We start from the raw sequence: 287211 nt of genomic DNA on the forward strand, positions 1-287211 counted from the left end.
GGTGGAAAATGACACTTAAGTAAAGACTAAGGCATGTGTGTATCCAGCAATAGGATTGGCCAGTCCTAGATAGATGAGAGATTGAGACAGATCAACTCAGACATCATGGACTTATTTATATCTGAGGTGGATGCAATCTTAGCTCAATACAAAAGGGCATATGCATTGGCCTTTGAAGCAGAGTGTGGGCTTTTTGCTCTGTCACTCACTCTGTTGCCCCTGGAGCCGTGTTATACCTCTTCAGTCTCACTTTCCCCGTCTGTAAAATGGGGCTGATGTTCACGACTGTGCTCAGCTACAGTGAAGATCAAATTCAGTGTGGTAATAGGTGTGCTCCACACACTTTAGAGACTACGATACTGAGAGGGACCCTCAAACCTTTCCAGCATCCTTGTGACAAGTAGGCCCTGGTTTCTCCCACTTCAAGCCAATGAGAACTCAGTCTCGTTTCCAATACCCCAAAAGACAACACATTCAAATACCCATGTGCACTTAATTCACAATATATGTGACTGAAGATTTTTTTTTAAGTGAGAGGCGGGAAGATAGACAGACTCCCACATGTACCCCAACTAGGATTCACCTGGCACCCCCGATCTGGGGCCAGTGTTTGAATCAACTGAGCTATCCTTAGCACCTGAGGCTGATGCTCAGACCAATCTCGCTGCAAGAGGGGAAGAGGGAGAGAAGGGGGGAGAGGGAGGGGAAGAGAAGCAGATGGTCACTTCTCCTGTTGTGCTCTGACTGGGAATCAAACCTAGGATGTCTGCATGCTGGACTCTACCCACTGAGCAAACTAGCCAGGGCCTGAAGATTTCTTTTTTTTTTTTTTTTTTTTTTTTGTATTTTTCTGAAGCTGGAAATGGGGAGAGACAGTCAGACAGACTCCCGCATGCGCCTGACCGGGATCCACCCGGCACACCCACCAGGGGCGACTCTCTGCCCACCAGGGGGCGATGCTCTGCCCCTCCGGGGCATCGCTCTGTCGTGACCAGAGCCACTCTAGCGCCTGGGGCAGAGGCCAAGGAGCCATCCCCAGCGCCCGGGCCATCTTTGCTCCAATGGAGCCTCGGCTGCGGGAGGGGAAGAGAGAGACAGAGAGGAAGGAGAGGGGGAGGGGTGGAGAAGCAGATGGGCGCTTCTCCTGTGTGCCCTGGCCGGCTATTGAACCCGGGACTTCTGCACGCCAGGCCGATGCTCTACCACTGAGCCAACCGGCCAGGGCCAAGATTTCTTAAAGTAACTGCAAGAGAAGGCTCAACTCACTCCACATTGAAGGAGGTAAAACTCTGAGATGGTCCTGCTCCCTTAGCAGGTCTGTCTCCAGTGGCCCGTCTATAACAGCACCAGGCATCGCCTCCCACAGAGATCCTTCCATTGTCCAACTTTGCACACCCTTCCAAAGTAAACAAGTTCTTCACCCTGGTGTTTACAAATCAGCCACCATGTGCAGCTCATTTTGGTATTGTCTCCAAATAAATATTCTAATATCCTCGTTGGAGTTGGTCATGCTATGGTTTTCGGTAATAAATATGTTTGAATTTTAACAGAGGAGGAGACATTTCATTATCACCCCCCCAATGACTGTACCTCAGAGGCAGAAAGGACCTTGGACATCACCCAGTTCAGTCCTCAGAATTTGCAGATAAGAGAACAAAGGCTCAGGGTAGAGGTAATTTCCCAAGGTCATGCAGCTCAGTCCCTAGACAAGGCTTCAAACTTGGTCACCCAGAATGCTGGGACTTGGCGGCTGGGGTGGGGGTGGGGATGCAAAGGGACAGAGGAGGGGGTGATTTGGGCAGTCGCTTTTTCTCATCTTTCCATGTTAAATAGGTAAATACCCAGAAACATCGATTATGGATGAAAACCCCACTCTTAAGTAAACAGTCTGAAACTGAGCGGTTTAGTCATTGTTGGATACAGAGGGCGAGCACACGATACAGTGGGCTCCTGCTAATTATGAGAGTTAGTAGACTGTGACCCGTTAACAGGCTCAGGAATTCTACTCAACCTTTAAACAACCTAGAGCTCTTTTATATTCCAAAGGAGGATATTGAGTTTGAAGCTAAGGTTAGCATTTAAAAAAAAAAAAAAAAATTAGCACAGACCCGCTGGGCCCATATCATGTGATTCTGGGCGCGGTGTTCCCAGAAATGACCGGGGTTGCCAGACACAGGACTCGCACCAGGCGGGGGAGAGCAGTCCCCTTACTCAGCTTCATATATCTTTGATATGAGACGCAGGACTTCTGTTGGATAATCTGTAATCATCAAGGAATCTTTATCTTTTACTTTGAGAGCCAGAGTCCAGAAGTAGAAGCACAGCCTTCCCCGGAAGTCGAGGACGTAGTGGGGGCAGAAATGGCTGCCGAGGCCACAGGCTTTTTCTCTGCTCCACTGACACTCCCTCCCGCCTCCCTTCTCTCTAACCTCTTTGTCTTAGCTGTAGGTCTGTGTCCTTTCCAATGCCACGTCCTTATCTTTATTTTTTTTAATTATTTATTGACTGATTTTAGAGAGACAGAGAGAAGGAGAGGGGAGCAAGAGAGGAAGGGAAGCATTCATCTGTTGTTCCGCTTAGCCATGCATTCATCGGTTGCTTCTCATATATGCCCTGGCCTGGGATCGAACCCACTACCGTAGTGTTTTAGGACAATGCTCTTGCCAACTGAGCTAACCGGCTGGGGCTGCCACCTCCTTATCGTCAATTCAGCACAGGTGACGCTGATCCCCGCTCTCTGTCTGGGCACCCCTCGCCCCTTATCTGGTAGGCCTCTCGTTTACTCTCAGAATCATGGACTTATTTATATCTGAGGTGGATGCAATCTTAGCTCAATACAAAAGGGCATATGCATTGGCCTCTGAAGCAGAGTGTGGGCTTTTTGCTCTGTCACTCACTCTATTGCCCCTGGAGCCGTGTTATACCTCTTCAGTCTCACTTTCCCCGTCTGTAAAATGGGGCTGATGTTCAGGACTGTGCTCAGCTACAGTGAAGATCAAATTCAGTGTGTAATAGGTGTGCTCCACACACTTTAGAGACTACGATACTGAGAGGGGGCAGGGAGTGGGGGACAACAAGCAGTCTCAGCCTTGTGTCTCACTTTCCAGGGAAGGCACATCAAACAAGCTGACAGGAAGGCCAAGAGCAGAAGTTTCCACCTTTGGCAGCCACACAGGTGGTGGCGCAGGACTGAGGGATGTGCCACAGAGCCAGGCCTGATTGGTGTCCTGCGCTCCCCGTGGCCTCTCTGTGTTCTGCTAGGGTCCTCACCCCCTCTAACAGGTGAGGGCACGAGGGAACATGGGGAAAGTCGAGACAATTGGAGGCCTGGCTGAGGACAAAGAGGCTTCAGGGAGTAGGAATGAATGAACAAAGGCTCAGAACCAGGGCCACAGATTTCAGCCCACAGGACAAGGTCCCCTAAACTAAAGATGCCTTAAAGTTCACCAGCTGACTGACTGCTTCAGACACCCAGAGTAGCAATGAGCGAGTGTCCAAGGCTCCCTTCTTCCCCTTCCCAGTCCTTCCACAACTGCCTGGACACCATGTGGAAGGGAGAAATGAGTACATAAAAAGGGTTCCTGGCCCTGGGTGGTTGGCTCCGTGGTAGAGCATCGGCCTGGCATGCGAGAGTCCCGGGTTCGATTCCCGGCCAGGGCACACAGGAGAAGCGCCCATCTGCTTCTCCACCCCTCCCCCTCTCCTTCCTCTCTGTCTCTCTCTTCCCCTCCCACAACCAAGGCTCCATTGGAGCAAAGATGGCCCGGGCGCTGGGGATGGCTCTGTGGCCTCTGCCTCAGGCACTAGAATGGCTCTGGTTGCAACAGAGCGACGCCCCAGATGGGCAGAGCATCGCCCCCTGGTGGGCATGCCGGGTGGATCCCAGTCGGGCGCATGCGGGAGTCTGTCTGACTGCCTCCCCGTTTCCAACTTCGGAAAAATACCAAATAAATAAATAAATAAATAAAAAGGGTGCCTGCTCTGCTCGGCGCTCCACGTGGTGTAAGTTTTCACGTTGTCCAAGTGCATGAGAAAGATTTCAGTAGTGACTATAACAACTCCTCACCCACGTTCAGTACTTTCTGACCTTCAGATCCCTTGAATATCATTATTTCACAGGTTTGGGCATTTCTGATTCGGTCTACTTAGTGAAGAAACGCCACATGTGTGAAATTATCCAAATTTTAATAGATAATAATGTTCCTGTTTGTATTAACCCATTTTGGAAACCAGCCTCACAAGTGACAATTTTTTCCCTAGCGTGGTAAGATCCTCCGAATGGTTTAGCAGTTAATGCTAAAACTGTGTGCGTTTGCTCTTTTCTTATGTTATATATAAAGAAGTGATTTTTTTACTTTAAAATACCAAGTAAATTAATAGGGTCAGTTAATGATTAATCTCTCTCTCTTCAAGATATATTCAGCATTCCTCTGGCGTCCACACTGGTTACTCTGCTACAACACAGCTGACCAAGTTCATTATCCAACCAACTGGTCTGGGACTGCTCAATCATTAGCATATAAATTACCACAAATAAAGGACAGGTGACAATGCCTCCCCTTCCCGTAGGTCACGCGGTGAGAGGAAAATCTGGCATGTTTCTGTTGAAGAACATTTATGTGGGGAACATGGCAATCTTAACTCATGGAGGGGTTAGATTTTGGTCTTTTGAATATCTATCTACTTTAAACACAGTCACAGAATTTTAGAGGTGAACTTGAAACACCATCTAGTATATAAATCTTCAGAACTTCCTAGTTCTTTGTGCTTATCAATTAAGAAATTAGAGTTAGACATGGGTACCGCTTCAGCGAGGTGGGGAGCTACAGGGTGGAGGTAAGGAAAGCAATCACTATTACTCCATTGTTGTGTCTCAAAGTATCCATAGCATAGCCACCTGCCTGGTATTAGCAGGAAGTCTGGTCTTTCACAGAATGTCCCGCCCCATCTGGGGGTGGGGTGGTCTTCAAGGAATTGGAATTTCCCACAAATCTGTCTTGGTTTCCTCTTGCCACCCCAAGTGGACACCTCCCTGTAACATCTGGTCCAAACTTCTCTCCAAGTCAGCGCCTATTTCTGCTGGATGTTCGATCTGCTAAGCACTGCTGCCCACACCCTGGCTGAGTCCTGGCCGGCCTTAGGGTAGGCCTCTGCCTTCCTTGTTTACAAAGGGCTCTTCCCGGCCCTGGCCGGTTGGCTTAGCGGTGGAGCGTCAGCCTGGCGTGCGGGGGACCCGGGTTCGATTCCCGGCTGGGGCACATAGGAGAGGCGTCCATTTGCTTCTCCGCCCCCCCCCCTTCCTCTCTGTCTCTCTCTTCCCCTCCCACAGCCAGGGCTCCATCGGAGCGAGGTTGGCCCGGGCGCTGGGGATGGCTCCTTGGCCTCTGCCCCAGGCGCTAGAGTGGCTCTGGTCGCGACAGAGCGACGCCCCGGAGGGGCAGAGCATCGCCCCCTGGTGGGCAGAGCATCGCCCCCTGGTGGGCAGAGCGTCGCCCCTGGTGGGTGTGCCGGGTGGATCCCGGTGGGGCGCATGCGAGAGTCTGTCTGACTGTCTCTCCCCCGCTTCCAGCTTCGGAAAAGTGCAAAAAAAAAAAAGAAAAAAACAAAGGGCTCTTTCCATCACCTGTGAATGGGTGAATGGGGCCAGACCCCTGGAGTATCTCCAGCTACTGGCCCAGAAGCTGGGTGCTCCAGAAACTGGCCATTGTGCTACTAATTCATCTGCCACATGTACTGAAAACCAACGGTCGATTAGAAACCAAACGAAAGCAAGCAAAACCACAAAGGTGTGTTTGTACCACTTGCTTGGTGCAAACCCCTCCCCTCTACTTCTCAAAGTCCCGAGGGAAGGGAACATCCCTCCCTCAGCCAATTCAAAGCCCACCTTCATTTTGGCTGTAAGACCTCCAGCTTTCCTAGAGGACTGAAGTGGGCCACGCATCCCCTCCCTGACCTACCAGAGTGTGAGGTCCTTCCTGCCGTCCCTGTGGTCTTGATGACAGTGATGAGACTGATAATGTGACATTCCCCAAACACGGGCTTCTCAATCGTATGTGTTCTTATAAGTGAAATTCCTTGTTACAAAGAAAAACCATGTAAGAATGGGGCGGGGGGGGGGGGGGTGACAGCCCAGGGCTGGGTCTCCGCATTCTCACGTCACTGTTAAACGACAGCACACCAGACCATTGAGGGAAAATGAGCGAGAATGTGCTGAGGAGAAAGCATAACCTCCCGTGTGGTCTCTATTTCATGACTTGAGAGTCTAAAATTGTTATTTAAACAGAATATTTGTTTATCAAGCCCTATTGGTCTTATGCTTGAATGGAATAGTCCCAATAGTCACTGACAGGGCCACTCTGCTTTTGCCCCTGGACAGTCCCCAGTGCTGTTTTAACACGACTCATGAGGATCGTTCACGTGCAGAGCCACCTACTAGACATTAGCGTCCTCGCTGATTGTGACATGTCCCAGACATTGTTAATATTATATGAGGTGTCCTTAAAATGCTCAGTTTGTCACTTTGTCACTTTTTCGAGAGTGGAGTCTGGGATCATTCCTAATCAGGAGTGTCCTCAACCACCCTGTCTCAGTACAGACCCAGGAGCCGTTTGCTGAGCCGGCGTGGTCACTTCTGAAGCTCCGATCAGAGCAGCAGGCAAATCAAGTCAGGATACTGGGTTGAGAATGGGACGCCCAGCCCCGGAGCTCAGGACTAAATTTGGGGAAGTGAAAAGCCAACACAAAAATAGATAAAATTATTTAAAGCAAAACGTCCTGAAGACAACAGTGGGACCATCTTGAAAGAAATGCCCCATCTTCCACACTGGTGACAGCCCAGCAGGTGACACTATCAAGAAAAACATGAACTCTGAACGTGACCAGGTTTTAGGAGATTAACATGTGCATAAGAGCACTATACGATTTTTTGAAAGTTTCTAAAGAAATCTGAAAGCTCTATATGAAATAAAATTTAAATATTAAGGAAGTGGCCCTTGCCAGTTGGCTCTGCAGTAGAGCGTCGGCCCAGCATGTGGAAGTCCTGGGTTCAATTCCCAGCAGGGCACACAGGAGAAGCACCCATCTGCTTCTCCACCCCTCCCCCTCTCCTTCCTCTCTGTCTCTCTCTTCCCCTCCCACAGCCAAGGCTCCATTGGAGCAAAGTTGGCCCGGGCACTGAGGATGGCTCCATGGCCTCTGCCTCAGGCACTAGAATGGCTCTGGTTGCAGGAGAGCAACTCCCCAGATGGGCAGAGCGTCGCCCCTGGTGGGCATCCCAGGTGGATCCTGGTCAGAAGCATGTGGGAGTCTGTCTGCCTGCTGCCCCCCATCTCACTTCAGAAAAATACACACACACAAAAAAAGCACTGTAGGCCCTGGCTGGTTGGCTCAGCGGATAGAGAGTAGCCCCTGCAAGCGGACATCCTGGATTTGATCCCTGGTCAGAGCACACATGAGAAGCGACCATCTGCTTCTCTTCCCCTCTCTCTCTCCTTTCTCTCCCTCTTCCTTTCTCATAGCCAGTGGCTCAACTGGTCCAAGCATTGGCCACAGGCACTGAGGAAAGCGCCACTGATTTGAGCATCGGCCCTAGATGGGGTTGCCGGGTGGATCTCGGTCGGGAGCATATATGAGTCTGTCTCACTATCTCCCCTCCGCTCACTTAAAAAAAAAAAGAAAAAAGAAAGCACCGTGTCATAGTTTGTTAGTGCTTTTCCTCCCCTTTTGTTGTGGGACATAAATCAATGCTATCTCTTACAAGTGTTCAGGTGGGGGAACAGAAGCCCAGGGTGGTTATAATAACCTACAAATCCAGGAAGAGGCAGGGCCAAGATCCTCCGGCCTGTTTGACTCCACATCCTAGCTCTTAGCCAGTCTGTGTCACACTGTTCATAGCTCTGTTTTATTGTTTTTTGTTTTGTATTTTTTTTTTTTTGGTGAAAGGAGAGGAGATAGTGAGGCAGATTCCCACATGTGCCCCAACCGGGATCCACCTGGCAACCCCATTTTGGGCCGATGCTTGAATGAACCGAGCTATCCTTAGCGCCTGAGGCCTACACTTGGACCAACAGAGCTATCCTCAGTGCCTGGGGCCATGCTTGAACCAGTCAAGCTGCTGGCTGAGGAAGGGAAAGAAGAGGAGAAGAGGGAGAGAAAGGGAGAGAGAAGCAGATGGTCACTTCTCCTGTGTGCCCTGACTGGGAATCAAACCTGGGACGTCCATACGCTGGACCGGCACTCAATCCACTGAGCCACCAGCCAGGGCCCATAGCTCTGTTTTTGATATCACAGTATCAGCTCTGCCACGGAGCTCCCAAACGCCAAGTACCATACTCACATACAGACGTTTGGTTCTGTCTTGAGTATGAATTGATACTCTTAAGTTGATCAGGATGACCTTGGGACTAGGGAACCCATATGCCTGAGTTTTTTCTACTCATGGGACTATTTGCAAATTGGAACAATGGACTATTTCTGTCTTGTTTAAGTTAATAGTCACAATCTTAGACCAGACCTGGGCCTCGGGCTTTTTTCTGGCGTTTCAAAATGAAAATCAGATGTCATCTCATCATGCAAGATAATAAAAATGTTTGCATTGAGTCAGGAGAAAAAAAAAATAGAACAAGAGATAAATTCGAGTTAAAGGTGGCACTCAGTGAAACACAGCAGAATAATCTCTGATTTGCTGCCCGCAATGTCCCCCCACAAACACTGTGACCCCCACCTAAGCAGACGAACCATTGTTTCCGCTCAAATGGCCATGGTGAGGAACACCACACAGCTTGAATGTTCTTTTTTATTGGCTTCTTGCCCCTCATAAATACGTTCAGTTATTCCAATTAAGTTGTGTCTCAGCCAGCTCAACCCAAAAGATACTATTTCCCGCTCTCACAGGGCATTGTCCCTTTTTATCCCAGATCACAGTCAGAGAAGCCAGACTTCTAGCGTTACTGTCTTATTTTGCTGAAAGCAATAAAATAAAGGACATCAAATTTAATTAGTATATTACCATAACCACATCAGGCACAGACACAGCACTTGACAACAGGAAATTGGGTAAATCAATGCCAATGATTTCAGCCCCGTACTTTATAATTAGACAGAAAAAAAAAAAAAAGGATAGCTTAAATGCTGTCAGATGCATTCACTCTAGTTGCTTCTAATTTATTAGGTTGGCATTGTTGACACCAACGTGCGTAAATTTAGCTTCAGATTTACATGAGTCAAAAGTTTAAGCACACGTATTTTCCTACTTCGAGGCTTCTCGGTGACCTTCTGTACTGAGTGTAGCTGCCTGGGTGCTTATAAACAGCCTTTGCCAGAGCTATTGTACTATTGTGAGAAGTTTTCCAAATGAAAAGAGGTGACCGTGCCAATTTCAAGAGCTCAGGACCCAAAAGACTTAAAGTGGACAAAAAACCTGACGGGTGTTTTCTAGGCTGAGCTCGCTCTGTATTTTTGTACCAGATTTTTCCTGGGAACTTGAATGGATTTACCATCCTAGCTTTTTCTTATCCACCAATTTAGGTGGTTTGTGATTATTGCTCATTTAAAAATTTTTTTTCCATTGATTTGAAAGACACACACAGAGAGAAAGAGAAAAGCATCAACATGTGCTGTTCCACTTAGTTGTTCCATTTTTTAGTTGTGCACTCATTGATTGCTTCCTGTACGTGACCTGACTGGGGATCAAACCCAGGACCTTTGGTGCACTGGGACAACTCTATCCACTGAACCACCTAGCCAGGGCCTATTGGTCATTTTCTTAGTGCAGGCAGGAAATGTGATGCACTGGATACTGTGCTTGTAACAGCTCAGCAGTTGGCAGATAAGAGACAGAGTACTTGGAGGACAGACACTAGCGGGACAACAAGCCCAGGTGTTGTCATCACTCAGTCCTGCATCTGCCACTTCCTCTATGATGCAGACTAGTTTGCTTAACCCCTGCAAGCCTCAGTTTCCTCACCGGGAAAGTGGGAACAATGACACCTTGCTCATTGCTCTATATTGGAGATCCATTGAAACAGTATTGGTAAACCGCTCAGTAGACCAGCCAGAGTAAGAATGGGAAGGCCAGTGTGCGGTGAAGATGCTAGTGATTCATTGCAGACTTCTGAGAAATGGCCACCAAGAAGCCCTTTGAGTTTCACAACTTTCCCCGTGCTTGTCACAGAAAGCAAACTTCCCAACAGGCTCATTCCCAGCTTTTGCTCTGAACTGCGTGTCTCAGTCAATGCCTGACACCTCATTTGATTTCGATTTTGGGGACCGTGGCTGCTGTCTGATTAGTGTGGAATTCCTTCCACTTCCTGCGCTGGCCGACCTGGTAGTCTGTTCTGTTTTCTGCTTCTTCCCGCCCTTCCCAGCCTGAAGTCACGCTTCCTCCTTCAGGCCTCCCCAGCACCTTACCTGCACATTCTTCAGCTACACTACTGCTTTTATTTATTTATTTTTTTTTTTTTGTATTTTTCTTAAGCTGGAAACGGGGAGAGACAGTCAGACAGACTCCCGCATGCGCCCGACCGGGATCCACCCGGCACGCCCACCAGGGGGCGATGCTCTGCCCCTCCGAGGTGTCGCTCTGCTGTGACCAGAGCCACTCCAGCGCCTGGGGCAGAGGCCAAGGAGCCATCCCCAGCGCCCGGGCCATCTTTGCTCCAATGGAGCCTCGGTGTGGGAGGGGAAGAGAGAGACAGAAAGGAAGGAGAGAGGGAGGGGTGGAGAGGCAGATGGGCGCTTCTCCTGTGTGCCCTGGCCGGGAATCGAACCCGGGACTTCTGCACGCCAGGCCGATGCTCTACCACTGAGCCAACCGGCCAGGGCCTTACTGCTTTTATTTTGTCATTTCTTTTGCCATCTGGGCAAATTGAGATATTTCTCTCACTGGACAATAAACTTCTTGAGGGCGAAGGCTGTGTCACCGTGTTTATCCCAACATAGAGCTTGACACCATGGGGGTGGCCTTCTCCAATTCATGAGTCACTTTCCCTGAGAACACCCCTCGCCAGTGGAGGATGCTGCAGCTCTGCTCCAAAAGACAACTGTTGGGATTTAGAGAAGACGCTGAAATGCTGTGTGGCAGTCATGCCCTCTCCTGCGCCTGGAGAGGCAGGGAAGATTGATGGAAGGAAGACGAGAATGAAATAAGCCGGTGGGGTGATCACTTAGCAGATTATATAAATGTCTAATCACATTGTACACCTGAAACAAATACAGTCTGGCCCAGGCCAGTTGGCTCAGTGGTAGAGCGTTGGCCTGGCGTGCGGGGGACCCGGGTTCGATTCCCAGCCAGGGCACACAGGAGAAGCACCCATTTGCTTCTCCACCTCCCCCCTCCTTCCTCTCTGTCTCTCTCTTCCCCTCCCGCAGCCAAGGCTCCATTGGAGCAAAGATGGCCCGGGCGCTGGGGATGGCTCCTTGGCCTCTGCCCCAGGCGCTAGAGTGGCTCTGGTCGTGGCAGAGCGACACCCCGGAGGGGCAGAGCATCGCCCCCTGGTGGGCAGAGCATCACCCCTGGTGGGCGTGCCGGGTGGATCCCGGTCGGGGGCATGCGGGAGTCTGTCTGACTGTCTCTCCCCGTTTCCAGCTTCAGAAAAATACAAAAAAAAAAAAAAAAAATGAGAAGACTAGCAAGAGGCTAGAGTGCAATGCAAGACGGCAGATGTCTGGTTCAGGGTGTCTTGAATTCTGTGCGGGATTGGTTGGCTCCGTGATCTCGGGTTGCAGGGAGTGGCTGACTTAATGCTGTAACAGACCTCACCCCTTGGGTACAGTACTGTGTGGGTACACTGAACTTTGCAACCCGCACCCACCCACCTGATTCATTCATTCAATGAACAACCATCTCCAGGGGCTTCTAAGATCTAAGGGTTGTATGCACAGGAAAAACAGAAGTGAATAAGCCACCTCTTCTACTCATAAATAATTTGTGCATTGTAGGGAAAAACAGTCCAGCAATATACAATTATAACACCATGGGATGAGAGGTGGACGTGTGAATAGTAAGCACTACCCAAACTCAGAGGATAAGGGAGCCACTCACCTCCCTGCCCTAGCTGGGCAAGCATTCATTTAAAATTATATCACTGACTTTTTTTTTTTTTATCACTGACTTCTTATAAATCACCCCACAAGCTAAGATTCTCTCATTATACAGAGAAGGAAACAGAAGCTTAAGGAGGTGAAATGACTCTTCTAAGAACAATATCGCCTTGAAACAAAAGGCCAGGCTCGAATCCAGGTTTTCTGGCGAATTCCAGTTCCCTGTTCTCTGTGCAGCTGAAGCCTTTGCCCAGTGGTCTTCTGTGGTTTGTGGCATTAATATTAATAGACAGCAAACAGGACCACGCCGAGCCTTTCACTCTTGTTTGAGCAACTCTTAGAAGAACAGCCCTGACTTTTCTTATTAAAGCGGCAGTCCACTTTTTGAGAAGAACAAAGGGGACTTCTTAGGAAAAATTAAATCCACTTTTTTTTTTTAAGTGATAAAAGAGTTCACGCACAATAATAGTCTCATCTGCTCACTGGCCTCGGATGTGTGATGGGCAGGACGGGGAATGGCCTGCATGTGAAACCCAGTTTGAACTTTTACCAGCTGGGTTACCTGGGGCAGGTCGTGTCAACCAGCTCTCAGAAATCCTGAGGGTTTAACAATGCGCTCTCCCAGCCAGTGTGAGCAGACGCGGCAGGCACACTGCGGCCTGACTCCCCCGCTTGCTAGATTTTTAAAAGATTCTTCCTCCACGCTCTGTTCTCTTCCCTTCCCTCTGTTCCTTGTTCCTGTGTCATGGATTTCTTGAAATGGCCCAGCTCTGACCCTCCACCATTTCTGCTCTGGCCTCTGCCCTGCTTGCCAACTCCAGGTGTCCTCCGGGTCGGAGTGCTGGATGTGGCCTGAGGGGGACCTTCCTGGTCTCTGCTGCCGGCTTCCTTACGTCTATACGCAGGATGATCTCACACTGTAAAAAAATGAATATAAAATCAGGACAGGTTCCTTTCCATATTCTATTCACATATTACATTTCACAGGCCTCTCCTTTATTGTTTCCAGGTTCAAAGGGAAGATATTGATCCATGGAAGATGTCTGTGATCAGAGAATGCCCGGGAGTTCACACAAAGAACAAAAGCACAACCAAGCAATGTGTCGGGAAGCGCACAGTCTCTCCCGTGTCAGCTGCTCTGATGTTATATGAAGACATGCCTATGACCCCAACCTTGGGGGCCGAAGGGGCACAACCAGAGTTTATGCTTCTGTGTCACGGAGAAAAGCTGCCAAAATGTGATTAAGCTTTTTGAATTAGGACTTAATAAAAATGCCTTTGCTATCCGTTTCCATGGCTGTCCAGTGAATAGAGTGAATACCAGCCTGGGAAACACAAAAGGCAGTTCAGAGCTCCCACAGGCGGGGGGGCCGTATTCCTCCTACTATTTGCTCCCGCGGTTTTAGGCCACAGACCTACTCAGGAGTGTGGAGGATGCTGCTGGCGGGAGTGTTTTCCTTCCGAATCCTGAGCAACTTCTTTCTTTCTTTCTCTTTTTAAATTCAGTGGGTGGGGGTGGCAGAGACAGACTCCTGCCTGCATGCGACCCAACTGGGATCCACCTGGCAAGCCCACTAGGGAATGATGCTCTGCCCATCTGGGGTGTTGCTCCATTGCTCAGCAACTGAGCTCTTCTTAGCACTTGAAGCAGAGGCCATGGAGCCATCCTCAGTGCCCAGGGCTGACTCACTCCAATTGAGCCATGGCTGCAGGAGGTGGAGAGAAAGAGAGAGTGAGGGAGAAGGGGAGAGGTGAAGAAGCAGATGGGCGCTTCTCCTGTGTGCCCTGACCAGGAATCGAACCCAGGACATCCACCCGTGGGACCGATGCTCTACCACTGAGGCAAGCAGCCAGGGTCCAACCAACTTCTTTCTAAGTAAGGAGAACACTTAGATCTTGAGGAAGACGTGAGTCCTCACTAATGAGCTCGCCCCGCTCCTCTGAGATAGCTGGCTTGAAGAAGACGGAGGGGAAAGGTGCTCTGACAGGCACCTAGATCTCAGCCAGCCCTCACCCCGCGGCTCTTCGGCCCCGGGGAAGAGCCCACTGCTGGCACCATTTTTCCCCTGGGCCGCCGGCCAAGTAAGCAGGTCCTGTCTATGACCTGTGGTGAAGATGTGATGGTGGGAAACGTCAGTGCTGGGGAGGGAATGGGCTGTGAGTGGAATCTGAATTCAAGTGCCACCTGTGCCTTACTTCCCCAGGGGCAGGGCCCCAAATGGTCACTTCTCTGGTCCAACCAATGTCTCCAGTGACTCGGGGGGGAACACTTCTCTCTTCTTCTATCTGTTCCATTTATGAGTCATGTCCCCTTGTCTTCAGAGGGGACCTGAAAAGCTCCTAGTTACTTCACCTCTCTGTGCTTCAGTTTACTCATCTGTGAAACAGGGATAAGAGGGGTAAGTACTGTACCACAGTTTTTAAGAGGATTAAGTAGCTAATATGTGAAAAGCGTATTAGTTGAACTCCAGTTTCCTATTTCCAACTGCCCAACCTAACATGTGCACTTACGTCTAAGAGGATCGCCATTAATCATGGCCAGACAGGACCTCCCTTCCCTACCTCCGCCGCCTGCTCTTGCCCATGGCACTCTCGTCAGGCACTGTCATTCATCCAGGTGCTCTGGCGGAATCACCTCCGACCCCCAACTCTGCTTTCCAGTGGTCAGTTTTGCCGTTCCCACCAGGTCCTGGGTGTGGCTGGGTGTAATCTGTGCAGGCATCGGCGGCACTGGGTTGCGCACGCACAGCAGCACACACGCCACTGCAACCAGCCGGCAGGGGCGGTTATGGTGGATGCGCTTCGACATGAGCCTGGCCTCTCCTGCCTGTGACCTTCCAGGACCACCCAGATTGCCAGCTCCCATGAGACCAGCAGGACAGAGGTGAAGCCAGGGGCCACGGAGGGTGAGACCCCGAGGCAGCACTCGTGAGGAGAAGGGAGGCGGCAAAGAGTAGAGGATCGTCGAGGTCCTGTGCTCTCCCTGGGAAGGGTGAGGGAAGGGCAGTCACACACGTGCCTGGACCCACCCAGGGAAGACCGAGTGGAAGAGGCACGGCTTCTTCCCTTTTAGAAGAACACTAATCCCATTCCTGAGGGCACCACCCTCAGGGCCTCATCGATCCCCAAGGTCCCACCTCCTCAGACCATCACACTGGGGGTTAGGATTCCAACATGTGAATCTTACAGGGACAGAAATAGTAAGATTATAGCAGTATCTGAGCAATGAGAAACGTGTGGAAGAAAAATGTGTGTTTCCTTCCTTCAGAGAGGAAATGAAATTTACTTACGAGAAAACAAATCTGATTATATTCTATTTTTATACAATGTTGTAGTTATAGGTACTAAAATAAAAATATAAGCCGTTTCTGAGTTCTAAAACATCATAGATCTCTATAATTTTTTAAGTTTTCTTTTTTTTTTAAAGGGATAAACCTATGTTTCAAGTCAGGTGCAAAGATCTGAGCCATTCAATGAAGACACACCTGTACAGAGGCACAGCAGAGCTCTGGCTGGCTGTTTGGACACAGCGACCACTTCTCTGTCTTAGTCCTGTGAGGGTGACAGCACCATTCCTCAATGCCTACTGAGTGCAGGTGCCTGCTGGTCAGGAAGAAGGTTGAGCACACATGCAATTAATTCACTGGTGACCCGTGGATCTCACCAGATCCCCTCTGTCACTCCCACTTCCTTCTCTAGTTGCTCTGATGGAAAATGCACCTAGTGCATTCTTAATCCATTTTCAGGATTACACGCAGGGGTAATTAGCTGGAAAGATATAGCTTTTAGGAAACAGAAGATGTGGGCCCGAAGGTCTCTTGGACGGTTGGAAAACCCCAGCCAGCCTCTGCTCACCTTGGGGGGCAGGACTACTCTCACTCTGGTTCCTGTGAGGGTCACACTGGAACAATGCAGAATAGAGCCTGCCCTCAAGCCCTGACTTCCGTCCACTTCAGACCCTGTCACTCTCCGGAGCCCCCTCTGTCTCTCTCAGGAGTACAAGTGAGCAGCCTGTGGGTGGTGGTTGCTTCAGGCCTGGGGGCCCTGCCCACCCACCCGTGGCCCGAAGGCCCCTTGTGCTGTGTCTGTCGGATAGGGCTGGGAGCAGTAGCTCCTGGGGGAGACAAGAGGAAAGGAAGGATTTCATAGGAAGGGGGTAACACTGAGAGGAACGAGGAAGAAACAGGAAGCAGGCTGGTCCAGTCAAAGGAGCGAGAGGAGGAGGCAGAGAAGGTGGTGGGCTGTGGGGGAGGAACAGCAAACCGCTAGGGAAAGAGACGGGACAAGGATTTAAGGCTGAAGTTCATGCTAAGTGATGTGCCGGTTTCAAAAGCCATCCTGTAAGCGAAGCTGTGCTTTGATGCCCCAGGAAGGGGTGGGCAGGGGATGGAGGAAGAAGAAAAGGCCCTTGAGCTAGGGCGCAAGGGTTTGCCCAGATATTGACCCAGTCTAGGCCAATGTGACCAAGCTCACCACGACAGGGACCCTGGGTCTGCATGGGAGACTGTACTTCTCCTGTCCCCCACTCCCATAACCTCCTGATGAACTTAATGCCTCACATGATATATGAATTCACTCTCACTGGAACAGGTGGTAGCAGCCCCGGCCAGTTGGCTCAGTGGTAGAGTGTTTGGCCTGGCGTGTGAATGTCCTGGGTTTGATTCCCGGCCAGGGCACACAGGAGAAGTGACCATCTGCTTCTCCACCCCTCACCCATCCCCTTCTCTTTCTCTCTCTCTTCTCCTCCTACAGCAATGGCTCAACTGGTTTGAGCACACCATCCCTGGGTGCTGAGGATGGCTCTGTGGAGTCTCCACCTCAGGCACTAAAAATAGCTCAGTTGTGAGCATGGTCCCAGATGGGCAGAGCATCGGCCCCAGACAGGGGATGCCAGGATGGATCCTGGTCGAGATGTATGCAGGAGTCTGTCTCCTCTCCTCTCACTTGGAAAAAAGAAGAAGAAGAAGAAGAGGAAAAAAAAGGTGATAGCAATAAGGAAAAGTCCCCAACCACCTTGTCCTTAGTCCTATACCCTCTGCTCCATTTGCCCACCCTCTTCCTTCTCCACAGGGACTAAAAGCAGAGAGGTCTCAGGCCTGAAATATAGTTGCTCATCTGAGCCAACTCCAGAAAGTCCTCAGACTCACAGTAGGAAATTCTTGGGTTCACTTACTCATTCCTTCATTCCTGTTCCACTGTTAATTGTCTGCTAAGCGATGCTACTTTCTGAGGGAAAGTCTCCGTGAACCTTGTCCCTCACACTACATCCTTCGTCCTCATTCTCCTGGGCAGCTGTCCAGGGAGTCAGACCCCTGGCTGCTCGGCTCCTGCCGTCGGACCATTTCCCTCACCCCGCACCTGGACTCGCAGAGAGAGGCATCTTCCTAGCGGGGCAAAGGTGAACCAAGAGGACGCTCTCCAGAAGAATTTCTGTCCCTCGTCCCAGTCTCAGGTGGGGTCTCCACCTCTCCCACTTTGGGGACTCTTGGTTTAAATCTGAATTTCTGCAACTCGGCGCTCAGCACCTATAGGCGCTGCCCACACGGCTATCTGGGGTCCGCAACCTCTCTGTGAACAGCCGGTTCTGAGTGAGGCCGGTGTGACGTCACTGCTGACATCACACGGTGGGTTCAGCTCTGTGGGCCCAGCCGGAACCTGAACATGGCCATGGGAAGCATGATAAAACTGTTGAAGCAAGGACTGGTTCTATGCCAATGATATCACGAAATGACTTGGGACTTTCCCTGCCCTCAAGGAGAATCCCATCCTTGGAGGGTCGGGGAGAGTGCAGGGAAGAACAGGAGACGAGCTATCGCTTTCTCCCAAGCCTCTCCTGGGACTCTGAAACTTCTCTCTCCAGCCCTGGTCACCAAAGTCCACTCCGAACCCTTCTCAGATCTTCTCTGCCTCTGAGCCTTCTCACGGGCTGTTCCCCTGACTAGAAAACTGCTCTGTGGTGAGCGCTGTGATGCCAAGCTGACCAGCATGCTCCTGGCATCGATCCTGGTCTCCCATCTCCTGGCCTTGTGTTCTTGGACAGAAAGGTGGCCTCTCCCTGCCTCGCTTCCTCATCTGTAAAACGGGTGGGACTCTACCCTCCTGAGAGCATTGTTTGGAGGCGGAAGAGGTCAATCCACATAAAGACTTTAGAACAGCGACTTTAGAATCAGACCACGTGACGGCTACTGTTACTGTCAATCTGCTGGCCACAGCTCGCTGACGGGGCCCGGGACAGTTGATGTCCCCACTGTGTGCATTCAGAAGTCCCCGTATCCCCATCAACACACTCCTCGAGGTTTCTGGGAGAGGCCCATTCACACATGTATCTCCTTGACATGGAATGTCAGCAGCTGGGGGCAAACACCAGCCTGGTCTCGTGTCCATAGTCCCAGAAAGTCAAAGAGCACCTGGCACATGGTAGGTGGTCAACACACATTTGTTGAATAAATGAGCCAGGGATGAGTCGCTCACAGGCATCCCATGCAGAACGGGGCTGTTTGTACTGGTTCCTGACTGCTCACAGGTAGACATTTGGTCACTGTTCCTTGACCCTCCCGGTCCTGAGCCCCAGGAAGTTCTACTGGGAAGCTCCTTAGTGTCCCCCCCCTCCCCACTGCATGTTCCCTTCAGGGCCACTGGGACAGGGATAGGATTCGGACCTCCCCGAGCACAGGGAGGTAGGACCCCTACCGGTCCTGAGGTTAGGAGGGTGCCTGGGGACAGCCCACTGCCCTCTGCTTGGGTCGAGTTCCGCTGTTGTTCTGAAAGCATTTAGAACAGGAAGCAGCAAATTGCGGAAGCTGTTAGGGAAGGGATTGAGAAAACTGATGTGCTGAGCAGAGAGGTGTCTGAGGGCCCGGAGGAGACTGGGTGAGGAAGGAGGCCTCAGTGTGACTCCGGGGGCACAACGGGGACCAGTCATTAGAAGCACCATAGCAAGAAAGATGGGTGTCTGTTCAGAAATACATATAGCAAAAATGCCCTAGTGGCCTCGCCCTGTCTCTGAGGACCTTCCTTTCTCCGGGCCACCCTCGTCTGCTCTGGCCACAGGAGAGCACGTGGGGTTCCCCGAAGGTACAAGGACTCTTCCCACCTTCTCACCCCACACATATTTCCAAGTGTGGTTCAAGTGTCACTTCTTGGTTGAATCCTTTCCTGATCGAGCCCAGGTAGAGTCGCCCCCCCCCCCCCCCCACTGTAGACCTCATGGGATTATTCCAGGAAACGTTCTGTCAGAGCGTAGATTGCACTTCCTCATGTCAGTTGCGAAAGGGGCCACGTGTTCTTCCTCTCTCTGTCTCCACCTCCTCCTGATGACTCTGCAGTCACTTCCTTGCAGAGCCGGATTCTTCCTCCATCCCTTGAGTAGGGGCTGATCTTACGACTGCTCTGGCCGTCGGGACAGCAGCGAACCTGATACAAGCGGAGACGTGGGATGTGCTTACCCTCGGGGCGTGTGTCGTGATCCTCTTGGGACCCTGAGAACTCACGGGGTCCAGCCCAGGCCAGCCTGCTGGGCGATGAGCCACCTTGTAGAGAGAGGATCCTGCTGTTACCACTGAGCTGATTTCAGAGCAGCTGGCCCCTCTGACCTGGCAGCAGATGGCAGACATCCGAGCAAGCCCAGCCGAGTCCGGCCCAGGCGAGGAGAACCCCAAGTTGCCAATCTGCAAAGTCACAAGATAATTACATGGCTGTTGTCTTAAGCTAGGACATTTTGTTGCCGTTTGTTACATAGCAGTAGGACACTGGTATCTGCGCTGTCCACTTGGATAACTCTCTTGCCAAGCAGGGAGTAATCTTAGTCATTTCTGAGTCAAGAGCATCTGTCACAGGGTCTGATACGTAGCCATGCACAGTAAATGTATGTGGATGGATGAATTATATAAATATATAAGTGTGAATTTGTGCATAAATACGTGTTCATGAAACCATCATATTTACAATATATATTTTCCTCTTCTTTTCCAAGTGAGAGGAGGGAAGAGAGAAAGACAGACTCCCACATGTGCTCCAACCAGGATCCAGCTGGAAACCCTGTCTAGAGTCGATGTTCTGCCATCTGGGGCCATGCTTGCAAACAAGCTATTTTTAGCACCTGAGATAGACGCTCCACGGAGCCATCCACAGCGTCCAGGCCGATGCACTTGAACCAACAGAGTCATGGCTGTGGGAGGGGAAGAGAGAGAGAGAGAGAGAGAGAAAGGGGAGTGGGAGGAGTAGAGAAGCAAATGGGTGCTTCTCCTGTGTCCCCTGACCGGGAATCGTAACCGGGACATCCACACACCAGGCTGACGCTCTACTCCTGAGCCAACTGACCAGAGTTTTTAAATGATATTTCTTTAAACTAAATTTTACTCTGCTTTCCAAATTGATAAAAAACTAACCTCAATGTTTCCTAGGGTACCCCTCCCAGAGGTGTGCAGTGGTGTCCAGGGTCCCTTGGAGGAGCAAGGCAGTGGAGGACCCTGCATAGCCTTCCATTCCCAGGTTACATGTGCACTCCAGGTAGATAGACAGAGAGATGCATAGATATAGAAATGGAGAAGGAGAAATGGAAAAATACCCGTTAGGCTCTAATATGTGGGTAAATGTTCTATATGGTGGAGACAGAGCTAGGGGGGAGAGAGTCAGGAAAACAAAGTAATTTAAATGAGCATTTACAATGGTGCCCTCAGTAAATTCAGCATAATCTTATTTGTGTATATGTTTGTGTGTGTATATATATATATTCATGTGTGAGTCTATATGTTTGTGTGTATGTGTGTATCTGTGTGTGTGTGTGAGGAGATGTACAAAAGGATGATGATGAAAAAGGTAATGGTGACTCTCTCAGGAGGTCTGATTTCAGGGACTTTCATATTTTATTTTATATTGTTTTGTATTGTTTTTATCTCCTTCTCTCAACAAACATGTATTATTTATATAATCAAGAGGGGGCAAAAATCTATTTTGACCAAGGAAATGAAAGAACCCATTTATCACTTTTATCAGCTTTACATATTATACTTGCAGAGAAGGTTGTATTTGGAAAAGCATTCTGCAAAGCGCTGCCCTGTAATACCGACTCCCTCCCAACCCCGTGCCCACGGGACTCCAGAAGAACAGATTCATACCTCTGCTTGCAGGGAAAATGTGAGGTCTGAAGAAATGAATTATAAGCAAATGTTTTTTTTGAATTAAAACACATGGCAAATTATAATTTACAGGACAGGCTAAAATGGGCTGCTTTTTAGACTCATGTAGTGTTTTTATAAATGAATTAGGTTAATTATATACAAATCAGAGATTTTTAAAAATCTAGAGATAAGTTTATTTTACAAAACCCAAACTCCTATGATACTGGGCCCATATTCCTGCCTGAAAAAATAAATCACCCAGAGCCCAGTGGTGGCTGTCCCCTTTGGCTGAGACTCGTGGCCTCCAGCTTCCACACTTCCCCTGGTTTCTCCATGGTGTCGCCTGGCATCTACTATCATTCCAGGTGATTTCCTGTGATAGAAGGGACAAGGAGGGTCAGAAAGTGACCTTGGGGCTCACTCTGATTGCTCAGGCAGTAAGTTCACTTGAACTAGGATCGGTGGTTTCCACCTCCCACAGGACCTAAGATTTCCAGGCGGCTGGAACCACATTCCCAGACAAGAGCTCCAGCAGCTGCACCCAAACACAGGCTGCTGGGCCACATGGTCCTGCGGGACACACACCCAGTGGCCCCAACACGCCCGCCATGGGGGCCAGGGGAGGATGGGGACTGCAACCCCTTCTCTCCTGGGACCTACCTTTGCAAGTTTCTCTTTCCTCATGTCAATTCCACGTGACGTGACTTCACTCAGGGCCCTGTCGCCAGACAGCTGCGGTGTGGGTCTCCAGTTCCTCCACCGCTGGGTTTAGTTTCCTCTCAGCAGGAGCAGCCCAGGCAATGGGGATGTTCTGGCCATGGGTGGCTTTACCTTCCTTCGTCTGCATTCTTCTTCTTCCACCTCCTGTGTTACCTGCTCCTGCTTCCCAAAACCATATGAGCTGGTGGTGTCAGACTGACAGTCTGGTTCCAGAACGTTCTCAGCCTCTCGGTGGGCACGCGTCCTGAGCAGAGCCTGCCAGGCAGCACCGTACAGTCTCCGCTGACTTGCTCCTGCTCTTAGTACTTCGCGCCTCACCACAGTCTTTAGGGCGCCTCTCCCGCGCTGTGCCTGCTCCTGCAGCCGCTGGGCTGCTTCTGACCTAAAGAAGGAAAAAGAGATGATTTGGGCTGAGTTTTTTTCCCCATGTGATTACTCAGACATCCTTGCTTCTTTGGTTTGTTTCTTATTCTTCTCTAAAAACTGTCCTGAGATTGCCTCGGGGGCTTCCTGCCAAGTTTTAGGTGTTCCACCCCATCCGTGGACTGTTCTGTGGCAGTGAGGCGTCTGGGCTGAGGCGGGCGATACCTGCACTGCAGGAAACGGGATAATGAGAACGCCTCCGCTGACTCCCTGTGGCGGTCCACGACCGCCTAGAGCAGTTGTTTGGGAACAGTGCTTGGAGCAGTGTGGAGCTTGGAGTAACAAACGGTTCTCTTCTGAGGTTCTCAAGAACAGGTTTTCTGGGGCTTGGCCCATGGGTTAGTTTGAGGCCGTCTGAACTGAGTATCAGTCCCAGAGGTAGGAGTCAGACTGGAGACCAGGGAGAGATCCGTCCACATTCTGGAAATGTGGACAGTCCTGAGGGCTGAGCACCCAGAAAGACCACAAAGGAAGACATTCAGGAGCCCTGGCTGGTTTGCTCAGTGGTAGAGCGTTGGCCAGCGTGTGGATGTCCTAGGTTTGATTCCCAGTGAAGGCACACAGGAGAAGCAACCATCTGCTTCTTCACCCCTCCTCCTTCCCCTTCTCTCTCTCTCTCTCTCTCTCTCTCTCTCTCTCTCTCAATCTTTCCCTCCCACAGCCATGGCTAAATTAGTGTGAGCGCATTGACCTGGGTGCTGAGGACAGCTCTATGAAACCTCCACCTCAGGCACTAGAAATAGCTCAGTTGCGAGCATGGCAGCAGAGGGGGGTTGCTGGGTAGATCACAGTGGGGACGCATGAGGGAGTCTGTCTCTCTTTCTCCCTTCCTCTCACCTGGAAAAGAAGGAGGATGTTTGGGAATGCCATCCAGGAACAGGTGGGCAGAGGTCTGCTGAGGACCAGTGATCCACTCGACACATGAGCAATGGATCCTTCCAACAAAGGGCCTGCTGACAATTACATCGTTTAGCTCATAATTTTTCAACTCAGAGAGCAGTCAGAAAAATAATTAATGATCTTATTGGACATGGTAGACTGCAATATTCTTCTTGTCCTTGGAGCCTTATGAGACTGTTTATTTTAGCGTAAAGATATAAAATTCACGCTTGAATTTTGCAGAAGGAAGACTAATGGCCTCAAATGAAATAAACTAAGTACTTCTGAAAGAAAATTCCTCCTGAATTGCTCTATAATCTTCAAACCGTTTCAGAGTTTGGATTAGAAGCATCTATTTTATTCTGGCTTTTATTTGAACAGAATGTCTATGAGATAAAGGGGACCAGAACGGCGTCTCGGTCCCAGGCCTGTGGGTACCCTGTGATTTTCCATCTAGACAATCTGAGCCTTATGTTTGTATGTTATTGATCACAGAGTTAGAAACCAAACTATAAGCCTTAGGAGGTATGCATTTTTATAGCACACAGCTGGAGAGAAATATAACAGGTCTATTAGAAGGAGAGGCATTTGCTCAATAGAACACATCCAAGTTCTTCTTTTATTTGATTAAAAAATAAACATCACGGCCTGAGTTCTTTTAAATTAGGTTTATTAAGCTGCAGACCATGCTCTGAGTGCATATTAATGTGCTGTCGAGTTTTCCGTTTTATTTAATATCACTAGGAATAAATGTGATGAAATCACACTTAATATTTCAGTTGATGGCACTAGAACTGAGATTGGGCAAGCTCTCTGGAAATTAAAAACTAAATAGCAGCCCATGAATCACTGTTATGGGGACACAAATCATGTCTTTTCCATTTTCCATTTTCTAGCTGAGGCGAGTATTATACTTTTCAAGTATTCTTCTCTGAGTTTGAAATCATTGAACTAAAAGCTGTAAAGCCCAAATAACCCCACTGCCACCGACTGTCACTGTCTGTCACTCTGTGCCTGTCTAGCCTGTCTTTCTTTTTTTATTTAGTTTTATTTTTTTATTTTTCTGAAGTATAAGGCGGGGAGGCAGAGAGACAGACTCCCGCATGCACCTGACCAAGATCCACCCGGCATGCCCACCAGGGGGCGATGCTCTGTCCATCTGGGGTGTTGCTCCCTTGCAACTGGAACCATGGTGCCATCCGCAGCGCCCGGGCCACTTTGCTCCAATGGAGCCTTGGCTGCAGAAGGGGAAGAGAGAGAGAGAGAGAAAGGAGAGGAGGAAGGGTAGAGAAGCAGATGGATGCTTCTCCTGTGTGCCCTGGCCAGGAATTGAACCTGGGACTTCCACCCTCCAGGCTGATACTCCACCACTGAGACAACCGGCCAGGGCTGAGCCTGTCTTTCTTGATCATGAAAAGAGTTTACAAAGAATAGCATGGTATATTTAAAATTTAACACCTTTTGGTGCACAGTTGCCTTGCCCCACTGGCTACAGGGCACAGATAAACATAGCTGTGCATTTTTATCTGCTGAATTTATATGTTTAATTAAGAGCCCATTTAGTTTGTCTTTCTGAAATATTAACCTTCCTCTCATAGACTCGGAAATGTCTCCAGTAGCTTTCCATAAATCAGTTCTGCTGAGTTCAGGACCAATGTTGAAAGTATAGGAGAAAGTTTAGGAAAACTCACATTCATTCTCCACCTCATTTGACACCAGAAATTGCTTCTTATGATACAGCAGAATCAGTATTCCTTGGAGAGCAGTATGACAGGGAATCATCCATTACTGATAATTCATGGCTCTGTACAGAATGATTTTTCGTTGTTGTCTCTCAGCTATTCCAGCAGACCAAGGCTAAGTGCAGCTTATCTGTAAACCTGCGTGAGCAGGATGGGAAAGTGCAGGAGCTGAAACACCCAAGGGTGAGTCCCCTTGTTGCCACTAATCCAGCATCAAGTGATGCTGGGACAAGCCCCTCAACATGAGTTAAGATAAGATCATCTCTGACCAAGTCCACTCCTTTCACTGCCCAAGAGAAGAGATTGGCCCCTGTTTTGATGAAGGGGATGGGAGTTAGATGGATGAATGGAAGGATGCATGGATGAATAGATGGGTGGGTGGATGGATGAATGGAAAAGTGGGTGGACGGAGAGATGCATAAATGGATGGCTAGAAGGATGGATGGATGAATGGATGGATAGCTGAATAGATGGAGAGAAAGATGAATTGATGGATGGATGGATGGATGGATGGATGGATGGATGGATGGATGAGTGGATGCATAGACAGAAAGAAGTATGGATGGCTGGGTGGGTAGATGGGTAAATGGATGGATGGATGGATGGATATTCAGATGGATGGATAGAAGGATGGAGACAGAACCAGGAGTTCCCACCTGGACGGAGCTGTTGCCAGCACATGGAAACTCTAAACTTTCCCTGTTCTTTAAAGAAGTTCTGGCTGCTGCAACTCACAGGGAAGTGAAACAGCATGATGGCCAATGACAAGTTGTCTCATTCTGTTGAAACTTAAAACAACAGGGCCCATATGGGCAGGAAATTATTTTTAAATGACTGAAATGTCTAATTTGCATAATTTATGCCTGGTTCATACTTGCACCCAGTGGGTGTTATATGAATATTTGAATACTTGATGACTGATTAATATATATAAATTGCTAGGGCCTCTCATTGTTGAGAAGGGTTCAAACCAATTGTTTTTGTTTGTTTTTAAAGCTGTCAGTATCTGGAAAAAGTAAAATAGTGTCAGAATGGGTTGAAGAAAGTTATAGTATACCTTAAATGCTTACATTGAATGAAACTGCCGGATGGCATTCAAGGCCCTTTCAACCCCTAACAACGTGACTAAGAGAATGGCTAGAAGTTACCCAGATAGAGAGATATTCAGCACCCTTTGGGAGAGCACGGGGTCCTGTGCACTGTCCTCCTCTCTCCGCTAGAGGGTGCTCAGCTAGAGGGCCCGCCGGAGGTGAACGTGGCTGCCAGGGGTTTTCCAGGGGCTGAGAACTTGGAGGGTCCTGCAGGCCAGGGACCTGAGCTCTTAGAATGAGAAGGAAGAAACAAGCTTGGGAAAAACCTAGAATATCAAAATGCTGAAGGATTGATTCATGAAACGAAAATCCTCCCCCCCTGGTTTTTTTCCTGAATATTTAAAAAGAAATATAATTATATAGCAAACCCCCCCCCCCTCAACCCCGGGTTTGTCATTTCCTTTTTAACTCTGTTCCTGGTGTCTTTTTTCCTAAATAAATGTATTCATATTTTTATAATCATATCTGTCAGTCTTTTCCTTCATGCATTTGTGATATATCTAAAAGGCTCATAATCCCAGGTTTCTGACAAACACCTATGTATTCATTTAATTATTTTTTGGCTTCACTTTTTTACATTCAATAACTGAGGGATTTGGAATTTATTTTGGTCTGGGGAAGTAGGTAGAAAATCAGCTCCACTAATTATTGGTCAGTTATTCTAATATCATTTTTGGAAAAATCCATTTCTTTTATTACCTTGAAGATCCACCTTAAACACCACAGTTTCTTATCATTTTGGGCTCTTCATCCTTACTCCACTGAGCAGTCATCGCTGGGCTGGCAACATGCTGTTTTAATTACTGTTGCTCTGTGACAAAGGCAGTGTAGTGTGACAGAGGTCTGAGCACAGATGCATAGGTCCGGGAGGCAGAATAATCCCCCCCCCTTGCCCTGTGTGACTCGGAGTGATATTTATCCTACCAGGTCCCCGTTTCCTTAGCTGTAAGTGACAGCAATATAAATTAGTATTTGCACCACAGGGTTGCTGTGAGGAATGAAATACACTAATACATACTTCCTTTGGTATAAGCGCTCTGTCGGTATTGCATCTTATTCACCCATGTATGCATTCTTTCATTTTAATATCCAGAATGGCTACTTTCCCTTATACTCTTCTTTATCAAGATTTAGTGGCCTGGCCTGTGGTGGCGCAGTGGATAAAGCTTCCACCTGGAACGCTGAGGTTACTGGTTCAAAACCCGGGGCTTGCCTGGTCAAGGCACATACAAGAAGCAATAAAGAATTGATGCTTCCCACCTCTCCCCTCTGCCTTGCTCTGTCTAATAAATATAATCTTAAGAAGAAAAAAAAGAAAGAAAGAAAAGATTTTCCACACTAGACCTGGAATCATTGTGTCAAGTTAAAAAGAAAATTCTACTTGGAATATGGTGGAGATTGTATTGAATTTATAGATAAGGAGTTGATATGGTTACATGCTCATCTTAGAATAAGGATTGTGCGTCCATACATTCAAATCTTCAGTTCCCCCAGGAGAGACGAGTTTTATACAAAGCAAAACATATTCCCTGACAAATTTATATTTCTACTTATGGTTTTGGTATCAGTGAGGAAGAGATTTTTCATCCACATTTCTCCATGGGCAGCCAGCACAAGAATACTGTTTTGTATGTTTATCTTCTGCCAATAGTAATTGTTTTTCTAGTACTTTCCAATTTAAAAAAAAGGCAAATACATATATTGGTTTCACTGTACGACGTTAGTATTTTTACACCCTTTTCTTCTCTAGTCTAATTTGCATTCCCCAGAGTTTCCAAAGCGGCCTCCAAATCTTGATCCTAACTTTAGTGGAAATGTCTGTCTGGATATTAAGCATAATGCAGGCGGTGGCTTGGGGAAAGGTGTCTGTTTTTCCGTAAATGAATTATCTGAAGGGAACGCTTTACAAGAGCCGATCAGAATCACCCAGACTGGGTCGTGCGCCTGCCAGGGGCTCCCGGCCCCCTCCCGGCGCGGCCCACGCTCTGTCTGGCCGGGGGTGAAGTTTCTCCTGCGTTTCCGCTTGAACGGCATCCAGCTGCCTCGCCTTTAAAATGCCAGGCCGGCCGGCGCTCCGCTCAGAGCCCCCTCTCGGCGGCTGGTCCGGGCTCGCCCGCACCTCCGGGGCGCTGACTCAGCCGCAGCCCTGCCGCCGCGCGCCCTGCCGGGCCTGGCAGCGCCCCCTGCGCCCCTGCGACCCCGGCCGGGAGGTGCCGCAGCCAACCAGGGCCCTGAGAGCGCACTTGACGGGCCTCCCCAGGTAAGGTTGCGGGGGCACCCGGGACCTGCCGGGCGCTTGCGGGCTGGGGCACACAGCATTGTCGGTGGTGCGAGTGCGGCGTGCAGGAGGTCCCCGGCCGCAGGTAGAGGGTCTGCTCGCCGAGGTGTGGCTGTACCCCTCCTCTGGGGCGCTGCGCCCGGCCGCGCCTGGGTCGGAGGAGGGCGGGCAGGTCGCCGCAGCCCTGGGCGCCCGGGGAGCCGCGCCGGCCCGCGCTGCAGTGGCCGGCTATGCTCTTGGCGTGGGTCTCTACACCTGAAAGCGTGTCGTGCCATGTTTAGGCACCGTCACGCTGCCGAGCCATCACCTCTCCATTCGGGGGACCGCTGTCTCTCTGCCTGCCACTAAGGGGTTTGAGCCGTGTGAGTTGTCAGTGAATCAAAGTTATAAATTCTTCTCGTCAAGTTCAGTGCCTAAAATGCAGCTCCTTCTTGTGGCTTACAAAACCACAGAACCAGTTTTTCTCAGTGTAGCTGATGAAGGTCACAACTGATGTAACTTCTGGGAAAAGTTCTGTTGGTGGCAGCCTTTTAAATGTCAGGTCTCAGCTGGATTTTGTTCTGATCTGCGACGAAAAGCCTAGCACGCCTTTCAGATATTTCATCCCATATCAGTAGAGAAGTGGAGAATGGCTCTGAGTGATATTTTGGGGAATGTGTTACAGCTCTGACTTTTATAACAGTCCCTACTGCCCAGGGGAAAGTTCTGAAAGGGAAAAACCAAGGTGGTGCGCCTTCTCGCGAGATGCTCGCAAGGTCATGTGGCTTCGGACCCTCTCTCTCCCTGAGCCCCTTCTTGACAGGAACTGTGATAACATGATCTGTGGTCTTTGCAAACCTGCAAAGTGAGTTTAGGGCATCAAAAAGCCAAACATCCAAGGCCTTACATGTGATTTACAAATTGGATTTGGATCGAGGCCACATCTTCAGAGATGGCTCAGCATAAGATACACACCAGCTTTGAGGACACACCAGGAGGAGAACTGTGCAAGCAGAAACTTACCTTTGGAAAACTGTTCTAAAGCCAACGACTTCTTGTTTATCCAAAAGACAAATTGTGCGAGGCTATTCATCTATTCTGTGTTATCTCTGCATTCATATAGTCTTGTTCCAAACGATTAATTTCCCAATTGCTTTTTCCAGTTGTATTTTTTTCTCTCTCCCAGAACGACATGCAAGTAATGAATGCATGAAATTTAATGTGTCTCTGAACTCAAATGGATCTGGAAAATTATAGCAAATTTCTAGCCATTAGATATTTAAGATCCAAATTTAAAATAAACAAGATTATTGTGGAAAAGGGTTTTTACAAACAGGAATCTTGCCTAGCCTGAAGAAAGCAATAGCTCAGCTTGAAGAAGCTCAATGACAGCTTATAGGTTATGATTTAGAAAACCCTTTCTCTTTCCAGTTTATTTCTTTACCGAGTTAAGGAAAGAGGCAGCCATTCTGAATATACTGCCTTGCTAACCTTTCTCCAACAAATATTTACACTAGCAGGCTACACTATCACAGCACAGACTCCAAATCTGCAGACCTAAGGTGGTTTGTGTATAGTATCGTTCAAATTCAACGCTATTTCCAATGGTTTAAATGGAAAATGAAATGGTATCAAGGAAAATGGCCTTAAATTATCCTGTCTGGCCACAATAGAAAGAATAGTGTTTACAAATTGACAATGTTCCAAGACTCTGAGGTCAGTGCTTCTAACAAGCCCTGATGGGGACAAAGACCATAATGTACTGAATCTTGGCATTAAGAGCCATGGAACTGGTCCATGGCAGTGTATTTTTTTTTTAAGATAACTGAAGTTCATATTAAAACATTAAAAGTGACAGCATTTCCAAATATTTGAATTGTTTGGGGAGGAAATATTCCTAAAGTGCATCACAGCCTTCTTACTAAATCAGAGAGCTAATGGGAACGGATGCATTTCCTGAGGACAGGAGAGCAGCCCCGGGAGAATTGTTATCTTGTGTCTAGCGGGGAGACAGAACCCTGGTGTCTGCAGCCAGCAGGTCAGTATTAGTCCTGGCTCTGCCGCTGGTCAGGTGGAGCTTCAGATCTCTCATTTGTAAAGCACTTATTCTATGCCAAGCATTTTATATAGCTGTTTAATTCCCAGAGTAACAATTCTTATCCCCATTTCCCTGATGAAGAGCCTTATGATTAGAGAAGTGCCTTCAGTTACCCCAGGTCAGTTCAGGGTAAGGGAGCTGGTATATTCCAAACTGGGCTCACCGGATTTTGATCCCCGGTGCTGTACCTATCCTATGTGGCTGCTCAGAGGAAAACATCGTGACTTAGCCAGCACTCAAACTGACCACCGGTTCCACTCTGTGAGGATGAAATTAAGTGACAGAATTCCATGTCTGGGGCCTAGGCGGTGGTCCCTCTGTAACTGGTCTCTCTGTGATCTGTTATTGCTTGGGAGTCCCTACCTTCGTATATGACTCAGTTCCCTGTTTCTAAACTCAGGGAATGACTGCTTTTTTGGCTGGGTTGTTATGGAAATTACAGCTGCCGAGTATACAACAAAGCTTAGCACACAGCAGGTGTTTCACAAAGTCCTTTTGCACCTCCCACCCCGTAGCCTGCTCCTGTGTCCACCATGGACAGATTTCCTCTGTGTGTCCATGAACACATGTCCCTGTGGCTGGAAATTCCTGGAGGGTGCCTGCCGTGCCCCAGGGACGATAATGCTGCCAGCCCTCCAGGTGGGGCCCCTGGAAAACTTATTTCAAGGGACACATAGAAGGACAATGTCCTAGAAGATGGAAGAGATCAGGTGGTGACAGCTTAGCCACAAGCCTCTTTCTTCCTGTTCTGCCCACTTGCTGACCCTATAACAAAAGAGGGGTTGTGTGACCTGGTGTCTCAGTAAATGGCCTCAAGGCACACATTTCATGTTTAGTATATAATTTAGATTCTGTGCCTATGGGAGGTTTTCAATTTTTTAATTCTTTAATGATTCACTTTTAATGTTTATATTATTTTTAAATATGTTATTCTACGCCATAACACATCTTCGTTCTCATACAAAGCAGGGCAGCCCACCAGCCACATGGCCCCGGGCCGCACTCCCACGCCCTCCGTGGTGTGTGCCCCCGGAAGGGATGCCGGACTCCTAGAGCCCCAGGGACTCCAAAATGGCATTTCACTCCTGTCCTTGGGGGTGGTGTGATGGAAAAGAACCTTGTGTTCCTCCAAGAGATCACAGCAAGGTCATAAAGATAAGGCCGCTGCTCCCACAACCAGGCCCCTGGCAGACACAAGGGGAGATAAGATGTTCTTTCCGTGGACATGAATTTTCATGCTCAGGTGTCTATGATGAGTTGACCACAGGTGTCAGGCATGATGACACCCGTTTGTCATCCAGCAGTTGGCACCGAGAGCCAACAGGTGGCCTGGAACTGTTTGGCCTCTATCATCACCTCCAGCTCCCTCTGGCTACACCGACTTCTCTTTGGCTCAGACGGAGCTCCCTGTGCTCGAGATTGGAAATAGATGGCACGCGTCTGTCGAGCCTCCCTCCCTTGCTCAGAACAGACATGGCTCATCAATCGCGACCTTCTCTCTCACAGAGCCAGAGAGAGGCCTTAGAGTCCTTCTCAACAATTGCCTGGTGTTGGCTCGTGAAATGTCATTTAATTGGGTACTTACTGTAAGGGCTTGGCCAGTTGGCTCAGTGGTAGAGCATTAGCCCAGCATGTGGATGCTCTGGGTTTGATTCCTGGTCAGGGCACACAGAAGCAACTATCTGCTTCTTCACCCCTCCTCCACCCCTCCCCTCTCTCTCTTCTCCTCCCACAACCTCTGAAGGGCTCAATGAATTTGAGCACATCAGCCGGGTGCTGAGGATGGCTCATGGAGCCCTCCACCTCAGGAGCGAAAACGACTTGGCTGTGAGCATGGCCCCAGATGGCCAGAGCATTGACCCTAGATGGGGGTTGCTAATTGGAACCTGGTCGGGGTGCATGTGGGAGTCTGTCTCTCTATCTCCCCTCCTCTCACTTGGAAAAAGAAGAAAACAAAATTGGGTACTCTAGGCAATGGGAAGACACTGAGTGCAGAGTTAAGCCATAGGAGCAAGCTGACGGCCCCTCCCCTCCCCCCATGCCGTAGGTCGCACAGTAGTGAGAGCCCATGCATGGGAACAGTCACAGGGACCGGGTCCCTGGAGGGTGTGGATGGACCTGCCATCTAAACCCCCATCAATAGTAGGCTGCTCAGCTTCTATGACGACCCTTCTCTTGGAAAAAGTCTGTTTCTCTCCCTTAATAATTGGTGTTTGGGAGGGGTGTTCTTCTGAGGAACCAATGGATGGACAAATGGACATTCTTGACTCAACTGCTAGGACCTGGGTCTTATCAGTATCAACCATAAGGCGGAACTGTTGAGTGACAGTCAGAGTATGTATTCCTCCTTGTGCCCCAGTTCAATATTAATATGTTCATTCTCAGTATCTGCAGAAGAAACCCCGACACTGTTACCCAACTGAGCTTTGAAAATTCTGCCTCTCCCTGGCGGCCCCATCTCCATGTGAACAAAAAACATTATTGTTAATCAATAATTACACGCCCAGTGAGATCTACCTCTGCAAACCTACTTCTTGTTCAGCAGATGCTCTGATTTCTGAGAATGTGCCTTAGAAAGGTCACGGGCACCGAGGTGAGTGTGGAGAGGGTGGATTTGCAGTATGTCAAGAGTCACGTCGCGGCCCTGGCCAGTTGGCTCAGCGGTAGAGCGTTGGCCTGGCGTGCGGGGGACCCGGGTTCGATTCCCGGCCAGGGCACACAGGAGAAGCGCCCATTTGCTTCTCCACCTCCCCCCTCCTTCCTCTCTGTCTCTCTCTTCCCCTCCCGCAGCCAAGGCTCCATTGGAGCAAAGATGGCCTGGGCGCTGGGGATGGCTCCTTGGCCTCTGCCCCAGGCGCTAGAGTGGCTCTGGTCGCGGCAGAGCGACACCCCGGAGGGGCAGAGCATCGCCCCCTGGTGGGCAGAGCGTCGTCCCTGGTGGGTGTGCCGGGTGGATCCCGGTTGGGCGCATGCGGGGGAGTCTGTCTGACTGTCTCTCCCCGTTTCCAGCTTCAGAAAAATACAAAAAAAAAAAAAAAAAAGAGTCACGTCGCTCTCCGGGATCAATTTCCCAGTGCCGCCACCCCCCATTCAGGGGAGGCTCCCCACCTGTGAATTCCAGGAGGGGACCCTGCGACGGCCCACCAGACAAAAGCTACCCCTCTCAGAGGCATCTCAGACACAGGAGTGGTGGGGGATCAGGGACGATTTAAGGAAAGGGCTTCCTGCGTGTGGGATGTGGCCAGGATGGTGGAAGGATGGTGGGGGGAGCGATTCAGGAACAATACCTCACATATTACGGAACCTTGGAGAGAGTCACCCCAGGGAGCACAAGGGACTCCGCTTGTCAGATTCTCCTGCCCTGGCTTCACCGCTGACGGCTGTGTGGCCACCAACAAATCACCCCGCTGCTCCGAACTACACTTTTCTCATGGGTCCAATGGCGAGAAGAACACTGACCTCCTAAGTTATAGGAGGAGCTTATAGAGGAGAATGTGAAGTGAGCTAGCACTGCGCTTATCACACAGGAGGCCCGGAGAAACGTATATGGAATCCGGACCCGACAGTCAACACGTGCCTCACCGGAAGTGAAGGAAAAAGCGAAGTCCTCAAAGAGTCACAGGGGAGGTCACTGTGCGATGCAATGCAGACTCAGAGGCCCAACCCTGCATCCCCGAACCAGAACCTCCCAGCTCAGAGCTGGCGAAGCACATTTTAAAGCAAGGCTGAGAGGGATTAGTAGGCACTCTAAACCTTGGAGTCTGAAGTTTGGGAATCACGGGCCCTGCTTAGGAAATCCGCACGGTTGGCACCCTGGCTCGACTTAAACTGCACCTCTCCCCACGTGCACAGCTCATTCTGTCCGAACGGGAACACCAATGTCCTCTTTCTTCTCGAGACCTGGAGACACACATTAAATCCCACATGGGTGTCACACCAGGGCGCCCCATAATTTCATTTTTCAACAGAAGTCTCGACACAGTCGCTGTCAGCACTGCCAGTAGCCACGGCTCCATGGTCCAGGCTGAGGTGGCCTCCGTCATTGCACAGCCCCGGGAAAATCGCAGGACAAACAGCAGAGAAACCGGTGCCCCTGCATCCGATGCAAGTGCATCCTGTATCCTTGACCCTTTGACCAAAAAAGTCCAAAACTGCTCCAGTTTTAATCTGTACATCAGGAAGGTTATTCTTTTTACTTTGGGTCTGTCTCATGGTGTTTTCTTCCCCTTTTTATAAGGTGACTTTGGAGTGACAGACAGTTTGCCGCTTTGAAGGGCAAAGACTTCAATAATAGCTGAATAGCTGAGGTATTAAGATTTGGGTTCAGAACAAGAAACACTTACCATCTGGTTTTAAATGTACTTGTTCTGGAAAAAAATATTTTTTCTGACTGTTCAAGTTGTAGATGTCCTCTGTGGAGGTCTGGGGGAAATACTGAAGAATATGAAAGAAAGAACTAATAAGTACTATGACCCTGGGCACATAACTATCATTTTCTTTTTTTTTTTTTTTTTTTTTTAAAGATTTTATTTATTCATTATAGAGAGGGAAGAGAGAGAGAGAGAAGGGGGGAGGAGCAGGAAGCATCAACTCCCATATGTGCCTTGACCAGGCAAGCCCAGGGTTTTGAACCGGCAACCTCAGGGTTTCCAGGTTGATGCTTTATCCACTGCACCGCCACAGGTCAGGCATAACTATCATTTTCATAGTCTCCGGGTTTTGTTTGTTTTTTTGCCCTGTCCACACCTCTTTGGTGTTATTGTTCATTTGCTTGTTTACATACTTGGAATCTGTGAGAACAAAGCCCAGTAAATAGATCACGAACACGAGGCTGTGGGGTTCAGGGGGTGACAAATGGGAGGGACAAGGAAACATCTCAGAGAGTGTCTGATGAGGACCCTCAGCAGCAGAGGTAGGCAGGTGCAGAGCGTGGTGGCAGAAAGGAATACAGGCAGAAGCGAGAGCCTCAGGGTGGTTTTAAAATATGCCCCAAATTCTTTGATACTTGCCCCAATGAGCAGTGGAGTGCGTGTTCCCTCCCCTTGAACCTGGTGGTTCTTTGTGGTTGCCTCGATATATAAAATGAGACAGAAGTAACCTTCTGTGACTTCCAAGTCTCGGTTAGGAAAGGCTACGTGGCTACTGCTGGTCTCTCTTGGGAACCCTCTCTCCGTGACCTTCGGGCCGACACGTCAGGGGGTGGCTGCCTGAGGCCGCCGTGTGGAGAGACCGCTTGTTGAGAAGGATGCCTGAGGAGCCCATCTGTTCCAGCCCCAGCTGCGTGAATCTTCCCAGCTTGGCCACCAGACGTGCCAGTGAAGGAACCTTCCAGAGGACTCAACCTCAACCACCAGCTGACTGTAACTGCACATCAGAACTCCGAGTGAGTGACAACCACCCAGCCGAGCCCAGTTAACCCAGATTTGTAAGCAACACACACTGTTGTTTGTTTATGAATAAATAACCAGAGTCACCTCTTCAGTCTGGGGGAAAACACACGAGTCTGGTGGGCTGGTTGGGATCAGAGCCTAGGAGGGCCTCGATGTCCAAGGCCTGAGTCCCCCCGAGCTGCCCAGCCGTGCGTCCTCCCCTGTAGAGGTGGAACGGTAGCCCTGGTGTTTGGACCGTATTCTCTGTGTGGGATGGTTCTCGGCACTTGACTGACAATCACTCCTCTCTAATCCTCACCCTGACTCTATGGTCTTGGTGCTGTAATCATCACACATCACCCCTCTTTTACCTAGGAGGAAACTGAGGCCCATAGAGGTTATATCATTTGCCCAGGTTGCCTTGCTATATAGTACACAGGATTGGGCTGAGATTCAAAACCCAAGGACTGGCTCCAGTCCCTCCCTCGCCCCTACGCTGTCCCTCTCCGTGGAGGCTGCGGGGAACAGAGGACGTCTGTATCAGAGGGGTAGCGCCTGACAGCAGGAGGGCTGACCTTGCTCTTGTCTGCGGGAGAGATCCCGGACCAGTGGCATCAGCACCACCAGGAAACCTATTAGAGACATGATTCCTAGTCACTGTGTCACCTCTGCTCGGACTGCAGGGCAGTGTCCGAGCCTGACTCACTCGTTCTGACGGCCAGAACTGTGCGCAGCCACCAGGGCAGTGCCGGCCAGCGCCCCCTGCAGCTGTGTTTGTTTGCCTGATCTTCAACAAGGCTGAGGCTTCACTTCGGAAACAGAGACCTCTGAACACGGTGCTCGTCCTCCTGGGAGGACAGGGTCGCCTCTGCCAGCCCGAGGAGCAGGCGGCTACAGGCCCAGCCCCCGTGGCCTCCTGGCCAGGCGGCCCCCCCTCCCTGCGGGTCTGTTTATCAAGATGAAAAGGATGGTTGTGGCTTCTGTTGGTGTGGACGCTTCCTGCGCCAGCGTCCCCCGCTGTCCTGAGCGTGGGGCGGTGCACATAAATTCTCAGGCCTCATCTGTTCGTTTGAGTCCCGCTTGCTGGGCACAGAGGAGAGAAAGCATTAGCGCAGTAGGAGTGGGAAGGCTTGACGAAACGAGCAGACACTTTCAAGGACTCTAAACAGAGAAGGGTAATTAATAATATCCCGCTGAATTGATCTTCCCATTCTCACATCCTTGGTGACCAAGGTTCAGCCAGGTGCTGAGTGACGGGCTCTGAGCAGAAGACGGAGGACGCAGGGTGGGCCGAGTGACGGGCTCCGAGCAGAAGACGGAGGACGCGGGGTGGGCCGAGTGACGAGCTCCGAGCAGAAGACGGAGGACGCGGGGTGGGCTGAGTGACGGGCTCCGATCAGAAGACGGAGGACGCGGCGTGGGCCGAGTGACGGAGGACGCAGGGTGGGCCGAGTGACGGGCTCCGATCAGAAGACGGAGGACGCGGCGTGGGCCGAGTGACGGGCTCCGATCAGAAGACGGAGGACGCGGGGTGGGCCGAGTGACGGGCTCCGAGCAGAAGACGGAGGACGCGGGGTGGGCCGAGTGACGGGCTCCGAGCAGAAGACGGAGGACGCGGGGTGGGCTGAGTGACGGGCTCCGAGCAGAAGACGGAGGACGCAGGGTGGGCTGAGTGACGGAGGACACAGGGTGGGCCGAGTGACGGGCTCCGAGCAGAAGACGGAGGACGCAGGGTGGGCTGAGTGACGGACGGAGGACGCGGGGTGGGCCGAGTGACGGGCTCCGAGCAGAAGACGGAGGACGCGGGGTGAGGACGCAGGGTGGGCCGAGTGACGGGCTCCGAGCAGAAGACGGAGGACGCAGGGTGGGCTGAGTGACGCAGGACGCAGGGTGGGCTGAGTGACGCAGGACGCAGGGTGGGCTGAGTGACGCAGGACGCAGGGTGGGCTGAGTGACGCAGGACGCAGGGTGGGCTGAGTGACGCAGGACGCAGGGTGGGCTGAGTGATGCAGGATGCAGGGTGGGCTGAGTGACGGAGGACGCAGGGTGGGCTGAGTGACAGGCTCTGAGCAGAAGATGGAGGACGCGGGGTGGGCCGAGTGACGGGCTCCGAGCAGAAGACGGAGGACGCAGGGTGGGCCGAGTGACGGACGGAGGACGCGGGGTGGGCCGAGTGACGGACTCCGAGCAGAAGACGGAGGACGCAGGGTGGGCCGAGTGACGGACGGAGGACGCAGGGTGGGCTGAGTGACGGGCTCCGAGCAGAAGACGGAGGACGCAGGGTGGCAGGGCCGCCCTGTGATCAACTCCAGCAGCTGGACTCCTCGTGCTCCAGGTGGCCCGGGGCGTGTCTCCTCCCACACCCACTGCTCTGCCCCCAGGCCCGTCCAGCCAGCCCTTCCCACTCATGCAGGATGCTCTTCCATATTGACCACTGTGTCCGAGCCGCCAGCCAGGGAGACAGTGTCACAGCCCCGTGATCAGGAGGACGCACTGGAGACGAGTGGGCTGAACCCAGGCTGAGACATCCAAGTCCACAGGCTCTACCTTGCCTGTCTGGTTCTCAGTGGCATTATTTACCCTTGCGGGTCAAGGACAGAGATGTGTTTGCACCTGGCACTTTGCAGGAAAGGAAGATGATGACACTAAAGAATCTAGATTCTCCTCATATGTCACCCTAGAGACTAGCTCTGGCCTCTTGTCCAGCGCATCTGCTGCAGCTGTTGGATACAACTGTGGAGACTCTGCCATGACAGCGCCCCACACACCCTCACCCCTCATACTCACACCGCGATCGGCCGCCCATGCCTCCCCTTGTAGGGCTCCTGGGCCTGGTTCAGAGAACAGCCCCAGGTGACGGTGGGCAAAGGGCATTCCCTGGGTTGGAGCAGCATAACTTCCACCACACCTTGGAGAAATCTAACTTTGCAGTTACCAAGTTTACAACAGCCCCAACAACCAGGCCAGCTAGGAGGCCCTACAGGCTCCCGAATCCAGGCCTTGCAGGCTGTGCTGACCGACCGACATCTGTTCTGGGAGGCAGGTCAAGGGACATGGGCACTTGGCACAGCCTCCTTCCTGAGTGAAGAGGAGGTGGCGGAAAGGACTCAGAGCGTTGGCAGATGGAAGCTGCAGAGCACATGGTCACAGATGATATCTCTTTACAAGTCCAGGGCTCACGACCTGCCTGTGTGACTAAGACTAACTGTTCTTTTTTTTTTTGGTATTTTTCTGAAGCTGGAAACGGGGAGAGACAGTCAGACAGACTCCCGCATGCGCCCAACCGGGATCCACCCGGTGCGCCCACCAGGGGCAACGCTCTGCCCACCAGGGGGCGATGCTCTGCCCCTCCAGGGTGTCGCTCCGTTGCAACCAGAGCCACTCTAGCGCCTGGGGCAGAGGCCAAGGAGCCATCCCCAGCGCCTGGGCCATCTTTGCTCCAATGGAGCCTTGGCTGCGGGAGGGGAAGAGAGAGACAGAGAGGAAGGAGGGGGGGGGTGGAGAAGCAAATGGGCGCCTCTCCTATGTGCCCTGGCTGGGAATTGAACCCGGGTCCCCCGCACGCCAGGCCGACGCTCTACCGCTGAGCCAACCGGCCAGGGCCAAGACTAACTGTTCTAACTCATGGCCTTTTCCATTTGGATCCAGTACACCCCCACCCTAAAAGTGCATGCTTTGACAAGAGTGCAGGGTCAGCCCACAGCCACTTCCCCTGGGGCTCATTCACTCACCCAGATCAGCATCCCTGATTGTGAGGCAAGTTCACATCCAGCGCCTCAAGAAGCCAGCAGGTGGAACATGTGGCTTGTGGAGCCTCAGTGCTGAAGAAGGATGCCATTGTGTTGGGGAGCATGGGGCAGGCTGCTGGGAGGACTGGCCCCTCAGTTCTTAGGGAACAGCAGGCAGCTGCGTTCAGTGCTGTGTTTCTTCCTGGGTGTCACGTCCTCACTTTCTTTTTCTTTCTTTCTTCTTTTATTCAGTGAGAGGAGGGGAGGCAGAGACGGACTCCTATATACACTCTGACTGGGATCCACCTGGCAAGCCCATTAGGGGGCGATGCTCTGCCCACCTGTAGCATTGCTCCATTGCTCAGCAACTGAGCTCTTCCTAGTGCCTGAGGTAGAGGCCATAGAGCCATCCTCAGCACCTGGCGCCAACTTGCTCCAATTGAGTCATGGCAGTTAGGGAAGAGAGACAGAGAGAGAGAGAGAGAGAGAGAGAGAAGTGAGAGTGGGAGGGGTAGAGAAGCAGATGGGCACTTCTCCTGTGTGCCCTGACTAGGGATTGAACCCGGGACATTCACACACTGGGCCAAAGCTCTACCACTGAGCCCACTGGCCAGGGCCACATATCCACGTTCAGAGTTGGACAGGACTTGAGCCTGCTGGGTAATTATGGTCAGTAAGCACACTCTACCTAGGGAGCAGGAAGGTGAAACTATTCTCTGAATTCCCATTCTTGGCATTCACCTGAGCCTGAAGGATCTGGAAAACACTCTATCTTCCTCTGGGGCTTGTCACCAGGCTATAGAACCCGACCCTGGCCCCATGATGACAGGGGAAAGTCGCCAAAGTGGCAATCTCTCTGGGTCTGACCTCTGCAATCTGTGTGGAGTATTCTGTTGACATGAGGCATGCCCTGGACCTGGGATTTGAGTTGGGGTTTGAGAGGCCAGACTGAGTCCTGCTGTGAAACTCAGGAGCTTGAAACTCCAGCCTGTTCATCCTTCCTGGAGAGCCCCTAATGACCCTGTGGAGTCATTAGCACAGAGCCCAAGGCACAGGCCTAGCAGGGGTCAGAAATGTGGATTTGCTCCAAATTCAGCTGTGCCATTGCTCTGAGACTCTGAAAAACACCCCTTCTTCCCCCCACATTCTAGTCTCTGATGTCATCTATGAAGTGGAGGGAGGGGAACCAGGTCAGTGTTTTTAAAGCAGGGACCAAGGAACCCAAGAAGTGTGTGGATGTCCAGAGTGAGAAATGCAGACCACGCTCAAGGGTCGGATTGCTGGACGGGGCAAGAGGAGAGGCTCTGGTGGGTGGGAGTTGCGCTAGACGGGCACTTCTGGAGAAAGCAGAGGAGAAGCAGCTAGGACGAGGAAATAGTTGCAAATTCTGCACAGTGGAGACCCAGGCACTTGTTATCATAATGTTTATAATATTCTACATCTTTAATTTCTCAAATAATTAGAGCAGCAGCAAGTCATGACCTGGCACTGAGTGGGGTACTACCCTCCCAACCCAACATGTGCGTATGTACAAAATTGAAATTTATTTTACATAAATCATCTCATATTTTGAGTATTGTTCCTCCACTTACTTTTTCACTTCACAAAGTTTCCTAGATATGTGTGTGTGTGTGTGTGTGTGTGTGTGTGTGTGTGTTTCTTCCTAAGTGCCTCAGAGGATCTCCTGACAGAGGTTTAACCCGTCTGCTACTGACATGTTCAGGTTGTTCCCGTCTTGCACTGTTACAACAGTGTGACAATGAGCATCTCATAACATCCCAGAGCAAAGGAAAAGCAGAAGTATGACCAAACATATGTGTGCTCATCTTCAGGCCGGGGCTTCTGCGTCATCTTTAAAGGCAAAGGACAAATGTCTTTCATGTCATGCTCTTGCATCCTATAGTGCAGTGGTTCCCAACCCCTAGGCTGCGGACCGGTACCGGTCCATGGGCCATTTGGTACCCATCTGCAAAGAAAGAATAAATAACTTACATTATTTCCGTTTTTGTTATATTTAAGTCTGAACGATGTTTTATTTTTATTTTTATTTTACTTTTTGTACTTTTCTGAAGTTGGAAATGGGGAGGCAGTCAGACAGACACCCGCATGCGCCCGACCGGGATCCACCCGGCATGCCCACCAGGGGGCGATGCTCTGCCCATCTGGGGCATCGCTCTGTTGCAATCAGAGCCATTCTAGCGCCTGAGGCAGAGGCCATAGAGCCATCCTCAGCGCCCGGGCCAACTTTGCTCCAATGGAGCCTTGGCTGCAGGAGGGGAAAAGAGAGACAGAGAGGAAGGAGAGGGGAAGGGGTGGAGAAGCAGATGGGCGCTTCTCCTGTGTGCCCTGGCCGGGAATCGAACCCGGGACTCCTGCACGCCAGGCCAACGCTCTACCACTGAGCCAACTGGCCAGGGCCAATGTTTTATTTTTTTTTTAAATGACCAGATTCCCTCTGTTACATCCGTCTAAGACTCACTCTTGACGCTTATCTCGGTCACGTGATACATTTATCCATCCCACCCTAAAGGCCGGTCTGTGAAAATATTTTCTGACATGAAACCGATCTGTGGCCCAAAAAAGGTTGGAGACCACTGCTATAGTGTAGAATCAAACATCAGTTGCTGAATAATTCTGAATAGCTTATCCCACTCAGTTTTCATCTGTCTCAAAGCACTGAGGGGCAAAACTAGAACTCAAGGAAAACCAAGAAGGAACAGCACCAGGAGACATCTGGGTTCTCACCTTGGAACCTTGGTGGGCACCACCACAGAACTGCTATCAGACCCTACGCAGTCCTGGCCTTATTAACAAGTGGACGCCGGTTGAGGGAGCTTAGCTCCATCTTGGATTAAGGTGACCTGCCTGAATTCTAACTTCTTCTTAGAGCAGGTGGTGAACCCTCTCCACCAAAGGATAACTCCGTCTAGACTCTACAACTGCTAAGTATCCCAATGAAATTTTTATCAGATATATTAAGAGGTTGAACCAAAAGCACAAATGAACAACAGAAGCAGATCCACAGATGACACAGACATTGGAGTTCTCAAATGTGGTCTTTAAAAATTTGTGATGTTTAAGAAAATAGGTAACAAGGTGGAAAATGTCACTGGAAAGCTAGAGATTTTTTTTTAAGAGTCATATGGAAATTCTACAGGTGAAAAGTAGAGCTAAAAGGAAAATTTGAATAGATGAGACACATCTGAAAAATGTATGAGAACCTCACCACAGTAGCTATCTCTCTAGAGATGAGCTGGATTACTGTGGATCCAGTTAGAAAACTGCTTTTCACTGTTTTCTTTTTGTATTTTTTTTAAGTGAGAAGAGAGGGGATAGAGAGACAGACTTCCACATGTGCCCCCACTGGGATCCACTCGGCAAGCCCCATCTGGGGCCAATGCTTAAATCAACCAAGCTATCCTCAGTGCCTGAGGTCAATGCTTAGACCAATCCAGCCATTGGCTGCAAGAGGGGAAGAAGGAGAGAAGAGGGAACGAGAAGAGGAGGGAAGCAGATGGTCTCTTTTCACGTGTGCCCTGACCAGGGATCGAACCCAGGATGTCTACACGCTGGGCCAACACTTTATCTGCTGAATCAACTGGCCAGGGCCAAACTTTTGTATTTTTAAAATTTAGAACTGTATACAAATATTTTTGTTGTTATTTATTGACTATTTCTTTTTCTTTTCTTTTCTTTTTTCTTTAGAGACAGAGGAAGGGAGAGACAGAGAAAGAGAAACATTGATTTTGTTGTTCCACTCATTCATGCCATCATTGGTTGACTCTTCAAACCTGCAACCTTGGCATATTGGGATGATGCTCTAACCAGCTGAACTATCCATCCAGGTCCTACAAATATTTGTTTAATTAAATTAATTGGGATGACAGTGGTTAATAGGATTATATATGTTTCAAGTGTACACTGTCACGATACATCATCCATATACAGGGTGATGCAAAATTATGTTTACAGGTGTGAATACGTAAAACATAGAGTTTATTCTTCTATTATTATTAATTATTGTATTACTTTCCATACAAACAACTGTAAACTTACTATAGCCCCACCCTGTATTGCATTGTGTGCCCAGTGCCCAAAGTCAAATCTTCTTTCGTCGCTATATATTTGACCCCCTTTGTCACTCCCCACCTCCCTTCCGTCTGGTAACCACCATACTGTTGTCAGCATCTATGAGATTTTGTTTGTTTTTCTTATTTGTTCACTTGTTGCTTTCAGCTTTATATCTCACATATGAGAAAATCATATGGTTCTTAACTTTTCCTGTCTAACCTGAAACAAAAATGTTAACTTTAATCCTCAAAAAATTAATTTTTTAATCCTCAAAAAATAGCATTACCGTATGATCCAGCAGGTCCACTTCTAGGTATATAACCAAATGAGTTGAAACAGGGTCTCAAAGAGATATTTATGTATCTATAGTCATAGCAACATTATTCACAATCGCCAGAAGATGGAAGCAACCCAAGTGAAAATAATGATGAATGGATACACAACATGTGTTTTATACATACACTAGAATATTATTTAGTCTTTTTTTGTGTGTGTTTTGTTTTGTTTTTTGTATTTTTCCGAAGCCAGAAACGGGGAGGCAGACAGACTCCCGCATGCGCCCGACCAGGATCCACCAGGCACGCCCACCAGGGGGCGATGCTTTGCCCATCCGGGCGTCGCTCTGCTGCAACCAGAGCCATTCTAGTGCCTGAGGCAGAGGCCACAGAGCCATCCTCAGCACCCGGGCCAACTTAACTCCAATGGAGCCTTGGCTGTGGGAGGGGAAGAGAGAGACAGAGAGGAAGGAGAGGGGGAGGGGTGGAGAAGCAGATGGGCGCTTCTCCTGTGTGCCCTGGCCGGGAATTGAACCTGGGACTCGTGCACGCCAGGCTGACGCTCTACCACTGAGCCAACCGACCAGGGCCTATTATTCAGTCTTAAAAAGAAAGTTATGAACATGCTACAATATTAATGAAACTTGATGACCTTATACTAACTAAAATAAGATAGTCACAAAAAAGATAAATACTATATAATTCTATTCCTATGAGATCTAGTTCATAGTATGATCTGGTTTATAATGACAGAAAGTAGAATGGTAGCATCTCGGAGCTAGGGGAGAGGGAACGGGGACTTATTGTTTAATGGTTTTAGGGTTTGTTTGTTTTTTAATATTTATAGTTTTATTTTCTTTCTTAAATTTTCTTTTTCAGTTACAATTTACATTCAATATTATTCCGTGTTAGTTTCAGGTGTACAGCCCAGAGGTTAGACAGGCATATACTTGATAAAGTGGTCCCCCTGATATTTCAAGTGTCCACCTGGCACCATACATAGTTATTGCAATATTATTGACTATATTCCCTATGCTGTCCTCTACATCCCCGTGACTTTTTAAAAGATTTTATTTATTGGTTTTAGAGAGAAGAAGGGGAGGGAGTAGGGGGAGTAGCGGGAAGCATCAACTCATAGTAGTTGCTTCTCACATGTGCCTTGAGCAGGCAAGCCTGGGTTTCAAAGCAGCAACTTTGGCCTGACCTGTGGTGGCGCAGTGGATAAAGCGTCAACCTGGAAGCGCTGAGGTTGCCGGTTCAAAACCCTGGGCTTGCCTGGTCAAGGCACATATGGGAGTTGATGCTTCCTGCTCCTCCCCCCCTTCTCTCTCTCTCCTCTCTATAATGAATAAATAAAAATCTTAAAAGAAAAAAAACAAAAACCCCCAGCAACTTTGTCATTCCAGGCCAACGCTTTATCCACTGCGCCTCCACAGGCCAGGTTCCCCAAGACTATTCTGTTAACTACCAATGTGTGCTTCTCAACCCCTTCACCTCTTTCACCCTGTCCCCAAACCCCCTCCCACCTGGCAACTAGAGAGTTTTAGTTTTGCAAGATGAAGAGAGTTCTAGGGGTTGATAGTGATGATGGTCACACACTATCATGGATGTACTTAATTTCACTGACCTGCACACTGTGCCATGGTTAGGATGGTAAATATTGTGACTCATGTTTTACTATAATTTTTCTTAACGTTATCATTTTTGAAAGAGAGAAGAAAACAAAAAGCAGCATTAGAATCAAGTACGGTGGCTGCCCCACCAGCCTTCCCTGCCAGGGCCCCCAGTCATGTCTCAGGCCAACGCCTTGGGAAGTAACCAGCCTTCTGTCCCGCTCTGTTCCAGCCACGCCGGCCCCTGTGCCTGCTTCTCTGAGTGGAAGGTCACTGCGCTCCCGGGCTCCCGGCTGTGAAGTCCAGCCCCTGCGCCTGCTCTCTGAGTGGAAGGTCACTGCGCTCACGGGCTCCCAGCTGTGAAGTCCAGCCCCTGCGCCTGCTCTCTGAGTGGAAGGTCACTGCGCTCACGGGCTCCCAGCTGTGAAGTCCGGCCCCTGCGCCTGCTCTCTGAGTGGAAGGTCCCTGCGCTCCCGGGCTCCCGGCTGTGAAGTCCAGCCCCTGCGCCTGCTCTCTGAGTGGAAGGTCCCTGCGCTCCCGGGCTCCCGGCTGTGAAGTCCAGCCCCTGCGCCTGCTCTCTGAGTGGAAGGTCCCTGCGCTCCCGGGCTCCTGGCTGTGATGTCCGGCCCCTCCCCCTCTCTCCTACAGCAGCCTCGCCCCGGGTGCCAGCCCACCCCATGGCCCTTATGAAGAGGTGACCACTCCGACCAGCAGGTCAGTGACTTCTGGGGACTGGTGAGGAGGGAGACAAGGTCTGAGCAAGGGGACAGCACGGTCCCCTGCGGTTACAGGTATGCTAGTTCCTGCCAGCCAGGGGCCCACGCAGGTGTCCCCGTGAAGCTGCGGAGGGGGTGGGGAGATGGGTCTGCACGGCTTCCAGCTTCCACCAGAGGAGGGAGAGGCCTGCAGAAGTTTGGGGCTTGGGATGTTGGACCTTGGGGAAGTCATTTCCCCTTTCTGGGTCTCAGTTTTCCCATTTATAAAATGTTCACCTTGATACCTGACTGACTTGCCTCCAGGACTGTCTTGAGCAGTGGTTCTCAACCTTTCTGGTTTTTTTTTTTTTTTTTTTTTTTTTTTTTTTTGTATTTTTCTGAAGCTGGAAACGGGGAGGCAGTCAGACAGACTCCCGCATGCGCCCGACCGGGATCCACCTGGCACGCCCACCAGGGGGCGATGCTCTGCCCCTCTGGGGCATCGCTCTGTTGCGACCAGAGCCACTCCAGCGCCTGGGGCAGAGGCCATGGAGCCATCCCCAGTGCCCGGGCCATCTTTGCTCCAACGGAGCCTCAGCTGCGGGAGGGGAAGAGAGAGACAGAGAGGAAGGAGAGGGGGAGGGGTGGAGAAGCAGATGGGCGCTTCTCCTGTGTGCCCTGGCCGGGAATCGAACCTGGGACTTCCGCACGCCAGGCCGACGCTCTACCACTGAGCCAACTGGCCAGGGCCTCTCAACCTTTCTAATGCCATGACCCCGCAATACAGTTCCTCATGTTGCGGTGACCCCAAACCAAAAAATAATTCTGGTGGCTACTTTATAACTGTAATATTGCTACAGTTATGATTCGGAATGTAAATACCTGATATGCATTATGTATTTTCCGATGGCTTTAGGCGACCCCACTGGGGTCGCGACCCACAGGTTGAGACGCGCTGGTCTTGAGGATCGAACAGTGAACTGGATGTGAGGCGCAGTGTGCAGCTGGTTGCTCCGTGAATTCGGGGCTGGGGGTGGTGGTGATGGCTCGGGAGAAGGGGAGCAGCAAGCTGTCCCTCCAGGGGCAGAGGAGACACGGAGTGAGTCTGTGCCCTTCCCCTGCTTCAGGCCGGTGGGCACGACCCTCCCTGCCTACTGCCTGGCTCTCTGCAGGGCTGGAAGATGGTACCAGTCAACCGGGAGCCGGAGGAGCAGCCTGCAGCCGCCAGCCTGCGATGGAGGAGCCCACACCAGAGCCCGTCTACGTGGATGTGGACAAAGGCCTGACCTTGGCCTGCTTTGTCTTCCTCTGCCTCTTCCTCGTCGTCATGATCATCCGCTGCGCCAAGGTCATCATGGACCCTTACAGCGCCATCCCCACGTCCACCTGGGAGGAGCAGCACCTGGACGACTGAGGCTCGCCACGGCCCGGGATGCGCCTCTGTCTCCCCTGGCCACCAGCCTGCCAGCCCACAGACACCAGGAAGGGACTCGGGCACCCAGGGGTGGAGAAGATTCCCCTTAGCCTTGCCTGCTCTCACGCAAGCACCCCCACTCTGGTGCTGGGCGGGGAGTTCCCTCCTGTGGGCTGGTCTGGGAATTATTGTGACTATGGGGTGGTCACCTTCCCTGGCTCCAGCCCAGACATCCACCATCATACCACAGTGGTCTTGTTTTGAGGAGAACTTCTGCCCTTAAGATGCAAACGAGCACGTGTCCTGGCCCCAGGGGCTCCCAGTCAGACATCCCCCCCAAACCCAAGCCGCCCCCAGCAGGCCGTCGTGAAAGGAGACGGTGGTACCTCATCCACAAACTCACAAAAGGCACAGGGGCTGCTTCGCAGCCGTATTTTTTTAAGCTAAAATAGAGAAGGGCATATTTTTTTTCCTGTTATAGATGAAAGTACATTTTAGAAATTTGGGGAAATACAGAAAAATAGAAGGAAAGGGAGGAAATAACACTTATAATAACTCTGCCTCCCTGGAAGCTGCCATTTTGAAATATTCTCCCAGCCTTTTTTTACACACATTTTTAAATAGAGTCATACCGCATGCAATGATGTATCGTTCACATTACAGCATGAAAACATTCCCATTTCGTCAGACATACTTCATACCCGTCCCTGTTAGGGGCTGCAGAGAATTCCATCAGCTGGCTAGGTGGTAGTTTAATAATCATCTTCTTTTGGTCTTACGTTTAATTCTTTTGCTAATTTTTTCCTCCCGCAAAATTATTTCACCCTGTAACGTCTTGAGAGCACACCGTCTACGATGTGAATAACAGACAGACAGGGAGACCTGGGTTCAAGTCCTGCCAACCACTCCAAGGCTGTGTGACCACAAGCAAGTCACTCACCTCTCGGTGCCTCAGTCCCCTCAGTTTCTAACAAGGAGTAAAAGCCTGGCTTTTTAAAACTGTGTGTAGACCTCATGGGAATGAAAGGACAGGAGGGGGTGCTTTGAATGAAGTGAGCTATGGGGGAAACAAGGACGAAGTTGTTACTAATGAGTCCCCTGGAGCCTTCCTCCTCCCTCTTCTTCCCACCATTCCCCCTGCCTGTCACCCCGTCACCTACAGCTATGACCTTGCAGCAGGAACAGTGGAGCAGAGCCCAGAGACTTGGTCCCAAGTCCCGATTCCTCAATTCCTCTACTTCCTTGCTATCTGACTCCAAATAACTCAACCTCTCTGAGCTCCAATTTCCTCATCTGCAAAATGGGGAATAATATCTACCTCACAAGGTTGTTGTGAGGATAAAATGATAGAACATGGGCAACCTTGGTGTCCTTTCTTGACTCCACCACCCCAGGAGAAGCCAGGGTTCTGAGCTGGGAGGAACCAAGGTTCTCGAGCCCCCTGCCCCCACAGAGGCTAGAAACCTGGTTTTTCACTTCCCAGGGCCACTTCCAATAGGCCAAACCTCTGAGCCAGGACCGCTGGTCAGAGCAATGCTCACAGCAACCTCTTCCAGCACCTGACCTCAAGGGATATGGTGTCTATTAATTTATGTCATTGTCATTGTCATCAGTTTTCACACACCTGCTATGAAGTTAAACAAGACCACCTTCCTCTGAAAGCATTCAGTCCATCCCTCCAAGGCAAGGCCACCATCCACCAGAAGAGACCTGTAGCTCTGAAGAAGTTCATGGCTCCCTTCCCGTCACCTGTATCCCAGCTGTGGGTCCACAATCCAACCCAGGTGATTGGGAAACTGGTTTCCAAAGCACTGTCACAACTAGGGGACCCCTGCGAGTGAACAAAGCCACAGCTGTTCAGCCAGCATTCCAGGGCACATTCAGCTGTCCCCCTCCACTACGTGGGATGCACAAAGGGACAGCTGGCGAAGGCAGTGGCCCAGGACACACTGGAGGCTCCGCGTAAGGGGAGGATGGAGCGCAGGGGCCTTGTGCGTCGTCTCGGCCCAGAGCCGCCTTCACTCTGCAGCCTACCTCAGACATACCAAGTGCTTCTGGGAAAAGCCTCTCTGAAGCAGCTCCCAACCAGTTAGGAGCGGATCCCAAGGGACAGGAGGGGTCTTGAAGACCTCGCCTGGAGATGCTTTAGACCTCTTGGGAGCGAAAGACATGATTCCCGAGGGCCATGTTACTCAAACAGTGACGAAGGACCCTGAGGAGCTTGTCGGAAATCCCAAATCACGGCCCCACCCCAGGCCTAAAAGATCAAAATCTCAGGGGGATGGCGGGAGAGCAAGAATCTATGAGCAGACCCAAGTGACCTGAATGCGCACTGGAGTTTGAGAGGTAATGCTTCTAGGATCCCGTGGGCCCAATTAGTTTCTTTCTACACCTAGATTTGCTAAATATTTCCTACCCTATCTTGACTCTCCCTCTTGTTTTTTTGTTGTTTTGTTTTTTTTTTTTTTTTGGTGGCAAGGGGAAATATGATTTCAGAAAGTCAAATATGTGTTCAGAGGGCAAATATGTCTACAAAAGAAAATTTAACAACCCCTTCCCATTCAACCCTCCAACAAAACAGTGATATTTATTGTTCTTTTCTAATCTGTATCCACATGCAGGTATATTTTTTTCATATATGCCATCAGTTACATAATTTAAACCATCCTCTCTCCTATAATTACACTGTAAGCATTTTTCCGCTACAGTTTTCCTACTTATCATTTCAGTGGCCATAAACCACACTATCTAGAAGAGCATGTACACAATTATCCAGGCTCCTATTAAGTAGTTGGGTTGATTTTATTTTTTTCCTATGACACGTGAAGAGAAAAGAGAAAAGTAGAGAGATGTGGAACCCAGGGACTTGCTCAAAACATGGAGAATAAACATTTAAATTATACACCGTCCACCTAAGAGGCACATGTGGGAGGGAGTCCGGAGTATCTGATGGTATTAAGAGAGATGTCAAGCTCCTGTTGCTGGTCTATGCCGCTGAAGGAGGGGAGGAGGTGGGCCTTTTTTTTTTTTTGCATTTTTCTGAAGCTGGAAACGGGGAGAGACAGTCAGACAGACTCCCGCATGTGCCCACCAGGGGCAATGCTCTGCCCACCAGGGGGCGATGCTCTGCCCCTCCGGGGCGTCGCTCTGCCACGACCAGAGCCACTCTAGCGCCTGGGGCAGAGGCCAAGGAGCCATCCCCAGCGCCCGGGCCATCTTTGCTCCAATGGAGCCTTGGTTGCGGGAGGGGAAGAGAGAGACAGAGAGGAAGGAGGGGTAGGGGGTGGAGAAGCAAATGGGCGCTTCTCCTATGTGCCCTGGCCGGGAATCGAACCCAGGTCCCCCGCACACCAGGCCGACACTCTACCGCTGAGCCAACCGACCAGGGCCGGTGGGCCTTTGTGATCAGAGCACCTTCGCTGTCTCAGGTGAAGTTTGGAGCTGTGGAAAGAGAGAAACTGTCTACAAAAGAAATGAACAGAATTTCCAAGGACAGAAGCTGGCAGAGAAGAAATGAAGAGCACGCAGAGGCCTGTGAAGCTGGCCACAATCCAGGACGCCTGGGAAAATCTGACCAGGGAGAGAAACTCCCGGTTCCAGGGAACGAGCGGTGGATTTTCCAGACAAGGACGTGTGGCGGCCGGTTTTAAGTTGTGCTGTGCCCTGCAGAGGCCCCCTTCCTGTTATTCCAAACCCTCAGTAAAGTCTGACACACCATCCACCTTGTGGCAGTTGTGTTTGCAGACAGTAAAGGTATCTGTGAAGTGGGCGAGGGAGGGAGTGCAATCTGCAAAGGGGCAGACGCAGGAAGTCCGAGTGACAGTCGCCAGGAGAAATGTGACCCTGCGGATGCTCAGATACGCCGATGGACTAACAGGACCCTGGCGTGGCCAGCCTGGGGTATCAGTGCCTGTCATCTCTAATTTCATTTTTTCCAACTAGTTGCTCAAATGTCTGCATTTTCTTATTGGATTGAAAGAGTCCTGTCTCCCTGTTCCACAAAACTGTCCCAGAATTCCAGAAGCGGACTCAATCCACAGAGGTCCTATGTCCAGAGACACCAGGTCGATGGAACTGCAGAGTCTGTGTGCTCACTTGTGCAGTTTCCTGCCCTGCAGTCTTGCCGGTGAAGACTGGTCCTGCCGGGTATGATGGACGACAATCTGCCCTGCCCGCTGGTCTGTGGCCCGATCTGCTGAGAGTCTCCTGGGTCCCCATTCACAGGCCCAGCCTTTCTCTCCAAATAGCAGAGACAGGCTGTCTGTGTTCAGAGGGCAGGAGAGAGGTCAAGGTATTTACCTCCCCACTCTCTTCCTACTGGGCTACAGCTTGGGCAGGAGCGTTGATCATCTCCATGTGGTCACAGCCCCTGTTGGGTGACTCTTCTGTCACTGCTGCAGTTCCTGCTGGGTTCTGGGAACACGCCACCTTCTCTCTGCCACTTCAGGCCAAGGTAGTAGTGGCCTCAAGCTGTGGCCTGTCCCTGGAGGTGTGCCATCCCCTTGTTTCCCTTAACCCTGCCCAGCCCCTGTTAGGTATTCTTACATTAAACCCTCTTCAGTTAATGCTTTTGGTGGGCCACCTCTTCGCTGCTAGGACACTGACTGACACAGGTCCCAAAGATAGACTCCCCAGGAGGAGGGAGAATCTTGGCTGATGACCATCAATGACCTGAGGGTTGAGGGGGAGGGTTGGTGTGGCTGGGGACAGACACAGCCAGCCAGCACTGTTCGTGCGGAAGGCCTTGCCCTTCTCCATACGCTGATGCTGGGATCTAACTCTAGTTCTGGTCTTAGAGACAATCAGGGTGTGTGTGGGAGGGTAGATCCTGCCCCAGACCAGTCACTGAAAGGTTTTATGTAAAAGTCTGGTAAAGGGGCTGTTTCTCCTGATAAGGAAGGTTCAACATTGTCAGCCTCATCTGTGCCTGCTCAAATGTCCCCATCCTAAGTTTTGGAGTCCCTTTTACCCTAGCTGAGAACTTAACATACATAGTTAACTGGGACTGTAGCTCAGCAACCCAAACTTGGAGCAGATCCCCAGCCGTGTCTGTCCTGCGGCTAAGTGTACGTAGCGGCTAAGCGCAGCCAAGTCCACTCTGCCTGCTGCACCCGCGCCTCCGAATCCAAGGTCTGGAGTGTGTCCTTCCTGTGCCCGAACTCTCCAGGGTGATCGTGGCAGTCAGCCTACCCCGGAACTATGCAATCATCAATATTCCCACAGAACTAAGGGCCAATGACTCTGTCTCTAACACCTTACTCTAGGCCTGCCTGCCATCCATGCCAACGCTGGCAATATTTTCAAAATTGTGACATTATACAGACCATGATTATCCCGTGTCCCTCAGCAAGGAGGGTACCCCCCCCCCCCCCTGCTCATCAAATAGGCAACAGATTCAATTCCAGAATCTTATTTTAAGAACCTGTTTCCTGATACCGCTCCTGGTACCAACTCCTTTATTATCAGGAAGCAGGAGGTATTCTCAAAGGCTTAATTGAAGAAGGTTTAATTTAGGGATCATTGCAGGCAGGGTCAAGCGAGCCAGCAGGGGACAGGGAATAACCCAGGACTAATGACAACAACAAGCCATGACCAACCCTTGCTCGGGGAGGGACACTGCGGTTCCAGAATCCAGCAAGGGTTGTTGGGCTACAGGGAGAGGGACACAGTGGGACACACACCAAAACCAGAGCGTAACAGGGAAGGAGAGAACAGACGGTGACTTTTCCTCCTGTGGCCCTCTCTCTGCCTGTGCCCCCATCGTCCCGTCCCAACCGGAAGCCGAGGGGCATGAGCCTGGGTGACGTGGCCCACAGGGGTCATCCTCCCAGGACACAGCAGCAGGAATGAAGACAGCAGATCTGCAGGGACCCAGGGAGAACACCTGCATGGGGCCCTGGGCGTTCCTGCCAACTCATGTCAGAGCACCCCTTCCTCTCCAGAGGAAGCAGCCCTGCTCTTAGAGCACCTCTTCCTCTCCAGAGGAGCACCCCTTCCTCTCCAGAGGAAGCAGCCCTACTCCGGTCTCCAGCCTGCTGTCTATCTGCAGATTTTGGACTCGCCGCACCCACAACCCCATGAGCCCACTTCTTAAACTAGATCTCTGTCTATACACGTGCCAATGGTCCTGTTTCTCTGAGGACCCTAACAGAGGCGCCATTCTCTTCCCAGTTCCCGGGGAAACGGGAGGCCTGGGGTGTCTGATGAGAAAGTTCCACAGAGACCTTCAGCCTCACTAATGAAAATAGATGAATGAATGTCTCCCAAGGAAGTGGTCCACGCCATGACCCACTGAGTTAACTCAAGGACAGAAGTGGATGTCACACACCATGGTAGCGCAGGCTTCTGAGCTCAGACACAGAGCACAATGGCTTTATTTATTACTGAAGGAAGAACCGGCCCATCGCCACGAAGGCGCCCCTGGTCCCCGGGGTGGGGGTGGGGGCAGCCTTTTGTTTGCAGGAGGCCAGGGAGAAGCTCATGCTGGCGAGAGGGACGGCAGCACTTTCCCAGCACACTGGCCAAAGCCGATGCGGTAGCCGTCCCCTTGGCAGTGTCCTGGAACAAAGGAGGACGGGTCAGCGAGAGGCCACCAGGCTCACAGGAGCCGAGGCCCAAGCAGCCTCAGTGCTGCTCACCACACAGCTGGGCCCGAGGCAGGAAGGCGCTGTCAGGAATAATCACGCATTTTAAACAGAAGAATAGCCATCTAGAAGCTTCTCGGAGCCACAGGAGCACTTGAGGTGGAACTCCAGGCCCACCCCACAGTCAGGGACCCTCAGCAACACCCCAAGGATGCTCCACAGCTTTCCATGTGGGTTTGGGTTCAAAGCCCAGGTCTGCTAATTAGCCTGAAGCAAGACATCTGAGTTCAAAGCCTGGCTTCTCCACCTATTGGTTCCATGACCTTGTATTCCCCTACAGAGGTCCCCAAACTTTTTACACAGGGGGCCAGTTCACTGTCCCTCAGACCGTTGGAGGGCCGCCACATACAGTGCTCCTCTCACTGACCACCAATGAAAGAGGTGCCCCTTTCGGGAGTGCGGCGGGGGGCCGGATAAATGGCCTCAGGGGGCCACATGCGGCCCGCGGACCGTAGTTTGGGGACACCTGCAAAACTCAGTTTCCTCATCTGTGAAATGGGTTAGTGATAATAAGCACAATGCAGGACTGTTATAAAGATGATATGACTACACAGAAAACTGAGGACAGCGCCTGGTCCCTGGTGAATGCTCACTGAAAATCAGCTATTGTGCCAATTATAAGCTGGGTGATGGGGGCCAGCCACTACTTTGAACTCTGAGCTCTGCCCCCTCACCTGCAAGCAGGAATAACTTCCCTTATTTCTCAGGTACACGAGGATCTGATGAAATACTCAGGTGAAGGCCCCAGCATGATCTCTCCCACAAGAGTAGATGTTCAACAAGCATTAGTGTCATTCATCGAATTCCATTTCAACAAAAGTGATGGAAAGGCAGAGGGGAGGAGAAGCCCGTCCCTGCCCTGGAGGAGGGTCCGGCTCATCTAGACAAGAGTTAGAGGAGGAGAAAAGTCTACAGAGCGCAGAGAGAGGAGCATGGAGGCCGCGGGAGCAGGAAGGAGGGAACATCTGAGCAGGGAGTCAGTGGGTGGGTAGGAGTTCACCAGGGCATGCCAGAAAGAGGACAGCACGTGCAAAGGCACGGACCCAGGTGAGAGGCATCTCTTGCATTTGCTCAGCAACGCTGTCGTGTTGGGCACCCTGAAGAGCCAGGTTACAGAGTTTGAACCTTATCTGTCCTTCTGGCCCTGAAGTTATGTCAGCACCACCACATCCGCTGGGCAGCTCTGCAGGCTTCCTGATGGCAGACAGCAACTACACCCTCTCACTTCCCGTAACTTTGTCCTGGTGGGCAAAGCTGGCTGCCTCCCCATCTTACAGTGGGCATGACAGATGCCCGGACACAAGGTCTCTGTGCTGCAAAGTCCAGATGGACAGCAATCTGATGCTATTTTTATCATTCTGCCAGGGAGAAGGGGGACAAAGCGGGACACCCATGGCTTTTTAGGTCTGGGGATGTCAGGTTAAAAGCCCATGGTCGGCAAAGCTGGGACAAAAGACAGAGCAAGAGGACACAGCTGTGGGAATGCCAGACAGAGCGAGGCCAAGCTAGACAGATGGCTACACAGCTGACGGGACAGTGCGTGCAGGCAGGAGGCAAAGCCACAGGCCTGACTCCCCTCACCTGTTATGATGACTTCATCCCCGTCCAGCAGGAATTTCCTGGTCTGTCCATTTCCCAGCTCAATGGCCTTCGTACCCTTCCATGAAAGCTCCAACATGGAGCCAAAGCTTTCTGGCTCCTTCATAAGAGGAAAGGCAGAATGCATCACATGGACTTACCTCTTGGTGAGCCTGCTGGCTTTGGCATGGACAGGGCTCAGCAAGGCCTGGGAGACCCGAGCAGGCGGTGGACCCCATGTCTCCCAGAGACCCTGCTTCGGTGGAACCACTGCGGGAACACCCTGGAGGCTCAGCACGTGCCCCGGCCACGTTGTTCAGGGTTCGGGGAGTGCCAGACCCCTGCCTGCTCTGGAGGCTGTGGCTTGTCTAGCTACTGCACACCCGATACCCTCCCACTGGGAACAAGAGGCTGCAGCCAGGCCTTCGCAGGAAGGGGCTTGCACAGGCACCACCCCAGCTCCTCATCTCTAAGGTGCCGAGACTGCCGGCGGCTGACAGTGGGGGGGGGGCACAGCAGTGGGACCACCTCCTCCTGGGAGGACGCAGTGGGAGACCGTGACAACCTCACACTGGCTGTTTCCTGACTCTCCCCACCTAGACCGACGTAGCCTCCTAGCCCTACGCCAGTCTCTTTCGCTCTTAGTTTGGAAAGGAAGCCCCTTCTACCCCCAGATGCGGAGGGAGCTGCGTAGACAGAGGTGTCAGACGCCCCCACCTGGGGCTGGACTCCCTTCTCAGGGTCTGCTGGGGGCCGTCTGGGCCGCATGGGAAGCAGGGGAACCCTCTCTACACGGGCAGACCCTGGGCAGCGAGATACTCACTGGGCCGCTGATGGTCCCAGAGGCCAGAAGGTCCCCCGGCCGCAGGTTGCAGCCATTGACGGAGTGGTGAGCGACCTGCTGCAGCATCGTCCAGTACATGTGCTGTGGGCGGAAGACAGCGGTGGGCACGGCCTCCCTCACGGGGCTGCTTCTCCCACCCAGCGGCCTCCTGGGCCCCCTCCCCGGCCCCACACCCACTCTCCCAGGTTCCCTTCGGCAATGACAGCGGTCCTGATGCAGAGTTCCCCAGGAACCTTCTTCCCCTCGGCTCCTGCCCTGCCCACCCCTCTCCTCCCAGAAGCACCCCCTGCGCGGCCGGCTCTGCTCAGAGCCTCCTCGGGCAGCCTGCTCATCTGTCCATAAGCGCACTCTGCCCGGCAAATACCCCTGAGCCCCAAGTTGGCCAGGTCCTCATCGCAGCAGAGGCTTCTCCTGAGCAGACCTGTCATTTATCCACCCTGGGCCTTGGAACAGGGGCGTGAGTGAGGCCAGGCTGTGGGGAAAGGGGCCAGCACGGACGGCATGCCCCCCCCCCAGAGGCTCAGATGCCGCGTCCGTCCACGCTCCTCCAGGCCCACAGCTCTTAGATGTGTCACCCTTGGAGCCACACATCCAGGCAAGGAGAACGTCTGTGCAGCCTCCAGCCGGAGGGTCTCTGTGACCTCATGGCCTCTTTGGAAAGAAACCGAGCCATGGAAGCTCGGGGCCCACGGGGGACCCAGAATGGATGTTAACCCCGTTCCTGACAGAAGGAAAGAGTCCCTCTTCCCCTCACTTCCATTAGCAGTTCGGCCAGCTTCCACACTTACCTTAAAATTGGACCTGCACACAGTAGCTGCCTGGTTCATTCCCTCTCCTGTCGGAGATAAGTAGCATTGACAGAGACCCCATCTGTTCCTCAGGGAGAACAAACTACCTTGTCAGGTGAGTTTAGTGGCTGGAGCTTCCCGCTTCCCACCGTCCAACAGGATTTAGCCTAAAGAGTCTCTGAGGCCCTGGCCGGTTGGCTCAGTGGTAGAGCGTCGGCCTGGCGTGCAGAGGTCCCGGGTTCAATTCCTGGCCAAGGCACACAGAAGCACCCATCTGCTTCTCCACCCCTCCCCCTCTCCTTCCTCTCTGTCTCTCTCTTCCCCTCCTGCAGCCAAGGCTCCATTGGAGCAAAGATGGCCCGGGCGCTGAGGATGGCTCCATGGCCTCTGCCTCAGGCGCTAGAGTGGCTCTGGTCGCAACAGAGCGACGCCCTGGAGGGGCAGAGCATCGCCCCCTGGTGGGCAGAGCGTCGCCCCTGGTGGGCGTGCCGGGTTGATCCCGGTCGGGCGCATGCAGGAGTCTAACTGTCTTTCCCCGTTTCTAGCTTCAGAAAAATACAAAAAAAAAAAAAAAAAAAAGAGTCCCTGAAACAAGAGCTCGCAGGCTATCGGAGCTGAGAGACCTCCACAGAGACGTGCCAGCCCAGGGACGGCAAACACAGGCGCACGGCCACCACCTGCCCCGCCCCTTGCACACCCATGTCGCTTCAGAATCCTTGCCACAATGTTCCTGTCAGCCACGGATCAACTGCAGAAAGTGTACAAGATGAATCCTATTGCCATATCCCTAAGGTCCCTTTAGATGGCTAGGGCCACGTGTCCCCTGCTACACTCTAGTGGTGGGCCGTGGGCCACTTCACAATTCCCTTTAACCATACTTACTAAACACCTACTCCATGCCCTGTGGGCCCAGCATGGCTCCCTGTGAGCAGTGTCCCTTCCCGTCCTCTTTCTGGGAACCCACATGTCTCTAAGGCTGCAGCAGGCAATACCCCCTCACCCCAACCGAAGCTCGGGAGCCATCAGGTCAATAGCAGCTAGGCACATGTGCCACTGAGCTCTGGACACATCCTCCAACTCTATGACAGTACCTTTCAGGGCGACAGAGAGGTTGATGTCGAATGTGTAGGGCTGGTCATGGCGGAGATACGGCAGGGGCTGGGGGTCCTGCAAGGGCAGAACACAACACAGAAGGTCACTGGCAGGGGCCCCTCAGCGGAGTACATGAGGTAGAAGGGGCAGCTTTCCAGGGACCCAGGACCATGTCTCTGGATAGTGAGAGGGGAGGGTGGTCATATCTGCCAGGCTCCAGGAAAAGCCGAGGGTTGGACGTCAGCAAGTCAAAGGTATAGGGGCCAAATCAGAGATGTCCCGGAAAGCCAGGGAGTGGAGCCCCAGGGAAGGGCGAAAGCGGGAGGGTCTGAGATAGGAAGCAAAGCAAGGCCTGTGGGAACAGGCCAGGGTGACAGAAACAGAAGGCAGAAGCAGGTGCGGCCAACAGAGGCTCACAGCCCTGACTTAACTCGGCACCCTCTGCGGAGGCAGCTTTGACAGCCAAGCTAAAAAGTCTGCATGTAGGCCAAAAGCCGTGTTTCCCCAGAGCACAATGCTCGAGTCAAAAGTGGTACATGACATAATTAAGGTGGTTTTATTTTAATAGTTAGATGTTTCTTCTTATGATTAACTTGGTGGCTAGGGATAGTGGTAGGGATATAAAGTTCTTTCCTCTTTCTTCTCCTTCTTCTTCTCCTTCTTCCTCTTCCCCCCCCTTCTCCTCTTCTTCCTCCTCCTCCTCCTCTCCTTCTTCTTCTCCTCCTCCTCCTCCCCTCCTCCTCCTCCACTTCTTCCTCCTTCTCTTCTTCCTCCTCCTCCTCCTCTTCCTTCTTCTTCTCTTTTCTTCCTCCTCCCCTTCTCCTCCCCTCCTCCTTCTCTTCTTCCTCCTTCTCCTCTTCTTCCTCCTCCTCCTCTTACTCCTCCCCTCCTCCTCCTCCTCTTCTTCTTCCTTCTCCTCTTCTTCCTCCTCCTCCTCCTCTTTCTTCTTCTTTCTTCTTCATTTTTTTTTATTCACTGAGAGGAGGGGAGGCAGAGACAGACTCCCACATGCACCCCAACCGGGATCCACCCAGCAAGTCCACTAGGGGGCCATGCTCTGCCCATCTGGGGCATTGCCCCATTGCTCAGCAATCTAGCTCTTCTTAGCGCTAGAGGTGGAGGCCATGGAACCATCCTCAGCGCCCAGGGCCAACTTACTCCAGTTGAGCCATGGCTGCAGGAGGAGAAGAGAGAGAAAAAGAGAAGCAAAAGGGGGAGGGGCAGAGAAACAAATGGGTGCTTCTCCTGTGTGCCCTGACTGGGAATTGAACCCAGGACATCCACATGCTAGGCCAATGCTCTACCACTGAACCAACTGGCCATGGCCAAAGTTCCTTTCCTAAACATATTATTTAAGTTTTAGAATTGGAACTGGGTTAAGGAAAAACTCTAAATAAAGAGTAGTTCAGAACTGGCGAGAGTTGTGAAGGTTGTGCAGAGACGGTACCTGGGAAGGGCTGGTGTAAAAGGAGAAGCAAGAGCAGTGGCCTGTGCTGGACCGAGACCCTGGGCCGCGGGGCTTGGAGGGTGTCTGTCTGGGAAGGGCTGGTGTAAAAGGAGAAGCAAGAGCAGCGGCCTGTGCTGGACTGAGACCCTGGGCCGAGGGGCTCGGAGGGTGTCTGTCTGGGAAGGGCTGGTGTAAGAGGAGAAGCAAGAGCAGTGGCCTGTGCTGGACCGAGACCCTGGGCCGCGGGGCTCGGAGGGTGTCTGTCTGGGAAGGGCTGGTGTAAAAGGAGAGGCAAGAGCAGTGCCTGTGCTGGACCGAGACCCTGGGCCGCGGGGCTTGGAGGGTGTCTGTCTGGGAAGGGCTGGTGTAAAAGGAGAGGCAAGAGCAGTGGCCTGTGCTGGACCGAGATCCTGGGCTGAGGGGCTTGGAGGGCGTCTGGGAAGGGCTGGTGTAAAAGGAGAGGCAAGAGCAGTGCCTGTGCTGGACCGAGACCCTGGGCCGCGGGGCTTGGAGGGTGTCTGTCTGGGAAGGGCTGGTGTAAAAGGAGAGGCAAGAGCAGCGGCCTGTGCTGGACCGAGATCCTGGGCCGAGGGGCTCGGATGGTGTCTGTCTGGGAAGGGCTGGTGTAACAGGAGAAGCAAGAGCAGTGGCCTGTGCTGGACCGAGATCCTGGGCCGAGGGGCTCGGAGAGTGTCTGGGAAGGGCTGGTGTAAGAAGAGAAGCAAGAGCAGTGGCCTGTGCTGGACCGAGACCCTGGGCCGAGGGGCTCGGAGAGTGTCTGGGAAGGGCTGGTGTAAGAAGAGAAGCAAGAGCAGTGGCCTGTGCTGGACCGAGATCCTGGGCCGAGGGGCTCGAAGGGTGTCTGTCTGGGAAGGGCTGGTGTAACAGGAGAAGCAAGAGCAGTGGCCTGTGCTGGACCGAGATCCTGGGCCGAGGGGCTCGGAGGGTGTCTGGGTGCAGGAGCACAGAGGGAGGTGGGAGTGGGGGCCATGAGCAGGTGAGACACTCAGGTGAAGTGTGGAGGATGGAGTCGCATCACTGTATTGCAGGACTCTGGAGACCCAGGAAAACTGGGACAGGTCACATGCCAGAAACCAAGGAGGGAGTGTGTCTAGGAAGAATAGGGGGCTGCCAGGTGTCCACCCTGAAGTGGGCATGGGGCCACGCACTGGCTATAAGGTCACACAGGGCACTTGGTGAGGCCACAGGTAGTGATGGGGTGGGGGCAGCCGGCAGATCGTGACAGGCTGAGGAGTGAGGGTGAGATGGTGAGACAGGCCTGAACATGAGGTGAGATGTCTGGGCTCCAGGACCAGGACCCACTGGTTGCCCAGCTCCAAAATGCATTCTACCAGTTGGGCTCAAGGGGGCGTCATTGCACACAAAACAGACTGCCTGGTAAGTTGTGCAATGTGGTGGCACTGGCAGGGACCTCTTCTGTCAACTAGCCAGTTCCCCTGACGTCAGATGATTCTAAAGGTTACAAAATTATGTGTTTTCCCCAAGAACTGTGGCGGGGGCAGGAAAAGCATAAGGCAGAATGATTGGTGCCTGCCTGGAGGTCACCTATGGGCAGCTGGGAGCACAGAGCTTCCCTCCTGACAGGTGGGCAAGCAGTCTCAGGGCAGAGGGGCCAGGTTTGAAGCTTCCTGCAGAAGCTGTGCTTACCTGCTCTGGGTTGGGCACCACAAAGGGCATGAGGGCATCCATGGGCACCACCCACGGAGATATGGTAGTTCCAAAACTCTTCCCGAGGAACGGCCCGAGAGGGACATACTCCCACTTCTGAATGTCTCGAGCTACAGGAGAAGGAAGGGCCAAGTGGGGCTGATACAGGGGGACCATGGCCTCATCCCAAGGAGCCTTCCTCTTCTTAACCATGGGGCATAGATGCCCAGCACAGCCTCGCTCACGGTGCTCTGGCCCCAGACAGGCTACCCCAGACCAAGGGGCAACAGCATTCCATTTCAAGGACAGAGGTCCTTTGGGGTCACTGTGCCAGGTTACAGCAAAGAGAAGGATGACTCCAGAGCACTCAGGATCTCTCCCCATGAAGGGGAGGGACACACTCATCTGCAGAAGGCACCACCTGCCCCCTGCACGTGGCACAGGGGTTGAGACGGGCTTGGAAACTGGGCCGCTGAGTGTGAAATCTTAGCTCAGCAGCTAACTGAGATCTCTTTCTCTCTCCGCTCCTCATCTGTAAATGGGAATGATAATATCACCAGCAGGCATTCAGACAGGGCACATACATAGCGCTCACACCTATTAGCTATGACATCAACCTTGTCCCTGTTCAACTTAAGGAAACATTGTGGCTCAGAGCTGAGAAGTCTGTTTGGTCCGCAGGCCCCATTCTCAGCTGCTTTTGACCAGCACCAGACCCAGGAAACCATCTGGGTGTCTGTGAAAATGTCCCAAATACCCAGTCTCCACCCAGAGCAGAACGTTCGCCATGAACTCACCCTCGGGCTGCCCAACACCCACCACACTCACCACTCCAGTCGTTCATAAGGACCATCCCAAAAATGTGCTCATGGGCCTTGGAGATGGGGATTGGTTCTCCAAATTTGTTCCCAGGGCCTATAAAGAAAGCCTGACAGTACGGAAAGGCTGATTAGAATCTGGGGTTCACCCGGTGCCCCAGGTCACTGGCCTGGAGGGCAAAGGTCAGATACTTCCAAACCATAGCCAGAGACCAGGGCTGCGGAGGGGGCTCTGGCCGGGCTGTGAATGCAGTATTTCTAAGTCATGAGGTGCACCTGGGGGACGGATGGGGACGGATGGCCACCGAGGGGAGGTGGGAAGAGCCAGCCCATGACCCTTCTGCATAGCCCTGGATACCAAGCACAGCAGTACCCCCCCCTGCCTCCTGCTGTGTGTGCCTGCTGCTCTGCTCCTTCCTGTCTCCCTCCCCCTCCCCATCTCTGCATTTCAGAATCTGACAGTTATGTGAAGCTTATGAACAACGATTAGAGTATCAAGGTTTAAATTCATGCAAAAGCAAAAAGGCTGCCTCCAAAACGCAGCTGAGAGCCTGATGAGGTGCACCCACCCCCGGGTCCATCACCCACTGCCTTGGAAGAAAAATATCACCAACACAATGACCAGGAACCAAGGAGTATCTAGGCATCCCTGGGGAAATAATTGGGCAATGACTGTCAATGGCACAGAATCAACTATGACATTTGCAAAACCAGAATCACAGATTTATTTATTCTGCGACAATGTTTAAACACTGTGAAATTTTCATCAAGACAAAAAAACAAAAAAAAACACACAAAACTTATCGCAAATCTTACCCCCATCCATCCAGTCCAGGTTACCTGTGCTCTCCCCACCCGTCTCTGCCCTGTTGCTGCCTTTTCTCCACCTTCCCTCTCTGTCCCCTGATGGAGACCAACACAGGAGAGGCACCTGCCTGCAGAATCCTCGGTTCACCCAGAGAGAGGATTCTGGGGGAGGTTTGCCGCCTCAAACCCTGCTCTGTGGATCTGGGCTGGGAGACCTTCTCTGGGGTCACTACGGCAGCAGGAGGCAGCAGGCTGGCTTGAAAGTACCTTGCTGGGCCTCGGGGACTAACGGGCAGTGCCCAGACATTTTCTTCTTCTGGACGGAGTCCAAAAAATCACCGGGCAGACTAGACAGACGAGGAGCTCCTGCCTGCCTCCCACCAACCCTGATCTCCACAGCCACAACGCCGCGGAGGTTCCACACCCCTTCTCCTCCCCTGGGCGTGAGTGGACACCAGGAGCTTCCCCAGGCCTCAGCAAAACCCCGGGGGCTGCTATGAAATGCCCCTCCACCAGCCCGCCTGCACTCCTCCCCTGGGCGTGAGTGGACACCAGGAGCTTCCCCAGGCCTCAGCAAAACCCCGGGTGCTGCTATGAAATGCCCCTCCACCAGCCTGCCTGCACTCCTCCCCTGGGCGTGAGTGGACACCAGGAGCTTCCCCAGCCAGGCCTCAGCAAAACCACGGGTGCTGCTATGAAATGCCCTCCACCAGCCTGCCTGCACTCCTCCCCTGGGCGTGAGTGGACACCAGGAGCTTCCCCAGCCAGGCCTCAGCAAAACCCCGGGTGCTGCTATGAAATGCCCCTCCACCAGCCTGCCTGCACTCCTCCCCTGGGCGTGAGTGGACACCAGGAGCTTCCCCAGCCAGGCCTCAGCAAAACCCCGGGTGCTGCTATGAAATGCCCCTCCATCAGCCTGCCTGCATTTCTCCCCTGGGCGTGAGTGGACACCAGGAGCTTCCCCAGCCAGGCCTCAGCAAAACCACGGGTGCTGCTATGAAATGCCCATCCACCAGCCTGCCTGCGCTCCTCCCCTGGGTCGGGCTCCCCCATCCGGCATCCGGCCAATCCTGTTTCCATAGAGCCCATGCCAATAAAACACCACCCCAGCTTACCATTTCCAATTCTATGTCCAAGAGTTTGCAGGCACCATATACAGGAGGCTTAGCTGCACAAACACCGGAACAAGAGGCTGTTGTGAGTGCCAGGCCAGGAAACTCACTGTGTGAAGACACAGAGCTATATGGGCAAGACCTGGACGTTGGAGCACTTACAGTCATCGGGTCTCATCTGTCCCATGGGTCTTCGAATGGGGGTGCCAGACACCACGACAGAAGAGGCACGGCCATGGTAGCCCACAGGTAAGTGCAGCCTAACCAAGGAAACCGAGAGAAAGCAGGGTGTCAACGCTATTACATGGTGCAGAACACATGTCAAAATTCTTTTTATTTATTTATTTATTTATTATTATCATCATTATTATTTTGTATTTTTCTTAAAATGAGAAACGTAGAGGCAGAGAGACAGACTCCCGCATGTGCCTGACCAGGATCCACCTAGCAAGCCAACTTAGGGGGTGATGCTCTGCTCATCTGGGGCACTGCTCGGTTGTAATCACAGCCATTCTAGCGCCTGAGGCAGAGGCCACGAAGCCATCCTTAGCGCCAGGGCCAACTTTGCTCAATTGGAGCCTTGGCTGCTGGAGGGGAAGAGAGAGATAGAGAAAAGGAAGAGAGGAAAGGGTGGAGAAGCAGATAGTCGCTTCTCCTGTGTGCCCTGACTGGGAATCGAACCTGGGACATCAACATGTCCGGCTGACACTCTACCGCTGAGTCAACTGGCCAGGGCCCATGTCAACATTCTTAAAAATTAAAAATAAAATGGAGTCGTCATGGGCCCTAGCTGGTTGGCTCAGCAGTAGAGTGTCAGCCCAGTGTGTGAAAGTCCTGGGTTTGATTCCTGGTCAGGGCACACAGAAGTGCCCATCTGCTTCTCCACCCTTTCCCTTTCTCTCTCTCTCTTCTCATCCCTCAGCCATGGTTCAAATGGTTTGAGCAAGTTGGCCCCAGGCACTGAGGATGGCTCTATGACTTGCCTCAGGCACTAAAATAGCTCAGTTGCTAAGCAATGGAGCAGCAGCCCTAGGTGGGCACAGCATTGCCAGGGAGGGGGCTTGCCGGGTGGATCCCAGTCAGGGCGCATGCGGGAATCTGTCTCTGCCTCCCCTCCTCTCATTTAATTAAAAAAAAAAAAAGGAATCATCATGTGTACATGGTTCAGAAACCAAAAAGTATTTCTATATGTCCATCAAAAGATAAATGTATAAGAAAGTGTGGTGTGTGTGCGTGTGTGTGTGTGTGTATTAGAATATTGTTCAGCATTAAAAAGGAAGGAAATTCTGAATCTTGAGGGCATTATGTTCAGCGGACTGAGCCCATCAAAAAGAGACAGAACTTGAGCATAGCCCAGTAAGACTCACTTGACTGCTGGCCCCCAGAACTGTATGAGAATATACTCACATTGTTTTAAGCCACCATGTTTGTGGTAGTTTGTTACAGCAGCAACAGAAACTAATACAGAGTGTATGTATGTACATGTGTTTTATCCTTTGTCTTTTTCATAAAAGTGAGAACTCAACTTTACAGAACACCTTCCCTTAATAAATAAATATATAATGGACACCCCTTGTGATCCTAAATCTCTCAATAGCTGTAAAACATCACATTGTGACTAGACCATAAATTTTAAACTATATATTTCCTCCACCACTAAGTGTTGAGATTACTTCCAGCTTTGGGCCGTTAGAAACCCAGCAGGTAAAACAGCTCTGCTCTTGAACACAAACATGTCTGCAGGATAGACGCATGGAAGTGAGGCTGAGGGTCAAAGGGTACGCACATTTAAAATTTTAAGTGTTTCTCTTTATGAGTTCCTGTATTTCTGTTTGGGTGAATCATAATAGCCAGATATTACCGTCATAATAAGGCATACATACATAAAATAAGCAAGGCACAGCCACAAGCCACCTTGCACCAAGCATCATGAGTGATGTCTGTTTGCTCTTATTCTGCAGACGGAAGTGAGCTGCAGCTCCTCCATCGGCCTGGAGCCCACACAGGGCCGAAGTCCTGAATACCTGCCCACTGGCAGTCCTAGCTTGTCTTGCAGCCTTGGCCTTTCCACTTAACTTCTCGGCTGTCTCTCCCCTTCTTCCTTCTTCATCTGGGTTCTCACAGACACTTTTCTTCTTGGCACCACCCACCTGAAACTCTCACTGAAAGAAGGAAGAGCCTCTGCCCACCCAGAAACTGCATATACAGATGGCACCCGGCCTGGAGTGGGCACGTGCCACTGTGTTTGGGTAACCATAACCGCCAGAGGACAACATGGAACAGACGGGCAAGGACCTTAACTAGGCCAGTGGCCTCGACCTGGGTGTTACGAGACAGTCTCTGGCCCTGTTTGTCCTCAGGCAGGTCAACCCTTATCTGAGCCTGTTTTTCCTCCCGTGAAATGGGCTAACAGTCATAGCCTTGGCGACCCCTCTGAACTACTAGGAGGGTTGAGTAAAAGAAATGTAGCTCCCATGTTGAACTGACTGCGCTTTGAAAGATGAACAGCTCTGGGCACAGGTGAGGATTCTCACTCATCAGAAAGTTCTAAGTTGAAGAATGCTAAGATCTAAGACTCTCCAATAGAACAACAGAATAGTGCTTATCAGTGAATGACTCTGGAAAGAGAGATCTTGGTGACTCGGGATTTAATTCCAACCCCCCACTCTCTAGACAAAAGAGCTTAAGGGATTGCCCCATGGTTCCACAGCAGGTCCAGGGCAGAGCAGAGTAGACCAGAAGCTGAGACCACTGTCTCAGAAGTGGTGACACATCATGGTCATCACTGTTTTTCCTTGAAATGGTTTTCTGAACCTAAGAGAGGCTTGGCAGCTCCTGGAACAGCATGCTGCTGGAAATGGAAAGACAGACTTTGAACTTATCAAACTCTGGCCTGGGACATACCAATTGGGCATCAATGCATTCTCCTTTCCCCTGAACATGATTCCGACGTTTATAGCGTGCTGCCGAGAGGAGTAGAAGTCCGTGTAGTCACCTGCGGAGGAAAGTCACAAGAGAGCCTATCAGTGACCCATACGTCTCAGGACAGAGAATGGACAATCCAAGGAATAGGATGAGAAGATCAAGGTAGAGGAAGCAAGAGAGCAAACTCCCTCTGCATCCCTTTCCGTGGGGCGGTGAGCAGGGGCTGTGAGAGCACACCCACAACATTTGCACTGTCCCACAGCTCAGCACAAAATGTACACAAATTAGCTTCACTAAAAATTTATTTCAGAACTCCCAACTGGGAAACAATAATAAATAAGAGCTCTGGCTTTCGACATGACCCGAGTCAGTGCTGGGCCTGGGTCAGTGCTGGGCAGGGGTAACAGCCCCCGAGGCCCTCCCCACCAGGAAGCAGGGACCAGCCACCCTCGCCCACTGGGCTGCTCCCTGCATGTCCCAGTGACAGGACTCCTCACCGATGGCAGCTGGAAGGTGCATTGTGGCAGAAGCCTGGGAGACGAATGCCCTGAAACAGAACCAAAAGACTGAGGGTCAAGCAAGTGGCGAAGTGAGGCTCTGCTCTGGGGGGCCTACCTGCAGGCTCAGCCCAGGCCACCCCAGAATCCTGCTCGTGATGTACAGTGAGCGTCTCCAGGCCGGCCTGAGCCAAAGCGGCCACATCAGGGAGGGGTCCACCCACTAAATCTGAGAAACCTCTTCTCTGGGTCTACGTTCCACGCTAAGAAACGAGCTCAATTATTGCTACTCTGGGAACCAGACAAGAGTGTGTATGATGCAGATGAGGAAGGAAGTGGGTCAGTGGGCCTGACCTGGCCTGGGTACTCCAGTCTACCCGGAGCCTTCCCACCTACATGCACCCTGGGCACAGGCTGCAGGAGGCCAAGCCAGTCCTGTGGTGACTCAGAGTGGCCCCGAGTATCACAGTATCCTCTTCTCCCCACCCACTGATGTCTAACACGCTCCTCACCGCTGCCGAAGCTCCTTGTCATCTCTGAGCCTTGCTTGACTGGCAGACAGCAAATTCTGTAAGAAAGCTCTCGCCTCCTTCCAGGCAGCCTGACCCAGGCCCATGAAGCTGTTGAGAGTCGGCTAAAACGGGGAGAGAGAGGGTCACACACAGGGAAGTGCTAGGGGAGGCTCGCCTGACTTCCAGGACCCTGTCAGGCATCTTCAGGTCACTGACACTCTCAGGACTTTAACTATTAGCTCTGTCATCTGTTCATCAAGCTGGGGAAAGGAGTCACCTTTCCTGATGGGACTCAGACCCTCATGAACTTGCACACAACTGGCAAAGCCTAGGAGTTGCTATCTGGGTGCTGCTGGTGCAGCTTGGCCTGGCCTGTGGCTGAAGGTGGCTGTGTCCCTCCAATGGAGGCACACTCCGGTCTGCGTGTTATTTCAGTCTATGCAGATCCCCTTCACATAGGTTAAAAAGAAGTTTCTTAGGCCCTGGCTGCTTGGCTCAGTGGTAGAGTGTTGACCTGGCATGCAGGAGTCCCAGGTTCGATTCCCGGCCAGGGCACACAGGAGAAGCACCCATCTGCTTCTCCACCCCTTCCCCTCTCTTTCCTCTCTGTCTCTCTCTTCCCCTCCCACAGCCAAGGCTCCATTGGAGCAAAGTTGGCCCGGGCACTGAGGATGGCTCTGTGGCCTCTGCCTCAGGCGCTAGAATGGCTCTGGTTGCAACAAAGCGACGCCCCAGATGGGCAGAGCATCGCCCCCTGGTGGCCATGCTGGGTGGATCCCAACCCGGCACATGAGGGAGTCTGTCTGACTGCCTCCCCATTTCCAACTTCAGAAAAATACCAAAAAAAAAAAAAAAAAAAAAAAAAAAAGTTTCTTAGACAGTGAGCCATGACAGAAAAAGCACTTGTGGATTCTGAAGGCTGGAGTTACAGCCCCAGTTCCAATACTTGTAGCCACGTGACCTGGAAGAGTCATGTCTCATTTCAGATTAGGTCCTCACTCATCTAATGAGAAGTCCAATTCCTACACCGAGGACTACACTGTGAGGACTGGGTGAGAGAGGTGTGTAAAACTCTTGGCACATAGAGAAAGTCAATAAATAACACTTTCTCTCCTGACCCATAAGATCAGAAGATGCACATCAAAGCATCAGACCATCTACAGGAAAGTAAATTCACATCTTTTCCACAGGTATGTGCACTGCAAGCTGACAACACAGACGGCTACAGGGAGAGACGTCCCTTTATTCCAGGCTGTAGCCAGATCGGCAGAGCCACTGAGATCCAGGACAAGTATTGTCACAATGTCCTACCTGATCAAAGACATTCTGGTGTTGGGAGAGAACAGGCCCAGTGAACAGGTGTTTAATGACACTGAGGTCCAGAATCTGGTCACCAATGGCTACTCCAATCCTTGGTCTTGGCTGGGAGGAAGATGGCATGGTTAGCACAGGGAAAAAAGCCTCAGCCTGGCTTGACTCATTTACCCCAAAAGTCTACTTAAAAGCCCATGGGCCCCCCTGTAGATGACCATGCATGGAGTGAGACAGAGCAAGTTGATCCTCAGCACCAAACCCTAGCTCCCTGTGCCTCCCAGTGGGCGGAAAGCCTGCAGTGACGGCTTCAGACGAGGCCCGAAGGCCCCAGGCCTCCTGGAATGCTAAAGAGGCCAAGTACCCACCCAGCACTCTTCGCAGGGCAGTAGGAAGGAACTGCCTCTCCCAGATGTCCCCTGAGGCTACCCCTGCACATTCTCTTGTATATAAAAACAAAAAAGCACAGAGAGGTATCTGAAGGCCATTATCCACACTTCTAAGAGCATTAATTCCAGAGTCCTGCGGAAAAGCAAGTCAGGGCACCCCACCTCCCTCTCACCAATGTTCCTGTCTCATTGATTTGTCCTCCCAGAAACAGTGAGGGCAGGACCGCCAAGGACAAAGTACCAGCAGGTGCCGTCGGCGGGCTGGCCGGCAGAGAGGGGTGGCTCACACAGTTAAGGTTTAACTTGCCTCCTATTGTGTTTGTGTCTCTCCCGAAGGTGGAGTATTAGCCTCTTGTGTGCTTGCATCTGGGCAGGCCTGGCAGTTAATTGTGAGACCCACAGGTTGACTCTTCTAGACTGAGGCACTGGCTGCAGGGTGGCCCACTGAGGCCACCTCTTGGGGCCAACGGTCACCATGGGGGAAGGGAACCCACTTCCAGGAAGGGCTGACTGACAGCCGCGCTCTGTGGCAAACGCTTCCTTTGTGGGGTACAAGTGGAATCTGGGGTTCTCTGGTTTACCTTTAGAGTTGGGAGCAGACATCTAAGCAAAATTACAATGAATGTGCTTTCCCCACTCAGGGGCCATTTTACCCCCAATCGTTGATAAGCTTCATCTTCACAGATTTCCTTCTACCTCTCAGACTACACCAGAGATTTTCAACCAGTGTGCTGCAAGAATTTTTAAAACCTGCAATATCTATTTAGTTGGGGGCACTGGCCTCTTTCCTCTTAGACTGTCAAATAATAATAATAATAATTAAAAAACGACAATAGCCTGATCAGGCGGTGGCGCAGTGGATAGAGCCTCGGACTGGGACACGGGGGACCCAGGTTCGAAACTCTGAGGTCGCCAGCTTGAGCGTGGACTCGTCTATTTGAGCAAAAGCTCACGAGCTTGGACCCAAGGTCGCTGGCTTGATCAAGGGATCACTTGGTTTGCTGTAGACCCCGGTCAAGGCACATATGAGAAAGCAATCAATGAACAACTAAGGAGCTGCAACGAAGAATTGATGCTTCTCATCTCTCTCCCTTCTGGTCTGTCTGTCCCTACTTGTCCCTCTCTCTGTGTCTCTATCACAAACAAACAAAAAAGACAATAGTTGTGCAGTGTGAATGGATCAAAATTATACCTATTGTTTTTTGTCTGATCGGCAAAATCTGTGTGCTGCAGAATTTTAGTAATTGGTTTATGTTTGACATGAGACTGAAAAAGGTTGGAAATCGCTGGACTACACCAAGTGAAAGTTGGGTTTTGCCCAAAGGGAGGCCCACAGCGGCTGCGGCTGGAGGCCAAGAACCTGACGTCTGACGCCCCCCAGCCCTGCGGTCTCTAAGCCGCTGACAACACGCGTGCTCGTGTCACCGGGCCCAGGGTCGGGCTCCGGGCTGGCGCGGGAGGGCGGGAGCCTGCAGAAGGAGCGTCCTGAGGGAAGGGAGCGCGTCGAGATCCCTGCGGGGTCCCGGAGCCGAACCGGCTCAGCCGGGCGGGGGACTTCCGTTTGCATTTAGTTATTTAGTTCTGCAGAAGCGCCTAGAGCCCACGCCCAGCTCCTCAGGAGCAAAGCGGCCCAGCCCATCGCCCCACCGTCGCCGCAACCCTCCGGGGTGTCCGGTGAGCACGGAGAGGTCCGAGCGAAGGGTGAGGGGTCCCGGGTGAGTGGACCCGCGTGGGGTCCGCCGGCCAGCCCGCCCGCTCCCTCAGCTCACGTTGCCTGTGGTAGAGAAGACGCCGTAGGGGAGGTTGTGGATGGGGAAGTCCGAGTCCTTGGCCACCGGGACAAAAGACATGCTGACGAGCTCGGGCCGTGAGCAAGATTCGGGACTCTGTGCGAAGGTCAGTCAACGCTCCCCGGAACAGCCTCTCAGCGCAGCAGCCGGGACGGGAAGGGACCTCGGCCTGCTGACCACGCCCTTAGGCCACGCCCACTGATCAGGTGTCCAGGAGCCCCGCCCCGACCACGCCCCCTACCACCCGGCCTGCTGACCACGTGTCCAGCAGTCCCGCCTCTCTTGAGCACAGTCTCTCCTTAAACTATTGACTTGTTATGTACTTACTGGCCCTGACCTTCCTCTTAAAGACAGGAGCTGTCTCATTCTGTATGCAGCTTTGTTAACACACAGCAAAATACCAGATACAGAATAGGTGCTCTATAAAATGCTTACGCGATTAAACATGCAACTGTTGACTAGAGGCAATCAAGCACTAGCCAATGAACCCCACTCTATGCCAGGTTCTAGGACCCAGCAGCACCCAACAGCTTATTGGGTGCCTTCTTCACTGAGCCTACTTCGATGATAGGCCAGGAGATCCCACTGAATTCACACAGGTTCGTGAGAGCCTAGATGATAAAAACCATGTAAAGATAAAACCAAAAACTTTGGGAGGAAAAGGAGGTGTGTGCGGGAAGGGATGTGGGCATGAGATAGTTGAAGGAGATTTCATGGTTTTAAAATAGACTTGCCAACTGACTAATTACAAAAGCTGTTCTCTATTTGAAATAAAAATTGGAAGTAATTTGCAAATACACTATTTTCTTTTCTCCTTTTTGGGGAGGCAGTGTGTTGAGCACATACATTACAATAATGATAAAAATAACTTAAAGGAAAAAATATTGCCCATAATCCCACCAACCTCCAGACTTCACATACTACTGTTATTTGTTCATTCCCTTTGAATGCATAGGACTTTCCCATCTTTGTGAAATTTACATAGTGGCCATTTTTCAGTCTTTTCCTACATTTTTCTCCTGAATACTTTCCTTGTGGCCAAAAAGCTTCACTACTATCATTTCCATTGGCTGCAGAGGCTGCGTTGTTTTGGATTGTGATGGTAATGGAGCAGTGAAGATCTTTGTCTTGACTTACTGTTGGTCAGGATCTGCAACATAATTTTGAATATAAGCAGTGATAGTGGTCAGCCCTTTGTTTCTGACTGTAAACGAGTCTCCTCTTTTTGAAAAGTGCTTACTTTTTGGTTGGTTGGTTTTACACAGAAACTATCAGCTTAAGGAAATTCCTTTTTGGTGCTAATTTATCATTAGTATTTTTAAATCATGAATGATTGCTAAATTCTATTAAATACTTTATCTGAATGTTGAGATAGTCCTAATGATTTTTCTCTTATTTTAATCTGTTAATGTGATAAATTACATTTACAGATTTTAATGCTAAGCCACCATTGCATATTGATAAAACATCTTAGTAAGTAAACAAAATTTAACTTAGTATTGTAAAATACTGCTGTCATGTTTTACATATTTCACGCTTTAAAAAGGCTGCCAGATAAGTTTGAAAACCACAAGACAAATGGTCTTTTGAGAGTCATTCTACTCCACAATTCTCCAACTGCCCTGTTTGAATTATGCTTTGTTTCTCTAATCCTACCAGAAAAAGTAGCTTCTCCTAGATGTTAACTACTCAGTGTGATAAAGTGCAGAACAGAAAATCGAGAGCTAGAAAGTATGGCATCTAAGTGAGAGAAGTTCTTGGCTTTAAAGAAATATTGGTATCTTCAACTCACAGGAATGTAAGATCACAATGAATCATCGTAAGGTCAGTCATAGATAGATGCCAGAGGAACAAAAGGAATACTCTTTTTTTTTTTTTTTAAGTGAAAGTAAGGGAGCTACAGAGACAGACTCTTGCATGCGCCCTGACTGGGATCCACCTGGCAGCCTCCATCTGGGTCCCATGCTCTGCCCATCCAGGGCCATGCTCACAACCGAGCTATTTTTAGTGCCTAAGGGAGGAGGTACCCAGGGCCGATGTGCTTCAGTCAATCAGGGCATTGGCTGCAGGAGGAGAAAAGAGAGACACACAGAGAGAAGGAGGAGTGGGGAGGAGAAGCAGATGGTCACCTTTCCATGTGCCTGGACTGTGAATCAAACTTGGGACGTCCATACACTGGGCCAATGTTCTACTGCTGAGCAAACTGGCCAGGGCCAACAGGAATACTCATAAAATTAGTGAAGTAGAAAACTACAGGACAAAGAGTCAAACTACCAGTATAACAGAGAAAAGGCAATACATAGGACTGTTATGGTTTTCCTTTTTATTTAATCAAAGACTGGTGAATAAACATAAATACAACACAATTCAGATCATTCTTCATATTGTATACACACAGACGGGTGAACGTAATCTGAAAGAAACCTGCAGTCAGCAATGAAATACATACAGCTTTTCCTTCCCTCGCTCAAAAAAAAACTAAAAAAAAAAAACCACACAAACTTAGAATCTCATCAGCACACTCTCTCCTGTGACAAATGATTCAGACATAAATAGTGGGTGCAAAGAAATTATATGCTAACTTATGAATAACCTTTGTTAATGAAAAAAACAGAAGCAGCCATAATGATTAAGATACATTCAGTTACCGATAACTAGCTGTGCCCCAGAGGGCATTACCAAAAGAGAAATCGTGCTGCAGAGAAAAGCTATATATACATACACAATGAGAAAATAAACCGCAAGATTAACGCATGCATGTTTAATACTGGAAAAAAATCACAGCCCTCGAAAATTTCTCCACGCTTGTTATAAAAGCCCTCTGCACTCAACTAAAATTAAAATGATCTTAAAAGGATAATACTTGTAAAATTTACTTAAGTCTTCTCAGCCACAGAAACTGCAATGGAAATAAATGTTCAGAGTCATTTTTAAAACAAAAACAAAAATCTATTCTTCTGATGACATGCATGATTAAAAGGTCTATGCAAGATACAATGCTCTACATTCCCAAGGACTAGGAAAAAGAAAACCTCAAGTCAAATTTTAGTTTGCAGATGGTCAAAGGATTTTGTATTCCAGCAGGAGTTCAAATCTTCTGGATCTTTTCACCAACAACTACCGGGTTTTCTTTTCTGATTTTCTCAGCAGCATCGGCTTTGTAATTGTAAGAACAATTGTGTACATCTGAGTAACGGTGTACACCACAGTAAACATTCCCACACCGGCATTCAAACCCTGAAAGTGGATTAATACACATATTTGAGTTGGATGCAAGGTCGAAATTTTAAATAATTACCCTTAGCATAATTAATGTTAAACAGATCATGTACTTAGGGCAACAATTCGAACCATCATTTGGAACAAGCAGTTTCACAACCCAAGAACATTCTCAAAATTTACGAGCTGATACGAGGTTTGTACCAGAGCAAGTTATAACACTTCTCTGAGCTCGTTTCCTTACATATGACATAGCCACAATTACTTCCTATCAAAAACAGATTGTGAAACTGAAAATATAAAACATTTAGTAAATCCAAATATTACAATGTGAAAACAGGCATACTGTCAGAAGGCCATCTTAAATTTTAACTAAAAAAGATGAAATGACCCCTCTGACAGAAGTGTTAACAAGCAACACAGCAGCCATACCAGCTTTTGTTGGCTAACCTCCAACGGAAAGGCAAACTGCCTTCGGCTGAATGATGAAGACAAGGGGCGTCTAGAGTTAGGCTGCCTAAGCATGAATCTACTTACTAACAGAGGCCATTACTTAGCCTCTCTGAGCCTCAGTTTCTGCATCTGGAATTTGGGATAGTAAATAACTGTAAGGATTAAATGAGGAATGTATTAACATATAGTAAACAACAAATGGTACTTAGTTGAGGAGAATGTCCAGGAGAGATATAAGGAGAGTAGACAGTACCCAAAACTGGTCCTGCTCCTCAAAATGAAGATTTTATGGTGTAACAGAATTAGTGGAAATGGAACACAGGAATCAATATTTTAAACACTGATATTTGATGTAAACTTCCTTTACCACATTTTTAAACTTTCAAAATATATTCTGTGACTTCACAATAATAAATGAAAAACAAGCCAACAAAAGCCCCAGACTGACAGATTGGACAAAACAAGAATTAGTAAGTCTCAGCCTTCCGATCATAAAGTTAGAGTTTCTGAGATGTAGAAAGACTATATTTGATATTCAATATGTATATTTTCAAGTGTCTTAATCTGTTCATCTCTGGATGGGCCAATCTTAGACATCTTTAATATCAGATTGAAATCTCCTTTCCTCTTTACCTATTTCTTAGCCAGAGACACTTTCCTAAAATATTATGTCAGGTGATTTTGCTCAAAATCTTATATAGTCAACTCATGCACTCAGCACAATGCCTGGCATATATTAGACAATAAATGGTCACTACTGTAGCTATGCCTGCTCCCCCCAAATTAACCACAGTGCAGAGCATTAGCCCGATTTCCGCTTCCCTCTGACTGCAGCATGCAACTCTCACACACTGTGTCACAGCAACCTTCCCTTTTCCTGGTCACTGAACAGTGGTAAGTCCTGTTCATCTTTCGAGTCCCAGCTGAAACATTCTGCCTTCAGGATACTTTCCTTGATGGGCCTCTACTCCTGTTCTTTTATAAAAATCAATCACTCCCATCCCTGAATTCCCAACCAATCTATTTGACTGCACTTAATGTGTTTTCTTTGCTAAATACCCACATAGCATCTTGAACTCTTTTTTGTCCTTCTCTTAATAACAATGCCATCTGACAGCTCGGTTCTAGTAGTCAATGTGTATTGATTACCTATTGTGTTTCAGCATGGGGCCAATCATCTGACATGTATTAATTCACTGAACCCTCACAACAGTCTATGATTAGCCCTTTTATACAAAGTACTTCACAGCTCGCCAAGTATTTAAATAGCCTCTCCTCCACAATTTCTGGCTCCTTGAAGGCAGGAGTCACATCTCTGCCCTTTCACAGCGCCTGAACACTGACCTGACTCATTTAATGCTCTCCAAGTCAGCTGAAATGACCCTTTAAAAGAAAACCAGTCATTTCACTTCTGGGTATACAATTAAATCAAAATGGATATATTTTTAAAGAAAATTCAGAAGCTGAAGCCTATCCAGTATTAACTCTCATGGAAACAGAAGCGATCTTACTGAAAGGCAATGTGAGCAAGCCAGGCATTGTTTTGAAATGCAATCTTAATTTTGAACCATTTGGTTTGGGCCCTTACCAGTAAGTCCCACTTTCTTCCTGCACATGAAACAGCGATTCTTTTTCTGTTTTGGTTTTTCAAGAGACTTGCTTTGCTCTTCAGATGGCTGCTGTGCTGTATCTGATACTGAAGCTGACAAAAATAGGAAGGTGGTAAAACGCAGTTATTCAATAAGTGACATTTGGTGGTTATTGTCCCCGACCCTACTCACCCACACCCACTGATCTGTTATTCAGAGAATAACTGAGGAATTTATTTATGAAAAGATGCTCAAATGAAGTTACAAAGCAGTTTATATAATGACCCTTTTTGTTAAATGTATGTAGCTATGTATGTAAGGAATGTACATATATGCAATATATATTCTGACATATTCACAGCGACTCTAAAGAGTGCTGTATTTTCCAATTTTTGTAATTATGAATCTGCGCGCGCGCGCGCGCACACACACACACACACACACACACACTGAAACATGACTTGGGTATCCTAAGGCAGTGTGTATTAAAATGGCCATATGCAAACTTCTAAACATTGCTGGGGTCAGACTGTGTAGAGTTATCAGGGGGAAAAAAGGGGGAAAGGCTGAAACTCAGATTCAGTGGAATACTAAGTATGTTTAAAATTTTTAGAACATTTCACACAAAACCTCAAAAAGTTAGTAATAAGATAATGGATTAAATTTTATAATTAAGATAATAAACGGATGCATTTAAGTAGTGAAGCTAAGGCCAGTTGCACCAAGATTCATGTCAAGTTACTGCCCTGAAATTAATGTAACCCTCTCCTGTCACTAACTACTCTGGGCCTCCTTTTTTTTTTGGTATTTTTCTGAAGTTGGAAACGGGGAGGCAGTCAGACAGACTCCCGCATGCACCCAATCGGGATCCACCTGGCATGCCCACCAGGGGGCGATGCTCTGCCCATCTGGGGCGTTGCTCTGTTGCAACCAGGGCCATTCTAGCGCTTGAGGCAGAGGCCATGGAGCCATCCTCAGCGCCCTGGCCAACTTTGCTCCAATGGAGCCTTGGCTGTGGGAGGGGAAGAGAGAGACAGAGAGGAAAGAGAGGGGGAGGGGTGGAGAAGCAGATGGGTGCTTCTCCTGTGTGCCCTGGCCGGAAATCGAACCCGGGACTCCTGCACGCCAGGCTGACGCTCTACCACTGAGCCAACCGGCCAGGGCCTCTGGGCCTCCTTAATGCTGTCACTAGACATAGTCTATAAATAACCTAACAGATATGACATCTGGTTCTAAAACAGTGACTTACCTTGTTTCAAGTTCTCCACCTCTTAAATTTTATCACAATGAGTGCTTCCTCTGAGGCAATCTACTGATCAGTCAACCTACGGGACTATGCCAGGCCCCTTTGCCCATACCTCCTGCAACCAGTTCAAAAGGCCTTCTGCTCTCTTACAGTTGCCCTCAATGTTTAAATTCTTCAACTACCCACTAACCCAGGCCCTTCATGATTTTTCTCCGCCTTTATTTTCCAGCCCTGTCTACCACCTTTCCTCCCCGATGCTCCATGCTTCAGCCACGCTGAAGTACATACCATTTCCCTGAACACGTTAAATTCTCTATCTCTGGACCTGCGTAAAAGTTGTTCTTCCTACAGGGAACACTACTTCCACGACCTCATCCCTTTCTTTACCTGGCTAACTCCAATGTGTCTTTCTTGTTTAAGCTATCATCCACTGTTACTCCATTTCGTCCCCCACAACTTAGATAAGGAAACCCTACTATTTATCCCAATAGTACTTTCCACACTTATAATTGCCTATTTGATGTAATCTGGCTTAATGTGAACTCTATCAGGACAAGAACCCATTCTTTTCATCCCTTTTACCAGGGCTTCCTACCACATGTAAGGTATTCAATAAATACCTGTTGCACTGAATTACTGAATGACTTACCCATTGTATTTATGGGCCCCATCTCCTCATCTACAACGCAAGCCCACTGAGGAGAGGAATAGTAGTTTATTCCTCTTGAGTCCTCGGCACCTACCACAGTGAACTATACGTAATAGCTGCCCAAACAATTGATGTAATGAATTCTAATCCACTCATGTTAATGTATTATCCAACATATTAACAAAAGATGAGGGGCAAATAACACAAACAGGTAAATATGCACGAATGAAGAACTCTACAACATGATTACTGCACCTATACATTCTGAAGCTAAATGAGAGACAGTTCTACTAATATACAAATTTTATTTTTGAAACAGAACATGGACACATAACCCCCTTAATTTACAATAACTAAACAGCCCTAGAATGTGAGCCCCATGAGGGCAAGTCTGCAGATCTTGTTCACGGTTTTACCCCAGCTCCTGGAACAGGGCCAGGTAAGGCTGGGCTGTGTGCAAAGAGCTCAGAAAAGGTTTTACTTGTAATCCAAAAAGACTCTATTACATGTATTGTCTCTGAAATCTGTAAGCTATAATATCTAACCTGTTCTAATTATATTCCAATAAACTAAAATAAATAATGCTTTAACGCCAGTAACATCATCACCACAAAATCACGTTTTTAACAGAACCAGTTTGCCTGAGACACGGACTCTGAAGGGTGCCTGGAAGTGGAGAAGAGAGAAGACACACTTATCTGCTGGGCACACAAACACAACCACACACCACAGGCATTTCCCAGGACTCAGCTCAGAGACCTAAGTGGTTTCTCTTTAACTGAGGTGAATATCCAAGCTTTTAATCTCTGGATTGGGAGGCCATCCAAAAGCTTGAAAGCTCGGGCTCCAATGTGAGGCCATGTCTACTGTATCGCCACAAGACTAAGGGGACCTCAGCTCCTTTGATACTAGTGGCTGGTGGCCTGAATTGAAACAGTCACAAAATGATTTCTTGGGCAAGGTAACAGTGCTCCATAAAAGTCTATGATTCCCAGAAATTACCCATTTCCTCAGTTCAGAACCTACCCGATCACACTCTATGTTATGTAAAAGGAAACAACTCAATCCCTTAAAAGTGCCATACAGTGGACTAAAGGCCAAAGGACCCTAGTCTTATCGAACTTAAAGCCAAAATATGGACAGTGTCCTCAGAACAGGCAGTTTTTCATATTCTGGAATGAAACTGGAAGAAGATCGCCTGCTTGTTAACGATTAACAACAGGTGGCTGGCTGCTTGTGTTGCAGCCACAGGTCCTAAAGGTCCATCTGGGAGGCCTCTGCAAGGGCAGAAAGTTTGTCAAACAAACAATATAGCACTTGCCAATTTAATTTTTAATGGGAATCCCAACTAGAGAAAGTCTACTGGCTACTACTTCTAGAATACTTCAAAAAACATCAGGCAGGTAAAATTAGTTTAACCACCCACATGGAGGATCACATTTAAGAGGATCAAGGCCCTCTGCTCTGAGTCCTGAAAAAAAAGAAAGGAAGAAAGGAAAGGAAGGAAGGAAAAGAAGAAAAGAAGGAAAGGAAGGAAGGGAGGGAAGGAGGGAGGGAAGAAGGGAAGAAAGAAAGTCAAAAGTACACAAACAGAACAACGAGTACATACAACTATATTTAGCACTACCTCTGGGGCATATTCATACACACAGTGATAAATAAAACTGACATCAGATGCCATGAACAGGTAACTCCAAACATATTGTACAGCAGATACAGTATCATGTAATAGAACATACACTCTTCCTCAAAGAGTCATAACAAGTCTCCTCATCAAGGATCAGACCAAGCACTTTACAGCTGGGGACTGGTCTACTTGCACTGCGCACTCAGTGGACATACAGAGCAGCTGTCCAACAGATAGATACCTGCTGAGGGAACGAGCACTATGACCACGACCCACTGGGATAAACCTCATTTCCCTTCTCTGGGAAAATTCATTTCCTTTTCTTACATGCAAAATGAGGGGCTGCACCAATGACCTTTAAGTTACTCCTAGCTCAACAATTCTTTACAAAATGAAAAAGCTGTGACTATTCAAGAGCAAAATAAGCCTACATGGTAGCAGGATCCAAAAAAAAAAAAAAATACAAGAGTCATCTATTTAGTTTTATATTTTCCAGAAGCCACGTTAAAAAGTAAAAACAGAAAAAATATTATCATTTAAAAATGTAATCAATATGAAACGTATTACTGAAATACTTCACTTTTTTTAAGTCTTCAAAACTCAGTGCACACATTATACTCACAGTGTAACTAGCAAATACATGGGTTTACTAAATACTAAGTAAATATCTCATTTCAAACTAGCCCCCTTTTGTGTACTCAACAGCCACTTGACACTGGAGGCCACCATCCTGGACAGAGCAGCCCTACAGAGATTGGTTTCTATGAGCAGTTGAGGACAAAACCGTTAAATCAATCTTCTTAAAATACAACTTTGTGTTGTCTTAATAAAACAAACAAGCAACTGACCTTCAAAACAGCTCTCTTCCCTGACCATCGATTAGAACCAAGTAACTGGGATTTTCCATGACCTGCTTTTAAATAACCTTTCCAGACTGACCTGTGGTGGCGCAGTGGATAAAGCTTCAACCTGGAAATGCTGAGGTCGCCGGTTCAAAACCCTGGGCTTGCCTGGTCAAGGCACATATGGGAGTAGATGCTTCCAGCTCCCCCCCCCTTCTCTCTCTCTGTCTCTCCTCTCTCTCTCTCTCTCTGTCTCTCCCTTTCCTCTCTAAAATGAATAAATAAATAAAAATTTAAATAACCTTTCCAGCTTTAGTTCCAACATACTTGCCTGAAATGGCCATGCCAGCAACTGCTGTTCTGCCTGTTTCCCAAATTTTGTCTTTTCCTACCTGTGTGCTTTTGGTCTCAATTTCTTCTCCGGCAGAAAGCCCTCTCCTCTGCACCCGTCTTTCATGCACATGGAATCACGCAGAAGGGGCTTTCTGCCCGGTTTCTTTCATTTAGCCTGTTTCCAAAGTTCGTCCACATGCAGCATGTCCAGAACTGCATCCGTTTTAACGGCTGAGTGCCACTCCTGTGCATGTGGACACCACATTCTGTTTGTCCACTCATCTGTTGATGACCTTTGGATTTTGATAATTATGGATAATGCTCTGAACATTCTTATTCAAGTTTCTGTGTGAGTATCCTCAGGCTAGCACCACAAGGCCTTGATTATTGTAGCTTATAGTTAAGTCCTCTCTAACTTGCTCTACTTTTTCTAGGCTGTTTTGGCTATACTTACTCACAATTTAAAATCAGAATAAAATCACAGCTCTTTTTTTAATCCACAACTTTCCTAAATTAGTCCAAAGGGACTATTCTTCTATGACTGTCTGAACCACGAACTCAATCATTCAACTTTCTCTTCGGAAGCTCAGAGTTGGAGAGAGCCTGAGAATTCCACTTCACTTTGCTGCTTCACGCCCAACAGTGACCCCGCTTTCCTAGAATGCCTCAGTGATGAACTGCTTCCCACCTTAGTATATGACTTCATTCTGCTGCTGGAAAGCTGCAAAATTTTGTCACTGTAAGCCTCCTGTAACTCCTGCAGCGCTGTGGCATCACACAGAGTAAGAACAGCCTTTGTAGTTTACAAGGCTCATTTCAACTCTGTTATTTCACTGCCTTCTAACACCAGGTAAGATGGACACTGTTATAAGTCTCCTTCAAAAGTAATGAAAATAAGGTTCAGAAAAGTGGGGGTGTAAAAAGAGGAAAACAACAGAACATGTAAATCCAATTCTACCTCCTTTTTACTGTGATCCCATATGTGAGGGACTGAGAGGTTAACCAAAGTTAAGCATATTGTTCAATACGGCAATCAGGTATGGTAGTTTTGAGTGCACCAAAACAGATTTTTTTCTTTTTTCTTTAAGATTTAAAAAAAATTTATTGATTAATTTTTAGAGAGAGAAGGGAGCGGGGGAGAAGCAAGAAGCATCAATTAGTAGTTGCTTCCTGGATGCGCCTTGACCAGGCAAGGCCAGGGCTTTGAACTGGCGACATCAACGTTCCACATCAATATTTTATCCACTGCGCCACCACAGGTCAGGCAGAAGGTTTTTTCTTAACACTAATTTTTGTAAACTGGACAGCTGACATTCCCAAGTGACACTGTGTAAGATACTGCAATTTGTTAATTAAAAAAAAAAAAAAACTGAGAAAAATACTGCAATATGCTAAATTCTTGGTTAAACATGAAAAAAATTCTTCAGAACCATGAGAACAAAATGAAAGCAGTACCACCCACCTGGTGGCAAGAGATTCAATTGTAAGCAGAATACCTACAGAGGAAAAAGCTGTTTCAAGGACACCATGCTGAAGACTCCAATAAAAAGTGGTAGGAGATTCTGGCTTAGGCACATGGTGCTACCATTCACTCTCTTCCACCTGGGAAGTCTTACCAGTTAAATCTATTTCCCTTGAGGGGTGCAAATGGAGAAATAAAGAAGGAAACAGATACCTGGGCAGGTCACCGAGCCAGTCGATCCTACCTTGGGACTAAAGGGGGACGGGATGCGGCATCAGGAACACACACATCCACATCCCAGCCCAGGAAGCAACACAAGTACTTCTACAACCTACAGTCGGGTTCTAGTTCCAGCTCAGATGACCACAGGACTTGAGTCAGACTTTTTTTGCCTGTCTCTTTTTGTCCATCTCCTACACAGGTGGAAAAAATTCTCTTTGTTGTCAAGTACATTTACGTGTTATGAAGGTATGTGTCCATACATAGACTCCTATCTGTGTGCATATTTTGATAAAAGAAGACATTCTTAATTCAACAGATGTTTTTTAAAAACCAGGCTAAGAGATTTTTTTACACATTGAAAACGAATCCTCTCAAACACAGATGAAAGGTATACCAGATATTTTCAGAATCTGCTACACAGAAATTATGAATGCTAAGTTTTTTTTTGTTTTTTTTTAAAATTTTTTACAAAGACAGAGTGAGTCAGAGAGAGGGATAGACAGGGACAGACAGACAGGAACGGAGAGAGATGAGAAGCATCAATCATTAGTTTTTCACTGCACATTGCAACACCTTAGCTGTTCATTGATTACTTTCTCATATGTGCCTTGACCACGGGCCTTCAGCAGACTGAGCAACCCCTTGCTGGAGCCAGCGACCTTGGGTCCAAACTGGTGAGCCTCGCTCAAACCAGATGAGCCCGCACTCAAGCTGGCGACCTCAGGGTCTCGAACCTGGGTCCTTCCGCATCCCAGTCCGACGCTCTATCTACTGCGCCACCACCAGGTCAGGCATGAATCTAAGTTTTTAAAAAACATACTTAAAAGTTATTACTGATTTAACCTAGAAGTCACTGAAATAATACATGAAAAAAAAGGAGTCTTTAAAATTTTAAACCCCCCTAAAATTTCTCCTAATATGGCATCAAGACCACCTTTTCCATTAAGGGCTAGATACAGAAAATTCTATTTTTCTCCAAACACCATGAATGCTATAAAAACACTTCATCCTATGACTGTTCAACAACCTGCATCTTCACTCTTGTCAAACCTGTCCAACAGCAGCTACTGTAGCAGTAAGCAGCATGCATTTTTTCAAGATCAATATTCTAAAATATGTTCTATTGTGACATATAAACAACATCTTCATGAGTCGCAGCCTGTGTCCATTCTTCCTTTGTAGCTCTCCCTCAAAACTGCTAAGCAACCCTTGCTTCTTGAAAACGCCCCCCCCCCCCCCCCCGCATCTGAGGCCTGACACCAACCAGGGGGACCTAGATGACTGTTCTCCCCTTCGGTGACTCACAAGCCCACTTGCTCTTAATCTGAGCCTCTCACTTTCAACCCGTCCCGAGGACTTCCAAATCTCTGACCTGATCTGAGGTTTAAATACTTATTATCTCTCCCTACTACCTCTTTTAATTTTGAAATTTGATTCCTTTCAACTTACTCTATCTAAAACCTTCTCTAACCACATGGCTTCTTTCAGCCTCCTTGTCTAAAGCCACCACACTATCATGGGCACAAAACTGACGCCTTATTGCCACTCATGTCTTATAAGTAGCATGTCCAGTGAATATACATCTTGAGATTTTTTTTCTAGTTTTGCCCCCCCCCCTTTTTTTGCACAAGAGAGAAAGAGAGAAAGGAAGAGAGATTATAAACATCAACTTGCAGTTGCATCACTTTAGTTATTCATTGATTGCTTCTCCTGTGTGCCTTGACTGAGGGCTCCAGCCGAGCCAGTGACCCCTTGCTCAAGCCAGAGACCTTGGGCTCAAGCCAGCGACCTTGGGGTTCAAGCCAGCAACAATGGGATCACATTCAAACTGGCAACCTTGGAATTTTGAACCTCATTCTTATTTAACTATAAAACAAAAATTATTCACTAATAATATTCATGAATTCATAATATGTTGGGTGGACTAGAAAAATATTTATGTTGGCCAGGTAGTATATTTTCTTGCTATAGCAAAATTGGCAAATAGGCAATTTATGCCAATCATTTGTTGGGTATAAAATCAGCGCACGAGGAATTAGCTGGCTTAACTAATTTCAACTTGGGCAAATGAAGCTAACACTAACAGATATCTCTGGCATCACCATGTAAACACCATGTACAATGGAAGGTTTCACTGGCCAGGGCGTCTTCTCTCTTTAAATTACGTCATAGGCAAAACAGCACCCTGGTCATTGTTGGGCTTCTTTCCAGAGTACCAGTTTTCAATGAACACACTTTCCACACACTGGTAGAATATAACTCATTAAGCAGAGGTGTTTAACAAATGCCTCCTCTACTGTTTCTACCCACTAAGAAAGCCTTCCTACACATTTCCAAGTCTTCCTAGGTGACTTGGATCCACATGACGTGAATACAAAGAAGACGGGCAAGAATAAGAGATGCCACCTGTAAATACAAGTAACCAAGTGTGACTGTTGTGCTGAGTCAATAGATGTGGGGAAAAGGCAACTAACTGTCAGTCAAGTTAAACAGTCTCTTAGAAAATCTGAGTCAAAAATAAGAGATTTCTCTCAAACCAGCAGCCCCAGTTTGCTTGGAGAGGAAACAGTATTTAAATTAAACTGGCTGAAATAATAACAGATAATAGTATAACACTACCGCTCATTCATTCATTTAAATATATTTCTCAAACTAAACAAATTTTGAAGTTTCTAAGTTTATGCTGATGACATAATTATATTTAAGTGGGAAATAAAAATGGGTTCCAACATTTCAGCCAATTAAAGACTTGAGGATATAAAGTATTCTGCTCAGAAAGAAAATAAATATAAAAATATGTACTTTAGGCTGACAATTTAAAAAATATATGCACCTAGGCCAGTGCCTGACCTATAATATTCAAATGTTAAGTAAATAATAGAAGATATGCTAGTTCATGTGCAAACCTTGCAGGTCTTCTGGTTCAGGTATTGCTTTGTCCGCAGATGTACTGTCCACTTGGGAAGATGCTACTGATTCTGATAAAAGTGACTGATTTGATACAGGACTAGAAAAGCAAAAATATTTACATTTTAAAAGATCATCTCTATGCATGAATAGTAACTAAAGTGATATAAGGAAGAGTTCAACATATGTAAGTAGATCATTAAGACAAGAATCAATACAAAAACACTTTTTAAAATTTAAACTTAACTATAGTTTTTTAACACTAGAGACTAATTTAGACAGAAGTGTTTGCTTTGAAAATAAAGCAATAGTGTGTGAATTCACTGAATAAAAATTAGCATGATAAAGACATGCATAAGGAACCCTAAGACAAAGCTGTAAACGATCTAATGGCAAAACAGAACTGAACATCTCCTGTCATGAACTGGAAAAAGAAAGTATGAAGTAGGAACTTAGTATCTGTTTCCCAACAGTAGAATAACTACAAAAGAAATACTCTGTATTTTGGGGCTTTTAAATGATGTGACTTCACAGTTAAAAAGAAAAATATATTATAATACAAATAAATGTGAGTACCACATCATGATATGAAACAAAGAGAACTTGTGACAAGATTATTTTTTTATTATTAAGTGAGAGGCAGGGAGGCAGAGACAGACTCCCGCATTCACCCAGACTGTGATCCACCCAGCAAGCCCCCTACAGGGAAATGCTCTGATGATCTGGGGCCACTGCTCTGTTGCTCAGCAACTGAACTATTTCAACGTCTGAGGTGAGGCCATGGAGCCATCCTCAGCACCCAGGGCCAACTTGCTTGAACCATTTGAGCCATGGCTATGGGAGAGGAAGCGGGATAGGAGGATGGGTGTTGAGAAGCAGATAGTCGCTTCTCCTGTGTGCCCTGACTGGCAATTGAACCTGAGACTACCACACACCAGACCAACATTCTACCATTGAGCCAACAGGCCAGGGCCAAAACTATTTTTTAATATGAAATACTAATACTTGCAGAGTAAGACCATAAATAGAAGAACTTCGTGTGCTTCAACAGGACTTCACGGGTGGGTCAGAATAATTAGGAGGAATAAAGGAGAAGCTGACAATGAAATCTGGGACTTTAGACACCACTCTCTCCCCTTCCCTACCTCAATGGAAAAACAATCAAAAAAGCCTTTTTAAACTAGTCAGTAACAGTAATGAGACAAATACAATTTTAGGTCAGTTAATTTGAAAGTGACTACATAATTTTCCCTAACAGGACCGATAAAATATGGACCATATCCTTTACTTTCCCTTAGCTTTCCAATCCCCGTTCAGAGACTGCCCTACCTTGGCTGCAGAGATGACGATGTGGAGTCTAACGTTGGCTGAGCTTCTGGGCCACTGCCTTCTGTGCACTGAACTGGTAAAGATTCAGACAGACTACTGACAGAAGTTGCTGCAATGGTACCACATTTCATATTAGTGATTCTGCACTCTGGACAGTCCAACATCTTATCTAAAAAAATCAAGATCAGTTTTCCACAAAATATAGTATATGAACTTTGTTTCACAATAATAATATGCTAGTTCATCACTTTTAGTTAAAAATTTTAATACTAATGTTTTATAATTTAAAAAAACCACATTGATTTTAACCACATGATGTAAACCATATATACAAACTGTATATATTAATAAACAAAACTCCTACTTCTCAGGAATGAATAATCACCAAACCCTTTAAATCGGTGGTCTTCAATCCCCGGGCCGTGGACCGGTACCAGTCTGTGGGCCATTTGGTACCAGTCCGCAGAGAAAGAATAACTTACATTATTTCCATTTTATTTATATTTAAGTCTGAATGATGTTTTATTTTTTAAAAATGACCAGATTCCCTCTGTTACATCTGTCTAAGACTCACTCTTGACGCTTGTCTCGGTCACGTGATACATTTACCCAGCCTAAAGGCCGGTCCGTGAAAATATTTTCTGACCTTAAACCGGTCCGTGGCCCAAAAAATGTTGGGGACCACTGCTTTAAATCACAAATAACAGCTTCCAAGTACCACTGCAGAAATGAGATCTTTACAATAAAAGATAATTTAGTGATAAGGCAAATTTCGGTTCAGAATTAGAAATCTGGCTCAGCATATCAGGTTACATCATTTTTCCTGTTCTCCATAAGGAGAAATGTAGATAATGATTTAATTTTAATTACAATAATCTATACTGATTTGATCTTAACCTTAAGAAAAACTGGAGAAGTTTTGATTATATGGTTCTAGCTTTTGGTTTGAACATGAAGCAACGATGAGAAAAACTGCATACAAGATTTTAAATGACCTAAGTATCAGTCTGCATGTTATTAACCACAGAAACTTAAACACTCAGGCGTTAACCTAAACGGGATGATGCTAGATGAGTGTAGTAATACCTGACTTTTGCAAAGCTTATACTCAAGATTCTTCTTACACAATAGTGGATACAAAAGCCCACCTCAACTCTAGGAGAATCCTTTGACTCAAAAAGACTCAGAGAACTCAGGTGACAGGCTGGACACCCTTTACTGAGTCACACTGCTGGCCTCTCTCCTTACTGCGGGAAGGCTTTCTCTAAAGTCAGCTGTGGCTATCCATCACCATTCTTCCTTTTACAACTGTCTTGACTTTAGAAATTATCCAAAATCAAAGAACCAGTCATCCAACCAGTCAAAGAACAAGGGTCCTCCTTGTAGCCCTCATTCCCTTACCTTACTTTCTAAGACAGCTATGAATTCTTAAAGTATGCCTCTATTTTAGTAAAAAGATGGAGTTTTGTAGCACAGCAAGTCAGACTATGGAATAAGTTTAGGGCTATTTTCAGGGGGTAAGAATATCCTTATTCCTGTTTCCATACCACTGATAACCACACTACGGAATGAGACGTTTTACTGATACGAATGTACCGTAGTAAAATAAATCCAACGTGAGAGCAGAAAGGGGTACTGGGTACACTGCATGATCTTCTAAGTGTACCCCAGTTCTTGGTACTGCGGTGCTTTAGCAGAATCACTCACCAGGTGGGCTTATTCTATCATTACTACTATTCTGTCGTTGAAGATGTTCTTTGTAGCATACTGAACACATGCCATTCGTACGAGGGTTTCCATAAAATCCGCAGCCCGTGGAACAAAGCATAGGCACTTGGCTGTGATTAGTTTCTTGAGCCATGTTCCTCCGTTGCACACCTGAAATTCACAAAGAATTAGCCAGAAATTTCCACACTGTAATCATACATTACCCAATTTGCTTTCTATAATAAAGAAAAACCCACATATATACTCCCCTCTAAACCCTCTATGAAGCTGTCTCAAGACCAAAGGCCACAATGAGGAAAGGGGGAAAAAAAACCCCAAAACTAAAAGGACCCCAACTGAATTGTGATCACTAACTCACTCTACACAAGCAGATCTGTACCCGCTTAGAAAGTATAAAGAACTAGAGAAAGGTTTCTGTTCAGAAGATTCCACATCAGATGTTAAGGAAAACCACGAAGTCTAGTTCAGTTTAGACTCATTATTAGTAGGTAAGAAATATACATAAGTTTTGCTATTTATACTATTAATTTCTAAGTATTTAAACACTGGTCCAAGTTCACGTTTTAACTTGTATAAGTTCTTCTGTTTAAAAAGTTTTTTAACATAATGTCAATGCTGGTGAAGAGATGAAAAAAAATGGGCAGAATGTTGTTGAAATGAAAAACTGGTTCAATCTTTTTGGAAAGCAATTTGGCAATTCTCCTTAGGAGCCCTGCAAACGACTGCCCTCTGAACCACTCATTCTCCCACAGGGTCTTCCAGAGAATAACTACAAATCAGAAAAAGAAACAGGCACAACTTGAAATGTATAAACAGTATGTTGTCAATTTAAGACAAAAAAAAGGGCATCTACTCATCATCAAAAAGGACACATCAAGGATGGCAAAGCAAATGGTGACTTTTTCTGAATTGTACCTTTTCTGTACTTTTGAAATCCTCTTAAATGAAGATACTATACTTGCGTAATTGGAAACTTTTTTTTTTATTTAAAAATTAAAAACTATCCAGAGGAAGTGTTTGGGAGCCACAAGAAGGCAATAATCAATTAGAGCAGATGGAAGAATCCCATGTGCCGTTTCTCCCCATAAAGCAAGTGGCTGTTGGCTTAAGTAGCATGATAGAAGGTAATAACAGGCTCTTACTTAAAAATCTCCCCAAAGAAATGAAGGTATATGCACATTATGCACATTTAAGATGAGTCATGTTCAAGGACCTTGAAAAATGAGGGGCCATGTTTTGCCATTGAAGTTTCCTTGACCAAATGAAGGAAAGCATTACTATTTCCATTAACAGATTTTTCCCCAGACTGCTGTGGGGTGGGAGGATCCAATGATGATTTCAGAACCAAGAGCAATAACACACCTAAGTGGATTACAAAACAAAGCAGCAAGCTTAGCATGTGTCTTTAAAAATTAAGTCATAGGTCCTGGCTGGTTGGCTCAGTGGTAGAGCATTGACCCAGCATGTGGGTTCGATTCTGGGTCAGGGCACACAGGAGAAGCAACCATCTGTTTCTCCCCCTCCTCCCTCTTTCTTCTCCTCCTGCAGCCATGGTTCCATTGGTTGGAGCGCATCAGCCCTGGGTGCTGAGGATGGCTCCATGGAGCCTCTGCCTCAGGCATCAAAAATAGCTTGGTTGCGAGTATGGGCCCAGATGGGCAGAGCATCAGCCCTAGACAGGGGCTGTTGGGTGGATCCCGGATGGGGTGCATGAAGGAATCTATCTCCCCTCCTCTCATTTAAATTTTAAAAAAAAGTCATAAAACTGTTGAGACTATCTAGACCTTTAGCCTAAGAATACAATTTGGAATTTTGACAAATATCTTTCTTACCCCATGGTGGCAAGTCATTTTAGGATCTACTCTTTGCTGCTCTGAGATATAGCTATAAAATGTAGTGCGCACACACACACACACACACACACACACACATATATACACACACATACATACATACACACACTATAGTACATTAGGTCCCTCCCTCTCCTACAGTGCTGTAAATTTACATATCAGATTAAAAAAGAGTAACAATGACGACACAGAAAGGCTAATAACCAACATTTTCTTGATTTGGGAGCCTAGGCTCCTGAGGGATAGTGTGCTGTCTGGTTTGGGTATTAGGGTGATTGTTCAGGTCATGTACACTGCTGGTAGGAGATGGCACTGGGCCTCAGTACAGGTAATCTGGCTCCAAGGTCCACGCTGTACACCAGTGGTTCTCCAAGTGTGCACCATGGACCCCAGGGAGGTCAAACTGTTTTCGTACTAACACAAACTACTTATTTGCCTTTTTCACCATAGTGACATGTACAAAAGCAATAGTGGTAAAACGCCCAACCTGACCAAGGAGCAAAATCCTGACAGTGGCACCAAAGTATACTACTAGGTGAATTCTTCATCACCACATATTCACAGCAAAGCTAATTTTATTTAGTTTCAACCTTGTACACACATCCTGTTAGTATTTTGTGCAACTAAGTGGGCAGTACACATAAAGCATTTCTGCTGTGCACAGAAGTGTGAAGACTAAAGAAAAAGCACTTGTGCAACTGTTTGAGTTATAAGCTGAAAGTCATCTTTTTTTCATGGAATATATCTTTAATTTGAAAGAAGCCCGACAAAACTTGTTATTCAGACAAGTATGGCAGATATTTCCTCAAAAATTAACTAAGTGAGCCTGTCACTTCAAAAAAAAAAACACAACAAAACAACTAATAGTACTATGGCCAAGGTCAACATTTATGCGAAAACAATCTTGACAAGTATCTCCAATTTTTAGACTTTCTGCTAAGATCACTGGTGATGTTAATGACATGTGAGTATTTGGTTACTACATCAATGCTTGGAAGAATAGTTTAAGTCAGCAACCAATGTTTTCCAAGTGACCAAATGTATAATGGTGCAAAATGACTCATGAACAAACGACTGATTCAAAGTGAAAGACAGACCAATGAATTTTAAAGTAACAGACAAAAAGTTTTTATATATTTTAGATTCTACATTTCATCTATCCCTTTCAAAAGCAGCAAATTGTTTTAGTGTAATACCAAAGAAGAACAACTTCCATTATCTAAAAAGGTTATTGAAATAAAGCTTCATTTTCCAACCACAGCTAGTATGACACTGGTCTTTCTTTGCAGCAATGTAACAAACTGAATATAGAGTCAATTATGAGAATTTGGCTGGTTGCTATTAAGCTAGACCTTGAAGAGACTGGCAAAAATGTGCAAAAATGTCACTTTTCTCACTAAACCATTTTGATGTGGGAGGAATGGTTATTTTCCATAAAATATTTTTAAATAAATTATCAAATATTCTCAGCTTTAATTTGTAACATGATAAATATCGCTAGATATAACCCACGTAAATCAAAAGCTCTTCCGGGTACCTAATAACTTTATAGAGAATATAAAGGTTCTGAAACAAAAACTTTTGAGGACCCACAACTGTGAACCATGCATTCTCAAAGCAAATCCCCTTATTCATAATGTATAAAACTCAGATACACATATAATACATAAAGAAGTGTACAATATATCTGTAAAATTAAAATTTTACAGAGGTGGTAAGTCCAACTCGAAACAAACTGTTTAAAAAAGCTGCTTAGGAGGACAAGAAAGAAAAAAAGATCAAGAAATACTGTTGTAAACCACCACCTATTAGCGACATTAAAAATGATGTAAATTAAGAATTAAAAGAACTTTCCTTACTGGTACTTTAGTACCTGGGTGGCAATCACATGCACCCAGAAAACATAAACACTCCATTTCTTTTTTTTTTTTTTTTCATTTTTCTGAAGCTGGAAACGGGGATAGACAGTCAGACAGACTCCCGCATGCGCCCGACCGGGATCCACCCGGCACACCCACCAGGGGCGGTGCTCTGCCCCCCAGGGGGCGATGCTCTGCCCATCCTGGGCGTTGCCATATTGCGACCAGAGCCACTCTAGCGCCTGAGGCAGAGGCCACAGAGCCATGCCCAGCGCCCGGGCCATCTTTGCTCCAATGGAGCCTTGGCTGCAGGAGGGGAAGAGAGAGACAGAGAGGAAAGCGCGGCGGAGGGGTGGAGAAGCAAATGGGCGCTTCTCCTATGTGCCCTGGCCGGGAATCGAACCCGGGTCCTCCGCACGCTAGGCCGACGCTCTACCGCTGAGCCAACCGGCCAGGGCCATAAACACTCCATTTCTATGAAAACTCAAATAGTCACAGACTAAAAGTACAATATGACCACTAAGCCGTCACTTGTCACAACACTCACTTTTGAACAGTAAGATTAAAACTGGAAAACTAGCAACACTGGTAATTTCCCAAAGCCAAACTGCACTGAACAAATTAAAAATGACTTTCAAAGTCAAGAGCTTTCTTATTAAAAAAAATAAACACTATTATCCTGGCAGATAAAAAGAACAAAGGATTTCACAGCTTACTTAAAAAGGAAATTAAAGGGGGGAGTCGAATCAACCTTGTGTATTCATCTTTGGGATTCTAAATGTCCTTTTTCCATGAAGGTTCAGCAGAAGACCAAAACAGCAAAAGGGTATCTTAGTTTATGTGACTGAGCAGCGCTAGAGACTGGTAGCTGGGCAGAAACAGGAAGTCCTGCTTCCCTTGCCACTGTACCTTCCCAGTGGGTAACACAACATGCAGGCCCATCAGTGGGCACTCAGGAAGGCAAAGAGGGAAGGGAAGAGAATGAAAAAGATAGAACAGTTCCTTAATTGCTGCACAGTGGGATTACAACATTACAAATCCAAGGGGTAAAGAATGAGATTACCAGACATAAACATAAAAAATTGATTAGCATGGTATAATTTTTTAAAAGTCTAGAATTACAGAGAGTTTAGAAAACGTGCTTTCTCTCGATAACAATCAAAACCGCAACTCATTACCCTTCTACCCTCTTGGCTAGTACTTAAGAGTTACTCAGAGATGACTAAGGGCCAAAAACTGTTTTGTTTTATTTACATCATCTCATTTCATTATCTCCAGAATCCTATGATGTGGGTGCTGTTGAGATCTCTATTTTAAAAAACAAGAAAAATTATATTCAAAGAGACTTAATGCCTGTACTCCCTACTTCAAGGCCACCTCCACTTTGTTACCCGACTAATTTTTATTTTTTAATTTTTCCATTGATTTGAGGAAGAGAGAGAGAAGGGAAGATGGAAGGGAGAGAGCGGAAGACAAAGGAGAGGGTTTGGGAGGGAGAAAGGGAAGGAAGGAGGGAGGGAGAAAGAGAGAGGGGAACATCAACTCATTGTTCCATTTAGTTGTGCAATCATTGATTGCTTCTCATTTGTGCCCTGACCAGAAATAGAACATTGACCGTGGTGCGTCTAGCCACTAAGCCATCCAGCCAGGACCATCTGACTAATCTTAGAAGCATAAGTTTCTAAATCTGGGATCTTTACTGCTACTAACTTCAGGAGAAGAAAATATTCACATAATATGTTGAGTTAAATAAAAATGGACACGAGGCTGTGAACTAGTACTGCAGGCTCAGGGGCTAGGACAAGCTTCCCCTCACCTCCTGAGTTTTTTAAGCACTCAGAATTAGCCAATCTTCTTTGTAATTCTATCAAATGGATATCCCAGAAATGAAGAAAACAGAACTTATGGTACATCTTACTTTTTTTTTTAATTCTAATTTTTTATCATAATTGATCAAAGGAGAAATACTCATCCTGGTACAGGTGTTGGTGTTGAGATTAGTGTTTTCTGGTAACACACAGTAATTTCCCACAATTCTTGAGCATATGACCTACTGCTATCACATGGACAATATACACATTCTAGGGGGAGGGTAGGAGCAAGTACTTTTGCAGAAGTGACAAAAAATACAGAAAATTTTATAAAACAAATAGATCAGAAAGTATGATTTGCTAGAAAATGCATGGGATGAATGCTACTCACGCTGATAGAAACATAAGGACCTAGATTAGGTCCCTACGGAACTGAGGATGCTTTGCAGTTCTCTGTACAGCAGCCCCAGGTCCCTGGGTCGGGCTGCCTTTCCTGCTGCTGCTTGGGCTGGAAGACAAAAAGGGGTGAGGAGTCTGGCTAACAAGCAAGTAACACCTTTGAGGACAAACTACATATTCTTTCCCAGCAGATGATTATTTCATCATTTCCAACTTGTTAGGTTATAGAAAGAGACCCTTAAAGTTAAACATAAACCTTACTTTCCTGTTATTGCTCTAAGGAAAATTTTCATTGGTATAAATCTCACAAAAAACAAGTGACTGCAGTGTTTGCAGCTGAAGAAGACAGGTTTGAGAAAAGTTCTGACTGGCATTCCCGTCTGCCATGGCTCTCATTTGTGCCCCTGCCCACTGATGTTTCCATCAGGGGTCAGCAGACTTTTCTGTAAATAATCACACAGTAAGGATTTTAGACTTCAGGGCAGTCTCTGCTCCAACGACTCGACTCTGCTGTGGTCATGCAAAGGCAGCAATAGTCAATAATAAATATGGCTGCTGTGTTCCAACAAAACTATGCTATGGCCACTAAAATCTGAATTTCAGGGAATTTTCACATCACAAAATGACACTCTTTTGATCCTCCCCTCTCTAAAAATAATTTCTCAGCTCATGAGCTGAACAAAAATAGGAGAAAAGCAAAAAATCTGCCAACCAATGGACTGAATAAAAAGACGGCTTTAGTGTCCAGTGGAAGACTGAGTAGACACAGGACGCAAGCACAGTACTATTAACTGTGGGACTCTCCAAACCAAAGCTGAGTGTAAACTTTAAGTATTATTTGCTCTTGCTAAGTCTCATCTGTCTTTATTAAGTGAATGTTCATCACCTAACAAGGGGAAAGGACAAGGAAAGGCAGGATTCATCTGGATCTGATTCCCTGGGTCTGGTTTGTGTGGCGTGTTGTTGCTACTGTGAGAAAGATGATAGCATACTTTTTTTTTACTCACCAAGACTAAATAAATTCATGGCGCCTTAAAAATTATAAAAATCATTTTATAACTAAACCTAGAAGATGCTTGTAGTCTGTGTCTGCCTGGTATGTTTTCCTTCCTCCCTTACCTGAAACATAATTTATCTACATATATCTATAAATTTGGATAGAGAGTCAGAGAAAGGGACAGATAGGCAGGAAGGGAGGGAGATGAGAAGCATCAATTCTTCGTTGCAGCACCTTGGTTGTTCATTGATTGCTTTCTCATATGTGCCTTGATGGGGGGGGGGGTTACAGCAAAGCAAGTGACCCCTTGCTCAAGCCAGCGACCTTGGCCTTAAGCTAGCAACCTTGGGCTTCAAGCCAGCAACCTTTGGGCTTATGCCAGTGACCATGGGGTCATGTCTATGATCCCACGCTCAAGCTGGATGAGCCTGTGCTCAATCCTGCAACCTCGGGGTTTCGAACCTGGGTCATCCGCATCCCAGTCCAATGCTCTATCCACTGCACCACCTCCTGGTCAGGCTTGATTTACTATTAAATTACACTTATGTTGTCAATCTTCCCTTGACTGAAATGAGACCTCTGTAATGGCAGGGGTTTTGTCCATTTTGTTCACTGATGCTTAAACTAATGCTTGGTACATGGCAGGCCTTCAGTATTTATTGAATACACAGATGAAATGGCCCTGGCACCTTGCCAGCATGCAACCAGTAGTCATCAGGTATTTACCCCAAGGCGAGAAACTGGATCAGGTTCTTTTAAAAGAAAATGCATTTACTCCTTGAGAAAATGAATTTGCCTTCGGGTTTGCCAGCAGGGCCACTACACACAGTTTTGTACTTTGTGCATTAAACAATATGCTTGGCCTCTCGCTCCAAGCTCTTCTAATTTGGTCCACTTAGAGCAAGGATCTCAAACTCAACTCAGCATGTGGGCCGCAGAGCAAGATCACAGCCGTTCGGCGGTCCGCACTAGGCCTACAAAAGGCAACTGTTACGCAACACTTTTCTCACTGCAGTTGAAAACAAAAAAAAATCAGTACAACAAGCACAATCGTACATGCAGTTTACTCAGTGTCACAAAACGACCAGAAACTGTAGTTCGCATCACAACTGCTGTTAACTAAGCTAATATCTAGCTAGGATGCTAGAGAAATGAAAAATACAAGTAGGCCCCTTACTTAATTTTACCCAAAATATTTTGAACTTCGTGGATTAGTCTGCCTGCGGGCTGCACAAAATTGCTCGGCGGGCCGCATGCGGCCCGCGAGTTTGAGACCCCTGACTTAGAGGGTTTCATTTAGCAGTTTGCCTAATTTAGCATGCCAAATATAGTTATTTTATGAGTAAAATTATGGGTAGTCTATTTTATGTTCTCAATCTAACCCAGGTTCCACATCACATGCCTCAAGAATTAGACATTAGACATAGCTATTAATTGCACAAGGCAACCCAAGATCCTCTTTTGCAAAAGGGGGAAAACCCACTCAAATTTTACTACTGGTTTCCATATACGTGGACTTTCATTCACTTTTCTTCTCAAAAACACTACCACAAAATTAAGAGCTGCATATGCAAGCTCCATATACAAAACCCTTCTTTTTATTCTTAAACTCCTCTGACCTTCAAGATTATATATAATTCAATCATAGAAACTTTGTGTTTCAACTCTTGCCCAACCCTTTCAAGGGTCTCCTCTCCTAAGGCAAATCTCCAACTTAGTGTCCAATACAGGCACAGAAATGTCTCTCCCGGATTTCTTCTGTTTAACATGGTCACCCTCTCAATTTCAATCTCTGCTGCTCCCCTGAAATTCTGTACAAACTTTTTATACAAATAACTGGCTTCACTATTTAATTTCATTTAACAATATTTATATAATGCTTTCTGTGCCAAACACTGTTCAAAGCACTTTGAAATATCAACTCCTTTAATACTTCTAACAATCCGATGAAGTGGGTATTAGGACCCCCCTCACCTCACAGACCAGGCATCAGAGGGGAAGTATATTGCTCAAGGTCCCATAGCTCTTCAGTGATAGAGCCCAGAGTCACCCTAGCTGTGTGGCCAAGTCCATGCTCTAAAGTAGCAGTTCCAAAGTGGACCCGCAGAACCTGGAGATCCCTGAGGTCTTTCCAGAGGTCCAGGAGCTAAAACCATAGTCATAAAAACAAGACCTCGCTGCGTGCCTTTCCACGGGGATGACTGGCAGGACAAAAGCGGGGGTGGGCGGACAGAACAGCTGGAGCCTTGGCACAGATCAAGGCAGCAGGGCCCAACTGTGTGAGTCAGTCGCTGCAGTCCTCATTGCCACACTCAACAACAATAAAGCCGCTGTCACTTAGGAATATTGTTAATAAAACAATAACAATACTTTTATTAAACCTTGATGCTGACTTCATTTTATCTGACCACCCCGAGCTGTTCTGGGACAGTGGCAACCAGTCAAGTCCTCCTTATTCCCGTTTCCCATCCATATGCCCCAAACTGAAGTCTACCTTTGGACAGATCTGGGCACACAGCTCCCGGTCAGCATCCCAGTTCAGGGAGAGGCCAGCTAAGGAAACATACTCCACAAATTCAGAGGGCAAGAACAGACAGCTACTTATAATAACCTCGCCCTTCAATAGAACTGAGATGTGAACAATGTATAAATAATATGGTCTGTAAGGAAAGTAAATAAGAGAAAAACCAAAGTGAAAACAGAGACCAGTTATTTAGGTTTTCAAGGTTGTATCCCCAGTGCTATATTATTATGAGCTGTAAAACTTTTTCTCTAGAGGGCCCCACAGTAAATAATTTAGGTTGTGTGTGCCATACAGTCTCCGTCACAGGGTTCAACTCCGCCTTGGTTGTGAGAGAGAAGCCACAGACTTAATGAACACAAATGGGCATAACTGTATTCCAATTAAATTTTTATTCACAAAAAGAAGTGTTCAAAGGATGTGGCCAGTGGGCCAGAGCTTGCCAGTCCTTGTTCTAGAGCAATGCCAGGCACGTAAGAGGATGAATAAATAATTTCAAAACTATTTTAGTTACAATATCATCGGGAAAGACATAGCAAAATTATATGATTACCCATCAGTTTTATTTTCTTTTGCAAAAGCTCTTTGTTCAAGGTGCCTTAATACACTTAATTTGGTGCCTACTGCTCTCAAGAATCAGCATAGAGCAGGCGTCCCCAAACTACGGCCCCCTGAGGCCATTTATCCAGCCCCCCCGCCGCACTTCCGGAAGGGGCACCTCTTTCATTGGTGGTCAGTGAGAGGAGCACTGAGTGTGGTGGCCCTCCAACGGTCTGAGGGACAGTGAACTGGCCCCTGTGTAAAAAGTTTGGGGACCCCTGGTAGAGACAGGAATATAATGTGTGATTTTCATGTATCTGCACAGATACCACATCTAATTCCAAAATTATAATCACTTATCAGCCACAAAAACACAAAATGCTAAGAAGCACCTCCACAGGGGCATATATTTAAAAAAATGCCCAGAATGTTGCAAGATATTCTAGAAGTTGACTCTTTTTTTAGTTAAGAAGTAATGCCTTGGGGAGAGGGATAATAAATATCTTGTGGAAAGAGGCCTCATCACTGCGAAAGTTATAAGCACAGGGACAACTCGATGTGTTCTAAGGCACCGTGAAAAGGACAAAGAACTGACAAAATCGTAAAGCTGACTCTGATTCTGCCACTTCCTACTTATTTAGATCAATGGTGAGCCTCAGAGTCCTCAGATGACGACAGGAGTGATAGTTGTTTCTACTTCATAGGATTTGGGGAAGATCAAATGACAGTAAAAACACTTCAAACCCTATAAACAGCCACAGAAAGCGGAGGCAGCTTTTCCAGGTCAAACATCTGCAGTTCATCATGAGAGCGAGAGCTGCGAAGTACCAGGTATTTAATGGTAGCTGCAGTCGTAAACCCCAGACTCCTTCCTCACCCACAGTGCACAAGGGCAAGGACATTAAAGCCTCCCTGCCACACAGACAGTGAGATGGCCTGTGAGGAGATCTCGGCATGCACCTCACTTTCCGCCCCTGGCAATACAACTTTCTTGACTAGAAGTATGGAGGAATAGTTTCCAACATCTTCCTCTCAAAAAGTTTATAAAAAGGAGGCACCAATTATTCTGGAGAACTGCCAACAAAAAGTTACTAAGTGTGCATATTTGTTATTCCTACTTGTGGACGACATCTAAAAACAAGTGTGTGGTCTTATCAGGGGAGAGAATCCCATGCCTGGAGTACAGGATGGTGGGCACTGGTCCTGCAAACAGCAAGGCCCCACGGTGAAGGTCATGTATCCATGCTAAGGACTCTGAATTTAAATTTGTAGGCCAGGGGCAGTCCCATCACCCTAGAATGGGAAGAAGGACTTACTTAACAAGTGCCGTTTACTAAACACTTTGCTATCAATTTTTTGATATACAGTGGTACCTTGAGATACAAACAGACCAACATACAAATATTTTAAGATACGAGCTGTGATTCGGTCCGTATTTTTGTTCAAGATCTGAGCGAAATTCCGAGATACGAGTCGTGATTCGGGAAGCTGCTGCCGGTTGGCGGGTTGGCACGGGTCCAGTATCGGCAGTTTGATATATGAGTTGACTGACTTACGAGCTCGGTTACAGAACGAATTCAATTCGTATCACAAGGTACCACTGTACCTCATAATGTTCTGAAAAGGACTTAAAATGACTTTAAATATGTGTGCTATATGACATCAGAAGTAAGCAACACTGGTCAATCCAAGGAAAAACAGTGGAAAAAAAAAGCTTAGGTCAGGTATATTGTCCATAAACAAAAGACGCCTACAGGGAGGGTTTGCCAACTAGCTGGCATTCAATCAACTCCATTATTCAGAGCAGCTGATGCAAAGAAGGTTATGACTAGTTAAGAACATACGATAATGAAAAGAAAAACAAATTACTTGGAAGTACAATTAATCTGGACTCAGATAACAGAAGAAGAGCAAGCACCTCATCTATGGTTTAGCAGTTAAGCTCAATGTGGTAACGGCCAGCTATATCTGTGAAGTCAAGTGCTGGATTCCAGGGCTGTTTACTGGCCTTTCAGTGTAAACCTGTAATATCAGGGCCAACTTCAGTTAACAGCCAGCTTTCCCAGAGCCAGAGTCAAAGGTAAAATCTTAACGCATCTAAGGCTATGGCAGACTTATCATGATGTCTGTCATTTAGGCAATCTTCTTCCTTGAGTATATTGCTCATAATTGCATATTCTGTCAGTGATGGAGAGAACAGTCTCTGAGAGGGTCGACTGGATAGAAAACGTCTGCCTCAAGCCAAACAGTTCATTTTTGGTATTTTTACACACCACGTTTCTGTAAAAGATTTCATTTGAAAAATGAGGTACAAATGGCTAAAATAATAAGGAAAACTCCTTCTAAGTTCCCAATTAGGAGCATACTCATGATGCTCACCAGAAGCCAACTGGGCAGAGGTGACAAATGGCTATGAACACAAGAGAGTGACCAGGCCACCGGCTCAGTTGGGCAGCCCCTCCACCTCTGAATTAAGATGCTCTGAGCGGCTACCCACAGGTCATCACTTCATCTCAAGTTCTCCAAACTTTTCTCCTAAATTAAAAAAAATCAGATCAGAAAATTACATACCAAGCTACATATTAGCAAGCACTCAATGAAAATGTCAGCCGTGAAGACCTTTTTCCGAAAAATCTGGGGTCTAAAAACCGGGTGCATCTTACACAGTGGTTGTAGATTGTTTTTACTTGCATTTCTCACTTTTTCGCGCTTGTTTTTGCACTCATTATTGAAGACAGTGATTCGTCATCAGACACAGATGAGGACAAGCTAATGGAAGGGAGTTTTGACAGTGATGAGGAGTTGTATGAATTTTATGAAGAATAAAACTTAAGTTCAATTACTTTATGTAATAAACTTTTTTTTTCAAATTTCGGGCCCCCAAATTAAGATGCGTCTTATACATGGGAGTATCCTATACAAGGGGAAATACGGTATGTACCAAGCCCTGTGCTACGCACTTTGTACACAGGATCTGGCATATCTGTATGAGGAGGGTAATACTATCACCCGTCCCCGTTTCTTAATCACTTAAAGAAACTGAAGTTAGATATGTCAATCGCAACCTCCTTGCTAAAGTTCCTGTTTAATATAATCTGTACTATCTACAACTCTCAGCCCTGGCTACCCCATAGATACCATGGGATAACACCTCCAGACAGCTCATTAGACCTTGTCTAATCTGATCAGTGAATCAATCTAATGTAGGTGTGGGGAAGGGGTACAGGCATAAAAAGATAACAAAACTGTAGACTTGCAATTCTGTAAGATTTTTTAATAAATCTTTTGAATAACCCCATTTTTCCTTCTCTAGTTAGAATGGATATCTGTTCTCATGTGTAGCGGTCCCTGATTAGAATCCAGTAAACAGTGAGTTCTTTTAGAACATAAAACTGTGTTTGCACTTCCTGGTCTCCCCCCACCCCGAACAGCTGCAATGTTTTTAAACATGCAGTGAGATGATTATCAGGGATAAAGCCCAGACTCCTTTAGGCTTCAAGCAGGATCATCCCAAATGAAGGAGGTTCTCTTACAATAAAACCACTAAGTGATACCCAGTCCTTCCTGGAAGACTTCAAATGAGTGGACTGTCCATACACTGCCTGTCTTGCACAGGTGCTTCTAGAAGAGAAAGCACTCTGCCACCATCAATCAAGTTGTAAAAGAAGGCTCACTTAAATCCAAGCAGCGGTGATTAGTGAGAACTCAATACTTACAACACTGTTTGACTCCTCTGTCCATGCCTTTATTTAAAAATAACATTATAACAACTTTTATAAACTGCCTAAAATTCACTTTACCTAAAAACCAGAGAAAATATACCTAACCTTCACCAAGATTCTTGAAGAATTAACTTTTGCTTCCTTTCCTCTTCCTCTGATGCAAACGCCAATCTTTCATGTTCCAGACAAACAGAGCTGTGTGTCATCAAGAAATGGCACATTTAATATTAAAAATATTAATTAAAACAAATTACCTAGATTCAAACCCAACTACCTAGAACAGCTCTCCAATACCTGTGCCACGTGTGGCTACTGAGAACCTGGAATGGTCTGTCTGCGGCAGACTGGGGACCGGACGGCAGGAGTAAGGGTTTCTATCCGCAGCTCTGAAGGGGTTTCCCGTGGTACCTACCCAATATACCTTACTTTGTGACTTATAAATTCTTAATTCTAAAGTATTAAAACCTAGTATTTTGAAGATCTGAAATCTGCCTTTAGTATTTCTCTCACAAAAAAACAAATTTAATAATAACATCACATGGCTGTTTAAAGGGACAGTTAGGATCAGAACCCAGGCACCATGTTCCACGGCTTTGGATTGCCCAAGAGCTCCATGTTAGTGCAGACTGCATAATACAACAGTAAAAGGAGCTGAAACACATGTACAAGCCATGTGTCCTGGGAAAGGCCACAGGGTGTGGTGCAGGGTGGGGTAGGGTGGAAGGATAGAGGAGAAGTGACATGGATGTTCTAGACCTTATCGTCATTAGCTTCTCAGCACCCTCCTCTCTACCTGCCTGGTAAAGAGTAAAACAGACACAAGGAATCAGCTCAGAGATAAAGGCAGATATAGAAACTGGGGACCGATTCGCCATCATCCAATTTCTCCCCTCCTCAATTTTCCCGTTGTTCTTTGGCCTTATCTCATCTTAAAAATCAAAGTGTCGTTTGTATGTTCTAAAGCAGGGGTAGTCAACCTTTTTATACCTACCGCCCACTTTTGTATCTCTGTTAGTAGTAACATTTTCTAACTGCCCACCGGTTCCACAGTAATGGTGATTCATAAAGTAGGTAAGTAACTTTACTTTATAAAATTTGTAAAGCAGAGTTACAGCAAGTTAAAGCATATAATAATAATTACTTATCAAGTACTTTATGTTGAATTTTCGCTGTTTGGCAGAATAAATCTTTATAAAACAACTTACTATAGTTAAATCTATCTTTTATTTATACTTTGGTTGCTCCGCTACCACCCACCATGAAAGCTGGAACGCCCACTAGTGGGCAGCAGGGACCAGGTTTACTACCACTGGTCTAAAGGCTTCCTTCACCTTGAATTTTCTTTATTTTTGACATTAATTTAAAAAGAGAAGGGCAGAGAACTGGAGCAAACATAATAGTGCCAAATTAAACTCGGTTCTATATGTGAAATACCCAGTGGCTGTAACTAAAGAGTAAAACCTCATGTTTGACCTTAAAACTCATGTAAGTGAAACCTGTCCTCACTAAACAAGGAGATTATAATACTTTCTCCTTTAGAGCTACTGAAAGATTAGGAACTAGATAACCCCTGGAGACTTACACACTGCTATGTATCTACTGACCAATCTGGAAATGAAAATTGGGCAAGCTGACACCTCAAGCTTCCTACTGGTTTTGATGAAACATGTCTTCCTTTTGAAACATGTCCTTCATTTCTGCCATGTGCTCTGACTACATTCATAAGAATATTACAGTCAGTGTATAGCATTCTTGTGCTTTCTAAATATCTTCTCATTCCTGATCCTAAAGACAGTCAGTTTTGATTTTTCTTCAGACAAAAGCAAATTCACCTTCATGCAAACAACATTCCTTCCAGTCTATGCTTCCCTAAATAGTAAGATTTTATAAATTTTTATCCACATGCTCATAATTTGGTCCCTGCAATATCTTATATTTTAACCATCTCATCTGTACAACTATGCATTCCTGGGGGGGGGGGGGGGGCAGCAAAAACATTCCATTAAGAGTCTCACTCTTAAATCTAGAAAGAAAAACAAAACAGAAAAAGTAGAAAAAAATTAGATGCCCCCACTCAGCCAACTGATTCTTAAGGTGATAACTTTTAGTAAAAAAAATAGAAAAGATTTTTCTTCAATGGGTATTTATATTATCAAAGCACTTTTAAAAACCAAAATTGGGCCTGACCAGGTGGTGGCGCAGGGGATAGAGCATCGGACTGGGACACAGAGAACCCAGGTTGGAAATCCCGAGGTTGCTGGCTTGAGTGTGGGCTCATCCAGCTTGAGCACAGGTTCACCAGCTTGAGCGAGGGATCATACACATGACCCTATGGTCGCTGGCTTGAGCAAGGGGTCACTCGCTCTGCTGGAGCCCCCCCCCCCTCAAGGCACACATGAGAAGCAATCACTGAACTAAGGAACTGCAATGAAGAATTGATGCTTCTCATCTCATCTCCCTTCCTGTCTGTCTGTCCCTCTCTCTGATTCTCTCTGTCTCTGTCAAAAACAACAACAAACAAACCAAAGTTGGCAAGTTTAAAAGATTTCCAACTGCATTTAAGGAACAAGAGTTCCTTATTTTGCAGTATACGCTATCTTTGATCAAATAGTTATTTAAAACAATTATTATAACTTAAATTACTTCCAAGAGCAATTTTCTATATTAATACCTAACATCATATTCCCAAAAATATTTTTATGGTTGTTTGGTCAATATATTAATTTAAAAAGGCTAAAATCAACTGCAAAATAAACAGCAATCTTAAGAATTATCTTTTGCTTCACAACTAAGATTAGTAATGCAGATTCCACTGCTTAACATAATTCTGAAAAAGAGATATAACTAATGATATTCAGTTATTAAATGTTATTCTCAAAAATACTTCATAAATAAAAATCTACCACCCACCCCCACCCTCAGTATCTTAGCCACCAAAATAAAAAACAAAAATCTTAAAAAAAACTGTCTCATCATGCTGACTTGACCTATCTTTGAGCACTTTAGATTAAAAAAATTTGTTAACTCTGCCTAGTTACATAGGGTTACAGGCTTAGTCTACTCACACAGTTGAGGTTGATGAGCAAACAGCTGTCCTTTATCTTGAGGCAGAAATTAGCTTCCTGCCTCCCCTATCCTCATAAGCAGCTACTTAAAAGTTTGAGTTTTATGCAAGAAAACATTTTAAAGCCTTCAGTGTTTTATTGTAGCAGACTTCAGATTCATTCCTGTAACACAGTTAACACGAAACAGAGTTGAGACAGTTAAAATGGACTATGTACATGTTAATTGTCTAAAATTTTAAGGATTGCTTTCAATATTTCAACTATATAAAAAAAGGTTGCTGAGGTACAATTAAGAAGTGAAATAATTTCAAGTGGTATTTGATAATAATGTCTACTGTAAAAATATGTAGCTTTATTAACATAGAGATTTTTCTTCACCAGGCCACAAGCTAGGTGAGCTAGGTGAATAAGGATTACTTTTTATAATCATTTGTATGCAAATTAAGTGAACTAGGTATTTTTCTATTTTTCTAAAGTTTAGCTAACTTATTTAGCATAAACAGCTAAATAACAACTAAAAAGTAACTTTCACAGTTAATGGAGTGACTTCAGTGTCCCAAGAATACCCCTTGGGACCCCACTAACTGAGAAGGATGACATTCTGGCCCTGCTATGGCAGAAGGAGACGCATTTCTGACATTTACTCTAAAAATTTACAGCACGTTCCCCCCAGATTCAATTTCTACAGCACCATTGTTGCTCTAGATTACTCATGTTAGAAGGCTTCTGTGAAAATAAAACTACCTTCTATCAAAATATCCTAGAATACCCAGATAACTACTTTCCCCCTACATATAAAATGTTGGCCTCAATTTTTATAGTAAGTTTTAGGAAAAAACTTTAGGATTCCACAAATATAGTGAACTTAATATTTATATTAGCAACATGGCTTAAAAACACCATGAGAAATAGCATCCAAACACTAGCATTTCACAGATTTTTAAGGTATTGTTTAATGCTGGAATATTTATTGCACCTTTGCTATGCCCTAAAAGATAATTAAAGGTTTCAGGGCTCATTAGAAATAACGCAAATGTTTCTTTATACTCATACTGTACATGTAAGTGATTTAAGATCTCAGGCTCTGGCTAGGTAGCTCAACTGATTAGAGTATCAGTCTTATGAACCAAGGTTGTGGGTTCAATCCTGGTTCAAGGCACATACAAGAATCAACTAATGAATGCATAAACAAGTAGAGGAATAAATCAATGTTTCTCTCTCTCGAAAATAATCTAACAAAAATTTTTAAAAGACTTCATAAAAAAATTTTCACACAAGTTAAAAGTATTTGTCCAAAAGTCTGTGCTTCGGTGGAACTTATTAAAACCTTCTGATTTTCATGGCAGGTTAAAGTAAGCCTACTGTAATACAACACAATGACTAAAAGAATAAATTGTACTAATCTTGGGCTATATAACAGAAACTTACTCTCTATGTAATAAAAATTAAACATTTATTGAGTAACTGAGGTAAAATTACCAAAGAATACTACAATTCTTTGTGGATCAAAGTTTCATGAGGAATAGTATATATATTTTAAGTCTCTAAGGATCTCCCCACAAATTACTTACTACCAAAAGAAAAACAGTAACTTTTAAGTGGAAGAGTCTGGTAGATTCCACATTAACCAAAAGATCGCAATCGTTATCTCCGATGACAATGATGGGACGCATGGACCTGTGCCTCCAATGGGACACATGGACGGGCACACATCGCTACTACAGCATTTCTGCCAAAACTGCATCTCCTAAAACTGATCACAAGGACACATCAGACAAACCCCAACTGAGGGAGAATCCGTAAATAAATGGTCTGTCATTCTTCCAAAATGTTTACGATCATAAAAGACAAAGAAAAGCTAACAAAATGTTTCTGATTAAATGAGAATAATGACACGACAACTAAATGCAATCAATGATTCTGGGTTGGATCCTGGACCAGGGGAAAATCTATAAAGAACATCACTGGGAAAACCAGAGAATCTGAATGTGGACTATATTACTATATTAAAGAATTATATTAAATCAATAAAAAAATAAAATCAATCAATAAATAATTGTATTATATTATGTCAGTGTTAAATTTCCTTAATTTGATAACTGAAATGTCCCTGAAAATATGAGAATGCCTTTATTCTTAGGCAAATATACATCTAAGTAATAACATAATAAAGGGACATGATGTGTGCAATTTATTCTCAAATAATTCAGAAAAAAATAACATCACAGAGAATGACCAAGCAAACATGGCAAAACATTAACAATTGGAGAATCTTGCCAAAGGGTATATGAGACTATTTATGTCATTAATGCAACTTTTTATACATTTCCTATTACTTATAAGTAATATCTGAAAAAATAAACATTTGAACCTGACATTCTAAGGATTCTGAACACATAACAGGAACCATATATCCTATCTTATCTTCATGCCAAACACCAATCCAACAGCAATCAAAAGTGGTTTGTGGGCCCTGGCCAGTTGGCTCAGTGGTAGAGCATCGGCCTGGCATGCAGGAGTCCCGGGTTTGATTCCCGGCCAGGGCACACAGGAGAAGCGCCCATCTGCTTCTCCACCCCTCCCCCTCTCCTTCCTCTCTGTCTCTCTCTTCCCCTCCCACAGCCAAGGCTCCACTGGAGCAAAGTTGGCCTGGGCGCTGAGGATGGCTCTACTGTCTCTGCCTCAGGCGCTAGAATGGCTCTGGTCACAACAGAGCAACGCCCCAAATAGGCAGAGCATCGCCCCCTGGTGGGCATGCCGGGTAGATCCCGGTCGGGCGCATGTGGGAGTCTGACTGACTGCCTCCCCGTTTCCAGCTTCAGAAAAATACAAAAAAAAAGTGGTTTGTGAAACCTGACCAGTGGTGGCACAGTGGATAGAGCGTCAGCCTGGGACACTGAGGTCCTTGGTACAAAATATGGTGGTTGCTGGCTTGAGTGTAGGCTCAACAGCTTGAGCACAGGGTTCTGGCTTGAGCCCAAAGGTCACTGAGTTAAAAGTCTAAGGTTGCTGGCTTGAGCAAGGGGTCACTGGCTTGGCTTGAGCCCCCCTGATCAAGGAACATATGAGAAGCAATCAATGAACACAATGAACAACTAAAATGACACAACTACAAGTTGATGCTTCTCATCTCTTATATTCTCTCTCTCTCTCTCTCTCCCTAAAAAAAGTGCTATTTATTTAATGACCTGTTCAATGAATTATGAGAAACAGTGCTCTTGTTTCAAACATCCAATGTGGTGGCTAAATGACAGTGTTTGACTCAGTGGATCTGTGTCAACTGCACATCTGCCTCCTCTCAACCTTGTTATTCTACTGTCCCCTTCCCCAAACCACACTGCAGTTAGAGAGAAATTCTCTAACAGAACACTGCTGTTCTTCAATTGGGAACACAGCGGTAGAGGTGTTTCTCCTAACAACTCCAAATTAAGTTAATTTCTGGTATTGTCAGGCACAAAGTGGAACCAAAGCAAGAGATAATGTGTGTTCAATAACATACAAGGAAAATATCAAAAACAAACAGAACTCAGTAAAACCAATAAAAAAGCCGAGGAAGCACACAGTCACTACAGAGCACCTAGAAAAGACAAGGCACCAGAATGTTAAGCCCTGAGAAGCTAAAAAACAAATAGGTAACAAAGAAACATTCGGTGGCATTAGCCATGAAAAAAAGAGAGGAAAGAAAAGAGGGAGAGAAAACAAACAAAAGAAAGAAAACAGAGAGGGAGAATATGATTTAAGAAAATACGAAGATTTTTCTGTCTTCCCTACCAAAAAACTAAGAAGCAAAGTCTTACATTTAACCTAGAGCAAAGTTCCACTCTTGGGTATTTACACCCATGTCCACACAATGACTTGTACTTGAATTTACATAGTGGCCTTATTTGAAAGGGCCAAGAACTGGAAACAATCCAAATATCCATCAAACGGCAAATGCATAAACAAATTGTGAAATAGCCACACAATGAAATACTATCCGGCCACAGAAAATGAACTGCTGATAAACTTGACCACCTGGGTGAATCTCTGAATCATTATGCAAAGTGAGAGAAGACAGATAAAGCAGACCACATTATATGTGACTCAGTTTATATGAAATGCTACAAAAAGCAGTTCCAGGGCCAAGGGCAGATTTAACTCCAAAGGGACACAAACTTTTTGGGGTAATGGAAATGTTCCATGTTGTGATTATGGTGGTGGCTTTCTCCTTCACTAATACACTAATACAGCACACTTAAAATTAGTAAATTTTATTGAATGCAAATTTACCTCAATGAAGCTGAATAAAAAATATAATAGGACAAAAAAATGGAAACAGACCTATCTTGATTCAAAACTATGACTCAGTTATACCTGTGCTCTGTAGAGGGTAAGTATTCCAGGCTGAGTTAAGTCAAGAGGAGCTATATAACTGAAGAGTTCAAGTTTCTGCAAGTACAGTGTTAGTTTTCCACTAAGCAAATATTTTATATTTTTATTTATATGTTAAAATAATTTTCTAACTAATTATCCTCATTACTGACAAGTAAAACAAACTTTTCTTTCTTATCTTCACATCCACTTCTTAATCATTTCAACAATTTGAACATGATCTGGTACCCTGAACAAGATGAACTTCGGATTTTTTTTAAAAAAAATAACATGTTTACAATATGCATAAAGCGTGAATTGGAGCTTGAACATGGTTTATCACCAATTTTTAAAGTTATGTGTGTGTGAGAGAGATTATAATTCTGAAAAATTCTACTAAACATTATTTGCTAGTTTTAGATTTTAAAGTATAACTGACATTATGTAATTTATTGCATTTCAGCAAAAGATACCTCCCAGATAATAGCAGCATTGCTTATCCTTTCATCAGGAATCACTCTGAATGTTTCCTAATTCTTCCAAAAAATACAGAGAAGGCAATTTTCCTGCCCTTCCTTACTCAATCATTAAAGTTACAAAACAATCCATGTTCATAAAGAGTTTTCAGTTTTTAAGATAAGAACTCCTATTTTTCAAAAAATGTTCATCTCTTGAATAGATTAGTCACCAGTATTCAAATATAAAAACCTAAAGATTAACTTACAGTAAATTGGGTAATGTGAGGCCAAGAGATTTCTTCACAGAACCTAAAAGAATTTTAAAGTATTAAGAAAAACTGTAATTTAAATTTTTTACTTGTTCACCACAAAGTTAAAATGCACAAAATAATAGCTTTTTTCCTTTTCTAAGGAAGAATAGCTTTTAACTTAAACAATTCATAGCGAAGTTGCCAAGATAGCCTAACCTGTGGTGGCACAGTGGATAAACCATCAACCCGGAATGCTGGTTCGAAACCTAGGGCTTGCCTGGTCAAGGTACATAGGAGAAGCAACTCTGAGTTGATCCTTTCTTCTCCTTGGCCCCCTCCCCTCTCTCTCCTTTCTCTAAAAATCAATAAATAAAATCTTTAAAAAAAAAGTTGCCAAGATAAAAACCTTCAGTGAAACCATTCTCTTATAGCTGATTATGTGCAGAGCTGTGAGAAATACAAAAATATAAGACACAAATCCAGCCTCAGTGAATTAGGTGGAGATCCCCTCTCCCACAACTCTTCACATTTAGAAGTTTGAGTGAATTAAAATGTTACTACCCATCTAATAAAAATTTTAATTTTGAATAATGGATATGTTTTAAATATCATGTTCAGTGAGGATACATACAACTTATTTTTTTAAAAGTACCCAACAACAATCAAGTCATTTTCCCCCTATAAATCCTCTTGTATTCATCCTGGTTAACAGTTATCTTGCAGAGAAATACTACTTGTTGCAAATGGAATAAATTTATACTGCTCACAAAAATTAGGGGATCAAGGAACATACAGATACTCCAGTACTTTTAGCCTTTGAATAGTGCATTTTCACCAATGAAATAAAAATTGGTTTTGCATTTTATTTGCATAATTGAACAACTTTCTTTGACTTGTTTGCTTTTCTGATGTTCAATAAAAAAAAGTCAAATGCTTTTTTTAATTGCTTCATATTCGGCCCTGGCCGGTTGGCTCAGCGGTAGAGCGTCGGCCTGGCATGCGGGGGACCCAGGTTCGATTCCTGGTCAGGGCACATAGGAGAAGCGCCCATTTGCTTCTCCACCCCACCCCCCTCCTTCCTCTCTGTCTCTCTCTTCCCCTCCTGCAGCCAAGGCTCCATTGGAGCAAAGATGGCCTGGGCGCTAGGGATGGTTCCTTGGCCTCTGCCCCAGGCGCTAGAGTGGCTCTGGTCGTGGCAGAGCGACACCCCGGAGGGGCAGAGCATCGCCCCCTGGTGGGCAGAGCATCACCCCTGGTGGGCGTGCCGGGTGGATCCCAGTCGGGGGCATGCGGGAGTCTGACTATTTCTCCCCGTTTCCAGCTTCAGAAAAATACACACACACAAAAAAATTGCTTCATATTCATTTTGAAATATCCCCTAATTTGTGTGAGTAGTATATATGGAAAAAACTAAGCAAAAAAATATCACTTCTTAGAAACTAAACACATGTCAATGTCTAAGTCACTTTCCTGGTCCAAGTTAGGCATGTAATTTTGATAACACTGCATTTCAGGGGCCATATACCTTGTTCAACACTGTATTTCTAGTACCAGGCACACCTGCATAGAACATACTGCGCAGAACGTACAAACATTTGAGTGCACTCAAATGTTTATACAATCAATTAACATTTGACTCTCGCTGTATCCACATCACAAAAACAACCTCTGAATCCCTAATATAGCAACTATAGGAAATCCAATCACCCAAGTAAAAATCAAATTAGCAGAGTCTTGTTCATCTTAAATTTTTAGGATCAATCAGGGAATGTTTTAACAGTGCGGAACATACTAATCCAGTTTAAATGAACTCTTTTCCTCCTTCCAGGCCATTAAATAGCCAGTAGTAGATTAATTGTTGACAACCTAAAAATAATATGTATGCTAGCTGACAAGTCTGTGTTTAAGACTTTCTGATTTGTATTATATTCTCTTCAAGAATTTGATGGCAATCATGGGTCATTTTAAAAAGACAGAACAAAAGGTGTATACAAGTACAATTGAAGGAGTCTTCTTTCACACTCATTAAGACACCCTATTCGTGTATTTTCATTATTTCTGATGCTGAAAAAAACCCCAAGCAATTTGACAAATTTTCAAGTTCCCTTAATTAGGATAAAAAGTAGAAGAATATTAGCTCTAAAACTACTTAGGAATCAACACTGAACCCTGCACTGATCTGGTTTTAACGTGATATACAGATCACCTTGGTAATTTTAGGTCCCAATGTTCACAGTACCTGACTCACGTGGTTTGGCCGGCCTACATCAACCATTCCAAAAAGGCTTTTCTTTTCTGTTTCAATGTGCAGTTATAAAATACAAAATAAATTGCTCGGCACCATACTCTTTGAAGCCACTTAGCATTCAGGGGGAAGTTGTTTCCACTTCATCAACAATGTGCCCTATTTATTTACTGGCCTCCTTATTTGCTGGCTTTCAATCTGCTGGATGAGGGCCAAGTGGCTCCAGCATAGACCTTGATATAGTTATTGCTAGGAAGTTAAAAGTCCCAACGACCTGGTTTTCTGTCAGACAGATCCAACGACCAAAGTCTGACTTAAAATTTCAAGAAAAAGCATGTTTAAAAAGTCAGAATTTTCCTGAATTGGTCACTAAACATAATTTCCCTAGATAACCTTTACATCGGGTGTTGCAAATGCGTGGATTCACAGCATCAGAAAACTGCACGTTCCTAAGTCCTTCTCCACAACTACTGGATCAATTTCTGGAGGCTGCGCCCAAGAATCCGCACACTCCAACAGGCTCCTAAGGATTCTCGGGCTCAAGTTTGAGAACCACTACCTTAGGAACCTACTGTAAAATATTACTTTAGCACAAAACACAGAAAGTACATATTTACAGTTGAAAGAAAAATGGTTTCAAATAACTGCAAAGGTTATTTGAAATACTTGAGAATAATTTAGGTCACCTACATTAGGTCAGAGGCTGCATTTCAAAAGAAACCTCTCAAAAAACAATGGTTTTCCACTATAAAATTTGGAGAATCACTATATAAATTTTAGCAAGTGCTTTTTTTGCTGGCTAGCTGCAAGAAAACAAGGTCAATACTAATAACAATACCTGGGAGGGAACAAGTGGTTTTACCTTTCCAGCATTTAGCGATCATGTAAAGAGTATCAATACAGACACCTGCTACTCAATTTGGGGACAAAAAAGTGAGTAGCTACTGAGATTTGGTATTCATGAGGGAAAGATACATTATAAGTTTTAAGCAATTATCTAAAAAAAATTAGAGGATAATTTTGTATTGTACTTATGAAAGCTAAGTAATGCAATCTCTTCAAATTATAAATTATCTTATTATAACATGTAACATTTAAAACATATTAAACAAACTGTAATTTTGCATTTTTATTATTTTAAAAAGCAGCAAGATTACTTTGGATAATAAAATATGCCAAATTAAAATTTTGAGGAGTATGGCATTTCCTGCCTCTAAATATACTTTAATTGTTAAAAAAAAACACAAACCAAAACAAACATACAAACAAAAAGACACCCAAAACTTCTGCTTTTATAATGGGCAACCATGGATTTTTATTAAAACTTTGTAATTGCATTAACTCCCGACCTAAGGGTAAGAATTCAACTCTTCAAAGAAGACAATTTTCAAAAGTTCTATCCACTTGATCTTTTACCACCAAGATACTTTTAAAGTTATAGATGAAAAAGGCTTTTTCTTTTTTTTTTTAAGCCCAATGGAGGTCTTTTTTTTGCCTAAATATATATTAGAGTAGTAGAGAAGAAGAGTAAAGAAATATAATATTTGAAATGGAAAATGAGTCCAACTCAAGTATTTCTAAGTTTACCTCAAATTTTTTCTAGATGAGATTAGCTGTAGTATTTTACTTTTCTGATATATTTGATATGAAAAAATATGTGTAGCCTGTTTTCCTACCTGTAAGTTGGTCAGCAGCTTATATGACTCGTGTTCTAGGCACATACTTCATGCACCTGAATGCAAAAATGGACACAAGGTCCAGGTTACTTGATACTTAAGGAGGTCAGCAGCATTTCAAATCACTCAAAATGCTTTTTCACACTTTGCCTAATCTTCCTCTTACACAACTTGGTCTCAAGCTTTTATTAAATGTGAGGAATTGAACAGCTTTGAAATTAAAAATTTACCACATATGGAAAACTACTTTTATTTTCCCTGCGTTTCATTTTTTTACTTTCCTATATTCTGCACATTCTATAATGCCTATCTTTTCTTGAAATGTTCAAAAAAATTGTCAAAAATGGTTTCCTCAAATCACTTTTAGACTAAGGCAAAAAAATTTTCAGTATGCCCTAGGGCCTAGGAGAAACTGCATGAGATGGAGTAGTGTGGGGAAAAACGGCTGCACAATTAGCTAGGGCCAGCTTAGGGAGCCACACAGTTTACGGGTGAAGAGGAAGGGCTTCGGCCAAGTTCGGTTCAAAGTGTGGCCTCTCTTATCATCTAAGACAGCCTTGAACCAATGAGCCTTTCTAAAATGCCTCACTGATTAAACAAAGGTAACAATACTTACCTCTTTTAAGGTTGTTTGGGGACTGACTGCCTCAGATAATGTTTTGCACAAAATCAGCTGGTATTGTTATTTACTCTAGCTAGTTAAGAAAGTTCAAAGGGCAACAAGGAACCGGAAAAAAAATTGAAGCCGAGACAGACTTGACTGCACAATGAAGATTGTATTACTATACAAAAGCCCAAACTGGAAGTGAAGATCAGTTAGAAAGCTGTTTACTCTACTGAAAAACCATACTGTGGCCTATAATGAGATGAAGGAAAAACAAATATAGAGTTTAGAGATACTATTATTTAAAACTGATAGGAAGTTGTGGCTACCTGGGAATGAAGGAGGAGGAAGATCAGAGTGATACCCAGGATCTGGCTTCGATGGCAGTATCACCCACAGGCTGCACCACGAGGGGGAACGGGGTGACAGATACTGTTGGGAGGACAAAATAAGCAGTTAAGTTTAGCCTTGTTGAATTCAATGTAGGTATGAAAAGAAACATTTATAAGCTGGATGAATATGCATCTCCAGTATAAACAAAAATATTCGGACTTAACAAAGAGATCTTGGAACCATTAATACATAAGTATGTTAACCAAACACAGGGTACTGAGGATTACCCAAGAGGTACAGTGAAAACAGTGGTAAGGTCAGAATTCTATGAAAGTCCAATACTTAATGGTTGTCAAGAGGAAACATTTGCAAAGGCCAGCACAAACAGGAGGTGACCCAGGCAGTGTCATTCAACTAATCGGAAGAGTTTCAAGAAGGAAAATGTTATCAACAAAAAAGTTACCTCCTAAAACATTTACCAACTTTTACAAAGAAGTCATACAGGAAATACACTGCAAAACTGTCAAGTCCTCCTCTTAGGGAGCACAGAGAGAACTTATAATACTACGCCACTGGTTCTAGGTTCTTTCAAGTTTTACCAATTTTTATTGCCCAATAAAAATGTCCCTTTGGGTCTTAGAAAAAAATTCATTGTGTTCCCCTTGAAAAGAGACTAACAATAGACTTTCAATGCAGTTAATATCCCCTCTAGATCAGTTTTTTCTCCATTCTAAAAGAAAAGAGAGCTATCACTATTCTCACCTTGCCTCAATATTACATCATTTAAAGAGTTTTCTTCTCCCTCTAGAAAACTGGTCTCTACCCTTTGAAACTTATATACTAAAAGGAAGGCCTAGATACCCCTGGCTCTCTCACCAGAGACAGCAGAGATAATACAGCAGAGAAACTATTACAATGGATTCTCCAAGTTCTAGTGTTCCCTTTACTTCGGGCATCCATTAAAATGTAATCTACAGCAGCCCTGGCCAGTTGACTCAGCGGATAGAGCATGGGCTCCACCTGCGGTCATGGGGATGGGAGGGGTGGTGGGTTCATCCCCAGTCAGGGCACACAGGAGAAGCAACCACTGTTTCTCTTCCCTCCCCTCTCTCCCCTCTCTTTCTTTTCCCCTCTCCCAGCCAGTGGCTCCATTAGGCTGAGCATCAGCCTCAGATGCTAAGAATAGCTCATTGATTGGAGCATTGGCCCCAGATGGGGAATGCTGGGTGGATCTGGGGGGCATGTCAGACTCTGTCTCTCTACCTCCCCTCCTCTCACTTAAAAAAAAAAAAAAAAGTAATCCACTGTATAGCCAAACTTGAAATGATTTTCACTAAAATTATATTTACAATTATCTTCATCTCTACCTGGCAGCAATAAAATTAACCTGTTAAGAAGAAAATTAAATACATTTTCTCTAATGCAGAGCCAAGGAAATATTCATGACAATAAATATTTAAGTACCAACACAAATTTTTAAGTATTCGAGTGAAACTCAATTGTTCTATTTATGAATATTTATCTGTATAAATTCTGACACATCAAGCAAATTTAAATGTATAGAACATGTATTTCATGAGTATTTTTTCACTAATTAACAGTAATGAGTTTAAGTCTTTTTTTCTAATCCAAGAAAACCAAAGTGTATATAGAAAATTGAACTTTTCATTTTCAAGTATAACAAACAAAATAGACATAAAAAAACTTTCTCTCAAAGTAACCTACATTAAGTTATAAGTAAACTGAAATAAAAATTTACAGATAAGTTAAAATTATTTAAATTGCAAAATGAACTAGGCAAAGTCAAGATTACACATGCTCAACTACTGGTTGCATCAAGGAGTCAGAGCTAACCCGTGACTTACTATTGCCTCCCATTTATAAAGTATATTAGTATTTTTAATTATCTTGATTTTTGCTTTAAAACAACTTTTCAAGTTTATTCTGGAACAGTAGTTAACAAGTTCATAACCTGAACAGTTACAGCCTATGCCATGTCATAGACGAGCTGGCAAGAGTCCACATAATCAGCAGTGATTGCCAAACAAAGAATGCTCTTCAAGACAAACAGGAGCAGCATATCTAGGACCACCATGTGTATGCAGCCATCTAACCTTTCACTGAAAAACTGTGAAATACTAGGAACGTGCTGATATACCATTTTAAATCCTAAATCTGTATATACATATTCTGCATTGTATTTTAAAAATTCAGAAATGTTCAAGAGTTATTCCTATCTGTTCAGGGACAGGTCAAGTAATATTAACTGGCACTGTTCCGCCCCCCCCCCCCCCAAATGTTTGAGATATTTTCTTGGAAGAAAATATTTCTTCTGGTATGTGCTTCCCAGAAGAATGTACTCAGGAAAAGCTGACATGAACCACAGTGCCAGTGTAAAATAGTAAGCCCTGTCTATGTGAATAGCAACATATGTAATAAATACAGCAATATATGTAATAAGTAAAATACCCAACAAAGATATAATTGCTCACTTTAGATAAAAATTTCCCCAATTTCCTTCAGATAATTTTAATGACCAGAAAATGGATTTAGATCTATCTACATATTGGAAAATGGAAATTGAAATAGGCTATTAGTTTAGGTAAAATGAATCAACCAGTCAGAGGGCTTTAGAGGCACATTTTAACAGGACATTGAAGAGGCTACCATTAAAGAAATTTTGAAGTACATCCCGCTGGTGGCAATATAACCTAGTATATACCTTTTTTGAAAAAATAATATGGCCAATACAGTGTTCATATCCTTTAATCTAGGTAAGCCCACGCCAGGAGATTTTTCCAAAGCGAATAAATCATTAAAAAAAAAAAAGATGAAAATATTTTTAAATTTACACATAGACATCTGTTCAATGCAATGCCATTTTAAACAGTGAAAAATAAGGAACCGTCTATATATAAAACAGACAAAAGCCTAGGTAAAGTAAGCTCCCACTAACAAAAGAATTATATAGCAACAGGAATTAAAACAAATTTTAACAACAGATGATATAGTGTAGTAAAAAAAAAGCTGCATTTTACAATTATGGGAAAAATACAAGACTATGGTAGGGTATAGAAGAAGAAAAAAATAAGACCACCACACAGATCTTGTGAATAGGTGACTTTTCTTCTTCTTATTATATTAAACAATAAATAGAGCAGAAAAGGACAAATTAAAAACCTCTGCATGATCTGGAAGAAAAAGCATAGCACATACAAGTATTACAGTGACTGAAATGCTTAGCTAGTGGTTGGGCTGATTATTCAAATGAACTTTACACCTTAATTTCTATGAAATCAAAGAACAACAATATCAAGAAAAACGGTCTCTAAAGAAAACTTTTGATACTGAAACACAGTATGGTTATTTTTTAAGGAAGACATGTCAACAGATCCATAGGTACTTTTAAAAAAAAGTTTTGGGAGCCTACCTATAGGTCTTAGAAATATATCCCCCATTCATTTCCTATTTCAAATGAAGTTAATTACTTATCTATGCCTTTGAAATAAATAGTCTGAATGAAGGAGAAAGCAGTTTTACCTCGTTCTATGTAAAATAAATCAATGACTTTTATAAAAAGAAAGCTAAAATTATTGAGCATATTAAAAATGCCAACACTGTTAAATTTTATTGAAGTTTAAAAGGGGGGATGTACAGGGGATAAAAAATAAAAATTAAATACCGGCATTTCAGTTCTTTAAAAAAAAAAAGAATTAAGCCTACCACATTTCTTTTAGCAACTTAATATCTTAAGTTTAAGGAAAATGACATATCAAATCGACCTCCTCAAGATGTCATTTATAAAAACTGACAAATGACTGCTCAAACATCCAGTCCAAGAGCAAATGACAATGATTTTGATTCAAACATTTTTTTACATGACACTCAAATTCTGTACTAAAAATAATGATAAAAGAAAGTCAAGTTTGATTCTCTGAACATCTATTTCCTGTCCAAAGAGCCCTTTTGTTCTGCTTCCCTGCTTAATTTTAATGTTCAGTCTGCATCAGAAAACAGCAACAATGACAAAACCTGGCGGACACAGAAGCATAAAGGAGCAAAAGTGTAAAATTAAGGATCATTAAAAGATTAGAACAAAAATCCTACCAACAAAACCTCCACAATTTTCTGTTTGCTTCACCTCAGATTAACTTCACTTGAAGCTGTACCCAAAGCAACCAAACCTGAACATCAAGCTCCACCTTCTCTGAGTCTAGTGGCTGAAGAGCGAAATCTCCTCCCTGTTAGTGAAACTAGTAATTGTGATTGGATGCAGCTAATATCCATTATTTTAAAGAACTTTTCCTTGCTAGCAGGTTAGGTTAAACACACTAAAACCCCATGGCTAAGCTGGTTTCTTAAAGAAACAGTAGGTAATGTTTCAGTTTTCCCATGCTATGCTGTTTGCTTACTCTTTTGTCTGGATAAAAATAAATAAACTAACAGCCGTGGTACCTCACGAAAGTAGCTGTAGTTTGCAGTTCAGGGACCAACTGTTTAAAATACAATGCTTTTAACCTAAATAATTTAATATTTTTACAAAGCTATGAAGAAGTTATGCTTCATAAAGACAAGATACCTTTTTCAATAAAGCTCACATTTTCCCTGAAAATTTTAGAATGGCACCAGAAAATACACGGCAACATCTTGCTAAAAGGCACAAAACAATATTTTCTCTAAGACTTACACAGAAGACCGTAACTTAAGTGAAAATACATAGAATTTCTAGGCTACCTATCAAATTCACTGATACTTATGTTCTCAGTATAACTAGAGTAAAATGTTCCTTCATATCAACAATTGATATTTCTACTTAAAATTGGAAAAAAAGAGGCAGAAGTATTATTTCTCTATTAGCATATTTACAAATCTGAGGATGTGTGTTTTGCCAAAGTTAATACTTATGTACAGCAAATGATATAAAATAGTTAAAGGCAACTTGTTTTAATGACATGTTCAGGTAAAAAGTTTAGGATGCCTTGTTGTTGTTTTTTTTGGTGTTGTTTTTCAAATAAGGGTGGACACTATTTTGCACCCTACTTACCACTTTAAGGTGGCAAGGGCACCCTAAGATATAGCTGAAGGGTGTGCTCCCCTTGAAATACTAAATTATATTAAATGTTATTTTTACTACAGAGTTTCTAAAAAGAGTATATGGGCACTCTGATTATTAAACAAAAAAGACCTTCTGTCACTTTAAATAAGTTGCTATATTTTACTATATATTTATTTAATTAAAACTGCTTGTTTTAGTAGCTTGGCCCATCAAATGTTAACTCCAGCATTAATCATTACGTGATTAAGAAACACTGACCTTGTTCAGTAAGTATAATTTTCACCTCTGCCAAAAATATACTTTCATTACATTCATATAAAGAATTTTTTAATTTAAATTTACCATTTTTAAAATTCAAAATCTTGCAAGCATTCTTCCTCAAAGAAAATTCATACATTATAACACAAAGCCAACAAGCTTGTTTTGACTATAAAGAGAAGTCTTTGTATGAAAGTGAAAATTCACATAATTGCAACTAGACATGAATATGGAGCAATACCCGGCCGAAGCCCAAACAGCTGCACAATCTATTATGCCTTTTAAGTGGACAAATTGAAAGAGCCAATTCACAGAGGTCTAGTCCCAAGATCCTTTGCAGGGATTCACTGCTTTGAATGCCCAGCACTTCAGGAGTCAAGTTCAGGTGGTCTTCCCACTGTGTGGACACTCTTGCAAAAGAACACAGGGAGCCGAAGAGGTACACGAGCAAACACCGGATACAATACAATAATTTGAGTTACAGCATGAAACTTGAGAGAACTGGTTTTAGATGGCCCAAATTTTACAGGGTTACAGAAAAAGAGATAGCAAACATTTTAATCTTAAAAACTGGCAGCATAAAATCAGTTGACAGTGATGGGAACCAAATAAACCTTTGGTCGGACACAGTTTTTCACTTCAAAGTTAATTATTTGTAGAAAACAGGCACGTATTAAAAACACTAATATAACACCAAAACCACTCTCAATCTATAACCAAAAGAAAAGAGAAAGATTTAGCTGTTCCAGATTGTGCAAAGATCTTCAGGCTCGCCTTGAAAGAAGTTCAAAGTGATAATTATTCATCTTAGGGTGGCTCACCCGTTAAATTAAAGGGTACTATATTCTACTTCTATCAGTAGCAGAAGAAAACTGCAAAAAATAAAAGGAAAGCATTATCACGACAAGATTATTTAACAACAATATTGCTTCATAGGAACACAGTGTCTGCAAAGCTCCAAGACTCCCTAACTGAATGTGACAATATACCACTTTCTGAACATCATGTAGTCAAAGGACTTATTGTATATTCTTTGTGGGAGCTTGGAGGTTTCCCAAACCTATCAAATAAAAACAATTTACAAGAGAACAAGCTGTTGAACAACTTGGTCTCGTTTCACTTTTGATTAAAAAGGCCCTATACAAAGAATCAATACCTAGACTATTAGGAATAACTTATAGTACAAAGAGAGAAAAGTGAAAACTTCCTTAGAATTTTACAGGACTGAGAATAGCTCAAACTGTTCTTCCTACAACAGAAATGGATCTTTGGCATCACCCCTGGGCACTACAGGTGGTTCACACAGATAAAAGGACTCCCCTGACATTAGCAAAATATGACTGGGATCACTAAGGATGAAGTAGGGAAACTCCAACTAATGGAGAAAACAAGCAATTAAAAAAAATATTTCCCTGATATATACACAGCCTACAAAAGTGAGGTAAGTGTTTGAGCTTGCAATTCCTAATGTGTATCTTCTAACTCAAAAAGGAAAAATACCCCAAAACACAAGAGCAGTATGGGAAGAGGGGGAAGGTGGTAACAGATTATTCAGCAAAATACTAAACACAGAGGAAACAAATAGTTAAGAAACCAAAAATCTAGGTGAAAGAGATCTCTTCCTATGAGTCTGTAAATCACTTACTAAAGGTCAATAATAAATGTAAATTAAAAAGGAACAGGGATCACAATATTGAGACCAAAGTATAATAAGTAAAAAGCATTCATAATCCTCAACTACTAAGATTAATGGTTATATATTTTCATGTGCCAAATTACATAATAAATGAAGCAAACAGCTAGACATAGAAAAATGACAGGACACAAACTGGCAGACTTGCAATTCCCTCTCTCCTTAGCAGCCCAAGCTAGAAAAAAATAAAAACTAAAAGGATAAATGATCCACATTACTTAATGAAGTTAACTTTTTATACAGTTATAAAAAGAAAAGCTTTTTTCTCAACAATCACAGAAAAAATTTTAAATTATATTGTTTTGAAAAGCAAAAGTGGAACAGGTAACATTCTGAAATTCATACAACATCCCTCAAGTTAACAAAAAAGCTTATTCATTAATCAAACCTTCTGAATACCTACAATATGCTGGGCACGACCAGTTGCTGTGGATGCCACAGTAAACTGACCCACTGTAGAAACTTATGGTCTAGAGTCAGAACAGTGCTGTCCAACAGAAATATAATGGGAGCATAAGCAATTTTCTATTTTGTAGTAGCCACATTAAAACCTTAAGCAGTTAAATTAATTGTAAAATATATTTTACTCAAAAATGTAAAATAGCATTACTTCAATCTCAATTCAGACTTGCTCTATTTCAACAGCCAGATATAACTACTTAAATTTCACTGAAATACCACAGTTATCAGTCACATGATTATTTATAAAGTAAGCTAATTTCTGGCCCTGGCCGGTTGGCTCACTGGATAGAGCATTGGCCCTGCGTGTGGATGTCCCAGGTTCGATTTCCAGTCAGGGCACATAGGAGAAGCGACCACCTGCTTCTCTCCCCCTCCCACTCCTCTTCTTCTTCCCCTCATGCAGCCAGTGGCTCGATTTGTCTAAGTGGAGGCCCTGGGTATTGAGGATAGTTCAGTGGTCCCAGCATCGGCCTCATGGTTAAAAATAGCTTGGCTGATCTGAACATCGACCCCAGACAGGGAATGCTGGTCCTGGTCATGGAACATGTGGGAGTCTGTCTCACTATCTCCCCTCCTCTTCCTTAAAAAAATAAAATAAAATAAGAAAAAAGATAATTTCTTTTTTTTAATTTATTTAAAATGTTTGAGACCAAGTGTCTCGATAATTTCTATCATTGCAGAAGACTATATCTCCGCTGTCCAAGAGAACATCCAATAGGTACACGTGGCTACTGTGTACCTGAAATGTGACTAGTAAGACTGAACTGAATCTTTAGTATTATTTAATTTCAATTAATTTAAATAGTCACAAGTGGCTGGTGATTAGAAAGGCAGCTGTAGAGCAAGAAATAGATACTAAAGCAAATCACACACAGTGAACTGTAGTTGTTCCAAGTGTTTACCAAAGAAATGTCCAATATGAAATGAGTAAAACTATAGCCAAAAGAATTTCTTACATCTCTTTGCCAGCATCAAGGAAGGACTCTTCAAGGAAATCACCAGTAGGTAAATGGGGACAGAATATGGAAAGGTCTTCAGTGGAGGGAAACCGAAAATACAATAATAATGAAGGAAAGTACCGAGGGCAAAATCATTTAAGTTATTTGTAGGAGACGAATCTAAACAGAATCTAAACAGGACAGGAAGGCAAAGCAGCAGCCCAACCACTAATAAGTCTCCCAAGTAAGTCTCGCAAGAAAGCTTGTCGTTCCTGACCAGGCGGTGGCGCAGTGGATAGAGCATCGGACTGGAATGCGGAGGACCCAGGTTCAAGACCCTGAGGTTGCCAGCTTAAGCGTAGGCCACTGGCCCGAGCAAGGGGTTACTGGGTCTGCTGAAGGCCTACGGTCAAGGCACATATGAGAAAGCGATCAATGAACAACTAAGACATTGCAACGAAAAACTGGTAATTGATGCTTCTCATCTCTCTCCCTTCCTGTCTGTCCCTATCTGACTCTCTCTCTGGTCCTGTAAAAAAAAAAATTTTTTTTAAATAAATAAATAAATAAAAAAAGAAAAGAAAAGAAAAGAAAGAAAAAGAAAGAAAGCTTGTCGTACTCTCTTCACTCAGTAAACTCCAGCCATTCTATCAATCAAATCCTAACTCAGGCCAAGCATTTCCAGTCCTCTTTGTGCCAACAGCTCCCTCACTGGGACCTTGCCCCCAGCTCTTCCTCGATCTTAGAGTTCAGAATCACAGTTCCAAGGCAGCAACTGGTTGGAAGATGGGGGTGAGGCTAAAACCATTTGCAAGGCAATTTTCACAAACATGTTCCAAAAGAAATTAAGCGCCATTCTTTTTTTTAAATGTCTAACAAATTGGAGAAGTTAAAGAAGCTCCCCAAATACACTCAGTACCACCACTAAACTTAAATGTTTCATCCTCAGAGAGACATTCTCAGAACATCTAATTAGCACCTTTTGACACCCTAGTTCTTCCCTTCGTAGTGCTTGTCAAAATCTGAAAATTCTTTACTCATTGGTGTGTTAACAGCCTACCCTCCCCAACAGACCGTAAACTCCATGAAGGCAAAGATCTGGGTGTGGCCCATCAGTGTCTCCTTACCCTCAGTTAACAGTGTCCATCCAGCTAGCAGGGGACAGCTGCTGAAAAAATGCCAACTGCACAGCATGGATTTTAAATATATAAAAAACCCCAAAATATCACATAACAAAATTTAAGGAACATAGACTAAAACTGTGCTCAAAGGGAAATTTTAGTACATGAAAGTTTTTTTCATTACATGACATGAAACTTTAAATGTAGAAACAATACATCAATATTTAATTAAAAATTCAAAACCAAACCAACCTGAGGACCCTAGAGAATCAATGTGAAAACACGAGGACTAACAAAGCAACAGCCAAACATCTGAGAAAGAAAGGAAGGGGGGGACTTAGAAAAACAAAATGAAAACATATTAGTACTCCCAGTTACTGAAACAATGGGCACTGGTATCAAATCATTGGTACTAAATAAAAGGTAAAAAAAATCAAGTATATGTATATTTAGTGTACAATAATGGTAGCTTTATTTAAGGCAAGAAGAAAAAAAGTTTTTTAATGGGGCTGAAATAACTGATTAACAATTAAGAAACAGCCTGACCAGGCAGTGGCACAGTGGGACTGGGACGCGGAGCCCCCAGGTCACAGCTTGAGTGCAGGCTCACCAGCTTGAGCGAGGGGTCGCAGACTTGAGCATGGGATCAAAGACATGACCCCATAGTCACTGGCTGGAGCCCAAGGTCGCTGGCTTGAGCAAGGGGTCACTCGCTCTGCTGGAACCCCCAGGTCAAGGCACACATGAGAAAGCAATCACTGAACAACTAAGGAGCTGCAACGAAAAATTGATGCTTCTCATTTCTCCCCTTTCCTGTCTGTCTGTCCCTCTCTCTCTCTGTCAAAAAAAAAAAAAAAAAAGAAAAGAAAGAAAAATTAAGAAACAATAAGAAAGGTTATTTCACTGCATATGTTATATCAAAATAAATCCCAGATAAACAGTAAAAGAGAGATGTGAAAAATGAAACCCGAAAAGAACTAGAAGGAAAGTTGTATGAGTAGAAAACTCCCTTAAATATGAAAGTAAAGTAGATGCCATAGAAAGTATTAACCTAAATTTCTTAAAAGATAAAAACTCTTCTGTGTTTAAAAAAAAAAAAAATACTGTAAGCAAATCAAAGGCAAATGAAGAACCAGGGCAAATATTCACAGAATGTGGCAAAGGGCGCTATCCTAATAATACAAAAGGCTAAAAACAGTATCACAAATATAAAACACCATCCAAAATGAGTATAGGAGATGTCCAATACTCACATCTCTCTATTCACCATCATAATTAATCAAGAAATATAGAGTACATCGTATGCAGGGGGAAGGAAAATAGGAAAGAAAATATTCAGTGTTGGTAAAGATACGCAGGAAATGTGAATTCTTTCGTATTTTCAGTCCAGCTTTATACTGATTTGGTCAACTTTATAGGTTAATGCTAGTAAGACTTTTAAGACAAGTTTTGGCTATATTTATGAAAAGACAGATGTCTTAACTCAGCAATTTAAGTTAATTTTAATGCAGATTGAATCCCAAAGAAATAAGAAATACATGGAAAAACTGAGCTCTTCAGATGATCTTCACACCACACTATAACAGTGAAAAAAGCATAAAGTAACACAATTCACACACAATAGGTGAGTTATTATGGTACTCTCATAAGATGAAATATGTAAGTACCCTTTAAAAATCATATTCTTGATATATGGGGATCTGATGGTAAACATAAGGAAATCTCTGCCCTTGGCAATTTACATTCAATCAGGGATAGACAGAGACAACAACCAAATAAACCATTTCGGATGACTATAAAAGTTCTATAAAGAAATGAAGCAGTCTGGGAAGGTGGTCTGCAAAGGCGTCACTGGAGGAGTGACATTTGAGCAGAAATATGGCTGTTCCAGGCAGAAGGGACAATCTTAAGGGAACAGGCTTGGCACACGCTAGTGCAGGTTGGTGTGTCGGGGGAGAGTGCTAGGAGGTCCGCCTATGAAGCTGGCAGTGCAGGGTCCTCGAGCACCATCCACTCAATAGCTGCAAGTCACATGTGGCTACTGAGCATCTGAAATAGGCACATCAAGATGTGCTTTAAGTGGGAAATAACACATCAGATTATGAAGACAGTCTCAATAAAGGAAAGTAAAATATTCCACTAAAAATGTCTTACACTGATTACTTGTTGAAATCATCACATTTCGAATTAGATAAAATTGATTTCACCTGCTTATCTTTTTTGTAAAATGTGGCTCTCAGAAAATTTTAAATAACTTATGTTGCTTCCGTTGCATTTCCATTGGACACTGCCGGTCTAGGTTAAAAGCACCACAGAAAAACGTTTAAATTTTACTTTGTCTATTGAGGTGGATGGTATTTTGGGATAAGGTTTGAAAGTAGAGGCAGCCTAATACTGTTTAAAAATCAACTTTTAATTGTTTAGGATATGAAGAAGACAAACAAAAACTGGGGGTACACCTGCCAAAATATTAACAATGGTTATTTATTCTTTGTAATTCCTTCTAAAAGTTAAAAAAAAAAACACACAAACAAAACCCCAAAACACATTGTCCTTATGATCAAATACAAGAATGAGGTTTTCAGAAACAGAACAAAACAGCCCTTCTCAAACAAAGCATCCTGAGTACTTGTCTGCAAGCTACATCTACCACTAAAAAAATTCAAACCATCTCTATTCCCATGCCTTTAAATAAAAACAGGTCATTCAAAGCTATACATAAACTCATTACTTACACACACATCCCGTTTTCAGGACATTACTGCTGCTCCCTAATCTGTCACGCCTTGCAGTTAGCAGGATAAATAGGCTGCTCTAGAGACATACTTTGGGGCCCTCCCAAATCTGAGGCTATGGAAGGAAAAAGGAGTTAAATGTGTGGTTAACATATCCTGATAAATACCCACCACATGACTTTCTCCAAAAATGTCCCAAAGGACACACCTAATCCTTTTACTTAAAGGCCCTGTCATTTGATAGGTGCTTCCCTTACCCAAGGTCTGCAAAATTGGAAGGATCAACTTGGACAGGTTTCTTTCACATGAGCATGCTGAGGCACATGAGTGATTTTAAGGACAGGCATACCTTCTGTTATTGCACTCCGCTTTATTGCACTTCACAGATATTGCTTTTCTTTTCTAAACTGAAGGCAGACCATCCGCCAGCAGAAAGATTATGACGTGCTTTATTGTGATACTTGCTTTATTATGGTGGTCTGGAACCGGACCCACAACATCTCTGAGGTATGCCTGTAATTAGCCAGATTACACAAGGGGGGAAAGGGTAACACAGAAAGAGTGATTTTTGTCATATACAATCAAGTGTTTTTTCTACAATATTTACTTTTACTTTAAAGAAGGAGATCTCAAATAATGCCAGACTTCTTATAATGTGATTTCAAAGGAAAAGATTCACCACATATAGATGAACAAGGAACCCTGGTTTCTCATGCAAATATTCAAAAACTATGAACTAATAATTATGTCTATGAATCTTCCATTAAAACATAAGAGAATCCTAAAGTTTTTCATTCACTTTATTTCTAGTATTTCAATCTGTTTTACTCCCGACTACTAAAACTTTCTCATGCAATCTCCACTGTGTACTCTAGAACAGTGGTCCCCAACCTTTTTTGGGCCACGGACTGGTTTAATGTCAGAAAATATTTTCACGGACCAGCCTTTAGGGTGGGACGCATAAATGTATCACATGACCGAGACAAGCATCAAGAGTGAGTCTTAGATGTAACAGAAGGAATCTGGTCATTTTTTTAAAAATAAAACATCATTCAGACTTAAATATAAATAAAATGGAAATAATGTAAGTTATTTATTTTTCCTCTGCAGACTGGTACCAAATGGCCCACAGACTGGTACCAGTCCGTGGCCCGGGGGTGGGGACCACTGCTCTAGAGGCTCTTGCAGCACTTGTGGACCAGGAGCCAAGAAACAAGAAACATTAGTAGGATACACCAGCTGACAGCAAAACAAAATAAAAAACATAATCTAAATGTCCATGAGTGAGGGAAGATTAACACAATACTGTGTACAGTAATGAAATGGACTACAGTCATATAATATTTTTATAAAGCTTAAAAGAAAAACTAAAAAACTTACAAATTATATGTGATGAAACTCTTTTATTTTTAAAGGCAAGGGAATGATAAACACAAAATCTACCAGGCTAGACAGACTCTGCAAGAAGAGGCAGGACAGATAAGAAACCCATAACCAGTTCTTGGTTTGGGGGAAGGAGGCATGAGTTTTTATTACCTCTTTTGTGGTATTAAATATATTTTTGAGTATTTTTTTCGACTTTATTGAGGTATAACTGACAGTAAACTTCACACAAAGAGTAAGGTGTGATCAGTTTTGACACAAGGAAATCATCTCCACAATCAATATAATAATACGTAGTCCATTAACCCCTAAAATTCCTCCTGTACCTTTGTGATTCCTGCCTCTCTTCAGTATATTTTTAATTTTTTTAATTTATGCAACAGATTTTAGTAAACAATAGTATCCACTGAATTCCTAGAGCTATCATCCTTTTTTTTTTAGGTATTAAATTTAGGTTTATTTAAGTCCACTAACATTAAACAGTACTGATTGAAAGAAAAAGAGTTAGGAGACAACCTGTTTGGAAAATATAAGTGTTCATATCTGGCAGAAAGAGAACCTTTCCACCTAAGGCAAGTGTCCTTAAAACTGATAACATAATTATTACACAACTAACCTTCAAATTCAGAGCTTATGGTATTTTAGTGCGGTGATCACTTTGTGAGATATATAAATGTAGTCACTGTTGTACACCCGAAGCTAATATTGTATGCCAACTACGCTTTAGTAAAAAAACAACAAACAACTTTTAAAAGTTTATGGTATTTTACATTTAAAAATCAAATCCCGAATTTGATTTGAAAGAGGAATTTAATCCTGTTTCTCAGAGCATGCAAACCATTAAAAACCACCCCCTTTTTTTTTTTGTCGCTAGATAACTTGAAATACAAATGGTGTGCAGGTTACCGCCAAGTCCTCAACTTGTTCAAGTTGAGCAACAACTTCCGAGTCGTGAAAACAAATCACGATGGCGTTTTGACCGTGCGGCTTTGCCACAACAATTCTAAGTAAAGTTAAACATCACTTCAAACACAACAGTCTTACGCATCTGTACACGCATTAGACACAAATCTGAAAGTACGACGTCAAAGAGGAGAGAAAAGACAGAACTCCTGGGTCCACCGCAGGGGAGTGGGGCCAACTCCGGCCCCTTCCCGTCCGCAAGCGCGGCAGGTGGAAAGGTCCAGGAAGGACTGACACGGAGCTCGGTGACGAGGACGCCCGGGACCCCCGCCCTCCAACTGCCAGGAACACGGCTGCCGAGGCCCCTCCCGGCGCCCTCATCTCACCCACCGCCCTGGGACCTTCGGCCTCGGCCCTCCGCCACCTGCCGCCCTCCGTCCGCTTCCGGTCGCCGCGGGAGGGCCGGGCCGCACCTCGCTCAGGGGGAGGGGCGGGGAACCGGCGCCACCAGCGCCGCTCCTCACCTCGCCTCACCTGGCGGCGGCTCTCTCCGCCGGTCGCGCTGCCCGCCGCCGGTCGCCGCTGGTGAATGGGAACAGGTGAGGCCGCCGAACCCCGTTCGTCCCGGCTCTGCCGCCGCCGCCGCCGCCGCCGGCCTCTCGTCCGCTGTTTAGTAAACTTTTCTGTTTGGTTGCTCGGCCTGTGACGCGACGCTGGGAATTCTACCGATTGGTTAGCGCCCGGCGCTGACGCGACGCCCCGCCCCCCCATGACTTAATTATTACCGGCCGGGAGGCCAGCAGGCGGAGGACCGGGGGCGGTGCCAGGACTCGGAGCGTGAGGCGATTGGCTCGATCCAGACAGAGGGAGGGTATAGGAAAGACACCCACCCTCCTTTTCCGCCCCCTTCGCGAACGCTGCCCTGCTTTAGAGCCTTCTGGCCTCCTGCCTTGGTTTGTTCCTGTGATCGCTGTAGGAGTGCGGTTTCGGGGGTCTTGAGGACGATCGAAGGGACTGAGGGGAGGGAGTAGGTGCTTTTGCCACCGCGCAGCCTGGCGTGTACCTGTTCAGGACTGAGAATCCAGGAAGAGTCGCGCTCCACCCGCCAAAAGGAATTCCGAGTGAGCTCTCCCACGTGCAGCCCAGGGCCTCCAAAGGCCGAGCTGGGGGTGCGCCTTGGAGGGCAGGGCATTGTCCGGTCCCGAGTCAAGGCTTGTAGAGAGGAGCTAGCCAGGAAGCGCGCGTGCAGACGTGTGCTGCACACTCAGGCGGGGCACACGCACCCCACTGTCCCAGGTCCTCACAGCGCGGCGCCTCCCAGCAGAGCGGGGTGAGGGGTGATGAGAACAATGGCTACCTGAAGCGTCTCTGCCTTTGGGCTTACGTGCAGCGCAAGCAACAAGTGCAAGATCAAGTCGGAGGTCATTTCATCCTGTTACCGTGAATGAGCGGTTAGGATGGGCCGACAGGTAGGAGGCTGGCCGAGTCCTGAGAATCCCATTTTTATTTTTAAATGTCATGTTTTACTCATTGTGAACTTTTTGCATTCATTTTGATGTCTTAAAAATATAGTATTAAAATGCGACTTATCTTTTGTGTGTGTGTGTGTGACAGAGACAGACAGACAGATAGGAAGGGAGAGACAAAGATGAGAAGCATCAACTCCTTGCCGAGGCACCTTGACTGCTCTCTCACAGGTGCCCCCAGGGGGGGGGGCGGGGGCTGCAGAGCGAGTACCCCCCCCCCCCCGCCCCGGCCCCACCCCCACCCCCGTATTTATATTGTGAGTTAGAAGATAGTAAGTGGTGGAGACAAAAAAAAAAAAGAGCAGGGCAGAGGATGGGGTGGGGGGTGGGCTGCAGTGTTAATTGGGGCAGTCTAGGTAGGCCTCATTGTGAAGGTGAGGTTTGCAGGAAATTGAAAGGGGTGAGTGAGAGTGGAGTCCTATGAATAGTGGAGAGAAGAGCACTCCAGACCAAGGGCACTGTTAGAGCACAGGCCTCCAGGCACGACCAGCCAGAAAGCAGGTTCCTGGAGCTGGGTGAGCTGGGGAGAACAGTAGAGGACATTGAGGAGGTAGGGAGGACCTGACTATGTAGGGCCTGTGGGCCATTGAATATACCTTGGCTTTTACTTTAAGTAAAATGAGGAGTCACTGCATGGTTTTGAGCAGAAAGCATGATCTGCCTTAGATTTTAAAGAACCATTCTGGCTGTCATGTGGAAAGTAGACTAAAAAGGCAAGAAGTGTAAAATCAGGGACACCTATAAGGAGGTTACTGTCTGAATCCATGTGCAAGATAATGGTGACTTGGATCAAATGACAGCAATAGAGGTAGTGTAAAGTGGTCAAATTCTGTGTCTATTTTGAAGGTGGAGCCAGTAGTTTCCTGATAGATGGGGCAGGGTAGGAGAGAAATAAGTCAAAGGTAACATCTAGGTTTTTGGGCTTAAGCAACTGGAAGTTGGAGCAGGTGGGTGATCAGGGAATTATTTTTGGCACACATTGAATTGGAAATGATTACACATCCTAGTGGGGATGTCAGATAGGCAGCTGGATGTAGAAGACTAGGGTACAGGGCAGAAGTGTGGGGGAGATAACATTTGGGGAGTCGTCATCTTTACAAATGATACTTAAAGCCGTGCGTCTGATCAGGAAGTGAGAACAGAGCAGATGAAGGAGCAAAGCCTGGGGGCTCTGACATGGAGAGCTCAGGAAGAAGTGCAGGAATGAACCCAGGAGGCCAAGGAGGAGGAAACAGAGGCAGGAGGAAAATAGCACCGTGTCCTGGAAGCCAAGGGTCAGCTGTGTTCATAGTTGCTGTTAGTTCGATAATGATGAGGACAGAGAATTGACAGCTGCATTTAAATCAACACTGAGGTCACCTGGGAGAGAATAGTTCAGGTGGCAGCAGAAGCCTGAAGTCAGTGGTATGCATACCTTACTTATTAGGGATTTGGGAGGGGGTTGGTTAATATGTGAAAAATCTTCGTCAACTGGCAAGGATATGAGGAAATTCTTATGGAGGTTATCTGACATTTATTTTTATTTAGATTCTTACCCAGTTTATTATGGCACCTAACACAGTTGGGTATTCGTATACGTTTGGTGTGAATTTGCCGGAACTGGGCTTTTGTGGCCTGGCCTCAGAGGCTTCCTTCAGCCCACGTCTGTGCCAAGACTTACAGCATTGCATGGTGATCTGGAATTCAGACAGGCCACTGCCACTTTGTGGTCTTAAGTAAGTCATGTAAACTGGGGATAAAAGCCCACCTCATAGGGTTGTTATGAGGATTAAAAGATACTATATTTGTACTCATCAGTGACTGGCATCAACTTCTTGCCAGCCTGTGTTACGTGCTGGCATACCGCAGGGAGTAAGAGAGATAAAAGTCCTCTCATTGGCTTGTGTACATAACACGTCATATAGGCAGCGTACATAAATAATATATCTGTAGTGCTGTGAGAAAACACCATTATGTGCTCATGAGAAAAAAGGCAAATAATGACAGTATTTTAATGAAAATAGCTGTGAACCTGCAGATACCCTCAAAGGGTTTCAGGGACCCCAAGATGTCCATGGATCACACTTTAAGAATCACTATTCTAGAATTACCATATGACCTAGCAATCTCGACTGTGTATTACCCCCAAAACTTGAAAACATTGGTACGTAAAGACACATGCACCCCCATGTTTATCGCAGCATTATTCACAGTGGCCAAGACATGGAAACAACCAGTGTCCCTCAATAGAGGACTGGATAAAGAAGATGTGGTACATCATACACAATGGACTACTACTCAGCCGTAAGAAATGATGACATAGTGACATTTACAACAACATGGATGGATCTTGAGAACACTATACTGAGTGAAATAAGTAAATCAGAGAAAGCTAAGAACTGTATGATTTCACATATAGGTGGGATATAAAACTGAAACTCATGGGCATAGATAAAAATGAAGTGATTCTCTGGGGGAAGAGGATGTGGGGGAGGGGTGGAGAAAGGATGTAAAGAGGGACAAATATAAGGTGATGGAAACTGATTTGACTTTGGGTGATGAGTATACAACATAATCAACAGTTCAAATGCTATAGAAATGTTTACCTGAAACCTATGTAATCTTGTTGATCATTGTCACCCTGTTAATTTTCTAAATAAAATTTTAAAATAAAAAAAAAAAGAATCCCTATTCTAAACCACCATCATGTAGATAGATACAGTGTCTTTATTTTTTTTATTTTTTATTTTTTTTTCCTTTTTCTGAAGCTGGAAACAGGGAGAGACAGTCAGACAGACTCCCGCATGCGCCCGACTGGGATTCACCCGGCACGCCCACCAGGGGCGACGCTCTGCCCACCAGGGGGCGATGCTCTGCCCATCCTGGGCGTCGCCATGTTGCGACCAGAGCCACTCTAGCGCCTGGGGCAGAGGCCACAGAGCCATCCCCAGCGCCCGGGCCATCTTTGCTCCAATGGAGCCTTGGCTGCGGGAGGGGAAGAGAGAGACAGAGAGGAAGGCGCGGCGGAGGGGTGGAGAAGCAAATGTGCGCTTCTCCTGTGTGCCCTGGCCGGGAATCGAACCCAGGTCCTCCGCACGCTAGGCCGACGCTCTACCGCTGAGCCAACCCGCCAGGGCTATACAGTGTCTTTAAATTGTTGAAAGGTTATTATGCTTGGAGAAGGTGCCCAGGCAAGCAGCTCCCTTAATTCATAGACATGTGTCTGTCCATCTACTAACATTCTTTACATTCAGTAGCCAGCCCTTTCCATGACCTTACCCTAACAAACTCCTACTCATTTGTCAAAACCCAGTATAAAACAAACAAACAAAAAAACCCCCAGTATAGATGCCAGCTCCTTAATTAAAACTTTCTTGACTCCTTTAGGCCAAACCAGGACTTCTGAGTTTTATATAACTTTAATGTAATATTAAAGAGAAATACATGATAATACAGTGTGTCCGTAAAGTCATGGTGCACTTTTGACCAGTCACAGGAAAGCAACAAAGACGGTAGAAATGTGAAATCTGCACCAAATAAAAGGAAAACTCTCCCAGTTTCATACCTATTCAGTGCAGTTCGATGCGGGCTCACGCACAGATTTTTTAGGGCTCCTTGGGTAGCTATCCCGTATAGCCTCTACAGACTCGTCACTGACTGATGGCCTACCAGGACGGGGTTTCTCCACCAAACTGCCGGTTTCCTTCAACTGCTTATCCCACCGAGTAATGTTATTCCTATGTGGTGGCGCTTCATTATAAACATGCCGATATTCATGTTGCACTTTGGTCACGGATTCGAATTTAGTGAGCCACAGAGCACACTGAACTTTCCTCTGTACCGTCCACATCTCGACTGGCATGGCCGTGGGCTGCTCCGCTGTATACACGGTGTTACGTCATCATCTGCACATGCACACATGCTGCCACATCATCCTACAGAAATTGGGAGGGTTTTCCTTTTATTTGGTGCAGATTTCACATTTCTATTGTCTTTTGTTGCTTTCCTGTGACCGGTCAAAAGTGCACCATGACTTTACGGACACACTGTAGTAATTGCTTGTTAATAATTCACTTATATTATGCTTATTACCGTGGATAAAAAAATTTTCTTATATTTTCTGACTGTTCACTGATAATACTGTATTATAATGCTATTTAATTCTACATGTCTATTTTATACATCACCTTTTAACCTTAAAATTGTCTTTGATCATTTTTCATTTGATTGCTTCGGGTATCACACATCTAGGTATCACCTGGTAACCCCACCAAGGCCTGAGTACCAGGTAGATATGTGCTTGCCTCATGTGGGCCCTCAATAATTATTTATCAAATGAATGAATCAGTCAGTGAACCACAAAGTGTTAAAGTTCCAAGAGACCCTGCGACCGAACAGCTCAGTGGTTAGTGTGCTGGGCGGTCAGTGCAGGGTTCCAATTGTGCTTGCTTCACCCACCAGATGAGCGATCCAGAGCAAGTTGTTTAACTTCTCTGGGCTTCAGTTCCTTGTCTTTAAAGTGATCATATTCTCTTCATTATATTGATTAAATGAAAAACAGTTTATGCAGCGTGCTTAGCCCAGCGTCCAGCACAAAAATAAGTGGTCAATAAACAGTAGTTATAAATGTTATCTACTTAGTTATCTGATCCAGTCATGGCTAAAAGTAGTTGGCCTTTTGCAATAGATAAATGGGTAAGGACACACAGAGGCAATTAGCAAGCAACTAACAATAACAGGCAAGCAAAGTGGTAAAGATGCTCAGCCCAGCTAGGAAGCAAAGAAACGCAGAGTAAAACAGCAGTGTGATAGTGAGTCTTGCCTCCAAAATGAGAACACTGCTTCAATAATACCTTTTTTCTTTTCTTTTTTTTTTTAGTGAGAGGAGGCTGGGGCAGAGAGACAGACTCCCATATGCGCCTGCCAAGCAGGGAATTCTACCTCTTTCTTCTCGAGCCCATTAGGGGGCTGCTGCTGCAACCAGAGCCATTTTTTTAGCGCTGAGGCAGAGGCCATGGAGCCACCCTCAGCGCCCGGGACCAACTCACTGTCTTTAGCCAGTCGAGCCATAGCTGCAGGAGGGGGAGAGAAAGAGAGAGAAAGAGAGAAGGAGAGGGAGAGGGGTGGAGAAGCAGATGGGCTTCTGTGTGCCCTGACCGGAATCGAACTCCAGACATCCACACGCTGGCCAATGCATTTCAATGATTCTTTTTTTTTTTTTTTGTATTTTTCTGAAGCTGGAAACGGGGAGAGACAGTCAGACAGACTCCCGCATGCGCCCAACCGGGATCCACCCGGCACGCCCACCAGGGGGCAACGCTCTGCCCACCAGGGGGCGATGCTCTGCCCCTCCGGGCGTTGCTCTTTTGCGACCAGAGCCACTCCAGCGCCTGGGGCAGAGGCCAAGGAGCCATCCCCAGTGCCCGGGCCATCTTTGCTCCAATGGAGCCTCGCTGCGGGAGGGGAAGAGAGAGACAGAGAGGAAGGAGAGAGGGAGGGGTGGAGGAGCAGATGGGCGCTTCTCCTTTGAGCCCTGGCCGGGAATTGAACCCTGGACCTCTGCACGCCAGGCCAACACTCTACCACTGAGCGAACCGGCCAGGGCTCAATGATTCTTAAAGCTGGAAAGGACACAACAAACAGGGACTATTCAGTTTGGGGCTGACCAACACCAGAATGGAATCGTTTTCAAAATTTTAAATGCACCTACCTCTCTGCAACTACAGCGATACACAAAAAAATATTGGTGGCCCTGGCTGCTATCTCAGTTGGTTAGAGTGTCATCCCAATATGCCAAGGTTTTGAGTTCAATCCTCAGTCAGGGCACATACAAGAATAAACCAATGAATGTATAAATGAGCGAAACAACAAATTGATGTCTCCATCTCTCTCTCTCTCCCTTCCTCCCTCTCTAAAATCAATCAATGAGAGAAAGTGTGGGTACAGCCGGGTGGGGGGTGAGAACATAACCCACATGAGTTGCCAGCCCAGAGGTTCAGAAAAATCAACATAACATGTTTCCCAGAGGAGGTGTCGGGTAAAATACAGAATCCTCGTCTAGGCAGCTTCCAGAGACTGTGGGTGACTGGGCAGCCAGCACACAAGTGGTCAGCCCGGGAGGTGGAAACCCCAGCACTGGGCCCTGGGAGTATGGCAGGAACGAGGCAAGGCTGCTTCAGGGTGCAAGGGGAAGAGTGCTCTCAGATCCTGGCCCAGGGCCTGGGCAGCTTAGAGAGCCCCTACAGGGTGGGGGAACGAGAGAGGGCTGGGCTCCAGGCAGCATGGGCACTCTCGGCTGGTCCCTGTGGTCTGGAGTTCCTGTGTCCAAATGGCAGCAGGGGAGACCTGAGCAGGGGGCACGTGGCCCGGGTCAGAATCTTACTCAGCCCCACTGAGTGGAGGCTGAGACCACCTTTAAGTCACTCATGCTCACCAGATTCCTGTGTCAACGACTAAGGACAGAGTCCACCTTACAAGGCTCAGAGCTGCCCTTCCTCCTCAGGTGGGACTGACTCGGCAGGTGAGGCGCAGCTGAGTCAGCCGGCAGCAGGTTTGAGTGGCCTGGATCCCGAGAGCTGGGGCTGGCAGGGAGCCAGACCAGGGAGGCAGGTGCTGACACCGTGAAGCTTCTATGCAGGAGTCACTGCCTCTCTGTCCCTGAGCCCTGATCCCGACCAGCTGCCGTGGCACGTGTGTCGACCAGCATGTGCAACAGAGCGCACGGAGCGAAGGGTGACCGACTGTCCCTGATGACCCGGGACTGAAGGGTGTGTAGGAACCATGCTAACACTGACACCATCTCGTAAAATCAGACAGTTGGTCACTCTACTATAGAGTGACAAGGCCCAAGGACTGTGGTCCTTGAGCAGCTGAGAGTGAGGAGAGGCCATGTACCAAGTGAGTAACTGCTGACCCCACAACAGAGCCCCAGGTGTGGTCCTTGAAAGTCAGGCTGCTTCAGGGTTAGTGTTTGTTCCCAGCTGCTCTCAGGGACCACACAGCTGGGTGTTTGGGAAACAGTGGCGTCCGACCCACATTCCTCCGATTCCTGTTCATTAGTCACTTTTACAAGGAGGAAATGCAATCAGGAAAGGCATGGAAGATCAAATAATGTGACTCTGGTTTGGTGTCTGCCTCCAGTGTCCTCTGGGTGCTTTGTTCCCTTGACATCTGGACTGCACATGTTTATTATTGGGCTGTCTTTCCAGATTCTCCTACAGAATCTCGAGTCTGGTGGCTTCCTATCCAATACGTTCTAGGGACTCAGGTAGTGTTGAATGAGTAAATGCACGAAGCTAGCATTTAGCTGTTGCAGAATAAAATGGTGACAGTGATCATTTTGAAAGATGGTACGTCAAAATGAGAGGACCAGAATAGATACTATAGGAAGTCTGGTTTCCAGCACGCAAACAGGAAGCACTCTGACAACAACCTCACAGTCATCCATGGGGCCTTGTGTTGCTAGATTTCCTGGCACAGGTTCTGTTTGTTTAGAGACCTCTCCACCAACTAGTCAGACCGCCAGGTCCACTATGATCTCTTCTGCAGGCCACTCCTTCCAACAACACACGTTGCTGGATCCTACTCCGGGGCACGGGGTTCCCTAAGGCCCTGGGCAGGGCACTGGCAGGGTGCAGAGACTAATAGAAAATAGGCCCTGGCCAGTTGGCTCAGTGGTAGAGCGTCGGCCTGGTGTGCAGGAGTCCTGGGTTTGATTCCTGACTGAGGCACACAGGAGAAGCGCCCATCTGCTTCTCCACCCCTCCCCCTTTTCCTTCCTCTCTGTCTCTCTCTTCCCCTCCCGCAGCCATTGGAGCAAAGATGGCCCGGGCGCTGGGGATGGCTCCATGGCCTCTGCCTCAGGCGCTAGAGTGGCTCTGGTTGCAACAGAGCGACACCCCAGAGGGGCAGAGCATCGCCCCCTGGTGGGCATGCCAGGTGGACCCTGGTCGGGCGCATGCGGTAGTCTGTCTGACTGCCTCACCATTTCCAGCTTCGGAAAAATACAAAAAAAGAAAAAGAAAATGGAGGCTCCCCCGAGGGTGCATGTGTCCCAGGAGAACTCAGCCCAGATGTGCACAGACACACATGCACACACACAGAGCCATGTGCAGTTGAGAAGCTGTGAAGTGTTACAGGAAGGTGTTTCTTTTTGAAAGCCCATGGCATGACCTTGCAGGTGTAGGCCAGAATCTTTACAGAAGCCAGAAGGATGCCATCCTTGGTGACCTGGTCCCACCCTGTGGTCCCTCCTTGAGTCTCCTGCACCTACGCCCTTGCTCACCTCTGCTGGCTCCAGGCATGCCTCCAGACGTGACTGTCACATGCCACTGGCATGTGTGTGCTCCACTTGTTTCTCGGCTTCTCCTGCCAACTGACGCTAACAGCTGACTCACTTCCAATGTCACCCTCTTCTGCCCCACTGACTGCGATACTCGGTGTCTGCCTCCCTGCTGACCAATTCATTAAATATTTATCCGCAATGCTTCCTCTGCACAGGCAGTGGGCTGGGCATCAGGCTATATTGATAAACAAGACCAGTTCCTGATGACAGGGGAAGAGGAAGACATAGCCAGTCTGTCAGTTATATGCCGTGTGCTGAGTGCAACATGGGGGTGGGATAGGGGGTAGAGGTGGCAAACCTGGGGTAGGGAGCCTGGGCTTCCAGCTCTGCTTCTCAGTTGCAGGTTGTACTATGACTTAGAACTTCATACCTATCCATCTGTCCCCTATCATACCTTCACTCATTCATTTATTGACTCATTCATGAACTATGGAAACACCTATTATGTGTCAGGTACTCCGTGAGGTCCTAGAAATACAATAATAAAGTCTGGTTCCTGTGCCACTTTGGACTTTGAGGTTCCCCAATGTGTGCTGCTCCTGCCTGCCTCACTGTTCCCTCTGCTTGGGAGAGCTTAGCCCCACACTCCTGCCTCCTTTGCCAGTTTTCCTCCTCCAACCCTCAGACCTCAGCTCAAAGGCCACCTCCTTAGGGGAGGCTCCCCTGGCCCCTTGACCGGTTTAAGGCCCCATTACGATGCTTTCATACCTGTCATTTTCATTCATACATAGCACCAGTAATTATTTATTAATTAGTGGGGCTATTTCATTAATGTAGGTCCTCTCAATCATCTTTGTCAGAGTCTTTATACTGCCCAGCACATGGCAATGTATTTAATAAATGGGGCTGAGGCAGAGTGATGCAGGGACCATTTAGGAGACTAGTCCAGTAGTAAGGACGGACCACCACTGACCAGGCGTAATGAACTGTGGAATATAAAACCACAAATAAGGGGAGAGGACTGTACTAGCTGACCTAAGAGATAAACTTCACAACGTCGGTGGCCTAACCTAAGGAAAGATGTTTATTTAACAAATTGGATGGATGGGTGACTGGATGGGTGGATGGGTGGGTGGCTGGATGGGTGGATGGATGGACGGACTGGGGCAGAGGCAGAGTGATGCAGGGACCATTTAGGAGACTAATCCAGTAGTCAGGATGGGAAAGAGATCAGTCAGAGAACAGCCAAGGCAGTAAGAATAGGAAAGCTGGGCCCTGGCTGGTTGGCTCAGTGGTAGAGCGTTGGCCTTGTGTGTGGAAGTCCCAAGTTCGATTCCTGGCCAGGGCACACAGGAGAAGCGCCCATCTGCTTCTCCACCCCTCCCCCTCTCCTTCCTCTCTGCCTTGCTCACCTCTGCTGCCAAGGCTCCATTGGAGCAGAGTTGGCCCGGGTGCTGGGGATGGCTCCATGGCCTCTGCCCCAGGCGCTAGAGTGGTTCTGGTTGCAACAGAGCAGCGCCCCAGATGGGCAGAGCATCGCCCCCTGGTGGGCATGCCAGGTGGGTCCCGGTCAGGCGCATGTGGGAGTCTGTCTGACTGCCTCCCCGTTTCCAGCTTCAGAAAAATACAAAAAAAAAAAAAGAATAGGAAAGCTGGGAGAGGAGGCACAGGAAAGAATCTGTAGGATTTGGTCTCTGGCTCCATGTTAGGAGTAAGCAGAGGGAGGAATGCAAGGTGACAACCAGGGTTCTGACTGAGGGCTGGGGAGACTGAAAATAAAAGATGGCCCTGGCTGGTTGGCTCAGTGGATAGAGCATCCGTCCAGTGTCCCTGGTTTGATCCCTGGTTCGGGCATCCATGAGAAGCGACCATCTGCTTCTCTTCTCCTCCCTCTCCCCCTTCTCTCTCTCTTCCTCTCCCACAGCCAGTGGCTCAGTTGGTTCATGCATGGGCCCTGGGCACTGAGGACAGCTTGATTGGTCTGGGTGCATAAGCCTCAGGTGCTAAAAAGAGCTTGGCTGATTTGAGCATCATTCCCAGAAGCGGGGTTGCTGGATGGATCCCGGTCAGGGCGCATGCGGGAGTCTGTCTATCTCCCCTCCTCTCACTTAAAAAAAGGAAGAAAGAGAGAGAGAGATGGCAGGTTTGGAGGGTGGATCAAGAGTATGACCTGCTGAATGACAGATATCTGCTAAGGCAATGAAATGGACATTTTAAACTCTTTTTGGCCACTGTGAAAGTTAGGGTAACACAGGAGTCCCCTCATCCAAGGGGGATGCGTTGCAAGACCCGCAGTGGCTGCCTGAGACCACGGACAATACAAAACCCTACATATTTCTATGTTTTTTCATATGTACTCATGATAAGGTTTAATTGACAAGTTAGGCACAGTAAGAGATTAACCAAAATAACGAATAATAAAATAAACAATTATAACAATACACTGCAGTAAAAGTTCTGTGAATGTGGTCTCTCTCCCTCCCCAAATAATCTTATTTCCTGGACTCACCCTCCTTCTTGTGATGATGTGAGAGGATCCAGTGCCTACACGAGGGCGCAAAGGGGGGGACTCAGAACAGCGTGCCATTCAACACTTATGAGTTGTTTATTTCCGGGATTTGCCATTATTAAATGGACTGCCGTTGACCAGGCGTAATGAAGCGTGGAGAGCAAAACCACAAATAAGGGGAGAGGACTGTACTAGCTGATCTAAGAGATAAACTCCACAGTGTCTGTGGCCTAACCTAAGGAAAGATGTTTATTTAAAAATAAATTTGTGGTCCAGATGATGACCCCATGCGGGTATTCGGGTCTGCACGATCATGTGGCGATGTGGTGGTTTAAGGATCCTGGATCCAGCCCTGGCCGGTTGGCTCAGTGGTAGAGCGTTGCCTGGTGTGCAGAAGTCCTGGGTTCAATTCCCGGCCAGGGCACACAGGAGAAGCACCCATCTGCTTCTCCACCCCTCCCCCTCTCCTTCCTCTCTGTCTCTCTCTTCCCCTCCCGCAGCTGAGGCTCCATTGGAGCAAAAGTTGGCCCGGGCGCTGAGGATGGCTCCATGGCCTCTGCCTCAGGCGCTAGAATGGCTCAGGTTGCAACAGAGTGATGCCCCAGATGGGCAGAGCATCGCCCCCTGGTGGGCGTGCCGGGTGGATCCCGGTCGGGCACATGCGGGAGTCTGTCTGACTGCCTCCCCATTTCCAACTTCAGAAAAATACAAAAAAATAAAAAATTTAAAAAAATTTAAAAAAGGACCCTGGATCCTTCCTTCTTGTGGGTCGACCTTGTCCTGGTGACGGAGAGAGAAGGTGGAGAATGCACACCCGCTTCTTAACCCCTTGGCCCAAAAGTAGCACCTGGCATCCAAACTTTTTTCAAAACATTGTGAGGTGGAGCCCATCTCCCACTGTGAAGCTAAGAATTCAGACTTGCAGCCAGACACTGGGCCTCACACGGACCAAGTTGAAATGTGCGGAGAGAATGGATACACGGGTGGAGAGCCGGGGGTCTGTGCTAGCTAGCCACCTCCACGGAGGTGTTGAAGCCATCGAGGGCCTCCGGGTGCTCTGGGAGCCTGCGTCATGGCCGCGGAGCAGGGCCTGAATGGGCGTTTGACAAACAAGCAGTTGAGAAGGAGCTCACCGAGGAGACAGAGGGGGGACTAAGAGTTCAGCTCTTCTCCTGGCCCACTGAGGCCCTGCTTGGAGTTTGCTGTTTGGAAATCAACTCCTCGTTCAACAAAACCAAATCAACAATGTAAATAAAGTCTTCAACCCACATTCTCTTTCTGCTGCTGTTTTACTGACAGAGGTTTGCTTTTCTTAAGGCTGCCCCCAGAAGGCTTCCACTATAATGAAGATAATTACAGTACCAACACATCTAGCCAGGTCATGTCAAATGCCTGGCATCTGTGACGCCCTTCTTATTGGGGGCCCTCCCAAGGCCATCAATCACTCTGTGGTTATCACAACAGGCATTTCTACATAACAATCACATTATTTCCCAATGAACACAGATGCTGCTCTGTCCATCCACCCACCCATCCACCCACACATCCTTAGGGGCACTAAGGCCCCAGGCAGGGCACTGGCAGGGTACAGAGGCTAATAAAAAAAAAAGGACCTCCCCTCAGGCATGCCTCAGAACACTTCTCAACACAGTTTAAACAATTCATGGGGGTTGGGTCAGGCCAATAGTTTTCAGTGTTTCTCCATACATCATCTCATATGCTTTTCTCAACACCTTTATGAAGTCATTGGTACCAGGGCCATTGTATAAATGACACACTTACTATCTCAAGAATCAAATGGCTTTCCCAAAATTACACATATAAATCACAGCAGAGTCAAGATTTGAACTCGGGGATCTTGTACTAAATCCTAAGGATACCAATGAGTTTATTCCTTACCTGGGAATGTCTTAGAAGTTCCAAGGGCTTTTTAATGCATGTCCAGGGATGGAAATTCAGGGCCAGTTACTAAGCTTTGTGAGCTGGCCCAGCAGATAGAAATGGTCCATCCAGGTGGGAAATGTGATCATGTTCCAGACAAGCAGCTACAACCTCCCCATTTCTAGTTGGAGTTTGGGAAGATGTTTGGTTCTATTTCTTTTTTTTTTTTCTTTTTTTTTTCTGAAGCTGGAAACAGGGAGAGACAGACAGACTCCCGCATGCGCCCGACCGGGATCCACCCGGCACGCCCACCATGGGGCGACGCTCTGCCCACCAGGGGGCGATGCTCTGCCCATCCTGGGCGTCACCATGTTGCGACCAGAGCCACTGTAGCGCCTGGGGGAGAGGCCACAGAGCCATCCCCAGCGCCCGGGCCATGTTTGCTCCAATGGAGCCTTGGCTGCGGGAGGGGAAGAGAGAGACAGAGAGGAAAGCACGGCGGAGGGGTGGAGAAGCAAATGGGCGCTTCTCCTGTGTGCCCTGGCCGGGAATCGAACCCGGGTCCTCCGCACGCTAGGCCGACGCTCTACCGCTGAGCCAACCGGCCAGGGCCTGGTTCTATTTCTAAAAGTAGTGTGCTGGCAGGAGGTGGAGAACAACCACCATTAATTTTTTTTAATTTTATTTATTCATTTTAGAGAGGAGAGAGAGAGGGAGAGAGAGAGAGAGAGAGAGAGAAAGAGAGAGAGAGAGAGAGGAGAGAGAGACAGGGGGGAGGAGCTGGAAGCATCAACTCCCATATGTGCCTTGACCAGGCAAGCCCAAGGTTTTGAACCGGCAACCTCAGCATTTCCAGGTCGATGCTTTATCCACTGCGCCACCACAGGTCAGGCCTTTTCTTTTTTTATTTTTTATTTTTACAACCACCATTAGACATCAGAAAGGTGGGCCATGGCATCTGCAAAGTTGGATTGTGGGATAGAGCCATAGCCACAGAGATTTCAGGACATAATTTTGTCCCATTATTCACATTTAAAAAAAAGTAAACATGTCTGGTCCTTGAGGAACACATGAGAAGCTCAGTGAAAAGCACCAAACCGTGTTTCTGGACTCCCTGGCCCTAGGGTACAAGATGTGAACTACTTCCTACCGACCACATGGACTCATATGTGACATTGACTTATACAGGGAGAAAAACGTGGCTGTGTGGGGTTGGTGGCTGCTGGTGGCTTCCTGATTTAGAAGGCATCTTCTTGAAGATGGCTGAGGTGGCAGCTTCCTGCTTCGGAAGCTTCTTGATTGTGCACAAGCACAGGTTTCCTTGGCTACGCGGCTCTGTGTTGTGGGTTCAGGAGGCCTCCCTGAGGGCTCATTCCAGTATGTTACTCTAGTCTGTCCAATGATTCTTTGCTCTGTCTTTAACCCTTAATAAAATGCCTTTCTGTTCAAACCAGCTTAGGTGGATTCTGTGGTCTGCCACCAAGAACTCTTCACGACACCCACGCCACGGAGGAATGCATGTGCCCAGGACCGGGTCCCTTCTGGCCACTCCTAGGCCTCTCAGAGAGGCACTGTCTGAGCACAGAGCCAGCGAGCTGCCCTTCCCTGCGACTGGGACGTGCCACTGCTCGGGATCCAGCTCCACGTTCTTTTCTGAAGTAGAAGGCCAGGTCCTCCAGGTTCTGCAAGCTTCCAGGTGGGGACGTGGTTCCTGTTCCTACTATCCCTGGTAGATAGTAAATAGCTCACCTCAGAGCACAATTTCCAAACGCAGACCAACCAATCCAGAGCCCACACCCCCTACCACCTCCTCTCCAGAGCTTGCACACGCCAGGTCCTCTCCACCTGCCCTAACCACTCAGAACCAGGTGCCGGACTATGAAGGACAGCTCCTATATGCCCAGGGTCAGCTGAAATTATTCAGATTAGCCAATCCTAAACTTTTCCCCTGTCTTGCCTGTTCCTTCCTGGGGAAACCACAATAAAGATTCTTGCCCACAATTTCTCCTCACTCTCTCTGCATGATCCCCATGGTGTGGTATGCCCCTTCTCTTGGGGTCTGTGAATATCACAAACTCTTATTTTCAATGACAGTCATCTCCTGATCTAGTTGGTCCTGCCATACCTAACTAATAATAAAAATTGTATTTTAAAACACCCTTTATCCATTTATCCATCCATTTAAAGAGTATCTACATTGGCCACTGAAGTGCCATGATTTCTAGTCTTCAAGGACCCAGAGATGAGCAAATCAGACACTGTAGCTGCCTTTCTGAAGTATAGTGAGGGCCACAAACATGAAACAAATAATTCCACAAATAAATGTGAAATTTAAAAGCACGACAAAGTATACAAGGAAAAAAAATACAGATTCTTATGTGAGCATAAGGGGGCAGGATGTGGCTTCTAAACTAAGACCTGAAGTATGAGCCAAGTGAAGAGTGGTGGAGGAGAACAATGAAAGAGAGACAAGAGCAGCACATGCAAAGGCCCTGAGACAGGAAAGAGGGTATGTCAGAGGAGAGAGGCGAGCCGGTTAGGATGGTTACAGCATAGGGCATGAAAAGAAGCAGGAATCATTACCAAAGCTTGCAAGGACACCTTAAGGATTTTGGAATTCTTCCTAAAAGCAATGATATAGCTTTGAAGGGTTGTAATGTAGTTTACTTTTAAAAAAGACCCCTTGGGCTGCTGTGGATATATGATACAGGGAGGACAAAAATGGAAACAGGAGGGAGACAAGTGTGAAGATGCAAAGTGCCAGGGCCTAGGATGAGGCAGCATAGACCAGAAAAGGGGATGACTTTGAAGTCAGAATTGGTGATGGGTTGAATGTGGGCATGATGAAGAGGTGATAGTGAAGTCTGTGTGGCAGTTCCGTCTGGCTCTGAGCAGAAGAAAGGTGGAGAGGGTGACTCCTGGCCTTGACAGCCTGAGTTTCTCCTGTGTAAGCAGCTCTGCCTTTCCAAGAGCCCCAGACAGCCCAGCGCCCAAGCCCCATGTCTCTTCCTGGGTTCTCAGCAATGATGGAGAGGTGAACACAACTGTCGGTGGGCTTCCCTCCCTGCCCCGAACCTTTGCCAAAAGAGGACTCGAATGAGGGACCTGCTCTTGAGTTTCCCTGTGCCGACCCGACCCCAGCAGAACTGACAGTTCTGGAAGGAAGAAGGAGCTCCGGGTGATAGGATATGAACTTTCTTCTTCTTCTCCTTCTCCTCCTTCTCCTTCTTCTTTTTCTTCTTCCTCTTTCTGAGAGAGAGAGAGAGCATGAGAAGCATCAACTCGTTTTTTGTTTTTTTTTAAACTAAGCTATTTCTTTTTTTTTTTTAATTTTATTTATTTATTCATTTTAGAGAGGAGAGAGAGGGAGAGAGAGAGAGAGAGAGAGAGGAGAGAGAGAGACGGGGGGAGGAGCTGGAAGCATCAACTCCCATATGTGCCTTGACCAGGCAAGCCCAGGGTTTCGAACCGGCGACCTCAGCATTTCCAGGTCGACGCTTTATCCACTGCGCCACCACAGGTCAGGCCAACTCGTTGCTTTCATGTAGTTGTGTAGATTGCTTCTTGTACACACCCTGACCAGGGATCAGACCTCAGGCTCAGGTGAGCCAGAGACTCCTTGCTCAAGCCAGAAAACTTGGGCTTTCATGCCATTGACTCTTGGGCTCAAGCTGGTGAGCTTCTGAACTGGTGACCTCAGCATTTTAGGTCAAGGCTCTATCCACTGGGCCACCGCCGGTCAGACTCTCCTTTTCTTTCCTGTCTTCAGTGTTCCTTGAAACGAGTCGTTTGCCCCTGTAGGGGGAGGGGCAGGATAGAACATTTTTTTCAGGACTGAGAAGACATCTCTTCTCCAAAGAGTATAAATCACATGATTGTGTTTTTTGGAAACTGACCCCCCTCCAACGCCCCAACTCTCCTATCCTCTGCTACCTTGTACATGGAAAATTAGTTTTCCTATTGCTAAAAAAATGAAACTGGCTGCTTTTTTTTTTTTTTAATCAAACTGTCTGAGGTAAAATTTAGAGACAATAAAATGTACCCATCTTTTTTTTTTTTTTTTGTATTTTTCTGAAGCTGGAAACAGGGAGACAGTCAGACAGACTCCCGCATGCACCCGACCGGGATCCACCCGGCATGCCCACCAGGGGGCGATGCTCTGCCCATCTTGGGGCGTCGCTCTGCCGCAATCAGAGCCATTCTAGCGCCTGAGGCAGAGGCCACAGAGCCATCCTCAGCGCCCGGGCAAACTCTGCTCCAGTGGAGCCTTGGCTGTGGGAGGGGAAGAGAGAAACAGAAGGAGAGGGGGAGGGGTAGAGAAGCAGATGGGCGCTTCTCCTGTGTGCCCTGGCCGGGAATCGAACCCAGGACTCCTGCATGCCAGGCCGACGCTCTACCATTGAGCCAACCGGCCAGGGCCAATGTACCCATCTTAAATGTACAATTTGATGTTTGTGTGTGTTTTTTAAATTTCAGTTCAGTGGATTTTTTACAGTGTCACCACCCACCTAACCACAGGGCAGCTCAGTCAAGACACAGACTATTTCCATCACCCCAGAAAGGTCCCTCAGGCCCCTGGCAGGTGACTCCAGCACCCCAGCCCAGGAAACCACTGATGAGTATTGAGTGTTGGTTGCACTTCAGACCCTGTTGCTGGCTTTTCACGTGTAGACTGTGCAATCCTCACAGCAACCCTATGGAATAGATACAATCATCATCCCTAGTTTACAGTTAGGGGAGCTAAGTTACGGGGTGACTAAGTAACTTGCCCAAGGTCATGCAACTAATAAGGGGCACAACCAAGATTTGAACCCTTGCAGCTTGGCTCCTGGCTCTTAACCACTATGGTTCGTTGTGTCTGGTTAGGTAGGGCTGCTGGCTGGGGAGTATCGGGCAGGTAGGCTGGGTAAGCCTGCTGCGGGGGTGCCGCTTGTGTGTCTGGGTGTTCTCACCAGAGTCCCACCCAGGCTTCCGTACCAGCAGGCTGCTCAGTCATCACCTGAGGGGAGCTAACCTCAACTCCTGGTGCCATCAAAACCAAAGCAATGTTTTGTGACACATGAAAGTACAGAACTCTTGCTGCAAACTGGGGGAGTCCAGCAGCCTCTGATCTATTTCTTTCTTTTTTATTTTATTTTTTAATTTTTCTGAAGCTGGAAACGGGGAGAGACAGTCAGACAGACTCCCACATGCGCCCAACCAGGATCCACCCGGCATGCCCACCAGGGGCGACGCTCTGCCCACCAGGGGGCGTCGCTCTGCCGTGACCAGAGCCACTCTAGCGCCTGGGGCAGAGGCCAAGGAGCCATCCCCAGTGCCCGGGACATCTTTGCTCCAATGGAGCCTCGGCTGCAGGAGGGGAAGAGAGAGACAGAGAGGAAGGAGGGGGTGGGGGTGGAGAAGCAAATGGGCGCTTCTCCTATGTGCCCTGGCCGGGAATGGAACCCAGGACTTCTGCACGCCAGGCCGATGCTCTACCGCTGAGCCAACCGGCCAGGGCCTCTGATTTATTTCTTGATCACCCCCCAGGAATATTCTCATGGCCTTTGGCCTCTTCCCTCCCACTTCCCTGGTAGGGACCTCCCTTGATCCTCGATGTCACCCCACTGTTTACATCTCCTCCCCTCTAGTCTTTTTATACCGTATTGTCGGTCCACTGGTGCCATTTGTGCCCCAGTTCTGAGGGACCCCCTCCAGTCCTGAAGCTCCCCTTCCCATGGCTCACCCCACAGGCTAAGGGCTGGGAAGAGCAGAAGAATGTGGAGCAGTTGAGTTGCTGCAGATTGAGTTCCTGCCACTCTTTATAAAGATTTGAAAACATTGTACAGAGCAAACATGCATCAAAAGATCGCTTGAAGAGATGAAACTTCTGCCCCCGCTTTTTAAAGCCATGCACATTTTGAGATAATTTTAGTGTCAGGAGAGTTTAGCTTCATCATAGGGGAAAAAAGCTTTTGCCAATAAATAGTTGGACTGTAACGGAGGAGAGACAAGAAAATGGGAATAGAAAAACTGTTACATGTAAATAAAACTCTGTTCTTTCCAAAGATCTGGGGTTTAAAACAAACAAACAACCTCAGGAGGTCCAAACACAGCAGACAATTAGAGGTACTGAAGCCTGAAGGGCTCAGAATGAGGGAGATGAGCTATGAAAATATTAGTGAATTCAAGGGTTTGATAAAGTTTCAGGATAAGATGGACTTTTTAATTGAAGTCGCCTTTGGTGAGGATTAAGCGAGGCCTCCATGCCACAATAACCCCTGTGCTCCACAAAAATTTACCCATCATGGAAGATCTCTAACTCTCAATGTGGACAATTTGTTAATGTTTCCACTGATAGTCCTGTCATCACATGGTAATTAATTATACACGGCTGAGTTTCACTTTGAAACCCTTAAGCTGCTTTCTCCGAAATGTCATGTGGTGTGTATTCGTGCATCAAATTAGGAAGGCCCCACTTTGGGACTGTAGTTACAGTCAACTCTGGATTTTCTTGGGACATGATTGAATCTGGAGCAATTAATTCAAGCAGACGGAGAAAGCAAGTCAAGAGGTCGAGAACCTGCAACCCTATGTGACCGCTGGGGTGTTGCCAGGAGGTGGCGGTGGCTCCAGGGGAATGATGGCCCTTGGGAACAGAGGTACAGTATGGACAGCAAGGGGCACGTCGCCCGTACACGTCATGGCACACCTCTCTCCCAACATTTCAATGTCATTCACTCATGTCCCAAATATCTATACTTTCCCAAGCAGGAAAGTAATGTATTGGCAATAATAATAATAAAATAATTTGGCATAAAACCAGACAGAATAGTGGCTACGCAGCTGGATTCTAGTGTTCTAGTGTATGGCTACAGCGTGAACATCCCAATTTTGCTTTTATTCAATAAGAATAAACATTAAAAGAAAGACAGGCCCTGGCCGGTTGGCTCAGTGGTGGAGTGTCGGCCTGGCGTGCGGAAGTCCCGGTTTCGATTCCCGGCCAGGGCACACAGGAGAGGCGCCCATCTGCTTCTCCACCCCTCCCCCTCTCCTTCCTCTCTGTCTCTCTCTTCCCCTCCCGCAGCCGAGGCTCCATTGGAGCAAAGATGGCCCGGGCGCTGGGGATGGCTCCTTGGCCTCTGCCCCAGGCGCTAGAGTGGCTCTGGTCACAACAGAGCGACGCCCCGAATGGGCAGAGCATCGTCCCTTGGTGGGCGTGCCAGGTGGATCCCGGTCGGGCGCATGCGGGAGTCTGTCTGACTGCCTCCCCGTTTCCAACTTCAGAAAAATACACAAAAAAAAAACCCCAAAACAAAAAAACCCCAGACTCTGCATATAAACCTCTCTGTCCAGGAAAGCCTGCAAGAAATGGCAGCGTCCCCACTAGGGATTCTGTGTAGGAATGGAAGGCGGGAGCTAACAGTTTCCAGAGATCTTGTGGGATCCACAGGTTCTAGGAGGGCTGGGGACCAGCAGGTTCTCAGGACAGGGATAAGGCAAAGAGATTCAGGCCCCGATGACAGAGGGACTTGGAGTATAGGATCAGTAGCCTGACTGACTTGTTGCTGGAGCCTCTCAATGCCCTGGGGCCCCCGAGTCTCCCGACTCAGAGTCTGGGCAGGTGGCGAGCCACAGAAAGGAAAGAAAAAAAGAGGGCAGCAAGAGCCAGCCGGTGCTTCGGCGCTGCAGACAAATGGTCAGCATAACGTGCTTCCTGCTCACCGGTGTGTACCCAGCTTCGTTAGCTCACCTTGCAGCTCGTGTGAGGGATGTTTGCTTATACTTAGTTTTCTTTCTCATCTAATGATAGGCAGGGGAGGTTTTCCAAGTTATTCAGCCAATCCAAGAACTCTGTGGTAAGGAAATGAGGGGACAGGAGTGGGTGGGATGAGGGAGTGAGGAGACCCACCTGGACGTCCCAGGGCTTTGCACCTGGTGTGGGACTCTGTACTGCCCCCTTCGACAACACCATCTGCAAAACCTGCCTGCATAAAATCTCTGGGACATATTTCATATCCCCTAGCAGCTGGGACTCAATTGTGAGATCATCTCACACCACTAATTACTATAATGGCTTAATTCTTCTGCCATCCTCGGCCCGGCCTCCATAATGATGATGGTGGAGGCGTGCAGCCAGTCAGTGGGTGATGTTTGAGGAACCCTAACGAGGTCTGGAATGTTCTTTAGGTGCCAGGGGGTGGGAGTGGGCACAGCAAAGAAGCCAAAGAGTTGGTGTTGGCTCCTTTTCTTGGGCTACTGACCTGGACAAGGAAGGAAGCATTGCACAGACTTGAGGAGTCTGACGTGGGAGGAATGCATGGTGTATAATGCACGGTGTACAGTATCATTTAGCAGGGCCTCCAGAATGAAGTCCCAGTTCCTCATGATATTAAAAAAAAAAAAAGCTTCAAAAAATTACAGGAAAAAGAGAATAAGGAGATATTATCCCCTCCAGGAGGTGAAACTTTGAGCACAATAGTAAAGGACCTCTGCTACCTGGCCTGAGGCGGTGCAGCGGATAGACCGTCGCTCATGAATGTTGGCATCGCCGTTTTGAAACCCTGGGCTTGCCCAGTCATGGCACATATGAAAAGCAATCAATCAGTAAACAACTAAAGCGAAGCAACTATGAGTTGATACCTCTTGCTCCCTGTCTCTCTCTCTGTAAAATCAATCAATAAAAAAATATTTTTTTTATTATATATATAATAAAATTTATTTATATATATAATAAACTATATATATATATAAAGGGCTTTCTGCTCCTCCAGCAAGCACAGCATAAGCCAGGGTGGATGCCTCTGCTTTTCTGGCTGGCGCCCATATGCTGAGTACAGCCTTCTGTCTCCTGTGGTGGCCTCATCACCCTCTGGCTTCCTGTCCCACAGCTCCCTTCTTTGCTGCAGGTCCACCAGACGACCCTCCCCACATCCAGGACACCACTGGCTCTGTAGGATCCAAGTCCCCAACGCTATCCTCTCTGTGCAAACCCATTTTCCCCCTTCCCTGCCCCATGAAGTCCTGGATGTCCCCCACCCTTTTTAAGCCTCCTTTATCAACATAGTGAAATGCAACACTTACTCAGAAAAGTGTATAAAACATTGATCACAAGCTCCATGAATTATTATAAAACAAATACCCAAGTAACCAGCACTTGGGTCAAGAAATAGAACATTTCCTGCCTCCAGAGCCCTTCCTAATTACAATCCTCTCCTTTCATCAGTCTGACTTTTATGGAAACCACTTTCCTGTGGGGTTTTCTTTGTTGTTGTTGTTGTTTTAATCACAGAGGCATGCAGCCCTATATTCTATAGTTAATTTTAACAACTACTGTATTTCCCCATGTAGAAGATGCTCCCATGTATAAGACGCACCTTAATTTCGGGGCCCAAAATTTGAAAAAAAAAATGTATTACATGAAGTTATTGAACTCAAGTTTTATTCATCATAAAATTCATACAACTTCTCATCACTGTCAACATTCCCATTCATTAGCTTGTCCTCCTCTGTGTCTGATGACGAATCACTGTCTTCATATATTGCCTGCCTCGTCCTCAGTTCCATCTATGGCATTTGAAATGCCACACTTCTACAACCACTGTATAAGACACACCCAGTTTATAGACCCTAAATTTTCTGGAAAAAAAGTGCATCTTATACATGGGGAAATATAGTATATATCAGTTTACTGTATTAGAATAGAGCTTTTTGTATCCTGTTTAAATGGTTGCCTACCCTGACGTCATAAAAATATTCTCCTGTTTTCTTTCTTTCTTTTTTTTTTTGTGACAGAGGCAGGGAGAGAGACAGAGAGAGGGACAGACAGACAGGAAGGAAGGGAGGAAGAGAGATGAGAAGCATCAATTCTTCATTGTGGCACCTTAGTTGTTCATTGATTGCTTTCTCATATGTGCCTTGACTGGGGGGCTCCAGCAGAGTGAGTGACCCCTTGCTCAAGCCAGCGACCTTAGGCTTAAGCCAGTGATCTTGGGCTTCAAGCCAGAGACCTTCAGGCTCAAGCCAGCGACCATGGGGCTTGATCCCATGCTATGTCTATGATCCCATGTTTAAGCTGGCAACCTCGCAGTTCTGAGCCTGGGTCCTTGCGTCCCAGTCCAACTCCCTATCCACTGTGCCACTGCCTGGCCAGGTTCTCCTATTTTCTTGTAGAAGCTTTACTGTTTAACATTCACATTTAGTTTTATGATGTACCTCAAAGTATTTTTATGTATGGTATGAGGTAAGAATCAAATTCTGTTTTTCCCCTCATATACAGTATTCACTTTATCCCAGTACCATTCAATGAAAAGATGTTCCACTACCCATTGAATTGCAGTGGTGCCCTGTTGTAAAATAAATAATAAAAGGATAATATACCTGTGGGGCAGCTGTGTTAGGCTTGCTTGCTGGTTTACCAGCTGCATGCCTTTTGCCTGATTAATGCGTGAGCACATGGAGGCATCACCTGTGATGGCCTATATAGGGCTATGGGTGCTTGCACTCAGGGAGATTGTGGATGGTGGATTGCCTGCCTGCCACTGTGAGGGGCCATTTTGCTGTTTGTTTGCCTGAGAGGCAGTTTCCCCTGCCTGTGTGCTTGTCTGCCATTGTGAGACTTTATTAAAACAGAATGGCCCAACACTTTTGGGCTCCACAGTTTCTCTATCGCAGGGGTCCCCAAACTTTTTACACAGGGGACCAGTTCACTGTCCCTCAGACCATTGGAGGGCCGGACTATAAAGAAAACTATGAACAAATCCCTATGCACACTGCACATATCTTATTTTAAAGTAAAAAAAAACAGAACGGGAATACAATATTTTAAATAAAGAACAAGTAAATTTAAATCAACAAACTGACCAGTATTTCAATGGGAACTATGCTCCTCTCACTGACCACCAATGAAAGAGGTGCCCCTTCCAGAAGTGTGGTGGGGGCGGGATAAATGGCCTCAGGGGGCCGCATGCGGCCCGCGGGCCGTAGTTTGGGGACCCCTGCTCTATCGTCTGCCCGAATCCAGTGTGAACCTGCCTGGCCTCAGCCACCGGCATTACATCTGCCACAGTGGGCAGGATTTGGAGCAGATGGATATGGAGCCATAGCCACCCTGGAGGGGTAGGGAGAGGACTGGTTGTTGTTATGGCTCTCCATGGCAGTCCTTTTGGGGACCGTGGGCTGGCTGTTTTTTTATAATCTTGTGAGAAGAAACCAAGAACTCTGTGTGAGAAGCTGAGTGAGGTCAAAAGCTCCAGGATGAGCGGCATACAGAGCGCCAACGGACGGTGTGGTGCCGAGACCAATTCGGCAGTGGGGGTACACAAAAGGAAGGCGCTGCAGGATTTAAGAAAAACCACACAAGACACAACATACAGAAAAGATGGATCCAGGGGACTCCCAGCCTCTAGGACTGACAGCCCAGATCTCTGCAGCCTCATCGTATTTATCCATGTCTCTGCTCATCAAGCAAATTAGTAGAGCCTGGGTCAAATTAGCCTAGACTGGATTCAGGTGCAGAGAAGGAGGATTAACTAATAGCTTTCAGGTATGCAGGAAAAGGCTATAGGGAGCAACTGTTTCCTTTAAACAATCTTATCAGTGCTTGCTGGGGCAGCGTTCTGCCCCCACAGGACTTGGTGTTCCTAAGTTCACACCAAAGACTTGTCTCAGGACAGCAGTCGAATTCCAGTCATTTTCCTACAGTGTGGACTAGAGCAAGCACTGGAGAGGGAGGCCGACAAGGTCTGAGAGTTGCAGTGTGAGGTGCAGGCCAAGTGCCAACGGCACCTGGAACTGGAGCGGTCTCTGGACAAAGAGTTACCAGATCACAAGTTGCAGTGTGCCCTGGAAGCTGAATGTTGGCAGTGACAGCTGTTGGAGAAACAACTGCAGGTTCAGGAGCTCGAGAGTCAGCTTCGGGCCGAGAGCCGGCAGCCGCAGAAGCTGAATAGGGTGCGGAAGATGGAGCTGCGTTCCTGCCGGTGGAGTGGCTCTGAGTTCGCAGGAGCAGGGGTTTTTCCAACTCTCCGGAGGGCGAGGCTCAGGCTGCAACTGCCATCTGCAGACTTGGGGCCCAGCCTGTGGTCGCCAAGAAGGTAAAGACCCAGCAGCCTCGAGTCCCTCAGGGGAAGCCACAGCCCCTTCCCCAGGTAGTGGAGCACTCTGTGGTCTGACCCTCTACCTGGGGCAGAGCTGATGGAGTCGGAGGTGAAATTCAGGTAGAAACCCACGGAGGCCCTGGCAGCCTGCTTGGAGTGGCTGTGGGACAGAGGGTGGATGGCATGATGCTCTCCGGAACAGAGATGGACCGTAAGGCTGTGGGGGCTGCTGCCTGTGCTGACCCCACCCCAAGTGAGCAAATAAACAACAAGAGGGAAAAGTTAATAAACAAAGGAAAACCTATTATTCACAGTAAAGGCAAGGAAGCGAGGAAAACTGCACCTCTCGGTGGTGAGAGAGTGATCTGGGAGAATCGCCACCAAGGGAAGCACCCATATAAGCTATGCGCACGTACCTCTGTCACGTGATCATGCACTAATCAAGCAAAGTGCTTGCAGCTGGGAACCTGTGAGCAAGCCTAACGCAGCTGCCCCACAGGCCTTGAATGTGTTTGACCCCACCAAGCCCTGTGAGCTTGTTGAGGGGTTTGGATGGGGCTTGTGGCAATGGACAGAGCACTATGGAAAGTGAGGTCTGGTAATAGAGAGCTATATGGCCAGGTGCCTGTGATGGACCTTTAGGTTGGCGATTTGCACAGACAGGTGGGCTGTCTATTGTGGACTGACCCTTGGACTGCGACCAGAGGGGGGCACCAGCTCCCTTGATGGATGGACACGTCCCTCGTGGACAGTACTATGAGACCCTGATGAGGGGGCCGCAGCACCTGTGGAGGCCCTCCTGCACTGGTTCTCGTCCAGTTGCAGAGCTGCACCAAGGACACTTTATGGTTTCCATGGACACAGTCCTGGATGATACGGGCCCTCCTACATACCATGGGGTAGGGAGTGAGAGGTGGACATCCAGGTGACTCCCTGGGCAGAGTGCTCAGGCAGCCACTGTGAAGGGCACCTTTGTACTTATTGTGTAACTTTTGCTGTTGCTGCTGTAGTCTCTGTTTCCTGTCATGAAGATTGTGAAGCAGGCAACCCTAAAGGGGTGGAATGTGGGGCGGTTGTGTTAGGCTTGCTTGCTAGTTAACCGGCTACAAGCCCTTTGCCTGATTAGTGCCGTGATCACATGGCAGCGCCACGTGTGTATGGCCTGTATAAGCAGAGGCGGATTTAACGGCAGGTGCACTGAGCCGCACCCTGGGCCCCGACTTCTGAAGGGTCCTGCCAAACTCCAGCTTTACACTTTTTTCCAATGACACTAAGTTTGGTTTCATATGTGCAATCTTAACATTAATAGTACATGATACTTTTTATTTATTAAAAAATATGCTTAGCATGTATTTTTATTCCCCTCCCTCTTTTTTTTTAAGGGGCCCAATATTTTCTTCTGTGATTGGAGCCTCAACTGACCTTAATCCACGTCTGTAAATAAGGCTATGGGTGCTTGCGCTCAGGGGGATTGCGGATGCACAGATTGCCTGCCCGCCACTGTGAGGGCCACTTTGCTGTTTGTTTGCCTGAGAGGCAGTTTCCCCTGCCTGTGTGCTTGTCCGCTGTTGTGAGACTTTATTACATGGGATGGGCCAACACTTTCCGGTGCTGCAGTTTTTCTACCGTCTGCCCGAATCCAATGTGAACCTGCCTGGCCTCAGCCACCGGTGTTACATATACCTGTGTGAGGAAGTTTCCTCAAGGATGGGCCAAGTGTACCTCTGTGGTCCCATAAGGTCATAATGGAGCTGGAGAATTCTTGTCCCGACTTCCCAGCCCATGTGACATCATGTCCCAGCTGGAGTGACATTAATGCCCACGTGGTATTGCGCTGACCTAACTTCATGCTGCAGCGGGAGCCACCACAAAGCCACATGAAGTAGCAGCTGGTGTTACCTCGTCACAAATGTAGGTACTTTTATGCTCATATGATGTCACAGCCTGTGTAGCATTTATACCCATGTGAAAAAGCCCTGGTGTGATGTCCCCTTGCTGCTGAAGTGATGCAGCAGGCCACATAACATTGCAGCCACATGATTTGTCACATCTAAAATGATGTTAAGCCCATGTTACATCACAGTAGAAATGACATTTAAATCCACTTGCCTTCACAGACAGGGAACATCTCCTTGCACTGGTAATGATGTTTAACCCATTTGACCTCGCAGCCAATTAAAAGGCATATTGTCCTAGAAATGACGTTTAGGCCCTGGCCAGTTGGCTCAGCAGTAGAGCGTCGGCCTGGCGTGCGGGGGACCCGGGTTCGATTCCTGGCCAGGCCACATAGGAGAAGCGCCCATTTGCTTCTCCACCCCCCCCCTCCTTCCTCTCTGTCTCTCTCTTCCCCTCCCACAGCCAAGGCTCCATTGGAGCAAGGATGGCCCGGGCGCTGGGGATGGCTCCTTGGCCTCTGCCGCAGGCGCTAGAGTGGCTCTGGTCGCGGCAGAGAGACTCCCGGAGGGGCAGAGCATCGCACCCTGGTGGGCAGAGCTTTGCCCCTGGTGGGCGTGCCGGGTGGATCCTGGTCGGGCGCATGCGGGAGTCTGTCTGACTGTCTCTCCCCATTTCCAGCTTCAGAAGGATACAAAAAAAAAAAAAAAAAAGAAAGAAAGAAATGACGTTTAATCCCCTGGACCTCAAAGTCATTTTCACTTGTTCAGGAGAAAAAGACGTTTAAACCCACTCTTACGTTTTGCAGCCTGTGTGACATTCATGCCTACGTGAAAAAGCCCCGAAGTGATTTCCCCGTTGCTGCTGAGTGATGGGGGCGCGGTGAGCTGCAGAGTGTGACAGCTGGTCATGACAGAAACAACGTTTAACCCAGTGGCTTTCAACCTTTTACACTTGGGGACCAGTGAAAATAGAATTATTTTCGGGACCACTATGGCAGTCATCACCCTGTGCATAAGCAAATTTGACTAAGATCACTGGGTCTATAATCTTTATACAACATCGGGGTGGTTAGCTCTTTCCTGGACCAGCATGAAATTTCTGGTGGACCAGACCGTAGACCAGAGGCTGAAAAACACTTATTTAATTCACTCCACCTCCCAAGCCATTCTGACGGCTGGTCACTGCAGAAATTACATTTAAATCCACTCAGCGTCTGCCAGACTAAGACATTTTTGCACATGTAAAAACGCCCAAGCCTTGATGTCCCGTCACTAATGAAATGATGTAGCAGGAAACATTACAGGTCGTTGCAGCAGAAATAACGTTGAAACCCGTTCGACCTCTCAGCCGTTTTGCTGTCTCATCGTGGAAGAAATGACGTTTAAATGCACTGGACCTCGAAGCCATGTTGACATCTAGTCATGGTGGAAATGACGTTTAAATCCACCAGCATCACATCTCCTAGCGGCTGAAACCATGTTTAAACCCATTGGACCTTGCAGCCATTTTGATGGCTTCTCCTAGTGGAAATAATATTTAAACCCATTTGACTCTCTCGCAGCCAGTGTTACATCTATGCCCATATGGAAAAGCCCTGTGTGATGTCCTGTCGCTGCTAAATTGATGTAGCAGGGAATGCCACGTCACAGCCGGCGAGGTCTCTTGTAGCGATGGAAAATGATTAAACACACCGGCCCTCATGGCGGGCGTGACATCTGGTCGGGGCAGAAACATTGTTTAAACTCATTCCACTTTGCAGCCATTTTGATGTCTTGTTGCAGCAGAAATGAGGGAAAATCCACTTGAAGGCGCAGCCATTGTGGTATCACCTCAGGCTGAAATGATGTTTATTAAGGTGGCCGACTTTTACAATGAAAAGGAGGACAAAAATAAATTGAAGAAAACAATATCGTAAATAAAAGAAACATTTTATTAATTGCAACAATACACTATAATATGATAAATGCATAATAAAAACATTTGTAATATTTTATACTGTATGCTTACATGCCTATTAATTTTTAATAATAATTATAAGAAAAAAGCACTCATTTAGATAATATTATATAAATGAGTACTTTTCCATTGAATGAATATTTTTTCTCAATGTATCATCCTGTAACAATATATTGGAAATATCTGAACAAGAAATATCCTTCACATTGAATTTTACACTTACCTGGCTATGATTGCATTTTCACTGAGAAAGAAATAATTATGAGTCTATAATGTCGTATGTGCCATGCTATGTTTCAGTAAAAAGTACACAAAGCCACTTGCGCTCTTGGCTCTCTCAAGGTCTCCTATGCGGAGAGCATGCGTCTCATAATTGTGTCTCGCCGCACTGTACTGATCCTTGATGAATCATCATGTCAAATACAAATGCATCACATCACACACAATGGATCGACTCTGCATCGATCAAATACCGACATTTACAGATGAGTCTTCCAATACCAAAAAGGAGGACATATAGGAGGACACTTTTTGAGGGAGGATGGAACTTACAAAAGGACTGTCCTCCCTAAAGGAGGACGATTGGTCACCTTACGTTTATGCCCAGCAGACATCACAGCTGGGTTGATGTTGGCACCGCTGCAGAAAGTTCTATCTGTGTGATATCATGCTAATGTGACCTCTTAGCCTACATTATGTTGTGTAGCTCCCAGCCTGACATTGCGACCATAGAGCTAGAAAGCTGGACATCGAGGTTTCTGACTGAGCTTGCTGCTGACTGGCGGCCTTCATGGGCCTCAGTTTCCAGGTTTGTGAAGTGGGGATCGAGTCGAGGAGCCAGCCTGCCCTAATTATCTGCACTAGGGCGACCCGGAGCCAGAGTCAGTGTCCAGGATCATGTTTCTCCTCTGGAACGCAGACCATCGAGCCTATTTGATGGCCATGCCACCTCTCCTGGGCTCACCCTCCTGCCGCGATGTGCAGTCTGCCAGGGTCGCCAGCTTGTGTCATGAGCCCTGTGCTTGGCCTGGCTTCTGCCTGCTAGTTTGGCCTGATGCCCTCAGCAGGTAAAGCATTGAAAGGCTTACCTTTGAAATTTCTTATAACTATTAAGACTATAAATGTTGAAAATTTCTTTTGAATTCGGTTGTCTTTACAATTATTTGTATACAAAATAACAAACATAAATCTTTGAAAAAAAAAGTGCACGCTTTTATTGGAAAAGCATTTCTTAATTTGGTAGGGCTTTAGGATTTTTTTCATTTATATATCCGTGGATGACTATTTCTTTTTGCCAGGGTTCAGCATCAATTATCTTTTAATTTTTTTTAAATGCCTATAAGCCCTGAGAAACATTATTTAAAGCAGTGGTTCTCAACCTGTGGGTCGCGACCCCCATGGTGGTGGTGGTGGTGGGGGGGGGGGTTAAACGACCAAAACACAGGGGTCGCCTGTGTTTAAAATATATTTTAAAATGTATTGTATAATAAATATGTATTTTCTGATGGCTTTAGGTGACCCCTGTGTTTTGGTCATTCGACCCACGCCGGGGTCGCGACCCACAGGTTGAGAACCGCTGATTTAAAGTAAATAAATAGATAAGAATGGATGGAGTTTAGTATGCCATTCAATTAGTAATCTGCCCCCTCCCCCATCACATAGTGATTTAACATCAAAATGATTTTAAATAATTTCTCAGCTGACCATTTGAGTGGTGCCATGCCAACTGTGAGTGGTTCCTTTACTGGCCCCCAGGGGTCTCTCATCCCTGAAAAAACGCACCACTGTGGAAGACTAGCAGTTGTGAAACAGAAAGGGGCAAAGAAAGCCACCAGCACAATTTTTCCACCACCGGCGGCTTGTGTTCAGGAAGAGCTGCTGAAGCTCTGTGCCTGCTGCCCTCCGGGGAGTCTTTCGGTGCCCTCGGGAACAGACGCAGCCCGCCTGCCCGGTGTTATTCCTCTCTGGCCCACCTTCTTGGCTTTGTACAGAGGCTCCACTTCTGCAAGCTCACAGACCATGCAGGGGGTTCCCTGGGGCCCGGCCCTATCCTGTTTCCTAGGCCATGCTGCCCCCTCTCCCTGGGTGATTTCAGCTTCTTTCTTCAGAACTGTAAATAGGTTAGTGATTTCCAAACCCTTGACATTCACCCTTCAGCTGAAATAGTCTCGGAAGCTCCAGACCCACTAGCCCGCCTCCCTTGAATGTTATGTCTGTAATCTCAAACTCAGCCTGCCCCGGGCAAGCCTCATCTGCTCCACCAAATGGGTTTCTTCCATGAGCGAGCATGTCCCTTACTTACTAAACTCCAGTTTCCTCATTCCCTGGTCACTACTAGTCCCTGTGGTTCTGTTTCTTTAATGCCTGTCATCCATCTTTTCCTCTCCATCCTCATGATCTCAACCTTCATTTGAGTGCTGAGCATGTCTCCCATAGTTACAAATGCATTGCAAACTGGCCCTGGCCGGTTGGCTCAGTGGTAGAGTGTCGGCCCGGCGTGCAGGAGTCCCGGGTTCGATTCCCGGCCAGGGCACACAGGAGAGGCACCCATTTGCTTCTCCACCCCTTCCCCTCTCCTTCCTCTCTGCCTCTCTCTTCCCCTCCCACAGCGAGGCTCCATTGGAGCAAAGATGGCCTGGGCGCTGGGGATGGCTCTGTGGCCTCTGCCTCAGGCGCTAGAATGGCTCTGGACGCAACAGAGCGACGCCCCAGATGTGCAGAGCATCGCCCCCTGGTGGGCATGCTGGGTGGACCCCGGTCAGGCGCATGCGGGAGTCTGTCTGACTGCCTCCCAGTTTCCAGCTTCGGAAAAATGAAAAAAAAAAAAAGGCATTGCAAACTTACAAAGGCATCCCAACTCCCTGGCCTACGGCGGCACAGTGGAGAAAGTATCGACCTGGGATGCTGAGGTGGCTGGTTTGAAAACCTTGGGCTTGCCTGGTCAAGGCACACATGACAACCAATCAATGAACAACTAAAGTGAAGCAACTATGTCTTAATACGTCTCTCTCTCCTCCCTCTTCTCTCTGTAAAATCAATAAATAAAATCTTAAAAAACAAAAGAAAAGAAAAAGCATCCTAACTAACCTCCATCATTTTAGATGATCTCCCATGCAGGCTCGCCTGTTCCTGGCATGTTTTTTCTCAGATGCAAGTGCGACAGAGTCAATGCTTTGCTTCAACCCCACTGCCCAGAGGATAAGGTCTACTCTTGTTAACTTGGCTTAAGACCCTTTATGACCTGGCCCCTGCCCACTGCCAGACTTTCTTCCTCTGGTTGTTAGGTTTTCATTTATACTGAGCTTGCAATCCACCCTGCCCCCCGGCTTCTGTTGCCTTGCTCACCTCATTCCTCTCTACATGGACCACCTATCAGCGCTTCCTCCTCAGTCTGGCAGACCGCTACACGCGTGCGTCAGCTCCGCCTGCACCTGCGGCAATGTCAGCTCCGCCACAATCTCATCTGGGAGGCTTTCCACCGCACCCTGCGTTCCCGTCTGTCCAAGCGCTTGCTACAAGAGTCACGCACGAGCCTGTCTCCTTCACTAGACTGTGAGCAACTCAGGGGTCACATCCTTCCTCCCAAATCTCCAGTACCTGGGAAAGGGCTGTAGCGTACAAGGAATTCCTTAGAATACGGAGGATTTCATTGCAAACATTACAGATGCCGCCACTCTGATTTCCAGGTGTTTCCCCAAGAGGAGTTGCTTTTGCCACTTGCTGGGAGTCCTGGTTTTTTCAATCCAGGCCAAGCCTTTGGTGATGGTGCCTGCAGCACTGTCCCCGCCTGACAATAAGGCCTGGGAAGAAGGGGCTCCTGGTTTCTAAGGGTGGTGGGGCTTGTGCTGCATTTCCACTTGTAAACACGAGGTGGCGCCCTGCAGAGGCTCAGAGGCTTATTGAGTGACCTCTGGGTGTTCAGTCGGCCAGGCCAGAAGCAGAAGCCTCAATAATTCACAGTCAGGTGATATTCAACTTGTTTGTAATGATGAACAGAGCTAATAGGTGTTTACATTTATTCATTCATGTGAATTGAGGAAAAATTTATAAATAGCATTTTATCTATATATTTTGGGGTCACGCAGTCCTGAGTTTTATTCCTGGCCCTGTAGTGGGACCTGTCAAGTTCTGGATGTTAGACTCCTCTGTGGAACAGAGTTAATATTTTTAGGACTTTAAATGAGGTGAGGCTTTTCAGAGTTCCCAGCATAATTCCTGGCACATGCTAGATGTCCAATAAGTCGTCACTTTCCCTTTTAAAACCCTTCTATTACCTTCAGTGCCTCCTTGGCATCCGCAGCTCTCTATTCTGTTTCACAGTAGCTTTTTTTTTTCTTCTTCTTCTTCTTTTTTAATTCAGTGAGAGAGGGAAGTCAGACTCCTTCCCGCATGCGCCCCAATGCGGATCCACCTGACAAACCCACCAGGGGGCAGTGCTCTGCCCATCTGGGGCCCTTGCTCTGTTGCAACCGGGGCCATTTTAGCGCCTGAGGTGGAGGCTATGGAGCCATCCTCAGCGTCCAGGGCCAACTCGCTCTAATCAAACCATGGCGAGTTGGGAGGGGAGGAGAAGAGAGAGAGAGAGAGAGAGAGAGAGAGAAGTGAGAGGAGGAAGAATGAAGAAGCAGATGGGCGCTTCCCCTGTGTTCCCTGACTGGGAATCAGACCCAGGACATCCACATGCCAGGCTGATGCTCTACCACTGCGCCAACTGGCCAGGGTCACAATAGCTTCCACATGGGTCTTCTTGCTTCTTACTTCAGGCTGGGAACTCTAGAGGGCAGGACTTGCTGATTTTTCTCTGTGTTCAGCACCCAGCCCAGAGCTGGGTACATAGTGGCATTCGTTCATTGAGTGTTTACTCAACAACAAAAAAATAATGACTGAGGATACCTCCTCCCCCACTTCCATCCCAGTCAAAAACCAAGTCATTCAGGTCTAAGTTCTTGGCTGTTTTTGCATCAAACACACAGTTGGAAAAATCTGGTAAAACCTGAACTGGTACTTTTGCTGCCAAGGACCCCAGAGACTTGTCTCCCTGCCCATGTGGACAGGCTGAGATGAGCCAGCCTGGCTGCAGTCCAGCCCTTAAGGAGGTGGCCTCCTGGGATTGTCACGTTGAGGAGGGCAAACTTTCAGGGTCACCTGTGTCACAGGCAGGCTAGCACTTGCCACCCTGGCCTGGTGGGCAGGGAGGACACCGAGACAGGAAGGGCAGGTGGGCTGGGATTGCCCTCCCTCTGTCTGGGGTTCTGTTTAAGTCCTTATAACCCTGCCAGCCCCTCTAGTCCTGGGGGAGGTGGGGCAGGAGTCTCCCCTGAGCGGCTTTTCCTTGGCCTGGTAGCGCACAATCCTCTGGGCTTGCCAGCCCCTCCAGGCTGGAAAAGGGGAACGACCCCGAGCCTCCTCTGGCTGTGGGGAAACCTGAGCAGATGACCGGCCAGTGTGGCCAGTTCACCAGTGGCTGCAGATTGAGATGTGAGGACATGGCTTGTACATGGGTCGTGAGTCTTCACACGCGCACTTCTTCAACATGTCCAGACTGCTAGGGACACAATCCCCCAGGGAGGAGTCACCTCTGACCTTCAGCTCCACTGCCCCTGGACCAACGTTCCTAGTCGAGACTCAGCTCCAGGGGGAGGGGCTCTGCACACTGGGGGGCCTCCCAAAAGCCCCCAACGTGGCCAAGAGTGTGCGTTTTCCCCGGCTGTGACTTTTTTCTCTACATATGTGGTACTTTAAGTCACTGGAGAAATGGGAACTAGGAATATAAGATTCTGGAAAGCCCCCAGGATTTCTAACGTGGGGGCAGCGTGGCTGCTGAAGTTCGGGTGGCAGGGGATAGAAGACGATGGTCGGGGGTTTCCTCTGGAAGGTACCTTTCAGTGGATGGCAGCTTCTCCAGGGTGCTAAAAAACACGGGTCATAACACCACTCATTCAGGGGAGCTTCTATTTCTTCAAAAGCATTTTTATCATGTAACACACACAGCATAGAGAGAGTAGTATAATGAACCCCCACATGCCCTTCACCCAGCTTCATAAATTTCTAACCTTTTTTTTTTTTTTTTTTTTTTTTGTATTTTTTGTATTTTTCTGAAGCTGGAAGCGGAGAGGCAGTCAGACAGACTCCCGCATGCGCCCGACCGGGATCCACCCGGCATGCCCACCAGGGGGCGATGCTCTGCCCATCCGGGGCGTTGCTCTGTTGCAACCAGAGCCATTCTAGCGCCTGGGGCAGAGGCCATAGAGCCATCCGCAGCGCCCAGGTCATCTTTTGCTCCAATGGAGCCTTTGCTGCGGGAGGGGAAGAGAGAGACAGAGAGGAAGGAGAGGGGGAAAGGTGGAGAAGCAGATGGGCGCCTCTCCTGTGTGCCCTGGCCGGGAACCGAACCTGGGACTTCCGCACGCCAGGCTGACGCTCTATCACTGAGCCAACCGGCCAGGGCCAATTTCTAACCTTTTGCACATCTTTTTTCACCTCCCAAATTTCTGTTTCTTTTTTTTTAGAGTAGAAGCAAACTTATTCTTTCTTAAAATTTTTATTTATTAATTTTTTAGTGAGAGAGAGAAAGAGAAACATCGATTTGTTGTTCCACTTATTTATGCAATCATTGATTGATTCTTCTATGTGCCCTGATCGGGGATCGAACCCACAACCTATTGGGACAATGCTGTAACCAACTAAGCCACCCAGCCAGGGCTAGAAGCAACTTGTTCTAGTTTAGGAGACTTAATAAGCCCTTGTAAAGACCTAAGATAAAGGTAAAAGAATTTATAGGGTTGGGAGGAGTTTGGACATGTTTAGATATCTCTCCTTAGGTGACAGGTGGAGAAACTGAGGCCCAGTGAGGGAACAGGCCCAGGAAGCCTGAGTTGGCACATGGCCTCGGAAGTCCCACGTCTGACCTTCCCAGTTCCGGGCAGTAGAAAGCCCTTGACTGCAGCAGCAGGGCCTGCTGGGAAGGAGGGAAGGTGTGAGGAGGTCTCTGAAAGACCCCAACATCCTTGGAGCGTGACTTGTCTTTCTGCTCTGACGACTGTGCCAGTGGCCCTGCCAGCACACCCAGGCCCTCTGTCACTCTAATCTCTGCACCTCTCACCTGTGTCACCCGACTCTCTAACCACAGTCCCTCTGTTACTTCAGCTGTAAGCTTCACATACATCTGCTTCAGTCAGGACTTTGAATTTCTAAGTGACAGATGCTCACTGAATGTGATGAATTAGATGACTGTTGTCAGTTCTTCATTCCTTCCCCTATAAGGAAGTTCTAAATCCATGCCCTTTTTTCCTGTAACTTGACAGAACCTCCCAGTAGGGAAGGCAGAATGTGTTTTCCCATCTTGCTGATGATGGTTTCGCTTTGTGATGTGCTGCAGGCAACAGATCTTTAACAGGTGTAACGTGAGCAGAACTTTTTTTTTTTTTGTATTTTTCTGAAGCTGGAAACGGGGAGAGACAGTCAGACAGACTCCTGCAGGCGCCCGACCGGGATCCACCCGGCACGCCCACCGGGGTGACGCTCTGCCCACCAGGGGGCGATGCTCTGCCCCTCCGGGGCGTCGCTCTGTTGCGACCAGAGCCACTCCAGCGCCTGGGGCAGAGGCCAAGGAGCCATCCCCAGCGCCCGGGCCATCTTTTGCTCCAATGGAGCCTCGGCTGCGGGAGGGGAAGAGAGAGACAGAGAGGAAGGAGGGGGGGTGGAGAAGCAAATGGGCGCTTCTCCTGTGTGCCCTGGCCGGGAATCGAACCCGGGACTTCTGCACACCAGGCCGACGCTCTACCACTGAGCCAACCGGCCAGGGCCTGTGAGCAGAACTTTAGATGCATTTTTTTTGTACATTTTTAGATGCATTTGTTTTGGCCTCTTCTGCTTCTCTTATCAGCCAGGAGATTTTGCCCTGAGCAGCTGCTGGCCAGGGAACAAGAGGACTGTGGAGCCAACTGGAACTTGACTGGTAACCAGAAGCAACATCACCCAACAACTTGCAGACCTGTAAGAAAAATAAAGGTTTCTGTAAGCCACTAAGGTTTGGGAATGGTTTGTTACATAACAGTATAGCAGCGGCTGACTAAAGACTAACTTCAACAACAAACGGAACTTTATTGGTTAACATAACTAAAATGTCTGATGCAGGTACAGCAGGATTCAGGGGCTCAGATGGTGTCATCAAGGTACTGTCACTCCCTATAGCTCACACAGGCTTTCCCCACTCGTTCATGTGTTTTTTCAGCAAACTCTGATGGGGTGCCCACTCTGTTCTAGGTGCCGAGGTTACAGGATGAACAGAGAGAGGCCTTGGCCCTCAGGGAGCTTACATTCTACTGGGAGAGACAGACAATAAAAACTAGAAAATAATCTGGTGCTAGGTAGTGATAAATGTCACAAAGAAAATTCCTAGTATCATGGAACCATGAGTGCAAAGGCCCTGGGGCAGCCTATGGGTGGGGAGAGCCAGGAACTGGGAGGTGAGGGGATGTCAGGGGATGAGCATCTATGGCAGGGAAGCAGGAATAAGATACTAGGAGGCAGGGATCTGCAGCTGGGCCCTCTAAGCATGGTAAAGTGTTTGCAACCTTGTCCCAGTGTTGAAGGATGCCATAGAGGGTATTAAGCAGGAGGGTGTCATAAAACATAAATCACAATTTTTTTTTTTTTTTTTGTATTTTTCTGAAGCTGGAAACTGGGAGAGACAGTCAGACAGACTCCTGCACGCGCCCAACCGGGATCCACCCGGCACGCCCACCAGGGGGCGATGCTCTGCCCACCAGGAGGGGATGCTCTGCCCCTCCGGGGTGTCGCTCTGCCGCGACCAGAGCCACTCTAGCGCCTGGGGCAGAGGCCAAGGAGCCATCCCCAGCGCCCCGGCCATCTTTACTCCAATGGAGCCTCGCTGTGGGAGGGGAAGAGAGAGACAGAGAGGAAGGAGAGGGGGAGGGGTGGAGAAGCAGATGGGCACTTCTCTTGTGTGCCCTGGCCGGGAATCGAACCCGGGACTTCTGCACGCCAGGTCGACGCTCTACCACTGAGCCAACTGGCCAGGGCCAAATGCCACTTTTTAAATGCCAACTAATAAATAGACTTCAGAGTCTGCTTTGAAATAAAGAGATTGACCTCTTCCTATTCAGTATGGTTCAATCTGCCTAGTACTAATGAAGTATTTAATCTTTAGTTTGAGGGTTAAACTAGCTTAGATGCCCTGGCCAAATAGCTCAGTTAGAGCGTCGTTCTAATACACCAAGGTTGTGGGTTTGATCCCCATTTAGGACACATACAGGAACAGATCGATGTTTCTGTTTCTCTCTCTCCCTTCTTTTCTCTCTAAAATCAATCAATAAATTTAAAAATAATAATAAACTAGCTTAGGAGGTCTTCCCACTCATAGCCAAGATTGCTGATAGCACAATTACAGAACGTCACCGAAAGTGAAGGCACAGTGAGGATAAAGAGCTAATGGGCGTAGGTAGAAGGGAGAATGGAGTGGGAGGAAATGGGGACAGAAAGTATGGAATGTTCTTTTGAGGAGTAAGAAAATGTGTTAGTAGCTGCAGGGAGATGAGACTCAAGGGAGATGGTTATTTTTCCTTCAAGATGAGAGCAAAACTCTGGCCGGGTAGCTCGGTTGGTTGGAGCATTATTCCGATACGCCAAGGTTGCAGGTCAGGGCAAATATGAGAACCAATCAATGAATGCATAAATAAGTGGTACAACAATTGATGTTACTGTCTCTCTCTTCTTTTCTCTCTCTCTGAAATCAATAAATAAAGGGAAAAAAAGAGAATGCTTTCTTTTTTAGAGCCGGTTCCTCCTAACAGTGCCCTGTGGGGAAATGCATGTTTGAGCCCTGTAGTCAGACGGCAGTGAGACAACTCTAAGTTGGACAAAAGGAAGAACTTACTGAAAAGACTCTGGGATGCATCAGTTACCTAAATATGGAACAGAGCAATTAGAGCCAAGGACTTGATAGTCACCAGGACCCACACTCGCCATCTGTCACCTCCTCTCCTTTCTGCATATTCACTTTTACCAACTTCCTTTGCAAAGTGAGAAACAGCCACTGAAGCCCTTGGGTCCCACACCCAGAGTTCCCGTGCTGGAGAGCAGCTGTGTTATCAAATTAAAAACCCTGAGGGAGGGATCCAGGGCTCTGCATGGGCCACAGGGCTTCTCCTGGATCAGTCAGCTGCAGTCAGGGGGCTGGAGGGCCGAGTCACAAACCCAATAGTTCAGTGGGAACATTGGAGTTGGTGAGTGGAAAATTTCTCAGACAAAAAGGAAGTGATGTTTCTAAGATAAGGGAGGGCTACAGGGCAGGCACGCTGCCATAAGCAGAGCAATGAAGACCCACTTCTCTGCCCGGGGAGGGACTTCCTTGTAGCTCATAGAATAGTTTGGATAATTTAGCAAATACTCACTCCACTCCCCCCTGGGGGATTGGCCGTGTGACTTGCTTTGTCAGAGCGAGTGTTAACAGATCTGAGGCTTGAAATGGACTTCTGTGGTTGGGCTCTGCGCTCTGCCATCTCCCTGAGAAGTCAGTCGTGTGGGCCACCAGTCCCACGGGAAAGAGAAGCAGGTGGAGCAGAGCCTCCTGCACTGACCTGCCGACCTGGAGCTCGGAACAGAATTGCCTAAGTGTCACAGCCCCATCGGCCGATCTGCCTGCAAACCGTGGGTGTGACACTGGTTATGGGTGAGCTGTGAAGCTACTTTTTATTTGAGTTTTGGGGAAGTTCATTATGCAGCATGATGGTAGCAATAGTCCACTCGAACAGCGGGAGGTGGGAGTCCTGGCCTCAGTCAAACAGTCCCGGACAACCCGCAGACCTGAATAACCAGGCAGCTCCTGATCCTCTTCACTTCCCACTGGTCTCTCCCGGAAAGGCCTCACCTTCCCAGACGGAGGCCCAGGTGGTGACCATGTATGCAGGGAAGATGTGACCCTCTATTCTGTCCCCAGCGCTGCTTCTGAGCCACTACTGAAGCCCGTTCCTCCCCAGAGCTTGTCAGGTCTGTCCCCTCGGGGTTGCCACTCTTTTTTTTTTTTTTTTGTATTTTTCTGAAGCTAGAAACCGGGAGAGACAGACAGACTCCCGCATGCGCCTGACCGGGATCCACCCGGCACGCCCACCAGGGGGCGACGCTCTGCCCACCAGGGGGCGATGCTCTGCTCCTCCAGGGCTTCGCTCTGCTGCGACCAGAGCCACTCTAGCGCCTGGGGCAGAGGCCAAGGAGCCATCCCCAGCGCCCGGGCCATCTTTGCTCCAATGGAGCCTTGGCTGCGGGAGGGGAAGAGAGAGACAGAGAGGAAGGAGAGGGGGAGGGGTGGAGAAGCAGATGGGCGCTTCTCCTGTGTGCCCTTGCCGGGAATCGAACCCGAGACTTCTGCACGCCAGGCCAACGTTCTACCACTGAGCCAACCGGCCAGGGCCGGGGTTGCCGCTCTTCCTGCTCCTCCTCACTCATGGCCATCACCCTGGTCAGGCTTTATCCCCTCGGACTGAAATTGCCTCAAGAGTCTCCATTAGTATCCAGAGCATGTAAAGAAGTTTTAAACTCAGTAAGAAGACAAACAATTCAATTATTTTTTAAGAAAATGAACAGGAGATTTTAACATGCTTCACAAAAAAAGAAGATACACAAATGGCCAAGAAACACACAAAAAGATGCTCAGTGTTGTTAGTCATAAAGACACAAATTATAACTGTGATGAGCTATGGCTACACATCCACTGCACAGGCAGAATTAAATGGGCTGACAACAGCCCTGTCCGGATAGCTCGGTTGGTTAGAGCATCTTCTTGAAGTGCAGAGGCTGCCAGTTCAATCCCCGATCAGAGCACTTACAGGAACAGCTCAATGTTTCTGTCTCTCTCTCTCACTCATTGAAATCAATAAATAAAAATAAAAATAACTAGACTGAAAACACCAAATGTTGGTGCACTGGGTGAAGCACAAAATGGTGAGGTCACTATGGAACAATTTGGCAGTTTCTGACGAAGTTAAGCTTAGCTTCACACACACACACACACACACACACACACACACACACACACACAATGAAAAACAAAAGCTACTTTTTATTTGACCTGAAATTCCATTCCTATTTACCCAAGATAAGTGGAAACATGTCCACAAAAAGCATCTTTACGCCCCTGCACAGCTTCTTTTTTTTTTTTTTAACTTTTATTTATTGATTTTTAGAGAGAGAGGAAAGGAGAGAGAGAGAGAGAGAGAGAAAGCCCATCAGTTTGTTGTTCTACATTTTCGTGCTGTCATTGGTGATTTTTGTATGTGCCCTAACCAAAGATGGGACCTGCAACCTCTGCGTGTCAGGACAAAGCTTTACCAACTGAGCTACCTGGTCAGGGCCACTTGACTCCTTCTTATAAGCATATGTTTACTGTGTGACCAAGCAGTCCAGTTCTTAGGTGCATACCCACAACAGATGAACACTGCCCTGGCCGGGTGGTTCAGTTGATTACAGCATTGTCTCAATATGCCAAGGTTGTATGTTTGATCTTTGGGCAAGGCACAGACAGAATCAACCAATGAATGCATAAATGAGTGAAACAACAAGTCAATGTTTCTCTCTCACTAAAAATCAATCAATAAATAAATTTATTTTTTTTTTTTTGTATTTTCTGAAGTTGGAAATGGGGAGGCAGTCAGACTCCCACATGCGCCCAACCGGGATCCACCTGGCATGCCCACCAGGGGACGATGCTCTGCCCATCTGGGGCATTGCTCTGTTGCAACCAGAGCCATTCTAGCGCCTGAAGCAGAGGCCGTAGAGCCATCCCCAGCGCCCGGGCCAACTTTGCTCCAATGGAGCCTTGGCTGCGGGAGGGGAAGAGAGAGACAGAGAGGAAAGAGAGGGGGAGGGGTGGAGAAGCAGATGAGGGCTTCTCCTGTGTGCCCTGGCTGGGAATCGAACCCGGGACTCCTGCACACCAGGCCGATGCTCTACTACTGAGCCAACCTGCCAGGGCCAATAAATAAAATTTTAAAAGAGAAGAACAGCCTGACCTGCGGTGACGCAGTGAATAGAGTATCAACCTGGAATGCTGAGGTCGCTGATTCGAAGCCATGGGCTTCCCTGGTCAAGGCACATACAGGAGTTGATGCTTCCTGCTCCTCCCCCTGTTCTCTCTCTCTCTCTCTCTCTCTCTCTCTCTCTCTCTCTCTCTTTCTCTACTCTCTTTCTAAAAATAAATAAATTAAAAAAATAAAAATAAATAAAAGAAAAACAAATACCTATGTTCATTAAAAAATCTATGTATATGCAAATATTTATAGAGCTTTATTCACAATAGCCTAAAACTGTAGACAGTGCAGCTGTCTGCTGTCAGGAGAACAGATAAATCAATGTGGTGTGCTCACCAGAGACTTGTTACTCATAATAGGGAACAAACCACTCTTACACTCAGCAGTATGGATGAAGCTCAAAACCACCACTCCCAGTAAAAGAAGCCAGACAGCAAATAATACGTACCAGTTGATTTCATTTTTATGAAATTTTAAGATAGGAAAAATAATCGATTGTGATGTCAAGCAGACCAGTGGTTGCTGTGGCCAGGAGGTAGGATGAGACATATTTGGGATGATAGGGATGTTTATGTTTGTTCAAAACTCACTGAGGTGTCAACTTAAAGTGGATGGATTTTATATTTGGAAATTATATCTCGATAAAGTTGATTTTTAAAAAAACCAAAAACTTGTTATCTCCGTGTCCCCAGGAACCAATCCTGTAGATGCAGTTCTGTCTGAATAGCTTCCGAAAATGCAGATCCTGCTTAACGCCCTTCAGGGGTTCCTCTTAGTTTTTAGTCACACCCAGGTGCCTAGCCCTGTGCCTAGGCTGTTTGGTCCAGCCCTGCTCCCTCCCCCAGCAGCTCCACAGCCCCCAGTGCCGCAGGACAGTCTTATGGGAAGCACACTGTCTCCCGGCCTGTGGGGATTTCACTCACCCCGTAGAGACGGTGGGGAGTCCCCTCCAGGAATCCCTCTCATGCCGTTTTGTATTGAGGCACTCAACATGCAGCAGCTGGACTTCCTGGTGGTCTGTGTGAGACCCCATCACACCTCAGGCTCTGTGGCAATGAACAAGACCCCTGTATCATATTCTCATCCCTAACCCGGCCTGTGGCAGGTGCCCTGACGTTGACTGAGTGAGTGGCTGTGGGCTCTCTGCCCTGTGCTCTGTGGGATATTCTGAGTTCTTGGCTGTCCACAGAGAATTGCCCTCGTGGGGCTCGGTTTCGTTCCATCATCACCAAACCCTCACACTTCTGCTTCCTTTGCCTTGTGTCTTTTGAAATTTGGTTTAGGGCAGTGGAAAGTCCGAGACCCTCTGCCCACACCACTTGAAGGTCCTATTCAAATAGTCTTTTCTTTTGAACTTCCCCTAAGATGGCATTTAGAAAAACAAAAGAAAATTTTGCTTTTGCTTTGCTGAGTGAAACTGAACAGAAAAACTAAGACAGCTACCACTGTGGTTATCAGGCTGATTTTGAAGTAGACCATTTGTAAGATAGTTAACATCACTGGCAGTGATACGATCAAATCCTAGCGACGTCGGGCATGTGCCGGCTCTGTGCTGGGTCTCCTGAAGGGGACAAAGACAACAGAAGTAGCCCCCTTCCTGGGACAGTGGCCAGTCTGCAGCCCAGCAAGGACACTACCAGCAGAGTAGCTGCTATATAAGATCCACCCTGAGCCCTGGCCTGGTAGCTCAGTTGGTTAGAGCATTGTCCCAATACACCAAGGTTACAGGTTCAACCCCCGGTCAGGGCACATACAAGAATCAATCAATAAATGCATAAATAAGTGGAATAACAAATCAATGTCTCTCTCTCTCAAAAAAAATTTAAAATTAAAATTAAAAAAATCCTACCCCAGACACCACGTTTTTTTGACACCTCACTCCTTTGGTCCCTCCCTGCCCCTCAGCCCTCTTGTTCTCTGTGCCCATGTAAGCTTGGCTCCTCGTTACAGCAGGTGAACTGGGGGAAATCGCATGTGCTTATTTGTTCCTAAGATTTCCTGGAAATCGGTCTCTTTGGATAGAAACCAACTTCTAACAGGTGCCTCGTCATACTTGGTTTTCTTGATGGGAAGTAGACTTGCCCCCATTGTGTTTTCTGATTGTCCTGGCTAGCTCCCACTGGACCAAGGGAGATGACGGGGCGTGCAGGTGGCTTCTTGTGCATTGAACGGTGTTACCATAGAAGACCATTGTTTTCTGCAGGGAATTTGCCCTGGCCAGGGTCTTGGATGTGGGAGGTAGTTGTGATAGACTCACAGGAGCTAAGCAGTAAACCAGGGCGGGAGTTCCCCTGAGCCACCTCTTCTAAAGCAGCTGAGTTTCCGCCTGAGTTCCACCTCTGGGGAAAGGAGAAGTTGACCTCAGCGGTCTCTCCCTGAGGTCACGCACCAAACGGAACCTCGTCTAGGAGCTGGGATTCTTCTGGCTGCCCATCAGGCAAGGAAGGGTCAGGATTTTGTTCTCATGCTCCCTACAAAAAACTGACCCTTTGTCAGTCATTGCTTCTGCTCCTTGGTCAGAGAGAGAAGGAGAGAGAGACATTGATCTGTTGTTCCATTTATCCATGCATTCATTGATTGAGTCTTGTATGTATTCTGACTGGGGATCAAACCCACAACCTTGCTCTATTGGGACGATGCTCTAATCAACTAAGCTACTTGGCCAACTTGATCATTAATAATAAATGATCATTATTATTATTATTATTATTTGTATTTTTTGAAGTGAGAAGCGGTGAGGCAGAGAGACAGACTCCCGCATGCACCCAACCAGAATCCACCTGGCATGCCCACTGGGGGGCAATGCTCTGCCCATCTGGGCCGTTGCTCCGTTGCAACTGGAGCCATTATAGAGCCTGAGGCAGAGGTCATGGAGCCATCCTCAGTGCCTGGGCCAACTTTGCTCCAGTGGAGCCTTGGCTGTGGGAGGGGGAGAGAGAGACAGAGAGGAAGGAGAGGGGGAGGGGTGGAGAAGCAGATGAGTGCGTCTCCTGTGTGCCCTGGTCAGGAATCGAACCCGAAACTTCTGCATGCAAGGCCGATGCTCTACCACTGAGCCAACCAGCCAGGGCCAAATGACCCATTTTAAAGTGAACAGTTCAGTGATGTTTAGTACATTCATAATGTTGAATAACCACTACTTCTATATAATTCTCAAACATTATCACAAAACAAAATCCTCTACCTAGGAAGCAGTTACTACCCCCTTCCCTCAGCCCCTGGCAAACACCAGTTTGCTTTCTGTCTCTATGGATTTATCTATTATGGATTTTTCATATATTGACTTCTTTCATTTGGCATGATGTTGATGCGATCCATCTACATTGTAGCATTCCTTTTACAGCTGAATAATGTTGCGTAATTTGTTAATCCATTCATCTGTTGAGGACCATTTGGGTTGTGTCTACCTTTTGTCTATGTACATGACGCTGCTGTGAATACCATTCGTGTTTAAGTATGGGAGTCCCTGTTTGCAGTTCTTTTGGGTGTATATATACTTAGACGTGGACTTGCTGGGTCATATAGGAATCCTAATTTTACTTTTGGAGGAGCTGCCAGATTTTCCGCATTCCGTTCTGCCAGCAGTGGACGAGTGTTCCAGTTTCTAGTATCCTTGGCGTTTGAAACTGAAAGCTGAATTAACCACTGACAGGATGGGGAAGTGGCCTCTCGGAGACATTTTGAACTTTTGCTTTCACACGGCCTATGCATGAAAATGCCCAGGAGGAAGGATACATCAGTGATGTAAGCAGAAATTCCACCGGCCGCAGATGTCATTGTGTGTCACATCCCGCCACATTCTGAGCTCTGGGCTTCAGATCAGCTCAACCCATTTCCCCGTGAACAAGCTCGAGACGTGGCTCTTCTTCAAGCAGAAGATGACCGACTGCGAGTTTGGATACATTCACAGGCTGGCCCAGGACTATCTGCACTGCATCCTGCAGATCCCACAACCTGGATCCCCTCCGAGCAGAACCTCCAGAGTGTTGCAGGACGTGGCTTTTTCAGTCCAGAAAGAAGTCGAAAAGAACTTGAAACCATGCTTGGACAATTTTGATGTTGTATCTGTAGACAATGCCAGAACAATATTCAATCAAGTGATGGAAAAAGAATTTGAGGATGGCATCATTAACTGGGGACGGATTGTGACCATATTTGCCTTTGAAGGGATTCTCCTCAAGAAACTTCTCAAAGAGCAAATTGCCTCAGACGTGGACACTTACAAGATTTCTTACTTTGTGGCTGAGTTCATAACGAAAAACACAGGAGAATGGATAAGGCAAAATGGAGGCTGGGTAAATAGTTTTCATTGTTCTTTATTTGAAATCAAAATTTACAGTTTCCTTGCTAATTACAAATATATATATATATGTATGTATATCTAAGGATTGTATTCTCAGCACCCCTCTAACCCATCTTTAGAATCAACAGCTCAGAGCCTAGCCTAACTTCGTGTTTGCTAGAGTTGTCATGACAATGTAAACTTAGCAGCGAAAGAGTTGGTATTAGACACTGTTATATTTAGGTTTTATATTTATTATGTTGCAAAAGGTAGGTGCAAATTTTTGCAAGTTCATTGCTTACAGATCAACCCCCCCCTTTTCTAATATAACAAATTCTGGCTGTTAAAGCTTGATGGTAAAAAGTAATGTGCTGTACTATCAGCAAGAAACTTTACTCAAGAATTTCCAAATAAAAATTCACTTTATTATCAATGATTCAAAAAGCCAGGACCATGTGTGGGGCCTATATTAGAACTTATGTTTATTAGGGGCCTTTTACAGTTGGATGTGTGTGTGTTCCTCCTTATGTCCCAATACTTTATACTTAGCTTTTTTCTATTCCCTCTCTCCAGAGGTAATCACCGTTATCAATTATTTTACATATAAAACATAGCTATTGAATATAGCCATAGAAAATATGTATAATGTTTCTTTATAAAAAAAAGATATTTTTTTTGTTTGTTTTTGCGAGAGAGACAGACAGATAGACAGAGATCAGAAGCATCAACTCGTAGTTGTGGCACTTTTAGTTGTTCATTGATTGTTTCTCATATGTGCTTTGACTAGGGGCTCTAGCAGAGCCCTGATCCCTTGCTCAAGCCAGCAACCACAGGGTCATGTCTATTATCTCACACTCAGGCCAGCGACTCTATCCATGCTCAACATGGTGAGCCTGAGCTCAAGCTGGGAGACCTCAGGGTTTCGAACCTGGGTCCTCAGCATCCCAGATCGACTCTCTATCCACTGCACCACCGTCTGGTCAGGTGTAAAAAAGTTTTATATGAATAAATATACAATAGTAGTACATGGTACTTGCTCTGCTATTTCTTCATCCAAGGGTATTTAAAAGAGTATTTTTTAAAAGAGTGCAGCATTATATGCTGCTGTGTGCAAATGCTATGGAATATCTGACCATTTCTAGCTGATGGATATTTAGGTTATTTCCGTAGTTCACTATTATGAATGATGCTTCATTGACTATCTTTATTCATGCCTTCCATGTGCATGTGAGTGTTTCTCTAGAGTGGATATTGGGATATAAAATTGCTGGGTCATAGTGTAGGTACATTTTTTAATTTACTAGATCCTTGACATCCAAAATGTTTCTACCAAGTAACACTCCTATCAGAGCCTGTGATAATATCAGAAGTCCGTTTCCCAATCCAGCTAACTAAAACTAGGTGGTAGCAATCTCATAATGTGCCCACTCTGTTGGGTTAAAAATATACACCTGATTTGCCTGACCTGTGGTGGCGCAGTGGATAAAGCGTCAACCTGGAAATGCTGAGGTCGCCGGTTTGAAACCCTGGGCTTGCCTGGTCAAGGCACATATGGGAGTTGATGCTTCCAGCTCCCCCCCCTTCTCTCCCTCTCCTCTCTAAAATAAATAAATTTTAAAAAGCACCTCTTACCTAAGAGTGTGCCTTATTAAAAAAAAAAAAAAAAATATATATATATATATATATACACACACACACACCTGATTTATCTTGTTTAATTCTCATTTCCTTGATTACTAGTGAGGTTAAACATCTTTTCATATGTTTTCTGACTCCTGGCAGTTCTTATTTAGGGAATTGCCTATACTCTTTGCCCATTTTCCTATTATTTTGTCTTTTTCTTATTATTGTAGGAATTCTTTGAATATTCTGGATACAAAGTATTTTTGTGTGTGTGGGTGTGTGTTCACAGTTCTTCAGAAAAGGTCTAGTGAGCCCAATGGGGCAAAGACAGACAAACCCTGGGCACGTTACAGACATAGTTCAGGTGATGTGGTCTGAACTTTTTGATTATCATTCTATGAGATCATGATATATAATAATGATAAAAATGATTATTTATGGAAAAATATTTTATGCATGTGGCAGGTTGCTTCCAATTTGCTCTTTTAAAACCATAGCTGCCTTCAGTCATGATAAATGTTTTAAAACTTGATATAACCCTACTTCTGGGAATTTGCATTTTGTTTGAGGCCCCCCTGTAGAGTGATGGGGCTTACTGCAAGCTCTCTCTTTCCACTCACCCCTTCCTCCTGGAACCCCTCTTTCTAACATAGCCTGACTTGGGGCTGGGTGAAGCATGTGAGATATTGTCACATTTTCCCCCAGTTGCTCTGAGAAGCCATACCGCAGGACTGGTGGAAATTTCAGCTGTGCTGTGTACCTTTCAAGTCAAGGCAAACATTCTTTTTTTTTTTTTTTTTTTGTATTTTTCTGAAGCTAGAAACTGGGAGAGACAGTCAGACAGACTCCCGCATGCGCCCGACCGGGATCCACCCGGCACGCCCACCAGGGGGAGACGCTCTGCCCACCAGGGGGTGATGCTCTGCCCCTCCGGGGCATCGCTCTGTTGCGACCAGAGCCACTCTAGCGCCTGGGGCAGAGGCCAAGGAGCCATCCCCAGCGCCCGGGCCATCTTTGCTCCAATGGAGCCTTGGCTGCGGGAGGGGAAGAGAGAGACAGAGAGGAAGGATGGGGGGGGTGGAGAAGCAAATGGGCGCTTCTCCTATGTGCCCTGGCCGGGAATTGAACCCGGGACTTCTACACGCCAGGCCGATGCTCTACCGCTGAGCCAGCCGGCCAGGGCCAAGGCAAACGTTCTCCAGCACAGAGACCCACCCGTAAGCCCGGGCTGGGACTGCTTTCCAATGTCTACTATAGTATTTGGAACCGAGACGCTGATAAATGTTATTTGAAAATTTAATTTCTTTTTAAAATATATTTTATTTATTGATTTTAGAGAGAGGAGAGAGAGAGAGAAAAAGAAAAGTAGGGGCGGTTAGGGGAGGAGTGGGAAGCATCAACTCGTGGTTGCTTCTTGTATGTGCTTTGACTGGGCTAGCCCAGGGTTTTGAAATGGGGACCTCAGCGTTCCAGGTCGACACTTCATCTGCTGCATCACCACAGGTCAGGCAAATTTAACTTCTTAACAATAAATGTTGTGAGGTCTTGGACTTACTAATCGGTGCGGGGTAGGGAGCTGTCTCGGAGAAGTTTTAGAAGTATACTTATCTTTTGGGGAGGCACGAGTGTGAGTATGGAATACTTTGTATGAGCGTGGCAGGGGAAGCCATTCTTGAGTGGAGCCATAAATACACACGTGGGCTCACACAGGCACACTCAGCCTTCACCAAGTCCTTCAGTCGGTTTCAAGTTTTCAACTCTACACCTGAGTAACTTAGGTCTGAGACCTGACGGAGACACTTTGTAAGATAAGATGTCATTTCAAAGCCCCCTCAATCTTCCTTTCCCAGTTGAGTCATTGATTCCGTTAATGAAAGGCTCTGCTTCTGAGTCAGGACACTCTAGTAGAGCATCTGGTATCTTCTCACGGCAATGTTGACGGATCTGCTGAAATGAATGAACTTACTCTTGAATGATTCATTTCGAGGGAAATGGCACAGTCACATGTTGTGCTAGCAGAGTCAGATGGCCCTCAGAAAGAGGCGGAGAGAGATTTCACAACTTTATCAAGACACTAGCCAACAACAACTTCTCACTTGCCCCCCTCCCAATAAAATGCTCAGAACAAATCATCAATCATGAAGCTGTGTTCTGTTGTCCTGTGTATTGTCCATATTTGCTCATCATTGACTCCAAAGTAGAACTAGAGAATACCCATTATTTAATGAAATTGTAAATGTGCCCAGAGATATTTTTTAAAAAATTGATTTGAGAGAGAGAGAGAGAGAGAGAGAGAGAGAGAGGAAGGGAGAGGAAGAAGAAAGGAATACTGATTTGTTGTTCTACTCATTTATGAATTCATTGGTTGATTCTTACATGTGCTCTGATTGAACCCACCGCCTTGGCACATGGGGATGACATTCCAACCAACTGAGCTACCTGGCCGGGGCCAAAACGTGCCCAGAGATTTTATGAAAACATTTGGATCAAGAATGTGGTCTGGGGGAAAAGCACCAACTCTGAAGTAGAGGAACCTGGGATGGTTTCGAGACTGTAGTGCTCACTACCTGTGTAACATAAACAAGTTACTTAACTTCTCTAAGCCTTGGTTCCTCCTCTATGAAACAGCAGGACTGCTGCCACCTATCTCCCAGGAGAGGTGTAAGGATGAAATCAGTTCATATTGTGTCTAAAGCACCTAGAGCAGTTTCTGCAAATAAGTTCTCAATAGTTGCTGTTGTTATTAGTAGTAGTATTGTCTAACTCCCTTGAATAAATATATCAAATCTCCATTAATTATATGATCAATTACAGTTAGATGTTAGTCACCATCTAAAACAGATGTCTTGAAGTGAAAAAATTAAGACCAGTGTATCGATAATGAATTTATAAGTTCTTAATTTATTCTCTTTCTCATATTTATCAGCATAAGTTTCTTTCTTCCTCCCTTCCTTCCATTCTTTCCTTCTTTTGCTGATTCTCATCTCTGTTTTTATTCCTCTTCCACATTTATTATTCCTTCTTCCTATCCCTTCTGCCCATTGGAAATGCTGAGAATGGCTAGCCCATCACAAGATCTGATAGGAGGACAAGTTCTATTTTCTGCTGTTTCCAGCATTCTTTTAAGAAGGATGGTTCTTAGCAACCAGTAGAAAGTGCCTGAGGTGAAACTCTTCACCCCTTGGGATCTCCTTTCCTTTTGAGCCAGGTGGCTTTTTACTTCCTCCCTCTGTGCTGGGGGAGCGGGCGGGGCTCAGCCCTTCCACGCAGGAGAAATCTCGTCTGCTTTATGCACCTTGTGCTTGGCATAGGGCCTTTTGCAGAGAAGGTGCCCAACAAATACTGCTTCCTGTGGCCCATTCTCCACATAGCAACCAGAGTGATGTTTTAATAACTTGGATTAGATCATGTCCTAGCCTAATGAAAACCCCTCAAACACCCTTCATCCCAGAAATAGAAATGCAAAGTCCTGACCACTGTATTCAAAGCCCTACACAGTCCTCTCTGATCTCATTTCTGTGAGCCCCTCCTGTGCTCTTGCTCCTCCAACCTCGGGGCTTTCGCATTTGCTGTTGCCTCTGTCTGGAATAGTCTCCCCCTGAAGTCTGCATGGCTCACTTCTTCCTTTCACTCAGGTCTCTGCTCCCAAGTTGCCTGCTAACAGGAGTCCTCCTGAATCATCCATCACAAGACCACTGCCACTCTACCCCTGTGCTCTGCTTTACTTCCTTCAGAACTGTTTCCATGACTGGCCATCAGTCACGTAACACCTTTTCTTGCTCAACTGTTTATGGTCTGTCTCTGTGATGAGCGTTTAGGCTTTAGTGAGGGCAAGGATGCTGTATAGTTAATGTGCCAGAGTGCTTCCAGTGCTTAAAACAGTACCGTGTATGTGCTGAATGCTCCATAAATGTTTCTTGAATGAATAAATGAATGAATGATTGTGAGAGAAGTGGGAATAATATCACGCCATTTCCCATATCTTAAAAAAAATCCTGAGGGTCTGATTTTCTTTGGATTATTGATACAAGATATTATTTTATGCTTTAGGCTTTCTTAAAACCTTAATAACTTAATAAACTATGCCCAGAAATAACCAGATCTGGGCAGCCTTGTATAATACTATATATATTACTGATAGGATATTGAATCCTTATTTATATATTTATTTTTATATAATGGGTTTTTTTTGTTGTTTGTTTGTTTGTTTTTTACAGAGACAGAGAGAGAGAGTCAGAGAAAGGGATAGATAGGGACAGACAGACAGGAAAGGAGAGAGATGAGAAGGATCAATCAACAGTTTTTCATTGCGACACTTTAGTTGTTCATTGATTGCTTTCTCATATGGGCCTTGACCGTGGGGCTACAGCAGACTGAGTAACCCCTTGCTCAAGCCAGCAACCTTGGGTCCAAGCTAGTGAGCTTTTCTCAAACCAGATGAGCCCGTGCTCAAGCTGGCGACTTCAGGGTCTCGAACCTGCGTCCTCCGGATCCCAGTCTGACGCTCTATCCACTGTGCCACTGCCTGGTCAGGCCATATAATGGTTTTAAGATACAAACAGCATCATTAGAAAATATTTTTCAAAGAGGAAAAATCACTCCCATCCTAACATATTTGAATGTAGACATCATATGTAAATACAATTAAGGTATATATATATGAGTTCTTTCATGTGACATAAGTTACAGCTATTTTCAACATCTCCTCACATATTCCATGTTAATTTCTGTGTCTACAGAATATTCCACCAATTTTAAGTGTCATAATTTACTTACCCAATTCCCAAATAGACATTTGGGTTATTTCCCATTTTCCCTTTATAGAAATAATGCTTTAATAATGAAAACATGTGTGGTCTTCTCCACCTGTATATTATTATTTGGAACCAGTGATCTCGGAGTCCAGCTGGTGCCTTCAGGATTCAGCGCTGCCTGGGGCTTGAGCCGGCACCCTAGGTAACGAGTCAGCACACTCAGGATCAAGCCTGCGACCTCGGAACTTTAGAACTGTGCTCTATCCACTGTGCCACTGGCTAGGGCTCCACCCACATTTTAGAATACTGCCTCACTTCTAACAATGAAATGATAGATTTTTAAGATATGATTCTAATTACACTACTTATATATATTGAAATACTTAAGTCACAACACTTTTACCAGTATTGGGGCAGTGCCATTAAAAATAAGTTTGAGGGTTAGGCCCTGGCCAGTTGGCTCAGCAGTAAAAAACTTTAAAAACTGACCCTGGCCGGTTGGCTCAGTGGTAGAGTGTCAGCCTGGCATGCAGGAGTCCAGGGTTCGATTCCCAGCCAGGGCACACAGAAGCGCCCATCTGCTTCTCCACCCCTCCCCCTCGCCTTCCTCTATGTCTCTCTCTTCCCCTCCCACAGCCAAGGCTCCACTGGAGCAAAGTTGGCCCAGGCGCTGAGGATGGCTCCATGGCCTCTGCCTCAGGCGCTAGAATGGCTCTGGTTGCAACAGAGCAACGCCCCTGATGGGCAGAGCATTGCCCCCTGGTGGGCATGCCGGGTGGATCCTGGTCGGGCGCATGCAGGAGTCTGTCTGACTGCCTCCCCATTTCCAACTCAGAAAAATACAAACAACAACAACAACAAAAAAAAACCCCAAAAAACTTTAAAAACTATGTCAATTTAACAGGTCAAAAAAGCAATAAGATTGCATTAAAATATGAATTTCTTTAACTGCCAGTAACACTGAATTTTTTTCCCATATACATGTAAATGATTCCTATTTCTCTTTCCAATACCTTTGCCCTTGTAACTACTATGAGCTGGATTGTTCTCTTACATTGGAATGAACTCTTTCATGGAAACTAAATATTTTCCTAGTCTGTTCTCTTTTAGGTTTTTAAAAAAAAATTTAATCTTCATATAGCTGAATTTGTCAGGTTTTTTTTCCTGTTTAGTCTCTTTAGTTTAGAAATGGAATGTGTGTAAGATGACATACTAACTGCCCCGTCATAATAGATGGCGCTCGTTGGCATAATGAGGAATTTACATCAGAGTGTCTCATTAATGTGGGGCTTGTGAAACTTCTAGGAGGGGAGCACTGGAGTGGTGCATACCTAGACTGTCCGGGAACTGCGGGCATGTGCGGAAGGGAGGGGAGGACGAATAGAGAAGGAGCAGTTTGTGCCCTCCTTGCGGCAGGACAGCCTGTGTCTCAGAGCATGACTCTACACTAAACAGGCAGAAGCTGGTTTTCTTGGGCAATCTTTCAAATGGAAACTCCCCCTGACGGGTGCTGATCTTTGCTGCCGTGATGCTCAGAAAGCTGATTCCAAGACACTGCAGAGCTCTCAGATCTCTTCCGGCTGGAGTTGCCATTGGCTTACTTTCTTCTTCTTCTTTTCTTCTTCTTTCTTCTTCTCCTTCTCCTTCTCCTTCTTTCTCCAAGTAAGAGGAGGGGAGACAGAGAGACGAACTCCCGCATGTGCCCCGGCCAGGATCTACCAGGCAACCCCCATCTGTGGCCAATGCTCTGCCCATCTGGGGTCATGCTAGAAACCAAGCTATTTCTAGTGCCTGAGGGGGAGACTCCACAGAGCCATCCTCAGCACCCAGGGCAATGCACTTGAACCAATTGAGCCATGGCTGTGGGAGGGGAAGAGAGAGAGAAAGAAAAAAGAAGAGGCGGAGGGGTGGAGAAGCAGATGGCTGCTTCTCCTGTGTGCCCTGACTGGGAATCAAACCCAGGAGATTCACATGCTGGGCTGACGCTCTACCACTGAGCCAACTGGCCAGGGCCTTGGCTTACTCTTTAGTGTTCATTGCTGGAAGGCATTTGTAACTCCAGAATGTGGACCTTGCTAGACACAGAACTAAGATTTACTAGATGAACACTTAAAAATATTATTTTAACAATTTTCTAGTCTTTATGGTGGCTGCTCGGAAATTTGTGGAGTGAAAAGCACAGTGTTTGCATTCTAGTACAGGTCTAGGCACTAAGAAGTTGGGTAACCTTAGGTAACTTACTTTTTTATAGGCCTTAGTTTCCTCATTTGTCAAAATGAGAGGGCATTAGTCTGGATGATCTCAGAGGTGCTTTTCAGTGAGGATGCTCTATAATTATAGATCATAAATTAAATATAATGTCCAGTCCATACTCTCTATAATGAAAAAGAGAATGAATTGTAGCCCAACCTGTGAAGGCGCAGTAGATAGAGTGTTGACCTAGGACACTGAGGTCCCAGGTTTGAAACCCTGAGGTCGCCAGTTTAAGCGTGGGTTCAACCGGCTTGAGCATAGGCTCACCAGCTTGAGCACGGGGTTGCTGGCTTGGGCGTGGGATCATAGACATGACCCCATGGTTGCTGGCTTGAGCCCAAAGGTCACTGGCTTAAAACCCAAGGTTGCTGGCCTGAGGAGCAATCAATGAACAACTAAAGTGATGAAACTACGAGTTGATGCTTCTCATCTCTCCCTCCTATGGGTCTCTCTCTCTCTCTCAAAAAGTAAAAAAAGAGAGAGAGAATGAATTGTAATAGAAACAATCAACAACGTTTTCATTAGCTCACTTCACTTAATCTGGCTTTATTGTGAGTCCTCATGATTCTCAGCACAATACAGTTTACAAACATACATGGAATATTTCAATGCCAGACAACTAAAAGAGAAAAAGGGGAAAAAAGAAAGACTTTTGATTCCCTAGAGCTAGAGCTGCTGTCCAATATGGTAGTCACTTGTCACTTGTGACAGTTGAGTAGTTGAAATGTGGCCAATCTGAATGAAGATATGCTATAAGTACAAAACACACTTTGGATTTAAAGATTTGATACAAAAAAGTCTCAAAATCCTTTAATAATTTTCATATTGTAACATATTGATATAATATTTTAGATAAATATATTTCAAAAATCAATTTTGCTTCTTTCATTTTTTCTTTTAAAATGTGGCTACTAAAAAATTAAAATTACATGTGTGGCTCACACTATATTTGTATTTGCTCTAAGGTGGTCTGGAAGCAGAGACAGAAAAAGATGATGATCAGAATAAAACTATTGAAATGACAGAGAGGATTAACCATCTGTATTATTTAAACAAAAATTTCTTTGGTTTTTATTCCAGCAAATGTAGTCACCACTGTTTTTTAAAAATGTTAAATCTGTTCTCTCTTGTAGGAAAATGGCTTTGTGAAGAAGTTTGAACCCAAATCTGGTTGGCTGACTTTTCTGGAAGTTACAGGAAAGATATGCAAAATGTTATCTCTCCTGAAGCAATACTATTGACTGAAAAGGACACTGTATTGTGAAACCTGAAGCATGTTCTGTACTCTTGCAAGAGGTATTGCTAACACTTCTACTTTTAAACAAACAACATCGCTGATGCAACTTGACATTCCAGAGTTACGGAAATTTCGTCCCCCTTTTAATAAATAAATTAAATGTATGTGTCTCTGTGTACTTTGTGTCTTGCCTGGGAGTCCAATTGAGGGGCAAAATTCAATACAGGGTACAGGTAATAGATTAATGGGATGAGTTAAGAGGAAGGTGAAATCTTCTGGCCCATGGCAGATTTTCTTAAGGGTATGCCCATGACCTAAAAGTCATTTTCTTTGTAACTGGTCTAGATTACACAGTGGGTGAGTTGTCTTCCCACTTCCCTCTTGGCTCTATTTTTTTTTTAATTAAGAAAAAATTTTATGTATTGATGTTAGTGAGAGAGAAATTGAGAGAGAGAGAGAGAGAGAGAGAGAGAGAGAGAGAGAGAGACAGGAACATAGATTTGTTCCTGTATGTGCCCTGCCCGGGGATCAAACTAGCAACATCTGTGCTTCAGGACAATGCTCTAACTGAGCCATCCAGCCATGACATCTTCCTGGCCCCACTTTTTGTCAGCCCCAGTGCTCCTGGATGGTTAGAGTTTTCCCTTGATGCCCTACCCCCAACCTTTACTCCTTGGTCTGCCATTTGGAGTTGATGGATATAGCAGTCAGATACTCAGGACACAATGGGATAGTTTGAACAAAGGCAGGTAAATGATTTAATGCTAAGCCATTGCTAACCCTTCAATTTAAAAAAGTTCACATGTTACAAAACTGACTTTTGTTAGATCATGTTCCTTTTTTTTTTTTTTTTTTTTGCTTGTGTGTGTGTGAGAGAGAGAGAGAGATACAGGGATAGACAGACAGGAAGGGAGAGAGATGAGAAACATCAACTCAAAGTTGTGGCACCTTAGTTGTTTATTGGTTGCTTTCTCATATGTGCCTTGACCCAGTGAACCCTTGCTCAAGCCAGCAACTCTGGGCTCAAGCCAGTGACCTTTGGGCTCAAGCCAGTGACCATGGGGTCATGCCTATGATCCCATGCTCAAGCTGGTGACTCTGCACTCAAGCTGGTGAGCCCACGCTCAAGCTGACGACCTTGGGGTTTCAAACCTGGATCCTCAGTATCCCAGGCCAACGCTTCATCCACTGTGCCACCACCTGGTCAGGCCATGTTCCAATTCTGAGGTCAGCAAATTTGATAACAATATGGGAGCACTGTACCTTGTTCTAGACCTTCCTAATCTTCCTTCGCCTCCCACTATACCATCTCTGTCCCTTGACATTTGCATTATCATTCTTAGGAAGTTGTCAATTTTAATCCCTACTTTACTCTTGAGGGAACAGGCTTAACAGCAGGAAGAATCTTGTCCCAAGGTCATGGAGTTAGTGGGTGGGTCACATGGAACATCAAGTCCATGCTGGCTGTCACTGCCCTGAGCCTCCTCTCTGGGCTCTACTTCCTCTTGATCACATGATGCCACCCAGACCCTCTACTTCCTTCCCCATCCCTTTCACAAGTTGAAACGGCATATCAAGGTCAGCTGGGTGAAACTGGTTTCCCCACTGATGGTGTGGGTCTTTGGCAGCCAGGTGAATGTGATGTGTCCTACCTGTAGCGTCACCCAATTTAAAACTGGTCACCATTATTTTGGATCTGGAAAGTTTTACCTAAGCATGAAAGTTGCTGACAGGGAAAGGTTGCTTTATATAACCCTGTATGAAAAGAAAACAAACCTTGTCTTTATTTATTTTTATTTTATTTATTTATTTATTTATTTATTTATTTATTTATTATTTTATTTTATTTTTTGTATTTTTCTAAAGCTGGAAACAGGGAGAGATAGTCAGACAGACTCCTGCATGCGCCCGACTGGGATCCACCCAGCCGCCCACCAGGGGGCGACGCTCTGCCCACCAGGGGGCGATGCTCTGCCCCTCTGGGGCATCGCTCCCTGGCGTCCAGAGCCACTCCAGCGCCTGGGGCAGAGGCCAAGGAGCCATCCCCAGGCCCGGGCCATCTTTGCTCCAATGGAGCCTCGGCTGTGGGAGGGGAAGAGAGAGACAGAGAGGAAGGAGAGGGGGAGGGGTGGAGAAGCAGATGGGCGCTTCTCCTGTGTGCCCTGGCCGGGAATCGAACCCGGGACTTCTGCATGCCAGGCCGACGCTCTACCACTGAGCCAAACGGCCAGGGCCCCTGTCTTTATAAATGGTAGCACTATGTGGCTATTTCTGCTGGAAGGTACAATAGCGGGCACAGCATAAGGACGGCGCATGGTGAGGTCCTTTTTCCACAGTATTGGTGAGTTTTCTCTGATTCATCTGCCTTATGACCAAACATAAGATTTTCAGGCCAGCTGACTAGGGCTATGATTTGGAGTAAATCTAACAGGCTCACATGAGAACCCATGTTCTCAAAACTGTTCTCGAGTTGAAGGTTGATGATTGTGCTGTTTGAGCAAGAGAAGAGCATATACAGTATACAGGAAGAGTTTATTATAGACACTTACAAAACAGTTTATTTAAACAATTAATTCCCCCTGACCTTGCTTCCTATTTTACCGAGAACTGCCACATCACATATCTTCTCCACTTTGTTTACCTACCTACCCTGCATCTATGCTGCTATATTTTTCTTCCTTCCTATGATGGTGAATCAGTTGTTCTAAGGCCAGCCCCTAATATTTCTGAATTAGACCACATTCCTTATTGCCTCTGTAGGAACATTGCTTTAGCCTCACTCTTCTGCCTCAGAATTTCCCTCCCTACTGGATTAGTTCCATTAGCACACAAAATTGCTGTTATTTATCCTATGTATGCTAGGTCTGGCTGTGGTGTGACCAGTGGATTTAATGGCTTGGAGGCCAGTTAGGAGCCTTCTGTAATAGATGGTTAGTAAATAGTTTTGACTTACTGAGTCAACTAAAGTTTCTATATCTACCCATTTGTGTGTGTGTGTGTGTGTGTGTGTATATTTAAAACCACGAGTTCACACTGACATTTTTAATCCCAATACAACACCACAGGGTTCAGTTCAAACTTCATCTGTTCTTATCTGTAATTTGTTTTTCCAAAAGGGAAAAGCCTCACTCTCATTATCCACAACATATTTACTTATTTCTTCAATTCTAGAATAAAGTAGTTTTTGACAATTACTAATTTATAATTCTCTGAAAAACAAATGTACCAACTAGAGTGCAATGTTTGTGTAAGGTTATCTTCGTCTTTAGCCTTACGGCATTTAATCAAAATACTGTTTTCCGAAGTTACTTAAGTTCTTCTCCACCCATTTGGTTGTGGTTATGTTAATCATTTACAATACAGTTCAGTTTGTCCCTGACTGTATTTGATTTTGGCTTCCCCCACACCACTGTTGTATGTACACAGTTGTCCCTCGCCATATCGAGGTTCACTTTTCACGGTCTCACTGGATCGCCGATTTTTAAATTGTATATATCTAATTTTGTATCTTGGATTTTTCGCTATATTGCGGGATTTTGTGGTAGATAGGTATTTTTATATATTCTTTTATTTTTGTGGTAAAATAAGCAAAATAAGTATGGGAAAGGTTAATAACAGCGTGGGAAAGGTTTATAAGAGTGTGGGAGGGTTGATAAAGCCTTAAAATATATATAAATAATAAAATAAATGTAAAGTCTCTACTTCGTGGATTTTTGCCTATCGCGGAGGGGGGGGGGTCTGGAACCTAACCTCCATCCATAGATGAGGGATACTGTATAGGTAAAACATTAACATGGTTCTAAGAGTCAGAGTTATTGTAGGGGAACTCACTATAGAGATGCAGTATGGCTCCAGCAGCAGAGGTGTCTGGGAAGGGCTGTGCTCTCTGTAACTCTCTGCAAACTTATGCTGGGCTGACTGCTCCAAACCAGAATCATGTCCCAGGAGGGAGGTTAGTGAATGCATACATCTGCCTGATGTTATCTTTTAACTTACAAATGCATTTTTCGTTCTGATGGTCTTCGTGATTCATCACCGTATGGTTTTGCTATTAATCCCCTATGGGGACCCGATTCTAGGAGGGGCGTGGATTTTGCAGAGCCTGCCACCACTGGGAGGGAGCAGCTGCTGTGTCCGTGTGTCTGTAAATTCCCCTATTAAGGTTCTTACGAATTTGGATAAGGCTACGTGTCAGTTCCTTGAAATTGATCCTCAATTTAGATTTTTGGGGCTTTCCCTCAATAGCTACACAAAAAAGTACCATGAAAGAAATGTCACTTTCTCCTCCTCACTGCTACTCCATTCCCATTTTCCCCTTCTTTCTTCCCAATTGTCACCTATTCCCTATAGGTACCCAAATGTAGGTTGTTTTACGTGTACTGCATTTTTCCAGAAATGAGTAACAACATTTGTATTTTCTTTTATCCTTTTTTATTTCATGTAGATATAATTCATATTGAATTCAACCTTTTAAAATGTGCAATTCAGTGGTTTTTAGTATATTCAGTGTTGTACAACTGTAACTGCAATGGAATTTTTGGACATTTTCATCACCTCTCCTCCCAAACCCTTTACTCTACTCCCCTTTGTCCTCAGCCCAAGGCAACCACTAATCTACCTTCTGTGGCTATGGATTTGCCTCTTCTGGACATCTCCTATAAAGGAAATAAAAATAAAAAAATATTTGGCCATGTGTCTAGCTTCTTTCATTTAGTGTACAATTTTCAAGGTTCATCTATGTAGCATTTTAATTCCCATCAGTAAGAGGGCTTTGATATCTCCACATCCTCACCAGCCCGTTTTGTTTTGTTTTTTTAAGTTTAAATTGTTATAGCTATTCTAGTGGATGTGAAGTGGTATCACTTCGTGGTTTTAATTTGCATTTCCCTAGTGACTAATAACGTTAAAAACTTTGAATATGCTCATCAGCCATGTGTATTATCTTTTTTTTTTTTTTTTCATTTTTCTGAAGCTGGAAACAGGGAGAGACAGTCAGACAGACTCCCACATGCACCCGACCGGGATCCACCCGGCACGCCCACCAGGGGGCGACGCTCTGCCCACCAGGGGGCAATGCTCTGCCCATCCTGGGTGTTGCCATGTTGCGACCAGAGCCACTCTAGCACCTGAGGCAGAGACCACAGAGCCATCCCCAGCGCCCGGGCCATCTTTGCTCCAATGGAGCCTCGGCTGCGGGAGGGGAAGAGAGAGACAGAGAGGAAAGCGCAGCGGAGGGGTGGAGAAGCAAATGGGCGCTTCTCCTGTGTGCCCTGGCCGGGAATCGAACCCGGGTCCTCCGCACGCTAGACCTAGCTCTACCACTGAGCCAACCGGCCAGGGCCATGTGTATTATCTTATATGAAGAAAGGTCTATTCAAGACCTCTGTTCATTTTAGAACTGGATTATCCATTCCTTTACTGCCGAGTTATGAGTTCTTTATATACTATTATTCTAGATAAGAGCACTTTATCAAATAAATGATTTGCAAATAGTTTCTTCCATTCTTTTAGTCTTCATTTTCTTGGGTGTCCTCTGATGCACTTTTTAAATTTTGATGAATTTTCTTTTGTTCTTTGTGTTTTTGTTGTTATAACTAAGAAACAAATGCCTTAATTCAAGATGAACATTTATGCTTATATTTTCTTCCAAAAGTTTTGTGTTAACTCTTGTACTTAGGCCTTTGATCTATTTTGAGTCGATGCTCGCCTCAGTGATTTGAGATGACATCTTTATCATATACTCAAGTTTCCACATGGCTTCGGGTCTATTTCTGTGCTTTTAGTCTGTTTTACTGTCCACTGTGTATCTGAGTGGCAGGGCCACGCTGTTTTAATTACAGTCTTTACAGTATGATTCAATGTCTAGAAGGGCTGTGATCCAGAACCCTGTGTGACCTTTGGTTTTCCTAACTCTGCTTGAATGCTTGTTTTCCCCAAGAACTTTATTAAAGTTGACGTATTAACATAAAACCTCGTTTTCTCTAAACTTGTAATTATCTTTGAGTTTACCTTCCTTAGCCCTTGAACTGTCTGTCCCCCTTTCCCTGGATCCCTGAGCGGCGCCGTGAGGGTCATGTGACCTCCAGGAGCCTGACTCCACACCTGGTTGTCCCCTGGAGGTACTATCCTCTCTCCTCCCGACCCAGGTACACGCCCTGCAGGGGAGGAAAGGAAAGCCCGGTGCCTTCCTCGTTTCTGAAGGCGCGGAGCTCTCACAGGAACAGCGAGGGCCACCGCCCGCACAGAGCAGGGGCTGCCCGCGGAGAACGGCCCGACGGGACGGGGCGGGGCGGAGGCGGGGCGCCCGCGATCCGGAAGCCGCCGACCCTCCCCACCGGCGGCCCTACAGCGCCGACAGGGCTGAGAGCGGTCCGTAAACCTGACATGACAGCGGCGGCTATGAGTGGCGCCAAGCGGAGCCTGCGGGCCGAGCTGAAGCAGCGCCTGCGGGCCATCAGCGCCGAGGAGCGGCTGCGCCAGTCCCGCCTCCTGACCCAGAAGGTGCGCCACCGCAGGGGCTCAGGCGGCGGTAGGCGAGCTTCGCTATCTCACGGCCGCGCTGCGCGGGCTTGCCTATCTGCGCAGGCGCAGGTCTCTGGCGCGTGCCCTTCTGTGTGCGCACATCCCTCCGCGCGCACGTCTCCCACGCACGGACTTCCCCGCGGCGCGCGCACGTCACCGCCTTTCCTTCCCCTCACGCTGCCGTCCCCAGCGGCGTGCGCACGTCCGCTCCGGCACGCTCACATCCTTGGGGTCTTGTCCGGACGCGCTGAGGCACGAGGTCCGCGCAGCTGTGACAGGGACAGGGCTAGTGAGGGAACGGAGGGGGTGCCGCCCTCCTCCCGGGCGGCCGGGGCGGTGATGAGAGCTCCCCCGCGGGCTCGTGCAGGTGCTGAGGCAGGAGCAGGTGCGAGCACAGCTGCTGGGGGTGGGGAGGGCCCCAGCTATGGGCCTTCCACTCGCGTTCGAGGTCGCGAAGCGAGAAGCGGGGAGGAGGCCAGTTCTCGCGATAAAAGGACTGGAGAAGCGCAGTTACTTCAGATGAGGAACGTGCGCAGGGCGCGGAGGGGGACGAGCTAAGACCCTCTGAGCGCGCCAGGGTCCAGCGGTCCCCTGGTCCGGTTCTGAGTTAATGAGGGAGAACTGCTTCGCACACTGCAGCTGCCTACTAGGTGGAGAGCTGAGGGGACAAACTGAGCGGAGGGAGCGAGGTTCCCTGTCTGTGGGTGGGAACCTCCTGTCGGCTCCTTTCATTGCTGACGCTGCATTATATTTTAGGCTGTTTGTGTGACTTGGGTTTTCTTGCCAGGATAGCACAGCCAGCCCCATCCTGCCAGGAAGGCACGTGTGTGGGGGAGTGATTTTGGTTGGACACCAAAGAAAAAAATTGATGTCCTGTGAATAAGTAAATATTAGTAAATTTTTAAAATGTATTTTCAAATTACGGTTGACATTCCGTATTATATTAGTTTCAGGTGTAGTGGTGAGGCATTTATATAACCTACAAAGATGTTTAGAGCCTAGCGTGCGGAGGACCCGGGTTCGATTCCCGGCCAGGGCACACAGGAGAAGCGCCCATTTGCTTCTCCACCCCTCCGCCGTGCTTTCCTCTCCGTCTCTCTCTTCCCCTCCCGCAGCCAAGGCTCCATTGGAGCAAAGATGGCCCGGGCGCTGGGGATGGCTCTGTGGCCTCTGCCTCAGGCGCTGGAGTGGCTCTGGTCGCAACATGGCGACACCCAGGATGGGCAGAGCATCGCCCCCTGGTGGGCAGAGCGTCGCCCCTGGTGGGCGTGCCGGGTGGATCCCGGTCGGACGCATGCGGGAGTCTGTCTGACTGTCTCTCCCTGTTTCCAGCTTCAGAAAAATGAAAAAAACAACAACAACAAAAAAAGATGTTTAGAAATTAGCATGGGAGTTCTTTTCTTTGATGTTCCCTGAAATTAGATAGGTCATAGGAAAAATTTTTTTAAGGGAGAGAGACAGGAGAGAGATGAGAAGCATCAACTCATAGTTGTGGCACCTGAGTTGTTCATTGATTGCTTGCTCATATATGCTGGGCTGAGGGTGGGTGGTTCCAGCTAAGCCAGTGACCCCTTGCTCAAGCCAGCAACCATGGGGTCATGTCTGTGATCCCACACGGAAGCCTCTGAACCCGTGCTCAGGCTGGCTACTTTGGGGTTTCAGATCTGGGTCCTCAGTGTCCCAGGTCGACAGTCAATCCACTGCGTCAGCACCTGGTCAAACCATAAGAATTTCTTAATTACCCTTGACTATTCTATTATCCGTTATTTCTCAAGTTCAAAGTTAAAGCAGTAAAATTAACAGCATTTTACTCCTCTCTTCACATATGACAGCAATACAGTGACAACTGAGAACTGTCATCAGAAGGAGAAAAAGACACATGACCCTCAGCAATAAATACATTTTACTTAATACAAATATATATATATACACGTATAAGAAATATATTTTACAACCCAATATTTCACAACTCCATATATACCATGAACTTGAGTATTTTTTATTTTTCAATTGCAGCTGACATTCAATATTATATTAGTTTCAGCTGTACAGAATAGTTCCTAGACATATAATTTACAAAGTGATTCCTCTTGGCTAAGTCTAGTGCCCACCTGGCACTGTACATAATAATTATTATAATATACAGTGGTACCTTGAGATACGCATTTAATTCGTACTGTAACCGAGGTCTTAAGTCAGTCAACTTGTATATCAAACTGCTGATACTGGACCTGGGCGCCAACTAGCGGCAGCTTCCCGAATCACGACTCGTATCTCAGAATTTCGCTTGGATCTCAAACAAAAATACGGACTGAGTCACAGCTCGTATCTTAAAAAGTATGTTGGTCTATTTGTATCTCAAGGCACCACTGTAATTGACTATATTCCTTGGGCTGTACTTTACATCCCTGTGGCTACTTTGTACTTAAATTTTTTTTTTAATTAAAAAATGTTTACTGATTGATTTTTAGAGAAAGAAAGAGAAACATCGATTTGTTCCACTTATTTAAGCGTTCATTGGTTGATTCTTGTATGTGCCCTGACCACGGATCTAACCCATAGCTTTGGCCTATCAGATGATGTTCTGACCAACCGAGTTACCTGACTTCGGCTCCACCCTTCACCATTTGCAGCCAGTCCTCCCAACTCCCCATCCTTCTCCCAACTCCCCTTCCTTTTGGCAACCCTCAGTTTGTTTTCTGTACCTATGAGTCTGAGTCTGTTTTGTTTATTTTGTTCTTTGAATTCCACAAATAAGTGAAATCATGTAGTATTTGTCTTACTCTGACTTTTTTTTTTTTTGACAGAGACAGAGGGACAGATAGGGACAGACAGACAGGAAGGGAGAGAGATGAGAAGCATCAATTCTTCATTGTGGCACCTTAATTGTTCATTGATTGCTTTCTCATGTGTACCTTTATTGGGGGGCTGCAGCAGAGCGAGTGTCCCCCTTACTCAAGCCAATGACCTTAGGCTCAAGCCAGTGACCTTGGGCTTCAAGCCAGCGACCATGGGGTCATGTCTATGATCCCATGCTCAAGTCAGCAACCCCGTGTCAAGCTGGTGAGCCCATGATCAAGCCGGATGAGTCTGCACTCAAGCCTGCAACCTTGGGGTTCTGAACCTGGGTCCTCCACGTCCCAGTCTGATGCTCTATCCACTGCGCCACCACCTGGTCAGGCTGTCTGACTTATTTTACTTGGTATAATACCCTCTAAGGCAGGGATCCCCAAACTTTTTACACAGGGGGCCAGTTCACTGTCCCTCAGACCTTGGAGGGCCGGACTATAAAAAAAAAACAAACTGAACAAATCCCTATGCACACTGCACATATCTTATTTTAAAGTAAAAAAACAAAACGGGAACAAATACAATATTTAAAATAAAGAACAAGTAAATTTAAATCAACAAACTGACCAGTATTTCAATGGGAACTATGCTCCTCTCACTGACCACCAGTGAAAGAGGTGCCCCTTCTGGAAGTGCGGTAGGGGCCGGATAAATGGCCTCAGGGGGCCGCATGCGGTGCGCGGGCCGTAGTTTGAGGGCCCCTGCTCTAAGGTCCATCATGTCGCAAATTGTAAAATTTCATTCTTTTTTATAGCCAAGTAATAGTCCATTGTGTATATCACACTTTTTTTATACACTCTTCTGTTGGTGGGCACTTAGGTTGCTTCCATATCTTGACTATTGTAATGAAGCTGCATTGAACATAGGGGTGCATATATCTTTTTGAATTAATGTTTTGGGTTTTTTCAAATAAATATGCAGAAGTAAAATTGCTGGGTTATATAGCAGCCCTATTTTTAATTTTTTGAGGAACCTCCATACTGTTTTCCACAGTGGCTGCACCAGTCTGCATTCCTACCAATAGTACATGAGGATTCCCTTTACTCCACATCCTCGTCAACAATTGTTTGTTGAATTACTGGTGATAGCCATTCTGACAGGTAGAAGATGGTATCTATTATTTTAATATTTTCTATTTCACTTTAAAGTGCTGATTGTAACCCATTATTGATTTTATGACCAACAAATGGATCATGGCCCAAAACATTAATATGCTATCATTAAAAAAGTATTTTATCATAGTGCATGTTTAATAAAGGTATTAAATTATGCTTTTCTACTCCAATTAAAAACAGCATATTCTTATTGACACAATCTTTTTTTATAATTTAGAAATTTATCAGCAAAGTAATTAAAGAAATTTAACTTTGTGTCATATCTTGCTCTTCAAATAAATCCGATGAGGAAATAGTGCCCTTTTACTCTCTTTGTCTTCTACTCTATCTGACACCTACATCATGATACTTAAATTGTCGAGTTTAAGATATTTGGACTCTGTTCTATATAGTGATTCTATTGAGCATTTTTTTGTGACTGATTTCCAAAGTTGAAATTTAAGTAAATAGTATTTACTGTGTTTTTGTTATATTCTGAGATTTACTATAGAACCACACTATAGGATTGAATAAGAAAAGGATATATAATTCTATGTAACCAGATGTGTGTTCCTAGAAAGGGAATGTTTCGACTGTCAATACGAAATATTTTCTCTTATGCTGTACAATTGCATGCTTTGGTTTGTTTCTATTTGGAGTATAAATTTCTAAGTTAGCTCTGTATTTTTCCAGGAGCTTTTGATTACTTTTATTTTTAATTTATGGCAAAACAAGAATATGTCTTTATCTTACCAGTAGATTCTTTTTTATTTGGCCTGTTAAGTCCACTTTCTTCTTCTTTAAATTTTTTATTTATTGATTGATTTTTTTAGAGAGAGGAAGGGAGAACAAAGAATCATTTTTTTTGTTTTCTATGTACATATGTATAAAATAACAATATTGTGTTATTTATGCATTCATTGATTCTTTTTTCTTTTTTTAAAAAGCCATTTTTTAAAGACTTTGTTTATTCATTTTAGAGAGAAGAGAGAGAGCGAGAGATAGAGACAGAGGGGGAGAGGAATAGGAAACATCAACTCCCATATGTGCCTTGTCCAGGCGACTTTAGCATTCCAGATCTATGCTTTATCCACTGTGCCACCACTGGTCAGGCTTTTTTTTTTCTTTCTTTCTTTTTTTTTTTTTAAGTGGGAAGAGAGAAGATAGTGAGACAGACTCTTGCATGAGCCCTGACTGGGATCCACCCAGCAACCCCTATCTGGGGCCAGTGCTCGAATCAGCCGAGCTAACCTCAGTGCCTGAGGCTGATGCTTGGACCAACTGAGCCATCCTCAGTGTGCAGGGCTGATGCTCGAACCAATTAAGCCACTGGCTGTGAGAAGGGAAAAGAGAGAGAAGGGAGAGAGGGAGGGGAAGAGAAGCAGAGGGGTCGCTTCTCATGTGTGCCCTAATCGGGGATTGACCGTGGGGCATCCACACACTAGGCCAATGTTCTGTCCACTGAGAAAACCAGCCAGGACCATTGGTTGATTCTTGTACGTGTCCTGACTGGGGATCGAACCCACAACCATAGCTGATACTCTAACCAACTGAGCTACCTGGCTGGGGCTCCACTTTCTTCTCCACTCCAGCCCCCTGCTCTCTCTGGTCTGCCTTCTAACCCATTGCACAGCCATTGCTCTGGGGTTCCTCTTACTTCACTTCTGAGTTAGGGCTGTTTATTGAATCCAGTGTCTTATTATTATTATTTTTTAATTTAAGCTAGAGTTTATCCTTAAGTAATTTTTTTGAGAATATCTATGGAGGTAAACTTGTTAATACTTTATGCCTTAGAAAATATCTTTACTCATTAATTGCTAGTTTGAATTTCAAATTTAGAAGTATTTTTTCTTGTTTTGCTTAGTACCTGTGATCTCCATTCAATCTGAAGACTGCTATTTTTATCTATTATATTTTTGGTTACTTCTTTTCTCTGCCTTTCTGCAGTTCCTGTTAGTAACATAATAAATGTTCTAGCTTGATCTTCTGTCTCAACATCTTTCCCTCTTTTTCCCCGCTTCTTTGTCTTTCTCTCTTCTAAGGCTTTCTCCTGAATTGTTTTAATTTTGGTCATCTTAATTTTTAATTTCCAAATATATTTCTTAATTTTCTGATTGCTTTCTTCCTATAGCAGCCTGTTTTATAGATGCAACTATCTTGAATTTGAGAAAACTAAATAGAATTAAACAATTTTTTTCTTTGAATTACTTCAGTTTTCTACTGGCTCAACCACTCCTTTTTAAAATCCTTTTATTTTGTGTTTTGGCTTTCTAAGATGTTTGATAAAGCTTTATTGTCTGTACATATTTATGAATGGAAGTGTGATAGCTAGTGGGGGTTTCCTTTGCCTTTTGTGGTCACTGGGATTCCACGAGAAGAATGGGTTCTGTCTGACCTACATCCATCATGTTCTGTGAGTGCTGTGATCTGCTGCTGTTTTGTCTGTAAATACTCTTTCATCTATTCTCTGTCTTACATAAATCAGTTAAATCTCTATTCTTTTGTTCTCAGTGCTGTAATTTTTAAAATGTCATGTAAATGAGATTTGAGGAAGGGAGGAATAAAGAAGTGTATGCACAGTCTCACACTGAATTTTAACTGATGTTCATTACTACTTATTCAGCTCTTGATTTTCTATACTCTGCTCTTAAGAGTACAAAAAAGACACCTCAACTTTCTCAGGTAGTACTTAGGTACCAGAAGCCCCAAATCTGCTGCCCGAGGCCTGAGTTTCAGATTTACATTTGCTTTACCTATTTTAGGCCTAACAGCTTGTGATGTGACTTCTCAGAAGATGGAGTTAATTTCCTTCCTTAATATTGTTTTGGCCTGACCAGGCAGTGGCGCAGTGGATAGAGCGTCGAACTGGGATGTGGAGGCCCCAGGTTCAAGACCCCGAGGTCACCAGCTTGAGCACGGGGTTATTTGGTCTGCTGAAGGCCCACAGTCAAGGCACATAAGAGAAAGCAATCAATCAACAACTAAGGTGTCGCAACGAAAAACTGATGATTGATGCTTCTCATCTTTCTCCATTCCTGCCTGTCTGTCTGTCCCTATCTATCCCTCTCTCTGACTCTGTAAAAAAAAAATGTTTTGAAGTGCTCTATTTATTTAATTTCTATGTATCCCTTTTTATTAGGAAAACTTGACTTTCTGAATCTTCTGAATCTGGGTTTTTCTGCTAGTCATATTTATAAACCACTTTTGTAGTATCTTTTTCTTCTTAGCTTGCAGAACAAGGGAGAACGGAAAAGGAAGGGGGGAGAAAGGAACTAAGAGCTAACTCTGAGTCTGGGGAAGTTCTGAGATTAACTTCTCTGTCAAGCAAAACTCAGCCTCCTCTCCTGTCTGATGAATGGTTAAACTGAATACGAAGAGAATTCCTTTACCTGTGTCTGTCATCTCATAAATTTGGCACTTGCGTTTAGAGGGACTTTGCCTCTCCAGGAACCCCCACCCCGATCTTTGTGAACAGTTTAACATTTATTTGAACAGAAGAGTTTTAGGAGGTGAGCAGAGCTAAGAGAATTATAAGACAGGTGCCCTGCCTCCTTTGAGCATACAGACTGGTTAGAATTCTACATTTAGAAGACATGAAACAATTACTAATCAACTGACAATGCATGAATGTTAAGTTATACATTAACTGTAAATGTAAGGGTTCAGCAGAAATCAGGAAAAGTTAGGGCTTGAGTTGGGCTTAAATGAGTAGAATTTAGGAGAGAAACCTGACAATGCAAAGAGTGAAGAAGCTTCTGGGAGCCAAAGTTCAGATTTAAAAAATGCAAAGACTAGGGGAAGTGTGTGAGAAGAATGGGTAGATGGTCAAGTGTGGAATTCTCTAAATAGACGTGACAGCAGGGCCCCACAGTGACTTTATAATAACTTACCATACCTACAAAAACAAGTGTGCCAGAGAGGTGTAAAGGGGTCATCTTTACAGTGGTTGTAAACTAGGTTCATCTTATACAGTGGTTGTAGATTTTTCTACTTGCATTTTCCACTTTTTCACGCTTGTTTTTGTGCTCATTGTTGAAGACAGTGATTCATCATCAGACACCGATGAGGACAAGCTAATGGATGGAAGTTTTGACAGTGATGAGGAGTTGTATGAATTTTATGATGAATAAAACTTGAGTTCAATAACTTTAATACATTTTTTAAAAATTTTGGGCCCCAAAATTAAGGTGTGTTTTATACATGGGGAAATATGGTGTTGGGTTCAGAACCAAAAGTGAAGGTTCAGGATCCAATATTGTCTGACTCACTATAGTTCTTTGCTGTTTTTTTTTTTTTTTTTTTATATTAAAGAAGTTGAAAAAGTTTGACAAGGGAGAAAGTGTTAGAATTGTTAAGGGGAGTCACTAATTTTTAAAAGTGTAATCTTGGAAAATATAATTGCCATCATTTCCCATTTAGGTGATTGCCCACAGTCAGTATCAGAAATCCAAAAGAATTTCCATCTTTCTGAGCATGCCAGATGAAGTTGAGACAGAAGAGATCATCAAGGACATTTTCCAACAAGGCAAAACGTGCTTTATCCCACGGTACCAGTTCCAGAGCAGTCACATGGATATGGTCAAATTAGCATCACCGGAGGAAATTTCTTCACTTCCCAAAACATCCTGGAATATTCATCAGCCTGGAGAAGATGAGGTTCGGGAGGAGGCCTTGTCAACAGGTGAGCACGGGGTATTAGAATTGACATCTTAGGATGGTGTCGGACTGTGAAGAGTTGTTAGACCTTTGATCCACTTGTTATGTTTGGGTCAGTGGGTGTCACTTTCCCTACAGGGATGACTTTGTATTTCACTTGTATTCCAACACACTAATCACTTGGCTTAGGATGGACACCCTCTGTAAGTCATGAAGTGTCAACTATAATAGTAAGGTATTAATATAGGAACACTTTTACTCTACCCCTACGGGTTGAATTATACATTTTCCCTGAATAAGGTTGTCACTTCCCATGGTTTCAATTATGATGTGTATGTTAATGAGCACATTATTATTCATGCTAATAAGGTTGTTTGTTTTTTTCTTTTCTTTTTTTTAGTTAAATGAGAACAGGGGAGGCAGAGAGACAGACTCCCACATATACCCTGACCAGGATCCACTGGCAAGCCCCCAGTGAGGTGATGCTCTGCCCATCTAGGATGTTGCTCCATTGCTTGGCAACTGAGCTGTTTTTAGCACCTGAAACAGAGGCCATGGAGCCGTCCTCAGCACCCCAGACCAACTCGCTTGAGCCATGGCTGGGGGCGGGGGGAAGAGAGAGAGAAAAAGTGAGAGAGAGAGAAGGTGGAGGGGGAAGAGTGGAGAAGCAGATGGTCGCTTCTCCTGTGTGCCCTGACTAGGAATCAAACCCAGACATCCATAAGCTGGGTGGACGTTATACTACTGAGCCAACTGGCCAGGACTTAATGAACTTTTATATCTCTAGTTCAGACCTGTCAGTTACCTTCTGGGCATCTCTGCTTGGATCTCATGTTACAAATGGAATCATGTTCTGCTCAATCCCTACTATCATGCATCTCTCTTGGTGCATCAGCCACCCAGCTGACCATGCCCGAAATCTCAACATCATCCCTGACTCCTCTCTCTCTCCTGCTTCCCATGTGGTCTGTTGCCAAGTCCTGATGATTTTATCTACTGAATATTTATCAAACCTGTTCACTTCCTTCCAACACCACTGCTACTACTGCAATCTAGGCCGCCATCTTCTGTTGTCTGGTTATGCTAACAGCCTCTGAACGGGTCTTCCTTTCCATGTCTTTCTTGCATCTCCTCCTTCTTCTCAACCCATCATCTACATAGTAATTGAAACAATTTCTAAAACACAAGCCTGACCTCTTCTGTCCCCTGTTTATGTCTTTCAGTGACTTCTTGCCATCCTTAGGTTGAAGTAAACACTCCTTAACAAGGCTTCTCCTGATGTGGTCCTGCTTATGTTTCTAATTTTACATCTTTCTGCTCTCCCACTTCATAGTTCCAGATACTTTGAATGTCTTTCTTAGTTTCCCACCCCCACTGGGGTTTCTCCACTCCTGGACCTTTACACATACTGTTTCCTGGCCAACAGCCACTTGGGAGATTTAATCATTATCGAGCACAGAGCTGAAAGCGGAAGCAGCCAAGAGTACCGTTTTGTAAGATAGCGCCTCAAACCTGGCTCAGAGATGTCTATTTTTGACTAAGATTTAAATGGTTGCAAAGAAACCCCAGCACAGCTTTATGCAGTCTTTTCCCCAATTTCTGTCCTCCTTCCATGGTAACAACATAACCTACAAAACCAATCATATTGGAGTGGGAAGGGATAGGATCCAGGACTCAGAGTAGTAGGGGACTATCTACTTTGCTACTTAAACTTCTCCTGTTATTCAGTCCTGCACTTTGCTGGATGTTCAGGCACCAGGGTCACACTCAGATCTACCTTCATGTCCTGCATCTGTAGACCACATGAATGCCAGTGTAACAACTCTTTCATATTTTCAAGACACAAGATTGCAGGCATTTTAAGATATCGAGGTTTATAGATAAGAAAAGACAAGAATTGTAGGCTTTCACATCGCTCACACTGAACGCAGCTGCTTCTCCAATCGTGGGCTTGTGGGTGGAGCCCAGGATAATTCCTCCATTCTGGCTGATTATGTTAACAGCTCCACTGCTTTTGCATCATCTCTGTGATGTCCCTGCTCACTGCAATTCTGCTTGGTGTCCTGCAGTGACCAGCTCCTCCAGAGGCAGCTCATCGCCTCTGAAGCACAATTCTGCCCCCTTCTAGAATGTATTCCTTAGGTTGAGCTAAAATGCATCACTCTTAACCTTCATATATTGGTTCTGTTTCTCATTTAAGTACAGCAGTGGAAAGAGTAGGAAAGAAGCATGGTCTTTCCTTAGTTTAATCCCACTTCTTGGTGAGGATAAATTCAGTCTCAATAGATGAGCTAAATCATTTATGTATGATTTTTAGCACATCATTTGGCACATATTCAGTGAATGGTACCTATTATTAATTTTAAGCAAGGAAGGGAGAGTTATTCATTATATAGTCACCTCATTGTTTATTGAGTGTTTAGCATTTTGATAATTTCCAACAAGCATTTTCTGTGCATCTACTTTGTATCAGATACTGTGTTAGCTCTGAAAAGATAAGGTCCAGGACTTCAAAGGGCTCACAATATAGCCGGGGAGACAGAACACATAGTAAATAGAGTAAGTATCCCAGCCTTCAACCTCTGTCAGAAATAAGTGGCAAGTGAAAATATGCAGGATATTAATATAGAATCTTAGTGCTTGGCCCCTGAATAGGAAAAAGTTGATCCTCAAAACTGCTTGTTTATTTTCTTTTTCAGCTTCATAACATTTATCCATGCTACATTTGTGGAAGGGGTCACCTTTCCTTCCATATTCTTCTTTGCAGATACTTGTAATCTGGGTCACAAAGGGATAGGGGATTGTACCTGTAGTTTCTGTGACTGCAGTCTGGGAGCTGACGCTCTTTGCCATTGTTGCAGAAGTGTTCAGGTATGGAGTCTCTGCTGTTGTGTTATCTCCCGGCATCACTTTCTGCACTGCAGATTTTTACTTGCTTCAGCAGCTTGGAATGTGGCAACTTCATTGCTAACGCATAAATCTAGTTTTGTGTGTTTGGAACAAGCTGATTCGAACTGATCGTCATCAGTGTAGCTTATGCAGCCTATTTATCTTTCTGGTTTGCTCACATTATCATGGCTTAGAAAAGAGTGAGCTTTGGAGTCCTCACTTGCAATGATAAATTCCTAAATAGAAATTTCACATGTGGTATTTTTGTGTTATGTATACAGCAAAGTATCAGGTTGGTAAATGAAGTAAATGCCTCTTTACTGAATTTATCTTCAAAATGAGGGCTGCTTTGGCAATTAGATAGCCAGGAATCCTTCCACTCAAATAATCTGATTCCATATGGATTTAGCAAAATGGGGTTTTATTGGCCCAGAGACTTAAAAATACATAGACGGGCTAGCTTTAGATCTGGCTAGATCTGTGTCATGAGGATCTACTCTCTCTAAGTTTGACTCTGCTTTCATCTGTGTTGGCTGCGTACTGGAGTAGCTGCTGGGCCCAGGATGAGACACAGATGCTGAGTACACACAGGCATCCCTATATTGAAAGCCTGTTGCCTCCCCTGAGTCAGAGTGCCAAGTGACACCTGTAACAACATCTGGGTCCATGCAGTAGCCTCTACACGGCCTTGGCTATTGTTTAGTAATGTTCTGTGGAAAATAACACCACTGTCCCCAAAATGACTGTCACAGCGTCATGAAAAGTTTTGTTTAATTTTTACTAAGCCCAAAGTAACTAGTTACAAGATCCTATAGGGTTTGATATTTCAGTATGATTCATAGCAACAGCTCATGCTCTTACTGGAAGAGGTGTTTCTAAAACTTTAACATGTATCTCTTTTGCCTCACAAAAATCCCCTGGGCCAATTATTTGAACTCCCAAAATAAATTACCAACATTGAAAATAAATCAAAGAAAGTGTCTGACCTGTGGTGACACAGTGGATAAAGTGTCGACATGGAACGCTGAGGTCACCAGTTTGAAACCCTGGGCTTGCTGGTCAAGGCACATACAAACAAGAAGCAACTGCTATGAGTTGATGCTTCCCGCTCCTCCCTCCTGCCTTTCTCTCTCTCTCTCCTCTCTCTTCTCTCTCAAATCAATCAATAAAATCTTAAAATAAAACAAAGTAAATCAAAGCAGTACTAATTTTGAAATATGCTTTTGCACACTACATCTGCCATTGTGGGGGTTTTGGTGACCTCTCTCTGGGTAGTAGAGAACATTGCCCCCCCAGAGTTAGGCACTGCTGGAGGCAGAGCAAACTCTTACTGGTCCTCACATCATCTTTCTTGTTTTCAGATGGGATAATTGAAGCCCAGGGAGGTCAAGAGGCTACGCCAAGGACACAGAGGCAGTTAATACTGCCGCAGTCACCTGCCTTCCCTGTTTTCCACTTTAGTGCCCTTTGAAGCACCGTTTCTTTCCTTAACATCTCCTTCATTAAGATTGGTTTGCCTGCATTTTCTTTCTCTCTCCTGACAGTGTGCTTCACGAGAACCATTATACACGGAACAGGTACCCTTAGTGATTGTATTCATGGGAACATTGTTATACTTTCCCAAGGAACGTTGCACTAAGTCAGGTGTATCTAAAAGTACACCAGTTATAACCTTAAGGTCCCTTCCCCCAGTTATTTTATATTCAAGTAAATACACAGGAAGAAAAGCCAGGCTTTCATTTGTAACAGGGCCTTTCCTTTGAATTAGAAGTACACTCTTGATAGGCTTCCTTGGAGTTGTTCCAGAATTGTCCATTTTATCTTTTGCAGCAGCAAATTTAGAATATATTCTCATTTCACAGAATGGTAATTTACTCTTTGTTAACTCCCAACCCATTAAGATGAAAAGATACTTCCTTAGGGGTTATGGCCTGTTATTCTTGCCAAGATGGGTTAGCCTGCTAAATGTTCTATTCAGGCATAATGATTCATTGAATGTAACTATTGAACACTTAAGTATCATTAAAGAACTAACCCAGGTGACTTTAAAGTCTCTACATATAGAACTTCAGATATTTAAACTCCTTTTCCAATTCAATTTTTATTTCATTACCTTTAATTGAGACATTAAAATGTCTATTAGGTTTATGTATATTTCTGTATATGTTCAATTCAGAGAGAGGCAGAATTTTTAATTTTAAGAGGAGTTTGAAATAAAAAAAGAAAAAAAATTGTTTATAGTTTAATCTTCTGACCCTTAAACCTCAAGCTAGGGTGGTGAAACCTATGTGTAATAAGGGCTATCATGTGTTTACGTGAATGTGCTTTTTCTTCTCCCCGTTTTTTTTATTTGTTGAATTTATTGGGGTGACATTGGTTAATAAAATTATTTAGGTTTCAGGTGTACAATTCCATAATACACCATCTGTATATTGATTTGTGTGTTCACTACCTCAAGTCAAGTCTCTCTCCATCGCCATTTGTCCCCTCCCCGTTCCCTTTTTGTACCCTACCCCCCTTTCCTCTTCTCTTCATCAGCAAGTGCTTTCTCATTCTCTCTCTCTTTCTGTCTGTCCCTCCATCCCTCTTTTCATCTCTCTGTGCCCCTCCACATCTGCCCCTGCCCCTGGTTAATGGAACAGTCCTTCCTGCGCAGGCCTAGGGAACTTCTCCTCCCCAGTCTGGCTGTAGTCTCCATCTTTTTTATCTGTTCTCTAGGCACGAGCCAAGAGGATCTATTTCTTTGAATGCCTTCAGCAGTGAGAACACTCCTTTAAAATACTTCGTTATAGCATGTTGAGAGGTCACAAGACTGGGATGTTTCTTTTTGGTGAATTATAAAATGTTCTTTTTTATTTCAGAAAAGTAAGAGAATTTTTTTCTCTTGAAATATGAGGACAAGAGATGATTTCAAGGAAGCGGTGCCAGTAAATGAAATTGCACCTTTGCCTCTAATGATTTTGGCAACTGTTGGGGTTGAATTCTCTGTCCCGGGTTATTGCAGTGAACTCCCAACTGACCACCTTCTCCAAACACTTGTCTTCTCAGTTTCACATTTCTGCCAAAGTGACCTTAATACACAGCTGGATTATATTACTGTGTCATTTGAAAACTTGGTCTTTAGAAAATAAGTCTGGATTCTGTAGCAAGAATTCTTGCCTAGAAAATAAGTCTGGATTCTGTAGCAAGATTTAAGGAAGAGGAAAAGAGGGATGTGTGTATTTTCTCTTTTGGGGAAGGTCTCTTTGCCTTTGCTCTTCTGGTTCCCTCAACCTGAATGCCCATCTTCTTTGCCTATTGGAATCTTAACTATTTTTTAAAAAATTTGATTTTGGAGGAGTGGGTGGGGAGAGAGAGAGAGAGGAACATCAATTTGCTGCTCCACTTCTTTATGCATCCATTGGTTGATTCTTGTGTGTGTACTGACCAAGGATTGAACCGGCAACCTTGGCACATTGGGATGACAGTCTAACCAGCTGAGCCACCTGGCCAGGGCTCAACCATTCTTTAAGTCTCAGCCTAAGTGCTGGTCCTCCAGAAGCCTCCTGAGATTTGAACCCTTCTTCCTCTGTAGGATGTACCCATGTTAGGATACCTCAGTATGCTTGGTGTGATTGGATTCCATGTATATAATTTAAAAGGTGTATTTTGTTTCGTTTTCTTTTTTACTTTAATACTTGCAGTAATTGAGAGCCCATCACATGACAGGTCAGCCCATTCCATTTTAGACCACTTTATAAAAGTTCGAAAGTGATTCTTCGTGCGCCTCCTTGTAACTTTCACCAGGCAGCTGTCCTGCCCCTGGAGAAACACAGAAACAGTCTTCAGACATTTCCTTCATGGTGTTTGGGCTCAACACATATCCCAGTGAATCTGAGGTATCACCTTTTTCTTCACCAGTTTAAATGTCCTTTTTGAGGGCTAAGCCTAATAATAATAGTATGTGGAATGAATGACTAATAGTAACTGCAAAGAAGGCAAAAAGGTGCTCCTGTTTCTTCTTTTATTTAAAAGAAAATTTCTAAAACTTCAAAATGCAGTGATTTTTCTCTCTTTATTCATCTGAAAGAAGTTTAAGTTTGCCATATATTAATGTACTTCTGGTGGGCTCTGTTGGAGGTTATGTGGTTGATGTTCAGCTAGTTTATTTCGCTTGATTAGAGAGCAAGGAGGGAGTGGCTGTTGTTGGCAGCTGCTAGTGAGTGAGTTGCCACTCTGAAGTTTGCTTAAATCTTCAGTTATGAGTAAGTCATGGGAGTGTGGTGATTGGACAGCATGGTGATTACAGTTAATGCTACGCTGCATATTTTATTTCATTTTATTTATTATTATTTTTTTTTCTTTTCCAAGTGAGAGGAGGGGGATAGAGAGACAGACTCCCACATGTGCCCTGACTGGGATCCACCCAGCAACCCCGTCTGGGGCCGATGCTCTGCCCATCTGGGGCTGTGCTTGCAACTGAGCTATTTTTTAGCACCTGATGCAGAGGCTCCACAGAGGCATCCTCAGCGCCCAGAGCCTATGTGCTTGAACCAATCAAGGGGAAGAGAGAGAGACAGAGAGAAAGAAAGAGAGAGAAAGGAGGATGAAGGGTGGAGGAGCAGGTTGTTGCTTTTCCTGTGTGCTCGACCGGGAATCGGAATCAAGCCTGGGACACCCACACGCTGGGCCAGCGCTCTACCACTGAGCCAGCTGGCCAGGGCGGACATTGCACATTTTAAAGTGTGCCACCATTTTCACTAACTAAATTCCAGTGTGAGTCTTTTTCTGGACGTTTTAGTCTTTTCCATTGATCTGTTTGCCTGTTCTGGAACTAGTGGCATGGTATTTTGATTGTGATAGCTGTGTAATGGCTATTTAATGTACTTTAATACTTTCGTACCTGGTAGAATAAGTTCTGTACCATTATTTTTATTTAAAAATTTAGCTGATTATTCTTTTTTTTTTTTTTTTTTTTTGTATTTTTCTAAAGCTGGAAACGGGGAGAGACAGTCAAACAGACTCCCGCGTGCGCCCAACCGGGATCCACCCGGCATGCCCACCAGGGGGCGATGCTCTGCCCATCTGGGGTGTCGCTCCCTTGCGACCAGAGCCATTCTAGCGCCTGGGGCAGAGGCCAAGGAGCCATCCCCAGCGCCCGGGCCATCTTTGCTCCCATGGAGCCTCAGCTGCGGGAGGGGAAGAGAGAGACAGAGAGGAAGGAGGGGGTGGGTGGAGAAGCAGATGGGCGCCTCTCCTGTGTGCCCTGGCCGGGAATCGAACCCGGGACTTCTGCACGCCAGGCCGACGCTCTACCACTGAGCCAACCGGCCAGGGCTAGCTGATTATTCTTAAACATTCGTATTTGAGATAAACTTTAAAATTATTTTGTCAGTTTCTCGCCCAAATCCACTAGAGATCATGGCTGGAACTGTGTTTAGTTTTTTGATTAGTTTGGGGGAATGGGTCTTTGACAGCAGTCTTCTCCAGGAGCACAGCCCTTGTCTCCAGTTGTTCAGTGCCTTTTCTGTGTTCTTCTGTTGCTGTTTTAGCTTTTAGTCATGTCCTTTCTGCATATTTTTTTGTTAAGTGTATTTTTAGTCTATTAATATTTTTGTTATTGTAAATGGAATTATTTTCATTATATTTTTAAGCTGATTATTTTTGTCATATAGGAAAGCATAGGAACATAGGCTCAAATTTCCAGTGGAACCATCTCTGAAGTAACATTAAAGTTATTTACTTCAAAATTTTCTTAAGTTTGAGGGAGACTTGACTTGAGGTGGTGAACACACAATGCAGTATACAAATGATGTGTTAATTTTATTAACCAGTGTCACCCCAATGAATTCAATAAAATTAAAAAAAGTTTTTAAGCTCTATAGAATCAAATATTAGAAAACCTAGTTTCATAAGAAATTTGCATCTTTGATAACATATTTTCCAAGTGAGGTCTCCAAGACTGGATTTTTAAAGGCTGCTGCTTTTTAGGTGGGCTGAGTCATTTTCCTAATTTCCAGCAGATGTCAGTATTTTACAAATGTGCTATTCTGAAATGGTAGTTTTGTCTGCAGTCCCCTGCATTTGTATTATTAGTCATTTAATTTACATACTGGGGATTTTTGAACTGCAAGGGATTTTGGAGATCATCTGAGTCAATCGTTTTATCTTGCTGATAAAGAAACAGGTCTAGATGGAAACGAGTTGTTCCAAGGTCAAACAGTCATTGAGAGAGGCTGAAACCTCGGTGTTTCTGAGCCCCTTTCTCTACAAGATAGGTAAAAGATAGTCACCAAAAGTACAGAGAAGAAAAAATTTATAGTTCGTGTAGAAGTTATATTTTGGAGGAAAGGAAGCAGGTGCTGCTCAATATTTAAACGTTTCTTATGAATGAGATGTTAGATTCTCGAATTATAGTAACTGGGTAAAATAAACTAAAAATAGCTGGCTTTTGTTACCTGACTGTACAATTACTGATTGTGACAGTGACCTTTGATGTAATATCCCATCTTCATATCAACTGTGGATATAAATAACATCAGTACTTGTATATAGCTAAGAATAACTCTAACCCCCTCCTCTGCTCACCCTAGTTGGTTATGTTAGGGGGAAATAATATAAATTATTCAGTTCCATCCATGTCAAAAAATACTGTAAGGCATCTATAATCATTTCCAGTATACACCAAGTAGTGGGAAAATGTTTTGTTCTACATTATGACAAATCAGGGCAAGGAAACCAGGGGAACATTTAGAGTCAGCTTCAGACAACTGACGAAGTACGCAAAATATCAGTTTCAGGGAAATATCTTTCCATTAATTAGTTGACTCCACCCAATCAGTCTGCTTGTGAAAAGGCTATGGCCATGTCATCATTAGCGCAGAGGTGGGAACCTGTCATGGCGCCCATGGTAAGCCCCTGTGCCTCTGCCTCCAGTGCTCACTGGATCTGGGGGGAGTAAGAGCCATGTGGATTGGTGGGAAGGAGGAAGGAGAAGGAAGAAAGCAGGGAGTCTTACAGGAAGGGCAGGCATTCCATAAGTACAGAGACTGGAAAGGTGGGACACGTGTGCGGAAGGCTGGAGAGCAGATTCGTCAGGGTCACTAGTGACTAGGTATTATATTTAGACTTTAAGGTTGATGAGAGGAAGGTAAGATTGGGCCCTGGCTGGTTTGCTCAGTGGTAGAGTGTCGGCCTGGCATGCAGGAGTCCCGGGTTCAATTGCCGGCCAGGGCACACAGGAGAAGCGCCCATCTGCTTCTCCACCCCTCCCCCTCTCCTTCCTCTCTGTCTCTCTCTTCCCCTCCCGCAGCCAAGGCTCCATTGGAGCAAAGTTGACCCGAGCGCTGAGGATGGCTCCATGGCCTCTGCCTCAGGCGCTAGGGTGGCTCTGGTTGAAAAGGAGCAACGCCCCAGATGGGCAGAGCATTGCCCCCTGGTGGGTATGCTGGGTGGATCCTGGTTGGGCGCATGCGGGAGTCTGTCTGACTGCCTCCCCGTTTCCAACTTCAGAAAAAAAAAAGGGAAGGTAAGATTGAAGGTAGATAGGGGCGGGTTTATTTTTAAATTTTCTGAGTTGGAGGTCACAGTATGATACTTTTTCTAAAGATTAAAAAAAAACTTTTTATTGTGAGATAATAAGTTCTTGTGTACCCCTCACCCAGCGTCCCCTGGTTGTAACACTTTACACAGCTGTAGTGCTGTGTCAGAACCAGGACATCACCTTAGTTCAGTGTAGCAATCTTACTCAGATTTCACAGTTTTACATGTACTCATGTGTGTGCACATTTCTGTGCAGTTTTGTCATATGTGTAGATGTGTATAACCACTGCAGAAAACAGAATACAAAGCAGTTTCATTACTAGAGAGGAATTCCTTCGTACTACCCTTTCTAAAGTTTTTAAAAGCTGTAAAGGAAATCTGGTTTTCTAGTTGGGTAAGTGGGATGTAACACAGGTGTCCAGAGTCCAGGGGCCTGTTTGTGGCCAGGAAACCTGGATGGTGAGGGCGCTCTCAGGAGTCTTCCTTATGCAGCGTTGGTACCAGGAAACCTGGATGGTGAGGGTGCTCTCAGGAGTCTTCCTTATGCAGCGTTGGTACCAGGAAACCTGGATGGTGAGGGCGCTCTCAGGAGTCTTCCTTATGCAGCGTTGGTAGCAGGAAACCTGGATGGTGAGGGCGCTCTCAGGAGTCTTCCTTATGCAGCGTTGGTAGCAGGAAACCTGGGTGGTGAGGGCGCTCTCAGGAGTCTTCCTTATGCAGCGTTGGTAGCAGGAAACCTGGATGGTGAGGGCGCTCTCAGGAGTCTTCCTTATGCAGCGTTGGTAGCAGGAAACCTGGATGGTGAGGGCGCTCTCAGGAGTCTTCCTTATGCAGTGTTGGTAGCGTGTGGGAAGATCTGGTGGTTTTATTACAAATTTTATAAGGAATGAAAGTGCTTAACTAGGAATGTTTAAAAATGGCAGAGATCTATTCACTGTTTTTTTCTGGAGTCTTGAAAATACTGTGCAGTTGTGTTTTGCTTTCTCCACACTCCAGTGGAGTTCTGATTTTCCTGGAGGGCTCTCTGGACTCGTGGGTTGTTCCTTCATTTTCCTTTCAGCAGTTGATCCAGGGGTTTACTGGCTCTACCTGCAGAATCAAGTAGATTTCTGATTGTGGCATTAGAGACACTTCTCAACATGGTCTTACTGTATCCTTTATTCATAGGCCCTTCCAAAGACAACCAGTCACTGGCTCTGAACATGGTCCATGCTTTCCCAGATCTGCCTATGCTGGCTCTGTTTTTATTCCTGGCTCTCTATTCTGACCCCTCAGCATCCCACTCATTGTTTCATTGCGGGTACAATAGGCCATCTCCTTGGCGACGTTTTCCCAGGCCTATCCTGCTTCTCAGTGGAATAAACATTTTTCTGACTAACTTCTTACCTTGTCACTTATATTACCCCTTATTACAGTTATTTGTCTACATTCATTCAGCCTAGTAGGTGTATCTGTTCAGGTGGTTAGAGCCTAGAGTCAGAAGTAGTTAATTGTCTCTGTGTCCTCTGTAGTTCCTCGGATAGGGCCTTCCATATAGCGATTTTTTTTTACAATTTTTTTTTTTTTTTTTTAGCAAGAGAGAGGAACAGAGACAGAGAGAGGGATAGCTAGGGACAGACAGGAAGGGAAAAAGATGAGAAACATCAATTCTTTATTGCGGCATCTTAGTTCATTGATTGCTTTCTCATATGTGCCTTGACTGGGGGGGGTTCCAGCTGAACAAGTGACTCCTTGCTCAAGCCAGCAACCTTTGGGCTCAAGCCAGTGACCCCGCGCTCGAGCCAGATGAGCCCGTGCTCAAGCTGGTGACCTTGGAGTTTTGAACTTGGGTCCACTGTGTCCCAGGCCAATGCTCTATCCACTGTGTCACTGCCTGGTCAGGACATATAGTGAATTGTTAAAGATGGCTACTTATTAATTTGATTCCATAGAATTTTTATTTTATTTTTTTTAGTGAGAGAGAGGGAGACAGAGAGAGGTACAGACAGGAAGGAGAAAGATGAGAAACATAATTTCTTTGTTGCAGCACCTTAGTTGTTCATTGATTGCTTTCTCATATGTGCCTTGACTGGGGGTGGGGGGCTACAGCAGAGTGAGTGGCCCCTTGCTTAAGCCAGCGACTTTGGGCTTAAGCTGGTGAGCTGGTGCTCAAGCTGATGAGCCCGTGCTTAAGCTAGCGACCATAGGGTCATGTCTATGATCCCACGCTCAAGCCCCAGAGACCCTGCGCTCAAGCTCGTGAGCCCATGCTCAAGCCGGTGACTTCTGGGTTTCGAACCTGGGTCTCCTGTGTCCCAGTCTAATACTCTGTCTACTGTGCCACCGCCTGGTTAGGCTGATTCCATTGAATTTTGATTGAGCTGCAAATCTTCAGGATTTTTTGTTTCGCTTCCTTTTTCCTGTGAAGGTGCTCTAGCAGGTTTTAGGGAACATTAAGGGTTTCAAGAGCAAGTGTGTCCCACACTAGAAGAGTTACTGAAGCAGATAACAAGGGTCGTTGGAGTGAATAAAACACTTGGAATGCATTAGTAAAGGCCATTATATAACACCCAGGTGCTATTATTTCAAAGTAATAGGCTACTTTATCTCTGGCTTGCAGTAATAGAATTTGTTCTAGATGGCACAGGCTCATAGGAGCCAAGTGACGACTCCTCCTAAGGCGAAGAAGAGAGCAAGCAGAAGAAATATAATGTGCCATGGAATTTTCTTTTAGGTAAATGTGCTGAACCAGAAAGTCGGCAGGACTTTCAAGTGCTTGTTTAACAAGCCTTGGGAAAACAAATGGGGGAAGCCAAGGAGAAGTTTTCCAATTTGCCAAGCTGTTAAGGCTTGGGAATCACGCCTTGCTATAATTATTTACCGTAATGACTCTGAGAGCTCATCTACCAAAGTGTGAGGAAAACAGAAATAGCTCCAGAAGCACCCACATATTTCTGTATCTAAAGGAACTTCTTTGCTGCTCTCAAGAGTAAACCAGGCATTTATTTTCTTTTTCTTTATTTTTTCTTCTTTTCCAAGTGAGAGGAGGGGAGATAGAGAGACAGACTCCTGCATGTGCCCTGACCGGGATCCACCCGGCAACCTCCATCCGGGGCCGTGCTTACAACTGAGTTATTCTTTTCTTTCATAAGCACGATGGCTGCCAGCCAGACTCAACTGAATGTACCCCAAAGCCTTGCTTTTTTTGTTTGTTTATAACAGAATTTACCATCTTAATCATCTTTCAGTGGATAGTTCAGTAGTGTTAAGTACATTCACGTTGCTGTGAAATAGCTCTATCTCCAGGACTTCTCATCTGGCACAACTGGGCCTCTGTCTCCATAAACAACTCCCCTGCGTCCCTCCCCCAGCCTTGGCAACCACCATTCTACTCTGTTTCTATGAATTTTACTATTTTAGATACTTCATGTAAGTGGAATCATATACTATATCTCTTTTTGTGACTGGCTTAATTTAGTGGTTGGTTGTGTCACACAGATATATAAGGAATTGTCCTTAAAATTCTCAGAATTAATAAGCTTTGATTCTAAAGAGGTCTGAGAAATTGAAGAGTTCCATTCATTTAGTTTACAGTTAGACAAGAAAAATCGGACAACCAAAGGTAGCCCAAAGTTCTTGAAAAATCATAGGAAGTTCTATAATGTCTTCTCAGTTTTAAGGGTCCATTGACTATCAATAGCAATGAAAGAAAGCTCTGACCCAAAGCAAATGTAACATTTAGAAAATACTATTTGGGTAAAGCTGCTGATGGAGGTCCTGTTTTCTGCAAAGCATTTTTGTATATCTGCAATAAAGACAGTTTTAATTCTTTTTTTTTTTTCAATTATTTTGGTCAGTATCTGCTAACATAGAATAAGCTGAAGTATGGTTTTTCTTGTTCTTTTTTTAACCCATGGGAGAGGCTGTAAAGCTGGGCTCAGCAAACTTTTTCTGTAAAGGGCCAGATAATATTTGGGGCTTTGTGCACCATGCACACTACCTGTTGCAACAGTCCAGCTCTGCTGTTTCAGTGGGAAGCCGGGCGTGGCTCTGCTCCACGGCAGCTCTATCCATAGAAGCAGGCAGCGGGCTGGGTGTGGTCCCAGTTACCCAGACCCCCGTGGCTCTGCTCCACGGCAGCTCTATCCATAGAAGCAGGCGCGGACTGGGTGTGGTCCCAGTTACCCAGACCCCCGTGGCTCTGCTCCACGGCAGCTCTACCCATAGAAGCAGGCAGCGGGCTGGGTTTGGTCCCAGTTACCCAGACCCCTGTGGCTCTGCTCCACGGCAGCTCTATCCATAGAAGCAGGCAGCGGGCTGGGTTTGGTCCCAGTTACCCAGACCCCCGTGGCTCTGCTCCACGGCAGCTCTATCCATAGAAGCAGGCAGCGGGCTGGGTTTGGTCCCAGTTACCCAGACCCCCGTGGCTCTGCTCCACGGCAGCTCTACCCATAGAAGCAGGCAGCGGGCTGGGTTTGGTCCCAGTTACCCAGACCCCTGTGGCTCTGCTCCACGGCAGCTCTATCCATAGAAGCAGGCAGCGGGCTGGGTGTGGTCCCAGTTACCCAGACCCCCGTGGCTCTGCTCCACGGCAGCTCCATCCATAGAAGCAGGCAGCGGGCTGGGTTTGGTCCGCAGGCCGTAGTTACCCAGACCCCCGTGGGCAGGGATCTGAACCCTCACTTCCCTTCTGGTCCTTGGCACCTAATGTGCTGTCTTTCATATAGGAGACAGCTGTCTTCGTTGTTTATGGGGATGATGACGGTTAAGAAAATAATGAAAATCAAATGATCATTTTCTACTGGCTCTTAATCATTTAATAATTTTGGAGTTATTTTCTATGCACCATGCTAGCCTTACAATATAATGAAAAACACACAAGAAAATAGCTAACACGTCTGAAGTACATCTAAAAGAAGACTGGAAATTTTTCTGAATATTCCAAAAAATATTTTTTTCCAAAGGAAAATAGATTTGTTCTGATTGTAAAGACAAAATATACTCAAGAAATACAGAGAGGTGTAAAGAAGAAATAAAAAATAAGCTCAAGTCCCCAAACCTGAGGTTACCACTGAGGGCCACATGGAAACCTTTTGCTGGATCCTTTCATGTGGTCCCTCAGATCCACTGTCCTTTTCTTGTGAGCGCATGAAGGTCACTGTCCTAATGACAGTCCTCCTCCCTGGGGAAGGTGTGGAGGCGTTAATTCCCTGCTACCCCTCCCCAAGGGCCACACCCATCAGGCAGCCCCTCTAGTACCTGTAACTATGCTCCCCCACCACACACACTTGCACCTTCGGGTCTGCGGTGATCAAGACTCCTAAGAGTTACTGTCCTGGGGACTGAACCATCTCTGCTGCTTTCTCCCAGTCCTGACCTCCTTCTGAATCATTCCATTATTGAAGTGTTCTCACTTCCCCAGTTTGAATGTGTCAACTGTCCCTCACTGTGGCTCTGAGCTGACTGATACAGGGTGTGTCTCATTTGACTGGCCACCACCCCACCACACACCCAGGCTGGTAAGTAGAATGTTCTTTGTCTGCTTTACCTCTCCAGGCAGAAACAAAGAGCTTCTACACTTCATGAGGGCTAGGAAATTGAGTTCACATTCCAGCTCTGACATTTACTAGCTGTATGACTTTGGGCAAATTACATCACCTCTTTGAGCCTTGGTTTTCCTATTTGAAAAAAAGGGATAATAATATCTGTCTCATATAACTGAAGGGGAGATTAAACAATGTCCTGCCTGCTAAGTGCATTAGCACAGGGTCTGGCATATTGCTTTTAAGGGCTGAAAGGGACTGTAAAAGAGTGATTTCATTTTCCTTAGTGTGTAAACAGACTCTACTCAGAGGAGCTGTTGTAAAGAGGAAGGCCATTTGTAAGAGGGGAGTCCTTTCCATGACACCCGGCCTTCAGAGAGTGTGTATGTCAGGGTCGTCATGGCCATCTGCTCTCTTCAAGGCAGCAGCCTCTTGTGGACATCTTTGGCCTGGACATTTCTAGCTGATAGCAGGTAGCAGTAGAGAGTTACACCCATCCCTCCTGATTTGGGCTAATAGAAAACCTGTATAAGAACTCTGCTGGAATGTTAGTGTTAGGATTTTTTCGATTAGTCAAAAAGAAATATTTTAGAATCAACAGAAAGAAAACAAGTATTTGTATTCCTAAGCATAATAACAGCTAGCATTTATCAAACACTTACTAGAGTTTTTACATACCTCTATTTATTTATTTAGTCACTGTATTAAAATAGGTAGTACTATTATTTCATCTAAGAGGAAGAAACCAAATTTTAGGGGAGAGTCAGTAACTTGATTAATGTTTCTTAGCTAGTAAGTTGTAGTCACGGGCTCAGAGGCCCCACTGCCTCTGGAAGCCTGTACGCCCAGTGTTGTACTGCTCCAAGGCTCTCATCCTTTGTGTGCTAGAAGATATTTTAAAAGGGTTTTAAAAAATTTTGTGGTTATAGATGCACATGGTAAAAAATTCAAACTGGACAAAAGGATGAAGTAAAAGTATAAAGTATCCTTCTTATCTAAGCTCTCCTGCTCCTCAGTTCCTTTCAGCAGAGCCAGCCACTATTTCAGTTTCTTTTGGATCCCTCCTGAACTGGCCTTCTAGGGTTCCCAGTATTAAAGGTAAAAGGGCGATTGGTCTTTATTATCCATCTCAGTCCGACTTCAGTCCTGTCGCCATTTGGTATCTTCCCAGGATCTGGGTGAAGCGGCAGGAGGGTGTTGTTGGTGAGAGCCTCGCCCGCTCATTCACTGTTCGTATTTCTTTGCTTTCAGCATTACCTAGAAGAGTCTAAATTCCTGTTCTCTCCTACTTCTTTCATCCAAACACACAGTGTGTGTTCACAGGGTTGAGCAACAGCCTTGAACTCAAAAACATTTAGGTTTTAAATATAAGGTATGTAGAGATTGTCTTATATTCTGAATACCTATCAGCTGATTAGTGGAATACCCTGTCATATGTGAGGATACTGCATGGTACTGGGTACTTGTCCCTAGTGCTCTTGTGACAAATACAGTCCCTGTGTTTTGATGGGAATAGTACAATCTCTTTTAAAAGAAAGGATTTTGTAACAATACAGAAGCAATCAATTTCATGGTAGTTGTGTCTATAATAGATTATTTTTACGATTCTGCATGGGTATTCCCAAACATCCAAAATATGTTGCAACCAAACATAGCAGAAAGGGGGAAGGTGCATTTACACTATAATTTTTTTCTTTTTTCTTTTTAGAGAAAGAGAGAGACAGGAATAGAGAGAGAGAGAGGGAGGATAGAGAGTGAGAAGCATCAACTCATAGCTGCTTCACTTTAGTTGTTCATTGATGGCTTCTCATATATGCCTTCACCAGGGGGCATAAGCCGAGCCAGTGACTCCCTTGCTCAAGCCAGCGACCTTGGGATTGTGTCAGTGATCTTGTGCTCAAGCCAGTGACCTTGGGATTTCGAACCAAGAACCTCAGCATTCTGGGTCAATGCTCTATCTACCGTGCCACCACTGGTCAGGCTACAGTATAATTTTTTAAAAAATTAGCTGTCTACATTAGGTGGTTTAGTTGAATATACATTAAAAGCATTATGGCTTTGCAGGGAAATATATTTTTAAAAAACCCAATTTTTATAGATAATGAGAAATATTTTATTATAGTAATCACATAAATGGTTTTGTTTATTACCTTGTATGCTCTCTATTGTTTTACCAGGAAAAGTGATTCAAGGAAGTTGTGCTTCTTCCTGCTCTTTCTAAGGCAACAGTGAGTTTAAAGCACATGGGATTGGTTTTTGAGAGTTCTTCCACCAGAGGTACCATGAGTTATTAGTTCTGTGTTTTATTTTAGGGTTTCAGCTTCTTCATATTTTAGAAACATGTTGATGGAAGTACCTGTGTGTAATCAGCCGCATGTCCTAGGGAGTGTGAATGCAGTTACAATTGATTACATTGACATTTGTTATTAATAGCTTAGAGACTCTTCACAGCACGGTAAGCTTACTCATTTTAGATGATAGAGGCAATTGTGACTGATGCCTCAGAGCTGATACATGTTAGTGCTGGGATTCAGACCCTGCAGCCTGTCCAGGGGCTTGCACACTCAGCCCCTCCTCTCTGCTACCTCTGATGCACTTGCCCTTGTCACGTTTCCTCCATCCCTTTGCCCGATCCTGCTTTGCACCTTTTAGCAATAGGAGCAGTGTGTCCTGTTGAGTCACTATCCACCTGGCAGCAAGCACTCGGCTTACCTGTTACGTGCTGAATGCCTGTAAGGACTAATTTGACTTCTCTGAGCACTGAGCATCTGTTTCCTCATCTGTGAAATGGGGATGAGAACCCCTGCTCTCCAGCCTCGCCGATTTACTCATCCTCCTGACCCCAGGGTGTAGCATAGTGCCTGGCACAGTGTGGCCACCACCAGATGTCATTTTCTGTGCCCTCCTCTTCCAGAAGCTGGACTGTGGATAAGAGTTAGGTGTTGCATGGATGGTCTGAACAGGTAACTATGTGGATGTAGCCAGGAAATTAAGATAAATATGGTCAAAAGACACTCTGTTTTTACTCATTCTTTCTTTTGTAGTAAATAGAATGAGCTCAGTATCTCTGGGGGAAGACCACAGCTATGTTCCCAGAAGGCAGGGGAAAAAATTCCTCCTCCTCAATGAGTGGTGGGCCTTCTCAGCATCCCCTAAGAGCACTCACAGCAAATTGCACGGGCAGGGAGGACGAGATGGAGGTTTACTGAGGTTATATTGTGACTGTTAGGATTAGACAAGGTAATTAAAAGATTAGAAGGACCTCGCAGGCATGGAGAACAGCATAGCAGAAGCAAGGACTGGCAGGCAGGCAATCCTGGGGTTGGTGTGTTTAACGGGATTACTGAGTATGCTGTGAGATGATGTTGAAGACGGGACTGGGGTGAGATTGCGGCGGGCCCTGCATACCCAGTTCAAGAACTTGGATACTCCCTTTAAGAGATTGTGAGCAACAGGCATCATGATAAAGGTGCATTTTAGGATCAGCTGAGACCAGCAGTGCCTGGGGTGGGGGGATAACAGTTGGACTTCAGGAGGAAGGGTGTGTTCAGAGTGACCCGTGGAGACGAGAATGCTGGCTGTAGTGCACGGCAGTCATTGGGGAGGACGCACCAGGTCATGGCGCTCCTAGAGAGGAGTCTGTGGGAGACACGGCCATGAACCCCGAGGGAGGACGAAGAGGAAGGAGAAGCAGAGTCGGCGTCTGTGACCGGCACGTGGTGAAAGGGAGAGAGTTAGACAGTGCTGCCCACTCAGGGCTGCGGCGGCGCTCGTCCTCCTGGCTTCTCCCCAGGGTGGGGCCGGGACCACCGCGGCTCTGCCCACTGTGTTCTGAGGAGCCCTGGACAGAGGTCTGAGTTTCGGGCATCTAAGAGGTGTCGGGGCCTGGCTGTGGCCTCAGGCAGGTTTAAAGGGTGTCTTATGGAGGTAAGCTGAATCTTTGGTGCCTAGCATAGTGCTTTCAGTCTCAGGAATAAATAAAGCATTTCTAGTATCCTCTTTCCTTGTTCTCTTTCAGGGTCTAGTTCCTATGCTTTTTTTTTTTTTGGTCAGTGAAGATCCTGCAGCTCATCATCTGTCCCCATCTCCTCACTTAAATTATTCTTACCCTGGTGATTCCTTTGTTGCCAAATCTAATACTATGCTGTCCTTACCTTGCTTGTACTTACTGCCAACTTTAGACACTATTTCTACTCTTCTCTTCCTGAAACTGTCTCCTTATATTCTGTGACAAGGTTGGCGCCCTGTGCCCATGGGCCAAATCTGGCCCACCACTGTTTTGTGATACAGTTTTATTGGCACCCAGCCACGCACAGTGGGTAATGTGTTGTCCGTGGCTGCATTCACACTACCTGGCGGAATCAAGGCACAGGACAGAGACCCCGTGGCTGCGGAGCCTGTCGTCCCCCCGGTCCTTCTCAGAAAACTTTCCTTTTCCTGTTGTATTTCATCATCGCTCCTGGGTTTCTTCCCAGCCCTGGAGCTGAGAGAACACGTAAGTGATGGCTGTGAAAACTATGGCTTAAACCAAGTGGAATAAGCCAGTCAAAGAAAGACAAGTGACATCTGATCTCACTTATGTGTGCAATCTAATGAACAAAATGAACTGACGAGCAAGACAGAAACAGAGGCGTGGACACATGGAAGAGACAGACAGCTGTCAGAGGGGCAGGGGTGGGGGGTGGATGAAAGAAGGTGAAGGGATTAGACAAAAAACATACACACATATCACATAGACCCTGACAACAGTGTGGCAATAGCTAGAGGGGAGAGGGCGGGGTAGGTAGAGGTGGGCAAAGGGGGGAGATGGGGACAGAAAGAGCCTTTGGGGTGGAGGGCACATGGTGCGGTGGGCAGGTGGTGTTTCACTGAATTGTACACTTGAAACCTGTATGGTTTTGTGAACCAATGTCACCCCAATAAATTAAGTTTAAAAACCTGCTTGAAGGACTGAAGATGCTCCATCCCCCTTTCTTGCCAACTGGCTCAAGATATAATGCCTGACATTTCTTTATTAAAAAAGAAAAGCTATCCTAAGAAATGGAATGATCATGAAAGGGGTCATCTGAGCACTGTGGAGAGGTTGCAGGCATTATCTAAGTCATTGTCAGGACCAGCGTTGTGAAGTGGGCACTGTGGCTGCATCTTGCCAATGAGAAGGAATTGCCCCTCAGAAATAGCCTCAGGCCCACCACACTGGGTGGCCACCAGAGGGCACTGGCGTTCCAGGGCCGGCACCAGATGAAAAGGCAGCATGTTTGAGCAAGCAGTATGGAGGGCTGGGTGAGTTTTTGGAGGGTGTGCTTGGCAGTTTTGGAATGCAGAGCGTGTGGGAAGGCCAGCAGAGCCTGGGGGAAAGCACCCAACAAACTGACTCTGCAGAGCGGTCCGGGGCTTGCGGAGAGTCCTGACACAGCGGGGCCCCTGGCCTGTGCTGGAAGCAAATGCGCACAGGATTGAACGAAACCAGGCGGGCTCTTGCATGTGGTGCTTGCATCAACATCCTCTCTTAACAAGCCTTTGGTGACTTGAAAATGGAACCATGTTAGAGGCATATAAACAATATATGCATGGCCCAGGGTTTTTCTCCTGTCCCCAGCTGAGTTTTGACTTTGCAGTGTTTTTCCAGTGGATCTTGGGTCAACCTCTGTTAGTGGGGATGGCCCCGGATGGGACCAGAGTGTGCAAGGGGAGCTTGTTAAGACTGCTGTGATTCTCAAGCCCTGTTGGTCCATTGCCTTTGGGGAGGGAAAGCGTCCGGCACAGTGTTATGAAAATGTGCAGAGCCCCAGGTTTGTGTGCGTTGGGAGGGGGATATGCATGTGGTGATGGTGGTGGCATAGGAAGAACTTCAGGGATGACCACAAATGGATGAAGTCATTAAGGGATACACTATGTGTTTCAGGAAAATACGTACATTCACCAAACAGCAGGAGGAGACCACAGAGGAGGGGATTCTAAAGACCTGAATCCTGGTTGGTGGGAGCAGCTATTGCAGTCCTGTGGGTTGGGGTTCAACAGCAACACCCCAGATCGGGTGTCAGGATCCCTGCCTGTGAAGGGCCATTGCAGAGCCTTTTGTCACCTGAGAATCCCAAAGTCATTCTCTTTCTTGCCTAACAGTAGTAGAGCTCACTTGGACGGGCAGCCATACAAGGTAATGCCTCTGTTATTTTCTTGTCCCACAATGTTGCCTCCTGATCCAAAGCCATGTACCTTGGAGTTAGTAAAGCAAGGGATGTCATACTAGGATTGATCCACTCTGCAGGTAATATACTCGTCTTTCAGGGTTTCTTTGACCACAAATGCTGTTAAAATTCAAGTATGAAGGATGACTTGGAAATTCTGTGTCCCTCAAGGAAATGTCCTGTCTGGTGGGGCAGACAGACACATAAACATTCAGCTGCAGTACACGGCAGACTTCAGGGAGGCTGTAATCAAAATGCAGGAGTAATAGGAGTAGAGGGAACAGGATCAGTTCCAACTCGGGATCTGAGAACATTATTTCGTACTCTTCGGTTTCCTTCTTTTTGTTCTCCCAACTGCACACAGATGGATGTTCTGAAATTCTACCTTCTCTTCCTGGTGAATTGACTGGTACAGATCCTAACTGTTCTCTTGGCTTTCCTTTTGGTATCTGCCTTTGAAGAAAAATTGTAGTTAATAACACATAACATGGATCTACCATCTTACCATATTCAAAAGAGTACAGCACAGTGCTGTGAGCTGTAAGCACAGTGTTGTTCAGCAGAACTCTAACGTATGTTTTTATCTTGGACAAGTGAAACTTACACCTAGTGAACAGCAACTTTCCATTGCTTCCTCCCCCAGCCCCTGGCAACCACTATTCTGTTCTCTGTGAGTTTGGCTACTTTAGATTCCTCATGTAAGTGGATTCGTGCAGTTGGCTTATTTCACTTAACCCACTGTGCTCAAGCTTCTTCCATGGTGTACCATATGGCAGAATTTTATTCTTTTTCATGGCTGAATAATATTCCATTATATGTAGCACATTTTGTGTATTCCTTTATTCTGTTCATGGACATTTAGGGTGTTTCCATTTCTTGGCTATTGTGAGTAATATTGCTATTAACATAGCTGTGCAAATGATCTCTTAAAGACCCTGATTTCTGTTCTTTTGGATAAATATGAAGTGGGCTTGTTGGTAGTTCTAGTTCTGATTTTTTGAGGAAGTTCAATACTGTTTTCTGTAGTGGCTGCACCTTTTTGTATTCCCAGCAACAATATGCAAGGGTTCCAGTTGCTCTACGCCCTCACCAACGTTTATTATATTCTTTTTTTTAATGGATATCCTAACATATTGAGGTACTGAGTTACATTTTCTCAATGATTACTGATGTTGGGCATATTTTAAAGTAGCTGTTGGCTACTTTTGTTTTTGTATTTGCTTTTTAGAGAAATGTCTGTTTAAATCCTTTGTCTATTTTTAGAATTGAGTTGTTTTTATTATTATTATTATTATTAGCTATTGAGCTGTAGGGAATCTCTTTAACTTTCAACTATCCATGCCCCTATCTAACGACCTCGTATTTTCTGCCACTCCTCAGCTTGATCCTTCTGCCCTACTACTCCCATCTCACCAGTCTGCACCTCCCCCACCTTTCCTGTGGTTTCTTACATATACTCAGACCCAACTTAGACACATCCTTAGAAACCCAGGTCAAATCACAGTTCCCCATGACTCCTTCCCTGACCACCAGCCAGAGTGGCTTTCCTTCTGCTGAAATCTCTAGTATTTCTTGACTCTCTTGCTTTTGAGCAGTTGGCAGAGACTGCTGCCTTGCTTTGGGATGGATATGACACGTGTATTTCATGGTAACTGACCTTCAACACCTGCTCTCCCCAGGACCTTGCAGACCACCTTGCCACACTCTAAGGAGGCAGGAAGCCCAGGAAACGGAGCTGCATGTGCTCTGCAGCCAAAAGAGGACACGAGTGCCGGCCATTGTGAATCCTGAGAGGGAAAGATGATCAGGATAGGGACAGGGAGGGAAGGGTGAGGCCAGTGACCAGGGCCTTTTAGCAAGTTGGGGTTGGAATAGACAGCAGGTTTACATGAGGTCATGGCTGTGACCTGAGACGTGCTCTGCTGGGTTTTGTCAAGCAGGGGTTGACAGATGTGTGCTGGGAGCCAGAGAGAAGCTGAGTTTACCTCACAGTTCTATGGTAGTCAGGACAGCTGCTGGGAGCAGGGCCATCTCTACTCGGAACATCCTGTTCCAGGAAACTCATGGCTCCCAACCCTCTGTGTCCTTGCTAGCAATGCTGTGTGAGTGGTGAGCCCATGGCTAACCTGGGGGTCACCCAGGAGCCCCCAGGACCAACCCTCTGTGTCCTTGCTAGCAATGCTGTGTGAGTGGTGAGCCCATGGCTAACCTGGGGGTCACCCAGGAGCCCCAGGATGGCCTTCAGGAGGCCAACACCTGGTATAAGAAGGTGAGAGTGCAGACTCCTGGGGTGAACATGTGCTGTGGCTCTTGGGTTACATCGTGCTGTTTGCCAGAGGCTAGAGGACCATTTCCTGGGCCTCCCCAATCCATGGAGGCTCTCCATCTTGTGAACTTCATTGCCTTCCTCACGGGACACCCCCACACCTTACAGTAGTCAGGTTTGTTTTCTTTTGTATTTTTCCAAAGTGAGAAGTGGGGATGGAGGTTGGCAGACAGACTCCCGCATGTGCCCAACCAGGATCCACCCGGCATGCCCACCAGGGGGTGATGCTCTGCCCCTCTGGGCTGTTGCTCCATTGCAACCAGAGCCATTCTAGCACCTGAGGCAGAGGCCATAGAGCCATCATCAGTGTCTGGGCCAACTTTGCTCCCATGGAGCCTTGGCTGCGGGAGGGGAAGAGAGAGACAGAGAGGAAGGAGAGGGGGAGGGGTGGAGAAGCAGATGGGTGCTTCTCCTGTGTGCCCTGACCAGGAATCGAACCCGGGACTTCCACACGCTGGGCCGATGCTCTACTGCTGAGCCAGCCAGCCAGGGCCAGTAGTCAGGTTTTTGTAGCCTTCCACTCTCAGCCCTGGCAGTCCACTCTGTCCTGATGATGCAATGGCCAGCTCTGGTCCCTGTGTTCCCTGGCAGAGTTTCATCCAGAGGACTGGTTATGGGACCTCAATCTTGTACTTTTGGAATGTCCCCAAGCAGATCAAAGCCTGCTCTCATGTGAATCCGGGGAAGCCTGGCCACCTGGCTTTGCCTCTTCATGGGGGGGGGGGGATGGAGAAGGAGGCGTTGTCTCCCTGTTCCTGCTCACTGACTCTGAGAATACTCTGTCCTCCTGTCTGGCTTCTTTCTGATCCTGTCCTACTCCCCCACTTGTCATGATCCCAGGACACTAGCTCCCAACCTGGCAGGTGTGGAATCACCTGGATGCTTAAAAAAAGAGAGGAAAACAGTCCTTAGTCCCTGTCCTTGGAGAGTCCCCTGAGCTGGATGTGGCTGGGCTGGAATCTGACATTTCTGTGCACATACATACACATGCAGAACTGGCGAGGTATAGGATGGGCTTACAGAGTTGCCCTGTCATTTTTATTACCTTTTTTTTCTACCCTGTGCTTTTTTGGGTTTTCTAGACCAATCACATGTTTCCTTAGAAATCAGAGAAAGACTAGATAGAGGTCATTACAAAACAAAACCCAGGCTTCAGAGTGGTCAGTCTCATTCAGAAAACGTTAACCCTTGTACATGTGTTTCTCTTTCCACAGGGGGACTGGATCTCATCTTCCTGCCAGGTCTTGGGTTTGATAAAGAAGGCAACCGACTGGGGAGGGGCAGGGGCTACTATGACACCTACCTGCAGCGCTGTGAGCGCCAGCATGCGAAACCCTACACCATCGCCTTGGCTTTCAAGGAACAGATTTGCCTCCAGGTCCCAGTGGATGAAAATGACATGAAGGTAGATGAAGTCCTTTATGAAGATTCCTCAGCATCTTAAGTCCTGCGACTACAGCCAGATAATCATTTTGTACCCAAGAAATACGTGCCACAGAATACGTGAATTTTCCCTTGCCAGAAATTAGTTGCAATTGCACACTAATGGGAATACAAGCTGCATTGTTTTTAGTGTAATTATAAAATACCTAACATAAAACCATCTTTAAAAATTAATAGACTTGTGAATAGTAGAACATTAATTAAAACGAAGGCTATCACCATAGGAATTTGAGTTTAATTTCCTGGTGTGAACGTGACAAGTTGACCTTTCTGCTTTTTAGTTTAAGTTAAATATTTATGAGGAACTGTGCTCTGACTCAGAGTATGAGAGGAAGGGGAACTCATCTGGAGCGGACATTGCCATTTAATCCTTTCATGGGCCTGGTCAGTCTCTGGCAGGTATGTGGAGACTCAGTGATTATTAATTGATTTGTTAGTGTTTGTTTTACGTTCAAAGTTCCTCAAGATATTATTCTTACACTTTAGTGCAGTGGTTCTCAACCTTTCTAATGCTGTGACCCCGCAATACAGTTCCTCATGTTGCGGTGACCCCAAACCAAAAAATAATTTTGGTGGCTACTTCATAACTGTAATTTTGCTATAGTTATAATTTGGAATGTAAATACCTGATATGCATTATGTATTTTCCAATGGCTTTAGGCGACCCTGCTGGGGTCGCGACCCACAGGTTGAGAACCACTGCTTTAGTGGATACCTAGATATATAGTGGGTGTTTGAGAAATTTTTTTTGGATGAGTTAATTGAGTACATTCAGAGTATTTTAATTTAAACATGGATCCATATTCTTTGGATAATAGTTTATGATTTGATGTTTTATGCACAAAAGTAAAAACACTTTAAAAATGTCAGTTGACCTAAAACTGGGTTTGACAGTATAGTATGTACAGTGAGAACTGAGAGGGGAACAGTTTCTATAAGCTATACAACCATATTACCGTGCTGGTTAAAAATCTGAAGTGTAGCTTCAGCCATGAGGTTCAGGGGAGTGTTCATATAGCTGACTGGCTATTGGTCTGAACTGGTTAAACAGTAAAATTCCGGAGCTGCTGCAGGTCTGGAAGCTTTAGTACCATTGAGCTCACTCGTTTACCATTGAACCTCCAAAGGGGAGCATAGAAAACCACTCCCAGCTTCCCAAGTTCAGGCAGAATGCAGAGTCAACTGCCTGGAACACCCAGGTGCCGAGATTCTGGCAAGTGAGGGGCTGCAGGGTCTCTCCTGGAAAGGGGACTGTTCTCTAATGTCCACTCGTGGGCAGTGGTCATTGTACAGAGGATATGGGAAAGGAGAAAAGAACAACCCTGATGATGCAGGTGATGAGGACCCTGGAACTCTGATCATGGCTCAGGCCGAGGCTGAGGACAAGGCCCGGAACCCTGGGAATGAGGCACCACGATGAGGGGCTCAAGGTAGGGGACAGTCCAGGAGAAGGGAAACAGCGAGATCTGCACAGAATGCTTCTTAGCACTGGGCCGTTGGCAGTGCGTCAGGCAGCGTGTGTCCATGGTTGCTGCCTGGTCTGCGGTCCACACTTGACTGGACTAGGAAGGAAATCGTAAAGCTTAGTGCACTTACCAGATACCAGTGAGAGCAGCACTCGTCAATCACAAAGCCCTGCTAAGAGACTGATAAACCTGTAGGCATAGGTGGCTTCATGGAAAGCTCACTTCCCGGTGCCAGTTTTCTTCTTTCAGAGATCATTGGAAATTCAGTGAATCACCTTGCATTTTAATTGTATGTTTATATGCTACTTTCTCCACTAGTTCACGGGTCCCACAAAGGCAAATTCTCTGCCACATTTATGGTTTTCCCCAGTACCCACCACAGACCCCAGCACAGAACAAATAGGCAATGAATTCCTGCTGAAGGAATGACTGGACCCGTGTGTGTATCGCCCGTGGTATCTGAAGTTTTCTTGGAGGAAAAAAGTGAATGTGCTGACTGAGGCGGAGGTTTCAGCAGAGGGTGCCCAGCTCACATGTTGCCAAAGAACAGGGTGGCATCAAGCCTCGGGCAGAGGCCGGTGAAAATAATGTTTTCCCCAGGACCCATCAGGGTGCATAATCGAAATGGAAGGCTCGTTTGCCAACCAATCTTTGCTTACTTGGACCACTTATTATAGGAGGATCCATGTCCCTTCAGGTGGGCATAGACTCACCAGGAGTTCTGACAGATTTGGTGGAAGGACCCTGCCTCTGGGGGGAACATATGTGGCAGGCTTTTAAGGAGTGCTTTCTCTGAGCCAGGAATCGCAAACGCTGCTCTCCTCTGAGTTCAGACCCACCGGAGAGAGACAGAGCTCAGATGGAGGATGTGTAAAGAATCAGCTTTGTAAACATATTGGAGGATGTGGCTTGGCTTAGATGTAGGCTTCCTAATGCTTGGCTCCTGCATTAGACACCCTTGTCCTCTGTGCAGACATCAGCACAACTGGCCAGACGTGCTGACCAGCCTTCTAGCAGGGGTGGGAGCTCAGGTGGGCCTTCCATTAGGGGCGGGAGCTTGGTGCTCGGCAGAGGACACTTTTTATGGCAGTCAGATCCAAAAGAAACCCGAGAGGGCGGAATCTAGCATGCTTCGTTTCTTCTGTAGAACACCAACCAGTCAGTGAGAGGAGGCAGGAGAGGACAGGGGTCTGGCTGTGGCTGAAGTCCTTCCACAGGAGCACATGACGTCAGGGAAACGGAAGTGTACAGCAGCTGCTTTTCATTTATTTACATATATTAGCATATGTAGCCTTTTTTTTCTTCTAACTCTGAGGTATCACTGTGCTCTTCTCACAGAAGAGGAAACTGAGGCCAAAGTTCTATTCCAAGTAAGTGGTAGCTTAGGATTTGAACCAAGTCTCTAATTTTACAGTCAATATTCTCTTCACTGCCTTGCACTGGGATCTGCATTTGCAGTAGGTGAAGGCAGTGTTCCTGGCTCTCCTGAGCCTCCCAGGAGCTCTCCTGGGTCCTGGGGCCACCAGCTCAGCCTGCACCTGGTTGCTTCACTTTCCACAAGTGCCTGAGTCTACGAAAGCTTCCACGGGCATGGGGCAGATTTGAAGAGGCAGGTAGTCCCCAGCCTAAAGCCTAAGATGGGAACCTGGGGAGAGGGCTGCTGGCCTCTCCTTGGTTTCTCCTTCCCGGATTTTTCACTCCTCAGTTTTTATAAAGCACAGCTTCTCAGCTTTGAGGGTTTCCTTAAGAATCAGCAAATGCTTCTGGGCAAATAGCAGTGCCAAATAGCAGGTTGGTTCACTTCTGTGATTTCCTTTCTCTCTGATGTTGGTGACACACGACCTTACTGCATTTGATAGCTCTCCGATGTTTCTAAACAGATTTAAAAAAAAAATACTGTTTTGTTCATTGTTTCTATATTTTTTGGTAGAAGAGTTGGTCTGTATAAGTTATACTGCCATAGGCAGAACTGGAACTCTTTGGTATTGATTTCCTGTTCTCTTGAGGAGATTTAGTGTAAGAAGTGCCAGTTTCTTGCCAGATTGTAAGAACTGCCAGAGACCCTCATCTAAAAGGGCTGATTTTCTGGGTCTCACATACTGACTCACAATGTCCAGGCAAAAGACTGGGCATGTGAAGTCTGGCAAACACTGCCAGCCAGGCACACTTGGGAAACATTGAATAGAGACTCTGTAGGCTCCTACGTCCATGCCAGGTGTCTTCAGGTGGCCTACACGTATTCCAGGTTCCCCAGTGACCTGCCTGCCCAGTGGACACTATCTGTGTTGGTGGCAAAGCCTGGCTGCCCTGTTATGCAGAGAGGGCAGCTTTGCCTCTTCCCACTGCCTCCCAGTTTGTTTTGCATTCTGCAGCTCCAAGAGTGGGAGCTTTCTTTGCTGAACTATTTCCAATTTCTTCCTTAGACATTTTAATCAGAGATGAAAAATGATTGCTCTTTTGCCAGCATTTCAGTCTAAGAGGATGTTATTTGCCTCTTAAAGGCACATTAATTTGCAATGACTTCGGTGCAGAAGGCTGAGTGATGTTGTAGAAAGGGACCGAGAATCTGCAGATCAGGGATGAGCCCAGGGCACTGGGTGGACCAGGAGTTGTAGAAGGCACTTGCCACCTCCCTTCCTTCCTCCACTAATGCAAGCTCTCTTTGCCTGCTTGACTGTTTGTCATCCTCCAAATTACCAACTGTAGGACTGGTGTGCAGTTCCAAACTTCCCACAGACATGCTTCCCAGCTCTGTCTGCTTCTCTGCCACCTCCCTGAGGCTTCCCCTGCGACCTGAGGCGGCTTTCCTGCATGAACATTTTGCCCTTGTTTTCTCTCCCTTACAGCTATTTCTTCTCTCCTCCTCACCACACTCCCCTCCTTTCTTCTCTCTATTCTAGAATCAGAACAGGGCTGTGCATCCTCTCACATACCCTTCCTCTATCATTCCTTGCCCAGCTCTCCAGAACCACCTGTCAGCAGCCATGGGCTCAGATAGGAGCACAGAGTCATCAAATTCCCTTTCTCTGGGCCACATAGCAAGACCAGTTTCTCTTCCCCTTTGGAGGGCTCTCAGTGTTCTAACCCACAGGCTGACCAGCAAATGCTACTCGAATCAATAACACCGTGAAATATGCCCAGTGGAAAAAGAAAACAGGACATGGAAAGGTAATTCACAAGAGACACAGATAGCCATTTATATTTGAGAAATATTTCATTTCATGTGTCATCAGAGAATTGTGAATTGAACCATGTGAGTGGTAAAAACTAATCAGTACAGTGGGTTTTGGCTCTGATGTGGGAAATGGACACTCTTACCTACTGCTATGTGAGTATGAGTTCGTCAGTCTTTCTGGAGAGCAATTTGGCCAAATGGAACAAAAATCTAATTTTCCGTGACTGTAGACCCTGCATTTTCACCTTCTGGGGTTTATCCCAGTGAAATAAGTGTAAGCTCTTTGCAAACGGTTTTGCCCAGAATGGTCAGCACGGGCTGCTCTCATAGTGACATGGTGCTATCCAGTGCAGCACTCTAGGCAACAGCAGGGGGCTGGTACCCAGAGTGGCTGCTGAAAATATTGTCAACAAGTATTTAAAGAGGAGGAATGCTCAAGTCCTAAGACTTAGAAAAAAACAAGTTATAAAATCTATGCCACATTGATTGCATTTTGTGGAACAAAATCAATGAAACAACATATACTAAAATGTTAACTTGACTATGTCTCATGTTTTATCATACAGAAAAATCTAAGAAACATTTATTAAAAAAAGAAAGCAGGGGCCCTGGCCAGTTGGCTCAGTGGTAGAGCGTCGGCCTGGCGTGCGGAAGTCCCGGGTTCGATTCCCAGCCAGGGCACACAGGAGAGGCACCCATCTGCTTCTCCACCCCTCCCCCTCTTCCCCTCCCACAGCCGAGGCTCCATTGGAGCAAAGATGGCCCGGGCGGTGGGGATGGCTCCTTGGCCTATGCTCCAGGTGCTAGAGTGGCTCTGGTCGCAACAGAGCGACGCCCCGGATGGGCAGAGCATTGCCCCCTGGTGGGCGTGCCGGGTGGATCCTGGTCAGGCGCATGCGGGAGTCTGTCTGACTGCCTCCCCGTTTCCAACTTCAGAAAAATACAAAAAAAAAAAAAAAAAAAAAAAAGAAAGAAAGCAGGAATTCTGATCATGAGCCTGTAGGAAGATGGGCCTGCATTCTAGTCCTGGGTCTTCCTCTGTGCTCTGAGGCCTGGAGCACCTCAGTTCTTCCGGGGGCAGTTTTCTCATCTGTCAAACGGGTGATATCATTCACATCTGTTTAGGGCTTTACTGATTACAGAGGCCTTTTAAAATCATTGTTTTATGTTGGCCTTACACTGTACTTTCAGGACTGATCAAAGGAGATGAGCACTTAGGCCATTGGTTCTTTTATCATCAGTTGATAAATAAGGGGCCCATCATACCGCTACATGCTATATTACAAAGAGAAGCTTCCTGAGGGTCACGGAGGGCAAGGATTTGAGGGAACCAGAATGGCCTGGCAAGAGACTCGGCGTGGTAACTGAATTAAAGCTGAACAGGATCTAGGCGGCCACTAGCTCACAGGGTTGGGTCTGTGGTCAGTTGCTCATTGAGGATGGAGAGGTTGGAAACAAGCCGTGGTTGGGACTGTAGTGTTGGAAAAGCCAGAAAGCAATGGCTAAGAGCTGCTGGAGGATCAGGGACTGTCCTAGAAGCTGGAGGGTTTCGTGAAGATACCTGGACTTGCAGGCCCTGTTAAGAGAGTGGGGCCGCCCAACAGGGCCCAACTGGGAGGAGGCGAGACTTGGATTTCTTTTGAAGGCCGGGAGCAGGCACAACAGGCGTTACTGGAGAGCCCAGAAATAAAGATTTGACACATGCAGGCTTGTGCAAACTATAGGTCTGTATTTATGCTGAACAGGCTGCAGTGGAGAGTGGGTAACAGATGAAGCCATCTAGAGATAATCTGGAAAAAAGAACTCACTTAAGTGAAAATTGAGCAGTTGACTTCCTGCTCACTAACAGGTCGAAACCTAATCTTTAAACGGATGTCCTGATCTCGAGGGGCCCCAGGTGGTAATGTCAGGCACCACTGCCACGGTGCAGCTGCTCCATAAGTAGGTTTTCCTCTAACAAGAGAGTGTGGCTTTCCTGCCTAAGGGCCCCGGTAACATTCTGAGTGTGCCCCGCCCCGAGCTCCTCTGCTTATGCGTAGGTTCGCTGTGAAACAGCAGATCGACTCCTTCATCACAATCCTTTTCATTTCTGTATTTGCCCAATTTTATTACACAATTATGGGTAAGATTGAAGTTCACCAACCTACTTGTTTTATGTGAAATTCCTTCGTTTCCAGAAGATCGGTGGAACATTAAAGAACAATGGGACGGTCGCAAGTGATACCGGTTGATTTATCGTCGGTCTTCCATAAGCCCAGAAGCAGCTGAGGTTTTCTCAGCACAACAGGCCTGTGTATACAGTGCACTGTTATCTTTGCATTTCAGCCTTAGAAGAAAATGGGCCCTGTCCCTGGCGGGAGTCATCATTTCACTGAATGCGTAGTGCTTACGGCACCCGGCTCATTTGTCATCGCAGACAGATGAGAGCCTATGGTTTCATGAAATTGCTTTTGAATATTTGCGGAATGACCTTTTCCCACTCGGTCTCACCCAAATGCATGAACTCCTCCCACCTGAGATGGAAAGACGCCATGCTGAACCTCTCCCACAGGATCCTCTGAAACCTGAGACATGTTTCCCTCCATCCAAACGTCTTTGCCCTGAAGTTCCCTTCTGGAGAGGAAAGGAGAAGGACTGGGGCACCTACTGGGTGACAGTACCAAGGTCACACAGCTGGTCTGTCTGTGGTGGTGCCCAGATTATTATTGAGGTATAGCTGTCTGCAAAGCCCTTATGCCCATTGTGGCTTTACCGCCTTCTGCCTTCTGTTTGAGCAATTTGAGCTCATTTTTCTTCTATCAGAACAGGAGCTCCCAAGTATAGGTGTACGTCTTCTCCGACCACCACGTCAAGCATACCTTACCTTTGATGGAGCACAGTGTATCAGGCAGGGTTCACTCACAGAGAGAGACATGCCCAGCACATAGTGAACACCATAAAAGCATTAAATACCAGCTAACAACACATGACATTTACCATTTTTATTTTTTGTATTTTTCTGAAAGTGAGAAGTGGGCAGGCAGAGAGACAGACTCCCTGCACCTGACTGGGATCCACCTGGCAAGCCCACTAGGGGGCAATGCTCTGCCCATCTAGGGCATTGCTCCATTGCAACTGGAGCCATTCTAGCACCTGAGGTGGAGGCCATGGAGCCATCCTCAGTGTCCAGGCCAGCTTTGCTCCTGTGGAGCCTTGGCTGCAGGAGGGGAAGAGAAAGACAGAAAGGAGAGGGGGAAGGGTAGAGAAGCAGATGGGCATTTCTCCTGTGTGCCCTGGCTGGGAATCAAACCAGGGACTTCCACATGCTGGGCTGATGCTCTACCACTGAGCCAGCTGGCCAGGACTAACATTTACCATCTTAACTATTTCTAACTGTACAGTTCAGCAACATTCAATACATTGACATTATTGTGCAACCATTTCCACCACCTGTCTTTCCACACTGAGACTCTACCCAATAATCAGTAGCTCCCCACTCTCCCTACTTCCAACCCCTGGTAACCACCCTTCTACTTTCTGTCTCAGAATGACCACTCTTGGTGCCTCATGTAAGTGGAAGCATACCATATTTGTTCTTTTGTGTCTGGTTTATTTCTCTGTATGTAATGTCTTCAAGGCTCACCCATGTTGTAGCCTGTGTCAGAATTTCCTTCTTTTTTTTTCAGCTTGAATAATATTTCATTGTACGCATAGACCACATTTTCTCTATTCATTCATTGGTTGGTGGACATTCGGTTTGCTTCTCCACCTTCTGACCTCTGAATAGTGCTGCTATGAACATGGGTGTGCACACATATCTGTTTGAGACCCTTCTTTCACTCCTTTTGAGTATCTACTCAGCATTGGAATTACTGAGTCCTGTGGTGATTCTGCTTAATTTTTTAAGGAACTGCCATAATGTTTTCCGTAACAGCTGCAACCATTTTATATTCCCATCAGCAAAACACAAGCATTCCAATTTCTCCACACCCTCACCAACATTTGTTATTTTTCTCTCTTTTTTAAAAAAAATAATAGCCATCCTCATGGACATGAACTGCTATCTCACTGTGGTTTTGATTTGCATGAAATGCAAATTTGTTTTGCACATGTTAGGTTGAGATTCTTCTGAGCCAGCCCCGTGGTGGTGTCAGGCACACAGCAGACATCGGAGGCTGGAGTTCAGAAGGTTGATAGGGTGAAAGTTTCACATTTAAGAGTCACCAACACACGGGTGCTTGTACCACCAGGTCCTAGATGGGGGAGGTCACTGAGAGATTAGGGAGGGCACCCACACTACTGGTCTTGCGGAAATCCACCATGTAGAGATGGGGAAGAGGAGAGAGAATTAGTGACGATTGGAGAGGAATAGCCAGGGTCGAATGAGGAAAGAAACCCAGAGAGGAGGGGAGTGAGAAGAATGGAGAGATGCTCTGTGTTGGAAGAGCTAAGACAGACTGACCCGGACAGTTGTGCAGCTACAGAAGGTTTCTTGTGGAGCCTGGTGCTCCCGCAGGTATGCTGTGAAGCTTGAGCTATAAAATGTGATGTTTTCATTGTAACTGCTGAGGTCATTCTTCTCAGAAACCACATTATTCAGTTCTGCATTCCCAGCCTGCAGGTCAGTGGAGCCTGCAGAAATGCCCGTTTTACTTTCCTGTTTGAAGTGGTTGCAGGGCAGCCTGAGATCTTGCTGAGGTCTCTTCCCAGGATGAGAGTCACCAACACTGTCAGGTCTAACAGAGGGAGCTCTCGCAAATTCGAACGTCTTAGTTGGCTGTGCAAGTGTCCCAACATCTGGAAGTGCACGTCACTTAGCGCTTGTGTTGACTGCATGTAACAGAAAACTCATCTAACAGTGGCTTCAACACACAGGAGCTAGTTTTTCACATGTAACCAGAACCCTGAAGAAGTCTGTTCAGCATGATACAGCAGCTTAAGGGAGAAACCGAGTGTTCAGGTTCCTTTTGGCTCCACTTTGCCATTGTTAGCATTCAGGTTTTACCCTCCTGGTTGCAAGGTGGCTACTCTTCCTTGAGCCATCCCTTTCACAGTCCAGGCGAGAGGAAGAGAGAAAAGCAAAGGCACAGGCATATGCCAGCTTAGTTGGTTTTGTTTCCCCTAAGGTTCCACACAGTAGACTTCTGTTTACAAATCACTGTCCGGACTGGTTTTCCTGGTCACCTCCTGCTGCAGTGAAGTTGGGGTGCATTATAAATTGCACGTATTGCATGCTGAACAAAATCAGCATTCTAGATTGAAATAGACTATAGGGAGGAGGCAGACTGGTGTTGGCTGAGCCACCAGAAGAGCAGTGAAGAAGAAGTGATGGAATGGGGGGGGGGGGGGCTTGGTAAAGAGAGCTGGTCCACTGACACCTCGGTAGTGCTCATTATGAAGCTGAAATGTCATGTCAGGAGCTTTTACGCGGTGCTTGGACTATTTTCATCTCTTTCTAAATGGGTCTTTCTTGACTCAGCAAATACCCCAAATGTTTCCTACGACTCTCATTTGTACCTTCCTTTGAATTTCCTTCCTGACAAATGCCCAACTCATGAGACCATAACATTTTCCTTTATTTATAAACAATTCTTTCTTGCTGTTTAGGAAAAAATAAAAAGGATAATTTAAAAATACGTAATTACTCAAAGACTACATTAATTGTACTTCAATGTCCCAGCAGGGATCTTCATCCTAGAGAATTCATGAATGCCTGGAGAGGTGTGAGGAACAAATGTCACAGGAGACAAACACTTTGAATTATTGATTAGGAAGGGGTTTTCCAGGTACTTTGGTCTAATTGCGCACTCTAGGAGGGACAAAGCCGACAGGAAAGACAGAAGAAGCAGAAACTTAAAAGGAGCAGAGAGTCTGCACTCCCAGTCTGTAAGCTGTAGCTGTGGGCTCCTAGGCACAGACTCCAAGCAAAGCGGCCTTGGGCGGGACACCAGTGAAGATGTAAGGATTTCTGTTGGCGCTTTGACAAGGAGGTTGCTGGCTAGAAGTGCCACGCTCTGTCCTGTTGAGGGAGCAGGCTGGCGCCCAGCACGTGGACGTGGAGCTCCCCTCACATGCACACCTGTCTTGAGAATACTGAGATCTTAGCCAGGCTCCTGACCCTGTTGTCCTGAGGGCTTCTGGGCTTCCCAGGAGAGACTGGCCTCTTGGGACTAAGGATCAATGTGTGGGCAAAGGGATCAAAATTTTGCAACGAAGAGGGTAGATACAGGCTGCCTTATACTCTCAGGGGAATGTCTGAGTAATTTAGAACCCATCCCCAGGGAGACAGGTTGCCTGGCCGGACTCCCAGCTCAGTGCTCTGTCACGCAGGGGCACCATTCTGGTAAACCCTAAGCCAGGCCTCGGGAGCTGGTCACAACTTCCTTTCGGGGTTGATGGTGCCAGCCACTTTTTGCCTTGCCTGCTGGGCCTTCTCTCAGTGCCTACGGAGTGCCAGCTCCTGCCATACATGTCCCTTGCTTCTCACTGTCCTGAAATGCTTGTCTGCCCTCCCCACCCTCTGCCCCTTTAGGTGGGCGCCATGAATGCTCCCTCTTTGTTCATCAGAACTCTGCTCAGTTGTCATTTCCTCCAGGAGGTCCCGGAACCTCCGTTTCCTGTAGCAGGTCAAGGCCTCCTGTGTGTATCTCCTCTAGGACCTGTGTGAGACATGTCTCCCTTGCACTTCTCCCTTGCTATCTGTTGAATGTGCTCACCATCTAACACCCCACCAGGAGCTCTCCCTGAAGAATGGGAACATAACAAAATCCCAACACCCCTTTTCTCCAGCCAGGTTGGCCTTTGGGAGGCGGAGCCAGACTCTTCCTCACCTTCTCCCGGCTGGATTCTTACCCAAGTCTCACCCTCTGGGTTCAGGACATACCCAATGCCAGCAGGATGCCACCTCTCATTGCTATGTGACAGTTTGTGACATCCTCTGTGGGTCTCAGCAGCTGGAACTGTGTCTCTGATCCCAGACCATCATGCCTGGCTTCTGCACACCTACTGTGGGCCCTGATTCCATGGTGGCCCTTCCAGTTGGGGAGCTGGCACATTGTACCCAAACAGATGGAGCTGGAATTTGGTAAGTCTCCCCCTCCAGGGCAGGGAGAGAAGAGAGGAGGGTTGAATGAAAGGAATGGGCGTTATTTGGAGCCACTTGTCACTGAGATGTACCAAGTGCATCTAAGAGGTCTGGCAGAGTGACTGCACTGCAGCCAGATGGGCTCAGGAGTGTGGGCCTGTGTGTTTTGGCTGGGAAGGAGGAGATGGAGGCAGGGAGGTCTAGCGGTGGAGGAAGGAGAGCTAGTGACAGCATCTGGTCTCATCTCTTCTCCCTGGGCGGTCCTTCTTTTAGCCCTTTCCCTGTTGCACTGTTATTTCATACAACTAATATTTTATAAATTCATACAACTAATATTCCTGAGTACCTACTCTGCCTCAAACCAGATGCTCAGTCCTGCCTCACTGGAATCCCAGTGTGTCAGGAGATGGCGCTGGAGAGGTGACAAACTATGGGCCAGATAATGTGGCCTTTCACTGCAACAAAGGAGGATATGACTGTCGGGAGCTCCAGGCAGGCCCTAGGCAGCACCTGAAGGAGGAGCCAGGCAGTGACAGGCAGGTGGGGCAACCGTCTGCAGGCGGGAGAGCTGTGTGCCACGCCCCCTGTGGGAGGGAGGGTGGCAACTCCGAGGGACTCAGGAAGGTCTGGGCGGTGGGCAGGAGAGACGAGGAGGACCCGGTGAGCAGATAAAACACAGGACGGGGGGGCCCAAGGGATGCATGCTTCTGGCCCAAACAGGAGCAGAAAGCAGATGGAGGTGGTGACCCCCTCGCACTTGTAGCTAATACTGTCATGTGTGTTAATGCTTTACTGTGTCTCAGGCGTGGCTCTAAGTCTCCAAGAATTCTCCAGGGAAAGAAAGGGCAGAGAGCAAGGAGGCAGGGAGGACTTGCGGAGATTTCCAGGGTTTTATTTAGTGTTAGCAGAAAAGGAAACAGGGAATGTCTGCAAACTCCCACACAGCTTAGATTCCTCACCACTCATTGAAACGGTCATTTTACAGGTCAGTTCGGATCCTCAAACGCTAGACATGCAGCTGAAATGATTTAGCGGATTGCAGGGCCAAGAGGACTTGGATGCTTTGCCTTTTACCTACAGTTCTTTTATATGTGCTGGAAACCCAGACATGATATTCATTAGGAGCAAATTAAATTTTACTTGTTCGTTTTTAAGTTATTAAGTCAGATGACAGGTTTAGGACAGGTGCCTTCAGAGAGGAGATGCTTGTCTTGTTTTATGAGAGGAGAGAGAAATCGTGAAACGTGCCATGCTGTGCCATACTCTACCAGCTCATTCCTCTCTTTCCAGGTGGACTGCATGCGTTTTCCTAAGACTTTGGCAGACAGCTGATAATAGATGACATGAAAAATGTTACACTCTTATTTCAGAGCCAGATTTTGTCCAGTTTTCTGAAGGGCTAAGAGTTGATGCGTGATGGAAGGTTCCAGGAACAAGTGAGCATTCAGCACACAGATAGGTACTGGCCCACATTCCACAGAGTTTCCTTGTCTGGGAGGTGGGGGTGGCGATGTGTCTCTGGCCGGGGGCTACTGTGGGATGCAGTGTGCTGGTCCACACGAGGACACAGAGCACATTGCATGCACGGTGACAAGGGGGCCTATTCAAGGACACTTGCAAATGTGTATTCATGTTGACACATATGTGCATCTGTGCATGCACACACATGTAGATTTGCTTCAGTTCCAAAAAGAAAACTCGTTTTAGGTGATTATTCATTTGTTTCTATTGGGTTTAAAAGCAAGTTTGACAAGAAATTCAATGACCCCACTACTGACCCCACCCAGCAAAGGTCCAACTATGCCCTCAGGCAGCTTTCTGCTGACTCTCAGGGTCTTTGACCTCCAGCCCAGGCTTGGGTGACCATAATGCCCCTAATGGGATCAGAGCAGCCACTCCAAGTGGCTCCATCCCCACGATCTGCTCTGTAGCCAAGATGCTAAATACGGTGGCAGAATGAGCAGAGGAACTCTGCCCCCTCAGCCCCTGTCCAGGTGCCGCCTCTGGGAAGCGGAAAGGGTGATGGCTGGTCTGCTTCGCCTTTGCCGGCTCTGGCCCCTCTGCCTGCAATACCTTCACATAACCCCTCAGGTCCAGCATCACCCACACTCCAGGCCTGGCTCAAATGCCATCTCCTCCAGGAAGGCTTTCTGACCCCTTCCTCGCCTCCTCTGAACTTTTATTTTGGCCCTCTCTTATAGAGTTTGGCATTTCTGTCACATGTTGTCCCCATCAGAGCTCCTCTAGGAGGCTGGTCTTCCCTCGACCTCCACATCGAGCTGAGCCCAGGGAACACCAGTGACCAAAGGACCCCCGCGCCCCCACCCAGGTGTCTCCTCACGAGTAGCTCTCTCAGATTGCAGTTTGGTCAGGTCACTCCTTTGCTTTAAACTTGTCTTTGAGCCCTTTGCACTTGGGAAAATAGCTAGTCTTTCTCATGCTGCTTGGCTTGACTCCTCCCTGCTTCTCCAGCCCTATTTCCCTCTCATATGCTCCCCCTCACAGGCCCCAGCATGTGGAGAGTGCCAAGCTCTTCCCTGCCTCAGGGCCTTTGCACATGCTGGGCCATCTGCTTGGAATTGCCCTCCCCTTCACCAGCCATCCAATTCAGCCTTTAGGTTTGAGATTCAATGTCATATAGTCTGAGAAGTCATCCCTGGCATCCCCTTTCCCACCCACCAGTCATCTTAGATCACATTGACTTACCACTCATATATCTGGGCCCTAGCCAGTTGGCTCAGTGGTAGAGTGTCAGCCCGGGATGTGGAAGTCCCAGGTTCAATTCCCAGTCAGGGCACACAGGAGACGCGCCCATCTGCTTCTCTACCCTTCCCCCTCTCCTTTCTCTTTATCTCTCTCTTCTCCTCCCGCAGCCAAGGCTCCACTGGAGCAAAAGTTGGCCCAGTCACTGAGGATGGCTCTATGGCCTCCACCTCAGGCACTAGAATGGCTTAGGTTGCAGTGGAGCAGTGCCCCAGATGGGCAGAGCTTTGCTCCATGGTGGGCATGCCAGGTGGATCCTGATTTGGTGCATGCGGGAGTCTGTCTGCCTCCCCGCTTCTCACTTCGGAAAAATACAAAAAAAACCCAAACAAACAGACAAACAAAAACCTACATGTATCTGTGTATTCATTTGGTGGTGGTTTAAGTCGGGCTGGAATTTGGTAAGTTTCCCCCTCCAGGGCAGGGAGAGAAGAGAGGAGCTCCAGGAGGGCAGGGCCAAGTCCGTCTTGTTTATTCCGTACCTGCAGCACTTAGTTTGGGGTCTATGTTGAGCAGGTACCCCAAAGTAATTATGTTTGTGACTAAATGGAAGAGAGACAAGGCAGATCCTGGTAGGCCTGGGAGATTTCCCTTTTTGGCTTGCTTTCCCCCTGAAAATTGCCCTTTTTGTATTTCCTGTTTTGGGATCCAAGCCTGCCCAGAACTTAGGTCTTTGCTTGTGACAGTTTACAGCCTTGCAGTATTGCTAACCCGGAACTATATAGATGCTGCCTGGCCCGCTCACAGCCACAGGGTCCTTCAGTGGGAGCTGCCCACAGTCAAACGCTGGGTCTGCCAAGGCCGGCCCTTGTCTGTGGTGGCCCTGAGTGCTGGGAAGCCAGTGCCCACCAGCCGCGCCTTGCCAGTGACCCACCCACATACTGACTTGTGACCCAAATCCCCAAAGATTCACACAGTCCCACAAATGCCAGGGTGTGTACACTTCGATCCACTTGTGCAGAAGGGTCCACATATTTGTGGCAACCACAGTTTCCTGATTAAAACCAAAATAAGACACATTTCATCCAGCCTCACATCCTCAGGCTCAGAAAGCCCAAAGGCTCCCTCTGGCCAGTCCGCCCCATCTCCTGCTGCTAGTCTGCTCCGACCCCTGAACCCACACAGAGTGAGGCCTTGTCAGCCCAGAAGAGGCACTTCAGTGGCCACTGCGCGAGCTGTTAGGGACCCTGGAATAATAACAGGCTTCTCAGAATGAGAAGATGAGGAGTTTTCTCTTTGACAGCTTGAGGATTGAAATTACATGGTAGAACTAATGGGCTCTTTCTGTCTCATAATTATGTTTGTCATAACAAAAAACACTTACATGTTTGGCTGCTAGTCTCCTTGGCTGCAGAAGTCCCAGCGTACAATGGAATTGTGATGCTGTGACAAACCATGGTGCCGTGGCTGATGGCAGTCCCTGTGTGACACTCGCTGCCCACCAGTGCTGTCTTTGGTGTGTACAATGTAGGCTAATAATCAGGGCGGGGGCCGCGTTATTGGTGGTGCTGTCCCACAGGAGGGCTGCTCCAGGAGGGCAGGGCCAAGTCTGTCTTGTTTATTCCGTATCTGCAGCACTTAGTTTGGGGTCTATGTTGAGCAGGTACCCCAAAGTAATTATGTTTGTGACTAAATGGAAGAGAGACAAGGCAGATCCTGGTAGGCTTGGGAGATTTCCTCCATCTTAGCACTCGCATGGAGACCAGCTGTGTCAGCAGCCTGGGGAACTGGACACGGGGTCTGTTTGTACAGATGGGTCCATATGGTGGTCTTCTCTGACTGCACCCCAAGCTGTCTAGCACTATTCTCTCATCATCTCACATGTTGCGAGCCAGGCTCTCTAGCTTGCTAGGTAGGGTGGCAGGATTGTGTCTCCTCAGCTTTCTCCTTGTGGGTTTCCACTCATCTGTCACTGATGAGCGGGGTTTCTGAGGCTCAGAGTCTTCATGTGTGGGCTCAGTTTTCTGATGGGATGGCAGGTAGTAGGTGGAGTGTGGCAGGGGTGGGAGGGGAAGGGGTTGGAGAGATAGACTATGAGAGAGCTTGGAATCTGGCTGTGAAGGTTAATCCTCAAATCAGAGGCCTGTTGTTTTCACCTCAGAAAAGAAGACAGCCTCTTTCATTCCTTCTTTGTGGGATAGAAATCCTGCTCTGTCCACAGGGTTCACAAAGGGAAGGTCAGTTTCTAGTGTATCTGGCCAAGGACCCCAAAAGTATCAGAAACTAAAAAAAGGATATGACATAGGCAGAAAGTAGATCCAGGCCTCATAACTTCTACTCTGATAATATGAATAATTCATTATAGTAATCACTAACAGTTTTTTTAAGCGAGAGGAGGGGAGATAGAGAGATAGAATCCCACATGCACCCAACTGGAATCTAACCAGCATCCCCTGTCAGGGGCCGATGCTCAGACCAACCAAGGTATCCTCAGCATCTGGGGCTGACACTTGAACCAATCGAGCCATTGAGGAGAAGAGAGAGAGAAGGGCATAAGGGAAGGGAAGAGAAGCAGATGATCTCTTCTCCTACGTGTCCTGACTGGGGATTGAACCTGGGATGTCTGCATGCCAACGCTCTATCCAATGAGCCAACCAGCCAAAGCCAGTAATCACTAACATTTCAAATAAATCATACAACAGCTTCTAAAGCACCATTCATACAAATTACCTGATTTCATTTACTTTTTTTCCTGCTTCTGGGCTCCCTGCTCTCCAGCACACAAGTGAACCTCTAGAGATGAGAGCCTGTAAGGTCAGCAGGATTTTATTATTTTGCCTCATTATGTACAGAATTTGCAAAGCATAAGTCTGGTCCCTAAAGGATATTAATCCACAAAAATGCATTTAGTACATGATCGAACCTGAATTTTAACTACACATACCTAGTCATGGAGTCAACTTCCACTTTATTAACAAAATATAAATTTATTTAAAGCAAGGTTAGTTTGCTTTTAGGATATAGAGGTGAGGATGGTTTTCTATCTGACGCATCCCCAAAAGATGGCTGAGATCTATGAGAACATTTAAGATTAATCAGATGAAGGCATCCTCGACCATATTTTTGCTGAGAAAAGAGAAGCTAATTAGACCAGAAGATTCTAGATTCTATCTTCTGGTCTAATCACCGTATGCAGATCTGACCAACGTAATACGTGTTCCTTGTTGGTTATCACTTGATGTACAATCAGAAGCCAGTTTTTCTTTCAAAAAATGCCCCACAGCTGAGCATCAGCTTTTGCCAGGCCTCTCTTGAAAACTATTATGAAACGAAGGGGAAAGCACTTTTCTGTGCATAATTGAGCTAATCTAGAAGTTGAACGTCCTTTGCGAGGCAAATGGGAAGCTGTATTTGTTGTGTATGCACATGCGTACGCAAACTTAACTGACAGAGTTTAGTGAAAGGGCGAGGGTTTCGCAACTCTGCGAATTTACAAAAAACCACTGGGTCGTGCCGTTTAAACCGAGGAACCGCGTGGTGTGGGGATTAGGTCTCAATGAGGCTGTCTAACCACGCGCCGAGATAAAGGGCCTTTGCGTTTCCCTCCCCGCAACATCCCTTCTCTCAGAAATAACACCATGATGCCACTTCAAAACCTGGGCTTGCCAAGGCACAAATGGGAGTTGATGCTTCCTGCTCCTCCCCACCTTCTCTCTCTCTCTCTCTCTCTCTCTCTCTAAAAAAAAAAAAAAGGAATAAAGATATAACACAATGAGTAGCCTCTAGGCCAGTCTATGGAGGTTCATGTCCCTGAGCTGTCACTGAGAACATTTTTATTCATAGGGTCAGTGGAAGGGCCATTCCTTGGGAGGCTGCCTCTGGCTGCTCATTTATGTAGTAAAAGTGCACTAACTTGGCTTTAAATAGCTTTATTTTTTTGTCGTAATGAACTTCCCAGGGAGGGACAAGATCAAGAATATACAAAAGAACAGGTGTAATTGGAAGATATGTCTCCTAACGGGTCGGGCTCAGAGTTGAGATTTAGGAACTTGGGACTCTTCGGAGATGCTGAGCTGGTCCTGAGTCTTATATCTGGGTAGTTTGACTTCCTGGGCATAGCTGATCATCACGGGCAGCCTGGATGGGTTCAGCGAGGCCAAAAGACTGAGTGCATTGGGGGCAGGTAGCCATGAGAGGAAAATGGGCAAAGGCTGGTGAAGCTGCTCCACAAGAGGGCCTCTGTTTGTCCTCAGGTACACAGGTCCCAGATGATATGCTCTGAATGACTAAAACTGTCCCGAAGGGTGAGAGCAAGTTCACCAGGTGGGAAAAAGGGGAAAAGCCCTTTCAAATAGAATAAACCATAGATCCAAACAAGGTGAAAGGTCTGCTCACACTGTGCCCATTCTCCCTGGAAGCCTGCTTCCAATGCTCAGGCCTGTCTTTAGTTGGCTCCCTCCCCTGCAACACTTGGCTCTCTGCCGATTGGCCCACATGTCAGTCCTTTATCGGAACCCATGAAAGGGCTGCTACCTTGTCTTCCTGTTTCTCTCTGCCTCGTTGTCTACCATAGTAGTGCTTGGTAGGTCCTTGATTCATTTGTTGATTAGCGATTAGTGATGACATGATTAGTGTGTAATGGTTTTCAGCCTTCCTGAGAAGACTGCTGGATGGTTTCATCATACAAAACATTAAGGAACACAGGTCTTTGATAATGTGACTTGATGACTGCACATCAGCCAAAAACAAACAAACAAACAAACAAAATGATGAGAAATCTCTTGCTTTCTTTAAATCAGCTCATTGGCTTGGTCATCAATGTTTTATAACTAGTGGGATTTTGCTGTTCTTGCTCCAGGACCTTGGAGAGTTCAGACTGGAAGAAGGTGAGAGGCAGAAGATGAGTTTAGAAGGTTTAGGTAGATTATGGATGTGCCTCCTGATTGGTCAGAAGGTGTCATAAACATGGAGAAGGAAAGCCAGAAATTTGGGGGCAATCAAGCCTCGAAAGGAGGCTCCCAACATGGCCTGTTTTGGTAGAATATTGATATAGGTGGATATCACCCTGGATGCTCTTCTGAATTGGCCCAACGGGTTGGATTGCTAAATTTTGATCAATTCCAAGTTAGGGGCCCTGACTTTAGGGTCATACATCCACCTGCTGGCTCAGAGTGGCCTGGGTTCAGAAGCATTTTTGGAATTGGAGAACAGTCCAGCCACAAGTCAATAGGACTCTCAGTTCTTGTTCCCATTGCCTCAAATAGAGTTGAACTCGCTTCTCTGCTGCCTGCTCCAGGGAGAGGTTTGGCAGATGGTTGTGATGAAGCCAGCGCACCATGTCCCTCTATCCAGCCCGGGGGAGTGTGGAGGGAGCTGGCTGGCCTCATTCATCTGCTGCCCAGCTCCGCCTGGAAATTAGAGTGTTCAATTGTGAATATAAATGTAAGTGCTTCAGACCCTAGGACAAAGAAAATGATAAATAGGCTCATTTCATTCACCCAATTTCTTTTTAGTTTTTCATATAATTTCAAATTAATTCTTGGATGCACATTTTATTAATAAATCACTACTCTGGAAGTGACAGAAAATGGAATTTAGCAAGGAGATCATGTACCTCCCTCACAGGCTACCCTGGTTCATAGCAGCAAATGTCAAGGGGTCCTCGGCTTGAATGTGAACATTCTGGGGGGGGGCTCTCATGTTCTCACCCATCTTTGTCATTTTCTCTCCTCACCCCCTCCAGGCACCCTGTGTGATGCCTCACACACTGTTAGGAGGAGGAAGGCTAAGAGTACACGAATCCCTGTGTCGTCGTTTACCCAACCGCCGAAAGCTGTTCTGAGGATTACGTTACATGGGAATATATTACAGGATATAGTGGATTTTTATTTCAGTCGAGTATTACCAGGCTAGAACTAGGGTGGCCGTGTGCTTGCATAACCTTGAGAGTGAGTACCTCCTTAAAATTGGCTCTAGGTGCCTCCCTTTGTCTCATCCCCGTCCTGACCCTGGGTATTGCACACCCACCGTGAATGAACAAACTTCCCTCAGAGGAGAGCTTGGAAGGCCCTGGCCATTTGGCTCAGTGGTAGAGCATCAGCCCAGTGTGTGGATGTCCCAGGTTAGATTCCCTGTCAAGGCACACAGAAGAAGCAACTGTCTGCTTCTCCATCCCTTCCCCTCCCCTTTCTCTCTCTCTCTCCTTCTCCCGCAGCCATGTCTTGATTGGTTTGAGCATATTGCCCCCGGTGCTGAGGATGGCTCCATGGAGCTTCCACCTCAGGTGCTAAAAATAGCTCAGTTGTGAGCATCTTCCCCAGCTGGGTAGAGCGTTGGCCCTAGATGAGGGTTGCCAGGTGGATCCAGTTGGGGCACATGCAGGAGACTGTCACTCTATCTTCCCTTCCTCTCACTAGGAAAGTAAAAAAAAAAGAGGACAAGGAAGACTAAAAGAAGAGTGATTGGATTCCCCTCAGGGCCTGAAAGAGAAAGTGTGAGCCAATTTACCTAAATGAGGTTACACATGCAGGGGAAGTTCTTAGTCCACAGCAGGCTCCACATAATGCTAATGCCCTTCCCCTGCTGTCTCCTGGGTGAGGCCCTAAACTGCGCATGGTGCAACATACTCTTCATCCAGCTTCCTGTCACCACCGGAAACAGAAAGAGAGAGTACAGGTTACCTGGCTCTTGTTCTGGACAAAAACTTGATGTGGTTTCTGTCCAATGTGGACAAGACTTTAGCAAACCTTTTGAGAATAAGACAGGTATATACCTCAAACAATCAATCCATCAACCCCTGCTAAGCTAGAAATTATTTTAAATCCTCTTCCTTTAAAAAAAATCCGTGACTGCTGTGTGTTGGACAATTTTTTTTTGCTGTATTTAGTTGTTTTACATCTGGCTTTCTGTTGGACTTTTCTCTGAATAGTTCAATCACAATAGAATAGAACAGTTCAGCAATCCTTGTGCCATTTGTGTAGGTTGGTAAGTGTCGTTGCTGGTGTGCCCAGTTTGGGGGCCCATTTTAGAGTTCAGAGCAAACGTTTGCAAGTCCTTCTTTTGAGGTAGGTGTTAGACCTTACTCACATTTACCTTGAAAAAAAGGAAGGGGTCCCATGCAGACTGTGATGATCTAAAACAGTAGGAGCATTGACTCCCCGTAGGGGACATTTGACAATGTCTGCAGACACTGTCTGTTAGGACAGCTGGGGAGGGTGCCACTGACGTCTAGTGGGTGGAGTTCAGGAATGCTGCCAATCATCCTACAATGCACTGGGCACCCCCCCAGGGGAGATTTAGCCAGCTCCAAATATCAGTAATGCCAGTGTTGAGAAACCTGCTCTAGGCCGTGTGTGTGTGTGTGTGTGTGTGTGTGTGTGTGTGTGTGTGTGTGTGTGAGAGAGAGAGAGAGAGAGAGAGGGGCGGGGGGAATCAAGGCCAGGAGTCTTGGCTAGCTGGATTCCTAGGGCTTTGATATGAGTAAGCAGGCAATGCCAGTCAGTGAACACCGACATTGCAATTAAACAGATGAAGATATTAAAGGATATTAAAGAGGGAATATGAACCTCTCAGGTCAACATGAAAGAATTTTCTATTCTTAGTTGAAAACCAAACACTGGAACTATGAAAACCGTCACTGTAGGGCTTTAGGCAAGTCTGCACAGAAACACAAAGCCAGTGTGCTAGCCTGACCAGCTCCCTCATCCACCTCCTTTCTACACGAGGAGTTCCTTTGTTTAAAGGCTGCCTGGGCGATTATGTGTGCAGTTATTCTTCCCACTGTGCGGAACATCTTGGTTCTAAAGTAATGATGTTTAATTACTCTCCGGGCACTCTGTGAACCTCTAAGTGAGGTGTGGTGGAAACTCGGCTGTTTACCCTTAGCAAACACGATTTGCAAGCACTCTCAGTGATGGTATTTCAGACAGGGGCTCATTAAATCCTGGCTGGATTTCAGAAACACCAGTGTCACAGAACCCTTTTCCAGTGCTTGATATACTCAGGCACCTGGTTTAATTAAAAACACGTCCATTCATCCTCCGGTGTCCATATTTGGCTCTCTCTTCACAAGCCTGGCCAGGTCCTAGGATTAGCGATTATTGGTGGCAAGGATTTTTGTGACATTAGTTAGCATTGGAGCCTGGAGGCCCATCCGGCCAAAGGACAGGTCTCTAAATTTACTTATGTCCTTTGCAGAGGCATCTGGATGTGTGAGTTCGGAGGTGGGGGTGGAGAACAGGTGGTGCCAGGCCTACCCTCTCCTGTCACACCTTCCGGAGACTCCCCGCCTCCACAGGCCACCTAGTTGCCTGTGAGAGACCCCTTAATTGCCTTTCTGTGTCCTCTCCCCTGTGTCTGCAAAGAAGGAGCAGGACAAGCGCCGCCGCCGCCACCACCACCACCACCACCGCCGCCGCCGCCGGTATAATTAGCCTCCATCTCCTGCTGCTCCCTTCTCTCCCAGACCTCACCAGAAACCCTCAGAGCCCAGAATGCAAGCCTCGCCACACAGAAACACAGCCTTCCAAGTCACGCTCTGAGGGCTTGGCGTTAGCAAGCACTGTTACTGGGCTTCGGCTTCTGGCTTGCTCAGGACGGCAAGGGGCCCTTAAGCGGGGCGTCTGCTGGAGCCCCATGCCAGGTGGGGGCTCCACCTGTTCCAGAGTGAGTCCTCGGTCAGCAGAGCACTTCATGTGCTCACCTGTTCAGGCAGGTGCCGCTGTTTCTTGTCAGCCTCAGTTCTGTGGGTTGTTCCACTACCGGGCCAGGCAACCTGCCTGCTTGTCTCCTCAGTGTAGGTCGCCTCTGTCTCCTCTGCTCCTGTCCTCTCACCTCCTGCATGGGATTCAGGACTCTGCACTTTCCTAGCAGGCGTTCCCCAGACTGCAAGGCTTGCAGTCCGATTCAGACTACATTTCAGCCCTGGCCGGTTGGCTCAGTGGTAGAGCGTCGGCCTAGCGTGCAGAGGACCCAGGTTCGATTCCCGGCCAGGGCACACAGGAGAAGCGCCCATCTGCTTCTCCACCCCTCCGCCGCACTTTCCTCTCTGTCTCTCTCTTCCCCTCCCGCAGCCAAGGCTCCATTGGAGCAAAGATGGCCCGGGCGCTGAGGATGGCTCTGTGGCCTCTGCCTCAGGCGCTAGAGTGGCTCTGGTCGCAACATGGCGACGCCCAGGATGGGCAGAGCATCGCCCCCTGGTGGGCAGAGCGTTGCCCCTGGTGGGCGTGCCGGGTGGATCCCGGTCGGGCGCATGCGGGAGTCTGTCTGACTGTCTCTCCCTGTTTCCAGCTTCAGAAAAATGAAAAAAAAACAAACAAAACAGACGACTACATTTCAGCCAGCTCCATTCTCATATCTTCTGCTTCCACCACACTTTCTACAGAATGCATGGCTTTATGAATCTCTAAACACCTGGCCCACAGAAGAGCGGCAGCTCCAAACAGCCTGCTCAAGTCAAAGTCGTATATAGCAAAATACCTCCAACGGCCAAGAGCAGTTTCAAAGTGCCACTGTGCACCTCTCGGTGGGGCACAGTGCGTAGGCCGCCGGTACAGCTCTTTAAAAAGCCCTTTTTCCTGGGATCATGGGAAGTTCCTGGGATGTGGAGGATTGCCCAAGAGGCAACCAGGTTTTGTATCTATTCCCTGCCTCTACCTGTGTCTGTTGTCTGTTTATCAGTCTCCCTTCCAGTGACCCAGTTTAAGTGTGTAGTCTGTGTGCTGCTGGGACTCTGCCTGACTCGGGAGTTAATGACATTCTCATCTGCACCCTCACAGCGTCTGTTCACATCTCTGCTTCAGCACACACCTCACTGTTTGCAATGATCTGTTTACACAGCCGTTGGCCTGGAAGACTGAATTCCGTGGGGCAGGGACGTTGTCTTGCTCACTATCCTACCACTAAAGCCAAGTAACTGTCTGGGGGAGGAGATGAGAGGTCAGTCTCTCCCTGGGCAGATGGGCGAGGGTCCCCGACAATCTACCAGGCCCGTGCCGTTCCTGAGCAGGGCTCTTGCACTGGGCAGGCATGGGTGAGCAGTAACAGGTGCGAGCCTAGGTTCTGGGAGTGTCCCACCCAGAGGCGGATTTAACAACCGGTGCACCAGGCACGCGCCCTGGGCCCCGACTTCTGAAGGGCCTTGCAAAACCCCAACTTTACATTTTTTTCTAATGACACCAAGTTTAGTTTCATATGTGCAATTTTAACAGTAATAGTCCATAATATTTTTTATTTATTTAAAAATATGGTTAACATGTATTTTTATTTTTCTGGTTTCTCTCTTTTTTTTTTTCTTTTTAAGAGGCTCAATGTTTTCTTCTGCACCCGGGGCCTCAGACACCTTAATCTGCCTCTGGTCCCACCTGACTGTGGGCTGAGCAGTTAGTGCACACACCCAGGAGCCACACTATCATAATTTTACTAGCTGTGTGACCTTGGGTAAGTTATTAACCTCTCTGTGCCCTGATTTCTAGATATATAACACAGTCATGAAATAGTCCCCACCTGATAAGATTCTTACATAGATTAGAAGTGATCATCTGCTGGACAGACGGTGAGCGCTCAGTGATTGCCAGCTAAATAGTAAGTGAACATTGGTGGGCCCGGATGAAGCACACACTGGGACCTCAGGTTAGCTTTGTTGTTTTACCTTGAACCAGTCACTTCGCTTCCCTGGGTCGTAAGACACTGTTAACGGCATCTTTCAACTAACTCCTGAGCAGTATTGTCCAAGCTGAATGTTGCCCATTCTCCTCCTTTTCCCACCTTGCTGCTGCTGGCTGGAAAAGTGGGGCCCCACACCCTGAGAGCACTGGTGGGTGGGGGGTGGCTGCTGCCTTTCTTTTTTTTTTTTTTTTTTGTATTTTTCTGAAGTTGGAAACGGGGAGAGACAGTCAGACAGACTCCCACATGCGCCCCACCGGGATCCACCCGGCACGCCCACCAGGGGCGACGCTCTGCCCACCAGGGGGCGATGCTCTGCCCCTCCGGGGCATCACTCTGCCGAGACCAGAGCCACTCTAGCGCCTGGGGCAGAGGCCAAGGAGCCATCCCCAGTGCCCGGGCCATCTTTGCTCCAATGGAGCCTTGGCTGCGGGAGGGGAAGAGAGAGACAGAGAGGAAGGGGGGGTGGAGAAGCAAATGGGCGCTTCTCCTATGTGCCCTGGCCGGGAATCGAACCTGGGTCCCCCGCATGCCAGGCCGACGCTCTACCGCTGAGCCAACTGGCCAGGGCCGCTGCTGCCTTTCTTGCCTCTCCTTTCTTCTCCCCATGCGGGAGGCTGACCTGTCTCAGGGATGGGCTTGGAAAAATGCCGTTGTACAGGGGTGTCCTTGCCTGTCCTCCTCCACCTCTCTGTTTTGGAATCTTGCCGTCACATGCCCCCTCTCCTGTGCTCTACCTTGCCTGCGTGATTAACAGCTGGGGGCAGGCTTTGCCCTCCGGGGCCTGGTGGAGGTGGGCAGAGGGCAAGCCTGAGGAGGCAGCCTGCAGGTGTTCAGCTGAGTGGGGACAAGAGCTCTTTGCCCTGGGGCCCAAGTCCTGTGTTCTAATTTTACCCAAGTTTACCAGCAATAGAGCAGACACTTTGATACTATGAGATCCTGTGTCTGTTTCTCCCAACATGGAACAGCGAGGGTCTGATGAGCTATCACCCAAATCCTCCACACGTGATGGGCTACCGGGACATCCTAATGAGGAACAGTCAGCTGGACAGTGACCAGCACCCTGCCTGGTAAGATTCAAGTGGTGCTGCCGAGGTCTCGTTGGGCTGCGTGGTTTGTGATCCGCAGTGGCTTATGTCCGCTGGTGTTTGTAGGTGTGTGGTCAGTTTAAATGAATGCCGGTGAGCAGGCTCCTTTAGCATGAATGACCCTCTGCCTTGTGCTCGTCTCAGGGTGGGATGGGCCCTCCCCTTAGGGCCCTCCCTTAGCATGCCGGCTCTGGTCTCAGGTGGAGGGGGCAAGTCCCTCTGTGGCTGTCAGGGAGCTCTTCCTTGGGGGAGATCTCAGAAGAGGCAGCTTCACTCCTTGGGAACGTCAGGCCCCCGTGGAGAAGGCAGGGCCTGCTTCTTCCTGGGCTGCAGGGTGGGCAGGACCCTTCACAGTGCTCCCCCGGCCCTGAGGTTAAGGCTTGGTGAGCGCTGATGCCCAGGGTTTACACTGTGTGCACTGCTGAGCGTTGGGGTGGAGGGTAAGCCCATTTTTTGCTTGTTTTCCACCTCCGTCCTCTTTCTTAGCTCTGGTCAGGGGCTGGTATCAGGAGAAACCACATGCTAATGAAGCAGAAGACAGTTCGTGGGAATGGGTTTTCATGTCCCCATCGGAGCTAGAAGCTTACCTGGGGCCCAGGAATTAAGGCTGGAAAGACACGAGTAGGGGAGCAGATGAGGGCTTTGTGTCTTCTGGGCATCTAGGGGGAGCCTCGAGGCTGAGTGACTGCAGCCTCCTGCCTGGTTTGGAGGGGGACCTGGTGGGAGCTTCGTTCTGCCCTGGGAAAGGGACTCCTTCCACTTGAGTGAGTGACTGCTCACTGGTGGGGAGCCAGCAGCACCGGGCCAGCATCCCGGAGGGGCAGAAACAAAGATGAATTCTCACCCCCTCAGAATTTTCCTGTTTACTCAAGAGGCCACTAAATCGGCACTGGACCATTTGCTGACAACAGCCACGCAGGTCTGGGGACACTGGCACCACACCCTGCCAACCTGCAGCTTCCTAGGACAACCTCTGGGGTCTGAAGGTGACTGCGGCTGAGAGCTGGGGCAGCCATGACCCTGTTCTACCGACAAATGAGGTCTACGATGCTGAGCCTGAGGAGCTCCAGCCGCTTCAGAGAAAGAGCCCAGCTGTGGAGCTGCTGGAAGGAGCTCCTCCCTCCCCAGCCGTCTGCTAGGATTGCCAGACGGACGGATCAGGGAGAGAAAATTCCATGGCATTTTTGCAGGAACTTGAAGTTGTAAGGGAAGTTAACTTACATTTCTGGACCTCAACCTTTCCTGGGAAATGAGAAATGGGAAGCGGTTCAGAGACTCTTCCAACTTAGCGCCTCCCTAATGTGACTGGTGCCGTGATTCTTGGAGACATTCTATGTTGTCATTTGTACACATTGTTCCATCTCCCAGTGGCCTGTTCTTGACAGTGGGGCTCTGAATAGCTCAGTAAAGGCTGGTCTCCCTTGTCCGGCCCACCTCACAGGGCACACTGACGCTCCCGGTTGGGCATGTGCTTCAGCGGTAAGGTCATAGGACAGAGAGCGATGGTGTGTAAGAGGACCCGGTCCTCCCTCCCCAGGGCTTCCTGACCAGCCGTGCCCTGGGAGCCTCGCGTTATGGGGCGGCTGGGAGGAGACACTGTGCTTCCCGTCCCAGTGGAGGAGAAGAGACTCCGCTGATGGTGAGACAGGAAGAGGACACAGCCGCGGCAGGGCCCTGCGTCCCTCCCCTCATATGGGGCGGCTGGGAGGAGACACTGTGCTTCCCGTCCCAGTGGAGGAGAAGAGACTCCGCTGATGGTGAGACAGGAAGAGGACACAGCCGCGGCAGGGCCCTGCGTCCCTCCCCTCATATGGGGCGGCTGGGAGGAGACACTGTGCTTCCCGTCCCAGTGGAGGAGAAGAGACTCCGCTGACGGTGAGACAGGAAGAGGACACAGCCGCGGCAGGGCCCTGCGTCCCTCCCCTCAGCCTCTTCCTCCTGCAGGCATTCTTGACCGTGTCTCCTCCATGTGACAAGCCCATGAGGGGGTGTCCCACTGTTCCCTCTGAGACAAAGAGGGCAAGAAAGGAGAAGATAATAGCCTGTTTTATTTTTGGGTTTTACTAGCAGCCATCAGACTCCGCGCTGAGTTCTGTGCATCTGTCAATTGGTTGGGACCCTGGATGGAAGAAGAATGTTTCCTTAGCGCTCTCAGCCCAACACTTTCATTCTGTGCTCTCCCACGTGGCCCCAGGTACAGGGTTCAGCCACCCCCTGCCCTGGCGGCCCTCCCTGCACAAGTCGTTCCGCTGAGGAGCAAACAGCTGGAGGGTAGGGAGAGCTCGCTTGTGGCTGGGGCTTCCCCAGAGCCTCACTCCGAGGCTGGCTCACAGCTGTCCCGCGAAGACCATTTGCGGCATCACATTGTTCCTTAGAATATACTTCTCATCTATGGAAACACATTACAAGGCAGTTGATTTCTTCCAAATGCCTAATCTTTTATTTCTATCTTTTTTTTTTTTTTTGTATTTTTCCGAAGTTGGAAACGGGGAGGCAGGCAGACAGACTCCCGCATGCGCCCGACCGGGATCCACCCGGCATGCCCACCAGGGGGCAATGCTCTGCCCATCTGGGGCGTTACTCTGCCGCAATCAGAGCCATTCTAGCGCCTGAGGCAGAGGCCACAGAGCCATCCTCAGTGCCCGGGCCAACTTTGCTCCAATGGAGCCTTGGCTGTGGGAGGGGAAGAGAGAGACAGAGAGGAAGGAGAGGGGGAGGGGTGGAGAAGCAGATGGGCGCTTCTCCTGTGTGCCCTGGCCGGGAATCGAACCCGGGACTCCTGCACGCCATGCCGACGCTCTACCACTGAGCTAACCGGCCAGGGCTTAATCTTTTATTTCTAATTACAGTGTGTCCTCGGAATATGACAGTCTTGACATACGATTTTAGAGTTTACGACGCTCATTCACATAAAAACTTAAAAAAAAATTGAGATGTGAGTATTTCAGCTTATGCCGTTAGCGTTGTACTTACGGACTACGTGGGCGAACTAGTTTGGCTGCACGCAGAGGAAGAATACGCAGTGACGTGGGTATGAGTGAGGGAGTTGGTGTCCCCCAGTATGCTTTTGGGCTGTTAAAAACACAAGTGTTCTGTGTGTGTTAGGCTAGAGTGTGTTTCTACTTACACCAAAATTTAGGTTACATCACTGTCGTAGGAATGGAACTGTATCGTAACGCAAGGACCCCCGTATTGAATAATTTTTCCAATTCTGCCATTTCTTAAAGATGTTTTGACAACTCATCAGCTAATTGGAGAAGGATCATCCCAGATACAAAAATAAAAGAGCTTCTACACTGTCCACTATGGTAGCCACTAGCCACATATGGCTATTCCTAATTGAGATGTGCTATAGAAATAAAGACAGTATAAATAAAGGAATATAAAATTTCTTGGTGAAAAAGCAATCAATGAACAACTAGAGTGCTGTATCTATGAGTTAATGTTTCTCACATCTCTCTTCCTTTCTGTCTCTGTCTGCCCTTCTCTCTCTCCAGTGCTTAAAAAAAATTCTTAATATTTTTTTTGGTTGGTTACACATTGACAGAATAATATTTTGGATATATTGAGTTAAAATATGTATTAGTATTCTAATTTCACTGTTTCTTTTTTTACTTTTTGTTACTGTGGTATGGGGAAATTTAAAATTGTATATGTGGCTTGCATTATGTTTCTACTAGGCAGAGCTGCTTGTCTTTTTTTTTTTCATGATAGAGACAGAGAGAGAGGGGCAGGAGACAGATAGGGACAGACAGGCAGTAAGGGAAAGAGATGAGAAGCATCAATTCTTCATTGCTGCACCTTAGTTGTTCATTGGTTGCTTTCTCATATGTGCCTTGACCAGGGGACTACAGCAGAGTGAGTAACCCCTTGCTCAAGCCAGCGACCTTGGGCTCAAGCCAGTGACGATGGGGTCATGTCTATGATCCCACGCTCAAGCTAGTGACCCCGTGCTCAAGCCAGTAACCTTGGGGCTTCGAACCTGGGTCCTCTGTGTTCCAGTCCAATGTTCTATCCACTGTGCTACTGCCTGGTCAGGCAGAGAGAGCTGCTTGTCTTAATACATTAGATCTCTGCCCATCCTGGCCCAGAAAGGGAACCAGGAAGGCACTGACTTGCCATGTGTCTTTGAAGACATCCAAACCTTCTGCTGGCCTCTTTTCACTCCTGTGGAATGGAGGTGGACAAATGACTTGTAAGATCACTTCATGACTTACATAGAAGAAGGGCCAGCTGCCTCACAGGCTCCCCCAGCAGGTATTAAAAATCTAATATCCAGGCCCTGGCCGGTTTGAACAACTAGAGTGCTGTATCTATGAGTTAATGTTTCTCACATCTCTCTCCCTTTCTGTCTCTGTCCTCTCTCTCTAGTGCTTAAAAAAAATTCTTAATATTTTTTTTGGTTGGTTACACATTGACAGAATAATATTTTGGATATATTGAGTTAAAATATGTATTAATATTCTTTTTTTTTCTTTTTTGTATTTTTCTGAAGCCGGAAACGGGGAGAGACAGTCAGACAGACTCCCGCATGCGCCCAACCGGGATCCACCCGGCACACCCACCAGGGGGCAATGCTCTGCCCCTCCGGGGCGTCGCTCTGCTGCAACCAGAGCCACTCCAGCGCCTGGGGCAGAGGCCAAGGAGCCATCCCCAGCGCCCGGGCCATCTTTGCTCCCATGGAGCCTCGCTGCGGGAGGGGAAGAGAGAGACAGAGAGGAAGGAGAGGGGGAGGGGTGGAGAAGCAGATGGGCGCCTCTCCTGTGTGCCCTGGCCGGGAATCGAACCCGGTACTTCTGCACGCCAGGCCGACGCTCTACCACTGAGCCAACCGGCCAGGGCCTGTATTAGTATTCTAAGACATCCTAACCTTTTGCTGGCCTCTTTTCACTCCTGTGGAATGGAGGCCGGAGTCTGTCTGATGCCTCCCCATTTCCAACTTCAGAAAAATACACACACACACACACACACACACACACACACACACACACACAAAATCTAATATCCACCATGGCACAGCTGCCTGTCTATCTTGGTAGGTGTCAGTCATAAACAGGGCGGCCCTAATGGTGAGGACTGGATGAACATAGCTGTGATTCCACTAGCCAGTGTGAAACCTTGTAAATAAATGATTAATGCCAAATGGGCTTAAACAGATGAGCTACAGAGCGGGAGCACAAATGTTCATCTCTCTGCTGATTTAGACGTGTTGTTTTTCTAACCTTCACAACTGAACTGTATCTCAACCACAATTAGGGGATGAACCACGGCCTTGGATTCCTGAAGACAGCGGCAGAGGTGTTTAACAAAGCACACAAGAAGGATGCTGAAATGATGACCCCCTGTGCCCTAATCATGTTCCCCAAATTTAAATGTGATACTCAGCACTGGTTATGGAAACAGCAATTTAAATGGCTCAATTTTTCTTCATCAGACTTTGCTCAGCACTGACTCGTTGAAGTGGAAATCTCGTTTGTACAGAATTATTTACAGTTTGTTGGTTTTTTTAAAAGGACCTGTTTGTAAGAAGACATGTAATGGGCTGAACTGAGCAGCTTCTGCAACCAGAGTCTTTTGTCCTGGTCTCATCTCACAACCTCCTGCTAATGTACTCTGATTCTTTTACCCCATTCCTCTCATCTGCCCTGCCCGCTGGCCTCTTTTCTGGGTTTGTGTCCTTATTGGGCATCCTTTTATTTGTTCTGCCTGGCATGGTATGTGGACATCTTAGTGGGAGAGGGAGCCCACTTCCTATTACAGAAGCCAAAATGGCCAGACAGTTGCCATCCCGTGTCCTGGGAGCCTGGACACTGCCTGGACACTGTCATGTGACCCAGGCTTGTCCAAGCAGATGCTTGCACCTGAGCCTGTGAGGCTGGACCTACCGAGCTAGAGAAGCAGGAACATCACTTTCAGTTCCCCAGCAGTGACGGCCACCGTCCTGGGGGAAAAGTGACACTAGTCATCTCCTGTGGGCAGCAAGGGCCAGAGTAGTGACCTAGGTGTGGTAGTGACATCTCAGAGTCTCAGCTTAATGAGACCTGTGTGTTGCCCTGGTCGGTTGGCTCAATGTTAGAGCGTTGGCCCAGCGTGTGGATGTCCCGGGTTCGATTCCCAGTCAGGGCACACAGGAGAAGCAACCATTTGCTTCTCCACCTGTCCTCTCTCTGTTCTCTCTCTCTCTCTCTCTTTTCCCTCTCACAGCCATGGCTTGGTTGAAGCAGGTTGTCCTTGGGTGCAGAGGATGGCTCCATGGCCTCCGCCTCAGGCGCTAGAATGGCTCGGTTGCCAAGCAATGGAGCAGCAGCCCCAGAAGGGCAGACCATCGCCCCCTACTGGGCTCACCAGGTGGATCCAGGTCAGAGTGCATGTGGGAGTCTGACTCTGCCTCCCTGCCTCTCACTTAAGAAAAAAAAATGAGACCTGTGTGTCACCATTCACTCCAAGCACCTCACTTACTCCCTTACCTTGCTGTATGTTTTTTCTTTAATTTTGTTATTTTATTTATTCATTTTTAGAGAGAGAGAAAGAAGAGGGGGAGAAGCAGAAAGCATCCACTCCTATATCTGACTTGACCAGGCAAGCCCGGGGTTTCGAACTGGCAACCTCAGCATTCCAGGCTGATGCTTTATTCACTGCACCACTGCAGGTCAGGAACTATGCTTTTAAAAGGCGTCCTTTGCCATCTTCTGACATGCTGTGTTAGTTACTCATATTTTGTATTTATCGTATATGTATTTTTTTCCCCACTAGCATGCAAACTCCACAGGGATGAGTATTTTTGTCTATTTTGTTTGTTGATGTATCCCAAGGACCTGGCACATAGTAGGCACTCAATTCATAGTCCTTAAGTTAAACTGATTTGTGGAAAGAATGAGGGAAGTCTTCCCGGTGTGATTTGGCAGCTGGCCTCCTTAGCTCCATCTCCTTCTCCCCAAGTCTCCCTTCCCCAACCTCTGTCAATGTTATGAGTCCGCCAGTCATTTTAATACATACTCTCTTCCCCCTCAAGTGAACCTGAGCCAGTTGCAGGTGTTTTGCAGGCTAGATCTGCATCTGGAATGAAGTCACATGCTTTAAATTGCAAATGGGTTAAGGGGGATTTTGCCCCCAGGTATCAGGTGGCACTTTCTAGTGTCTTTTCTGTTGCTGTTGTTATAACTGGGAGGTGTGGCTAGCTAGCATCTAGTGGGTAGAGACGGGGGTGCGGCTGCTAAACATCTCACAGTGCACAAGACAGCCCTTCAACAAAGAATTCTCTGGCCCCAAAAGTCAGTCGTGCCAAGGTTGAGAAGCCCGGCTTCCGCTGCGCCCGGGGAGCACCCTGGTGAAAAGTCAGGAGCACCTGGGCCGGGGGTGCAGGCCCCCGAGTCAGGAGACCTGGCTCGATCCCAGCTCTGTCTCTGCTTAGCTGCACGACTCGGGACAAGTGCCTGTTCCCTCTGGCCTCAGTTTCCTTGTCTGTAAAATGAGGATATTAATGCTGACTTTCAAGAATGATATAGAGGTTTAAAAGAGGGTGTATATGAGAGTGGGTCCTAGGCTCTGAGGGTGGGTGCTGAGTGCGAGCCCCACCCTCCGCTCCTCAGGGACACCTTACCCTGTCCGAAGTCTGCCTGTTTCTGGGAATGTTGAACTCCAAGCTAAATCCACAATCAGACGTTTCCTGGAGTGAAGAGAAAGGACAACAGTTGTCTCATCCCGCAGACAGAGCCCAGGGAACAGAACAACAGGCAAAGGGGCCCGGCTGGGATCTGGGCCTGCTAAGAGCTGTCACTCGGGGGTGAGGGAGTGGGTCATGCCGACTGTGCAAAACTACCCATGCGGTTTTCAGCTGAAGTGGACCACAGGCAGAAACAGTGGAATCTGAGACCTAGTAGGGCCTTCCTTGCCCAGTAGTAGTTTCAGGATTAAAGTGGAGTTACTGAACTTACAGGTAATGCTGAGGGCCTGCTGTCTGTCATGGACAGTCTCGTGAGAAGGAGACGCAGAGGACAGTGCTCATCCGGGTCCTCACAGAGCTCAGATTCTAAAAGGGAACACAGGGCAATAGCAATGAAAATCACTTGGGATAAATGACGGCATTATGTTTATGCACAAAGAGAAAGGGAGTCGGGGGTAGGAGAAGTCACAGGTGACAAGGATGAGTCTGTGTCCTGTGGGCATGAACACTGTGGAAGGTACCAGTGTTTACCAGTCTCTTGCCCCAGAAGGCTGCCTGTTGGGTAAAGGAACCCCTGTGGTGAGAAGCTTTGGGGTGCAGACCACACGACAGAGGCTGAGTGTGGACCAGAAGAGGGCAGACTAGGGTTTACTTGTCACGACGGGTGACTGTCGCAGAAACTCCCCTTCTGAAAAACTCACCGTGTGGCCGTGCTCCCCTGAGAACCTGCACTGAGTGCCGCCGTGCAGGGGACATGGACGGTCAGTCAGCACAGCCAGCAAGCACAGGGCAGGGACGCAGGAGAATGAGGACTTGAAGTTTTAAACAGGACTGGATTTTTTAAAAATTCCCTAAAAAAATGACAAGAAAGCTTAGACGTTGCCCCAGAGGTCATCAAGATATTGATAAGAGAAGCATACAGGGAGAGTTGAAGGCCAGAATGATCAGAGAGAAAAAAAAGTCATGTTTGCATCCCTTTGAAGTTCAGACCATCAAAAAACCAGTGACTGTACCTATATCCAGTCCCTAATAACAGCAACATATTTCATACACATTTAACCTGAAAACAAGACTTAAAGAAATATATACACTTCAGTGAGATTTTGAAATTTATTCTGATAGTATTGAATATACTATGTTGTCATTTCAAAATAATCCACATTTGGGATGTCTGGTCCCTTTTTGGAAAGCTGGAAAGAGAATCATTTCTACGCTATGGCCAAAACAACATTTGAAAACCTACCCATTCACAGCTTCCTTTGAATCCAAGTGGCAACTGAAGTTGTAGGAATACCAACTCACTGGAAATCTAAGGAGGACAGACATCACCAAGGTTCAGACTAGGTGTCCATTTACCTGTGAGGAACGGGGCGAGCAGCTGTCCAGGGGGGTCTACCCTGGCTGTTGAAAGCTCCCTCTTCCCTGTCTCTGGTGGGTCTCAACCGGCACGCATCCCCATGTAACCAGCACACTGCCGTTGGCGGGTGTGAGCTGTGGCCACACGCTTGCTTTTCTCATCCGCCCTCGGCAGGGCCCTCCCTCCTCTTCTCGAGACCATGCCCTTTCCTAGGGGACTCACGGCGTGCAGGTCCCGCTAACTGTCCTGCGGCTATCAGTCCAGTCTCTGCTCCTCCTGCATCTCCTGTTGGGAGAGGATTTTTTTTCAAGTGAGTTCTAGTCGGTGAGGGGTAGTACAGAGGGAGAAGCCACCCGAGTCAGCCACAGCACAGGGAACACTAGGCGGAGGGATTCCCTTTCTGTGTCGGCTGGGCAGCTGTTTTCCTGCACACCCTGGGCGGAGGGATTCCCTTTCTGTGTCGGCTGGGCAGCTGTTTTCCTGCACGCTGCCCCTCCCTCCATGCTTCTCTTCATATTCTGTTCATTCCAGGCAAAGGCTGGAGATGAGAAAGACCGGTGGCCGCATCCCTCCCACCTCCGCTTCAACCCCTGCCCTGGCCGTCTAGGTCTAGGTCTGTTTCGGGGTTCTATTAGGGTCGTGTCCCACTTGCTTCTAAGAGCTTTTCCTTCAGATGCTACTTATCATTTAGGAAACGATGAGAAAATTCCCTAAGCAGTTTCATTCTGCATAATGTTTCTGAGCCACCAAACCAAGGCCAGAAACCACATATCTGTAGACTTGCTGTTATAGGAGAGAAATAAGCTCCCATCTTGTTTAGGCTTCTCTTAATTGACTTCTCTGTTGTATTCGACCAGATTCAGTTGCTAACTGACATTGGTTGTATATTGTCTAGGATGCAGGTAAACAAGACAGCCTCTCAGAACAGCTTCATGGACCAGAGGGCTCATGTCACACCACAAGGAGGCCATTCATTGTGGGACAGACTTAAAGTGCTGTCCCCAGAGTCCCGCTGTCCTTCTCTGCACGCTGCCTCCACTCTTGTGTGGCTGCAGCACTTCCAGCCCGCTACACCCGCTTGAAAAGGCCCACCTGTTCCTGTGTATCTTGCTGCCTCTCCCAGGAGGCCGCAGCTGATGCCCCTCATAACTCAGGAGCCAGCGTTGCACGCCATGTCCCTTTTTGCTGCAGCAGCCATGGCCCTGTGGGGGGCTGGACTCCCTGGGAGAAAGCCAGGCCGCGGTGGGAAATGCCTACCTGGGGGCGGACAACAGGGGCGGCCACAGAGGCAGCGCCAGTGCAGGCTGCTGACTGTGGCATTAGTCTCACATCCCACTTTTCTGGTAGAGCCATTAGGGGTTCCAGAGAGCATCACACTGCACTGAACCCAGAGGCAGGAAAGCGGGCACTGGGTCATCTGCTCTCCACGCTCCGGTTGACACAGTCCTTGTAGGTACGCTGTGTGAGCCAGGGTTCTGTGACAGTGTTGGCCCAGGTGGGGCTGAGCCAGGCCCCAGGTAGCTCACCAGGCACTGAAATCTCTTAATAATTCTTTCAAGAACAAAGAGCAGAAAACGTTGCTACATCAGAAGACAGGTTATTAACTAGGGCACCTTGACCACGTTCGTCTACGTGGGAATCAGAGATGATCTTACGGGCCACCCGTCCGTCGGGCACGTGGTGTCTGTGCTCAGCCAGGGCGCCCTGACAACTTCAGTTCTCAGAGCCGCAAAGTTTTCTTCCGTGAAACCAGGACGACGGGGGCTGCATCGCCACAGTCTCCCCACCCAGAAGGCAAAGCGGGTTCATACAAATACATGTTTAAAAGGCGGGATCCAAAAGGGACCTCAAATAAGGGAGAGACACTTTGTGAACTGATAAACATGACAGCATTTAACCTATTTTTTCAACAGTTACTTTGGCAAACATTAATGTCTGTTCCTGTAGCTGGAGATGCTGAGTTAGGAAGGACCCAGTGCCTCCCCCAGGGAAACACAGGCTGGCAAGAAAGGCGGGCACGTGCATAACCATGTGAGTGTTACACGATCATGTGGCTAGAGCAGCCACGGAATCTTCTTCCAGTACACTTTTTAACAAAACCAGTGGAGCTTAAAAAAAAAAAGGAATGTTAAATTATATTGAAGGGATTTGAAGGGTATATTGCTCACAGTAAAGTTAGATATAGCAGCAGCAAAAATAACAAAATCCAAGATTTCAGTGGCTTGATGTTATAAGAGATATTGCTTATTCATTTAATAGTTGATTGCCAGTGTTTTTGGTTGATGGGGATTGGCATTGGGGGTAAGGGAGTGAGAAGAGAGACTTGGCTTTAATAGAGGCCCTGCCTCTTCAACATGCTGTGGCTTCTAGGGCCTTTGAGTATTGAACTCTGCCAGCTGAGGGGAAAATAGAGAGATGAAAGAAGATATACCCAGTTTTTAATCATCTTAGCCTTAAAGGGACACACATTCTTTTCCCTCATCTTTCAATGGTTAGAACCAGTCACAGGGCCCCATCTGAACTTTAGAGGGTTGAAAGTGCAGTTTCTGGCTAGGCACACTTTCTTCAAATCACCTCAAACCTATAGCATGAATCTCTGGTGGGCAGCAAGCCAACTGTGCCCTGGAGGACTTCCTGGAAGAGGTAGACTTAATGCAGGGCTTTGAAAGATGAATTGCAGCTTGTCAGAAATTCCAGATATTGGTACACATGCTAGCCAGAGGGGAAAATCAGTGACAACAGCAATCATTATGAGAAGATTTGCCAAATATTTAGAATCATCTTTGTCCATTAAAAAGCTTTCAGGAGTTTCATATTTGATAGTGTGCAAGAGAATATTTTATTATCCATCTGTGTGGGCCACAGATCTGTAAACAATTTCTGGGTTAAGAGTGATGACTTCAATTTTCTTGCTATGAAAGCTGTCTGGATGTGGGATTTGATCCTGAGTTCATCTGAGATTTGGACAGAGTCAGATGGATACCAGGCATGTCCTCTGTTCTGGGGACATGAGCTGAGTGAGCTGAGCATGGCCGAGGGGCCAGGAATGAAGCAGCCGAGATTCAGTATAGGACCGATTTTGCATTACAGGTGCAGTAGATGGGCAGGGTCTATCTACAGGGTCAACTTAACAACTGGTCTTTCTGAATCCTGGTCTCATCTGTCACTGCCCACTCCTGTCCCCACTTGACTCACATGGTTGTTGGGAAACAATATGTAGCAAACGAGGAAAGATCGGAACAAAAAAATAATGTAGGTAGAGACATTTTTTTAACTGAATTTATTGGAGTGACACCAGTTAACATAATGAAGCCAGTTTTTGTTGCCCAATTCTACAACTCATCTCTGTGCAGTGATTGTGTTTGCCCCAAGTCAAGTCTTCACACAACACCATTTATCCCCCACACCCTCCTTCCCCTTCCCCCACTCCACGTGACACTGGTTAATAACTGAATGTTCTGCAAAGTAAACAATTAACTTGCACTTCTATTTGGTAGCATCTGATGAATAGTTACCCTAGAGAAGCCCTAGAGCTAGAAGCCAGTGAAGGGCCAGATTTCAGGATGTGTTTCTCCAGGTTGTGGGAAAACCTCTGAAGGTTTTGGGCAGTCACGTGACTAATAAAAATGATGTTTTAGGAAGAGAAGCTGGTGGCCATGTGAGGATTGTGACCTATCAGTTCTGTTTTCTGAGTTGCTCTTGACTTTGTTCCCCCTTTCTCAGCTCTATGGGCTCTGCCATAGCTCTGATCTTACCATCTCTCATGTGGAACACTTCCAGCGCTGCAGTAACCTCCTCCACATTCTTCTTGTCCTAACCTTGCCATTCTGACCCTCCATGTGTACCTATAGAATTTCATCCAATTATTTCTTAGTTCATTTGTTTGTTCACCCATTTATTTATTCATTCATTCAATATTTATTGAGCTCTATCATGCACAAGGCCACGGAACAAGGCCACAGTTTTTGCTGGAGTATGGATCTTAGCACACTGCTATTTTCTCTCACCAGTGCCATAAACTCAAAACCTCTAGCATGGCACGTCAGACCACTCCCAACCTGGACTCAATGCCCCCTCCCATCCTCATGGCTCAGCATTCCTGTCTCTGCCTTACAGTCTGCCTTGTACTCTGTACACAACTATTTGCTATTGCAGTGGTGGGAAGGACCCTAGGGTAAGATTTGGGCATGAACACTGGTTTGAAGACTTAATAGTGAGATGACCTTGGGTGGATCATTTAGGCTCTCAGCATTTGTATGTGGGAATCGATAAACATGCCTCAAACATCTATTGTAAAATCCAATGAGGTAGGAATGTAAATTGGCTGACACAGTGTCCTGTATCAGTTAGGTGTGTGTTCAATTACAAGTAAAAGAAAACCTGACCATAGAGTTTTAAACAAATGTGTGTTTGTTTAAAACTAGAGACTGAAAGTAGTTTTCAGGGTTGGTTCAGTGGCTCAGAAATGATAGGGTTGAATTTCTTTGTCCTGTTCTCCTGCTGCTCACTGCATGGTCACAAGATGGCTGCTGTTGTGCCAGACTTCGCATCTACATTTAAGGTGGAAAGGAAAGGAAGGGACAGAGCCTGCCATATTACCCTTATTTTTATGAGGAAAGCAAAGCTTTCCTGGATTCTACATAGCAGACTTCTTATCCAATTATTTTTCCAGATGTGGATCACATGGCCTTCTCTAGCTGCAAGGGAGGTTGGGGATTTGGAGAAAAGGATTTTTCAGATTGGTTGAAACAGGTCATTATTTGTCACTAGGGAAAAGGTACATTGTCACTCTGAACAAATTGGGAGTTCTGTTAATAAGAAAGAAGAGAGAATAGTATTGACTAGCATTACTCATTAGTATTTTCCAAAGTCCTTATCTATTAGCATTACTCAGTGTTTTCAAAACTACCCAGAAATGCCACATTTGCTCAATACACTAAGCATTTGTATGTGGTTTGCTGTGTGTGTATAACATCCTCCTCCCACATTTTACTCACACACTTTTGTATTGTATTTTATTCATGACCACGTCTAAAGAATGCTCAGAGGTCCTGGCTGGTTGGTTCAGTGGTAGAGCATCAATCTGGCGTGTGGATGTTCTGGGTTTGATTCCTGGTCAGGGCACACAGGAGAAGCAATCATCTGCTTTTCCTTTTCTCCCCCCCACCACTTTGTCTCTCTCTCCTCTCTCTCTCTCTCTCTCTCTCTCTCTCTTTCTTCCCCTCCTGCAGTCATGGCTCAGTTGGTTTCAGCACATTGGCCCTGGGTGCTGAGGATGACTCTGTGGAGCCTCTGCCTCAGGTGCTAAAAATAGTTCAGTTGCAAGCATGGCCCCAGATGGGGGCTGCCTGGTGGATTATTTTGATTGGGGCACATGCAGGAGTCTATCTCCCCTTCTCTCACTTAAAAAAATAAATAAAAATAAAGGATGCACAGGGATCCACGAACCAGTTGTCTCATGATTTACTTAACCTTTTCTCCGTTGAATATTTATGTTGTTTTCAATTTATTATGATGATTGGAGAGGAAATTTAGTTTTGTTAAGTTCATGTGTAGACCCACATACATTATACAGATTATCTCGTTAACCTTGAACCATTTCAGCATGGTAGGTATCATTCCCACTTAACAAATGTGGCCATCCAGGTGCAGAGAACCTATAGTTTCTCCCCAAACCTGCAGCCAGTGAGTGGGTACATAAGGATTCAGTCAGAGGATGACTTGCCTGCAGAGTCTGTGCTTTCTAATAGGGACGCACACCGAGATAGACATCTCCGTGCATGTGTCAGACCCGTTCAGAACCTCTCAGCATCCCCACATCTACGGTTTTGGGCAGGTAGTCCAGCCTTAATGGCCTCTATGGTGACCACCTCTGGCTGAGGTCCCCTGTTGAATCTGAGGCGTCTACCCTTGGACAGTCTGATAGCATTAATGGATGAATGCCTTGTAGGGTGAAGCTTTGACTAATGTAGGGGAGGAAGTGATGGGGGAAGCCTGGGGATCATTTCTTGTACCGCCTGCCTGCAGATGCACTATCTTGCCTCATGGTCATTCTGTGACCTTGGAGAAGGCAGTGTTGTGAGATCAGACAATCAGTCTCTCTTACTATCAAGCAATGAGCAAGTCCATAGTGAACGCTCTGTTGGTCCTTTCTCCCTCTGCTTTATTCCCCTTCTCCCTCACTCCTGCCCCTCTGATAATAAAGTCAGAACACATTAATGTTTACAATTCCACTTGGTTTTCTGGGCAACCCAGGCTAAGGCAGTGCATAAATCTATTTCACTGTTTCAGATGGTTTCCTTTGTCTGAAAAGGTTCCTGTAGTGGGATTCCTGAGTTTAAAAGTATAAATATTCTTATTGCTTTGAGAACTTCATAATAGTCTTTAAATCACTCCCCTCCCCCAGCCCTTGGCTCAATTTCTGGATGACAAGCTCTTGTCTTTGAGTCAGACGATCTTCACTCATCACAGGGCTGAGGGCAGAGCAAGGTCCTGTCGGCAGTGAGTCGCAGAGGAGGCTGTTCTAGGGACTTTTATGACCACATTCATGCAATCAAAGTTGGTTCAGTGTTAAAGTATGGAAAATGTAATCTTTGCTGAAAAGGAATTTTAACCATTTGAATATACGTTCCCTAGGGAAAGAAAACTGAGGCACACAGCCTTTAAGAGTGTGCTGGCCCCTTGTCATTGCTCTAATTACCTGTGAGCTAATTAGGGACCATTATGTATTCAGAAATGAGATTTTCATCCTTCCAAATTTGCATTTTCAGTGAGAAGCTCATTCTCTATGCATCATAAGGTGAGCATTCCCTGCTGATTTCCTTTCCTCATGCATAAGCTGGGCTCACTCTGGATGCTATTATCAGAAGTCCATTAGGCGGAACCCAAAGAAGCCAGGAAGAGGGAGCGGGCTTCCGGGGCACACAGATGGATCTGGAATCTAGCTTATCCCAGAAACAAATATTTGGAATGCGACTGCATTTGGACAGCTCTCTGTAGGGGCTGCTTTTGAGTTTGTTCAGTCATAATCACAGGCTTTCCAGAAGAAACCAAATATCAGACAGCTCCCTGAGTAAGAAATGGCCATTGTCTGGGCCCTGAGAAGAGCCCAGGGGAAGCTTTTACTTGCCTAGGTGGGGCCTTCCGAGTTGTGTGTAACGGTAAACATGGCGGCCTGGGAGCCCTCGTGGTCTGCAAGTTGCTTGCTTCCTCTCTGTTCTCCACTGACTTTCCCTGTGTGTCTCTGAGTTCCCTTTGGTGTTACCTATGGACTGAAGTCTCAGTTCTCAGCCTTCTCACTTTGTCTCGGGGTCGTGGCTTGTTTCCACATTTCTGAGGGAAGTGAGGAGGGAAAGAAGGGTGAGACGGTCTCCTTCCATTGGCCGACTCTGACCACCGACAGGGAGCTGTGGGAGACTAGGCTCCTCCGGTAGGTTCTGTCCCAGGTAGACTTCAGTGCTCATGATGTTAGCCAGTGTGGTTGTAGGACTGAGGTTCCCTTTTGCTTGCTGGCTATTGGCCAGGGTTGTTCTCAGCTTCTAGAGGGTGCTTGCATCCCCTGACTTGTGGCCCACTCTGCCTTGAAAGCCTGCTTTGATGTGTCTAGTATGTATTTTCCGATGGCTTTAGGCGACCCCTGTGTTTTGGTCATTCGACCCCCGCCGGGGTCGCGACCCACAGGTTGAGAACCGCTGGTCTAGTCTTTCAAGTCTTCCTGACTTCCCCTTCCAGCTTCCTCCTTCTCACTCAGCCAGAGAAAGTTTTCTACTCTTAATGGCTCATGTAACTGTATTAAGCCCATCTGGTTAACCCCTCCCCCCCTTTTAAAGGTCAGTTGTACTATATAACATTAACATAATCACAAGAATATCTCATTATATCTCAAGTTCTGAAGGACTAGGTGGTACATCCTATTAGAAATTCTGCCTACCATATCCCCATCTAGAAACACTGTGGATTCTACATGAACAAAGTTGAAATCAATGAATTTGGCATGATGAGGTTCTACTGAATCAAAGATTTGACTCCATTCATTCAAAAAACAGTGAAACAACTACTCATTTCATGTGCGTGAATACACTGGTTTCTGCCATCAAGGCCTGACCAGGCAGTGGTGCCGTCGATAGAGCATCAGGCTGGGACACAGAGGACCCAGGTTGGAAACCCCGAGGTCTCTGGCTTGAATGCGGGCTCACCAGCTTGAGCGTGGGGTCACTGGCTTGAGCGTGAGATCATAGACTTGGCCCCATGGTCACTGGCTTGAGCCCAAGGTCACTGGCTTGAACAAGGGGTCACTCACTCTGCTGTAGCCCCCTGGTCAAGGCACATATGAGAAAGCAATCAATGAACAACCAAGGTACCACAACAAAGAATTGATGCTTCTCATCTCTCTCCTTTCCTGCTTGTCTGTCCCTATCTGTTCCTCTGTCTGTCTCTCTCTGTTACACAAAAAAGATATTTAAAGAAATGTGCAGTCCAGTGGGAGACAGTAATCACACCATGTTATTAGGCTATTTATAACAGAAGTGGGTACAAACTATGTTGGTGGCAGCATATTTACTATCAGAGAAGCAGTGTGTGTGTGTGTGTGTGTGTGTGTGTGTGTGTGTGTGTGTGTGTAGGGGGGTGATTATTAGGGAAAAGTTTGCCAAAAAGTTGAAATTTTGGATGGATATCAAAAAATGTCTTTCCGAATAGTGTTTGGCAAGTTCCTTTTCCTCCCAGTATCTCAATTTCTTCGTTAGCATTATGAGAAGTTTAAAGGAGATGATCTCTCTAGCTTACTTCACTGGTCTTGTCATTTGCATTGCATCTCCAGGTGAGTGTGTGTGAATGAGCAGAGAGGGTAGTGAAGATGGTGGGGACAAGGAGGGCGAGGGCATCCCCGGGGCTGTGTCTTGCTTGCTTGCCTCATCACTAGGTATCAGCTGGGTTCCGCTGTCCTGCCCAGTGGGGAAGTCACCATCAACAGAGACGCAGGGGCAGGTAGAATCCAGGCTGGCACGAACGAGGGCCGGGCGATGAGGAATACAGAGGCAGGGCGACCTTGAAGTCGACTTAACCCAGTGGCACATTTTCCCTTTCAGTCCTCTTGGCTCTGCTCTTTCAGGCTCGCAACAGAGTTCTAGACCAAGTTCTGGACCTCACCTGCTGATCCAGAAAGGAACCGACGGCAACCTTTTCTAGAGTCTCATTGAAGCCAGTGGGATGAATACTGAGGCTGTAGGAAAGTCTATGTCGTAAACAGCATCCAGGGGTCGTGACCAGTGGCGGGATTCAGCTGGTTTACAGCGGCAGAGCCAATACCTAGTTTCTTGTTGAGTTCAGTGAACCAGCTGTTAAAATTGCACTTGTAATCAGGGTTCTCACTAAGGTGGGTTCCTGGGAAGCCGCCCAGTGTGGAAATCACACATTTACATTCCTTACTCTTTTTTAACGTTCTTCTGGGCAACAGCGTATTCTAAGCGCCCGTAGTCATATTCATTCCGTCCATAGGTAAAAAAAAAAAAATTACAAGTGAGGACTCCAATCAAGAAGCAATATGGAGATATCTTAAATAACAGTTTTATTGTTTTTTTGTCAGGTATTATTTAATACTTTTTCATTAATATTTTAAAACTCTTATAACATCTAGTTTTGTGTACCTCTTATATTGTTTTTATTTAAGTATTAAATGTGTGAAATAATAAACTGCCTTTGGATATATCATTTTTTTTTTATACTTAAACTGGTCATTATGGAAGAGAACCAACTGTTAAATTATTTGAATCCCACCACTAGTCGTGCCCCACTCACTGGTAAGAGATAGCAGCATCCTGACTGACTTAGACCAATCAGTCAGGATGCTCCCTCAAACTGCTCCACATTGGGAGAGGGCTGGAGACAACCACAAAGCCCACTCACTGGCTCCGAGTCCTGGCCCGTCACCTCAGGACATGCAGGACTCTGCGGGTCAGCCATCGAGCCAGCTTTGCTCAGGCACTGGTGATGGGGCCGTTAGTATCGTCTGAGTCCTTCGGGGATTAGAGTGGCGGAAGCAGAGGAGCTGTGGAGAGGCCCAGTCTGGGCCAGGGCAGTGACGGATGGCGGCATGTGGGGCACTGTGGCAGGAGGTCAGTGTCTCACACACCGCCCAGCAGGAGTGCACAGATGCGGCTCCGAGGGCACCGGAGCGAGCCTTTGTGAATAGGCCACGTGCTCAGAGTGAAACGGAGATAAATGATACCCAGATAAAAGTGGCTTTTCTCTTTAAACCAAGCCTTCCTTTTTATTCAGGCAAAAAAAATGATAAAAAATGTGAGTGTGGAGGCTCTTCTTCCCCTCACTGTGGCTCTGCGCCATTGGTTCAGTCTCATCTCAGAGACGCAGGATTTATAATTGGTTTTCCAATTGTCGCCAAGGCACCATAATGGCTTTTTTTTTTTTTTTTTTACAAATTATTGTTGTATGAACAACACTGACAGGAAGCAAGTGAAAAAAACCCCACCCCTTGCTGCGACCACTACAACAAATCAAGCTGCTTGTATTTATTCATTTATTTGTTCAAGCTTTTGCCCATGTGCACACAAATTTAATCATAGGACAGTCATTGTTTATGTTTGTACTTTTTACAAGCATAGTCTGTGCTTATTATGTAATTGTCATAATAATGCTTTTTAATGGCTGTTGGTCAATAATGGATTTCTTTTTTTCAAAAAAAAAAAATTTTAGCCCTGGCCGGTTGGCTCAGTGGTAGAGCGTCAGCCTGGCATGCAGAAGTGCCGGTTCGATTCCCGGCCAGGGCACACAGGAGAAGCGCCCATCTGCTTCTCCACCCCTCCCCCTCTCCTTCCTCTCTGTCTCTCTCTTCCCCTCCCGCAGTGAGGCTCCATTGGAGCAAAGATGGCCCGGGCGCTGGGGATGGCTCCTTGGCCTCTGCCCCAGGCGCTAGAGTGGCTCTGGTCGCGACAGAGCGACGCCCCGGAGGGGCAGAGCATCACCCCCTGGTGGGCGGAGCGTCGCCCCCTGGTGGGCGTGCCGGGTGGATCCCGGTCGGGCGCATGCGGGAGTCTGTCTGTCTCTCCCCGTTTCCAGCTTCAGAAAAATACCAAAAAAAAAAAAAAAATTTTTTTTAAATAATGGATTTCTGAAGATGAAAACCACTGACTGCTGCTGACAAATGTGTCCTTGCTCTCCCTACAGCCCATCCCAGGTGTTGATTGGGAACTGGCTTGAGGTTACTGACCCCATCCTGTCTTCCCTGTGTGAAGGGAGTCCCTGCTTCCAGGTAAGGGAAGGCACGCGTCCTAACGAGGCATGAGTTCCACGTCTCCAGAGGAACACCTCCTACTTAAGCGAATGTTTTTCTCTTACGATCCTGCTATTCTAATTGTACATAGATTTTCTTGACTCTATTATTTAAGTTATACTCTTTATACTCCCCAAAGGAATTGTGTGGTCTAGAGCTAGAGACAGTGTGAAGCCTAGTTAGAGATTTGTCTTAAAATAAGATTAAGTCCAGGCCAGGGTAAGGAAGTGTGTGTCAGTGCAGGGGCAGCGGCCCCTGCTCCCTACCTCGACCCTTCCTTCCCATGAGAGACACGAATCAGTTATATGCTCTTCTCCACTAAGCTTAGGCACAATCTCAACATCGTTTTTTTAATAACATTTTTAATGTCTTTTAAAACATTTTTCTTTATTGATTTTTTTGAGAGAGAGGAGAGAGAAGTGTGGAGGAGTAGGAAGCATCAACTCGTAGTAATTACTTCTCATATGTCAAGCCTGGGGTTTCAAAATGGTGACCTCAGCGTTCTAGGTCGACGCTTTATTCACGTGCCACCACGGGTCAGGCCTCAGCATCTTTCTTTACTTTTTTTTTTTTAATTCTTTTTTTTTTTTTTTTTTTTTGTATTTTTCTGAAGTTGGAAACAGGGAGGCAGTCAGACAGACTCCTGCACTTGCCCGACCAGGATCCACCCGGCATGCCCACCAGGGGGCGATGCTCTGCCCATCTGAGGCGTTGCTTTGTTACGACCAGAGCCATCCTAGTGCCTGAGGCAGAGGCCATGGAGCCATCCCCAGCGCCCAGGCCAACTTTGCTCCAATGGAGCCTCGGCTGCGGGAGGGGAAGAGAGCGACAGAGAGGAAGGAGAGGGGGAGGGGTGGAGAAGCAGATGGGCGCTTCTCCTGTGTGCCCTGGCCGGGAATCGAACCCGGGACTCCTGCACGCCAGGCCGACACTCTACCACTGAGCCAACCGGCCAGGGCCAGCAGACATCTTTCTTAACACTATCCTTCAGGTACTCATGACCAATCAAATAGCCGACATATGAGATGGGATTCACGGTCTCTGGTATTTGAGAAAAGCACAGAGCCAGGAGTGAAGAGCATTCTAACTTGGCTGTGGGTTAGCCATATCACCAGAGACATTAGAAAACCCTGCATGTTGAGGACATTGGAATGGAAGATTTGAACGTGGAGGGTGTTTAGGAAGATTTGAACGTGGAGGGTGTTTAGGTGACTCATCTTACGTGTCCCGAGTAGTAAGGCATTGGAGAGATGCTTTGGACAGTTCATCACGTTGAACCATTCATGAGATAAAGAAGAGGACGAAACCTTATGATTGAGACCTTCAAAGGGTGTCCTCCACGAATCTGTCCTTATTTTCTTAACTTTGCCTCCGGAGTCCTCTTCCTGTTTCTCGCACCACCCCCTTTGTAAGAGCTCCACCAACCGACGGCTTCCTCTTTCCTCAGAACACATCCCTCTTTCCCACTGCATGTCTCTTGTGTCATCACCTTTGCCACGTTAAGGAGGTTTCTTGCCCTAAACTTTATTTATTTATTTTTTTGTACTTTTCTGAAGCTGGAAACAGGGAGAGACAGTCAGACAGACTCCCGCATGCGCCCGACCGGGATCCACCCGGCACGCCCACCAGGGGCGATGCTCTGCCCCTCCGGGGCGTAGCTCTGCCGCAACCAGAGCCACTCCAGCGCCTGGGGCAAAGGCCAAGGAGTCATCCCCAGCGCCCGGGCCATCTTTGCTCCAATGGAGCCTTGGCTGTGGGAGGGGAAGAGAGAGACAGAGAGGAAGGAGGGGGTGGGGGTGGAGAAGCAAATGGGCGCTTCTCCTGTGTGCCCTGGCCGGGAATCTAACCTGGGACTCCTGCATGCCAGGCCGACACTCTACCGCTGAGCCAACCGGCCAGGGCTACTCTTTTATTTTTTTAAGTGAGAAGGAGGAGAGACAGAGAGACAGACTCCTGCATGCACCCTAACTGGGATCCACCTGGCAACCCCCGTCTGGGGGGATGCTCAAACCAACCGAGCCACTGGCTACAGGAAGGGAAGAGGGAGAGAAAGAGGAGAGGGAGGGGTGGAGAAGCAGATGGTTACTTCTCATGTGTGCCCTGACCAGGGATTGAACCTGGGACATCCACATGCCAGATCGACACTCTATCCATTGAGCCAACCAACCAGGGCTGCCCTAAGCTTTCACTGGCTCCAAATCAGGGAGTGGTGACATCTGGTCCTGTGGGTTGAGGTGGGTGGGTGGATGGTTACTGGCAGGATGGGGGATGTATGTGAATGCTTTGACCGGAGCTTCTCAGAGACTGAGAATACCGAGGCCATTCTCATTATTTGAGAGGCACTGTTTTTATAAAAATGAAGGAAAGATAAGTGGGGTTGCAAAAATGATCACAGCTTAAAATTGATATTTTCCAAACGAATACTTCTAACACAGAAATGTCCTATAACTAATCTATTCTGAAGAGTTAGTTCACGCTGGACCTTGGGTTTGGTGGAGGGCCCCATGTCTAAGGCTTCGTGTTGAAAGCATGTCTCAGTCCTGTGTGAAGCTCAGTCACTTGTCTGACCTCATCTGGAGATGACTTTAAAATGTGTTCCTTCGAGGCCTTTGAGGACATAAGGCTGGTCCTAATGGACAGTCTAGCTTTCTCTGTCTGGGACCCACACTCTGGTCTCTTCCTTAGTGATGACGGCATCTGATTCCTTCTTGAAATGCCCAAGATGAAATACTTTATCATATCAAAATTGAATTTTTTTTCAAAGACTAGTCTCTTGCAAGAAATTTGCATTTCTGATTAGCATTTCCTCAGCCCTACTTCTTGGGGAACATTCATCTTGATCTCCTTTCTGCTCTCATTCCAAGGACCCTTCCTCTCCATTGAACAACTCCTGCCTTCACTCTCCGGGACGGACGGTGCCATCCTCCCACAGTCCCAGTCCCTGTGTAACCTCCGTCTCTTCCCTAAGAGCAGAGGCACGTTGCAGTTCAGCTCACCACAGTAACTGCCATGATATTACTGTATTTTCCTTTCTTCCTTTGAAAAATATGAACGCTTCATGAGTCTGCGTGTCCTCCTGAGCAGGGCCCGGGCCGGTCTGCTCTGTATTGTTCCAGTGTTAGCGTGTGTGCTGCTGAAGCAAGCCCTTCTTTCTGCAGAATGTCTGCCATGCTCTTCCTTCTGCTCTGAATAGCATCACAGTGTCAGACGGGAGTGGATCACGACATACCCGTGATTCCCATCTTCCCCTCGGAAAGGTCTAACCTGAATACCACACACACCAGGGGTCCTGTCATAAAACAAAACCCATGATTACTCTGTCACTTGAACAAATAGAAGTCTGATTTATGTTTCACAAGTTCTATGGGGCACATTTTATAGACTGTAATGTTTCATATTCTGTCATGGTTTGGACTGTTAACTTTTTTTTTTTTTTTCAGTGAGTCTCTGGGCAATATGCTAATTGGGGATGGCCGTCAGTCAGGTAGGTTAGGGTCATGCTGCAGTAAAAAATAACCCCTATGTCACATGCACTTAAACAATGCAGGTTTATTTCTTGCTGATGCTGCATGTATAGCCTCTCTAAGCATGCAGGCCTTTTCCATGTCTCATTCGGGAATGGAGGCGGACAAAGTCTCACCATCAGCTGGTCACCAAGGCCGGAGGAAGGAAGAGAACACAGTGAATTGCGCACTAAATTTTGTTTGCTTGCCTTATTTTGTTTTGATTTTATTCCACACCATTGGGGGTATAACTGAAGTATCATAAACTGCAGATATTTCAAGTGTACAACTTGATACATTTTGACACACGCATACATGTCTGAGTCCATCACCACAGTGAAGGAAATGAACAATGCCTCATTCCCTTGGCAACCCACGCCTCCCTCCACCCTCACCCTCAGTCAGCACTGACCTGCTTTCTGTTTCCGCGGATTGCTTTGCCTGCTGTAGAATTTTCAATAAATGCAATCTTTCTAGCATGTACTCTTTTTCCATTGGCTTCTTTCACTCAGCGTGATAATCTGTAGAGTCATCCATGTCGCGTGTATCGATAGTTCATTGTTTCATTGCTCAGCAGTATTCCCTTGTATGATTTTCCTGTAATTTGTTTGTCCATTTACCTGTTGATGGAATTTTTCCCCCCCGATATTTGCCCAGTGTAAACAAAGATGGTAAGAACATTTAAGAACAAGTCTTTGTGTAAAATACACTTTTATTCCCGTGGATTGGTAGCTCTTGGATACATAGCTAAGAGTGGTTTTTCCAATTTTATTTCCTCTAGCGCAGTGGTCGGCAAACTCATTAGTCAGCAGAGCCAAATATCAACAGTACAACGATTGAAATTTCTTTAGAGAGCCGAATTTGTTAAACTTAGACTATATAGGTAGGTACATTCCTTATCGAGGTAGCACCCGCACGTGCTGTTTTGTGGAAGAGCCACACTCAAGGGGCCAAAGAGCTGCATGTGGCTTGGGAGCTGCAGTTTGCTGACCAGGGCTCTAGCAGCTTACGAGAGTTCCATTTGCTCCACATTCTCACCAACACTTGGTGCGATCAGTTGAACAATTTTAACCATTCTAAGTGGGTAGGTAGTGAGATCTTACTGTGTTTTTTGTTTGTTTGTTTTTGTTTGCAAGAGAAAGAGACAGAGACAAGAAGGGAGGGAGATGAGTAGCTTCAACTTGTAGTTGCAGCACTTTAGTTGTTCATTGACTGCCTCTCATACATGTCTTGATTGGAGGGCTCTAGCTGAGCCAGTGACCCCTTCCTCAAGCCAGTGACCTTTGGGTTCAAGCCAGTGACCATGAGATTATGCCAATGATCCCATGCTCAAGCTCACAATCCCCTGCTCAAGCTGGTGAGTCTGTGCTCAAGCCGGTGACCTTGGGGTTTTGAACATGGGACCTCAGCGTCCAAGGTTGATGCTCTCTCCACTGTGCCACTACCAGTGAGACCTCACTGTAGTTTTAATTTGTGTTTTCCTAATGACTTACGTGAGCATTTTTCATGTGTTTATTGGCTGTGTTATGATACATCCTCTGGTGCTATGGTCCTGACATTGGCCTGGTATATCAGCTTGGTAGAATGACCTATAACTAATTTTTTTCAGTGAGGCCATTAGAGACCTATACACTGTAGCAGCAGCTGGCACCCCAGGCCTGCTTTGTTTGACCTGAACCAGTTTAGCCCTTTGATGACAGGTTCATGGTTTCCATGTTAAAGGTCCCCTGCCCCTCTCTTAGTACTTGCAGCCCCAGGAATCTATGCAGACTCTGCCTTCTTGTCCCGTCCTGTCTGGTACATTTTACTTTACATCTGACTTTTATTTCTCTGCCTGCCTTTCCCTTCTGTTTGACTTTTTTTTTTTTTTTTGGCTCCTAGTCCCGAGCTATTAACCCCAGTGCTCTTTTGACTCAGGTTTACACCAGGCACTTAAGTTGAATGTGAGCCCCTTGCATTTTGGGCACCATCCAGGTCACAGAGACACCATCTCCAGCCAGAATTCTGGATAAGCTACTATCCCAGGGCACCCAGCCAGCCTCGCAAAGAAAGTGATATTAAGTAGGACAGTTTGTAGAGTGAAAGAATTCATGTGAGAACTGTGGTGTCATAACATCCACTCTGTTCATCTTAAAAAAAAAATGAACTAGCCACGTCCTGTTAAAATTCCTCTCAGACCTCCGGCCGGGTCCTCTCTAGTATCAGTCGGTCCGAGGCTTACATCAGTGCAGGATTTCTAGGGTTCTGGGTGAACTGGCAAACACCTCCCAGGATGGCTTAGTAGGTGTCCTAGCAGGAAGGTAAAGACTGACAGGTAAGCATCTGGCAGCTCTATCATTGTCAAGAGGGGACCTTGTCATGGAAAGCAGAGGGCTTGGGTACCAAGGTAACAAAGCTCAGGAATGTAGCCTCAGCCAGAAATGTGAGCTGAGGCAAGTCGCCTGCTGAATCTGGAGCCACCTGTGAGGTCTGACACTTGATCCAGGTCAGGCCCTGGGGACTGGGGATGACACTGAGGCTTCAGATGCCTGGTTTGCACTGATCCTGGGAGCTGGGGGAGGGGAGGGAGTGCGGGCTGCTCCAGCTGTGCGTGCTGATGAGTGCGTGAAGGAGCAGCAGGCAGAGTGTGACGAAGGACATCGCATGCGGCTTATTTATAGAGGACTAAAAATGAACCCGCTTCCAGATGCAAACCCTCACCTCCTGCCAAGGAACCCAAGAAAAGATGCGTACAAATCCAGCCTTGGAGAGGGTCTGTGTGAAGGTCTTAAAATGTGTTATCCCATTATGGGAGTCAGTCACGGACGGAGCCTGTTATTTGTCTGTGTCCTTCTGACGGCCTGGTCCTTCTCTGAGCACTTCTGGGCTTCTTGACATCTCAAGGGCTCCCAGGTTCATCTTATTTTCATTATTGTTTTGTACCAGCATCTGTCTGACCCATTTCTTCATGGAGTTCTGCTCTTTTTAGTGAAGGACAGTTTTTATGGAAGATTTTTGTGTGCTCCTGGGAGGTAGATTATGGCCCTCTTGGTGGGAAGAGCTGGGAAATAAGTCTATGTAAATACTACACACACACACACACACACACACACGTTTTCTAGAGCTGCCATAATGAAGGACCACAGACTGGACGACATAAACAACGGGAGTTTGTTCTCACAGTTCTAAAGTCTGAGATAAGGTCTCAGCAGTGCTGGTTCCTTCTGAGGCTGTGAGGGAGGACCTCTCCCCATGTCTGGTGGCTGGCTGGGGTCTGTGGCATTCCTTGGCTTGTAGACACATCGCCTAGATCTCTGCCTGCCTTTTGTTCTCCTGTGTGTGTCTGACTCCAGATTTCCAGTCATTGACTCAGAGTCCACACTGATGACTTAGTTTTAACTTGATTACCTCTGTAAAGACCCATCTCTAATCAAGGTCACATTCTGAGATTCTGGGGTCTAGAACTTCACCATCTGAAATTTGGGAGGATGCAACTCAACCATAACACATATATATACACACATGCATCTACGTCTATTTCTATATATATCTCTCTTTATTAAAAATCATAAATTCACACTGATATTTCTAATTCTAATCCACTGCCCTGAAATATAGTCTAGTCTTTCCCCTTTTCATAATCTACTTACGTTCTCTGCAGTGAGCAGCCTGGCCCCAATTACCTGCAGTGTCATTACCTAGATACTGAATCCCTTTGATGTGGCCAGTCTCCCCTTGGCCCGGTCACACATGTTCCACTGCCCCTCTCCCCACATGCATATCGCTAACCAGGTTCCCTAAAGCCCCAGGCCTCGTCAGCACAAGATCTGCATGTCCCCTCCACATCATGTGACCTGGTTGTGCTGTTCTTTCTTTTTCTTCCTTTCTTTTCCTTCCTTCCTTCCTTCCTTCCTTCCTTCCTTCCTTCCTTCCTTCCTTCCTTCCTTCCTTCCTTCCTCCCTCCCTCCCTCCCTCCCTCCCTCCTTCCCTTCCTTCCTCCCCTCCTTCCTTCCTTCCTTCCTTCCTTCCTTCCTTCCTTCCTTCCCTCCCTCCCTCCCTCCCTCCCTCCCTCCCTCCCTCCCTCCCTCCCTTCCTCCTTCCTTCCTTCCTTCCTTCCTTCCTTCCTTCCTTCCTTCTCTTCTTCCTTTCCTCCCTCCCTCCTTCCTTCTTTCCTTTCTTTCTATCCTCTCTCTTTTTTTTTAGATGAGAAAAAGGGAAATAGTGAGGCAGACTCCTGCATGCACCCCAACTGAAATCCACCTGGCAAACCCCATCTGGTGCCAATGGTTGAATCAACCGAGCTATTTTTAGTGCTGGAGGCTGATGTGCTTGGACCAACCAAGCTATCTTCAGTGCTCAGGGCTGACACTCAAACTGGTTGAGCTACTGGTTGAGGGAGGGGAAGAGTGAGAAAAAGGAGAGAGGGTGGAGGGAGAAGCAGGTGGTTGCTTCTCCTGTGTGTCCTGACTGGGAATTGAACCCAGGATGTCCATTCTCTGGGCCAACACTTTATCCACTGAGCCATTGGCCAGGGCCAACTGTTCTTTTCTTAGTCAGGGTGGGCCTGCATCTCCTTCACATCATGTGACCTGGCAGCACCTCATTTCTGGTATCAGTTTCTGTGCTGGGAAGGAATATGTGGTTTGCAAGAAACGTAAACCAAATTTACATAAATGACAACATAAAAAAGAAATGGATTGACTCACAGCTGGCAAGTCTGGAGGAAGATCCAGCCTTGGGCCTACCCAGACCAGAGCTCAAGGACTGTTCTCGGGACTTTCTCTTTTACATCCTTGTTCTGTCACCCTCTGTGTGAGGGCTTCATTCTGCAGCCAGACCTCCCAGGTCCACGCCTCAACCCCAGAGAAGACTGAGCTGTGAGCCCTGTGTTAAGAGCCCACCCCTGACTGTGCAAAGGGACAGGGATGCTACCGTCAGCCCTGTCTAGCCTGCAGGTTACGGGCTGGCTTTATGGCTGAAATCCCCGCCAGACCACAGGTGACACTTACATATAAGGTGAAAAGAGTATGTTCTCCACACCAGGGACCTCGTCTGGATTTGTGACTTCAACCAAATTGGATTTTCTTGCTTTGGCATCTGTCTTAAATTCAAGACCAACAGTGAGGGGGTTTGTGGTCTCTGCTCTGGTGCCCTGAGGGGTCTGGAAAAGAAGATTACTTTGACATTTCAAGGACATGTTACCATTACATTCTAAATGCATGTTATCAGGTATGTTATCGTAGATGCAAAAAGACAACACAAAGGATCAACTGAGGTGAGCATTGACCCTTGTTACAGAAAAATACCACCCTAGGACATGACTGCCCGCCATAAACTCCTATTAGTTAAAAGTTTTAATTTCAGGCCGTCCTGTGTGGTTACTTTAGGCCTCTGAGTTTGCAAGGCCCCCATTTAGGCCTCCCCTGAGCTCGTCAGGTTTGGCATGTGGCCCCTTTTTTGTTCACAGTGTGAAATGAGTTTTCTGGTTTATCTCCCACTATCCGCTAAGCATGCATATTTGTGATTTGTGCAGAATAGGACACAAATATCAACTGCTCTCTTTGCAATGAAAAGTAGATTTTTTTCCATTTAAAGTCAAGTCCTTCATTTCTAAATGCTAACTAGGATGGCAGTTTTAAAGAATCCCAGATGGTTAAATTAGGAGATTCAGAAGAAAAAAAGAGAGAGAGAGAGAGACCAGCCCAATATTACTCATGGAGCCTGAAGCCTTCCATTTGGTTATGAATGAAATGCATTTTCACTTATCTTTTTTTTTTTCTTTTTTCTGAAGCTGGAAACGGGGATAGACAGACTCCCGCATGCGCCCCACCGGGATCCACCCGGCACGCCCACCAGGGGGCGACGCTCTGCCCACCAGGGGGCGATGCTCTGCCCCTCCAGGGCGTCGCTCTGTCGCGACCAGAGCCACTCCAGCGCCTGGGGAAGAGGCCAAGGAGCCATCCCCAGCGCCCGGGCCATCTTTGCTCCAATGGAGCCTCGGCTGTGGGAGGGGAAGAGAGACAGAGAGGAAGGAGAGGGGGAGGGGTGGAGAAGCAGATGGGCGTCTCTCCTGTGTGCCCTGGCCGGGAATCGAACCCGGGACCTCTGCACTCCAGGCCGATGCTCTACCACTGAACCAACCGGCCAAGGCCCATTTTCACTTATCTTAAGTGTGCAACTTCTCATTCTTTGCCCTGAAGTCATTGCCAAGCTATGGCAGCCAGTCTACCCCCAGATACTTCATGGCACCTGCCGCGCCTGACTTTCCTCACAAGACGCACCTGACCATAAGACACACCTAGGGTTTTAAGGAGGAAAATAAGAAAAAAATATTCTGAACCCAATGGTGTGTTAAAATATTTATTAAAATACTGTATTTTTTTTTGCTACATAAAGCACACAGCCATTTCCCCCTCCACATTTAGGGGGGGGAAAAGTACGTCTTATGGAGCGAAAAAATACGGTATTTCTTTTGCCCATTCAAGGTGAAGACCCTCGGCTTAGAATAGGAGATTCAACTGAGAATGTAGGTGTTTTCCTGTGCAGTTTGTCACTTTGAGGGAGTTGGTCTGTGTGCCTGTGTGTGACTTCCTAGAATTGCCCTGATGAAGTAACTTGTAGAAGCAGAAATCGGTCTGGATGCAGCCTCCATCAGCTGGATGCCTGGGTGTCCGCAACGCACAGAATGTCCCTGCTGACCTGACGTGGACATACAGCACGAGAGAGTATAAAAGTTATTTTGGGCCAGGGTTGGCAGACTCAAGCCCACAGGCCAAATCTGGCCCACCTCCTGTTGTTTTAATAAAGTTTTTTTGGGACGCAACCACACCCATCCATTTATGAATTTTCTATGGTTGCTTTTTGTCACAAGGGTGAAGTAGAGTATTTGCAACAGAGACTGTCTGGCTCACAAAGCCTAAAATATTTACTATCCGGCCCTTTACAGAAAACATTTGTCAACCTCAACCCTTCTCTTCAGCCACTGAGTTTTTGTGGTTGTGTGTTATTGCAGCATAAACAGCCTCTCCTGATGGCTTTCCTGAGGACCTTTTTTTTAAAGACTTAATTTCTTCATTTTAGAAAGAGAGAGAGAGAGAAGGGGGTGAAAGAGCAGGAAGCATCAACTCCCATATGTGCCTTGACCAGGCAAACCCGGGGTTTCTAACCAGCCACCTCTACTTTTCAAGTCGATGCTTTATCCACTGCACCACCACAAGTTAGGCCTGAGGACCATTTTTAAAACTCGCTAATTTACTAGATAAAAAAATAGGGTGACAGTGTGTATAGTTTCCATTTGTTTGATTAGTGCTAGAGTCACATATTTCTGCTTGTTGGTAAGTTGTAGTTCTCTTTTGTCTGTTTATGTCCTTTGCCATTTTACCATTAGTACTTTAATGATTTTCTTATTGATTTGATTGAGTTCTCCAAGGAGAGAAGATATTAATCCTTTGTAGTTTATATTTGATTTATTCTACCAAGTCTTAGCTGAGAAAGGAGACAGTCCTTTCCCTCCAGAAATTCAATAAATATTTCATTATATTTGCTCTAGTTTTGTTTGATTTTTTTTCAAAGAAATATTTTAATCCATCAGCATTTTGCTTTAGTGCAAGGGAGAGGGACCTAATGCATGCTTTTTTTCAAACTGGTAACCAATTTTCCAACACTGTTTATTGATAAACCTTCCCTTTCTATTTTTTTAAATACTTTATGATTTGATAAATTTCTCAATATGAAACGGTTCATTTTAAAGCCAGATTTTCTGTTGACTGTGTTATCCTGCATATTCTTGCAAAATTGCTTTTGTTATAATATGAAGTGGAAAAGCACAATATAAATATATACATATATATATTTGAATATGTGTGTGTATACACATACACACATATACATGTATGTGTGCAACTACACACAAAGAGCCTTAAGCAGAGTAGAAATAGACTGGATGAAAAATAGTCTAAAATGTTTATAGCTCCAGAGTTTGTATGAAACTGTGTTTTATATTTCATCTTTCCATTTTCCGGGTGTTTTCAAAATCTTTTCATATATACGATAATGAAAAACTCATTTGTTTTATGGGGAAAGAATTCATCCTAAAATGCGATTTGGGTTTCTAATTTTTTTGACTGTCTGTGATGTTCACGGTTGTCTCGAGAGGTTCGGCCGTGGCTCTAAAACAATTCCCTGGTTTTTAATTTGCACAAGGCCCTATTGACTGCCATGTAAACTGCTATCTCTCTGCTGTTTATCTCCTCTGTATTTACTCAGACTGAACCCTTTTACTCCTTTCCCAGGATCAGAGCCCTATTGAGAGTTAGATCAATGTTGTTGAAAGCTTTGGCTCTGAAGGAGAAACCATG

At 46.5% G+C, this 287211-nt stretch overlaps 5 protein-coding genes and 3 non-coding genes across 36 annotated transcripts; 4 read left to right on the forward strand and 4 right to left on the reverse strand.

Annotated features, from left to right (window-relative positions):
• The first annotated feature begins 28080 nt into the window (after positions 1 to 28080).
• On the forward strand, positions 28081 to 51252 carry CTXND1 (cortexin domain containing 1). Of its 3 annotated transcripts, XM_066354585.1 has the most exons (5): positions 28089 to 28273; positions 43171 to 43310; positions 45657 to 45693; positions 45822 to 46138; positions 47292 to 51252. In XM_066354585.1, the coding sequence occupies exon 5, from the start codon at positions 47354 to 47356 to the stop codon at positions 47531 to 47533; it is 180 nt and encodes a 59-aa protein (XP_066210682.1). In that variant the 5' UTR covers positions 28089 to 28273; positions 43171 to 43310; positions 45657 to 45693; positions 45822 to 46138; positions 47292 to 47353; the 3' UTR covers positions 47534 to 51252. The 3 variants fall into 3 exon arrangements, 2 of the variants coding, with proteins under 2 accessions (XP_066210682.1, XP_066210683.1); XM_066354586.1 differs by lacking the exon at positions 43171 to 43310 and having other exon boundaries at positions 46014 to 46138; XR_010747604.1 differs by lacking the exons at positions 45822 to 46138; positions 47292 to 51252 and having other exon boundaries at positions 28081 to 28273; positions 45657 to 45815.
• A 2614-nt stretch (positions 51253 to 53866) lies between these two features.
• FAH (fumarylacetoacetate hydrolase) lies at positions 53867 to 71931 on the reverse strand. Its single transcript, XM_066355072.1, has 14 exons — positions 71735 to 71931; positions 69577 to 69687; positions 68266 to 68387; positions 67754 to 67803; positions 67236 to 67326; positions 64494 to 64591; positions 64335 to 64387; positions 62423 to 62522; positions 61595 to 61725; positions 58479 to 58554; positions 57388 to 57434; positions 56579 to 56680; positions 55759 to 55876; positions 53867 to 54091 (listed from the first exon to the last, which is right to left on the reverse strand). The coding sequence occupies exons 1-14, from the start codon at positions 71813 to 71815 to the stop codon at positions 54012 to 54014; spliced, it is 1260 nt and encodes a 419-aa protein (XP_066211169.1). The 5' UTR covers positions 71816 to 71931; the 3' UTR covers positions 53867 to 54011.
• A 2124-nt stretch (positions 71932 to 74055) lies between these two features.
• Positions 74056 to 131283, reverse strand: ZFAND6 (zinc finger AN1-type containing 6). Of its 24 annotated transcripts, none has more exons than XM_066355875.1 (9): positions 131129 to 131266; positions 116042 to 116144; positions 111203 to 111245; positions 95276 to 95392; positions 89341 to 89511; positions 87634 to 87802; positions 86304 to 86404; positions 77016 to 77129; positions 74056 to 74992 (listed from the first exon to the last, which is right to left on the reverse strand). In XM_066355875.1, exons 5-9 carry the CDS (start codon positions 89492 to 89494, stop codon positions 74844 to 74846), a joined length of 687 nt encoding a protein of 228 aa, XP_066211972.1. In that variant the 5' UTR covers positions 89495 to 89511; positions 95276 to 95392; positions 111203 to 111245; positions 116042 to 116144; positions 131129 to 131266; the 3' UTR covers positions 74056 to 74843. The 24 variants fall into 24 exon arrangements, with proteins under 24 accessions (XP_066211972.1, XP_066211993.1, XP_066211971.1 ...); XM_066355896.1 differs by having other exon boundaries at positions 87634 to 87742; positions 131119 to 131258; XM_066355874.1 differs by having other exon boundaries at positions 131119 to 131258.
• A 10372-nt stretch (positions 131284 to 141655) lies between these two features.
• Positions 141656 to 141731, forward strand: TRNAT-UGU (transfer RNA threonine (anticodon UGU)). Its single transcript has one exon. It is a non-coding gene; the product is annotated as a tRNA-Thr (tRNA).
• A 35012-nt stretch (positions 141732 to 176743) lies between these two features.
• On the reverse strand, positions 176744 to 176819 carry TRNAA-UGC (transfer RNA alanine (anticodon UGC)). The gene has a single exon. It is a non-coding gene; the product is annotated as a tRNA-Ala (tRNA).
• Positions 176820 to 177454: 635 nt separating this feature from the next.
• Positions 177455 to 188032, forward strand: BCL2A1 (BCL2 related protein A1). Its single transcript, XM_066354777.1, has 2 exons — positions 177455 to 178043; positions 187794 to 188032. The coding sequence occupies exons 1-2, from the start codon at positions 177519 to 177521 to the stop codon at positions 187899 to 187901; spliced, it is 633 nt and encodes a 210-aa protein (XP_066210874.1). The 5' UTR covers positions 177455 to 177518; the 3' UTR covers positions 187902 to 188032.
• Positions 188033 to 191746: 3714 nt separating this feature from the next.
• Positions 191747 to 229131, forward strand: MTHFS (methenyltetrahydrofolate synthetase). 4 transcript variants are annotated; one of them, XM_066354780.1, is made up of 3 exons: positions 191747 to 191849; positions 202783 to 203044; positions 228680 to 229131. In XM_066354780.1, exons 2-3 carry the CDS (start codon positions 202837 to 202839, stop codon positions 228907 to 228909), a joined length of 438 nt encoding a protein of 145 aa, XP_066210877.1. In that variant the 5' UTR covers positions 191747 to 191849; positions 202783 to 202836; the 3' UTR covers positions 228910 to 229131. The 4 variants fall into 4 exon arrangements, with proteins under 4 accessions (XP_066210877.1, XP_066210876.1, XP_066210879.1 ...); XM_066354779.1 differs by lacking the exon at positions 191747 to 191849 and adding an exon at positions 194110 to 194398; XM_066354782.1 differs by lacking the exon at positions 191747 to 191849 and adding an exon at positions 194444 to 194678.
• Positions 229132 to 278412: 49281 nt separating this feature from the next.
• Positions 278413 to 278514, reverse strand: LOC136385128 (U6 spliceosomal RNA). Its single transcript, XR_010747737.1, has one exon. It is a non-coding gene; the product is annotated as a U6 spliceosomal RNA (small nuclear RNA).
• Between the last annotated feature and the right edge of the window lie 8697 nt (positions 278515 to 287211).

The sequence above is a fragment of the Saccopteryx leptura genome, chromosome 13 (genome assembly GCF_036850995.1).
Source record: "Saccopteryx leptura isolate mSacLep1 chromosome 13, mSacLep1_pri_phased_curated, whole genome shotgun sequence".
Lineage (NCBI taxonomy): Eukaryota > Metazoa > Chordata > Mammalia > Chiroptera > Emballonuridae > Saccopteryx > Saccopteryx leptura.

What these genes read in the sequence shown, in the direction of transcription:
- CTXND1 (XM_066354585.1), top strand. Translation starts at nt 47,354, where the DNA reads ATGGAGGAGCCCACACCAGAGCCCGTCTACGTGGATGTGGACAAAGGC.
- FAH (XM_066355072.1), bottom strand. Translation starts at nt 71,815, where the DNA reads ATGTCTTTTGTCCCGGTGGCCAAGGACTCGGACTTCCCCATCCACAAC. An exon ending in CCTCTCTGTCGCCCTGAAAG is followed by an intron (nt 57,435 to 58,478) that starts GTACTGTCATAG and finishes TATCTCCGACAG; the next exon opens with GAGAGGGAATGAACCAGGCA. An exon ending in GGATGAAGTCATCATAACAG is followed by an intron (nt 54,092 to 55,758) that starts GTGAGGGGAGTC and finishes CCTTTGTTCCAG; the next exon opens with GACACTGCCAAGGGGACGGC.
- ZFAND6 (XM_066355897.1), bottom strand. Translation starts at nt 89,494, where the DNA reads ATGGCTCAAGAAACTAATCACAGCCAAGTGCCTATGCTTTGTTCCACG. An exon ending in TGATAGAATAAGCCCACCTG is followed by an intron (nt 87,803 to 89,340) that starts GTGAGTGATTCT and finishes TGATTTTTTTAG; the next exon opens with ATAAGATGTTGGACTGTCCA. An exon ending in TCGTCATCTCTGCAGCCAAG is followed by an intron (nt 86,405 to 87,633) that starts GTAGGGCAGTCT and finishes TTGCTTTTCTAG; the next exon opens with TCCTGTATCAAATCAGTCAC.
- BCL2A1 (XM_066354777.1), top strand. Translation starts at nt 177,519, where the DNA reads ATGTCATTGTGTGTCACATCCCGCCACATTCTGAGCTCTGGGCTTCAG. An exon ending in TAAGGCAAAATGGAGGCTGG is followed by an intron (nt 178,044 to 187,793) that starts GTAAATAGTTTT and finishes TCTCTCTTGTAG; the next exon opens with GAAAATGGCTTTGTGAAGAA.
- MTHFS (XM_066354779.1), top strand. Translation starts at nt 194,282, where the DNA reads ATGACAGCGGCGGCTATGAGTGGCGCCAAGCGGAGCCTGCGGGCCGAG. An exon ending in CCCGCCTCCTGACCCAGAAG is followed by an intron (nt 194,399 to 202,782) that starts GTGCGCCACCGC and finishes TTTCCCATTTAG; the next exon opens with GTGATTGCCCACAGTCAGTA. An exon ending in GGAGGAGGCCTTGTCAACAG is followed by an intron (nt 203,045 to 228,679) that starts GTGAGCACGGGG and finishes CTCTTTCCACAG; the next exon opens with GGGGACTGGATCTCATCTTC.